General features: G+C 44.1%; 1 protein-coding gene and 3 non-coding genes across 9 annotated transcripts; 3 read left to right on the top strand and 1 right to left on the bottom strand.

Annotated features, from left to right (window-relative positions):
- The first annotated feature begins 84919 nt into the window (after nt 1-84919).
- PRKX (protein kinase X-linked) lies at nt 84920-194614 on the top strand. Of its 6 annotated transcripts, none has more exons than XR_001714057.4 (10): nt 84920-85503; nt 123824-123992; nt 143089-143352; nt 156652-156771; nt 172509-172604; nt 177695-177752; nt 183159-183236; nt 186715-186863; nt 187706-188007; nt 190090-190234. XR_001714057.4 is itself a non-coding variant. In XM_016943616.2 (9 exons), the coding sequence occupies exons 1-8, from the start codon at nt 85338-85340 to the stop codon at nt 186838-186840; spliced, it is 1077 nt and encodes a 358-aa protein (XP_016799105.1). In that variant the 5' UTR covers nt 84936-85337; the 3' UTR covers nt 186841-186863; nt 190090-194614. The 6 variants fall into 6 exon arrangements, 3 of the variants coding, with proteins under 3 accessions (XP_016799105.1, XP_016799106.1, XP_063660432.1); XR_010154750.1 differs by having other exon boundaries at nt 84942-85503; nt 187706-187818; nt 190090-191141; XR_010154751.1 differs by lacking the exon at nt 84920-85503 and adding an exon at nt 85815-86105 and having other exon boundaries at nt 187706-187818; nt 190090-190383.
- On the top strand, nt 191647-191754 carry LOC112207145 (U6 spliceosomal RNA). The gene has a single exon (XR_002941613.1). It is a non-coding gene; the product is annotated as a U6 spliceosomal RNA (small nuclear RNA).
- Nucleotides 194615-232037: 37423 nt separating the features above from the next.
- Nucleotides 232038-232142, bottom strand: LOC112207151 (U6 spliceosomal RNA). The gene has a single exon (XR_002941618.1). It is a non-coding gene; the product is annotated as a U6 spliceosomal RNA (small nuclear RNA).
- A 40189-nt stretch (nt 232143-272331) lies between these two features.
- Nucleotides 272332-272466, top strand: LOC112207210 (small nucleolar RNA SNORA48). The gene has a single exon (XR_002941664.1). It is a non-coding gene; the product is annotated as a small nucleolar RNA SNORA48 (small nucleolar RNA).
- The last annotated feature ends 15892 nt before the right edge of the window (nt 272467-288358 follow it).

Below are 288358 nucleotides of genomic sequence, written 5' to 3'. Positions count from 1 at the left end.
GTAAATGAAGAGCAGCTTCGTGCACAAGAGCCAAAAAGTAGAAACAACTTAAACATTCACTGGAGCATGAATGCAGTTACATAAATGTAGCTCACACATACGACAGACTATGATTGCACAATAAAAAAGACTGGAGCTCTCACACATGCTGCAACATGAATGAACTTGGAAACATGATGCTAAGTTTAAAGAGACAGACACAAAGGTCTCATATTGTATGATTCTATTTATATGAAAGGCGCAGAATAGGCAGAGAGACAGATAGCAGAGTGGTATTTGCTGGAAGCTTCGGGTGGGGAGAGGATTGCAGGGTGAGGGGCTGATAACTATTGGGTGTAATTTCTTTGTAAGTAATAAAAGTGTTTGATTAGGCATGGTGACTCACGCCTGTAATCCCAGCACTTTGGGAGGCTGAGGCGGGCGGATCACTTGAGGCCAGGAGTTCAAAACCAGCCTGGTCAACATGGTGAAACCCCATCTCTACTAAAAATACAAAAATTAGCCGAATGTGGTGGCGGGCACCTGTAATCCCAGCTACTTGGGAGGCTGAGGCACGAGAATCACTTGAACCTGGGAGGCAGAGGTTGCAGTGAGCCGAGATGGTGCCACTGCACTCCAGCCTGGGTGACAGAGTGAGACCCTGTCTCAAAAAAAAAAAAAAAGTGTTTGATCGTTGATTGGCATGATCATGGCACAACACTGTTGTGCACCAAACACGAATTCACTGTTGCGAATGCACTAAATGCCATCAAATTGCACAAAGTGGCTAAAATGGTAAATTGTAGGTTACGTGCATCTTGCAACAATTGAAACAGAAAACTAAAACCACACAGTCTCAGAGATACTACACCCATCCCTCCATGGCTGGTGGCTGACATCCTGCTGGGACCTGGAGCCAGGAAGAAGGCCCAGGATGGGCAGTGGTTTCCTTGTGGCTTCATCAGCAGTTTACTATGGACACCCTTTATTCGCCGTGCCATTTTTTGGAGCGCTTTGTGGTATCCAGGTCAAACCCTGAAGGAAATGGGATCCCGTCTACTGCTCCTGTCTTTGGGATTGCGTTTCTCCCAGTTCCCAGCAGTGGGTGCATCTCATCTATCCTCTGAGCTCCTCTGAGGCTGAGACTCAGGCAGCAGGTGGGCGCCAGGAGCCCACCTGTGTACACCCGCCCAGCAGGGACCCTTCCTCCTCTGGGAACTGCTTGCTTTCCTGGGTGCCCCGTTCCCAGCCATCCAGAGAGTTGCGGAGAGCAGGCACCTGGGAAGCACTGGAGTGGTGGTGTTACCGCGGGTGAAGCCATACCGGCTGCAGCAACCTCAATTCCTGCCTCCTCAGGAGAAAGAATTTGACTGAAGGGCATAAGGCAGAAGGAGAGATTGAGGCAAGTTTGAGAGCAGGAGTGAAAGTTTATCAGAAAGCTTTAGAACACGATCGAAAGAAAGGAAAGTATACTTGGAAGAGGGTCAAGTGGGCAACTTCAGAGTCAAGTGCATGGTTTGACCTTTAGACTTGGGGTTTTATGCGTTGACTTTTAGACTGGAGTCTTGTGTCCCTTCTCCGCTGAGTCTTCCTTTGGGGTGGGCTGTCTGCATGCACAGTGGCCTGCCAGCACTCGGGAGGGGAGCATGCGCAGTGTGTTTACTGGTGTTGTACGCATGCTCACTTGAGGTGTTCTTCCCTTACCAGTGAAGTGTTCCTAGAAGGTTGTAGACCAGTTAAACTCCGCCATTTTGCCTCTTAGTGTGCGTGCTTGAGCCCACTCACTCACCTCCTGAGATCGTATTGGGAAGCTGCTGACCACCAGTTTTAGGTGTTTTCTATTTACTGGGAGACGGCCTTTCCCTGGTGCTTACTGTGGCCAATTATTATTTTAGAGACAGTTTATCAACCGCCTGACCATCACCTGATGGTCTTCTGACATTTCTGGTGTGTGTGGGGAGGGAGCAGGGGGAACCTATCTCCTGCCCTGTTCATGCCTGACACGCTACCTACCCTAACAGTAGTGTCAGAGGTGTGTGAACCAGAACAACTCCATCTTAACTAGGAGCTGGGTAAAATGAGGCTAAAACCTACTGGGCTGCATTTCCAGATGATTGAGGGATTCTAAGTCACGGGATGAGATAGGAAGTCAGCAAAAAATACAGGTGATAAAGACCTTGCTGATAAAACAGGTTGCAGTAAAGAAGGCGGCCAAAACCCACCAAAACCAAGATGGCCACAAGAGGGACCTCTGGTCGTCCTCACTGCTACACTCCCACCAGCACCATGACAGTTTACAGATGCCATGGCAACGTCAGGAAGTTACCCTATACAGTCTCGGGACCCCTGTCCTGTAACAGCAGGAGGCACAAGATCCCAAGTTTGTTTAAATCCCCTTAGGGTACCTCCCAAGCCTTGCAGTGACCTGCCTTGCTGAGGGTGGGAGACCTGGCCCATATCCTATCACCTGAAGGATCTCATTGTTGGTAGCCTCAGGTAGGACCCATCTGTCTGCAAAAAGCAAACAACAAAAATTTTAAAATCCAGGCTCTCCTTCTGCTTGGGGTGAGGCTTCTGTAGACAGATCTAGGGCAGGTCTTCAAAGGGACAATTTGAAAGAGGAGTCGTGAGGTCTGCCTTTTCCCAAAGCCTCCTCCCCCTGGGGACCTGCAAGGGCAAGGACGGGGAGATTGGATTCCATCGACATTGCATCTGCTTTGTTCTGAAAACTCCCCAGGTAGCTCTGCGGAGCCGGTTGCCTCCCTAAAGCCCCACACCCAGTCTTTTCTCTTCTTTTCCTTTTTTTTTTTTTTTTTTTTTTTTTTTTTTGAGAGGTCTCCGAGCTAGATGCATTCAATTCTTTCTGTATTCAACAACATAACCCTCTAAAAAAAACCTGTCTGCCGGGTTTTAAGTATTCCAGTAGAGACGCATGCAGAGAAAAACATTTGCAGTGAAATGAGAGCTGTGACTGATGTTTCTGTTCCTTAGATCCTGGGGAAGCAGGAAGATACTCCAAGGAAACATCAGAAACCCAGGAGGCAGACAGAAGAGGACCCTGGTTTCCCTAACAGCCAAACCATAGCACTCACTGCTCTAAACTGCCTTTCTGAGAGCTGATTATTTTCCACATTTGAAAAATGGCCAAGCTGAGTCAAAAGATCCTCCCGTGAAACAGCTAGCTCACCCGGGGGTAATTCTAAGCGCTGTAGATTCCTCCAAACACCTGTCTTTGCAAACCAAGCAACTTTTCCAGTGTACAGTAAGACAATTAAGAGGAACAAAGCCATTCTAGCCCTCTCTTCACTCACCTTTTTCTTTGTCTATGTGATTTCAACATCAAGTTAATTGGCAATTGCGGTTACCATAAAGTGCTTCCTTGCCAGTTTTAGAGTGTCTTTCAAATTGCCCATGTATTTAAAATTGTCTTCTTCTTGGAAGATTAAGCCCTGCCTGAAAGCTTTTGTTTCAAATTGTTATTGATTGAATCATACAGCCTTCAAAGGGAGGGAGATTCTAACACAGGCTATAATGCAGATGAATCTTGAGGCTGTTACGCTAAGTGAAATAAGCCAGGCACAAAAGGACAACTAGAGTGTGGTTCTGCTTATTTGAGGCGGTCAACCTAAAAGGAAGAAGCTGAAGCAAAATTAATATAAATAGAGAGTTTATTTGAGCCAAGCTTGAGGCTTGCAAACTGGAAGAATAGATTCAAGTTGCCCTGAATATACACTTAGACGCTCTGATTAGCAGCCGTTGCAAGTGGATGTGTTTGAGACAGGGTCTCACTTTGTCGCCCCGGCTGGAGTGCAGTGGCATGAACACGGCTCACTCCAGCCTTGACCTCCTAGGCTCATGTGATCCTCCTGCCTCAGCCCCCCAAGTAGCTGGGACTACAGGTGCACGCTACCACGCCCAGCTAATTTGTACACTTTTTATAGAGAAGCGATTTCACGGGGAGTGGATTGATACAAAATTGTTTGTCAGAAATTCTTGCTGTTTACAGAAATAATACTGATTCGTGATTGGCTGTCTCTTGTTAAGCCATAGGGTGTGGGTTGTGGTATCCAGTGTGGTATTATTAGGTTAACTTATAGTTATGTGTGACAATGGCAAGCAGTTTCAATAGATGTATACATAGCTCAAAGCGGGGACTAGGACACGATTGCTGTCTTGTCTTAATGCATTTCTGGGCCTAATAATTTGAAAGTGCTCAAATTCCTCAGATAAAAGTACTTCTCTTTCATGAAAATACTTGGAATAGTCAAAATCATCAAAGCAGAAAATCGAACAATGCTGCCAGGGCTTGGCGGAGGAGGAAATGAACAGATGAGGACACTATGCAACTGCTATGTGTATTTTAACACAATCAAAAAATAGAAAGCTGGGTCCAGTGGCACTGGATTACAGTGCCTGTAATCCTAGCACTTTGGGAGGCCGAGGCAAGCGGATTGCTTGAGCCCAGGAGTTGAAGACTAGCCTGGGCAACATGGCAAAATCCCTTCTCTACCAAAAATACTAAAAATATGTCGGGTGTAGTGGCATGTGCCTGTAGTCCCAGCCATTCCAGAGACTGAGGCGGGAGGATTGTTTGAGTCTAGGACGTGAAGGTTACAGTGAACAGACATGGCACCACTGCACTCTAGCCTGGGTGACAGACCCTGTCTCAAAAAAAAAAAAGAAAAGAAAAAAAAAGTGAAAATGTGCCATCCCCTTGTTATAAAACCAGGATAGTTTTTATAAAGGGCTGTTCCCCTGCACACACTCTCTTGCCTGCCACTATGTAAGACATGCCTTTGCTCCTCCTTCACCTTCTGCCATGACTGTGAGGCCTCCCCAGCCATGCAGAACTGTGAGTCCATTAAACCTCTTTTTCTTTATAAATTACCCAGTCTCAGGTATTTTCTTCATAGCAGTATGAAAATGGACTAATACACACACCCAAAGGTATTATGTAATAAATTATAAAGGATCTTTCTGGTCCTCTGCATAGAAAGATCCAGGAATGACCTCCCCTTTATGAAAATACTGTCAGAGGTATTTGAACCAGAGTGACTCCATCTTGAATAGAAGCTGCGTAAAATGAGGCTGAGACCTACTGGGCTGCATTTCTAGGAAGTTAAGCATTCTAAGTTATAGGATGAGATGAGAGGTCAACACAGGATACAGGTCACAAGGACCCAGATGATAAAACAGGATGCAGTAAGAAGCTGTCCAAAACCTACAAAAACCAAGATGGTGAGGAAGGTGACCTCTGGTCATCCTCACTGCTCATTATATGCTAATTATAATGAATTGGCATGCTATAAGACACTCCCACCAGTGCTATGACAGTTTACAAATGCCATGGCAATGTCAGGAAGTTACCCTATGTGGTCTAAAAAAAGGAGGAGCCCTTAATTCTGTGAGCTGCCCACCCCTTTCCCAAAAAACTCATGAATAATCCACCCCTTGTTTAGCATATAATCAATGTATTAGACTATTCTCACATTGCTATGAAAAACTTCCCAAGACTGGGCAATTTATAAAGGAAATAGGTTTAATTGACTCACAGTTCCTCAAGGCTGGGGAGGCCTCAGGAAACTTATAATCTTGGCTTAAAAGGAGGCAGGCATGTCTTACATGGTGGCAGGCAAGAAAGCAGGTGCAAGAGAAAGCAGGGAAAACTGCCTTATAAAAGTATCAAATCTCTTGAGAACTCGCTCACTATCATGACAACAGCATGGGGGAGACTGCCCCCATGATCCAAACACCTCACACCAGGTCCCTCCCTCAATGCACAGGGATTATGGAAATTACAACTCAAGATGAGATTTGGGTGGAGACACAGAGCCAAACGATATCAATCCAGAAGTATCTATAAGTATAATCAGCAGAGCAGCCCACACTGCTGCTCTACCTATGGAGTAGCCATTCTTTTATTCCTTTACTTTCTTAATAAACTTGCTTTCACTTTATGAACTTGCCCTGAATTCTTTCTTGCGTGAGGTTCAAGAATCCTCTCTTAGGGTGTGGATAAGGACCCCTTTCCAGTAACAGTACCAACTAATATCCAGGCCTCTGGGGCCCCTTTCTTCTGGAAAGGTAGTACTTTGGTCTTGCTCTGAGACCTCTCTGGTTTTTGCTTTCCCCATTCCTGGACTCAGGGGAAAGAAATAGTGTGTGGGTGGAAAAAGGATGCCTGATGCTGTAGTTGCATTGGAGTTTCCATAAATGTCCTGATAGCACAAAGGGAGGAGCAGCAGAGTACTAAAAAGCCAGTAGGCGTGACTGGAACACTACTCGAAGACCAGGAGCCCTACTGAACAGTAGGTTGCAGAAGTGTCCAAAACAGATGCTGTTTCTACCCATTGGAGTCTATAGTCAGTGTCCCCAGGGACCATGATGAGGGGGAACGAGGCTCTCCAGGAAGCTATGAGTGGCTTTTCTCTCTTAAAGCAGCAGTAGGAAGAATCCAGAGACTAAAGCCCACAACCAGCCACTTGTGCAGTCTATTGAGACTGGGGTTTAGAGTCTTGACAGCTCAATGCAGATACTTTCATTACCAGCTCTGAAACAGTCCCTATAATTTTCATGAATTAATAATAGAGGAAGAGAGGAGAGAAATGAAAATAAAGCAAGCTTGCAGCCCATGCAGCATTCATCCTGAGTTCAGCCTACTCTCTGCCCTGCAACTTCATGGTTGTCTGATGCCTCTTGTCCTAGAAGCACACAGATGTTAGGTTATAGTGCCCTGTAACTGCTCTGGAGACAACAACTTGTACATTAGGAAACATTACATTTTCCCTTTGAGATATTCTTTCACAAATTGGCTTTTCCTATTCCTACAACCATCACTGTAGCCAGGCACGTGCAGAGGTGCATGCTTGGCTATAGTCATAGTGATAGGAATCTATACAGGGGATGAAATTTCACAGCACTACACATGCACACACATTTCACATAAAACCCATGGAAGTAATGTAATTTAGTGAAGAGTATTTGATATGGTTTTGCTGTGTTCCCACCCAAATCTCATCTTGAATTTTGAATTGTAGCTCCCATAATTCCCATGTGTTGTGGGAGTGACCCAGTGAGAGATCACTGAATTATGGTAGCAGTTTCCCCATACTGTTCTTGTGGAAGTGAATAAGTCTAATGAGACCTGATGGTTTTATAAGGGATTTACCCTTTTGCTTGGCTCTCATTCTCTTTTGCCTGCTGCCATGTAAAACATGCCTTTCATCTTCCACCATGATTGTGAGGCTGCCCCAGTCATGTAGAACTGTGAGTCCATTAACCTCTTTTGCTTTATAAATTACCCAGGCTCAGGTACGTCTTTATCAGCAGAAGAAAACAGAATAATACAGTATTGTACCAATGTCAGTTGACTGGTTTTGATGGTCTACAATAGTTAAATAAGATGTTATAATTGGGGAAAGCTAAGTGAAGGGTCCACAGGAACTCTATGTATCATTTTTGCAATAATTTGTGTGTCTTAAAAATTATCTTAAAATAAAAAATTAAAAACACTTAATGAAATGGATGACAGGTCCATTCCCACCCATTCGAATCAGAGAAGAGGAAAATGCCAAATCACTATATTCTAAGATTTGTTCAACTAGAGAGGCAGTGAGTGGATCAGCCCCTTTGGACTATAGCCAGAGGTGACCAGTGGAAATTGATCCTATAGACTCCTGCATTCACAGCATACATTCAGTCTTCCGATCACTTGAATCAGATCTGGGTCAAATCGAAAGCTCATTGGTTGTTTATGATGAACTGATATAGCCAATTCTCATTATTCACAGCAGTCATTTTATAAAATCGCCAAAAACACTGAATTAGCAAAGACTGAACCATTGATCCTACTAGAATTATAAGGTTAGGTTCCTGCGAGTGTCTGGTCACATTTTCATCAAATTATCAATACACAACCTTGTTTTAGGTGTGTTTCTGTTTAAAGGCACATTATTGAATATATATTGTTGACTCATTCTCATTGAACTCACGGCCAACAACTGTAACTCCTGCCTGAACACCTGAAAGAAGCATCTCTAACACACATATTTTCTCTGTTAGCAGCATCACAGCCTTCTTGCACTTAGGAACACTTGACAGCCCTCCAGCACAATGCTTAGGGTCATTTTAAACAGCAAAATTACCAGCAGAAAGAGGCTGCATTTTGCAAAAATGAAAAAAGCATGGCACTCCATAGACCACAACAAGGCACTTGTTTATAGTATGAACTGAAATAAGAAGGCAGAGCATTGCCTTGTTCAAGCTTAGCCAGAAATGTACAAACCAGGTGACTCAAATTATTTACTGCTTTAAATGTTCACGAAAGTGCAATGAGTATTAATTTGGGGTTACAAAGAAATTAGAGCAAGTAGCTGAATTTGCAAAGAGAGCATCTGCAAATAATGAAGGTTGACTCCACTTGGGTAACCCCCAAAAAACCTTGACCTCTGGCATTTACACCCTTGTGTATACCTTTCTGTTGAACCAGAGTAGCCCTGGGATATGCTTTATCCAACACTATATGGCAGAGGGTGGCTGCACTCACCCCAGGTCTAAGAAGAACTGAAAGCTTCTGCTTTTGTGACATGGGGTAAGTCACCCTCTAACTACCTTGAGACAGCCATATTGTAAGAAGCCTGAACGATCCCTGTGGAGGAGAATCGAGGCCAGGCCAGTCAATAGCCATACTGAGCTCCTGGCCTTCAGACAGCATTCCTCTGCCAGGCCAATGCATGGGGCCATCTTGGGAGTAGAATGCTTCAGTCATGCCGAAGATGTTTCTGCTTATGTCCCAGGGAGCAGAGAAGTGCTGTGTCCACCAAACTCTGCCATGTGGCAGGATCCCAAGCAGATGACTGAAATGGGCATAGTCATGGCCCTTTTTCATCTCTTCTTTCTCTACCTGATATACAGCTTGCTTCTAGGAGATGGTTGCTTTGACTTCTAAGACTGTTTACCCAAACCCCACTTGCTTTGAAATGCAAATGTGTGCATTCTCAATGCAAGGGAGCTCTTCCAAGGATTGAAGAAATAAAACAGGATGCCACCCTTCAGCTCTCTTGAAATTTCTTTAGACCAATGTCAGCCATCAAACAAAAACAGTCACTAGAGGGTCTGTATTTTTCTAAGACTGTTTGTTGCCATTTTCTACTGTTTTTAGCTATGTTTTGCATCTGGGTGAGACTAACATGGGTTATGTGATGACCCAATATTTATTATTTACTATTGCTACTCAAGTTCTTTCTTACTAGGTTCTCTCCAGGTGGGAAGGAGGCAAACATTGACGTGATACAAAGTTGAACATTTATTCTATGACATGAAGGTCAATCAACTCAAAGCATATTAGTGATGACAATTCTTCATTTAACACATCTCCCCTCTCCAAGTCCTGGAAGGAATATGACCTGAAATAAATACAAGTACACAGGATTTATAAGTGGAATCTCCTTGTGTATACATAAAAAAGGGTGGTGAACACACAAGATTCTGTGCATCCTCAAGAAACAGCCTCATGTGGCCCCAGTAGCTTTACAATGGGCAGGTCTGGACAGAGCAGCCCCAAATCTGTTAAACAAAAAACAAAACTCCTTAATCACATGGGCGCCATGATGGTGATAACCCACGTATATCTAACTCTCTAGGGCTCCATGATTAGAGGTTTAAAGTGGGAAACAAACTAGCATTGCCTTTGGTTGGAATGAATTCTTAAGCTCATTAGTTACATGATAACTCCCAGAAAGTTCTGCCACACATCGGTAGGGTGTCTAGGGATCTTCCGTACAGCCCAGTTCCCAAAATAAGATTGGTAATGATGTCAGAAAGCATGTTGCTAAGGGAACCCTGCAGAGGGAGATAAAGAGGAGTTGTTTGAACAAATGCACCAGAACAGCCAAGTTAATAGATGGCCAGTTTTGCTGGAGACAAAGGAATACAACAAAGCCACCTGCAATGCGTGGTACCTCCGTGTGGGCAAAGTGGATCCAAGCTAAGAGTCAGGTTACCGGCAAATTTCTACATACGCCTCAGAAAGAGTGGCCAAAAGGCAAACTCAATATGTGTAAGAATTCTCAGGACAATAACAGCTTGGGTTTCCTCCTATTTCCTTACAAAACACCTCCTTGCTACTTGTCCTGGGCTCCTTTGAGACACATCACCTGTAGGGAAAAATACTAACATCAGGCATGCATTTTTGCTTGATCACAGTAACTTGGAAAGTTGAATGATTCATTATAAAATTAGAAGAGAGAATTAGTAGAGCTGTGTCTTCTGCTCAGGGTCCCACAAGGCTGAAATCAACAGAGCTGCAGTCTTATCTGAGTTTTGGGGTCCTATGCTGAGCTCTCTGGATATTGTCAGGATTCAGTTCTTTGTGATTATAGGAAGAAACTGAAAGTGTAACTGTGTGATTGGTTTTATTCTATGCCTCCTGGTGTGAATGGAAAGTGATTCCTGTCAGGAGAACTTGCTTTCTACCAGTTTCACACATTGCCTGGGTCAGAACTATTCATTTGGAGCAGAGTAAACAGTAATTCACGGTTTGTTGTTGCCAGTAAACCAGATGCAAGAAAGGGGCAGGACACTGCTTAGCAACTTCATGAATAAAATTATGCAGTTAGCAGAAACTGGGCTGTGGGAACCCATAATCTAGCCCAGCCCTCCTAAGACTATAAATGCCTCTTGGGAGGTACATGGGAGGCACAGAATGGACGGTGATTCCTTGCATTTTGGTATCCTAGAATACTCCTGTCTTAATCCATTCAGGCTGCTATAACAAACTAGCATACTCTGGATGGTTTAAACCACAGACATTTATTGCTGGCAGTTCTGGAGGCTGAAACTCCAAGATCAAGGTGTAGCAGAATCTGTGTCTGGTGGGGACCTCCTTCCTGGCTCATAGATGGTGACTTCTTGCCATGTTTTCAAATGGTGGAAGGAGGTAAAGGAGCTCTCTGTGGTCTCTTTTAGAAGGATGCTAATCCTATTACTGACGCTCCGCCCTCATGACCTAATCACCTCCTAAAAGCCACCTCCTAATACCATCACCTTGGGAGTTAAGATTCAACCTATGCATTTTGGAGGGACACATTTAGTCAATAGCAACTAAGTTTCCCCTGTAAATAAAGTGGCCATTCGAGAGTGGGTGAGCCTTTCAGAAACTTTTCCAAGCAGCCATGTGGGAGTTTTCAGCAAGGCATTTTGATATGAAATATTTCATCTTTCTTCTAAGTGAGATTCCAATTTCTTGAACTATCACAGTAGATAGTAAATACTAACAAAGTATCTCCTCCACACAAAGGTGTTTGGCATTTGATAGCTGGAGCATATGACTCATGGCCAGGCTTTTTCCACCCATGGACAGCCTTCTAAGGAAGGACTCCCTGCTTATTTCACATCAGAAATGAGCAGTGTATTAGTTAGCTATAGCTTCATAACAAATGATCACAGTCTTTGTGACTTAACACAACATACATTTACAATCTCACACCATTTCCTGGCACAGTATGGCTAGGTATTCAGCTTAGGGTCCTACAAGGCTGAAATCAACAGAGCTGCCATCTTATCTGAGTTTTGGGATCCTCTCCTGAGCTCTCTGGCTACTATCAGGATTCAATTATTTGTGGTTATAGGAATGAAGCCATCAGTCCATTTCCTGCCATATGGCTGTCTTCATCATGTGGTAATTTGCTTCTTCAAGGCCAAAAGGAAAATATTTTTGTTGTTTAAAATCTATCTGGCTTCTCCTGTCTTTGGCCTACAGAGGTACTTTTAAAGGATTCACCTGATTAAATCAGGCCCACCCAGAATAATCTCCTTTTAATTAACATAAAGTCACCTAATGAGAGACCTCAGTTACTTTGTTTTTATTTTTCTTTTGTTTTTTGTTTGAGGTTTCTTTTTTTTTTTTTAGATGGAGTTTTGCTCTTGTAGCCCAGGTGCGATCTCAGCTCACTGCAACCCACCTCCCAGGTTCAAGTGATTCTCCTGCCTCAGCCTCCTGAGTAGCTGGGATTACAGGCACCCACCACCACTCCTGGCTACTGTTTTTGTATTTTTAGTAGAGACGGGGTTTCGCCATGTTGGCCAGGCTGGTCTCGAATTCCTGACCTCAGGTGATCTGCCCCCCTCAGCCTCCCAAAGTGCTGGGATTACAGGCGTGAGCCACCACGCCTGGTGGAGACCTCAGTTACTTTGTACAAAATACCTTCACCTTTACCATATAATGAAACTTAAATACAGGAGTGACATTCATGCTATTTCACAGTCCTACCCACACTCAAGGGGAGAAGAGTACACAGGGTGTTTGCATTGAAGGCAAGAACCTTGAGATCATTTTATTTTGCTTTCATTTTAGATTTAGAAGGTGCATGTGCAGTTTTGTTACAAGGGTATGTCGTGTAATGCCTGGCTTTGGGCTTCTATTGAATCCACCACTCAAATACTGAACCTAGTGCCCAATAGGAAGTTTTTCAGCCCTTGTTCCCTCCCTTCATCACCCCTTTTGGAGTCCCCAGTGTCCATTGTTTCCATCTTTATGCCCATGTGTATTCAGTGTTTAGCTCTCACTTATAAGGGAGAACATGTGGTATTTGATTTTCTTTTTCTGTGTTAATTCATTTAGGATAATGGCCACCAGCTACATTCATGTTGCTGCAAAAAACATGATGTCGTTATTTTTTATGGCTGCATAGTATTCCATGGTGTATATGCACCACATTTTTTTAATCCCATCTACCATTACGGACACTTATTATGTTGGTTCCATGACTTTGCTATTGTGAATGGTGCTGTGATAAACACACGAGTGTGTGTGTCTTTTCAATATAATGATTTCTTTCCCTTTGAGTGGATACCCAATAGTGGGATTGCTGAGTCAAATGGTAGTTCTATTTTTAGTTTTTTGAGAAATCTCCATACTGTTTTCCATAGAGGTGATACTAACTTACATTCCCACCAGCAGAGTATAAGAGTTTGTTTTCTCTGCAACCTTGCCAGCATCTGTTACTTTCTGACTTTTTAATAATAGTCATTCTATTTCATTTTGGTGTTAATTTGCATTTCTCTGATAACTAGTGATGGTGAGCATTTTTTCATATTTTTTTGTTCACTTTATGTTTTCTTTTAAGAAGTGTGAGACTGGCCGGGCACAGTGGCTCACGCCTGGAATCTCAGCACTTTGGGAGGCCGAGGCGGGTAGTACCTGAGGTCAAGAGTTCAAGACCAGCCTGCCCAACATGGTGAAATCCTGTCTCTACAAAAATACAAAAATTAGCCGGGTGTGATGGCAGGCACCTGTAATCCCAGCTACTCGGGAGGCTGAGGCAGGAGAATTGCTTGAATCCTGGAGGCAGAGGTTGCAGTGAGCCGATGTTATGCCATTGCACTCCAGCCTGGGCGATAGAGCGATACTCTGCCTCAAAAAAATATAAATAAATAAATAAATAAATAAAAATACAAAAATTAGCTGGGTGTGGTGGCACACGCCTGTACTCCCAGCTACCTGGGAAGCTGAGGCAGGAGAATCACTTGAAACCAGAAAGTGGAGGTGGCAGTGAGTCAAGATCACCCCAGTCACCCCACTGCACTCCAGCCTGGGTGACAGAGTGAGACTCTGCCTCAAAAAAAACAAAAACAAAAACAAAAACAAAACAAAACAAAAAAAACCAAAAACCTATGGGCAGAGATAAAAGAGCCTTGGGCCTCCTTATTAATTTCCTTCTCTAAACTCATGGCAGATCCACTGACACCAGCCTTCCTGCCTGTCAATTGCCTGTAAGTTAAAAAGCAGATCCCTGCAGTCTACAGGACTTTCTCCAAAGAGAAGCCCTAGTATCTCTGCCCCAGATCTTTCTTTGAGAACAGAAAGAAAACAAACCTCAGGCAACTATCTAGAGTTGAGGCACTCAACATACAAGCAGGAAATAAGAGTCCCACATTGACAGAAACACCAGCTCCCTTCATAACTTTAAGTATAATCCCATTTACACTGGGATGTGAATTGAACCAGAACTGAATAAGCTCTGTAAGTTTGATCAAGACAATTGCATCCCGAGTAGCCATTGGAGAACAGATGATAACGTCTCTGTGGTTGCAGTTTGAACATTTTTTCTTCCTGAAGAAAGACGAAAGTCCTTTTTTTTTTTTTCAGTTGGATTAGATTGGATTCCCTTTGTATCCCTCAAGGAACTCTCTCAGTATAGGCTGAAGAAGGTCAGAGGAGAGAATTCCATCATCATAATTCTACAGAGAAAGGCCAAGTTTCAGGACGTCTTCAGGTTAAGGGTGTCCAGTGTGGTGTGGATTTCAGGGTCTTACAAAGTGACGTGGGAAAACCCCAATACATGTCTCTTTCCTCTTCCTACACCCCTTCCTACTACTAATCTAATTAACCCATCTCTCTTCCTCCCACTGTGAGCTTCACCTCTTCCTTCTTCCACTCTGCGGTAGACTCCTAACTGCTTAGCTAATGTCTCCTCTTCCCATTGTCCATATTATCAGGAGTTTCATCGTTTTAGATGGTCATCAGTTTAAAGGCTACAATCCCAGCTTCCCCCATCGCTACAGGATTTCTTTCTTTTCTTTTTTTTTTTTTTTTTTTGAGACGGAGTCTCGCTCTGTCACCCAGGCTGGAGTGCAATGGCATGATCTCGGCTCACTGCAACCTCCGCCTCCTGGGTTCAAGCAATTCTCCTGCCTCAGCCTCCCAAGAGCCGGAATTATAGGCGCATGCCACCACGCCCGGCTAATTTTTTGTATTTTTAGTAGAGATGGGGTTTCTCCATGTTGGCCAGGCTGGTCTCGAACTCCTGACCTTAGGTGATCCGCCCACCTTGGCCTCCCACAGTGCTGGGATTACATGCGTGAGCCACCGCGCCTGGCCAACTATGGGATTTCTAATGGAGTCTCTTGGGTGAAGCCTCCATGAAAGCTATGAAAAATGGAGTGCATTTGGAGATTTCTCAAAAACCTTAAAACGGAAGTACCATTCAACCTAGCAATTCTATTACTGGATATATAACCAAAGAAAATAAGTCCTTCTACCAAAAAGATACATGCACTCACATGTTCATTGCAGCACTATTCACATTAGCAAAGACATGGAATCAACCTAGGTGCCTGTCAGTGGTGGATTGGATAAAGAAAATGTGGTACTTATGGCCAGGTGCGGTGGCTCACACCTGTCATCCGAGCACTTTGGGAGGCCGAGGCAGGTGGATCACGAGGTCAGGAGTTCGAGACCAGCCTGGCCAACAAGGTGAAACCCCATCTCTACTAAAGATACAAAAAATTAGCCGGGCGTGGTGGCATGCGCCTATAATTCCAGCTCTTGGGAGGCTGAGGCAGGAGAATTGCTTGAACCCGGGAGGCGGAGGTTGCAGTGAGCCGAGATTGCGCTCACTCCAGCCTGGCGACAGAGCGAGACTCTGTTTAAAAAAAAAAAAAGAAAAGAAAAAGAAAGAAAAGAAAAAAAGAAAATGTGGCACTTACACACCATGGAATACCTCACCACCATAAAAAATAAAATCATGTTTTTGCAGCAACATGGATGCATCTGGAGGCCATTATCCTAGGCAAATTAACATATGTTCTCATTTATAAGTGGGAGCTAAACATTGGGTACTCATGGACATACAGATGGGGACAACAGACACTGGGGACTACTGGGGGGTAGGAGAGAGGGGAGAAGGGTTGAAAAACTATCGGGTACTATGCTCAGTATCTGGGTGATGGGATCATCTGTACCCCAAACAAACGTCAGCATCACACAATATACCCATGGAACAAACTGGTGCATGTACCCCCTGAAGCTAAAATGAAAGTTGAAATTATGTAAAAAAATAGATGGAGTACTTTGGCGGGGCGTGGTGGCTCACGCCTGTAATCCCAGCACTTTGGGAGGCCAAGATGGGCGGATCACGAGATCAGGAGATCGAGACCATCCTGGCTAACACAGTGAAACCCCATCTCTACTAAAAATACAAAAAATTAGCCGGGCTTTGTGGCGGGCACCTGCAGTCCCAGCTACTCGGGAGGCCGAGGCAGGAGAATGGCGTGAACCCGGGAGGCGGAGCTTGCAGTGAGCCGAGATCGCCCCACTGCACTCCAGCCTGGGCGACAGAGCGAGACTCCGTCTCAAAACAAAACAAAACAAAACAAAACAAAAATAGATGGAGTACTTTTTGTGTCCTCCCTCTCTTGCATCTTGGACATGATGTCTAGGGCTCAAGGCGCCATCTTGAAACATGAACTGATAGAAATGTAGCTCAGAGACAGACGAGTGGAGGAGAAAGACAAAAAGATCCTGGTCCCTGAAAACCATGTAACTGTCACATAGACCCTGCCCTGCCCTTTTCAAAACTTCTCCAAGATAAACCTCTGCCTCGTTGAAGCTTGTTGGATTTTCTTTGATATGTGGGTGAATCTACTCTTAATAGACACCCAATCTTTATTGGAAAAATAGAGTTCTTTCTATTCCCGTGCCCCACCTTTGACCTCTTACAAGCAGGAAAATTAGATTAAAGGAATATGGAGGATTAAGCAAGAAAAAAGATTAAAGGATATGGAGAAGACGGATAAATAATTTTGGCGAAAAATCCAAGTACAATGGATAGATTTTTTTCAAATTTTAATTTTATTTACAATCAGTACCAACATTACACTTTCTGCTTTGTGCAAATACCATGCCATTTGTCTGTTCCACAGCAAGGAGACCGAAATCATTACTTACTTATAATACCTAATGGTGGAAGCAGCTCTCTCTTAGCAATTACACAGATGCATTGAGTTGAAGCCTGGTTTGATCCATCCCCACTTCTTCCTGGGAGAAATTCAATTTCCCATATGTTGCAAAGGAAAGCACATGTCAAGAGAAATTATTTGTTATCCATTTAGAGTCTGGCTATCCTTAGCTCCAGGGAAAGATTGCAAAGAAGGAAAGTCCTCAAGAGGAAGATTATTTTTTTATATGTATTGTGAATATCCCCTGAGCATGATGAAGGACAAAGGGTAAAGCAGGCATATTTCATAAATGCTCCCTGAGTGATTCTGATAGAGCACCACTCTTCTCCTGTCCTTTACCTACTGACGTAGTTTGGATATTTCTCCCCTTCAGATCTCATGTTGAAATGTGACCCTCAGTGTCGGTAGTGGCCCTGGTGAAAGGTGTTTGGGTCATGGGGCAGATCATTCATGAGTGGCTAGATGATGACGTTTTGGTAATGGGTGAGTTCTCTGGTCTATTTGTTCCCAGATGATCTTGTTGTTAAAAACAGCCTAGTACGTCCTCTCCTTTCTCTCTTGCTTCTTTTCTCACTGTGTGATCTCTACACACGCCAGCTGCCTTTCCTTTTCCACCATGAGTGGAAGCTTCCCGAAGCCCACCCCAGAAGCAGATGCTGGTGCCATGCATTTGTGCAGCCTGCAGAACCATGAGCCAAATAAACCACTTTTCTTTATAAATTACCCAGCCTCAGGTATTCCTTCACAGCAACACGAAATGGACTTAGACACCTACTAAGAGCCATAGCTCTGGCGAACTGGGAAGGCATCATCTCTCTTAGGCAACATGCATTGGGGCAAAATGGTACATCCATGTGATCGTTTTGTTTTCTGTTTTTATTTGCTACTTTTCTTTTCTTTTCATTTAATTTTAGAATCAGAATGAGTCCATGTGACCTTTCTGCAAACAAAATCTTCTACTCCCACACTCAGCCCGGGCACAGAGAAATGAGAAGGCAGGAGGATTGCTTAAGCCCAGGAGTTCAAGACCAGCCTAGGCAACGTGGTGAGAACCCATCTCTACAATTTTTTTAAAAAATTACCTGTGCATGGTGGTGTATGCCTGTAGTCCCAGCTACTCAAGAGGCTGAGGCAGGAGGATCGCTTGAGCCCAGGAGGTGGAGGCTACAGTGAGCTATGCTCGTGCCACTGCACTCCAGCCTGGGTGACAGAGTGAGACCCTGTCTCTAAAAAAAACAAAGCTTATCCTTGTTTAGTACTGATGAAGATCACCACGGTGACAAGGTGGGTTTAGGGAGTTGGGGGGGGGACTTCTATAAATTGAATCCGAAATCTAAAAATTATTGATTATCAGTCTTATTTGTTTATGTTGTACAAAGGGCCTGTATGATCTTGCAATTTCCAGCAGGTCTGCACATGTCATGAGTCACTGTCCAGTCAAGGGAGCCTTGCCTTGAGTCAGGGGTCCAGCCCCAATCCTTTGAGCTATCCCTGAGTGTTAGAGGTTGGGGACAGGATCATACAATAGGTAATAGGATAGGGAAGGTTGGCATTTTCCCTGTTGGAGGTGAGATGTCTTTTCACATCTCACATAGCTGCATGAGATACTCATGCAGCTCCCAACTGAATCCCCTTTAGAGATAATTGCCTTGGAGCTGGTTGGTTCAAGGAGAATTGAACAGGCTGGGCGTGGTGGCTCACACCTGTAATCCCAGCACTTTGGGAGGCCAAGGCAGGTAGATCACCTGAGGTCAGGAGTTTGAGACCAGCCTGACCAACATGGCGAAACCCCATCTCTACTAAAAATATAAAAATTAGCCAGTCGTGGTGGTGGGCACCTGTAATCCTAGCTATTTGGGAGGTTGAGGCAGGAGAATCGCTTGAACTCAGGAGGCGGAGGTTGCTGTGAGCCGAGATCGCACCATTGCACTCCAGCCTGGGCAACAAGAGCAAAACTCTGTCTCAAAAAAAAAAAAAAAAAAAGGAGAATAGAACAACGTATTTTAGTCAAACATACTTCTGCTTTATCCAAATTTTCATTACTGCTCCTTCTACAAATATTCTATGTTGATTCCAATATGCATGCTTACGATTTTGTTATTTTTGAAACTCTGTCCCTGTAAGCTGTTTGCTAATACAAATACTTGCCAGGTGAGTTACCTTGATTTTTGTCGTCTGCACACTAAGGACCAGATAGGGAAGTGGGAATCATCTTCTAACTCATAGATGGATAATGGCTACCAAAAACAATTGCATTCTATAGGTTCACCCATAGAGACAGAAGGCAGATGAATTATTGCCAGGGGCTGAGGGAAGGGGGAAAGGGGTGGGACTAATTAATGGTATGAGGACTCCTTGTATGGTGATAAAAATGTTTTGGAACTAGATAGAGGTGATTGTTGCCCAACATTGTGAATGTACAACATGCTACTAAATCATATTCTTTAAAATCATTCTATATTAGGTGAATACGTATTTTTAAAAAAGAAAGAAATTACATTTGAAATCCCAAAATTTTGATAGGAAGAGGTACATATTAAGCATAAAGCCATTAACACTTTGCTTCACCATATTTACCCTGTCTCCTTGAGTCATTTGTAAATTCAATATGCTGTTGTTAAGTGGTAGACGGGATAACAGACCCCAAAACAGCCGGGCTTGGGGAGGAGCCAAGGATCTCCATCTGGCCCACTGGCAAAAAAGTCAACAATGGGCAAAGAACCCAAGGGCTGGCTCAGTCAGAAAGCAGTGTCCCTTCCCAACAAAGGCACCGAAATTGTCAGAGGCTTTTGAACAAGAGCAACTTCATCTTGAATAGGAGCTGCGTAAAATGAGGCTGAGACCTACTGGGCTTCATTCCCAGACAGTTGAGGCATTCTAAATCTAATGATGAGACAGGAGGTCAGCACAAGATACAAGTCATAAGGACCTTGCTGATAAAAACAGGCTGCAATAAAGAAGCAGGCCAAATCCCACCAAAACCAAGATGGTGATGAGTGTGACCTCTGGTGGTCCTCACTGCTACACTCCCACCAGCACCATGACAGTTACGAATGTCATGGCAACATCAGAAAGCTACCCTATATGGTCTAAAAAGGGGAGGCACGAACAATCCACCCCTTGTTTAGCATATCATCAAGAAATAATCATAAAAATGTGGAGCCAGCAGCCCTCGGGGCTGTTCTGTCTATGGAGTAGCCATTCTTTTATTCCTTTACGCTCTTAATAAACTCGCTTTTGCTTTGCACTGTGGACTGGCCCTGAACTCTTTCTTGCGCAAAATCCAAGAATCCTCTCTTGAGGTCTGGATCAGGACACCTTTCCTGTAACAAAATGAATGAAGATGAGCCATGGCAAAGACTGTCTACTTTCCGTTCCTCGTTGCATAGTGATACCATTGATTTACCATTATGGAACCGAATAATTCAATGCAACTCTCCGATGATGCTTTTCAACCCAGTCACATTTTTATGTAGACTAAAAATTAAAAACAGACAAAAGGCAAAACTGTAGAAAAAGTAAAAAGATCAGTGTTTGTCAGTGTCCTGGGGGAGAGAGAGGAGGAGGAACACAGGAAGCATAGGGGATTTTGAGGGCAGTGAAACTATTCTGTATGATGTATCTGCAGATACTATTCCATATCTACAAGTCAGTCTCTATTTGTCAAAACCCATAGAACTGCACAGCACAAACAGTGAGCCTTCATGGAGACTGTGGACTCTGGTGAATGATAATGTCCCACTATCAGCTCATCAGTGGTAACACGTGTACCACACTAATGCAAGGTGTCAATCATGGGGCAAACTTTGTTGTATATACAGGCAAGTGGGTCTAGGGGAACCCTAGACTTTCTGCTCAGTTTTTTAATAAACCTGAAACTGCCCCAAAAGCAAAGGCTATTCATTTAAAAAATAGAATATATGGCCTTTGCAGCAACTTGGATGGACTTGGAGGCCATTATTCTAAGCGAAGTAAGTTGGGGATGAAAGGCAAATATCCATGATATTAAGTGAGTATGTTCTCACTTACAACTGGGAGCTAAGCCATGAGGACGCACAGGCATAAGAGTGATATAATGAACTTTGGGGACTTGGGGGGAACGGGGGAAGGGGGCGAGGGATAAAACACTACATATTGGGTATAGTGTATACTGCTCAGGTGACAGGTGCATGAAAATCTCAGAAATTATTAATACCACTAAAGAACTTATCCGCATAACCAAAAAACTACCTGTCCCCAAAAACTGTTGAAACAAAATTTTTAAAAAAATGAAAAATAAAGTTAAAAAAATTAAATAAAATAGACAAAAGGAAAACCACCCACCTTGCGCCTGCATGTGCTCTGCACAACTCCTTTCATTACAAGCATTACAGAACAAATAAAAAAAGATGATTGAAAAAATGCAGGGATGGCCGGGCGCAGTGGCTCACACCTGTAATCCCAGCAATTTGGGAGGCCGAGGCAGGCGGATCACTTAAGATCAGGAGTTCAAGAGACCAGCCTGGCCTCTTGAACATGGCAAAACCCTGTCTCTACTAAAAATACAAAAATTAGCCAGGCATGGTGGCACGTGCCTGTAATCCCAGCTACTCGGGAGATTGAGACAGGAGAATTGCTTGAACCTGGGAGGTGGAGTTTCCAGTGAGCCAAGATCAGGCCACTGCACTCCAGCCTGGACAACAGAGAAAGACTCCATCAAAAAAAAAAAAAAGAAAGAAAAAGTGCAAGGAGTCATTATATTTTTAGTGAAACCAATGATGATGATGATGATGATAATAATAATAGGCTGGGTGTGGTGGCTTATGCCTGTAATCCCAGAAATTTGGAAAGCTGAGACAGGAGGATCGGTTGAGCCCAGTAGTTCAAAATTAGCCTGGGCAACATAGGGAGACCCCGTCTCTACAAAAATTAGCTAGGTGGGCCAGGCACAGTGGCTCATGCCTGTAATCCCAGCATTTGGGAGACTGAGGTGGGCAGATCACGAGGTCAGGAGTTCGAGATCAGCCTGGTCAACATAGTGAAACCTTGTCTCTACTAAAAATACAAAAAATTAGTTGGGCGTGATGGCAGGTGCCTGTAATCCCAGCTACTTGGGAGGCTGAGGCAGGAGAATCGCTTGAACCTGGGAGGCAGAGGTTGCAGTGAGCCGAGATTGCACCATTGCACTCCAGCCTGGGCGACAGGGTGAGACTCTGTCTAAAAAAAATATAAATACAAATAAAATTTGTACAAAAAATAAAAAAAAAACAAAAAAAATTAGCTAGGCCTGTAGTTCCAGCTACTCAGGAGGCTGAATAAGGAGGATCACTTGACCCTAGGAGGTTGATGCTGCAGTGAGCCATCATTTGCTCCACTGCACTCCAGCCTGGGAGACAGAATGAGACCCTGTCTCAAAAATAATACAAATAAGAATAAGAGCACATGTGACCCTAATTGGTGAGTGCATATTTCAGCTCTGGGATTCGGGGGTCTCCTGCAAGAGCCAGGCTGGAATTCATCCTGCTGATGGAGTGATCCTTCTGGATAGGTTACATATTTGAACACATTCCCATCTGCTTGAGATTTTCTACTTTTGCCTACAAATTATCATTTTCCTGCTTATGGCCATGACACAGAAATTAACATATCAGATGCTGGAAGTTTGAGGCCAACGTTAAAAATAAATTGACATCCTTAGAGGGGATATCTCTTGGCAAATATGTTATTTGTGGTTCTGCAAATGCTGATATTTCTAGATACCATCCACTTTGTTTTTTACATTAAAGTCTTTATGAACTTTAAAAGAAAACGTGCTTAGCAAAAATGTCCTTAAATTTCATAAATGCATACTGACTGGTTTTTCCTATATTTTAAGAAAAGATCCAATTTTTATATTTTTTTCTAAGCATGGTAACTTTTTTTTTTTTTTTAAATGGAGTCTCACTCTGTCGCCCAGGCTGGAGTGCAGTGGTGTGATCTCTGCTCACTACAACCTCTACCTCCCGGGTTCAAGCGATTCTCCCACCTCAGCCTCCCAAGTAGCTGGACTTACAGGTGCACACCACCATGTCTGGCTAATTTTTGTATTTTTAGTAGAAATGGGGTTTCACCATGTTGGCCAGGCTGATCTCGAGCTTCTGACTTCAAGTTATCTGCCCACCTCGGCCTCCCAGAGTGCTGGGATTACAGGAATGAGCCACCGTGCCTGGCCAATAACATATTTTTAAAAATGATAACAGCCAGGCACGGTGGCTCACGCCTGTAATCCCAGCACTCTGGGAGGTTGAGGTGGGAGGATGACTTGAGCCCAAGAGTTTGAGACCACTCTGGGTGACATGGCGAAACCCCATCTCTATATGATAAAATTTTAAAATAACAATAAGAATAATAAGCAGTATTTGTTTAAAATGAGTAGACATCCCAAACCAATCTTCATCTCTACACATCGTCAGCCAAATGCAGGTTTTTAGCTACAATATAAATGTATATTTTTCAAGCCAAATTCCCATTTTTCAAACCCAAAGCCAGCATACTACTCCTGACATTTTGAAGAATTTGGCAGAAAGTGTTTCCGTTTTGTGAATGGCATAAGCTCCTTCCTGCCTAACCACATTCCAAAATGCTCGGCCATTGTTTGGTTGGGGGAAAGCGTCTACTTTCTAAAAGTATATTACAGAGTTTTTAAGGGGCTGACTGTTTTTACTGATGATTTATGGTCCCTTTTAAAGCCTCTTAATTCTCTCTGGCACTATTAAACCAAATTCATGACCCACCAAGATGGTGTCAAAGATAAAACTCTCTGAGATTCATAATTGACAGTCAACTGGGAGACCACGCCTAAGAAATTAATAGTTCATGTGATACCAACATTTTAAAACAAGGAAAATGTAGAAAACATTGCTTGCTTTTTATATCTTCTCACAACTTTCAGTCTGGGGCAGGTTCAAGCAAGTTCAGTCAAAGGAAAACATTTGTTGCAAAGTTGTCTTTAATGTTCTCATGTCATTTATCATAGTTGAAAAAAAAAATTCAGTTATAGAGTTGAGGCCTGCTTCATCAAAACTTAAACCTTTGTGCTTCAAAGGGCACCATCAAGAAAGGAAATTACAACCACGGCAGGGAGAAAATGTTTGCAAATCATGTACCTGATTAGAGACTTGTGTCCATAATATAGAAATCATCCTTTTCACTCAACGATAAAATTACTTTTAAAATTCAATTTACGAGTGGGTAGGGGCTGGGCATGGTGGCTCACACTTGTAATCCCAGCACTTTGGGAGGCCCAGGTGGGCAGATCACCTGAGGTCAGGAGTTTGAGACCAGCCTGGCCAACATGATGAAACCCTGTCTCCACAAAAAATGCAAAAATTAGCCGGGTGTAGTGGCTCGTGACCGTAGTCTCAGCTACTAGGGAGGCTGAGGCAGGAGAATTGCTTGAATCTGAGAGGCAGCGGTTGCAGTGAGCCAACATAACGCCACTGCACTCCAGCCTGGGTGATAAAGTGAGACTCCCTCTCAAAAAAAAAAAAAAAAAAAAAAAAAAAAGTGGGTAGGGCCAGGCGCAGTGGCTCACTCCTGTAATCCCAACATGTTGGAAGGTTGAGGTGGGTGAATCACTTGAGGTCAGGAGTTCAGGACCAGCTTATCCAACATGGTGAAACCCCATCTCTACTAAAAATACAAAAATTTAGCTGAGCATGGTGGCGTGCACCTGTAATCCCAGCTACTTGGGAGGCTGAGGAATGAGAATTGCTTGAGCCTGGGAGAAGGAGGTTGCAGTGAGCTGAGATCGTGCCACTGCATTCCAGCCTGGGCAACAGAGAAAGACTCTCTCAGAAAAAAATAAAAATATAAAATAAAAACATAAGTGCGTAAAGGATTTGAATTGTACATCCCTCCAAAAAAGATACACGAGTGACCAATAAACACATGAAAAGATAGTCAATATCACTGGCCATCAAAGATATGCAAATTCAAGACACCATCAGAATGCTTACACACCACTGGTGGGAATGTAAATTAGTTCAGCCCTTGCAGAAAGCAGTTTGGAGATTTCCCAAAGAACTCAAACTAGAACTACCTCTTGATCCAGCAATTGCATGACTGGGTATCTATCTAAAGGAAAAGTAATCATTTTACCAAAAAGACACCTGCACTCATATGTTTCTAGCAGTACTAGGTACAGTAGCAAAGACATGGAATCAACCCAGGTGCCCATCAATAGTGGATAAAGAAAATGTGGTACATATACACCATGGAATACTACACAGCCATAAAAAAGAATGAAATCATGCCCTTTGCAGCAACATGGATGGAGCTGGAGGCCATTATTCTAAGTGAACTAACACAGGAACAGAAAATCAACGCATGTTCTTACTTACAAGTGGGAGCTAAACATTGGGTACTCACAGACATAAAGATGGGAAAAGTAGACCCTGGGGACTCCTACAAGGGGGAGAGAGGGGGAACAAGGGTTGAAAAACTAACCATTGAGTACTATGTGGGTGACAGGCTCAACAGAAGCCCAAACCTCAGCATCATGCAATATACCCAAGTAACAAACCTGTACATGTACCCCTTAAATCTAAAATTTTTCTTAAAAACCCACAATCAGATTGAGTTCATACCTACTAGGACAGCTAGCATCAAGGTCGAATAATAACAAGTGCTGGTGAGCAAGTGGAGAAATTGGAACCCTCCTAGAGTGTTGGTGAGAATGTAAGATTGTGCAGCCGCTGTGGAAAACAGTCAGATGGCTCCTGAAAAATGGGGTTCTTCATAATTTTTAAGGATATAAAGGGGTCCTGAGACTAAAAATTTGAGACCCACTCCTTAATGAAAATATTTTCTCATATATAACTTGTATTTGTTGAATTCTTTTCAATTCAATTGTTGTATTCAAGTAACAGAAGAGACATCATCTCTACAGAGAAGTTGATTTTTGTCTTTATTTTCTCTCTGAAGCCCATGAGAAAGACACATAGGGCCTCCTGTAATAGCCACTGAATTATAAGAGACAAGATAAAACACAAATGATGACAGCAGGAAACAGACATACTGAACAAACTCGTTAGCTAACATGGAGTTATAGCTACTTGTAAGCCGATTTAAGTGCTTTCCTTTGCCATATTGTATGCTACAACATCAACTCTGAGATCTAAACTGGCTCTAACTCTATTCAACACTATGTACTAAAGATACATAAGGCAGGGGTATGTTTTTTATAAATAAAGCTTTATGGGAACACAGGTGCTCCTGTTCATTTAAGTATTGTCTATGTCTGTTTTCCACTTTCTCGACAGAGTTGACCTGTTGCTACAGAGACCACGTGGTCTGCAAAGCCAAGAATACTTAGCATTTAGGCCCTTACAGAGTAAGTTTGCCAAACCCTGCTAAATGATATGAATTGGACCCAGATTTTGCAGAAATTGCAAGGTTAAGCATGCAGGAAAGAGAAACAAAAAGTAGAAATGGGCAGATCTGGGTTCAGGGGGACTTGCAATTCTGGGATGAGGTCACTGGCCAAAGAGGCTTACCCAGCTCTGAAGCCACACCAGGTCTGATTTTGGTATGTCGGAACACAGTCTGCTGCATGGAGCTGAGAGACTGAAAATACAGACAATGGCTAAGCCATGTATAAATAGAGAATCCTGACCCAAGATCTACAGCAACCAGTCTAGAAATCAATCCACTGCCTATAGTAACCAGTCCCAAAAGCCAGCCTACTAGCTGCAAATCATGCTTGTAGTAAATCAGACCACTGTCTCTAGTAACAGTCCAGGAAGCCAAACAATGACCCCTGTAATCATTGGCCCCAAATGACCACGACTTGTTTAATAACTGACAGCGTTCCTAATTTTTGTCCTACTTCTAAATTAGGACCAACAAGAGACTGCCACACATGCACTTGTAACCAATAACATGGAATGTCCTGCCTGTAGTGAGCCTCCTACAGCTCCCTGTGCCAGCCACCTCCAGTCAGGGCACACCTGAAGCCTCCCTTTTTCTCCACTATGAAGCTGTCCTGCTTCTCTGCCTGCCTGTGAGTCTCTGCCAAATGCTTTTTAGTATATGAATAGTGGGTAGATGGATGAATAGATATTGAATGGATAGATAAATGAATCATGGATAGATTGATAGATGGATGGATGGATGGATGGATGGATGGATGGATGCATAGATAATGGATGATTGGATGAACATAAAATGATGAATGAATGGATGGATGATGAATGAATAGATGATGTGTAAATTAATGTATGGATGGATGAATAGAAAATGGATTGATGATGGATGGATGAATAGATGGATGGAAAAATGAGATATAATAGATGGATGAGTGATAGAAAGATTGATAGATTGATGGGTGAATAATGAATGGGTAGATGAATGGATAGATAGATGGATGAATTGATAGATGGATGATTGAGGGATGAATTGATATATGATGGATGAATGGGTGGATGATGGATAAATGGATGGATGGGTGGATGGGTGGGTGGATGGATAGATTGATGTATGGGTGGGTGGATGGGTGATGGATGGAGGGAGGGGTAAATTGATGGTGGGTGGACTGATGGATGGATGATGGACAGATGAATAGATAATGTATAAATGGATGATGAATAAATCAATGGATGGATAGATAAATAGATAATGTATACATGGATGGATAGATGGTATATAACAGGTGGACCAATGGATGAATAGATGGGTGGATGGATGGAAATATAATGGGTGAGTGGATGAATATATAATGGATGAATGAATGAATAGGATGGATGGCAGATGGATTGATGGATGGATGGATGGATGGGTGGATTGATAGATGGATATATAATGTATGCATGAATGGATGAATAGATGGAAAAATGGATGGATGAATGGAAACATAGATGGATGATGTGGCTGAACCCCTTGCTATGGTAATCTCTGAAGATGCAACCTTCATTTCTTTTCATGTTGTTGGTCTTTGTTTATTTCCACAAAGCAAAGCAGCAGGAGCTAGCAATTGGTGCAAAATTCACAATTAAGTCAGCAGCTGAGTGCTATACTTAGATAGTTGAAGGCAACAGAGGGCCAAAATACAAGAGCAAGATCAATTTCACCAAGAGAGAGTCCCAAGGGCCAAGTCTGACATCTCTTTCTAGCATGGAAATTGGTTGGTTCAGTGAAAGTTAGGGAGAAGACTGTCAAGCTACTTATGGATGAGGAATTTCTGGGCCATCAGATACTGACATGTCCCAGCCCTAAACTCTGATTCCTCCAGCTGGTGAAGATATCCTTAGCATTGGCTCAGGCCCAGTGAGAGCTGAACGCAAAGGCAGAAGGGCTGTAGTATCCGTGACAGGGAGAGGCTGAGAAAGGTGGCAAAAGACACACAAAACAAATAAAAAGAGAGGAAACCTCCAGGTTTGACTCAACCGTGGAGAAGTGAGAAAGAAGACCAGCTTAAAAAATAGAAATGCTTACAGAATAGTTCTTCTTTTTTTTTCCTTAAAGGAACTGACTGCTTTTTAAAGGAACTGAGAAACTGGGAAACAGACTAGTACAGAGTTATAAATAGAACCATCGATAGACAGTTCATAACCCCAAGTAGACTACCTATGTTAGGTGTTACAACTTCTCTCAAACAGCAAGGTACCAGGCAGCTCACACTTCATCTTCAGGGGACTCAGTCCACTTTTAGAAGATTACATTTTGTATAACTTAAAATGTTCGTGACTCTTCACACTCATCTGCAAATACAGGGATAATTTTTTAAGACTTTATTTTGACACCTATAAAAATGGTGCCTAATTCTGCAACACCCAGCCAAACATCATCGGCTTATATGGAACTATTAAAAATACATAAAACATATATTTATTATATAATGACTAGATTACTACCTATTATTTACTAAGTAGCAAACATAAGAAAATGTATCATTATTTATTATTACCAGGCACTCTATCAAACGTAGGAAAATGTATTATTATTGATATTAAGTAGTGCTTATCATTGCTTAGTTATTAAATGCCAAACATTATGACAAACCCTTTACATAAAATGTCTTGATTTCACAAAAATCACCTGAGATTCAGGACCAGAATCTAACCCCAGGTCGATTGGATTTTTTGTCTGTTTCGAGACAGGGTTTTGTCCTGTTGCCTAGACTGAAGCACAGTGGGACAATTACAGCTCACTGTACCCTCACCCTCCTTGGCTCAAGTGATCCTCCCATCTCAGCCTACAAGTAGCTGAGACTACAGGTGTGCACCACCATGCCAGGCTAATTTTTATTTTGTAATTTTTTGTAGAGACAGTGTCTCACTATGCTGCCCCAGCTGGTTTCAGACTTCTGGCCTCAAGAAGTCCTCCTACCTCAGCCTCCCAAAGTGCTGGGATTACAGGCATGAGCCACCATGCCCAGCCTCAATTTGATTTTAAGGCTAATTTGCCTAACAGTGACAGTCTATTGGAAACATACACAGAAAATAGGAAAAAGAAGAATGCCGCTTTCAGAACCACAACTACCTTTGAAGAAGAGAGAATCGACTTGAATGGAAACCTTGATGTTTCACTGGGTACCCCAGTGGGCTGGATGTGTGTTTTGGGAGCAGAAGCTGGAGAGGGCTGAATGGATTTTCAAAATCAGTGAAGGAACAGCAACAAGGAAATTCCAGGGAGCCAAAGAGGGGTGGGAAACAGGATAACGCATTTTAAACTCATTCTCTGCTTTCTCTCTCACCACTGTATTTTGCTGTGTCTGTTATGCTACACTGGGAAGGCTGCATCAGTGTGGTGTGTTTGCTTGAAAGTTGCAGAAGAGGTTGGCTTTCATTACAGATTCTGGGGTGTGTGTGTGGAAGCCAAAATCCAGAGTACAGGGCTTCTATAAGAAGGTAACGTTCCTTCCAGCCTCCAAGGAAGTCACAGAAATTGGGAAACAGATTTGAATTTTCATGAGAAGTAAAAATAGGAGCTTGAGACAATTTCATCTCCACCTCAGGGTGCCAGGGGCCCCAGCCAACATTGGCATGCAAATGTTCCTGTATGAACAATGCACATACACAAACACACAATTTTCTATACAGCCTTGTCTGACATCACAATTTAGACACAAAGGGATTTGCTTAAATTAATTACACAGGGACAAAACATTAGTGTCAGGGCCAGACCTGGAGCTTTTAGAACTCTGGTTCTTTTTCCATGAGGCTATCCATGTTCCATCTATATATTCATCCATCCATTCATTCACCTAACATTCATCTGTGTATCCATCCATCCATCCGTATTCCATCATCCATTCCATCCATCCATCTGTCATCCTTTTATGTATACATCTATCAATCCATCCATTTATTAGCTATTTATTCATCCATCCTAGATCCATCAATTCATTATCTATTCATCTATCCAACCATCTATCACCCATCTACCCATTCATCTATTATCTACCCTCATCCATCCATACGTTCATCCAATATATTCGTCCGTCCATCCATCCATCCATCCATCCATCCATCCATCCATCATCTTTCATCCATCCATCTACCATGCATGTATCCATCATCAATTTATTCATCATAGTCCTTGGTGATGGTTTTGAATAAGAAAATCCTCATTAATCTGAATAGGAATTGGTCCTGTCCTTGATCAAGCCCAGTAGGTTGGAACCTGGAAGCAGGACAGGTTCATAAGAGTGAGGACACATTGGAGCAACTATGGACACAGGCAAAGCCCTGCCTAGGGAAGTATAGTATTAATAGTTCCCTAAAACAACTGAAAATAGAATTCCACTTCTGGGTATATACCCAAAAATATTGAAAGCAAGATCTCAAAGAGATATTTGTATGTGCTCATAGCAGCATTACTCACAATAGCCAAAAGATGGAAGGATCCCAAATGTCCATAGATGAATAAATAAGTAAAATGTAGTATATGAATGCAATGAAATATTATTCAGCCTTCAAGGGAGAGAATTCTGACATATGCTACAATATACTTAAATCTTGAGGACGTTATTCTAAGTGAAACAAGCCCGTCATGAAAAGACAAATAATATATGATTCCACTTACTTTAAGTCCTTTGAGGAGTCAAATACTTGGAGACAGAGTGCAGAATGGTTATTGTCAGAGGTTGATGGGGAGGGAAAATGAAAAATTATTACTTAATGGGGACACGATTTTTGTTTGGGGTGAAGAAAGTGTTTTGAAAATAGATCATGGTGATAGTTGCACAACAATGTAAATGCACTTAATACTACCAAATTGTACAGTTAAAAATAATGTAATTGGTAAATTTTATGTGATGTACATTTTACCACAATTTTTTAAAGTTTAGCCTAGGACATCAAATGACAAGAATTTTTGAGGAAAGAGTGGAGGGACATACAAACCTGTGTGGGGCACAATCACATAAGCAAGAGGGAAAAGCAGAAGGAAGACCAGTAGCTAAAGATGACTTTCCTGTTGACCTACATGAGCCACCAAACTGGATTTTTGATGTTACATGTTGCTCAGATCACGGTGGGTCTTAGAAACTGAGGTGAAAAGTCAAGAGTCAGCTTTGCACAGAGGAGACCATCGGGACAGAGAACCAGAAGCCTGTCATGCTGATCATCAGCCTCCCATGTCTCCCCATTCCCTGATGGTGCTAAATGCTTCCAAAGCCTTGGTTTAGAAATGGAACCATTCTCATTTCTATTCAGGGGCCTGGAGGGATAAAAACTTGCTTTCCCATTTAGGCAGAAGGAACTCAATTTTGGTCTCCTCAAACATACAAAATAGATAGATTGACAGATGGATTGATGGATGGATAGATAAATAGATGATGGACAGATGAATGGGTGGGTGGATGGATGGGTGGGTGGGTGGATGGATGGATGGATGGGTGAGTGAGGTAGGTAGATGGCTAGCTGGCTGGCTGGATACGTGGCTTGCTGGCTGGCTGGCTGGCTGGCTGGCTAGATGGATGGACGAATGGAAAGATGGATAGAAAGATGGATGGGTGGATGGATGAATGAATAACAGACAGATGAATGAATGACAGACAGATGAATGAAAGGATGAATGATAGACGGATGAATGAAAGGATGGATGGAATGGTGAATGGGTGGATGAGTAGAGGGGTGAGTGGGTGAGTAGTGTGGGTGTGTGAATGAATGGACAGAATGATGAATAGTTGGATGGGTGGGTGAATGTGTGGGTGTGTGAGTAGCATGGGTTAGTGAATGGATGGATGGATGGATGGAATGATGGACAAATTGGTGGTAGATGGATGGGTGGATGGATGAAATGATGAATGGATGGGTGAGTGGATGGGTGGGTGGGTGAGTAGCATGGGTTAGTGAATGGATGGATGGATGGATGGAATGATGGACAAATTGGTGGTAGATGGATGGGTGGATGATGGATGAAATGATGAATGGATGGGTGAGTGGATGGGTGGCTGGATAGATGGGGAGATGAAAGGATGGATGGAATGATGAATAGATGGATGGATAGGTAGGAGGATGAGTGGCATGGATGTGTGGATGGATGAATGAAATGATGGATAGATGGGTAAGTGGATGGGTAACTGGGTGCATGGGTGGGTGGATAGATGGAATGATGGTTGGGTGGCTTGTTGGCTGGCTGGCTGGTTAGATGGATGGATGGATGGATGGATGGATGGATGGATGAATGGATGAGTGGGTGGATGGATGAATAGATGGATGGATGGTTAGATGGAATAATGGTTAAATGGAATGATGGTTGGTTGGGTGGCTGGTTGGCTGGCTGGCTGGCTGGCTAGATGAGTGAGTGGGTGGATGGATGGAATGATGTATGGATGGATGAGTGGGTGGATGGATAGGTAGATGGATGGGTGGGCGGATGGATGGAGGGAGGGATAGCTGGGCATATGGGTGGATGGATGGGTATATGGGTGTGTGGATGGATGGATGGATGGATGAGAGGGTGGATGGATAGGTGGGTGGGTGGATGGATGGATGGATGGAGGGGTAGGAGGGCATGTGAGTAAATAGATGGGTAGGTGAATGGATGAATGGAGGGATAGGTGGGCATGTGTATAGATGGTTGAATGGGTAGATGGATGTATAGATGGATAGGTGAGAGGGTGGGTGGGTGGATGGCTGGATGGATGGGTGAATAGATGACTGGCTGGATGGGTAGGGGGGTGGATGGATGGATGGGTGGGTGGATGGATGGAGGGGTAGGTGGGCATGTGAGTAAATAGATGGGTGAGTGGATAGGTAGATGGATGGATGGATGGATAGGTAGGTGAGAGGGTGGGTGTATGTATGGATGGGTGGATGGATAGATGGATGGACGGGTAAGTAGGTGGGTGGATGGATGGAATGATGGATGGATGGATGAATAAATGTGTGGGTGGATGCATGGCAGTTATAGTTGCGTGTGTGTGTATGTGTGTGTATGCACATGTACATTTATGCTTATAAAACGATGACAATGTGCAGAATTAAAATCTATGAGAAATCTAAAATTCCCCTCCTTTCCCTCATTTTTACTCCTTCTATTCCTTAGCATCTACCAGAGCTGTAACAAAACTGAACAAATTTGGTTTGACCTCTTTTCATTGTGCCTCGTTTCTAAGTGACAAACAGAAAACATGACAAAACCCCCAAACATTAGCAAGGGAAGGTCAGGACAATGGACTGGACTCACCAGTGCCTTAAATGATTGGCCCCAGGGAATCCCGAGGTGACATTGCAAAGGCTTCTTCCAAGCTCCACATCAGACTCTCTCTCCACTTAGCAGCATTTAACCTACAAGCTAAGAAGATTCCATGCCATTAGTCTCTTAGCTGCACAAGCCCAGACTGGCTGAGTTCCTAACTGAAGAAGCTGGCATTTGTCTCCAAAATTGGCATTTGTCTCCACATTCATTTCCAAAATAGGTCATGCCTTTAGGATAAAAGGCTTAGAGGAAATAATGAGAAAGGGTGTAACCTCCAAACCGTTCTACTGCCTCCTCCATGAGTCTATGTGCTCGGCAGGTACCTGGGCTGTTCCTTTCATGAGTTCTGTAATGCACCCTTGCAGGGGGCACCCGAAGGCACAAGTCTGCATTTTGTACTACTGCAACTTGCCCTTCCCATAGGAAGGTCACATTGTAACCCGTTACCCCCATTTTTCTTTCTTTTCTTTTCTTTTTTTTTTTTTTGAGACAGAGTCTCGCTCCGTCGCCCAGGCTGGAGTGCAGTGGCGCGATCTCGGCTCACTGCAAGCTCCACCTCCCGAGTTCACGCCATTCTCCTGCCTCAGCCTCCCGAGTAGCTGGGACTACAGGCGCCCGCCACTACGCCCGGCTAATTTTTTGTATTTTTAGTAGAGACGGGGTTTCACCGTGTTAACCAGGATGGTCTAGATCTCCTGACCTCGTGATCCACCTGTCTCGGCCTCCCAAAGTGCTGGGATTACAGGCATGAGCCACCGCGCCCGGCCATTACCCCCATTTTCCTGAGAGAAAGAGAATGAGTTTTTAAAATTATTTTTTCCTCTTTTTTGTCTTTTCTCCTTTTCCCCTGTTCATCACTTCCTACTTAGCTCTTTAGAAATGCAATTATAGGGCTGGGCACGGTGGCTCACACCTGTAATCCCACCACTTTGGGAGGTCGAGTTGGTCGGATAACGAGATCAAGAGATGGAGACCATCCTGGCCAACATGGTGAAACCCCGTCTCTACTAAAAATACAAAAATTAGCTGGGCGTGGTGGCGGGCGCCTGTAGTCCCAGCTGCTCGGGAAGCCGAAGCAGGAGAATTGCTTGAACCCAGGAGGCAGAGGTTGCAGTGAGCCGAGATCACGCCACTGCACTCCAGCCTGGCGACAGAGCGAGACTCCGTCTCAAAAAAAAAAAAAAAAAAGAAAAAGAAAAAGAAAAAGAAAGAAAGAAAGAAAGAAAAAGAAATGCAGTTATAACCTTTTACCTTTCCTTCACCAGAAACGCCTTATATTGCATGCTTATCTACTGTGTGCTTACTTAAACGCTCCAGAGCTCCTCTTCCACCAGGAGAGTGCCTCCAGAGATCACAGTCGACTTACAACCAAAAGTATGCCCACTAGGAAACCCTCTCCCACCTGGAGAGTATCCTGAGGCAACGGTCAATTTACAACCTATCTCTGTCCGTGAGTGCACCAGCTCAACCACCCTGTAGATAAGCGAGTTACACGGACCCCCACCTGCTCGCCCCTTCCCCTGCATTCCATTCATGCCAAGTCACCCCCATTTAAAAGCCCCTACTGTCTGGGCGCGGTGGTTCACTCCTGTAATCCCACCACTTTGGGAGGCCGAGGTGGGCGGATCACGAGGTCAGGAGATCGAGACCATTCTGGCTAACACGGTGAAGCCCCGTGTCTACTAAAAATACAAAAATTAGCCGGGGGTGGTGGCGGGCGCCTGTAATCCCAGCTACTCAGGAGGCTCAGGCAGGAGAATGGCGTGAACCCGGGAGGCGGAGCTTGCAGTGAGCGGAGATCAGGCCACTGCACTGCAGCCTGGGCGACAGAGCGAGACTGCGTCTCAAAAAAAAAAAAAAAAAAAAGCCCCTACTTTCTGTGACAGAAGCAAAGCAGTACTCTTAAGGCAGGAAGCATGTACTCCTTCCCCTAAGCTAGCTTTGGAATAAAAAGTCACTTTCTTTATCAGACCTCACTCTTGTTAATTGAACTCTGCCAGCAGTGAGTGACTGAACCTGAAATTCAGTTACAACACAGGGGCTGATATCACTATGGGATATCCCCTTAAATGGGAAAACGGCTTCACTCCATTCAGCTGGACTTCAACCCAGAATTCACCCAAAATAAGGCCACAGACCTGGCCACACTCAATATATCCAATGCAGGGAATCATGACGACATTTCCAAGGCTGTCTAAATTTTTGTGCTTCTTACCTAGAATTCATTAATTCCCACAATCCAGGATATATTAAAAATTAATAGAGGCTGGGCACGGTGGCTCACGGCTGTAATCCCAGCACTTTGGGAGGCCCAGGCGTGTGACTCACTTGAGGTTAGGAGTTCGAGACCAGCCTGGCCAACATGGTGAAACCCTGTCTCTACTAAAAAATACAAAAATTAGTTGAGCATGGTGGCGGACACCTGTAATCCCAGCTACTTGGGAGGCTAAGGCAGGAGAATTGCTTGAACCTGGGAGGTGGAGGTTGCAGTGAGCTGAGATCATGCCGCTGCGCTCCAGCCTGGGCGACAGAGCAAGATTCCATCTCAAAAAATAAAAATAAGAGCAATAAATAAAAATTAATAGGGCCAGGCATGGTCGCTCATGCCTGTAATCCCAGCACTTTGGGAGGCTGAGGCAGGCAGATCACCTGAGGTCAGGAGTTTGAGACCAGCCTGGCCAACATGATTAAAATCTGTCTCTAATAAAAATACAAAAATTAGCAGCTGTATTGGAGTGCCTGTAATCCCAGCTACTCAGGAGGCTGAGGTGGGAGAATCTCTTGAACCCAAGAGGCAGAGGTTGCAGTGAGCTGAGATTGCACCACTGCACTCCAGCATGGGCAACAAAGCAAGACTGTCTCAAAAAAAAAAAAAAAAAAAAAAAGATAGTATTCTGTCTTTCTTTTTTTTTTTCTCAGTGTTTCCCCAAAACTCCCAGGCAAATACCCCAGTGGATTTAGCTCAGAGGCAGAGAATAAAAGCATGTAGTTCTTTCTTGTGATCTTAGTGTGTTTGTCTTTGGGAAAAACAGAGTGAAACCCTTTAAAATTACTGAGCACCAGAAAAGTATGCTAATCATGAATCGCCACGAAAATCATGCTTCTCATGCATTTGCACGTCAAGATCAATTTATTATACTTGGCAACAAGATGAGAAGAAAATAAGTGGGTTATTATTTATATAACCATCATCATTTTTTCCCATAGGATCTACTATTAGGAATATTCAGAGTCCTATAATACATAGGGGGGTTTGTCTTTCAAAAAGAAAGAAGGAAGGGAGGGAAGGGGGGGACCTACCATTTATTAAGAAGCTTGTCTACATTAGGCAATAAATGAGCTTTTCCCAAATTCCCAAATGAAATCCATGTTAGTTTTATAATGCTGCTGTAAAAAATCACCACAAACGTATGTGCCTAACACAAACAAATGTATTACAGTTTTAGAGGTCAGAAGCCCCACACGAGGCTCATGGAGATAAAATTAAGGTGTCGACTGGGCACAGTGGTTCACACTGGTAATCCCAGCACTTTGGGAGGCTGAGGCAGGAGGACTGCTTGAGGCTAGGAGTTCAAGACCAGCCTAGGCAATATGCAAGACTCCCTGTCTACAAAAAATACTAAAAATTAGCTGAGTGTTGTGGTGCCTGCCTGTAGTCCCAGCTACTTGGGAGGGTGAGGTGGAAGGATCGCTTGAGCCCAGGAGCTCAAGGCTGCATTGAGCCGTGATTGTAGCACTGTACTCCAGCCTGGGTGACAGAGAAAGTTTCTGTCTCTTATGAAACCCATCAGTGCTGGTTCTTTCTGGAGGCTGTGGGGAGGATCTATTTCCTTGCCTTTTTTAGCTTCCAGCATTTCCAAGCTCATGGCTCTCCCTCACTCGCATCTCAGCTTCCATTTTCATGTCTCCTTCTCCAATTTGGACCCTCCTGCCTCCCTCTTAGAAGGAGCCTGTGACGGCATTTAGGGCCAACCTGGGTCATCCAGGGGCATCTCCCATCTCAAGATCCTTAACCTCATCACATCTGCAAAGTCCCCCTGATGGTGCAAGATCAGCTGTTCCCAGGTTCCAGGGATTCAGATGTGGACATCTTTGGGGAACCATTATTCTACCTATCACAGTAGCCTATATACTTTTTTCCCCAAAACTCTCTGAAGTAACCACTGTTATCTCATCAGGCAAAAATTCTGAGACCCAGCCAAGTGAATTACTGTGGATAATATCACGTCAACTAGAAAGTGGCCCCAGGTAGCCAGACCATATCCTTTTTCTTTTTCCTTCAACTTTTATTTTAAGTCCAGGGGTATCAGTGCAGGCTGTGCAGGTTGTTTCATAGGCAAACGTGGGCCATGCTGCTTTGTTGTTTTTCACTTTTTAATAATCGCCATTCCGACTGGCATGAGATAGCAACTCATTATGGTTTTCATGTACATTTCATTACCCAGGTATTGAGCCTGGCATCCATTAGCTATTCTTCCTGATGCTCTCCCTCCCCCTGCGCCCCCTCACAACAGGCCCCAGAGTGTGCTCTTCCCCACAATGTGTCCATGTGTTCTCATCGTTCAGCTCCCAATTATAAGTGAGAACATGCAGTGTTTGGTTTTCTCTTCCTGTGTTAGTTTCCTGAGGATAACAGCTTCCAGCTTCATCCACGTTCCTGCAAAGGACATAATCTCACTCCTTTTTATGGCTGCATAGTGTTCCATGGTGTCTATGGACCACATTTTCTCTCTCCAGTCTACCACTGATGGTCATTTGGGTTGATCCCGTGTTGTTGCTATCATGAATAGTGCTGCAGTGAACATACACGTCTATGTATCTTTATAATAGAGTAATTTATAGTCCTTTGAGTATATACCCAGCAATAGGATTGGTGGGTTAAATGATAGTTTTGCCTCTAGATCTTTGAGAAATCACCACACTCTCCCACAATGGTTGAACTAATTTACATTCCCACCAATAGTGTAAAAGCCTTCCTTTTTCTCTGCAACCTCACCAGCTTCTGTTGGTTTTTGACTTTTTAATAATTGCCATTCTGACTGGTGTGAGATGGTCTCTCATTGTGGTTTTGATTTGCATTCCTCTAATCAGACCATATCTTATCTTATTGTAAGTCCATCTTCTTGTTACAATGAGCTGCCTCCCAAAGTTCCTTCCAAAGATGTCCAATGTTATGTCAGAAATGGGGTATTAAGTCCCATCTTTATCATCATCCACCTTCAAGTATAACTGAACTCATAAAGACGTATTCACTGAGCATCTATGCTGGGTCACACTAACCACCCTCAGAGAGCTAGTCAAACAGAGCAATATCCTGCCACATATAATCAAATAGCAAATATATTCACTGAAGATATTGGTCAATGGCAAAAAAATGAGCCTGGGCAATATAGTGAGATCCTACCTCTGCCAAAAAAGCAAATTTCAGTTAGCTGGGCATGGTGCCGCCCACCTGTGGTCCCAGCTATTTGGGAGGCTGAGGCAGGGGAATCTCAAGCCCAGGATTTCAAGGCTGCAGTGAGCCATGATTACACCACTGCACTCCAGACTGAGCAACACAGTGAGACCCCATGTCTGTAAAAAAAGAACCCCCCCCTCAAAAAAAGACACAAAATGTCAGTTAGACAGGATGGATAAGTTCAAGAAATCTATTTTATAGCATGATGACCACAGTAAATAACAATATATTTTATCGGCGGTGAATGGTGAAGACATTCACTGTTAAGTGAAAATTACTATGAGAGTAGATTTTAAGTGTTCTCACCACGAAAACATAACTATGTTAGGGAATGTTAATTAGCTCAATTTAGCCATTCCACAGTGGATATATGTATCCAAACATCATAAATACATACAATATTTGATTTGTCAATTAAAAAAAGAATATGCCAATATAAATGTGTTTTAAAGTAAAAAAAAAAAAAAAGAATATACAGAAGAAAAAAAGAATATAGAAATATGTAGAAAAGAAGGCCAGGAGCTGTGGCTCCTGCCTGTAATCCCAGCACTTTGGGAGGCCGAGGCGGGTGGATCACCTGAGGTCAGGAGTTCAAGGCCAGCCAGGCAAACATAGTGAAACCCTGACTCTACTAAAAATACAAAAATTAGCCGGGTGTGGTGGTGGGCGCCTGTAATCCCAGCTACTTGGGAGGCTGAGGCAGGAGAATTGCTTGAACCCAGGAGGCAGAGGTTGCAGTGAGCCAAGATTGCACCACTGCACTCCAGCCTGGGCAACAGAGTGAGGCTCCATCTCAAAAAAAGAAATATGTAGAAAAGAAATATTGAAAAGAATAAATAAAATAATGTATTTAAGCAAAATAACTGAAACAAATAATTTACAAGCCAGGTGCTGGTCCCAACTATTCAGGAGACTGAGGCGGGAGGATCCTTTGAGCCCAGGAATTTGAACTCAGCCTGGGCAACATAGCAAGACCCCATCTCTAAAAAAGAAAAAGATGAAGAATTTACAATTCTTACATCTACATTGTTTTTGTTTTGTTTTGTTTGAGATGGAGTTTTGCTCTGTCACCCAGGCTGGAGTGCAATGGCACCATCTTAGCTCACTTCATCCTCCGCCTCCCAAGTTCAAGGGATTCTCCTACTTCAGCCTCCTGAGTAGCTGGGACTACAGGTGCCTGCCACCATGCCTGGCTAATTTTTGTATTTTTAGTAGAGATGGGATTTCACCATGTTGGCCAGGCTGGTCTCGAACTCCTGACCTCAAGTGATCCACCTTCCTCAGTCTCCTAAAGTGCTGGGATTACAGGCATGAGCCACCATGCCTGGCCCAACAATTCCTACATCTACATTATTGAATGGGGCAGTGACAGGGAAACCAGCTGTAGCCCAATTCAAGATTGGATTGCTCAAATTGGGAGGCATCATCAGCATAATGAGTTGGAAACACCAAGTATACGAGTTTCCCATTGCTGCTGTTACAAATTCTCACACACTTAGTGACTTAACACAATCAATGGACTGTCTTACAGTTCTGTAAGTCAGAAGTTCAGAATGGGTCTTACAGGCTGTATTAGTCTGTTCTCACATTGCTAAAAAGAACTACCTGAGACTGGCTAATTTATAAAGAAGAGAGGTTTAATTGATTCATGGTTCTGCAGGCTGTACAGGAGGCATGGCTGGGGAGGCCTAGAGAAACTTACAATCATGGCAGAAGGCGAAGAGGAAGGAGGCACATTCTGTATGGCTGGAGAAGGAAGAAGAGAGCAAAGGTGGAGGTGCCACACACTTTTAAACAATCAGATCTTGGGAGAACTCATTCACTATCATGAGAACAGAAAGGGGGAAGTCTGCCCTTATGATTCAACTACCTGCCACCAGGCCCCTCGTCCAACACCACGGATTACCATTCAACAGCAGACTTGGGTGGCAATATGGTTTGGCTGTGTCCCCACCCAAATCTCATCTTGAACTGTAGTTCCCATAATCTCCAGGTGTCATGGGAGGGAACCAGTGGGAGGTAATTGAATCATGGGGGCAGTTACCTCCATGCTGTTCTCATGATAGCGAGTGACTTCTCATGAGATCTGATGCTTTTATAAGGGACTTTGCCCCGCTTCACTCTGCACTTCTCCTGGCCGTCGCCACGTGAAGGATGTGTTTGCTTCTCCTTCCACCATGATTGTAAGTTTCCTGAAGCCCCCAGCCATGCTGACCTGTGAGTCAATTAAACATCTTTCCTTTATAAATTACCCAGTCTTGGGTATGTCTTTCTTAGCAGTGTGAGAAGGAACTGATACAGGTGGGGACAAAAATTCACATCACATCATAGGCTGAAACCAAGATGTTGGCAAAACTGGTTCTTTCTGGAAGCTCTAGGGGTAAAATTAATTTCCTTAGCTTTCCCATATTCTGGAAACCACCCACATTCCTTGGCTCACGGCCCCTTCCTTTATCTCCAAAGCACATCATTCCACCTCTGCTTCCATCCTCATGTCTTCGTCTCTGACTCTGACCTCCTACTTCCCTCTTATAAGGATGCCTGTGATGACATCGGACATATGTGGATTATCCACGATCATCCCCCAATCTCAATATCCTTAACTTTGTCACATCTGCAAAGTCCCTTTGACTATGTAAGGGAATGTAGCCACTAGTTCCAGGGATTAGGGTATGGATGTCCTTCAGTAACATTATTCTGCCAACATCACCAAGCTTCTGTGTGGAAGTCCTCTCTCTATGGGGGTAATGCTTCTAGCCCTTGGTCAAGGACCACAGAATGCCTCTCACTAGTTTCTTCCTGCATCTCCACCTTCCCACGAAGAGCCAATTTCCATCAGCAGTGATGACACAGAGGCTATCTTGCTGCTTTTGAACTCTCCACCACGCAATTCCAAGCTCTCAAAAATTCTTGCTTCGTTTTAACCTAGCAAACTCAGCTGTTATTTTTGACAACACAGAAATGAAATCAATTGACCTGTGTTGTTTAATCATTTAATCAAATTTTAAAGTGGATAATATACCTTTTTTGGGGGTGGGGGACAAGGTCTTGCTCTGTCACCTAGGCTGGAGTGCAGTGGTGTGATCATAGCTCACTGCAGCCGTGACTTCCTGAAATCCTTCCACCTCAACCTCTCAACTAGCTGGGACCACAGGTACACACCACCATGCCCTGCTAATTTTTGTATTTTTACAAAAATTACACATGGAACTTTGTCAGAGTCTAAATTTTAAATTTAATTTTAAATTAAAATTAAATTTAAAGTTGTCATCTAAGTTGTTATTAAAAGTTAAAAAATAACAGATGCTGGCAAAGCTGAGAGAAAAGAGGACATTTATAGACTGTTGGTGGGAGTGTAAATTAATTCAGCCACTGTGGAAAACAGTCTGGACATTTCCCAAAGGACTTAAAACACAACCACCACTTGACCCCACAATCTCACTACTGGGTATATACACAAAGGAATATAAATCATTCTACCATAGAGACACATGCACACGTATGTTCATTGCAGCACTATTCACAATAGCAAAGATATGGAATCAACCAAAATGCCCATAAATGACAGATTGGATAAAGAAAACATGGTACATACACACCATGGAATGCTATGCAGCCATGAAAAAGAAGGAAATCACATCCTTTGCTGCGACATGGATGTAGCTGGAGGCCATTATCCTAAGCAAATTAATGCAGGATCTGAATACCAAATACTGCATGTTCTCACTTCTAACTGGGAACTAAACATTGAGTTCACACGAACACAAAGAAGGGTATGATAGACACTAGGGCCTACTTGAGGGTGGAGGGTAGGAGGAGAATGAAGATTGAAAAACTACCTATCCAGTATTATGCTGATTACCTGGGCAATAAAATCGTCTGTACACCAAAGCCCCACAGCATGCAATTTACCCATGCAACAAACCTGCACATGTACCCCTTGAACCGGAAATAAAAGTTGGAAAGAAAAAATAATAGGCCAGGCACGGTGGTTCATGCCTGTAATCCCAGTGCTTTGGGAGGCCAAGGCGGGTGGATCACCTGAGGTCATGAGTTTCAGACCAGCCTGACAAACATGGTGAAACCCTGTCTCTACTAAAACTACAAAAATGAACCAGGCATGGTGGCAGGCGCCTGTAATCCCAGCTACTCGGGAGGCTGAGGCAGGAGAATCACTTGAACCCAGGAGCCGAGATCACGCCACTGTACTCCAGCCTGGGCGACAGAGCGAGACTCTGTCACAAAAAAGAAAAGAATACTTCTTCTTTAATTTAATTTTATTTACTTATTTATTTATTTTAGAGACACGGTCTCCACCCTGTCACCCAAGCTGGAATGCAGTGGTGCAATCACAGCTCACTGAACTCTTGAACTCCTGGGCTGAAGTTTTCTCCCACCTCACCCACCCGAGTAGCTGGGACCACAGGCACATACCATCATACACAAAACCAATTTTAATTTTTTTGTAGAGACAGGGTCTTACTGTGTTACCCAGACTGGTCTCAAACTCCTAGCCTCTGGCGATCCTCCTACCTCAGCCTCTAAAACTCTGGGATTACAGATGTGAGCCACCATGACTGGCCTCTAATTTTAAATGTAGTTTTTATTCTTTTTATTCTTGTCAAAGTGATACATGTATAAAGCTCAAAAGATGAAGCCAAACCTTAAGCTTATGTCTTGCCCTCAAGGTTCACTCCTATTTTTTTTCTGGGATCTACTTTATATTTTGAAATAACATATTTGCCCAGAAATCTCTTGTGTTTCTTAACTTTAGATGGTATCTATTAACTTTCTGTTTGTAGGATGATGGCTTTTCGTTTTTTGCCCAATCACCATTCCCTCAAGTGCCTGCACACACACACACACACACACACACACACATTTCCTTTCTATTCAGCTTCCTGATATGGCTACATCACCAATGTTTACTAAATGAATACCCAAACTTACATTATGTGAGTTCTCTAAATACTGAGATGTGCCTAACTTCCCTTCCTTGTATACATTCTTGAATTTCCTAAGCTTGCTAGCTGTTCATGGTTTGCCTTCTAAAATTCTTTTCACAGACTTATTACGAGACTGAAAATCCCTTCCAAATACCGTTAACACCTAAGGTAGTCACATCATGATGGTGAACACAGCCTCCTGGGACCCTACAACTTCCTTCTCCAACCTGGATTCAAGGCTTTCTAAGACACCCCCAGAGCTACTGTCCCCAGGACATCCCGTTTCCAAACAGCCTGGGTTTGTAGCCTGGATTGCTTCTTGTGGTATTTTGATCAGATAAGTCTGCCTCTCTGCAGCTCAGTTTCCATGACTGGTTGGAAAATGAGAATAATAATAGTCACGTGCATTAAATGTGATCGTGGTTGTAAAATGTTAAGGCTAGCTCCCTACTCACTGTGTGCAGGATGTTATTTTTATGGTCATCCTGAAAATTCCCCCCAAATTTCTTCACGTTAGCTGCATCAGTTCCTGAATTCCATGTCTCCCTCATGCTCAAATTGCCCTCATTTCCTCAAATCCAGTTTTCTAAGACATTACCAGCAAGAGTGCATGGGGGTTACCATTATGAGGCATTCTGCAGCTACATGAGCTCCAGCCTTCATGCTCAGCCCCTCATGTGGCATGGCTGGGTTGTATATGCAATCCTAGACATTTCCCCCCAAAATGGTGAAGGCATCACTGTTACTATTGAGCTTCCAGTGCTGCTGAGCCTGAGGCAAAGTCGAATCCCTTTTTTATTTCTCAACCCTTTGCATCTCTCTCTCTCTCTCATTTTCTTTTTTTTTTTTTTTTTTTTAGACGGAGTCTCGCTCTGTCCCCCAGGCTGGAGTGCATTGGCACGATCTCGGCTCACTGCAAGCTCTGCCTCCCGAGTTCAGATGATTTTCCTGCCTCAACCTCCCGAGTAGCTGGGATTACAGGCACACACCACCACTCCCAGCTAATTTTTGTATTTTTAGTAGAGATGGGGTTTCACTATGTTGGCCAGGCTGGTCTTGAACTCCTGACTTCAAATGATCCACCCACCTTGGCCTCCCAAAGTGCTTGGATTACAGGCGTGAGCCACTGTGCCCGGCCTCTCATTTTCTCTCTCATTCTCTCTTTCTCTCTCTTATTCTCTCTTTCATTCTCTTTCTCTCTCCCACTCTGTTTCTCTCATTCTCCCTCCCAGTCTCTCTTCTTTTGCATAATTCTGTCATTCTCTTTCTCTCTCATTCTCTCTCCCACGATCTCTCTCTTTCTCTCCCTCTTCTTTCCCTCTCTCTTTTTGCATGACTCTGTCATTCTCTCTCATTCTTTCTCCCACTCAGTTTTCTCTCTTTTTGCATGACTCTGTCACTCTCTCTCTCTGTCATTCTCTCGCTCTGTGTCTTTCTCCCTCCGCCTCCCCAGCCCCCACTATTCTAGAGTCTTTTCTCTTCCCCCTTCACACACTGAAATGTCACAACAATGCGAGCCATTTTCCTCCCAGTCTCATGGAGACCCAGAAACTTAGAGGTTCTCCTATATTTGAGTAAAACATTCTCATTTCAGGCTGAGCGCGGTGGCTCACACCTGTAATCCCAGCACTTTGAGAGGCCAAGGGGGGGCAGGTCTCTTGAGTCCAAAGTTTGAGACCAGCCTGGGCAACATGGCAAAACCCTGTCTCTACTAAAAATACAAAAAGAATTTGCCTGACGAGGGGCTGCATACCCATGGACCCAGCTACTCAGGGGGCTGAGGTGGGAGGATCACTTGAGCCTGGGAGGTCAAGGCTGCAGTGAGACATGATTGCACCATTGCACTCCAGCCTCGGCAACAGAGCAAGACCCTGTCTCAAGAAAAAGAGAAAAAATATCATTCTCATTTCAAGCCATTTATCCCCTCTTTTCTCACACATAGAAGCAAGCTTGGTTTCATTTCTCTAATTTTCGATGTAGCATGTTTAAGCAGTAGGAGAGATACCTGGACCTCTAGATGCTAATTAACGTTGGCATTGATGAGACACGTCTGCCTACTTAATGAACACGTTCTGATCGCTCCTGTTTTGAGGCAATATGCTGAGAGTCAGAAATAAAAAGGCTGAGGGAAACATTATATTCTCCTTTCCAGTTGATATAGTCTAATGGGAAATGCAGGTTTATGAACAAATAACTAGGACTTACTGTTAGACATAGTACATAGCACATAGCAAATTTAACAAAATAGTTTATCTTTGCTGTGTGTTTGTGTGTGTGTGTGTGTGTGTGCACGCGCGCATGGGTGTCTGTCTCTCTTTTTCCCCCTCCTCAAAATGGATGTAGGCTGGAATTAAAAGGAAAACAAAGGACAAAGAGAATGTGTGAGAACACAGCAGAGAAAAGACGAGGATGACCTTTAGAAGGCTTGGAGGCAGATGGATGCTGCGGTGTAATGTGTGTGACCCCCAAAATTCCTATGTTGAAATGCTAACCCCCAAAGTCATGAGGTTAGGAGGTGGGACCTTTGGGAGGTGCTGATGTCATGAGGGTGGGGCCTCATGAATGGGATCAGTGCCCTTAGAAAAGGGACCCCAGAAAGCTCCCTCACCCTTTCCACCATGTGAGGACACAGTGAGAAGGTGCCATCTATGAACGAGAAAGCCCTCACCAGACACTGAATCTGCCACACCTTGATCCTGGACCTCCAGCCTCCAGAACCATGAGCAATAAACATCTGTTGTCTACAAGCCTCCCAGCCCAAATGGACTAGGACTCTAAGCTAGCAGTAACTGTCATGGCAGGCAGGACGGAGATGGAGGCAATGAACTCATGGCAATACACAGGAGAACCCAACAAGAAGTCCCAGAAATCTTAACCATCTCAGGAATGGGAGACAGCAGGTGGCTCTCAAGGTGCAGACACAGGCGGGGCTGGAGACAGGAGCTTTGCACAGCAGTGCTTGTCAGAAGAATTCTCCTCCTACTCCTTGCAGCCAGATGAACACATCTCGACAACTTGGACAAACTTACTTGTAATTTTAACCAGTGATGAATAAGCAAAGATCTAGATTCATGGACGCCGGAGAGAGCTGAGAGTAAAGGTGAGATAATGTGCCAGAAAAAATAAGATTAAGAGAAAGTCTGACACTCCCAAATATGTACCCCAAAGAAATAAAAGCAGTGAGATGGAAAACAGTACATACGCACTCATGTTCATAGCAGGGACTGAGTAGCACACTACAGTGTTCACTACACCAGGGATGCTCTCTCTCTATATATATGTTTTTGTTTTTTTTTTGAGACAGGGTCTCACTCTGTTGCTCAGGCTGAAATATAGTAGCACGATCACAGGTCACTGCAGCGTCAACCCCCCAGGTTCAAGCAATCCTCCTACCACTCACTCCCAAATAGCTGAGACTACAGGTGTGCTGCACTGTACCTGGCTATTTTTTGTATGTTTTTTAGAGACAAGGTTTCACTATGTTACCCAGGCTGGTCTCAAACATCTGAGCTCAAGCAATCTGCCCACCTTGGTCCCTCAAAGTGCTGGGATTACAGGCATGAGCCACCGCACCCAGCCCATGTTCTATCTTTTATTTATTTATTTATTTTTTTTTTTGAGACTGAATCTCACTCTATGGCCCCAGCTGGAGTGCACTGGCATGATCTCAGCACATGGCAACCTCTGCCTCCTGGGTTCAAGTGATTCTCATGCCTCAGCCTCCCGAGTAGCTGGGATTACAGGCGTACACCACCACACCTGGTTAACTTTTGTATTTTTGGTAGAGATGGGGTTTCACCATGTTGGCCAGGCTGGTCTCGAACTCCTGACCTCAAGTGATCCGCCCGCCCCAGCCTCCCAAAGTGCTGGGATTACAGGCGTGAGCCACTGTGCCCAGCCTATTTATTTATTTACCTTTTATTTTAGGTTTGGGTGTACATGGAAAGGTTTGTTAATCAGTAAACATGTGTCACAGGGGTTTGCTGTACAGATTATTTCATCACCCAGGTACTAAGCCCAGCACCCAATGGTGATCTTTTCTCTCCTCTCCCTCCTCCCACCCGCCCCGCTCAAGTAGACCCCAGCGTCTGTTGTTTCTTTCTTTGTGTTCATGAGTTCTTGTCATTTAGCTCCCAGCTCTGTATTATTTTTCACCAACAGAACCAGAAAGCTTTTCTGAGTAATTAATTGCATGATGACCTCAGCAATATCTAAGAAAAATGATTCTGGAAGCTGTGGTGGGGGGTGGGGTTGATGCTTTAAAGAGAAAGCTACAGGAAGGGTATGGCAAGTCTGTGGTCATGGGCTGAAGTAGTCCTGGGCAGGAGATGAATGACAGAGATAGACAGGAAAGTCTCCACCATGATGGTGCTGATAAAAGCAAAGTCAAGAGGATGTGGTGACCGATTCTGCATTGTAAAAAACAAGAGGAAGATAAAGATGACGTCCAAATTAGTGCCTGAGAGGACTAAACAGAATACGTACGTAAGAGATATATATATATATATAGATAGATAGATAGATAGATAGATAGATAGATAGATAGATAGAGAAAGTGTGAGAGAGAGAACGAAGACGATTAGATTGGGGGGTGGTGTAGAAATGAATTCACTTTTTATTACTTTTACTTTATATATAAAATGCATTTTAGACTCTGAAATTTTACAAGGAAATAGTAAGAATTAAGGAAGTCTTTAAAGTGCCACTTGAAAATCATGTTATATTGCAAGTACTACACTGGCTTTAATATTCAAGACTCTCATTTCTTTTTTTTTTTTTTTTTTTTTTTTGAGACAGAGTCTCACTCTGTCGCCCAGGCTGGAATGCAGTGGCCCAATCTCAGCTCACTGCAACCCCTGCCTCCCAGGTTCAAGCAATTCTCCTGCCTCAGGCTCTACCTCAGATTACAGGCATGCGCCACCACACCTGGCTAATTTTTGTATTTTTAGTAGAGACGGGGTTTCACCATATTGGTCAGGCTGGTAAGACTCTCATTTTTTTTTTTTTTTTTTTTTTGAGATGCGGTCTCACCCTGTAGCACAGGCTGGATCGTGGGTCACTGTAGCCTTTAGCCCCCTGCTCAAGAGATCTTCCCACCTCCATCTCCCGAGTAGCTGGGACCACAGGCACATGCCACCATGCCCAGCTCGTTTTTGTATTTTTTTGTAGAAATCGGGTCTCACTATGTTGCCCAGGCTGGTCTCAAACTCCCGGGCTCAAGCAGTCATCTCACCTCAGCCTCCTAAATTTCTGGGATTATAGACATCAGCCACCGTGTCCAGCTAAGACTCTCATTTCTTACCAAGACCTGATAGTATGTCTTATTTGGGTTATTAGTTGAGTTTTAGGTTATTTCATTAAGTACATGAAAATAATTAAAATGGATGGCCAGGTGCAGTGGCTCACATCTGTAATCTCAGCACTTTGTGAGGCTGAAGTGGGTACATTGCTTGAGCCTAGGAGTTCAAGATCAGCCTGGGCAATATAGCAAGACCCCATTTCTACAAAAATATTTTTTAAATAGCCAGGTGTGGTGGTGCATGCCTGTAGTCCCAGCTACTCAGGAGGCTGAAGTGGGAGGACCATCTGTGCCCAGGAGACAGAGGCTGCATTGAGCCGTGATGGCACCACCGCACTCCAGCCTGGGTGACAGAGTGAGACCCTGTCTCAAAAATAAATAAATAAATGGACTCATAAAATAAGTTGTTTTCATTCTTAAAAGGACAAGATATTTTAAAATAGCTTCACATGACATGAAGTCCACTTGTCTTCTTGAGTAGAGAAAGTTAACACCTTTGAGGGATGTCCACTGGTATCTAGGATGTGTTGCGTCACAAAACAGGGTGGGAAAATGTAAACAAAAACAAAAACAAAAAAACAAGCTGGTTCTCAACAGTCCTACCACTGACTGTAATTTTGAGGTTATTTTCTTCATGGATATTTTTGTTCCTGGTCTGTTCCAGTTCTGAAATTCTGATTGACTTCTTGACGCAATCACATGATATCAAAATTGCTGAAAAAGTCCCATCACTACAGTGTGAGTAAATCAGCTGGTAGAATTATTTTCTTTTCCTTTCACTCATGGGTGAGTATATCGTATTTTGTACAGTTCAAAAATAATAGAACGAACACCTACATAAATGCAATTTAAATCAAAACATGCATCCCATACCTCAAAAGGGCCTTGTGTGCCTCTCTCAACCCAGAATTTATGTTAACCACTTATGTTATTCATCAATTTGTTTTATATATAGTTTAGTGATGTGTCTCATCTCTACACTGTATATTATGTTGTCTCTGTGTGTTTTTGTTTTGTGTTGTTTTTTAGAGACAGGGTCTCACTGTGTTCCCCAGCCTGGAGTACAATAGTGCGATCATGGCTCACAGCAGCCTCAAAGTCGTGGGCTCAAGCGATCCTCCCATTGCAGCCTCTCAAGTAGCTGGGACTACAGGTAGCACCACCATGCCAGGATAATATTTTTATTTGTATGTATTTGTAGCATTCATTTTTTAAAAAATTTATTCATCATGAGTAAGATTGAGCATCTTTTCACATGTTTGAGTCACTTTTTTTTGAGACAGTCTCGCTCTGTTGCCCAGGCTGGAGTGCAGTGGCACTATCTCGGCTCACTGCAACCTCTGCCTCCCGGGTTCAAGCGATTCTCCTGCCTCAGCCTCCCGAGTAGCTGGGATTACACGTGTGCACCACCACGCCCAGCTAATTTTATTTTTGTTTTTGTAGAGACAGGGTGTCATTACGTAGCCCAGGCTGGTCTTGAACTCCTGGACTCAAGCAATAATCTCGCCTCAGCTTCCCAAAGTGCTGGGATTATAGGCATGAGCTGCTCCTGGCCTGTTTTTTTTTTTTTTGTCGTTGTTGTTGTTGTTTTTCAACCTCTGATATATTACTTTGTTTTTATTTTTATTTATTCTACTTTAAGTTCTAGGGTACACGTGCACAACGTGCAGGTTTGTTACATATGTATACATTTTTAGTAGATTTTATTTTTTAGAGCAGTTTTAGATTGACAGCAAAATTGAGAGGAAGGTACAGAGAGTTCCATGGACCCCCTACCCTGAACATGCATCACCTCCCCTGCTGTCTGTGGCAGCTGATGAACCGGCATTGACACATCATTGACACCAGAGCCCATCGTTCACCTTCGGGTTCACGCTTGGTGGCGGACAGTCTGTGGGTTTGGATAAATGTATAATAGCATGGATATACCACTATAGTGTCACGCAGAGGAGTTTCACTACACTAAAAATCCTCTATACTCCGCCTATTCATTCCCACATCCTGGCAACCACTGATCTTTTTACTGTCTCATAACTTTGCCTTTTCCAGAAAGTCCTATAGTTAGAATCGCATGTAGCCCTTTTGGATTGTCTTCTTTCAATTAGTGATATGTATGGCTTATAGCTCATTTCTTTTCTCTTTTCTTCTTTTTCCTTTCTTTTTTTTTCTACTTTTTTTTTTTTTTTTTTTTTTTTGAGACAGGGTCTCGCTCCATTGCCCAGGCTGGAGTGCAGTGGTGCAATCATAGCTCACTGCAGCCTTGACCTCCTACGCTTAAGCAATCCTCTCACCTCAGCCTCCTGAGTAGCTGGGACTACAGGTGCACACCACCATATTTTAAAATGTTTTATAAAAACAGGATCTCACTACGTTGCCCAGGCTGGTCTTGAGCGCCTGGGCTCAAGGGATTCTCCCTTGGCCTCCCAAAGTGCTGGGACTACAGGCACAAGCCACCACATCTGACCCTTATTTCTTTATATATATTTTTATTATTATTATTATTTTTTGACATGGAGTCTCGTTCTGTCACCCAGGCTAGAGTGCAGTGGCATGATCTTGGCTCACTGCAACCTCCACCTCCTGGGTTCAAGCGATTATCCTGCCTCAGCCTCCTGAGTAGCTGGGACCACAGGTGCCCACCACCATGCCTGGCTAATTTTTGTATTTTTAGTAGAGATGGAGTTTCACCACATTGGCCAGGCTGGTCTCAAACTCCTGACCTTGTGATCCGCCCACCTCAGCCTCCCAAAGTGTTGGGATTACAGGCGTGAGCCACCATGCCCGGCCTGTTTTTTGTTTGTTTTTGTTTTTGTTTTTTGAGACAGAGTCTCACTCTGTCAGCCAGGCTGGGGTGCAGTGGTGCGATCTAGGCTCACTGCAACCTCCGCCTCCCTGGTTCCAGCGATTCTCCTGCCTCAGCCTCCTGAATAGCTGGGATTACAGGCACACGCCACCATGCTGGCTAATTTTTGTATTTTTAGTAGAGATGGGGTTTTGCCATGTTGTCCAGGCTGGTCTCGAATTCCTGACATCAGGTGATCTGCCTGCCTCGGCCTCCCAAAGTGCTGGGATTACAGGCATGAGCCACTGCACCCAGCCTCTTCTTTCTTTTTAATGCTGAATGATATCCCATTATCTGGATGCAACATGGTCTATTTGTCTATTCACCTACTGAAAGACGTCTTCCTTGCCTCCAAGTTTTGACAATTATAAATAAGGCTGTTGTAAACATCCATGTGCAGGTTTTCGCGTGGACACAAGTTTTCAACTCTTTTGGGTAACCATTGAGAGTGATTGCTGGATCATATGCCAGGACATATTTAGTTTTGTAAGAAACAGCCAAACTATCTTCCAAAGTGACTGCACCATTTTGCATTCCCACCAGCCATGAATGGTCATTCCTGTTGCTCCATGACCTCATCAGCTTTTGGTGATGTCAGTGTTCTGGCTTTTGGCCGTTCTCACAGACGTGTATTGGTATCTCATTGTTGTTTTAATTTGCATTTCCCCACTTTGCTTGTTTTCAATCTCTATATAATCATAATGACATTGCATGGAGTTTTTTTCAAGCTATCTATTTCCTTCACCATTGTTTCAAGAATTACGCCACTGAAGTAGGTAGCTGTATTTCTGTTGTTCTTTGCTGCATATTGTTCCATGATCTGAATATCCCACATTTTTTTAAACATCATGAACATTTGGATTGTTTCTCATTGATATGGTTTGGCTGTGTCTCCACTCAAATCTCATCTTGAATTGTAGCTCCCATAATTCCCACGTGTTGTGGGAGGGACCCGATGGGAGATAATTGAATCATGGAGGCAGTTTCCCCCATACTGTTCTCATCATAATGAACAGGTCTCAAGAGATCTCATGGTTTTATAAGGAAAAAGCCTTTCACTTGGCTCTCATTCTCTCGTTTGCCACCATATATGATGTGCCTTTTGCCTTCTGCCAAGATTGTGAGGCCTCCCCAACCATGTGGAACTGTGAGTCCATTAAACCTCTTTTTCTTTATAAATTACCCAGTCTTAGGTATGTCTTTATCTGCAATGTGGAAATGGACTAATACACCCATCTTGTAATACTATAAGCAATGACATCATAAGCAATTTAATTTCATGTATATTTCCTATTACACATTTGTACAAGATTTTCTATGGTAAGAAACCAGAGTGGAACTGCTGTGTCATTGGCACATCCTCAGCTTTACTAAGTAATTCTACATGGTTTTTCAAAGCAGCAGTAATATTTTCCACATCTACCAGCAGAGTATACATATTCCAGTGCATCTCTGTCTGCTCAGCTTTGGTACTGGGAGATAGCAACTGTGGTTTTAACTTTCCTTCCCTGACTACTACTGAAGCTGAGCAGCTTTCATTTGTTTATTTGTAATTTAGATTTCCTCTTCTGAATGTTCTTCCTTGACTTGTTCTTTTTTTTTTTTTTTTTTTGAGACAGGTCTCACTCTCTCACCCAGGCTAGAGTGCAGTGGCATGATCATAGCTCACTGTAGCCTTGACCTCCCAAGTTCAAGCAATCCTCCCACCTCAGCCTTTCAAGTAGCTGGGACTTGAGGTACACGCCACCACACCCAGCTAATTTTTGTATGTTTTGTAGAGATGGGGCCTCACTATGTTGCCCAGGTTGGTCTCAAACCCCTAGGCTCAAGCAACCCACCCACCTCAGCCTCCCAAAGTGCTGGGATTACAAGCGTGAGCCACCACACCCAACTTGTTCTTGACTTTAAGGAGACCACTTTTAATATCCCACTCTTTAGTATGACATACATTTTTCCGTAGAAAGCTTTTATCAGATTAAGGAAGTTTGTATTTATTCCTAGTTTGTTAAATCCTGAATGGGTGTTCAATTTTATCGCAGCTACTTTCTGTATCAATTGATACGAGAAATATTTTGTTTCCATTTTCTTTTCTCCTTTAATCTGTAAATATTTAAAGTACAATCATAGATTGTCTATTGTTGAAACTTGCCTAACATTTGTACCTCACAAAGAGTGAGATTGGTCTATAATTTCTTTTCCCATGCTTTCTTTGTTGAGTTTGCTGAGTTTGAATATCAAAATATTCTTGGCCTCAAAATAGTTTGCATATGTTGCTTCTTTTTGTTTTGTCTGCTGGAGCTTAAATAATACTTGAATTTACTGCTGCCTGATAATACCAGCTAGGTCTAGCATTTTCTTAGTGAGAAGCTTTTTAACCACTCATTCAATGTATTAAATTTCTACAATACCATTTGGATATTCTATATCTACTTGAGTCAGTTTGGTTAAATATATTGTTCTATGAATGTGTCCATTGTGTACGAAGTTTTTAAACACATTGTGATAGTTATTCCTAATGTCATCTTATTTTTTTAATAAACTCTGCTACATCTGGAGTTATATTTCTTTTTTCTTCATAATGTTATTCATTGGCATATTCTGGTTTTTTTTTTTTTTTTTTTTTTTTTTTGATGGAGTTTTGCTCTTGTTGCCCAGGCTAGAGTGCAATGGCGCGACCTCTGCTCACTGCAACCTCCACCTCCTGGGTTCAAGCGATTCTCCTGCCTCAGCCTCCTGAGAAGCTGGGATTAGGTGCCTGCCACCACGCCCGGCTAATTTTTTTCTATTTTTAGTAGAGACAGGGTTTCACCATTTTGGCCAGACTGGTCTTTTTATCTGCAATCTCACCAGATTTTATTCATTCTACTCTTTTTATTGTAGTTTATTTTTAACTTGATTATAAATTAAAATTTGATTTAAAGTAAAATGAAGTTTATTAAAATTAAATGTTAATAAAAAATAAAAAGCTAATTGTATTTAAAATACATAAAATTAACTAATAAAATAAAAAAACTAGTTAATGTACTACAAATAATTAAATATAATTCAACTAATTTTATTTAAATGAACATTTAAAAGAAGCAATTAAATGCTTAAATGCTTTTTTAACACTTAAAAGAGGCGATTCTACTAAAATTAATTTCACTAAAATTAAAAAGATTTCTAACTTCAGCTACTTCCATCTTCTCTCATTTTCTTCTCTAATTTGTGAAATCTACTGGTTTTCACTTATTTCCTTCTACTGTTCTGTGTAATTCTGCTGTTCCTTTTCTAACTTCTTGAGTGGGACGCTTAGCATACTTTTCTGTGCCATTTCTTCTCCTTTAGGATAAGCGTGTTACTGAAGTTTTCAAGTACCTCTAGTGACGCATCCGCTGCATCCCGCGGCTTCTGAGCTGCGCATTTGAGTTCCAAGGAGTCACGAAGGCAGCTTGAAAACGTTTTCTTGGGAAACCGAAACTGTCTGTGTCAATGCAATGGGCGCTGGGCGTAAAAGAGAAAACTTCTCCATGTGGGAAGGCTACTCTGTTCTCCTCCATTCTCTGCAGTGAATTTGGAAAGAACTGACATTCTGTCTACTTTTAGGAAAGTATCCATGCACTGGAGAGCTGGAAGCAAGAGCGAGATGCCCCCAGATCCTAAACAGGGAATCCAGCCATTTGCTGAAGACAAAAACAGGCACGTGGAAGTGAGTCCCTTTGACCCTGTACTCAAAGTATCTCCAACCACATGGGTAAAAGACCAAACATGGCACAAACAATCCCATGTGGGAAGACCGCCCCAAGGGGCAGAAGTCACCAGGCCTGCATTTTTGCACGTGGTTTAGACTATTCTCTGACTGTTCCCCCTGCATCCCAGGCTCTTCTGCGCAGAGGAGGGGGTGCATGGCCTGTGCTGGCTTGGAGGAGGAGGGGGCTGGGGCAGAGAGCCCTGGGGAAGGGCTATAGGCAGAGAACATCAACTCAAAGGTGGTAGGTACCCCGGTCTGCTCTCCCCGAGGGAGAGGAGTGGGAGGGTCTTGCCAGCCTGAGAACACACCGGCTTTGTCTTTTTGGCAGAACAAAGACTTCTTTCGGAGAAGACTGACTGACTGGCCTAATTCCTTCTCATCTGTGTGTGCAGCTGGCCCTCAATATCCTCAGGGAGTTGGTTCTCGGACTTCCACTGATATCAAAATCCAAGGATGCTCAAGCCCCTTGTAGCAAACGATGCAGTATCTGCATATCACCCAGGCATATCCTCCCATACACTTTAAGCCATCTCTACTTATAATACCTAATACAGTGTAATTGTTTTGTCAACTGTTGAGACACAGTATCATTTTTCTGTTTGTTTATTTAGAGACAGGGTCTCACTGTCACCCAGGCTGGAGTGCAGTGACACCATCATAGCTCACTGCAGCCTCCAACTCGTGGACTCAAATGATCCTCCCCACTCAGCCTCCTGAGTAGCTGGGACTACAGCCACACATCACTACTTGTAGCTAATTTTTTTAAATTTAATTTTGGTACAGACAGGGTCTCACTATGTTCTCATGCCTCAGCTTCCCAAGCGCCTGGGATTGCAGGTGTGTGCCACCATGCCTGGCTAATTTTTTTTGTGCGTGTATATTTTTAGTAGAGATGGGGTTTTGCTATGTTGGCCAGGCTGGCCTCGAACTCATAACCTCAAGTGATCTGCCCACCCCGGCCTCCCAAAGAGCTGGGATTACAGGCATGAGCCACCCCGCCTGGCCAACTTCAGGATTTTAAAGAATAGCACCATGGATTTCTACTTCCCCTTGACACAGCCCTACATTCACTTCTCATCCTCAACTCTCCAGCCCTCCGCTCCGTGAAGGCCAATCCTGGTGGTCTGCTGGGACTGAAGACTTTTCCCATCACGTGGCCGAGATGACCTAGAATGTAAAATTGCCAAATGTGCCCACAACCATCTCCATGGGATCTGCAGCTTGCCCGATAGCTGGCCTCCAGCAACTCCATGAAGGACCTGGGACTCCAGTTCCCACTATATTCTGAATCTCTGCTGTATGCAGTGGTGCACGCCTGTAATCCCAGCACTTTGGGAGGCTGAGGCAGGGGGATTGCTTGAGCACAGGTATGCGAGGCTGCAGTGGGCTGTGATCGCATCACTGCACTCCAGCCTGGGAGACAGAGGGAGACCCTATTTCAAAAAAAAAAAATCTGAGTCTGACTCTTTTGTGGAAAATGAACTCTTATCATCCTTTGCCTTTTTAACTTCCTCATGTCTTGTGAGTAGTTTGTCTCTGCAACTGTCTTCCTTAATATCTGTCCCTAGCATCACTCACAAAGACACCCGCAAATGCCCTCTCTCCTTTCTACACCTCTAACTTTCACAAGCAGTTCCACCTGGAGGAAGCCCCATCTCCAGTTCTACAAATGATTCAAACTCTCTGCCTTTTGTGCAAATGAGCTGTATGCATTTCTCACGGCTGCCTTCACCAAGTACCACAGGCTGGGTGAGCTCCACCTCAGAAACTTACTGTTCTTACAGTTCTGGAGGCCAGAAGAAGTCTGAGATCAAAGTGTCGGTGGGGTTGGTTCCTTCTGAAGGTTTGGCCCAGCACAGTAAAGCCAAACATCTACACCAAGGTTTGCAGCGTGAGAAAGGAGGGCATGTATTTGTAGGGTGCCAAGCAAGGAGAATCATGCAGCTCATGCTTAAGACCTGACCTCCTAGCTGGGCAAGGCAGCTCATGCCTGTAATTCCAGCACTTTGGGAGGCCAAGGTGGGTGGATCACTTGAGCCTAGGAGTTTAAGACTAGCCTGGGCAAAATACTAAGACCCTGTCTCTACAAATCATTAAAGAATTAGCTGAGCATGGTGGTACACTCCTGTAGTCCCAGGTCCTCAGTAGGGTGAAGCAAGAGGACCACTTGAGCCTGGGAGGTTGGGGCTGTGGTGAGCTGTGATGGCACCACTGCACTCCAGCCTGGGCAAAAGAGCAAGTCTCTGTCTCAAAAAAAAAAAAGGCCGGGCACGGTGACTCACGCCTGTAATCCCAGCACTTTGGGAGGCTGAGGCGGGTGGATCACGAGGTCAGGAGATCGAGACCATCCTGGCTAACAAGGTGAAACCCTGTCTCTACTAATCTACTAAAAATACAAAAAAAAAGTAGCCGGGCATGGTGACGGGCGCCTGTAGTCCCAGCTACTCGGGAGGCCGAGGCAGGAGAATGGCGTGAACCCAGGAGACGGAGCTTGCAGTGAGCCAAGACCGCGCCACTGCACTCCAGCCTGGGGGAGAGAACGAGATTCCATCTCAAAAAAAAAAAAAAAAAAAACAGCCCCACCCTCCCCCAATGGATTACAGGTGAGGGTTTTTCAAGGTGGGAGGCAGAGGTTACAGGCAAAGTTATAAAGCAATATAGGGAGGTTATATAGTGGTTTGACCTAAAAAGGCAGAACATCTCGAAGCAAGGGGGACCCGCAGGACATAGGTAGATTCAAAGATTCTCTGATTTGTGATGGGTTAAGGAAGAGAAGCTTTGTTTAAAAGTATAGAGACAAAAGAAAAAAACTGTTAGCTCTGGTCTGTGGGCATGACCTCCTCCAGGCCCCTCAGGAAGGAATTTAGAACAAAGTACATTGGTCAGAGTTCAGTCCTCAGTTCCCCTTACCTGAGGTCCGTGCCAGCAGATCCGATTGGTGGGGTCTGGGTTCCTGAAAAACAGCTCGGGGACGTATGCTAAGATGCTATCTTTCGTTCCCATAGAAAGCCAAGCATCTCATGACTCTAGCTTCCTTGGCTGTTGTTTTAAGCTACTATTACCTTTTTACTTACCGAGTTGCTCATTGACTTCTCGTGGCCATCCAGGTGCCTGGAATTTTCTTTGAAGGAACTCAAGATTTGTCTTTACTTCCATGCTTCATGGGCCCTCAGGCCCTTACAAAGGGAGAACCTGCTCCATCCCACTGTCAGAGGCATTTGAACCAGAGCAACTCCATCTTGAGTAGCCGCTGGGTAAAATAAGGCTGAGACCTACTGGGTGGCATTCCCAGGAGGCTAGGCATTCTTAGTCACAGGATGAGACAGGAGATCGGCACAAGATACAGGTTATAAAGACCTTGTGGATAAAACAGCATGCAGTAAAGAAGCCGGCCAAATCCCACCGAAACCAAGATGGTGACAAGAGTGACCTCTGGTCATCCTCATGGCTCATTATACACTAATAATAATACATTAGCACACTAAAAGACACTCCCACCAGCAGCACGACAGTTGACAAATGCCATGGCAATGAGACAGTCAAATAAAGCGGTCCCCGGAGAAACTCCGACCACTGTGCGGGCACTGGGAAAATGGGCTGGAGCCACGGAGTTCACGCCCTTTGCAGCGGGGAGGAGACTGGCCTCTTCTGTTTCAGGTGGAATCCAGGATTCAATCTGTGAGGGGGAGACCAGCTAGCAGGGACTCTCGCTTTGCTGAGAGTCCCTGTTTCTCTTTTTTTCCTTTTTGCCCAATAAATTCCATTTTTCTCACTCTTCAAAATGTCTGCGAGCCTAATCATGGCCATGTGGCAAGAACCTGGCTTTTATCTGAACTAAGGAGAAAGTCCTGCAACAGCAATACCTGGAAGTTACCTTATATGGTCTAAAAAGGGGAGGAACCCTCAGTTCTGGGAATTGCCCATCCCTTTCCTGAAAAACTCATGAATAATCCACCCCTTGTTTAGCATATAATCAAGAAATAACTGTAAGGACCTAGCTACTCAGGAGGCTGAGGTGGGAGAATCTCTTGAGCCTGGGAGGCAGAGGTCGTAGTGAGCCGAGATCATGCCACTGCACCCCAGCCTGGGCAACAGAGCAAGAAAGACCCTGTCTCAAAAAAAAATCAAAAACACCAAATACACAGGTGCTTACGCCGGGCATGGTAGCCCATGCCTGTAATCCCAGCACTTTGGGAGGCCGAGGCGGGCGGATCAGCTGAGGTCAGGAGTTCAAGACCAGCCTGGCCAATATGAAGAAACCCCGTCTCTACTAAAAATACAAAAATTAGCTGGGCATGGTGGCGAGCACCCGTAGTCCCAGCTACTCGGGAGGCTGAGGCAGGAGAATCGCTTGAATCCAGGAGGCGGAGGTTGCAGTGAGCTGAGATCGCACCATTGCACTCCAGCCTGGGTGACAGAGTGAGACTCCGTCTCAAAATAATAATAATAAGAAGAAGAAATAAGAAATAACTATAAGTATACTCAGTCGGGTAGCCCACACTGCTGGTCTGCCTATGGAGTAGCCATTCTTTATTCCTTTACTTTCTTTATAAACTTGCTTTCACTTTACCCTATGGACTTTCCCAGAATTCTTTCTTGTGCGAGATACAAGAACCCTCTCTTGGGTTCTGGATCAGGACCCCTTTCTGGTAACAACAGATGACAGACTCTAGGACAGAATGTATTCTATGCCTCTCTCTCAGCCTCTGATGGTTGCTGGAGATCCTTGGAGTTCCTTGTAGCTGCGTCACTGCAATTTCTGCCTCCATCTTCACATGGTATTCTGCCCATGTGTGTGTCTCTGGGTCCAACTTTCCTCTTTTTATAAAGACATCAGTCATGTTGAATTAGAGCCCACCATCATGACCTCACCTTAATGGATTACAGCTTCAATGACTGCTGCCAAATAAGGTCACAATCTGAGGTCCTAGCATCAGAGGTGTTTGAACCAGAGCAACTCCATCTTGAATAGGGGCTGGGTAAAATAAGGCTGAAACCTACTGGGCTGCATTCCCAGGAGGTTAGGCATTCTAAGTCAAAGGACGAGACAGGAGGTCAGCACAAGACACAGGTCACAAAGACCTTGCTGATAAAACAGGTAGCAGTAAGGAAGCCAGCCAAATCCCACCAAAATCAAGATGGCAATGAGAGTGACCTCTAGTATTCCCCCCGCTACACTCCCATCAGTGCCATGACAGTTTACAAATGCCATGGCAATGGCCCTAACCCTAACCCTAACCCTAACCTAAAAAAGGGAGGAACCCTCAGTTCTCAGGATTGCCCACCCCTTTCCCAGAAAACTCATGAATAATCTCATCCCTCGTTTAGCATATAAAAAAGAAATAACCATAAAAATGCGCACCCAGCAGCCCATGCTGCTGCTCTGTCTGTGGAGTAGCCATTCTTTTATTTCTTTGTTAATAAACTTGCTTTCACTTTATTGACTCACCCTGAATTTTTTCTTGTGCAAGATCCAAGAACACTCTCTGGCGTCTAGATCTGGACCCCTTTCTGGTAACATTAGGAATTACAACTTTAACATATGCATTTGCGGGAGCAGGACAGGATTCAGCCTGTAACACAGGCTTAATATATACAGCCTTGACACCCAAACAAAGACGGTTTTGGGGACTCATAACAAAGCATGTTTCAGGAGCCCTTTCCATGGTAAAAGTATTCCAAACTGAAACCCAAAGCGACTGCATGGATAGCCCTAATTTGGCAGGCTTTATACTTGGTGCGCAATTCAATCACCCAGGGAGCTTGTTAAACTGGTAGACCTAGGCCCCACCCCAAATGTATGGAATTGGAATCTCCTAGGTTATAGCTATTTTTAACAAGCCCCCAGGTGATTGCCTTCAGCGGGGATGACTGGAAGCACCAAGTACTCACAGTTGTGTTGAGTTCGCTGTTCTAAGCATCCATGGTCTGCCTTGATGCAAACATGTTATCAATCTGGTGAATGCTTTGGAGCTTGGATATACCTGGGCCATGGTATCCGGCACAAGACACATGGGGCACATTTACTTCTTACTTAGGCTAATTGGTTTTTTCTTTTCTTTTCTTTTTATTGAGACACAGGGTCACTCTGTTGCCCAGGCTGGAGTGCAGTGGCACAATCTTGGCTCACTGCAACCTCCGCCTCCTGGGTTCAAGTGATTCTCCTGCTTCAGCCTCCTGCGTAGCTGGGATTACAGGTGCGCACCACAATGCCCGGCTAATTTTTGTATTTTTAGTAGAGATGAGGTTTCACCATATTGGCCAGGCAGTTCTTGAACTCCTGACCTCAAGTTATCTGCCTGCCTCGGCCTCCCAAAAGGCTGGGATTACAGGTGTAGCCACCATACCTGGCCACTAATTGGGTTTTAATTAGCAGCTGCTCTGTAGGCCAGAAACCAATATCAGATCAGCATGAGTGCATCCAAAATAAGTAAAAAAGAGTTAAATATTTGAATTAAGCATTGCATGGGTTGCTGGGCATGATGGCTTACTCCTGCAATCCCAGCACTTTGGGAGGCCGTTGTGGGAGGATACCTTGAAACCAGGAGTTTGAGACCAGCCTGGGTAACATAATGAGACCCTGTCTTTATAAAAAAAATTAAAAATAATCCAAGTGTGGTTGCAGGCACCGGTAGTCCCAGCTGCTCAGGAGGCTGAGGTGAAAGGATCACTTGAGCCCAGGAGTTGGAGGCTGCAGTGAGCTATAATCATCCCACTGCACTCCAGCCTAGGCAACAGAGCAAACCCCTGACTCTAAAAAAAATAAACAAATAAAGAAAAAATTGCACAGGCTTAAAACCTCCCTGTTTGCATGATGTGGTGTTATAATCTGCTTTTGAGCCCAGGCGTGGTGGCTCATACCTGTAATCGCAGCACTTTGGGAGGCCAATGTGGGAGGATGGCTTGAGGCCAAGAGTTTGAGGCCAGCCTGGGCAACATATCAAGAATTTGTCTCTATTAGAATAATAATAATAATAACCTGCTTCTGATTGTTTGTTGTTTTGGAGTTGAAAAGATTGATCTCTGGCTGGGCACAATGGCTTATGCCTATAATGTCAGCATTTTGAAAGGCCAAGGCAGGAGGATCGCTTGAGCCCAGGAATTCGAAACCTGCCTGGGCAACATAGTGAAGCCCCATTTCTACAAAAAAAAAAAAAAAAAAAAAATTACAAAAATTAGCTGGGCATAGTGGTACTCCTATAGTCTCAGCTACTTGGGAGGCTGAGGTAGGAGGATTACCTGAGCCCAGGAGATTAAGGCTGCATGAGCTGAGGTTGTGCCACTGCACTCTAGCCTGGGTGACAAAAGGAGACCCTGTCTCAAAAAAAAAAATAATAATAATAAATAAAGAAAACATTGGTCTCCGTGTGACCTACACCTTTCTCTGGGTGTGAGATCGACAAGTTGTGTGAGTATTATTTTCCCATGTTATCAATAACATGATAATAATGGTCCCTGATTTGAGGGAGGTTGAATCCACAAAAGCACAACCTTCCTTTAAAGCACTGAAGGCTTTGTGAACAGCGGATTGCTTCCTAATCTTTGGTTCTTTCCCCACGCATCCTGCAGCCCTTCTCCATCTGAGAAAATCACTGAGATTACCGCTTCTGAGGAGAGGGACAAATCTTGAGTCTCTGTAATGCAATGCAGGATGCACCCCAGGTCATGTCCCACTGCCAGCTCTTACTAAGACCCAACTCTCTCTTTCAGAGTCTGAGAAAAGGCAAACGGACAATCGTTGATGTACAGACACAGCAATGGAAACACAGACATGCTGAAGGTTTTGCCCACATGGATAGCTCTGGCTCTCCAAGTTGTATTTTGCCTTAGCATCAGCCAATGCCTCCTGCTCCAGCAGCACTGCACATGACAAAAGCCACCTTGAGGCAGAGAGCAGGTAGGAACGCCCTCTTGCCCGTCACAGAATCAAGCTCGCTGCTTGAGGCTGGTGCCCAGGTCTTTTTCGCTATTCTGTGCTTGACCCAAATTCCCTTGCATCTTTCTGCTCTATCTCTCATTACTGACTGAGTCTGACCCCTGAAATTGGTGCCTGCTGTTCATCTAATCTTTTTGTAAAAATAGGTCAGGTGCGGTGGCTCATGTCTGTAATTCCACTTTGGGAAGCCAAGGCAGGTGTGTCTCTTGAGCTTAGGAGTTCGAAACCAGCCTGAGCAACATGGCGAAACCCCATCCCTACCCCAAATACAAAAATTAGCCAGGCATGGTGGTGTGTGTCTGTGGTCCCAGCTACTCAGGAGGCTGAGGTTTGAGGATCGTTTGAGCCAGGGGGGCAGAGATTGCAATGAGCTGTACTGCACTACTGCACTCCAGCCTGGGTGACAGAGTGAGACCCTGTGTCAAAAAAAATTTATTTTTATGAATTTAGGGGGCGTAGAAGTACAGTTTCGTTATATGGACATATTGCATATATATGCAATGTGATGAAGCCTGGGCTACTAAAAACCCAGATGGATACACTAAATCATCCATCACCCAAACAGCAATCATTGTACCCATTAGGTAATTTCTCATCCCTCACTCTTCTCCCACACTTCCAAGTCTCCAGTGTATGTTATTTGTGTGTGTGTGTCTGTGTATGTGTGTGTGTGTTTGAAGCAGGGTCTTGCTATGTTGCCCAGGCTGGAGTACAGTGCCGTGATCATAGTTCACTATAGCTTTGACCTCCTGGGCTAAAGGCATACTCCCACCTCAGCCTCCTGAGTAGCTGGGACTACAGGCACACACCACCATGCCCAGATAATTGTTTAATTGTTATAGAGATGGGGTCTCAGTGTGTTGCCCAGGCTGTTCTCAAACTCCTGGCCTCAAGCTATCATCCACCTTAGCCTCTCAAAGTGCTGGGATTATAGGCCTAAGCCACAGTACTCAGTTCTATTTTTAGTTATTTGAGAAATCTCCATAGAGGCTGCACTCATCTACACTCCCACAAATAGTGTAGAAGCATTTCCTTTCCTCCACATCCACACCAACCAACATCTACTATTTAAAAACTCTTTAATAATAGCCATTCGGACTAGTGTGAGATGGTATCTTATTGGGGCTTTTTCATTTCTCTAATGATTAGTGATGTTGAATGATGTTGAGCATTTTTTTTTTTCACATGACTGTTAGACATTTCTATGTCTCCATTTGAAAAATGTTCACCTGGGCTGGACGCCGTGGCTCATGCCTGTAATTCCAGCACTTTGGGAGGCTGAAGGGGGGGGATCACCTGAGGTTAGGAGTTTGAGACCAGCCTGACTAATATGGTGAAACCCCGCTTCTACTAAAAATACAAAAATTAGCCAGGCATGGTGGCGTGCGCCTGTACTCCCAGCTACTCGGGAGGCTGAGACAGGAGAATCGCTTGAACTCGGGAGGTGGAGGTTGCGATGAGTCAAGATCGCACCACTGCACTCCAGCCTGGGCGACAAAGTGAGACTTCGTCTAAAAAAAAAAAAGTTCACCTAATCTTTTACAGACCATCCCCCTCTTTGTAAACTGCACCTGCCCTTGGGCCTTCTGCATCTCTTAGGCTTGTTAAACACTGGACATGCTGTTTATATCCCCCGTGACGTAAGGCTTAGCACAAAATGAAAGGAACCATTTTTGTGGGTACCATTTCTTAGGTGCCTCATGTGAATAGAATCCTGAAGTATTTGTCTTTCTGTGCCTGGCTTCCTTCTCTCAGCACAAGGTTCTCATGGTTCAGTCGTGTGGTTGCATTTCTTAGGATTTCCTTTTATTTATTTATTTTTGAGCCAGAGTTTCACTTTTGCCCAGGCTGGAGTGAAGTGGCGTGATCTTGGCTCACTGCACCCTCCGCCCCCCAGGTTCAAGTAATTCTCCTGCCTCAGCCTCCTGAGTACCTGGGATTAAAGGCGCATGCCACCTCGCCCAGCTAATTTTTTTGTATTTTTAGTAGAGATGGGGTTTCACCATGTTGGCCAGGCTGGTCTCAAACTCCTGACCTCAGGTGATCCACCCACCTCGGCCTCCCAAAGTGCTGGGATTACAGGCGTGAGCCACAGTGCCTGGCCAATTTCCTTTCATTTTAAATGCTGAATAAGATTCTATTATATGTATACATCATATTTCCATTGTCTTAATTAATAGCTGTTTGTCAGAATTTATGATTTTCAGATAGATTGAACATTATTCTCATTTATTTGGATTAGAGCAATTATTCACAACTGGGGGTGATTTTGCCCCAGGGGGCCTCTGTCAGTGTCTGGAGACATTTTGATTGTCACAACTATGGAAGGGGGGGTGCGGCTACCTGAATCTGGTGGGTAGATCTCAGGGATGTTGGTCAAGAGAATAACAAGGGGGCTACTGTGCCCAGGATCGCCGCGCCACAGAGACCCCCCAACAACCCCAAATGTCCACAGTGCTGAGGTTGTGAGATCCTGGATTACGAGATAGTGATTTCACAGGCGGGGAAGTTAGTGCCACATGTAAGGAGGCGAGCTGTCCGAAATTCCTCTGTTTTCACTTCTCTTGGCTAAATGTTGTATTTTAGATCTTCTTGTCCAAAGATAAAAATGTTTGTGTAATTTTCTCTATCACTTGCCAGAGAATGTAGACAACAGTTGAATCAGAAAATGCCTTTTTAAAGATTTTATTTTCGAGAAACAATCTTGCTCTGTCACCCAGGCTGGAATGCAGTGGCATGGTCTCGGTTCTCTGCAACCTTCGCCTCCCGGGTTCAAGTGATTCTCCTGCCTCAGCCTCCCGAGTAGCTGAGATTACAGCCTCGCCACCATGCCTGGCTAATTTTTTATATTTTTAGTAGAGACCGGGTTTTGCCATGTTGGAGGCCAGGCTGGTCTCCAACTCCTGGACTCAAGTGATCCACTCACCTAGGCCTCCCAGTGCTGAGATTACAGGCATGAGCCACCACGCCCAGCCAGAAAATGCCTTTTAAATGGAAAATACAAAACACTTAAAGCTTTAATTTTTGTGTGTGTGTGTGTGTGTCAGGGAGACTTAAGAATTTGAATTCTTAAGCTTATACAATTTATATATGTGTATGTATGCATATATATATATATATACATACATATATTTTGCTTGATTTTAAAGAATTTTATGTGACTCAGCTATCCAGGATATACTTTAGGGAACACATTTGGGTTTTCAAATATGTCTTGTAATATTGATAAGTGTGTCTGGAGTAAATCTCATGAATGTATTTCCGTATGTAAAAATAAATGACCATGCTCCCTTAAAGAAATCACAGAATGACTAGGTGCGGTGGCTCATGCCTGTAATCCCAGCACTTTGGGAGGCTGAGGCAGGCGGATCCACCTGAGGTCAGGAGTTTGAGACCATCCTGGCCAACATGGTGAAACCCCGTCTCTACTAAAATACAAAACTTAGCTGGGCGTGGTGGCGGGTGCCTGTAGTCCCAGCTACTCGGGAGGCTGAGGCAGGAGAATCACTTGAACCCAGGAGGCAGAGGTTGCAGTGAGCTGAGATCACGCTGCTGCACTCCAGCCTGGGCGACAGAGTGAGGTTCTGTCTCAAAAAAAAAAAAAAAAAAAAAAAGCAATCACAGAATATCTGGGAAATGATTGAGTGACTGCTGGAGGACCAGCCATTTCAGGAAAATGAAGAGGATAACGACGAAACCCTGGGTTAAATTGATAATAAATTTCAATTCCACCTTTTTTTTTGAGAGAGAGTCCCCCTCTGTTGCCCAGGCTGGAGTGCAGTCGCACAATCTCAGCTCACTGCAACCTCTGCCTCCCGGATTCAAGCGATTCTCCTGCCTCAGCCTCCCGGGTAGCTGGGATTACAGGCGTGCACCATTACGCCTGGCTAATTTTTGTAGTTTTAGTAGAGACAGGATTTCACCATGTTGGCCAGACTGGTCTTGAACTCCTGACCTCAAGTAATCTGCCTGCCACGGCCTCCCAAAGTGCTGGGATTACAGGCGTGAGCCACCGTGCCCGGCCTCAATTCCATCTTATTAAATCAAAGAGGGAGTATTCATTGTGGCTGTCAATTCCATATTTATGATACCACTTGCCTTATTTACTCCTGTCTTAGGGCCAGGTGCAGTGGCTCATGCCTGTGATCTTAACACTCTGGGAGGCCGAGGTGGGAGGGTTGCTTGAGCCCGAGAATTCAAATCCATCCAGGACAACACAGCGAGATTCCAATTCTATAAAGTTTTTGTTTGTTTGTTTTGTTGTTGTTGTTGTTGTTTTTATTAGCCAGGCATGGTGGCAAGTGCCCATAGTCCTATCTACTTGGGAGGCTGAGCCTGGGAGGTCAAGGCTTCAGTGAGCCATGATTGCACCACTGCACTCCAGCCTGGGCAACACAGTGAGACCTTATCTCTTAAAAAAAAAAAATTAAATTACTCTTGCTTTAATAAAAGTTGGCTTATGAAGTACAGATGATAATTGTACATTGTTTCAACATTTGAATTACTTTATTAACATTATCCATATAATGACCACAATTCATTTCTGAACTTGTAAGCCTTCTTTTTTTTCTTTTCAAGACTATGCTTAAATCGGGTATTAATTTAATGCAGATAGCAATGTTGTTTTATTCATAGCATTTGTGGATGCTTCTCAATTGGCTTTATGTCAGTATGTTGAAAGAATTTTCAGGTCAATGAAAATCAGACGAGTTAGAGGAGAGATCCTAAATTGTTCCAACAGCATCTCTCCAAGATAAGAAATGGCATGAGTAATAGTAAGAGCCAGTGACGTTCACTGAACCTCAGCACCCAGCTGGGTGGAACTGGACAAATTACTCACAGTCAGGTCTGGTTGTTCTGACAAGATCAGAGGTCCATGCAACGAATATTGTTTCTCCCCTCACTGCGATCTTCATTGCTCAGTTAAAGCACATGCAAGTGCACACTCATGAACGAGAATATTGACGTGACTAAATGCTAAGGGGTGAATCAGCTCAAATATCTTTAAACATTAAGCAAAACAATTCAGCAGCATGGTCTACATATTTTGAGAAACAATCTTATCTTGCTTTGCCTAATGTTAAACTGTTTATTTATACAAAGTAATTTTCTCTTTGAGGCAAGATTACTTTGGAGAGAATTGTTATATTAGAGAGAGGATTTTGGGAGTTTAGAAGCTGCTGCTCCTGGAGAAAAGCTGTGTTTGCTGATTCCTTCCCCAAGAAACTAAGATGTTCTTAGTTATTCTGGTAACATTTTAAAGATGTATTGAAATGAGCTTAAGAAGGCTGTAGAAGAATCAAGCCTACTGTTTGTCTTCCTGGATTTGTCTAAGAACGCCTTGCAAATGCCAGCAACCCCAACATTTGTAAAATTGTTGTAATGTTACCTAAACATGCGCAAACAAAAATAGGTGAAAACTCCTTAGATTTATACAGCCTTTACAACTTAAAAAACCCCACAAACACAGCATTCTTTTTTCCCCACTGTGGTTTCAACAATGGATTTCTTGCTATACTATTTTCCATGCAAATATAATTTCAGTTTCCCTCAGTGGAGTCTCTTTCCTGGGGTAAAAAGAAAACTTGAGACAAGTTTTATAAAACATGCTGGTTTGTGGTCTCTAGCATTATAGATTATAGATTGTTACAGAATCCACATCTTATTACAAAATTTACCGCTCTGAAAATAATATTGGGTCCTTTCTCAGGAACAAGAATTACTGTATCTCTCACCCTCATAAAAATTTATATATGGCTCTATTTGCCTTTTAATTGATCTCTTTTATTTATCTATTTATTTTTATTTTTTAGAGATGAAGTCTTGTTCTGTTGCCCAACCTGGAGTGCAGTGGTGCCATCATAGCTTACTGCAGCCTGGAACTCTTGGGCTCAAGCAATCCTCCCACCTTTGCCTCCCCAGTAGCTGTGACTACAGGTGCACCATCATGCCAGCTAATTTTTCTATTTTTTGTAGAGATGGGGTCTTGTTATATTGCCTGGGCTGGTCTTGAACTGCTGACTTCAGGCAATTCTCCCTCTAGAAGCGCTGGGACTATAGGTTCATGCCATCATGCCTGGCTAATTTGATCTTTTCAGACTTGTTTTTCTTCCAAAGATCTGTGCCAAGCTCATCAGTAAGGATGTAGCTCATTTATAGCAGGCGTGAGTCTCTCAGAAGGAAAAGCTTGCAATTTGTCGACTCTCTTATTTTTCTTTCAAAATAGAAGGCGATCCAGCTCTCATCACAGTTAATGAAAAATGTCGGGCCTGGCGTGGTGGCTCAAGCCTGTTATCCCAGCACTTTGGGAGGCTGAGGTGGGTGGATCACCTGAGGTCAGGAGTTCGAGACCAGCCTGGCCAACATGGTGAAACCCCGTCTCTACTAAAAATACAAAAATTAGCTGGGCATGGTGGTGCGTACCTGTAATCCCAGCTACTCAGGAGGCTGAGGCAGGAGAATCACTTGAATCTGGGAGGTGGAAGTTGCAGTGAGACAAGATGGTGCCACTGCACTCCAGCCTAGGTGACAGAGTGAGACACTTTTTTTTTTTTTTTTTTTGAGACGGAGTTTTGTTCTTGTTGCCCAGGCTGGAGTGGAATGGCACGATCTTGGCTCACTGAAACCTCCACTTTCCGGGTTCAAGTGATTCTCCTGCCTCAGCCTCCCGAGTAGCTGGGATTACAGGCACCCGCCACCACGCCCAGCTAATTTTTTTTTTGTAGTTTTAGTAGAGACGGGGTTTCACCATGTTGGCCAGGCTAGTCTCGAACTCTGACTTCAAATGATCTGCCCACCTCGGCCTCCCAAAGTGCTGGGATTACAAGCATGAGCCACCGTGCCCGGCCTTGTGATACCCCTATCTTTACAAAAAATACAAAAATTAGCCAGGCATGGTGGTGTGCACTTGTAGTCCCAGCTACTCAAGAGGCTGAGGCAGGAGGATTGCTTGAGCCCGAGAGGTGGAGGCTGCTGTGAATCATGTTGCACTACTGCACTCCAGCCTGGGCAGCAGAGTGAGAACCTGTCTCAAAACACAAATAAATAAAAGAAATAAATTAAAAGGCAAATACAGCCATATATAAATATTTATGGAGGGTGAGAAATGCAGTAATTGTTGCTCCTGAGAAAGGTCCCAACATTATTTTTACAGCTGTATATTTTGCAAGATGTGGATTCTATAACAATCTTTAATCTATAATGCTAGAGACCACTAACCAACATATTTTATAAAACTTGTCTCAAGCTTGTCTTTGTACCCCAGGAAAGAGACTCCATTGAGGGAAACAGATTATATTTGCATAGAAAATAATATAGCAAGAAATCCATTTTCTTTTTTTTTGAGATGGAGTCTCACTCCTGTAGTGCAGGCTGGAGTGCAATGGCACGATCTCGGCTCACTGCAGCCTCTGCCTCCTGGGTTCAAGTGATTCTCCTGCCTCAGCCTCCTGAGTAACTGTGGACCATAGGCGAACGCCACCAAGCCCGGCTAATTTTTGTATTTTTAATAGAGACAGGTTTTCGCCATGTTGGCCAGGCTGGTCTCGAACTCCTGGCATCAGGTAATCTGCCCACCTCAGCCTCCCAAAGTGCTGGGATTACAGGCGTGAGCCACCGTGCCCAGCCAAAATATCCATTGTTGAAATCACTCTACAAAAAATAGTTTTAAATATAAAAACAAACAAATAAATGAATACAAATAAAATGCCTCCTATCATCTGACAGAAGGCTGGATGCATCCACAGATTAGTTCTACCCCACATTTGCGCAGCTGAGTTCATTCAGCAGCCCTTTGGGGATCTTTTGGAAATCTGAAATTCTTTCCAGTTTCCCTGGACAGCCCCACAGACACACTTCATGTTTCACAGCTAACGCACGCCTGTACAATGTTTAGTAGACTTCGGTTCTAGAGAGCTATAGACAGTAGGTTAAATTCATGTCTAGACTTGATTTTGTTCTGTATTTGTCAGGGCCTTCATATCACCAAGTGTCCCCACTCCATGAGGGTCTGTTGCTTTTCATGTGTAATGTCAGGCTGATCTGTGAAACCGGCATCCTATTTCTTCTTGCCTAGGATGAACTCATTTCGCAAAACCCAAAACAAATGACACCAAACGCTCTATTTGTATAAAGTGCTCCAGTTGATTATGTTACAGCATTCTTCTGTTATTGTTGTAAGCACCAGAGAAATGCATGCTGAGTACTTCCTGGTTTGTGTGTTATTTTGTTTCCTTATCTGATGTTCAGTATAGTCATGGGTTATCTGTGTATCTCCCAGCATTCCTGCCTTCTGCAGCTATTTGCAATCTCTCTCTCTTCAAGTACCAGATGGAATGTTTTTTGGCACACTTTGGATGCCCACAATATTTTGTCTTTATGCAGGACTATGACCTTATTGGTTAAGACTGTTCTGAATTCTATTAATACCTCTTGTGCTTTGCAGGCAAATCATTCACTAACATTCATTTTCTAATGTTCATGTACAGCTATAACTTTTGCAACTTTCATACAAAACAAAACACAAAACCCACAAACTGTCCCTTTTCCAGCACTATATCTTCTTCCTAAAGATATTCTGCACTCAGCTGAGTGTAGCAATATTTTCAGCATAGAGACAACCTCAAAGATGCAACAGGACCTCAGGATTCCACAAATGTCCTACGCCCCTCAGTGGCATTAAGTCCACCTCCTACTAATGACCACGTCAGTGCATCCAGGAATGTTCTGTTACTTCTTCCAACAGGGTCAACATTGTTGTAATAATAATACCTATATTGGAAATTGAGTTTTTCAGGCTCTTCTAGGACTCTTGGCCCAGCCCAGCAATACTGGTTGTTTTTGTTGTTGTTGTTGTTGTTGTTTTGAGACGGAGTCTCGCTCTGTTGCCAGGCTGCAGTGCAGTGGCGCAATCCTGGCTCCCTGCAACCTCCACCTCCTGGGTTCAAGCGATTCTCCTGCCTCAGCCTCCTGAGTAGCTGGGATGACAGGCACGCGTCACCACGCCCGGCTAATTTTTGTATTTTTAGTGGAGACAGGGTTTCACCATGTTGGCCAGGATGGTCTCAATCTCTCTTGACCTTGTGATCCACCAGCCTTGCCCTCCCAAAGTGCTGGGATTATAGGTGTGACCCACCATGCCCGGCCTTAATGGCTTGTTTTTTAAAATTATTATTATTATTTTTTAACATTTTAAAAATTTTTTGTGGGTACATAGTAGGTATATATATTTACAGGGTACATGCGATGTTTTGATACAGGCATGCAATACGTAATAGGCACATCACGGATGATGCAGTCTCCAGCCCCTCAAGCCTTTATCCTTTGTGCGTGCGTATGTGTGTTTAATTTTTAGAGATAGGGTCTTGCTCTGTCATTCAGGCTGTAGTGCAGTAGTACAATCATGGTTCACTGCAGGCTCGACTTCCTGAGCGCAAGTGATCATCCCATCTCAGCCTCCCAAGTAGTTGGGACTACTGGCACACGCCACCATGCCCAGGTAATTTCTAAACTTTGTGTAGACACAGAGTCTTGCTGTGTTGCTCAGATTGGTCTCAAACTCTTGGCCTCAAGCCTTCCTCTTGTCTGGGCCTCCCAAAATTCTGGGATTACAGCACCTGGCCCCAACTTGACCTTTGTTTGTAGAACTACTCAGAAAATACGGCTGAATTGGAAATTGGGTGGTGCCAAGTGAACCCCACTCAATCCTTCTGTCGCCTTCTCTTTTGGGAAACTACTTCATTCTTTTGCCAGGGAACGGCTCTGAAAACAGAAGCTTGCATTCTAAGGTGTTATCCCTTTTTCCCAGGCCAGTTTTCTGTGGGGCCTTCACTCTACACCCAACAGAGGATTTCAGAAACACTGTATGGCAACTCTTACAAAGACACTTATCTGCCAGCGTCCAGGAAACAAATCCTGCCCAGTCACAAACTGACACAAATCCCAGTGAATCAAAAGGTTCACTTCCTTTTGGAAGGGAGGGGGCTTTAGCTTTCCTTCCCCAGCCCTACATTCAAACCAAGGTGAGACAAAGCATTAAATAGCTCGGATTACCTTCTAAGCACAGAGCTGGGCATGGTCTTCAAAATCAGTCAAGTTTTTTGTTCATTTTTTTTTTTTTTTTTTTTTGAGACAGAGTCTCACTCTGTCACCCAGGCTGGAGTGCAGGGGCACGATTTCAGCTCACTGCAGCCTCTGCCTCCTGGGTTCAAGTGATTCTCCTGCCTCAGCCCCCCGGGTAGCTGGGATTACAGGCATGTGCCACCATGCCTGGCTGATTTTTGTATTTTTAGTAGAGACAGAGTTTCACCATGTTGGCCAGGCTGGCCTCGAACTCCTGACCTCAAGTGATCCACCCGCCTCGGCCTCCCAAAGTGCTGGAATTACAGGCATGAGCCACCGTGGCCAGCCTTAACTTACATTTTTAAAGTCCATATATTTATGTAGTACTTTATGATTTTATTTTTAAACATACATTTGACCTATCGGGAGTTTATTTTGGGGCTAGGTGTGATGGCTTACACTTGTAATCCCAGCACTTTGGGAGGGTAAGGCTGGAGGATTGCTTGAGGCCAGGAGTTTGAGACCAGCTTGGGCAACATAGTGAGACCCTGTCTCTATTTAAAAAAATAACTAATAAAAACCCTTTATTTTGGTATAAGGGGCAAAGAAGCAACCTGGCTTATATTTAAAAAAAATGTAACTTACTAGGCTGGGTGCGGTGGCTCATGCCTGTAATCCCAGCACTTTGGGAGGCCGAGGCAGGGGGATCATGAGGTCAGGAGATCGAGATCATCCTGGCTAACACGGTGAAACCCCATCTGTACTAAAAATACAAAAAATTATCCAGGCGTGGTGGCGGGCGCCTGTAGTCCCAGCTACTCGGGAGGCTGAGGCAGGAGCATGGTGTGAACCCGGGAGGCAGAGCTTGCAGTGAGCCGAGATCGCGCCACTGCACTCCAGCCTGGGCGACAGAGCGAGACTCTGTCTCAAAAAAAAAAAAAAAAAGTAACTCACTATGCAGCTGTCTGAATACCATCTGTTTGGAAACATTTGTTCTTTCTAAGGCTTAAGAATGTCACGTGCTTGCTGGATGACTTCTGGACTCCAATGTAACGTATTTCTCAATCTCTTTCCAATATAAAACTATCTTCAGGGCCGGGCGCAGTGGCTCACGCCTGTAATCCCAGCACTTTGGGAGGCCAAGGTGGGTGGATCATGAGGTCAGGAGCTCGAGACCCGCTTGGCCAATATGGTGAAACCCTGCCTCTCCTAAAAAATACAAAAATTAGCTGGGCGTGGTGGCGCACACCTGTGGTCCCAGCTACCTGGGAGGCTGAAGCAGAAGAATCGCTTGAACCCAGGAGGCGGAGGTTGCAGTGAGCCGAGATTGCGCAAGCACACTCCAGCCTGGGCGACAGAGCAAGACTCCATCTCAAATAAAATAAAATAGAATAAAATAAAATAAAACTATCTTCAAAACTCTGGCTTTGTCAGGAAAAAGGCTAGTTCCCATCTGATGACAAGTATTTTTTTTTTTTTCAAAATTTTACGATTCTGTGTCTCATATTGATTCTCCCAGATAAACTTTAACTTCACTTGGCCAAGTTCCCACATTCACTTTGATGGGGAGGATGCCACATGGAATCAGCCGGAAAGAATGAGCTGAAGTACATGTTTTCCTCCAAGGTCAGTGTATTTGTTTTTCCTATGCCCTTCAGCAGTTTTCAGGTTTCCTTCGTATTAGTCTCGTACCGATAAGTATTGATGACTAGCTGGACAGGACCTGTGAAACACTGTGATTCATGGATGAGACACAGTACATATCCTCTTATCGCTCCCCTAGAAAATGAGATAAATTACAGAATCACAGCAATTTAGCAAGTCCTAAGATAACTCTAACCCCATCTATCACTTTACACACACTGGTTTCCAAATCTCTCAATTGGTATCTTTTATGAAATTATCTATCGTGTGTTCTGAAGTCTGTTTCATCATTACAAGAAAATTATTCATGCTTGTAGAAGAAGGAGAATCACATTAAAAATGAAGATTCTAGTAACTCCGTCTGCCACACTTTTTACATTTTCTCATCATTTTACATTATATTTTTATATCTGTAAGATTGGAGTGTATTATAAAATTTGGATTGCTGCCTATATGTCTTAAAATGTAACCATAGTTTTCTCACTCTGTTCGCTGTTTATGAAGAGTTTGAAGATTTCCTCACATAAACAAACCAGTGTAAATGCACGCCTTCTCGTATTTTAAGGTGCTGAAGGTATTGCCTTGTCCCACTGCTAAATTTGACTGGCTTTAAAAAACAAACAAACAAACAAACAAACAGTGTTGAATAATGGGTAACTAGGCTGGGCACGGTGGCTCATACCTGTCATCTGAACACTTCGTGAGGTATAGGTGGGAGGATCACTTGAGTCCAGGAGTTCTAGACCAGCCTGGACAACATGGCAAGATCTCATCTCTACTAAAAATTTTTCAAAGTTAGCCAGGCATGGTGGTGCATGTTTGTAGTCCCACTTACTCAGGAGGCTGAGGTGGAAGGATTGCTTGAGCCCAGGAGTTAGAGGCTGTAGTGAGCTATAACTGCGGCACTGCACTCAAGCCTGGGCAATAGAGTGAGACCCTGTCTCTAAATAAATAAATAAATAAATAGGTAATTATAACCATGAAGCTTTTGCTGCACTGTGGAATTTAGTTTTGAAAAACAAATTCCTAGCTATAGAACGAGTGGACCAACACATATAATCATTTCTAACACCCTAAGGCTTTGCCCTAATTAACATTACGACCAAAAGTATATAAGAATTCTGTCATCAGTATGGAACACTTTATCTTCCTAGTATTCGGTAGATTAAAAATAAACAAACAACTGCCACATTTGTTCTTAGTTGCATTTCTTTGACGGTTCTCTCTCTGCCTCTTTCCCTCCCTCCCTCCCTCCCTCCCTCCCTTCCTTCCTTCCTTCCTTCCTTTTTTTCTTTCACAGGGTCTTGCTGTGTCTCCCAGGCTGGAGTGCAGTGGTGCAATCATGGCTCACTGCAGTCTTGACCTCCTGGGCCCAAGTGATCCTCCTACCTCAACCTCCCGAGTAGGTGATACTATAGGCATACACCACCACACCCAGCTAATTCTTTTCATTTTTATTTTTTGTAGAAATGGGATCTTGCTATGTCACCGAGGCTGGTCTCAAATTCCAAGGCTCAGGCGATCCTCCCACTTTGACCTCCTAAAATGTTGAGATCATAAGCGTGAGCCGCTATGCCTGGCCCAGTCTGGCCTTTCATCTCATGCACTATGTAAGCTTGCTGTAAACGTATTTTCATTTTGTTTTATATTTCAACAACTGTCTTGACATTTTTAGGTAGTCATATTTATTAATCTTTACCCCTGTAGTTCGATCTCTATGAAGCTTAGAAAGTTCTTTGGAGCCCACCAGGGACTGGGCTTGTTTCAAGTTTGATTTATGTCCCCAATTTCAATTTAATACTTCTGGTATTTATTTCAGTTTCTTTTCTTGTGATGTCTTTGTGGTATTTTTAATTACGGTGCAAGGTGAGAATCAAAATCAGCTTTTTTTACCAAAAATAGTGAGTGATTGAAACTCCTTTGTTACTTATTATGCTTAGAGACATAATGTGACTTGATGTGTTATAATTTTTCTCACGTTACTGTGTTACACTTTGTGTTACCTGCAAGCTTCAGGGAATAGCCCAAAGCCCATAAGCAGAAAGAGAAGTAAAAGGATCTAATTCAGGCCAGGCATGGTGGCTTATGCCTATAATCCCAGCACTTTGGGAGGCCAAGGCAGGAGAATCGCTTGAGTTCACAAGTTTGAGACCAGCCTGGGAAACATAGCGAGAGCCCTTAAGACCAGCCTGGGAAACATAGCAAGAGCCCATCTCTATAAAAAACTAGCCAGGCGTGGTGGCGTGCACCTGTAATCCCAACCTACTTGCGAGGTCGAGGTGGGAGAGTCGCTTGAGCCTAGGAGTCTGAGGCTGCAGTGGGCCATGATCACACCACTGCCCTTTAGCCTGGTTGACAGAACAAGACTCCATCTCTTCCAAATAATAAATAAATAAAAAAGGATCTGACTCAAGTGAATTCCAAATAACAAGGCCAGTGTTTTATAGGATACAGGAGAGTTGGTTAAGAGTTTTCACACACGTTTTTGCTTTCCCACATTGACATTATAGGGATCTAAATATTTAAAGGAAACCTCATTAACATATTACAGAACACAGCGATGGGTGTCCATGGTTATCTTACTCTCTTTTTCTTTTTAAATGGAGATGGGTCTCACTATGTTGCCCAGGCTGGTCTCAAACTCTTGGCCTCAAGTGATCCTCCCATCTCAGTTTCCCAAATCGCTGGGATTATAGGCAAGCGCAACCACATCCAGCTAATTAAAAAAAAATTTTTTTTGTAGAGATGGGGTCTTGGTATGTTGCCAAGGCTGGTCTCAAACTCCTAGGCTCAAGCAATCCTCTCGCCTTGGCCTCCCAAAGTGCTGGGATTACAGGTGTGAGCCACTGCAACAACCTCTGATGAATTCACTCTGAAGTCATCTTGCTTACTGACTTGCTTCCATACACATCATTACTATTATTCTTCGAGTGAAATGTTACCTGTGACGTTCAAATCTGGAAATCCAGTTAAACAATAACATGAACACATACCATTAGCTTCCCTTTTGAAGGAAGGATTTTTCTTTCTGGTGCTTTTGTTTACCACTTTGGAAACATTATTCACCTGCATTCCTTCAATACCGTAGTTTGCATTTTCCATAAACTTTACCAGTATCCCAGAAATAAAAACTGTCATGTGTCTCTTGGATAAGGAGTAAACGCAGCCCATTCTAATTACAGGCTCATCTAGGCGTTTCCTAATGAATGGTTACCAGCGAAGACAACTATGACATCCTCAATGCTTCTATTGGATTTTCTTTGGAATCGCTCAAGAAAAGCCTCCAAATAAACAGGCATGTTTAGAAACATTATTTTTAGAAGTCGGCGCTTGATACATGAACAAAATCGCTTTGATGGCATTCTACGTTTGCAGATTTTTAAAACTTAGTTTGTAGAAAGAGTGGCTTAGGGTTTTATGTTGTGAATTTTAACTAAATGACGGTCTGTCTAACTATAATATTTGGCCACCCAGGGATGAATTAATCCCTATAAACCCATTGAGAATTCAAGACCCTCTAACTTGGGAACTGAGTATAATACACATGTGGAAAATTTCATTTCACTCAGAAGTCCTATAATTTTTCATTTTTTCAAAAGTTGGTTTTGGTTTGTTTTGTCTTGTTTTCTTTTAGCTTTTAAGTTCAGAGGTACATGTACAGGTTTGTCTCATAAGTACACTTGTGTCACGGAGGTTTGTTGTACAGATAATTTCATCACCCAGGTATTAAACCTAGTGACCCTTAGTTATCATTCCTGATCCTCTCCCTCCTCCCACCCTTCACTCTCCAAAATGCCCCAGTATGTGTCGTTCCCCTCTATGTGTCCACATGTTCTCATCATTTAGCTCCCACTGATAAGTGAGAACATGCTGTATTTGTTTTTCTCTTCCTGTGTTAGTCTGCTAAGGATAATGGCCTCTAGCTCCACCCATTCCCTGCAAAGGACATGATCTTGTTTGTTTGTTTGTTTGTTTTTGCGACAGAGTCTCACTCTGTTGCCCAGGCTAGTAGCACAATCATAGCTCACGCAACCTCTACCTCCTGGGCCCAAGTGATCCTCCCATCTCAGCCTCCCAAGTAGCTGGGACTACAGGCATGCACCACCAGGCTGGGCTAATGTTTAATTTTTTTGTAGAGACAGAGTCTCATCATGTCTGCCAGGCTAGTCTCAAACTCACAGCCTCAAGAAATCCAAGAGGACATTTCTTTTTTTTTTTTTTTGAGACGGAGTCTTGCACTGTGGCCCAGGCTAGAGTGCAGCGATGCGATCTCAGCTCACTGCAACCTCCGCCTCCTGGGTTCAAGCAAATCTCCTGCCTCAGCCTCCCGAGTAGCTGGAATTACAAGCACCCGCCACCATGCCTGGCTAATTTCTTTGTATTTTTAGTAGAGACGGGGTTTCACGGTGTTAGCTAGGATGGTCTCGATCTCCTGACCTTGTGATCCGCCCGCCTTGATCTCCCAAAGTGCTGGGATTACAGGCATGAGCCACTGCGCCCGGCCAAGTTTCAGCTGTTTTTAAAAGGTGTCCCTTTGGACATTATTATTATTGTTATTATTATTATTGTTTTTTAGACAGAGTTTTGCTCTTGTGGCCCAGGCTGGAGTGCAGTGGCGTCATCTCAGCTCACTGCAACATGATCCCATTCACTCGCCTGCCTCCCAGGTTCAAGCAATTCTCCTGCCTCAGCCTCCCAAGTACCTGGGATTGCAGGCATGCACTACCACACCTGGCTAATTTTGTCTTTTTAATACAGATGAGGTTTCATCATGTTGATCAGTCTGGGTCTCGAACTCCTGACCTCAAGTGATCCACCCACCTCGGCCTCCCAAAGTGCTGGGATTACAGGCGTAAGCCACTGTGCCCAACCCCATTGGACATTATGTCTCTAGAGAATCAGGCCCTGAAAAATGGCAAAAAGGTGGCTTCTAAGACTGGAAATGATGGTGATTCAGCTGGGCTAAGACCACAGCAGATCTCTGATAACCGTGGTTATACATACATTTATAAAATCAATTTCATCATCCTCAATTAGTCACAATGGGCCCGGCCCATCAGCAGAGGCAGAAGTACTGAGGATTGTACTGGAATGTAGCCAACTCCTAGGCTATAGTGAAGTCCTAACATGTAAAGCCAAAACTAACCCATGATGGTACCGTCCTGTGACAAGGAAAAAATGAGAAGAGAAGATTGCAAAGCTACCAACAGTGAATCAGTCCTTGTAAGGAACATGCTAGGCATTGGGGATGACTCAATAATGCATGAAAATACTCAAGCCCCAATAAATGGCTCATCTGAGAAAACGAGAATGAACTATGTTGAGCATGAGAAAAGACGGATTCTATTCCTGGGACACAGTAGGCACGCAACCAAGGGCATTACCGTAATTATGGTGATATCTGAGTACTAAAATTTGAAACTGTATTGCTGTAACTAAACGTTTATCAGAATTCCCTTCCTGCCTTCTAAGACCAAATCATAGGTGGATATATCCTCAGGAAATGATAGAGTTTCCACTCCTGGCACGGTCTAAACAGGAATTGATCACTGTATTGCTTGGAGGACCCCTTTCCAGATGCCCTGGGAAGACCTCTTACACTTGGTCAAATAACAAAGTATTGAGGCACTGTGTGTTTCTGAAGCTATGGTTTTTGTTGTTGTTGTTGTTTGTTTGTTTGTTTTTAGTTCATGTCTTTTATTAACTCATACACAGTTACTTGTCTTCTGGTTTGTTGAAGCAGTAAGTCAGACAACATTTGCCGCAATAATGTCTGTCAAAGTGGCTTGCCAGAAACACTCCAGCTCCACATTCGTCGGAAGGGCACTAATTTTGTCATTCTCATCCACCTTATAACATTTCAGGACATCCAGCTTCACCTTCTTTCTCTCGTGCTTATTCTTCTTGGGAGTGGGGTAAGACTTCTTCCTTTTCTTAGCAACACCACAAAGTCTCAGCAAAAGATGAAGAGTAGGCTCCTTTTGAATGTTGCAGTCAGACAAAGTACGTCCATCTTCCAGTTGCTTGCCAGCAAAGATCAGTCTTTGCTGATCAGGAGGAATTCCCTCCTTATCCTGGATCTTGGCCTTTACATTTTCTATCGCATCTGAGGGTTCAACCTCAAGGGTGATGGTCTTCCCCCTTAGGGTTTTCACGAAAATCTGCAGTTTGGTGGCAGCTTCACTGCAGACGGCAGATCAAAAGGGAAGCTGAAGCATATGTTTAGGTCAATAAGTTGCAACATAAATATATATATACACACACACATATATACACACATATATATATACACACAAACACATATACACATATATATACACACACATATTTTATATATTATATATGTTTAACTCAGAATATATATATGTGTGTGTGTATATGTCTGCGAAGGTGGCTAAACACTTCACGTATATACACACACACTAGAATATATATTATATAAAATATACTAGAATATATATTTATATGTTATATATATACAAATTATATATATAAATTGTAAAGTTGGCCGGGTGCGGTGGCTCAAGCCCATAATCCCAGCACTTTGGGAGGCCGAGGCAGACAGATCACGAGGTCAGGAGTTTGAGACCAGCCTGACCAACATGGTGAAACCCCGTCTCTACAAAAAATACAAAAATTAGCCAGGCGTGGTGGCGGGCACCTGTAATCCCACACACATACACAAACATATATATACACACACCATGGAATACTATGATTCCATAAAAAAGAATGAAATAATATCTTTTGCAGCAACATAGAAGGAAATGGAGGCCATTATCTTAAGCAAAATTACTGAAAAACAGAAAATCTGCATTTGTACCTCCTCAATATATAAAAATGAAAAAATAAAAAATAAAATTAGAAAAAAAGATTTTATATCACCATATATAGAAATATATATTTTATATGTCATTTATGCAAAATATATTATATATCATATATTATATATGCACACTTATGTACACATACATATACACACATATATAACATATTTAATTCAGTATATATAATATATGGAATGGCTATATATACATTATATATACACACATACATACACAAACACACATACAGTATACATGCTTAAAGAGTGTTCAGCTCCCTTCAGAGATTGTATGATTTTTTTTTTTTTTTTAGTCAGGATCTCACTCTGTTGCCCAGGCTGGAGGGCAGTGGTGCAGTCATAGCTCACTGCAGCCTTGACCTCCTGGGCTCAAGGCATCCTCGTGCCTTTGCCTCTGTGCTGGGATTATAAGTGTGCACCACCACACCTGGCTAGTTTAAAAAATTATTTTTGGTAGAGATGGGGGGGTGGGTTCCAATGTTGCCCAGGCTGGTCTTGAACCCCCGTGCTTCCCGAAGTGCTGAGGTCTGTGCTAAGCCAGATGGTACAATTTTGATTCTTCTCATATTTAACAACACCTGCACCTATCATTGTATTGAATTTATAGCTCATTCTGGTTTAGGGTCAGGGACTTATTCCTTCGGAATGGCAGAGTTCAGCATTTCCTGACTCCACCGCAAATTAATGCCACTTCATTAAGGCGGTAATGACCCTTCCATGCCTAACTCCCAGGGATTTTCCTTTTTTGTCTCTCAAGTAATAGGCTGCGGTTTCTCAAGGATTTTAATGATCCTTCCAGATGAAAGCTGTTTTGTCAAGCAAGGTGTTGTGAAACGTGCAGGGTCTATTTATAAGAAGAGGTAGCTATGCGGTCAAGTTCAGGGTGGGTTCGGTGGAATCAGACCAACCAGCAGCTCAAGCAGAGTTTAACGCTGCAAATCTGTGCCACGTTCTTCTTCCTGCGTGCAATTTGCAGGCAAGGACATCTGCTTAATTGGGTGTGAAACCCGGGCCTTGATTAAAAGGACTTTATGAGGCCGCAGCCTTGCATTTCCAAGGTCAGGCCCTAGTGGAGAGGGCGCGCGTTCCGCGGGGAGACACGAACTTTTCCTGAGTGCGCGTTCCTTGCTGGCCCTGAACCCCTCGGCCAGGCAGGGCTTGGCAGGGCCGTTTCCTGTCCTAACCAGGATCAAGGGATTGCGCGGCTTGCTGGTGAAGCTTGGCAGGGCCGTGACCTGTCCTAACCAGGCTCAGGGGATGGCGGGGGCCTGCTGGTGTCGCATATGTTTTGCATTCCAGCTCAGGATTTTGCAGAGCATAGGGAGCGGGTGTCACCCCCGGGGGGAAATGCCACCCACAAAATGCAGGTGGAGGCTGGGCGAGGCTGGCAGCCAGGGGCCAGAAATCCAAAGCCTGAGCCAGGTTCAGACTTCCTGACTCCCCCTCCCCGTTAGCTGTGGAAGGATGGCTCGGCCTGGTCCCCCTAAAAATGTGTCCGTTCTGACTTAGAGGCCGCTTTGGCTCTCGGAAAGCCCCCCTGACCTGCGGACTGAGGGACTGGAGACCCCCTCCAATCGCAGAATCGCTGAGATCCCTCAAAACAAAGGCGTTTGCAGTTTGACCCCTTGCTGCTCAAACTGTGTTCGGCGAACCGGCAGCCTGGGCCGCCCTGGTCGCGGGTCAGGGGCGCAGCGTCCAGGCCGTGCCAGGCCCGCAAGTTAAGCACTGTCTGCATTTCCCTGGGGAAAGGGGTGACCAAATATCTAGCTATATTTGCATTTCAAATCCACACGGATATGGGTTTTAAATATAAGTATGTCCAACTATTGCCTGAGCCACACTTAAGCCAGGAAAAAAAAATCTTTGCGTTTCTGAAATTGAAATGCCTCTGCACAATTCTTTATAGGGTTGTCGCCGGGGTGTTTGAAACAGTGACGAATCAAGTTTCACGCACTACATTTGGTCGGGCGATCTCTCAAATCTGTCTTTCCCTAGTTTTTTAAAGAAATGTTTATTTGTAAAGAATTCTAGATCCACAGGAAGCTGCAAAGAAACGCACAGGGTCGAGCCCGCCCTTCCCCGCCCCTTCCAAGTAGAAATCTAGAATCACCAGAGTCCTACAGCAAAACCAGGACGCTGAACTCATCCCGAAGACCCGGCAGCCCCTCTTGGGGATCCGCCCTCATTCCAAATTCTCTCAGGTCCCAAACAAGCACCCGCAGGAGTACTGAACTTTTTGGGGGGTGGGCAGAGGGGATCTGTATGCAGATTGCCAGCTGAGCAATCCTATTTTCTATGACTTAAAGCCAATCACAGGCTGGGCGTGGTGGCTCATACCTGTACTCCCAGCACTTTGGGAGAACGAGGCAGGCGGTTCACTTGTGCTCAGGAGTTCCAGACCAGCCTGGCCAACATGGTGAAACCCTGTCTCTACTGAGAAAATACAAAAATTAGCCGGGCTAATCCGAGCCCCTCTCTTCACCAAACGCCAATTTCACTTTTTAGTTTTGAACTTCACTTCTGCTGAGCTACGCCCTCCCTGTCCCCGGGCCCCCTCGCCTCCCCATCTTCCGGGCTTGGGTGCAGCGACGCGGGTGGCCCGCCAGTGCGTCCCCGAGGAGAAGTCAGCCTGGGTCCCACCCCAGGGGTGCCCCGGGCGCGGAGGGGCGTGGGCACCTCCCCAGCGCCGCACGCCCGGGTCTCCGGCTCCTGGGCTGGGTCGGGGCGGGGGCGGAGCGCGCGCGAAGGCGACGCCCCCAGCCCCGCGGCCGGGTTAGGGCGGGGAGAGGCGCGGTCACGCCCAGGCGGCTTCCGCCCGCCCCAACAGCGCGCACGCGGCTACCGAGCTGGAGGAGGCGGCGGGCGCGAGACCGGGAATGCGCAGGGCCCCCGCCTCGCCCCCCCCAGCCCGGGCCGCGGCCCCCGCCTTCCCCGCAGTCGTCCCGCACTCGGTGCCCGCCCCCCGAGGCCGGCGGCTGCTCCCACTCGGGGCCGTTGCTGCTTGTGCCGTGAGCGCCGCCCAGCCATTGTCCCCGTCGCTCCGTCAGCCGCGCCGGACCGCGCACCAGGAGGCGAGAGCGCGCATGGGGAGCCTCTGTTGATGCCGCCGCCGCGCCGCCCTCCGAGGCTGCGTCCCGGGAAGCCCGGCTCCCCGAGCGCTCCGGCCTGGCCCGGTGCCCCGGACCTGAGTGCGTCCCCATGGAGGCGCCCGGGCTGGCCCAGGCGGCCGCGGCGGAGAGCGACTCCCGCAAGGTGGCGGAGGAGACCCCCGACGGGGCGCCCGCGCTCTGCCCCAGCCCTGAGGCGCTGTCGCCGGAGCCGCCTGCGTACAGCCTGCAGGACTTTGACACGCTGGCCACCGTGGGTGAGTGAGTGCGGGCGGGGACTCGGCCCACAGGGGCGCGCGGCGTGGCCGGGACGTTGTAGTAGGACAAAGGGCCCTGGGTGCCGACCTCCTGGGGAGGGCCCTGACCCGCTACTTCGGCTCGGAGTCCCCGTGCGGGGCTGCACCTGCGCCCCGGGTCTTCCCGGGTGGAGCGCACTCCCCAGCCCCCCAGCCCAGGCAAGTACCCCCGACCGGCCGGGTGCCTAACCTGAAATGCCGACGGCTCCTCTCGGAGACCACCCTCCGCCCCCAGCACACACAGCACTCTGGGGCCTGGGCCGTCCGACGTCACAAAACCTCCTGCGGGTCACCTCGCCTGGGGGACCTCGTGCTCCCTCCCTGGCAGCGGCCCCAGGGACACTGGCGCGGGGTGCGAAGACCCCTGCAGGCCTCCCCTAGGCCAGCCTCCCCGTGTGCCCAGCGGCAGGGAATGTACAGATTTCTCCAGGGGCTGCAGGAGCAGCTGGGCTGTGGGGGACAGGTGTCCCGGGGCGCTGTGGGGACGAGGACGGCAGCGCTGGGGACGGATCCTAACATGTCCTGACACCGCCTGTGCTCTTCGTCTTGTGCCTCTGAAATGGGTAATTCTTGTATCGGACGCTTTATCCGTTTCCTTTGTCCTCTGTCTTTGAACTTAACCCCGAATGGGCAGCTTGACAGAGACGTTTCGAGTTCTCGGTGCGCTTGCATCCGGACACGCGCTGCTTTATGGAGCAGCCCTGAGTGGGTCAGAATATCCCAACTGAACGTGGGCGCTGGATTTAAACAGTTGTCATCGGCCCGCCTGTGCCTCTTAGGGACTCCGTATGGCTAAGTGGGGTGTTGGCTGTCAAGAAAATAAATGGGAGAGTAGAGGGGGCTGTCCTGGGTGTGTTGGTGAGGCGTCGGCTCTCAGGCCCTCTAACTCCTGTTTGTCCTCATTTTGGAAAGGAGGAAGCTGGGCTGGGAAGCCCAAGGGCTCGAGGCCATAGCTTATGGCTTAGGAAGACCAGCGGGCATAGCCAGGGGGCCTTTAGAACCGCTGAGGAAGAGGGGACTTAGCTTCCTTCAGTGACCTCTTTGCCACTTAGACCTTGAGGAAGGGCCCACGAGGAAAGCCTGAATTTGGAAGGACAGTGTGGGACGAGGCCCTCTCTCTTTCTCCTCTCCCTCCCTCCTCCTCTTTATCTCATTCTCTCTCTCTTTTCTCTGTTTCTCTTCTCTCTCCCTCTTTCTGTCTCTGTTCATGTCTCTCTGCATTTCTCCTCCTCTGTCTCTTGGTGTCTCTCTCCCTGTCCCCTTCCGGTCTTGGTTTTTCTGTCTCCCTCCCTCCACTCTCTCTGCCTTCCCCCTTGTCTTGGTCCCCCCGGAAAGCTGTCCTGAGCTAATCTTAGAGCTGGGTGTGTTTTGCGGGGAAGAAGGGTGGGGCAGGAACCCTGACTGGCGCAGCCGCCACAGTAGGTGGAAATACAACTCGACAATGGAAAATTGATGAGGTCCAGCCATTCCTTGGCACTCAGCACCAGCGTTTGTCATTCTTTGGGGCACCCACATGGGTCCCTTGGGAAAGGTGGAGCTGGGGCTGGAGGCCGGGGCAGAGAGCAGGATGCGGGCAGGAGGGCGGCAGAGGTGAGGTGTTCTGGTGTCACAGGGGGCCACTCAGTTTGACGTCAAGTCAGCTTAGGGTGCCCAGCGGGTAACCTCATCTTTAAAAATAGAGTGTCGCTGCCTCTGGGGACCAAGCTGGCTGGGCGGGGAGTCAGCTTTGTTTTTCAGTCCAGTCAGTGCTCTCTTAATGAGGATGAGGATGATGCTCCTTTCTCAAGGATAACTTCCTATGGGCTCCAAGGGTGTGACAGGAGGGCTAGGTATCCCACACTCATTGGACAGCAGGGGACCAGGACCCAGGGGTGTGTGTGTGTGTGTTTGCATGCATGTCTGGAACACTCTCTAATGACAACTTCACAGCTTTGGTGACATTATCTGCAACCTTTTATCCAAGCCCCTTTCTTTATTGTTGGTTAAAGAGCAATCTGAGTGTGATTCACCTAAAATAATACGTTTTATAAAATCTAAGCCTTTTAGATCCTTCACGATTGTGTCTCTAAGCCACAATCTACAGCAGCTTTGGACTGTTTTCCAAGGCATGATGGAGAAGAGTGAGGGATGAGCTTGAGTCTCAGTCTGGAGTTGAAACCCAGTCTGGGTGGGTGTGACCTCTCTTCATCCTAAACTGTCACTACAGGAACATAAGTTTGCTTTTAAGTGCTCTTTCACCCTCATTCCTAATTCTCTCAGGCCCCAAACAAGCACCCGCAGGAGTACTGAACTTTTTTGGGGGGTGGGCAGAGGGGATCTGTATGCAGATTGCCAGCTGAGCAATCCTATTTTCTATGACTTAAAGCCAATCACAGGCTGGGCGTGGTGGCTCATACCTGTAGTCCCAGCACTTTGGGAGGCCGAGGCAGGCGGATCACTTGTGCTCAGGAGTTCTAGACCAGCCTGGCCAACATGGTGAAACCCTGTCTCTACTGAGAAAATACAAAAATTAGCCGGGCGTGGTGGCGGGCGCCTGTAATCCCAGCTTCTCAGGAGGCTGAGGCAGAGGAATTGCTTGCACCCAGAAGGCAGAGGTTGCAGTGAGCCAAGATCACACCACTGCGCTCCAGCCTGGGCGACAGAGGGAAAAAGAAACTTGTCAGCGTTCTAGATTGACCAGTTTTCCTCAAGTTCAGATAGTTAGGAAGAAAGAGTGCAGTTTGCAGTTGTGAAAAGTCTGATAATGGATTCTTTTTTCTTTTTTATGTGTGAAGGGATTCTGGAATACGTCTGGTCTAAAGGCTGATTTCGTTTTAGGAACTTTGGATCAGAACAGTCTTACTACTCCTCAGAGAAAAAATGGTTTTCAATCTGGTTCTTCAAATTTCTTTTTCATATAACCAAGCCATGCTTGTTCCTATGATGGAGAACAATTGTGCTTTGAAAAAAGAAATTTCAGGGCCAGGTACAGTGGTGCGTGCCTGTAGTCCCAGCTGTTTGGGAGGTCGCGGTGGGAGGATGACTTGAGGCCGGGAGTTCCAGACCAGCCTGGGCAATATAGTGAGACCCTCATCTCTTAAAAAAAAATAGTAATAGTTAGCGGGGCATGGTGGCGCATACCTGAGTTACCTGGGAAGCTGAGGCAAGAGGATCACTTGAGCCCAGGAGGTCAAGGCTGCAGTCAACCACAATCGTGCCACCGTACTCCAGCCTGGGTGATAGAGCGAGATCCTCTCTATAAAAAATAAAATAAGAAAATGATATTATGGAAATGAAAAACTTACCCTATGTAGAGAGAAGAGGATGAATCCGTGCAGCCATCTACCAGCCTTATTTTATCAATCTTCCTACTTAAAATGACCACTTGAGAATTCCTTTCTCTATATATCAGATAAAAAATACTTAGGTTTTTTCCCAGAAGTGTCCTTATGGAATCATTTGGCATCTACAACCCAGTGCTTGCTTGTCATGGGTACCCCAAGTGTTAACCTGTCAGGAAGGAGGTAATTCAACAGGTAAACCAGTGGCCAGGCCTTGGGTCCACATTTCATTTTCCTTTTCTCAGCCTAGTTCTGCATTTACTCATCTACAAAGGGAAATAATGACGGAACCTGTCCTACACGATGACGATGAGGAAGACTCCAAAGTTCCTAGACCCCTATTAAAAATATATATTTTTTGAAATACAGACTCACAGGGGATTTCAAAAACAGTACCTGGAGTCTCATGGACCCTTCAGCCAACTTCCCCATGGTGACGTCTTCATATCCGTGGGACAATATCAGAACCATGTCATCGATGTTGGTATATCCTTATTAAAGAGAACACATACCTCGTTCAGCTTTTTTTTTTTTTTTTTTTTTTTTTTTTTTGAGACAGGGTCTCACTCTGTTGCCCAGTCTGGAGTGCAGTGGTGCGATCTCGGCTCACTCCAGCCTTGAACTCCTGGGCTCAAGCAATCCTCCTGCCTTGGCCTCCCAAAGTGCTGGGACTATATACAGGCATGAGCCATCGTGCCCGGCTTGTTCAGCCTTTATTAGTTTTCAAAAGGTGCTCATTTGTGTTTGCGAGTGTGTGTGTAGAGTTCTGTGCAGTTTTACCCAGTGTGTGGATTTGGCAGCTACCACCCTCCAAACCATGGTGCAGGATGAATTCCCTCACCACAGACCACCCCTCGGTCTTGCTCGACACCTTTTTTTTTTTTTGAGACAGAGTTTCACTCTTGTTGCCCAGGCTGGAGTGTATTGACCACAACCTCTGCTTCCCGGGTTCAAGCGATTCTCCTGCCTCAGCCTCCCGAGGAGCTGGGATTACAGGCATGTGCCACCATGCCTGGCTAATTTTATATTTTTAGTAGAGATGGGGTTTCTCCATGTTGATTAGGCTGGTCTCAAACTCCTGACCTCAGGTGATCCGCCAGCCTTGGCCTCCCAAAGAGGTGGGATTACAGGCGTGAGCCACCGTGCCTGGCCAGACACTTTTTTTTTTTTAAACTTTCAAACACTATACAATCTGAAAATATTTTATTTTCTTAAGAGCTAGGAGATCTTCATAATTAATGATACATGGCTCTCAGATCTAAAGTGCTTATACTGGTAGGTTTTCTCTTGTCCTTGGTTCTCCTGAATTGGCCAGAATTTCCTTTCCTCTCCTTGTTGCTGGGTTCTTATTAATGCCTCAAGTTAGTCTATTCAGGCAGTTGTAGCAAAACACCACCGACTGGGTGGCTTATGAACCACAGACATTTATTCACAGTTCAGAGGCTGGAGGTGCAAGATGAAGGCATGGCAGATTTGGTGTCTGGTGGGGACCTGCTTCCTGGTTCATAGATGGCGCCTTCTCGCTGTGTCCTCACATGGTGGAAGGGGTGAGGGAGCTCTCTGGGGTCCCTTTATAAGGGCAGTGATCCCATTCATGAGGCTCCAGCCTCACGACCTCATCACCTCCCTAGGGCCTCACCTCCTGACACCATTACCTTGCAGGTGAGGATTTCAACACAGGAATTTTAGGGGGACACAGACATTGAGTCCACGGCATCCCCACCCTGTCTGTCACACAGCATGCTGCCGGGACGAATGGCATCTGAACTGGTGAGATTCTACTGTGTGCATAAATCAGCAGCCTTGTGGGCAGTGTTGACATAGCAATTAGGAGTGTTGTTTGTAGCCTAACAATACACAGAAAGTGGAGCTCAGCCCTTTGATCTTATTTATCTTGTGTGGGTGCTCCGTGTGAGACAGGCTCATGCATGTGTGAATGACAGTTTCCTTTAAGTGCATCACGCAAATGCCAAGAGATGAGATCAAATATTACACATCAGAGAACATTTCCAAGGATAGAAGTCCTGCCGGTTTCTCCTCTTCATTGTTTATTTCATTTTATTTTTTTAAGTTAAATTAAAATACATGTTAAATTTAAGTTAAATTAAGATACATGTGCAGGACTTATTTTAAATAAAAGAGACAGGGTCTCGCTGTGTTGCCCAGGCTAGGCTTGAACCCCTGGGCTCAAGCATTCTGCCTGCCTCCGCTGCTGGCACATAAATGCCAAGAGTGCAGGGACCTCTGTGTGTTGGAGCCACTTTCATCTCCCACATCCAAAGAACAGACCCGGCACTTAGTGTGTGCCCAAGACCATCCACCGCATGAATAGAGAAATCAACCCTCCTCATGCGCCTGGGGTTTCCTGAGGTGGGAAACCTTCAGTGCTAGCTGGGAAAGTCGCAGGCAGAGACAGGGACAAGCTGGTCACTCTGTGTGTGAATAAATAAATGAATGGATGATGGCATTATCGGCAGTTGTTCTTTATGACACTCACTGATGCCAAGTACTGGACGGGTACAATATGTACATTAGTTTCTCTATGGGCAGAAGCTCCACCATGACAACATTAGCGTTATTTTCTTTTTGCTTTTTTTTTTTAGAGACAGGGTCTTACTCTGTCGCCCAGGCTGGGGTGCCGTGGTGCAATCAACAGCTCACTGCAGCCTCGACCTCCCAGGCTCAAGCAATCTTCCCACCTCAGTCTCCCAAGTAGCTGGGACTGCAGACGTGCACCACCACACTCAGCTAATTTATGTATTTATTTTTGTAGAGATGGGCATTGCTATGTTGCCCAGGCTGGTCTCGAGCTCCTGGGCTCAAGTGATCCTCCCACCTCAGCCTCCCACGTAGCTGGGACTACAGGTGCATCCACCATGCTTGTAGCCTTATTTTCTTAATGGGAAAGAGGGTCTGAGAGAAGGGATGCTGTGTGCCCAATGGGTTTCGCCTGCAGCACGCTGCCTCATCCCCGGGAAAGCAGGGCGTGCACACTGGGATTGGACGACAAAAGCAGAGTCATCTACAGTTCATGGGCACGCTGCAAAGAAGGGAGACGTTAAACTCTCGAAAGCAGCAGACAGCCCCCACCAGGAAGAGACATACTTGTAAAAATCAAAGGAGGGCGAAGGCATGAGAATCGCTTGAGCCCAGGAGGTTGAGGTTGCAGTGGGCTGAGATCGTGCTACTGCATTCCAGCCTGGGTGACAGAGACCTTGTCTCAAAAAATAAAAATTCAAGGGAGGCCAGGTGTGGAGGTTCACTCCTGTAATCCCAGCACTTTGGGACTCTGAGGTGGGAGGATCACTTGAGCCCAAGAGCTCAAGATCTGTCTGGACAATATAGCACTACCCCATCGCTACAAAAAAACATTTTTTTAAGTAGCTGGGTGTGATGGAATGCACCTGTAGTCCCAGCTACTAGGGAGGCTGAGGCAGGAGGATTGCTTGAGCCCAGGAGGTGGAGACTGCACTGAGCCATGATGGTGCCACTGTGTTCCAGCCTGGGCAACAGAGCAAGACCCTATGTCAAAAATAAAGAAAGTATCAAGGGAGATGAGTACACAGTGCCTGGCACACTGTAGGGTCTCCAAAAAGTAAACCTTTTCTATCCATCAGTTTCCTCTTCTCTCCAGCATGAAATCGCATATGTAAAGTTGAAAAAAAGAGAGAGAGATATATCTTAAAAAGGTAGTAATGTTGATGACATTGTGGTTTTTTTTTTTTTTTTTTTAAAGAAAAACCGGCCGGGTGCGGTGGCTCATGCCTGTAATCCCAGCACTTTGGGAGGCTGAGGCAGGCGGATCACGAAGTGTCAGGAGATCGAGACCATCCTGGCTAACACGGTGAAACCCCGTCTCTACTAAAAATACAAAAAAAATTAGCCGGGTGTAGTGGCGGGCGCCTGTAGTCCCAGCTGCTGGGGAGGCTGAGGCAGCAGAATGGCATGAACCCGGGAGGTGGAGCTTGCAGTGAGCCGAGATCACACCACTGCACTCCAGCCTGGGCGACAGAGCAAGACTCTGTCTCAAAAAAAAAAAAAAGAAAAGAAAAGAAAAGAAAAACCTTGGGGGAAATACAGAGGAAGCCCTAAGGCATCCCTTCCAAAAAGCTGAAAGTGCTTTACTTAGAATTGTGACCTCGTTTTCCCTGTTAGCTTCCTGGTAAGCCCAGTGTGAGAAGGTGGAACCGATGTTTCTGTGTGATGGGTTCCCTCTGCCTGTTTCTCCAGGTGGCCTCTACTGTGGTGGGTCCAGTCCCAAAACCAAGTCTGGGGCCACCATCATCATATTTGTGTCCCCCACCCCAAGATTCTTATGTCAAAACCCTAATCCCCAAGGTAATGGTGTTAGGAGGTGGGGCTTTTAGGAGGTGATGGGGTCACTAGGGTGGGGTCTCATGAATGGGATCAGTGTCCTTATAAAAGGGACCCCAGAGAGCTCCCTCACCCCTTCCACTATATGAGGACACAGTGAGATGGCACCGTCTGTTAATTAGAAAGCCGGTCCCCACCAAACTCTGAATCTCCCATACCTTCATCTTGGACTTGTAGCCTCCAGGACTGACAGCAGTAAATGTCTGTTGTTTCTAAGCCCCAGTCTGCCGTGTTTTGTGATGGCAGCCGAAATGGATTTAGATGGGGCTCTATTCACCCCACGCGGCAGGGTCCATGGAAAGGCAGCTGCAATGCGCTGGTCTATCATTACCTCTTTTATGCTCTTTCACACTGTCTTAGTCTTGCGTGGCTGCTGGAAGGAAGGACCGCAAATATAGTAGCTTAAAACCATATACAGTGAAGAGATACCTGCACTCCCAGGTTCACTGCAGCACGAGTCACACAACAGCCAAGATAGGGCAACAACCCACTTGCCCGTCAGCAGATGACTGGGTGAAGAAAATGTGGTCTCTACACAATGGAGTACTATTCAGCCTGTAAAAAGAATAAAGTCCTGTCATTTGCAACAATGTGGATGCAACTGGAGGTCATTATGCTCTGAGAAATGAGCCAGGCACAGAGAGACAAATACGGCATTATCTCACTCCTTTTTTTTTTGGACAGGGTCTCACTCGGACACCCAGGCTGGAGTGCAGTGACGTGGTGTCACTGCAGCATCGACGTCCCAGGCTCAAGGGATCCTCTCACCTCAGCCTCCTGAGGAGCTGGGACTGCAGGTGTGCATCACCACGCCAGGCTATTGTTTTGATTTTTTTTTGTAGAGATAGAGTCTTGTCATGTTGCCCAGGCTGGTCTTGAACTCTTGTCCTCAAGTGATCCTCCCAGTTTAGCCTCCCAAAGTGCTGGGATTACAGGCGTGAGCCACCACGCCCTGCCTGACCTATGTACTTTAGAATCCCAGAAGCAAATCTCGTATCCTACTGGAGGAGCAAGACAGAAACACAGGTGCTAGAGGGCAGATTGTTTGCACAGAAACCTGGGCATGTGGATGAATTTGGTAATACGTGTGTGCGGGTAAACTTGACAGGCCCCTTTTTTTCCAGGGTTCCCTTGTGCAAGAAGAATGAAACTAATGCAACCAATACTTTCAAGAAGCTCCTCCTTTCTGGAGCGTTTTCACGCTGCATTTCTCGGGTGGGCATGTTTTCCCGGCGTCTCCGATTCTGTGCTGTGTTGGGTGAGACAGGATGATGGACATTTTGCTTCCCCATTAGGATCTTAAGTGAAAGTCCAGTTGGCATTTGCATTTGATCTGAGTAGGAGAAAACATGATAAATAGCCATTAGAGGCCGGGTGTGGGGGCTCACACCTGTAATTCCAGCACTTTGGGGGCCGAGGTGGGCAGATCACTTGAGATCAGGAGTTCGAAACCAGCCTTGCCAACATGACGAAACCCCGTTTGTACCCAAAAATACAAAAATTAGCTGGGCACCATAGTGGGTGCCTGTCATCCCAGCTACTCAGGAGGCTGAGGCAGGAGAATCACTTGAACCCGGGAGATAGAGGTTGCAGTGAGCCGAGTCTGTGCCACTGCACTCCAGCCTGGGTGACAGAGTGAGACTCCATCTCAAAAAAAAATAAAAAACCCAAAAACACATTAGATGCATTTGAAGCCTCCCAGCTATTCTCCCATGATGGCAGAATAGGCATCCAGGAGACTCACCCTACCCTGTCTGAACACCTTTAGCGAAGATGTAAATGATCTGCAGAGGAGACTCAGGTGCGAGGATGGAAATTCCTTCCCCCTCCAGCACTGATGGCTTCCACCTTCCTGTGGTCTAGGAGACCACACAGAGGTTGTCAGTGTGGGAGGCTGTTGCCAGTATGGTGAGTTTCCTACGGAGGAATTTCCTGTGGGACACCTCTGGGCAGTTCTTCCAGCCTTTCATGTCTTCTGTCAGATGATACAGTGGCCAGGTCAAGGGATTATCATGATTTTATTTGTTTTTTGTTTTTTAGAGACAAGGTGTTGCTCTGTCGCCCAGGCTGGAGTGCAGTAGGGGTGCAATCAATAGCTCAGCTGCAGCCTCAAACTACAGGGCTCAAGTGATCCTCCTACCTCAGTCTCCCAAGTAGCTGGGACTACAGGGACACACCACCATGCCCAGCTCATTCTCTCATAAGGTGGAGAGAAGAGAAGAGAGGAGGACATAAAACTGTCCATATGACTAGTTTGGGCCTTTCCATCCTGCTTAATTCAGAACTGTCAAGGTTAGACCCTGATCATTCTTTAATATGTTTGAAAAATAGGCTGGGCACAGTGGCTCACACGTGTAATCCCAGCACTTTGGAAGGCCAGGGTGAGAGGATCACTTGAGTCCAGACGTTTGAGACCAGCCTGGGCAACATAAGAAGACCCCACTGCTACAAAGGGGGAGAAAAAATCAGCCACGCATGGGGACGCATGCCTGTGGTCCCAGCTATTCGGGGGGCTGAGATGGGAGGATTGCTTGAGCTCGGGAGGTAGAGGCTTCAGTGAGCTGCGATTGTGCTACTGCACTCTAGCTTGTGTGACAGAGTGAGACCCTGCATCAATTAAAAAAAAAAAAGAAAAATAGACCTTCCTTCTATACAATGTCTTCCCTGCTGGCCTCCATGCCCTCGTACCTGTTTAAAAATCCATTGGAATTTTTCACCAGGACATAGAAAAAGGAAGTTGTCTCACGCAGTTCCTGTTAAATTGCACAAGTCCACACAGATCCTTGCAACCCACGCTACCATTTACTTAGCATGCGTTGTGTGTGGGCATTACATTATTCTCCGAGGTAGTTATTTTGGATGTTATACTGGGGAGGTACCCCATCAGAGAGATTTGGAGGGCAGCCTATGGAGGGTTCTTTTAAAATCGTTGACAACTAATTTGGTGGATGTTTTCACCTTGGTGAATCATTCCCTTGGGAGTCATTTTGCAGAACAAAAGGGTTGCACACAGGTGTGGCCAGAGAAACCTTGGCACAGAAGAAAGAAGTGCTTTGTCATGCTTAGGGCACCTGGGATCTCTTTGGATGGGCAGGCAGAGGGGGACCCTGTGAAGCCTGCCTGCGTTTATTTGGGTATGCATGCTTATGTTGGAGTCTTGGCAATGAGAGGACAAGAGTGGAGGGAACAGAGCTGTTAACAGAAAGGGGTCCATATCCAGACACCAAGAGAGGGTTCTTGGATCTTGTGCAAGAAAAAATTCAGGGCAAATCCATAGAGTAAAGTGAAAGCAAGTTTATTGAGAAAGTAGAGGAATAAAAGAATGGCTCCTCCATAGACAGAGTGGCCTCGAGGGCTGCTGGTTGACCATTTTTATGGCTATTTCTTGATTATATGGTAAACGAAAGGTGAATTATTCATGCCTCCCCTTTTTAGACCAAATAGGGTAACTTCCTGACGTTGCCGTGGCATTTGTAAACTGTCATGGCGCTGATGGGAGTGTAGCAGTGAGGACAACCAGAGGTCACTCTTGTCACCATCTTGGTTTGGGTGGGATTTGGCCAGCTTCTTTACCGCAACCTGTTTTATCAGCAAGCTCTTTATGACCGGCATCTTGTGCTGACCTCCTCTCTCATCCCGTGACTTAGAATGCCTTAACCATCTGGGCATGCAGCCCAGCAGGCTTCAGCTTCATTTTACCTAGCTCCTCTTCAAGATGGAGTTGCTCTGGTTCAGATGCCGCTGACAGAACTAGCTTATGTTTGGAGACAATGTCATAGGGAATTATTCTTCAAAGATCGCAAAATCCAGCTTGGATGAGATTCCAAAAATCAAAAGGTGTTGAGAAAGCAACTTGTCTAGAATTTCCTCTTCATGGGCTGGTTGATTTTGTTTACAATGATACCTTCAGAAAAAATAGGCGACACACAGTGGCTCACGCCTATAATCCTAGTGCTTTGGGAGGTCAAGGAGGGAGAATCATTTGAGGCTAGCAGTTCTAGACTAGCCTGGACAACATAGTGAGACCTTGTCTTTACAAAAAAAAAAAATCAGCCGTGTGTGGTGGCGCATACCTATAATCCCAGCTGTTCAGGAGGCTGAGGCAGGAGGATCATTTGAGCCCAGGAGTTGGAGGCTGCAGAGAGCTATGATGGCGCCACTGCACTCCAGCCTTAGTGACAGAGCAACATTCTGAAAGAAAAGAAAGAAAAGAAAAAAAGAAAAGGAAATAAAAGATGAAGAAAGAAAACAGAAGAAAAAAATAATTTATATAGAAAAAAAGTCCATAATGACTCAAAATATTCCCTGGACACTGGAATAGAATGATTTTGTTTATTAAAGCTTTTCTTTAGTTTGTCCTTAAACAGTTTAGTATTTTCTTTTGAAAACAGATTGTGTCTTGTCAACTTCATTGATTTTCGGGCTGGGCGTGGTGGCTGAACACCTGTAATCCCCCAACACTTTGGGAGGTTGAGGTGGGTGGAGCGCTTGAGGCCAGGGGTTCGAGACTAGCCTCTAGCCTCGGCAACATGGTGAAAACCTGTCTCTACAAACAACAACAACAACAACAACAACAACAACAAACAATTAGCTGGGCGTGGTGGCACGTGCCTGTAGTCCCAGCAACTTGGGAGGCCGAGGTGGGAGGATCACTTGAGCCCAAGAGGTCGAGGTCGAAGTGAGCTATGATTGCACCATTGTACTCCAGCCTGGGTGACAGAGTGAGACCATGAAAGAAAAGAAAGAAAAGAAAAAAGAGAAGAAGGAAAAAAAAAAGAAGAAAAAAGTAAAAGAAAAACATAGAAAAAAAATCAGTAACGACTCAAAATATTCCCTGGATAGTTGAATACAAATAGTTGTTGTTGGACGTGATTTTATGTATTAAGGCTTTTGTTTAGTTTATCCTTAAATAGGTTAGGATTTTATTTTGAGAATAGATTCTGGTTTATCAATTTCATCAGTCTGCAAAGAAACAGCTTAGGGTTTCCTTTATGTTTCTCCGTTAACTTCCTGTTTTCAGTTACATTGCGTTTTGCTCTGGTTTTTCTTTCGTTTTTTCCACTCGTTTTAGGTTTCTGGAATTTCCTGAAACATTGTATTTTGATACAGATTCTGAGCTGGTGCTTTGGCTGTCACAAGCCAGAGGGTCCTAGAAGAAGTAGAATTGTAACCGAGGAAAACTGTTAGGAAACTCCATCCCTTTTGACCTTCAAAGGTCACCGCCTAATTTTGGTGTTTTGTAGTCTGATGTGTTCATAGCTTGTGACTATTAGGCTCTGATTGAGCTCTGCTTTTTTTTAAGTTTCTCTTACTCAGCTGGTGCTGTTTTAGCTCCAGCTTCCTCCTCCGTGTAATCAACACTCCCAGTCGCCTCTTCACCCAAAAAGCCACAGAAATAAGTGCAGAAAACAAGGCAGCCGCCACCTGCTACAGAGGCATGTCCTTAAATACGATGCATTTCAGGACAGCTGTGTGAGTTCCGGGAGCTTGTCTTCCTTCAAAGGGAAAAGTAAAAATAAACAGGAAGGTTGCACTGAAAGCATTCTCAATTGAAATTGTGCCATTTGGCTGTAGTATTTCTGATGCTCATTTAGAACTTTGGAAGTTGTGGGATGGTGGGCAAGTGTGTGACCTGGGATGGAGATTCTCTACCTCTTTAAGAGTGAAAACCTGGCTGGGCGCGGTGGCTCACGCCTGTCATCCCAGCACTTTGGGAGGCCAAGGCGGGTGGATCACCTGAGGTCAGGAGTTTGAGACCATCCTGGCCATAATGGTGAAACCCCGTCTCTACTAAAAATACAAAAAAATAGCTGGGCGTGGTGGCAGGTGCTTGTAATCCCAGCTACTTGGGAGGCTGACGTGAGAGAATCACTTGAACCTGGCAGGCGGTGGTTGCAGTGAGCTGAGATTGTGCCACTGCACTCCAGCCTGGGTGACAGAGTGAGACTCCACCTCAAAAAAAGAAAAGAAAAAAAAAACTTAAAAAAATGCCGGGCACGGTGGCTCCCGCCTGTAATCCCAGCACTTTGGGAGGCTGAGGTGGGTGGATTGCCTGAGCTTAGGAGTTTGAGACCAGCCTGGGCAACATGGTGAAACCCCGTCTCTCCTAAAATGCAAAAAATTAGCCGGGCGTAGTGGTGCACGCCTGTAGTCCCAGCTGCTTGGGAAGCTGAGGCAGGAGAATTGCTTGAACCTGGGGGGCAGAGATTGCAGTGAACCGAGATGGTGCCGCTGTACTCCAGCCTGGGCGACAGAGTGACACTCTGTCTCAAAAAAATAAAATAAAATAAAAATTAGCTGGGCGTGGTGGCACACATCTGTGACAGAGCGAGACTCCATCTCAAAAAAAAAAAAAAAAAGAATTTTGGAAGTTGTGGGATGGTGGGCGAGTGTGTGGTCTGGGATAGATTCTCCACCTCTCTAAAAGTGAAAACCTGGTTGGGTGGGGTGGCTCACATCTGTAATCCCAGCACTTTGGGAAGCTGAGGTGGGCGGATCACTTGAAGTCAGGAGTTTGAGACCAGCCTGGCCAACATGGTGAAACTGTGTCTCTACCAAAACTACAAAAATTAGCCGGGTGTGTGGTGGCGGGCATCTGTAATCCCAGCTACTCGGGAGGCTGAGACACGAAAATCGCTTCAACCCGGAAGGCGGAGGTTGCAGTGAGCCGAGATCACACCACTGTGTATGCCACTGCACTCCAGCCTGAGCGGCAGTGAGACCCTGTCTCAAAAAATACACACGCACACAAAAACTAAAAACAAAACACATGCAGAAAAAACCACAAAGACAAAAACAAAACAACAACAACAACAAAAAAAAGTGAAAACCTACTTCTTTTTCTGGACACGGTGGCTCATGCCTGTAATTGCACCATTTTGGGAGGCCGAGGTGGGAGGATCACTCTCACCTTTCAAGGCCCAGGAGTTCGAGACCAGCCTGGGCAACACAGCAAAACCCCATCTCTCTAAAAATAAAAAAGAGAAAAAGAGAAAAATTGCTTCTTTCTATGTAGTTGGTGAGTTTTTTCAGTAGGATGCTTTGCATTTCTTCCTGCGTCTGTGGCTCTGTGGTATGCCAGCATATACGATAGTCACTACAAGATCCGTAGTTGTACACCCAGCCATACGCATCACAGGTTTTTGGCTGATTTCATGACAACGCTTAAGGCTGCTGAAAACACTCTAATTCTTTGGATGTTGGCAAATGTTCAGATGAAACTAAGCGGCTGGCCCACCCACCTGCTCAGGAAAGAATGGCCGCATTGTGTGGGAAAGGAATCCTCTGTTCCCTAGCTGGCTGCCTGGTGTTCTTGTTGAGTGAGCAGAACAGACAGTGCCCCTGGGTAGACCTGTGTGTGCTCCAAAAGGCGATTTTGTCAATTGTTCCCTTGGGATGCCCTTGTTCCAGAAACCATGTTCTGTGTGACTCTCAGCTGGGGTTCCCAGACTGTGTAAAGAAAACATGGTGATTCATGGCTGTGTGCGGTTGCCCATGCCTGTCATCCCAGCATTTTGCGCGGCCGAGGCGGGAGGATTGCTTGAGCCTGGGAGGTCAACACCAGCCTAGGCAACACAGTAAGAACCTGTCTCTACAAAAACAAACAAAAAAAAGTGTAGCCGGGCATGGCGACGAGCACCTGTGGTCCCAGCTACTCAGGAGGCTGATGCAGGACGATCGCCTGAGCCTGGAAGTTGGAACTGCAGTGAGCCATAATCACACCACTCTACTCCAGCCTGGGTGACAGAGTGAGACCGCATCTTAAAAAAAAAAGAAAAAAAAAAGGACATTGTGATTAATGAAAACAAACATTGCCTGGTGATAAGGAAAGTAAGAAGTAGGATTGTTCTCAGATTAGTGACCCAGCAGATAAAGGAGTAACAGAGTGTGCAGGAAGCAGGTCTCCAATTTAATAGCAGGATGGTGAAGATAGAGCAAGTGACTTCTTTCTATTTTTTTTAGAAACTGGGTGTTGCTTTGTCACCCAGGCTGGAGTGCAGTGGCGTAATCATAGCTGACTGCAGCCTTCACCTCCTGGGCTCAAGCAGTCCTCGTGCCGCGCCTTCCCGAGTAGCTGAGACTACAGGCACATACCACCATACTTGGTTAATTTTTTGTATTTTTAGTAGACATGGGGGTGTGGGGATGGTTTGCCGTATTATCCAAGCTGGTCTCAGACTTCTGGCCTCAAATAATCCTCCTGCCTCGGCCTCCCAAAGTGTTGGGATTACAGGCATGAGCCACTGTGCCTGGTGAGTAGGTAGCTTTTTGTTTGTTTGTCTGTTTGTTTGTTCTGTTTGTTTGTTTTTGAGACAGTCTCGCTCTGTCGCCCAGGCTGGAGTGCAGTGATGCAATCTTGGCTCACCCCAACCTCCACCTCCCGGGTTCAAGTGATTCTCGTGCCTCAGCCTCTCAAGTAGGTGGGATTACAGGCACATGCCACCATGCTTGGCTATTTTTTGTATTTTTAGTAGGGACAGAGTTTTGCCTTGTTGGCCAGGCTGGTCTCAAACTCCTGACCTCAAGTGATCCGCCTGCCTCGGCCTCCCGAAGAGCTGGGATTACAGTTGTGAGCCACCGCGTCCAGCCAAACAAAAAAAAGTCTGTCTTATAAAGAAGATCCCTAATTTATGATGATTCCATTTATGATGGTTTGAGTTATGGTAGTTTGAGTTAGGGTAGTTCGATTGAAGATTTTTTGATTTTACGATGGTGAGAAAGACACAGTCCGTGGAACCCGCGCTTCGAGTACCCATGCAACTGTTCTGTTTTTAACTTGCAGTGCAGTATTCAGTAAATTACATGAGGCATTCAATACTTGATTGTAAACTAGGCTTCACGTTAGGTGATTTTGCCCAGTTGTAGGCTAATGTAAGTGTTGCGAGCACGTTTAGGGCAGGCTGGGCTAAGCTGTGATGTTCGTAAGTTAGGTGTATTGGATGCATTTTTGACTTACCATATTTTCAACTTACAAAGGGTTTATGGGGTGTAATGTCATCACTGTAAGTTGAGGAGTGTCTGTATCATAGACTGGGGGGCTTAAACAGACATTTATTGCTCCCAGTTCTGGAGGCTGGGAGTCACAGATCAAGGCGTGGCACATTCGGTGTCTGGTGAGGGCTTCCTGGTTCATAGACGGCGCCTTCTCACTGTGTCCTCACATGGTGGAAAGGGTGAGGGAGCTCTCTAGGGTCCCTTTAATAAGGACATTGATCCCATTCATGAGGCTCCACCCTCATGACCTCAACACCTCCCAAAGGCCCCACCTGCTAACATCATCACCTTGGGGATGAGGATTCAACACGGGAATTTTGGGAGGATGCAAGCTTTCACCAGTAGGGTTTTCTTTGTAAAGAAATAGAAGGAAATGAAAAGGCAGGCACTGGGTAGGAGAGAGCTACAGAAGACAGCGGGGTGGTGGCACTCCAGGATAGTGCTGTCCCCCAGCGTCATTTACACCGAAGAAACCTGAGGCAGTCTTTCTGATGTGTCATTCTTAGGAAAACCACCATGAATCTGGCATCTAGCTATCAGTGAAACTGTGGGAGAGCTTAATGGAAGTAAAGACATGTGGTCCCAGAAATGACAGATCATTCGGAGAACCTAAGAGAAGATTAAAAGCAAAAGGGGGTCATGTGCGCTGTGACTCAAACTTTGGGAGGTCGAGTGGGAAGATTGCTTGAGCCCAGAAGTTTGAGACCAGCCTGGGCAACATAGGGAGACTCTATCTCTACAAAAAATATAAAAATTAGCTGAGTGTGGTGGCACACACCTTAGTCCCAGCTACTCAGGAGGCTGAGGTGGGAGGATTGCTTGAGCCTGGGAGTTCAAGGCTGCACTGAGCTAAGATTGCGCCACTGCACTCCAGCCTGGGCGACAGAACAAGATCCTGTCTCAAAAACAAAAACAAAAGCAAAACAAAACAAGAAAATCCAAAAGGGAAATATAAGAGAAAACAAAAAATCTCACTTTGAGACATCTTTTTTGAAGAGTTGGAGAGGATATTGTCTCCATCCACAAAAATAGGATGTTACAATAAAAGAGAAAGAGGAAGGAAGAGCTTTATATGGGACTGCTGAAAGTTAAAAGAAAAACATTGCATTAAATAAATTAGAAGGGTGATCTCATCTGTGCCTGTGACTTCAGTTATCATCTTAAGGCTTTGGGTCTCAAAGCACACATCTAGTTTAGACCTTTCTTAGGAGCCCTGAAGGGTGCATTGCCAACTACTGCCTGTTGGAGGGTCCATTTTTCCCAAGATATCCAGCAACACTCTTATATGAGTGTCCTGCTCCATTGTCTCAAATTACCAAAAACTGGGGAACGCAAGCAACAGAAATTTATGCTCTCCCAGGCCTGGACACCAGGAGTCTGAAATCAAAGTGCAGGCAGGATTGTGCTCCCTCTGGAGGCTCTGGGGGAGGAAGCTTCCTGCCTCTCCCGGCTCCTGGGGGCTCCAGGCATCCCTGGGCTTGTGGCCACAGCACTCCAGTCTCTGCCTCTGTCTCCACGTGGCCTTCTCGTCTGTGCCTGTGTCTCCTCTTCTGTCTCTTAGAAGCACACTGGTCATTGGATTTAGGGCCCACCCTTTTCCAGCGCAATCTCATCTCAAGATCCCTAGCTTAATCACGTTTGCAAAGTTCCTTATTTCCAAATAAGTTCCCATTCCAGGTTCTGGACATGAGGATGTGAATATATCTTTGTGGGGACCACAGTTCAGTCTACTAGAGTTGTATGCAGTTCCTTCTGGAGGCTCTAGGGGAGGATCCTTTCTGCATCTCCCAGCTCCTGGGGGCTCCAGGCATCCCTGGGCTTGTGGCTGTATCACTCCAGTCTGCCTCCGTCTCCATGTGGCCTTCTCCTCTGTGTCTGTGTCTCCTCATCTGGCTCTTTATTTTTTTAAATTATTTATTTATTTATTTATTTTTAATTTTTTTTAGTGACGGAGTTTCGCTCTTTTGCCCAGGCTGGAGTGCAGTGGCATCATCTCGGCTCACTGTAACCTCTGCCTCCCGGGTTCAAATGATTCTCCTGCCTCAGCCTCCTCAGTAGCTGGGATTATAGGCACCCGACACCACGCCTGGCTTATTTTTTATATTTTTAGTGGAGACGGGATTTCACCATGTTGGCCAGGCTGGTCTCGAACTCCTGTCCTCAGGTGATCCACCCGCCTTGGCCTCCCAAAGTGCTGGGATTACAGGTGTGAGCCACCATGCTCACTGGCCATTTTTTTTTATTACTCTTTTTTCCTCTTCTGTCTCTTAGAAGGACACCCGTTGTTGGATTTAGGTCCCACCCTAAATCCAGGATGGCCTTATCTGGAGATTGTTTACTTAATAGAAACTACAAAGACCCTATTTTCTTTTCCTTTTTTTTTTTTTTGAGACGGAGTCTCCCTCTGTTGCCCAGGCTGGAGTGCAGTGGCGCAATCTCGGCTCACTGCAAGCTCCACCTCCCGGGTTCACGCCATTCTCCTGCCTCAGCCTCCCAAGTAGCTGGGACTACAGGCACCCGCCACCACACCCGGCTAATTTTTTTTTGTATTTTTAGTAGAGACGCGGTTTCACCTTGTTAGCCAGGATGGTCTCTATCTCCTGACCTCGTGATCCGTCTGCCTCGGCCTCCCAAAGTGCTGGGATTACAGGCGTGAGCCACCGCGCCCAGCCTCAAAAACCCTATTTTCAAATAAGACTCCATTCACAGGCACCAGGGGTTAGGATGTAGACATATTTTTGGGGGGCACCATTCAACCTAGTCCATCCCTCCATCTCAATACATCCCCTGGGTTAAACATGAAATGTGTCCCCTTCTTCCCCCAAATCAAAGCAACCCAAAAGACCCCTGTGCACCTGCACACCTTGCCTAAGTCGGCAGCACTCACTGCGTAGATGCCCAAACCCTAAGCTGTGATCATCTCCACCCTCCCTCTTGCAGCCTAATTGAGCCCATTCTCTGCCCAAGCACCTTATGAACAGGCCTTTAACCCTCCATCTCCACCACCTTCCCATTTTCACTGGAAATTTTACTTCTTAAAGAGGCCTTCCCTGACCCCTTGACCAAGGTTAGATGCATCCCAATGTTCTCCTATGGATATGTTGTTTGAAGTCCTCAAGTCTGAACAAACTCATGTGAGGTCACCCAAGTTGTTAGACTTACTGTCATTAATGCTTCCTGCCCTCCTTCCAGCCCGACTGGAACTAAACAAAACTAAATGAGGGACCAACCTTGTGTTGTTCATTGCAGTTTCTCGGAGGTAGACAGCACCTGAGGCCCAGGAAAATATCAATCATGATGGAAGTGATGCATTCATTTATTATATTGACTCCTTTTTTTTCCCAAAAGCTATTTTGTGTTCAAAACCTGGACTGCATAAACCACTTCATTGTGGTTATGGAGTGTTAGAAGCCGACACCTCATCAAAGAATTCAGTGTGTCTCAGTGGTAGGAACTCTAAAGCCATCTAACATTAAATGCAATAAAAGTTCAGTTGCTTATGACCTGGCGCCGTGGCTCACGCCTGTAATCCCAGCACTTTGGGAGGCTGAGGCGGGTGGACCACGAGGTCAGGAGATTGAGACCATCCTGGCTAACACGGTGAAACTCTGTCTCTACTAGAAATACAAAAAATTAGCCAGGCATGGTGGTGGGTGCCTGTAGTCCCAGCTACTCAGGAGGCTGAGGCAGGAGAATGGCGTGAACCTGGGAGACAGAGCTTGCAGTGAGCTGAGATTGCGCCACTGCACTCCAGCCTGGGTGACAGAGCGAGACTCCGTCTCAAAAAAAAAAAAAAAAGTTCAGTTGCTTACTCTCCATAGCCTCAATTCAAATCCTCAGTAGCCACTTGTGAGCTTGTGGCTACCATTTTGGACAGTGCAGATAGAGAACATTCCTATCATTGCAGGCAATACTACGAGCAGTGCTTGCTCCAAAACAGGGGGTCTCAACTGGGGGCCGGCCTTCCCCCACAGGGCACTTGACAGTGTCTGGGGACAGTTGTGGTTGTCACTACTGGGGGTGGATGCTGATGGCGTGTGGTGAGTGGAGCCCAGGGACGCCGCTCTGCAGGTTTGCAGTGCACGGGATGGCCCTACAGAGCATCATCCAGCCTCAAATGTCGGCAGTGCTAGGCTGAGAGAACCTGCCTTAGCGTGAGAGTCAGTCTCTCTCTTTCTGTCTCTCTCTCTCTCTCTCCCCCTCTCTCCCCTCCCCACTCTCCCTCTCCCTCCCTCCCCCTCTCCACCCATCCCATCTATTATCTACCTACCTACCTATCAATTATCTAACCATCCTAATTATCTATGTATCACCTATCTATCCTATCTGTTACCTATCTACCTACCCACCTACCCATCCATCCATCCATCCAATCAATTAATCAATGTATCATCTTTCTCTTTCCATGTATGTATCATACCCATTGTCCATCCATCCATCCATCCATCCAATCAGTCATTCAATCAATCAATCAATCAATCATCTTTCTATCTATCCATCTATCTGTCTATCATACCCATCTACCTATCTTTCTATCTGTCTGTGGCAGAGATTCTCTGCCAATGGCAATTCAGCTCCATCAGGGAGATACTTCTTCCCTGGACAAGTCTGGAGACATTTTTGTTGTCACAGCTCAGGGAGGTGCTACTGGTAACAGGTGGGTGGAGTCCAGGGTCACTGCTTGCCACCTTACAGTGCACAGGATGGCCCCACCACAGAGAATCATCCAGCTCCAAATGTTAATGGACTCAGTTTGAGAAGCTGATCTCAAGGGTAATTCGGGGGAGTCCTGCGGGATTGTTGCATCCTATTGAAGGGGGAATTAATGAATTTTATAAGTGTAATGGTTGAAAAATTGTTATTTTTCTTGAAGGTAGAATGTAATGTAGCCCGCCCCCCCGGGGCGGGGGGACTGGGTTAAGAGAGAATACTAACTGCTTATCCCTCCTCTATGCCCAGAGAGGCTTATCTGTGTTCCATCCTTATACATTCCTTGAGGCACGGCGAGTTCTTGCTTCCCTCCCTAGTGCAGCTGTAAAGTCACAAGGTTGATAAGCAATTGCTGCAAAAGTATGTATTCCCAAGAATGTAAGACATATGGTGTAACAAATGCAAAAGAGTAATTAACTGCCTTTGTTCTCACTTCTGCAAGTACGCTTTCTGCAGCACGTAACTCCCGCCACAAACTGCTTAAAAGGTGATTGATCCCTCTGTTCGGGGCTCAGACTTTCTAGACCCTAGTCCGACTGAACTGGTGATCACCTTAATAATTATAATTATAATGGTGATCTCCTAACTGTGCTCGGTCTCTACCGTCTCTGATTTATCCCTCAACACTATCGTGGAGGTAGGCTAGGATGTATCTTTAACCTTGCTGGATTGTATTGTAGATGTGTGAAAACCAGCCCTTGTTTTTCTTGGTAGAGTTGCACTCAAATGTTATTGAAAGCTGCACATACTGTGCTTGTATAAATACCCTGAGCCAGAAATCACGAACCTTTCCCTGGCTTCACATCTGTTAGTGTTGTGGGAGAAGATGAGAATTTCTTGTTTTTCTTTTCACTTCTGTGATTATACATTTTGTATTTTGTTGTTGCTTTTTGGGACAGGGTCCCGCTTTGTCACCTAGGCTGGAGTGCAGTGGTGTGATCATAGCTCACTGCAACCCCCGCCCCCAGGCTCAAGTGATCCTCCTGCCTCAGCCTCCCAAGTAGCTGGGACTATAGTCGCATGCCACCATGCCTGGCTGTTTTTTGTGTTTTTAGTAGAGATGGGGTTTTGCTTTGTTGTCTAGCCTGGTCTTGAACTCCTGTGCTCAAGTGATCCGCCCACCGTGGCTTCCCAACTGTGGGGATTACAGGTGTGAGCCACTACTCACGGCCACATTTTGTATTTCTGATGAGAAAGTGTAATTTAATACACTGTACATCGGAGAGTGTAGTTCTGAAACATCTGCATCTTTTAAATTAGGACAGTGTAAAAATGGAATGTTGTTTGACTCAGCAAAATTTTGAGGGAGTTTGTTTCAACTGTCTAGACCAGTGAACTCACCAAACTATCGACCACACAGTGCTTGGCTGAATTGGCTCTACTGTTTTTAACTGAAGTTTGAAGTAAATATTCCAAGCTTTAAAATATATCTTCTTCCTCCTCCACCCACTGGTTATAGCAGCAATATAAATAAAAAATGCCTTCCCAAGAATATCCAAAGCATACATTCTTTTCTAAAGTAAACATTGTTTATAGAGATACAATTTCTATACCATAAGATTCACCCTTTAAAAACACATGGTTCTTTAGTTTTCAGTTTATTCACAGAGTAAGCACACTGTTTTTTGTTTGTTTGTTTTGTTTTTTTCGAGACAGAGTCTTGCTCTGTCGCCCAGGCTGGAGTGCAATGGTGCGATCTCGGCTCACTGCAAGCTCCGCCTCCCGGGTTCACACCATTCTCCTGCCTCAGCCTCCTGAGTAGCTGGGACTACAGGCTTCCGCCACCACACTTGGCTAATTTTTTGTATTTTTAGTGGAGACGGGGTTTCACCGTGTTAGCCAGGATGGTCTCGATCTCCTGACCTTGTGATCCGCCCGCCTTGGCCTCCCAAAGTGTTGGGATTACAGGTGTGAGCCACCGTGCCCAGCCCATCCCATTCATTCATTTTTTGAGACAGAGTCTTGCTCTCTCACCCAAGTTAGAGCACAGGGGTGCGATCACTACTCACTGCTGTCTTGAACTCCTGGGCTCAAGTGATCCTCCTGCCTCAGCTTCCCAGGTAACTTGGACTGCAGGTGTGTAACCACCGCACCCTGCTAATTTTTTGATCTTTTAATAGAGATGGGGTCTCGTTATGTTACCCAGGCTGGTCTAGGACTCCTGAACTGATGTCCTTCAGTGGCCTCCCAAAGTGCTGGGATTATAGGCACGAGCCACCATGCCTGGCAACACACACTCTTTTTTAAAAATACGTTTTAACAGCTTTTTTTCCTCTCTATAAAATAGAAGGTCATTATACTTGTTTGCAGCAGTAATTCCAAAAATCGACTTCGTAAAGAAGAACTGCGTGTTTCACACACTTATTTCCTCCACGGTAGCATTTAATGTTCTTTTATTGATTTTACCCAGGGGGGAAAATGTCAAGGAAAAGAACTGAGTTTGAGGATGATAAATGTGTGCATTCTGATATCATTATTTTGAAACAATTATTTAATACAATGCGTCGGTTTCACTTATCAATTTAACATAAATTGAACCTATGTAGATGAACTATTTCTATAGTCATAAATTTTAAAAGGTGAGAAAGTTATATAGTGAAATGCATCTGTTTTTGTGCCTCACCTGTGCAGAATTTGCCCTCTCCTTTCACCCAGGTGTCCATATTAATTTGTCTTGTATATTTCTCCAAAGTCCTTTCTCGATATAGAAGCAAATTATTACTTATGGAGAAGAGCCTCACTTTTTTTTTTTTTTTTTTAAACAGATGGGGGTCCTGCTCTTTTGCCCAGGCTGGAATGCAGTGGTACTATCATAATTCACTGCAGCCTCCAACTCCCAGACTCAAGCAATTCTCCCATCTCTGCCTCATGAGTAGCTGGGACTACTGGAGCATACCACCACACCCTGCTCATTAAAATTTTTTTTTTTTTTTTTGTATAGATGGTGTCTGGCTATGTTGCCCAGGCTAGTCTCGATCTCCTGGGCTCAAGTGATCCTTCTGCTTCAGCCTTCTAAAGTGCTGGGATTACAGGCATGAGCCACTGCTCTCGGCCTCCACCCATCTACAGGTGTGGAACAAGAGCATGTTCCCTCCCAAGCTAATGTGGCATGTAACTGGCCTCCCAGGCTGTAGACAAGATGGATGGGGGCCGTGCCCACTTCTTGAGTTAACCTTTTCTTTTTCTTTGGAGACAGAGTCTCGCTCTGTCGCCCAGGCTGGAATGCAGTGGTATGATCTTGGCTCACTGCAGCCTCTGCTTCCCAGGTTTAAGCAATTCTCCTGCCTCAGCCTCCTGAGTCGCTGGGGTTACAGGTGCCTGCCACCATGCCCGGCTAATCGTTGTATTTTTAGTAGAGATGGGGTTTCACCATGTTGGCTGGGCTGGTCTTGAACTCTTGGCCTCAGATCATCCACCTGCCTCGGCCTCCCAAAGTGCTGGGATTACAGGCGTGAGCCAGCGCGCCCAGCTGGGTTTTACCTTTTTTGTTTGTTTGTTTTTTGAGACAGAGTCTTGCCCTGTCACCCAGGCTGGAGTGCAGTGGTGTGATCTTGCCTCATTGTAGTCTCCGCCTCCTGGGTTCAAGCAATTCTCCTGCCTCAGCCTCCCGAGTAGCTGGGATTACAGGCATGCGCCGTCACGCCCAGCTAATTTTTTGTATTTTTAGTAGAGATGGGGTTTTCCCATGTTGGCCAGGATGGGGTTTTACCTTTTTTGAAGTGTATTTTCCATGTAGCCACCTCTCTTGGAGTGTCCATGAGGAACACGATGCTGTCCTTGGTGTCTCAGCAGGGCCACTGTGACGCTCTCCTCTTGCAAATATTTCTCTCCATGATGTCTCAACATTGGCCTGTTTGGGGTTTTTTTCTCCTGCATTTTAGGGAGAATTAGGGCTCATCCACCCTCACCTTCTCTCCCCCATTGAATTGGTGCATCCTGTTTTTTTTAGCCCCTGGGATGCCCATGTTCAAGATTCCTTAAGCATCACAGTTTAAGGAAAGAAATGCAGATTATTTAAAATATGTGGGGTGAGTGTGCAGGGTGGTGATGGACAATGCATGTGTTTAATTCAGGGACTGTTGTGTCAGCTGTTTTTGAGCCTTAGGAATTCTTATAGTTGACTGGCATTTACAATTTATTAAGGGACTTACCTCTTAGGTGTATAATCCTCAAAACATCTAAAAAATTAGTGATTTTTGTTATCCAAGTTACTTTGACATCAGCCATTTGCTGTCTCACCCACATGATTTCTCATTATGTTACCTTATTATTGGCTAAGTTAATATGCTTACTGAGGACCTGCATGTGACTTTTCCCATTAAAAGTAAGTTAAGTCTGGGCGCAGTGGCTCATGCCTGTAATTCTAGCACTTTGGGAGGCTGAGGTGGGAGGATCCCTTGACTTTGAGACCAGCCTGGGCGAAAAAGTGAGATCTCAAAAACAAAATTAGCCAGACATGGTGGTGCATGCCTGTAGTACCAGCTACTTGGGAGGCTGAGGTGGGCTGATGGCTTGAGCCCAGGAGTTTATGCTGCAGTGAGCCGAGATTGCATCACTGCACTCTAGCCTGCGGGACAGAGTGAGACCTGTCTCTTAAAAAAAATTAATTAATTAATTAAAAATAAATAAAAGTAAGTCCAAGTGGAGATGGTTGGTGGTGTTGGTTGGATAACATTGTGAATGTATTTAACACCGTTAATCTGTACACTTCAAAATGGTTAATTAAGATGGTAAATTTTATGTTGTGCGTATTTTACCATAATTAAAAAATAGATTTGGTCTGCGTGATGGCTCACGCCTGTGATCCCAGCACTTTGGGAGGCGAGGTGGGCGGATCACCTGAGGTCAGGAGTTGGAGACCAGCCTGGCCAACATGGTGAAACCCCGTGTCTACTAAAACTACAAAAATTAGTCGGGCGTAGTGGCAGGCACCTGTAATCCCATCTGCTTGGGAGGCTGAGGCAGAAAAATCGCTTGAACCCAGGAGGCGGAGGTTGCAGTGAGCTGAGATCGCGCCACTGTACTCCAGCCTGGGTGACAGAATGAGACTCTGTCTCCAAAAAAAAAAAAAGATTTAAAACAAAGTAAATATGTTCAAGGCCAGGTGTAGTGGCTCATGCTTGCAATTCTGACACTTTGGGGCGCTGAGGTGGAAGATTGCTTGAAGCCAGGAGTTCAAGACCAGCCTGGGCAACAGAGTGAGACCCCCATCTCCAAAAAAAAAAAAAAAAAAATCATCAGCTTTCATTCTGGGATCATAAGTAGAGACATTGTTTCCCAGACCTGGTACAGATGGAACCTGCCTACGTGTCTTCAATGGGCATCTTAAGACTTATGTTTTGGACATATCAGACTTTTGGAATAAAGGAGCTGAGTTGGGAGTACAAACTCCTCTTCTTATCCATTTCCCTGTGGCAGGAGATTTTGCTCCCAGTCCCCACTTAGTGGTGTGAGATCCTTGATTCTGGAAGGTGAGCTGTGCTGTTCAGCCCACAGGTCCTCATGAATGTCTATATTCAGTGCCACGCAGAATAAGAAGAAACACACACCAGCTCTGCTTCTGTGAAGCTTACTTTTTGTTGTTGTTGTCGAGAGGGGGTCTTGCTCTGTCTCCCAGGCTGGAGTGCAGTGGTGCAGTCATGGCACTCATTGCAGCCTCTACCTCCTGGGCTCAGGAGATCCTCCCTGCTCAGCCTCCTGCGTAACTGGGACCACAGATGTGCGCCACCATGCCCAGCTAATTTTTAAATTTTTTGTAGAGACAGGGTTTCGCCATGTTGCCTGGGCTGGTCTTGGACGCCTGGGCTCCAGTGATCCACCTGCCTTGGCCTCCCAAAGTGCTGGGATTACAGACATGCGCCACTGAGCCTGGTTTTGCTTACTTTTTCTTTTTTTTTTAAATTCCTCTTAGCCTATCTTGGGGGAGGCGGGTCAGTGTTATTCAGGTGTACATACAACACAATCACCCACACTGGGAGAAGTCCTTGCCAAATGGATAGGGCTGGGTAAGCACCGCCACATGGGACATTTGGGAAGCCGATGTTTGAATGTTTTCACACTTACAGATGCATTCATTTACTATGTTTATTATTCTGTGTGATGTGCTTTCTGTGTGTTATTTCACTTAAACCCAGTGGGGGTAAAGATTATGGTCCCTATTTTGTAGATGAATTTTAGAGAGGTTAGAGGGCTTGTCACAGTCACACAGCTTTTAACTGTGATGGGATGACGCCTCTTGAATGAGGCTTAGTAGTGAGATGGCTGAGGAAGGAAGAAAGTAGGAAGGAGAGAAAGAGAGAAGGAGGGAAGGAAGAAAGTAGGGAGAAAGGAAGGAAAGGAGAGGGAAGGAAGGGAGAAAGGAGGATGGAAAGAAGAGGAAGGAAAAAGGGAGAAAGGAAGGATGGAAAGAAGGAATGAGAGGAAAGAAGGAAGGAAACAGATGAAAGAAGGAGGGAAGGGCTGAAGGAAGGAACAGGTGCCCTGTTCAGGTGGGTTTATTCTCAGGAAGGACCCAAGATGGAAAGTGTGTATGCAAGAATTATTTTAGGCCAGGCGTTGTGGCTCATGCCTGTCATCCCAGCACTTTGAGAGGCTGAGGCAGGCGAATCACTTGAGGTCAGGAGTTTGAGACCAGCCTGGCCAACATGGTTAAACCCCATCTCTACTAAAAATACAAAAATTAGCTGGCTGTGGTCGCGCATGCTTGTAATCCCAGCTACTTGGGAGGCTGAGGCCGGAGGATCGCTTGAACCCAGGAGGTGGAGGTTGCAGTGAGCTGTGATCGTGCCACTACACTCCAGTCTGGGCCACAGAGCAGGACTCTATCTCACAAAGTAGAAATAAATAAAAAATAAATAAAAACAGAGATGAGGACACAGACGCACATAGGGGACGACCCTGTGAGGACACAGGGAGAAGATGGCATCGACAAGCCCAGGAGAGAGGCCTCAGGAGGAACCAGCCCTGCCCACACCTGGGTCTCCGACTTCCAGCCTCCAGGACTGTGAGAGAAGAAAGTTCTCTTTAAGTCCTCCAGTCTGTGTTAGGTTATTACAATAGTTCAAGCAAAGTACTTTATTTACATAGAAGTCTGCCAGAATTATGAGCCCTGAAACCCTTTCCCAGGATGAACCGAGGTCAGAGTGTAATTAATAGGTACTTTTTTTCATTTACGTTTAGCCACTAGATTTTTTTTTTCAACAGAGAGTAGCGAATACTGCAGAAGCTGAATGAGATGAAGCTTAAGTCAGATCTTTATGCACCTCAGAATATTTGTACTGATGAAAAGAAATAACCAACACTTGATAGAGGGAAAGATTGAGACCCAGAAAGTAATCTCTCCCTGTGACCACTCCTACCAAATTTTGCTTAACTACCATATTTTGTTTGTTTGTTTGTTTTTGTTTTTTTGAGACGGAGTCTCGCTCTGTTGCCCAGGCTGGAGTGCAGTGGCGCAATCTTGGCTCACTGTAACCTCCACCTCCCGGGTTCAAGCGATTCTCCTGTCTCAGCCTCCTGAGTAGCTGGGATTACAGGAGCACGCCACTACCACCCGGCTAATTTTTGTATTTTTAGTAGAGACGGGGTTTCACCATGTTGGTCAGGCTGATCTTGAACTCCTGACCTTGTGATCCACCTGCCTTGGCCTCCCAAAGTGCTGGGATTACAGGTGTGAGCCACTGTGCCTGGCCAACTACCTTGTTTTTTTTGGATGAAAATGTGGTTCTTACCTCAGTAAAGATTATGAAGGGATTTATATACAGATGACTAAAATATCAGCCATTAGTTTCCTATTTGTTTTTGTTGTTGTCGTTTTTTGTTTTGAGACAGGGTCTTGCTCTGTTGCCCAGGCTGGAGTGCAGTGGTGTGATCTTAGCTCACTGCAGCCTCGACCTCCCAGGCTCAGGCAATCCTCCCACCTCAGCCTCCCAAGTAGTTGGGACGACGGCTGTGCACCACCACACCTGGGTAATTTTTCATTTTTATTTTTGTAGCTGGGATCTCGCTATGTTGCCCAGGCAGGTCTTGAACTCCCGGCCTCAAGTGATCCCACCATCTAGGCCTCCCAAAGTGCTGGACTTACAAGCGTGAGCCACCCTGCCCAGCCTAGTTTACAATTTGAACTTGGTTTTTCATCTCGGCTCCTTCGAAGACTTCTGTCTTCTCCCATGTTTGGGGCGGCTGTGTGTTGTGGATATTCCTTAGTGATCGGTCTGGGAAGGCTCAGACATGTCTAGGCTGCCTTTGTAGGAATAGGGATTAGTAGCTCCTTAGCCCCACTCTTTCCTGGGATGTTGCTGTTTGCTGAGGTCTGCACAGTTCAGACCACCCTGGAAGCCTCTCTCAGGTTCTCAGAGATGGTGGAGTTATACCTTTGACTGTGAGCTCGCAGCATTGCTAGGGAATGTACTTGGCTAAATTTGGAACTATTTGGTTGAATTTGTACCCCTTGCGCATATTTGCTTTGGTAACATACCACAGACTGGGTGCCTTAAAATAACAGAAGTTAATTGTTTCACAGTCCTGGAGACCACAACTCTGAAGTGCAGATGCGGCAGGGCTGTGCTCCCTCTGCGGGCTCTAGGGGAGGCTCCTTCCTACCTCTCCCAGCTCCTGGGGGCTCCAGGCGTCCCCGAGCTTGTGGCCGCATCACTGCGGTCTCTGCCTCCGTCTCCACGTGGCCTTCTCCTCTGTGTCTGTGTCTTCTCTTCTTCTCTTACAGGAACACCTGTCATTGTGTTTAGGGTCCACTCCAATTTTGGATGACCTCACCTTGAGATCTTTAACTTAATTACATCTGCAAAGACCCTTTTTCCAAATGAGGTCTCATTTACAGGTTCTGTGGGTCAGGACATGGACATATCTTTCTGGGAGACCATAGTTCAGTCCACTACAGTTGTATCCAGTTGTTTCTGGAGGCTCCAGGGGAAGCTCCTTCCTGCCTCTCCCAGCTGCTGGGGGCTCCAAGTGTCCCTGGGCTTGTGGCCGCATCACTGCACTCTCTGCCTCTTTCTCCACGTGGTCTTCTCCTCTGCGTCTGTGTCTCCTTATTAGTTCACCACTCATATTGGACCACCTTCAGGATGACCTCACCTTAATGTATATCTTTTTTTAAATTTCATTTTTTAAAAAAGTGGAGCTGAGGTCTTGCTGTGTTGCCCAGGCTGGTCTCAAACTCCTGTGCTGGGATTACAGGGGTGAGCCACTGTGCCCAGCCTTTGTGTATATCTTAATCACATCTGCAAAGACCCTGTTTCCAACTAAGGTCCCATTCACAGGTACCAAGGATTAGGATGTCAACGTATCTTTTCCAGGGCACCCCATTCAACGCACACAAAGTGGGGAGAGGGGAGATTGGCTGTATTTAGGTGACCTGTGAAAGGCCGAGCTAGCTGTGCGGCATTGCTCTTGCAGCACAGAGGAAGAACTGGGCTCAGATGGTGTCAGCTGTTGGTGTCTGAGATCATCCGTGAATCTACTCCCGGGAATGTGCTGCAGTGAGACACGGTCCTTCTCCCGTCACCTTCCTCACCCCATCCCATATACCCACGGACCCCAAGGGAAAGTACTCAGGGTTGGTTGGTTTCTTTTCTGTTTTGTGACCGCGTGAAATTCCATGTCACGGTCCCTGTGTTTATTCCATACAGCTCTACTGAAGTGTTTTGAGTTCTAGCAAAATTTAAAAATATAACCAAAGAAACTTAAATCCGTGTTTCTCCTCTTTCTGGACGCTTCTTTAGTATGAATGGGCTTCGTGATGATAAACACGGTGGCCTGCTGTCTTCCCTCTGTTTCTGCTGGCCGCCACGTTCCTTCCCTCCAAAGTCACAGGCAAGAGGGATTTAGGGTTTGCTGGGCTTGAGGAAGAGAGGAAAAGGCCATCTCTTTTCACAGTGAGAAATGTGTTTTCTGTTCTTTCTCATACCTCGCTTTATACATTTAAAAAAATTATTTCTCTTTAGATTTTTGAACCAAGAGAGATATATTTATTATTAAAAAAAAATTTTTTTTTGAGACAAAATCTCCCTCTGTTGCCCAGGCTGCAGTGCAGTGGTGCAATCTCAGCTCTCTGCAACCTCCTGCTCCCTGGTTCAAGACATTCTCATGCCTTTGGAGTGGCTGGGATTACAGGTACCCACCACCATGCCTGGCTAATTTTTTTGTATTTTTAGTAGAGGCTAGGGTCTCACTGTGTTGTCCAGGCTGATCTCAAACTCCTGGGCTCAAGCGATCCTCCCATGTTGGCCTCCCAAAGCACTGGGATTACAGGTGTGAGCTACTGTGCCTAGCCTATTTCTTTTCTAAATAGAGGCAGGGTCTCACTATGTTGCCCTGGCTGGTCTCAACCTCCTGGGCTCAAGCAATCCTCCTGCCTCGGCCTCTTGAGCAGTTGGGACTCCAGGTGCACACTACCATGCCTGGCTAATTTTTGTATTTTTTCGTAGAGATAGGGGTCTCACCATGTTGCCCAGGCTGGTCGGGAATTCCTGGGCTCAAGCAGTCCTCTGACCTCAGCCTCCCAGTGTGCTGGGATTACAGGTGTGCACCACTGTGCCTGGCCTTATTTATTTTTTATTTATTTATTTTTGGAGACAGGGTTTCATTCTGTTGCCCAGACTGCAGTGCAGTGGCAACCATAGCTCACTGCAGCCTCCACCTCCTGGGCTCAAGTGATCCTCCCACTTCAGCCTCCCCAGTAGCTGGGACTGCAGGAGTGCACCATGACTCCTGGCTAATTTCTTTTAATAGGGATGAGATCTCTATGTTTTTGTAGACAAGGGGCTCTCGCTGTGTTGCCCAAGCTGGTCGAGAACTCCTGGCCTGAAGACATCCTCTTGCCTTGGCCTCCCAAAGTGCTGGGATTACAGTTGTGAGCTACGGCGCCTGGCTGTACATTCCCCCCAGCCCCCAAGCCGCCAGTTGTGAGTCTTCACTAACAAGGGAACCTTTCAGCATTTTCCATGGTCATGGTGATTCACCTAATATTTTAGTTCTGCTGAGTTGTCTAAACATTCGGGATAAAGGCTGTCATTTTTTGGTGACCGTAATGTGTATGTGTATGTTTACAGTTACACATGCCTGTATTTGGGTGGAGCTCAGAAGATGCCCATGGCATTTTTCTGGGAAAGTTGAAGTTTATGAGGTTTGCTCTTTATTGGGAGTGTGGACGTCGTCTTTCTCCTTCTTCCCATCCCTCCAGACAGAAAGCTGGGATGTGGCCAGGTGCAGTGGCTCATGCCTGTACTCCTAGCACTTTGGGAGGCCGAGGTGGGTGGATCACTTGAGGTCAGGAGTTTGAGACCAGCCTGGCCAACATGGTGAAACTCTGTCACTACTAAAAATACAAAAATTAGCCAGGCGGGGTGGCGGGCACCGGTAATCCCAGCTACTTTGGAGGCTGAGGCAGGAGAATCGCTTGAACCCAGGAGGCAGAGGTTGCAGTGAACTGAGATTGCGCCATTGCACTCCAGCCTGGGCGACAGAGTGAGACTCTGTAACAACAACAACAACAACAGGCCAGGATGTGTTTGTGTGTGAGTTGGACCCAAGGGCTTGGGAAGGATGGATAGGGTAGGGGAGGAGGGATAGATGGATGAGGGAATGCAGAGAGAGTGGCCACACTGTCAGAGGCTTTCAAAAAGCAGGAGGTTCTCCAGTGGGAGAGAGGAGACCTGAGTCCACCCCGCATTAATGTTTACAGATCAGAATTGCACACACAGAATGGCTCATAAATCTGATCCACCTTCCTCGTCTGGCACTTGGCTGGAGAAACAACTCTTTGAATGTTGGAGGAAAAGCCCACTGTATTGCACCTGCTATAAAAAGGGCGTGCCCACCTTAAAAGTAGCCACACCTTCCCGAGATTGCCATGGTCCTTCTAAGTCTCTGAAATGTATAGATCAGGTATATTTGGGAATTTGGGGATTTTTCTAAATTTGGGATGAGAATGGGTGCATGTCCTTTTTAATTATACAACACCCTCAGCAGAGTCTGGGCTGGATGTTGTTATCAAGACAAGAATATTTCTGTAGTGAAATAGGTAGATATTCACCCCAAGGAGGATCAAGCCTGAACAGTCTCACGTTAGGCAAGGTCCAGTTTTGCGGCCAGGTGTGTTGATGAAGACACTTTGAGTATTCAGAGCCTTTAGCTTTAGCCACTGTGGGTAAGGGATTGTAGAACCCATACTTAAGCTTTCCCCTTAAAGCTTTGACTTTAATCTCCACATTGCAGCCCTGCAAAAGAACAGAATCATGTCCTTTGCAGCAAAGTGGATGCAGCTGGAGGCTGCTATCCTAAACAAATTCATGCAAAAAATCGAGAGCCAGATATTGCATGTTCTCACTTATAAGTGGGATCTAAACACTGAGTACTTCATGGACACAAAGATGGGAACAATAAACACTGGGGATTCCAAAAAGAGGAAGGGAGGGAGTGGGGAAAAGACTGAAAAACTTCCTATTAGAAACTGTTTACTACTTGGGCAACGGGATCATTAGAAGCCGAAACCTCAGCATCATGCAATATACCCACGTAATGAACCTGCACATGGACCCCCTGAATCTAAAATTAAAAGAAAAGACATAAACTCCACATCTGATTTCCCTCGTGCATAACACTACTACTTAGCTTGGAGAGAGATGGACGGGATCTCTAGGGTGGGGAATGGACCACTTACCTTCAAGATCTCCCTTATCAGGAAGGAAAGAGCTGACCTGCCTAGAAACACTTGAAAAGACTCTTTTTTTTATGTCTTATTGGGCAAAGCTGGGTCAGATGGCCACCCTTAGCTGCAGAGAAGGCTACAAATAGACATTTTCTCCTCAAGTGGGATAATGATAACTGGGGAATGTGTACTGGAGAGCCTTCCAACACCAAGCGGGGAAAATCTACCAGCACCATTAAATGTTGCCTTTGTCTTCTGTGCACTTAAGCTGATAAACCTTAAACATTACAGCATGCCACTTCTGTCTGCTTTGAATAAGGTTGTTTACCGACATACTTCTGCAGTCTGATTGTGGCGTTGGCGGGACTGACAATATCTCCCAGGGTAGCGCAAAGATCCGCTGCAGTGCATAAGTAACGTGTTTTGAGTTTTGTATGTTTATAATGCACACAGCTCAGAGAAAGCTTTAAAGAAGTCACAGAAGTGTAAAAAATCTGTTGAGTCATAGCTGTTGTTCTTAAAGTAGGCATGGAGAATTCTCTCTGTTGAGGGTCAAATACAAGTGCTAAGAAGACAGAATGTTATGCAGTAAACACAGCCAAGTAATGAATGGGTTCCTTGGAGTGGGTGATAGAGAAAGATGAATAAGGAGGAAGGAACCAGATAGAGGAAGAAAAGTCAAGGACCATATTCATTGCATTATTAGAATTTTAGGGTGTGGCAAGAATTTAATGTTTCCTAATAATATGCAAGTTCTGTTGGAAAGAAGAGCAACAGGAGACTAAAAGGTTAAAAGGTTACTCTGTTGCCCATTTCATAGGTCCAATGGCAAGATAAGCTTGGGTTGGATGCCAGTGTTCCTGATTCCTAATTGTGTTTTATCCAATTGAAGCATCAGTGGCCATAGTCAAACACCTAAACTGTATCAGTTCACAGTCCTCAAAGCCCTTCTCCCACTTCCTGTCTTTGACCTGATTCCACCTAATTTTGCCCACACCATGTTGTACTGTAATAAAACCTATTTTATTTCCAAATTAACTAAGAGAATATACTTTAAAAATGTGTTACTATTTCATTATTTGTTTACTTCTTTTTTTAAAGAAATATTTAACACCTGTCAGCTATTGACATTGTTTCCTTCTTACACTTTTTCTTTATCTTGTAGTTCACTTTCTATTTCTGCCATAATAAAATATTCATTATCGGAAACTTCACTTAAAAAGCAAAGGTTACTTCTCCTCCTCCCTTCCCAGTCTGCCCTATAAGCTAGTAAATTCATCATTCATTAGCTTAGATATTTTACAACATGGGGATTTTAGTTTACAGCAAATACTCTAAGTAAAATTGGTAGCTTAAGTACAACTTTTTCTTTTCATGTTACCATGTGCAATCAATGGCATTCCAGACTCTTGGAAGGAAATCCATTGTATGGTTGTGGTCTTTTTTTTTTCTTCTCAAACCAGTCAAAAATACCCAGTCACAATTTGAAAAATTATCCGCCCTTGGTGGTGCACGCCTGTAGTCCCAACTATTTGGGCTGAGGTGGGAGGGTCACTTGAGCCTGGCAGGTCAAGGCTGCAGTGAGCTATTGATTGTGCCATTGCACTTCAGCCTGGGCAACAGAGAGAGACCCTGTCTCAAAAAAAAAAAAAAAAAAAATGACAAAACAATATAATGTGATCTACCCTCTAAGCAAATTTTCATATATACAATTTTACTATTGTATATGTGAGCTATTTATATATAAAATTTCATTTATCAGTTCAGTATTGTTAACTATATGAACTAGGTGTATGGTAGATCTCCATGGTTTATCTTGTTCAACTAAAACTTTGTATCCTTTGACCAATATATTTCCCCTTCCCCCTCAAGCCCTATCTTCTGATAACTACCTCTCTACTCTCTGCTTCTATGAGTTTGACTATTGTAGATTCTGCATTAGTCCATTCTCATGCTGCTAATAAAGACATACCTGAGACTGGTTAATTTATAAAGGAAAGAGGTTTAATGGACTCACAGTTCCACATGGCTGCGGAGGTTCCGACAGTCATGGCAGAAGGTAAAAGGAGGAGCAAAGTCACGTCTTACATGGCAGCAGGCAAGAAGAGAGCGCGAGCAGGGAAACTCCCATTTATTAAAACATCTGATCTCGTGAGACTTATTCACTATCAGGAGGACAGCATGGGAAAACCCACTGCCATGATTCAGTTACCTCCCACCTGGTCTCTCCCACAACACATGGGGATTATGGGAGCCACAATTCAAGATTAGACTTGGGTGGGGACACAGCCAAACCATGTCAGATTCCTTGTATAAGTGAGATCATGCGATATTTAATATTTGTTTTTCTGTGCCTAGCTTATTTCACTGTACATAATAGCCTCTAATTCCATCCATGTTGCTGCAAATGCCAGAGTTTCCTTCTTTTTTAGGGCTGAATGGTATTCCATCGTGTATATGTACCATGTTTTCTTTATCCATTTGCCCTTGGACGGACACTGAGGTTGTTTCCACGTCTTGGCTGTTGTGAATAGTGCTGCCATAAACATGGGAGTGCAGGTGTCTGGAAGATCCTGATTCTCTTGGGTTTTGCAATCTAGCATAAAGCAGGCACAGGAGTATCAGCCAATGAATGGATAGGTAAATGGATCAATATTGATCGGTGAGATTTGCTCGTCAACAGATGCTGGTTCCTCAGAAGGATAAACTTCCAAACCATCCTTTCTCTGAAAGTCAGTTTCTGAGAAGCCTCTCTGCTGTTTGGGGTGGGTGTGATCACATAATACGGGAGGGCAGTTTTGTTTTAGTTGCTCATCTCTGTCTGCAGCTGTGAATGCGTTGTTTAAAAATATTGCTGAGGAATGACTTGCATGTCAGTAAGGGGCTGCTGACGCTGGGATCAAGGTAGGTCAAAGGCAATTTAGGGATACTCTAGAAATCCTGCATCAGTTGCAGTGGCTCATGCCTGTAGTCCCAGCACTTTGGGAGGCTGAAGCAGGAGGATCACTTGAGCCCAGGAGTTCAAGGCTAGCCTGAGCAACGCAGTGTGACCCCCTCTTTACAAAAAGTACAAAAATTAACTGGGTAGGCTGAGGCGGGAAGATTGCTTGAGCCCAGGAGGTAGAGGCTACAGTGAGCTGTGATGGCACCACTGCACTATTCTTTCCATTAACACAAGAACATTTATGCTACGTGAAGAATATTTCAATATGTGCGTGAACACCTGCACACCTTGTAGGATCAGTGTGTTACAGGAAGAGGAGGAGGATGAAGAGGAAGAAGAGAAGGAGGAGGAGAAAGGAGGAGGAGGAACAAGCAAAGCTTGTTTAGAGATTTTGATTTTCTTTTATATCTCATTGACTGTTAGATTTCTTCATTTAGATGCACCCCAGTGGGAGGAAGAGGAGGGAGAAGAGGAGGAGATGGAGGAGGAGGAAGTGGAAAAGAAAAGGAAATAGAGGAGGAGGAGGAGGTGAAAGAGAAGGAGGGGAAGATTGAGGAAGAGAAAAAAGAGAAGGCAGAGATGAAGGAGGAGGGGAAGGAGGAGAAGAAAGTGTTTGGATTGAAAATGTCCCAGCAGAATACAGTAGAGCTATTGGTTTTCTTTTGTATTTGTAGTGCTTGAAGTTGTTGTTGTTGTTTTGTTTTGTTTGTGGGCACCTATATAGCACTTCATCCCAACCCACGCCAGATTGTAGAATACGGACTCCGTACTTTGAGCAAGCCTTAATGTGCGTTAAGGAAACAGCCGTGTTGAGGAGGGCTGTGTGTTTTACACCCTGTCTGTATTTCTGATAAAACCAGGGAGCCTGAAGAGAAAAAGGCATGTTATATAAATACATTTACTATTACTCTAATGCTTCTCCATGTGGGTGTGTGGGGCGTGTGGGTGTGCTGTGTGCGAAGACTGATCTGCAGAAATTATGGCCAGTTTGTCCCCAAATTGAGGAACCATTCAGAGGTAGATGGCTCTCTCTGTCTCCCTCTCTCTCCCTCTTTCTCTCTCTGCAATTTCTCTATTCAGTGGAAAATTCCAGGTGATCGCCTCTCACTAAATGCCATCACCCCACGTGCACCATGACATAAAGTCTCTGAAAGTTTCACTTGGCGTCTGTGTTTGCCGTCCTGGTGCAGCCCCCCACTGATTGCTTGGCTGCGGTGGTTTTTCCCTTTGTCAGGAGACTTAATGGCCTCTGTCGATTTCTTCTCTCTCCAGGCACTGGGACGTTCGGGCGGGTGCACCTGGTGAAGGAGAAGACAGCCAAGCATTTCTTCGCCCTCAAGGTGATGAGCATTCCCGACGTCATCCGCCTGAAGCAGGAGCAGCACGTGCACAATGAGAAGTCCGTCCTGAAGGAAGTCAGCCACCCGTTCCTCATCAGGCTGTGAGTCCCCTCCTGAGGCCTCTCCCGACGCACTCTCCCTAGACCCCTGTGTGTCTCTTCTTATAAGAAGCTTGGTGTGCCGAGACCATGGCCTGCGTGCAAAGCCTTAGGCCACAGCAGTCTCCACCTGTCAGGTCTTATCAGCCTCTGATCTTAGAGCTGGAATACCTCCAGGGCTCCTGACCTCCATGGCTGACCAGGTCCAAAAAGAAATGCTCTGTGTTCAGAAGTCCGTGCCCAAGGCCCCTTGCTCCTCTCCTGGGTGAGCGAAGTATCTCTGCCTGGAAAAGGATGCAGGAATCTTTGTCTCCTCACCTCCTTGGGTTCTGCATCTATAGCTCTCGGCAGAACTGGTTAAGTTGGTTTTTAAGGGACCACAGTCACGTGGACGGGGCTGGGCTTCAGGTTTTGTTGGGTTTCTGGTTGACTGTGGATGAGAGATATCCCATTTAGATGCAGCCCACACACTTCCAGCTGATGGTACACAACAGTCTTATGTCCTAGGGTAGGTGTGTTAGTCCATTCAGGCTGCTATAACAAAGGATCCTAGACTCGGTAATTTACAAATGACAGACATTTGCCTCATGGTTCTGGAGGCTGGAAAGTCCAAAATCAAGACACGGTGGATTCGGTGTCTGGCGAGGACCCGCTTCCTGGTTCATAGATGGCACCTTTTCACTGTGTCCTCACATGGTGGAAGGGGTGAGGGATCTCTCTGGGGTCCCTTTTATAAGGGCACTCGTCCCATTCATGAGACTCCACCCTCATGACCTCCCAAAGGACACACCACCTAACACCATCACGTTGGGGGTGAGGATCCAACATAGGGATTTGGGAGGACACAAGATATTCAGACCATTCCAGCAGGGTAATTCCATTTCCACCCAGGTGCCTTAGACAAGGATGTCCTGCACGTCTCTCCTTTCCCTCCATGGGTGCCTTCCATCCAATTCCCACGTCTTCCCTCCGCCATCTTGCTACCATGCCTCTCCTGTCCACCTGTCCATCTTCTGCTTTATCTGGGTCCCGTCTCTCTGCCCTGATTTTCTGTACTAGCTTCCCTCCTACCTGGTCTTTCTCTCCCAGCCTTGCTCCCCTTGAAGACATTCCTCACTTTATAGCCTCACTGGTCCTCCCAGGTACCTCCGCAATGACCTGCCTCTCTCCTTTCATCCTCAGGGAACTCCTGAAGTATCCCATATAAAGCCCCAACAATGCAGCATCCTCCTACCAGTATCCTCGTGGACTGGCCTCCTGCCACCACCTCCCTACAGGAGAAGGTAGAAGGTGCTGTTCACACTCTCATTCCGGGGCTTCTCCCAGGCCACCCTTCTTTGACAGGCCTCCTTCTTTGCTCTCATCATTGTCCTTCACTTCCCCCATCTAAGAAACACCTACCTGTTTTCCCTCATTCACCTGCTGTCCCCGGGACACAGGGTTCTTGAAGCACCTCGTGTGTACTGGAACAAGTGTACCTGCCTTCTCCTCTAGACCCAATGCTGCCTGAGCTCCGAACAAAATCATATGCAGAGGATGGGCGCGGTGGCTCCCTTCCTCCCTTCCTTTCTTCCTTTCTTCATTTCTCTTTCTTTCTTGACAGGGTCTCACTCCTTCTTGCCCAGGCTGGAATTCAGTGGCACAATCATGGCCCACTGCAGCCTCTACCGCCTCCCAACTAGTTGAGACTACAGGTATATGCCACCATGCCTGACTAACTTTTAAAAGTTTTTGTAGGATGAGGTCATGCTGTGTTGCCCAGGCTGGTCTCAAACTCCTGGCCTGAAGCAATCCTCCAGCCTCAGCCTCCCAAAGAGCTGGGATTGCAGGTGTCAGCCACTGCACCTGGATTGAGAATGCATGTCTGTTGTCTGCCGCGTCCCTCCACCCCAACCCCCAGTTTGTGGTACTTTGTTAATGATAGCCCTGAGGAACTCACACACACCCCCTGCGCCTCCTGGAGCAGGAGAGCAGCCGAGACGATGGGCTCCTGAGTACTCTACAGTTCAGAAATCTAAAATCCCACAGAAGAACCGTATGGACATGGGAGTGGGTGGAGTATACAAGTGAGAGAATTCCCCAGGATGGAATTCTTGAGCTCCCGCAAGTTAAAAAATAGGGAGGAGCTTGTAGAACAGAGCTTTAGTTAGGTAGTTCTCCTTTCTTCAAGGCAGGATAGCTCAAGACTGTTTTCCTTGGCAGATAAGGTACATTCCTGCAGGGACATGGATTCTGATTTTGATATTCCCTGCTTTCAATTAAGGAACAAAGTCGTTTATATTTCTTAAGTCTTATATAAAGCCCTAGAGACTTTAGAAATTCTATTCAAAGTTACCTATGTTGGTTTATTTTTATCTTTTATATTAAAAAGTATATATATAGATTTACATTTAGAGACGGGTTTTGCTCTGTGGCCCATCTTGGAGTGCAACGGCGCAATCACAGCTCACTGCAGCCCCAACCTCCCGGGCTTAAGCCATCCTCCTGCCTCAGCCTCCAGAGTAGCCGGGACTACAGGCACCCATCACTACACCCTGCTAATGTTTTTATTTATTTTTAATTTTTAAAAAACATATGTATATATTTTTCACAACCTCTTTGGTGAAGATAATGTTTTTGTTTTTTTTCTATGAACAGGGTCTTGCTATGTTGCCCAGGCTGGTCTTGAACTTTAGGCTGCAAGCAATCCACTTGCCTTGGCCTCCTGGCATGCTGGGATTACAGGTGTGCACCACCACACCTACCTCATTTTAAAATTTTCTGTAGAGATGGGATCTCACTTTGCTGCCCAGGCTGGTCTCAAACTCCTGGGCTCAAATGATCTTCCCACCTCGGCCTCCCAACATGCTGAGGTTACAGATGTGAGCCACCGTGCCTGGCCTATTTCTAACTTTTAAGGAGTGAAATTTCTCTGCACCATGACAGCCTTTGAAGAGGACATTTTGGATGCTTCATGGGTTGTCCTTTGCCCGTACAGCTCACCGGCTCCTCCGAGTGCTGGTTACAGTCGAATGTAGCTGTTATTTGTATGTCAGGTCCGCCTGGTAGTGTTGCCAAAAAGCATGAATTTTTCCTCATCATTTAAAGTCCACATGGAATTTAAGGCCGCTTTTGATATTATTCTCGGGAGGATTTTATTCAGTGTTTTGGGAGAACATGGCAGGGGCTCATTTCAGAATTCTCTGATTTGGGGCTGAGCTCGGTGGCTCACACCTGTAATCCCTGCGTTTTTGGAGGCCAAGGCGGGAGGATCACTTGAGACCAGGAGTTCCAGACCAGCCTGGGCAACATAGTGAGATCTCGTCTCTTAAGAAAAAAAATTAAAAAGAAAATTCTAGCCTGGCCAATATGGGGAAACCCTGTCTCTACTAAAAATACAGAAATTAGCTGGGCGTGGTGGCGCACGTCTATAACCCAGCTACTTGGGAGGCTGGGGCACTAGAATCTCTTGAGCCTGGGAGGCAGAGCTTGCAGTGAGCCAAGATCGTGCCACTGCACTGCAGCCTGGGTGACAGAGCAAGACTTTGTCTCAAAAAATAAAAAATAAAAATAAAAATAAATAAATAAATACATTTCTTTGATTTTGAAATAGTGCAGAAAACAAGGCAGGCCCTGAAGTGCACAGCTCTCGTGAAAAGTTTTGGATCTAGGGAAGTGATTGTCAACAATGAGCCTTTAAAGACTTAATGGTGATAGCAATTTACAGGTGACTTTTCCCAAAAAATGACAGAAAATGAGTTTGCCACTTGGGCATGTTGACTCACACTTATAATCCCAGCATTTTAGGAAGCTGAGGTGGGAGTGTCCCTTGCGCCCAGGAGTTTGAGACCAGCCTGGGCAACATGGCAAGACCCTGTCTCTACAAAAAGTACAAAAATTAGCTGGGTGTGGTGGGGGTGCCTGTAGTCCCTGCTACTCAGGAGGCTGAGGTAGGGGGATCGCTTGAGCCTGGGAGGCGGAGATTGCAGTGAGCCGAGATTGTGCCACTGCACTCCAGCCTGGGGGACAGAGCAAGACCCTGTCTCAAAAAAGAATCCGAAAAACAATGTGGACTTGGAGGGGGTGATGTAACTTAGCCCATGAGACCGCCTTAGTGACTTGCTGATAATTGATCTTTCGGTGCCGTGCAGTATTATGATAACCTGCTATAGCATTTTGCTTTTTCTGTGCATTAACACTTTAGGGACCAAGTGGCTTTAAGAACTGGATTAAAGTTGATCCAGTGCATTCAGACACTTGGCATTCCCTGTACATAACACGAGAGAGCACGCTGGGTCTGGCCAGCCCCATGGATAAGATGCTGGAGGGTGTCCAACGTTGCATGCTGAGGAGCATGTCTTAGAGGAGAATCCTAGATCCTCTGTGAAGAATGAATTTCATCCTCCCAGCTGTGCAGCTTCTCTTCTAAATGTAAGTTGCCTTGCTCAACATCTGCTTCCCATACTGGCAGTTTTAGGCCTTGGACTTCTTGATGAAGGTATAAAACGAGGAATTTCAGCGGAGGTGCCTCCCATTTACGGCTGGAGGAGTCTCTGGGGTGGGGCCGTCCTGCACACTTCAGGGTGTTGGGGAGTGTCCCTGGGCTCCACCCACCAGGGGCCAGGAGCAGCAACCTCAGTTATGAAAAGCAGAAGTGTCTCCATACATAACCAAGTGTTCCTTCAGGGAGGGAGGGCAAAGTTTTCTCCACTAGTGAACCACTGTGATAGACAGACGACGGACAGAGAGAGATGATAGGTATGATAGGTAGGTATATGTTGAGATGGATAGATGATAGATAATAGATATTAAGATAGGTGTAAATGATGGGTGATTGATAGGTGAGTAGATAGATGATGGGTAGCTAATAGATGATATTAAGATAGGTGATAGATAATAGATACTAATATATACAGCTATAGATGATAGATGATATTGAGGTGGGTAGGTGATTGATTGATAGATTAATGACCGATTGCATGTAGGCAGAGCTCTCATGCTAAAAGAGAGTTTCTCAACCTCAGCAGTGCTGACACATGGGGCGGGATCATGGAGGACTCTGTGGTGGGGCATCCTGTGCACTGTAGGGTGTTGAGCAGCGTCCCTGGACTCCACCCAGCAGATGCCAAGAGCACCCATCCCATCTATGATGAGTACCTAAGATGTCTCTAGATACTGCTAAGTTCCCCCTATGGGGGGACAAAAAGTTATCCCCAGTTGTGAACCACTGTGACAGATAGTTGATGGATGGATGGATGGATGGATGGAGATCAACATTGAGACAGATATTTGATAGATGACAGATATTGAGGTAGATGATAGCTATAGATGATAGATGGTTGATAGATATTGAGATAAGTGATTGATAGATGATAGCTATAGATGATAGCTGATGGATAGATAGCTGGTAGCTATAGATGGTAGATGGTTGATAGATATTGAGATAGATAGGTGATTGATTGATAGATTGATGATGGAACGTATTAGTAGAGTTTCTCAACCTCAGCACTGCTGACATTTGGGGCTGGAGGATTCTCTGCGGTGGGACCGCCCTGTGCACTGTAGGGTGCTGAGCAATGTCTCTGGGCTCCACCCACCAGATGCCTCTAGCACCCCCACTCCAGTGTGACAGCCAAAGATGTCTCCAGACATTGTCCAGTGTTTATTGTGGGGAGCAGAATCAGCTCCATTGACACCCACTGTAGCGGATGCACAGACAGATAAATACCTGTGCGTGTGGAGTCCCTTTCTCCCTTTTCTGCCCCAGCCCCTGAGCCTGCAGCCCCACTCTTCTGTCATGATTGATTGGCTTATGGGCCAAACAGTGGTTCCAGTGCCATATTATCTATGGTACAGCAGCCGAGCCAAGCCAGTGGGTTTGGTCTGTGGTTGCAGGGCTTAGCCAGCTTTCTTCTACAGAACTTGGAAGGCAAGAGGTCTCTCCACTCCGGGCCACATCCTTCTAGTTCCTGGATGACCGCTCGTTTCTCCATGGAGAGGAGTTCATGCCAGAACCTCTTCTTCGGGGAGAGTGGATGCATCTCTTGGAAACATCTTTTTTTAAAGTCTGCAGACTTGAGTGTGGTCCCCATTGTCATTGGTACTTGTTGGGGGTAGGAATAAAATCATTCCTTTGTTTTCCTGAGAGTTCAGGAAGAAAGAACACCATGTTCTCTCCTTTTATTTATTTATTTATTTTGCTCTCTATTTGAATTTTAAAAGCAAAAATCTAGAAATAGCGCTTCTTGCTCTGTCATCACTGCCTGCAAAGCACAGAGACCAGAGTGAAAGCAGGCAGCTCCTGGGTCTTCTCTTCCTCTTCTTTGTCCAAAAAATGATACATTGCATGTTTAGTATTTGGGGCAAAGCAGACGCTTCAAAAAGGGAGGCTTATTTTATTATCTATATTTTTCTTTTTTATTATTTTTTACCTTGATTCCCTTTTTCTATGTATGAAAAGGGAGGTTTAAATTCTTGCAAGAGAATGCAATTGTAGTGTCTTCTGAATGGAGTTTTCCATTTGATGCCAAGCCTTCCAGTGCCTTGGTCTAAGGAGAACTGCATAGGGTGAGAAGAGTCCCAGCGATAACGTGGAAAAGGGGCCTTACCGGCTCTGGAGGGCAAGAGGTAGGGGGTGAAGACGCCGTGGACACCTAAGGAGAATTTTGCAGGAGGAGTAGGGGTTTATTGGCTGAAAGGGGTGGGTGGTGGAAAATCATTCTAGACAGGGAGTGACACGGAAGCCATGGGTCACTACGGCGCAGGAGGGACATGGGGGAGAAACTCAAATCTGAGTTCAGCCAGGAGGTGGACACAGGAATGCAGTGAACTCAGATGTGTAGGAGACTGCCATGGGGACTGGGGTATGAGGAAGGACTGGCTCTGGCTCGGCTGTGCCTATAAGGAAGGACTGGCTCTGGCTCAGCTGTGCATTTGGGCTGCTGGACAGTGAGGAGATCCAGGGAGAGAGAGTGCATTCCAATTTGGGAAACTTTGAGGGCAAAACATCTACAGCAACTGTCTCAGAAGAGAGCCTGAGGCAGGGTCCTTGGAGGGAGGAAGCCATAGGTAGATGGAGCCACCGAGGGCTGCTAGGTCACCTTGGTTAAGGGCTAGTTGCAGTGCAGCCAGGTCGGAAAGTAGAGCCGTTCTGGAGCCTCACGTGGCATAGATGTTGGAGGAGATGGGATGAGGATGGCTCATTTTCTTCTTCTCACCACAAAAGCCCAGCTTTATGGCGGGCTCTGGAGAGAGGAGGACCAACTTCTACGGTAAGGTGTCTCCAAATTAGTGAGGCTGATTTGCCTGTTCATAAAAACAAAAACAAAAGCAAAAAAAATCCTTTAGAGGACAAGCCATCCCCGCAGACCCTGCAAATAAAAGACAGCAGATCAGCTTCGCGGATGGAAAAGTGCTGCTGTCAGCTAAAGATGAGGACAGAGCTGGTCAGCTGAGGTCACTGGAGAGGATGGGGAGGGGACTTGGAAACCTCCCTTGTCTCAGTTGTTGTTGACGACATTGACTCTTTCTTCATGTTGACTTTCCCCCCGTTCATAGATTCATAGATTGCTCTCTATGCTGGAAAACATTCTTTAAAATTTAATTTTTTTATTTTGTTAACATATATCACATAACAGTTTACTATTTTAACTTCCTTTTTTTTTTTTTTTTTTTTTTAAAGAAATGAGGTCTTGCTCTGTTGCCCAGGCTGCAGTGTACTGGTGCAATCATGGCCCACTGCAGCCTCAACCTCCTGGGCTCAGGTGATCCTCCTGCCTCAGCCTCCCAAGTAGCTGGGACTACAGGTGCGCACTACCACGCCTGGCTAATTTTTTAATTTTTGGTAGAGACAGGGTCTCGCTGTGTTGCACAGGCTGATCTCCAACTACCAGGCTCAAGCAGTCCTCCTACCTCAGGCTCTCAAGTTGAGCTGGGACTATAGGCACATGCCACCATGCCCAGTTAATATTTTAATTTTTGGCAAACATGTGATCTTGCTTTGTTGCCCAGGCTGTTCTCAAACTCCTGATCTCACTCAATCCTCCTGCCTTGGCCTCTCAAAGTGCTGAGATTACAGGCATGAGCGTCCATGCCCGGCCTCATTTTAACCATTTTTAAAATGTACAGTTCACGGCTGGGCGTGGTGGCTCACGCCTGTAATCCCAGCACTTTGGGAGGCCGAGGTGGGCAGATCACGAGGTCAGGAGATCAAGACCATCCTGGCTAACACAGTGAGACCCCGTCTCTACTAAAAATACAAAAAAATTAGCTGGGCGTGGTGGCGGGTGCCTGTAGTCCTCAGCTACTTGGGAGGCTGAGGCAGGAGAATGGCATGAACCCAGGAGGCAGAGTTTGCAGTGAGCCAAGATCGCACCACTGCACTCCAGCCTGAGTAACAGAGCGAGACTCTGTCTCAAAAAAAAAAAAAAAAAAGTACAGTTCACTACTCGGGAGGCTGAGGCAGGAGGATCACTTCAACCCGGGAGGCGGAGATTGCAGTGAGCTGAGATTGTGTCGCTGCACTCTATCCTGGGCAACAGAGTAAGACTCTGTCTCAAAAAAAAAAAAAAACAGAAAACAAAAAAAACAAAACACAGTTTAGTGGCATGGAGCACATTCATGTTTCTGTGCGACCGCCACCCCATCCCCATCCCCATCCCCATCCATCTCCAGAACTCCTTTTCATCTTCCCCAACTGAAACTCTGTCCTCATGAAACACGCCTTATTGCCCCTCCCTCCAGCCCTGCCCTGGCAACCTCCCTCGTACTCTCTGCTCTATGAATTTGGTGATTCTAGGAACCTTATATAGGCAGAATCATACGGCATTTGTCCTTTTGTGACTGGCTTCTTTCAGTTACTGTAATGTCCTTCAGATTCCCCCGTCCTGTAGAAAGGAATTTCCCTCCTTTCTAAGCCTGAGTACCATTCCATCGTATAGAGGATACAGCATGTTGTGTTTACCCATTCATTCATCCTTGGACACTGGGGCGCCTTCCACCTCTTGGCTGTAGTGAATAATGCTGCCATGAACAAGGTTCGGCAAATATCTGTCCAGTGCCTGCTTTCAGCTGCTTGAATACATTGTTTTAATTTATTATTATTATTTTTTAGAGATGGAGTCTCGCTCTGTCACCCCAGCTGGAGTGCAGTGGTGATCTTGGGTCACTGCAACCTCTGCCTCCTGGGTTCAAGCGATTCTCCCACCTCAGCCTCCTGAGTAGCTGGGATTACAGGCATGCACCACCACCCCCAGCTAATTTTGTACTTTTAGTGAATATGGGTTTTCACCTTGTTGACTGGGCTGATCTGGAATTCCTCATTGCCAGGTAACTATTTCACAGCCTGGTATGGATCCTTCTGTACTTTTCTTTGTGTTAAAAAAGTCCCCTCACACAAACGCACACACACAAGCACACACACGTGCACGTGCACACACACATGCACGCACACATATATGCATGCACACACACACGCGCGCGCCCCATGCAGTTTTGGCCTCATGCCACTAGAGTATGCATCATTTTTGTCTCTTGTTTTCTTGGAGATCCCTCTGGGGTATTTTGAGGAGGAGAAGTTGTATTATTATTGTGTTGTTGTTAATCTTTAGACATTCAGGGATACACGTGGACGTTTGGTACATGGATGTATCATGTCATGGTGAGCTTTGGGCTTCTAGGGTACCCCTTACCCGAATAGTGAACATTGTACCCGATAGGTAATTTCTCAGCCCTCAACCCCTTCCCAGCCTTCCCCTTTTGGGAGTCCCCGTATCTGTTATTTCCATTTCTGTGTCCATGTGGACCCACTGTTGAGCTCCCACTTTTGAGCGAGACTATGCGGTATTTGACTTTCTGTGTCTCAGTTATTTTACTTAGGATAGTGGTTTCCAGTTCCATCCCTGTCGTTGCAAAAGACATGATTTTATTTTTTATGGCGGTGTCAATATACTACATTTTCTGTGACTTTTATATACTAAATTTTCTTTATCCAGTCATCTATTGGAATGGCTGTTATAAAAACTCAAAAAAATCCAGGCATGGTGGCCCACGCCTATAATCCCAGCACTTTGAGAGACCCAGGCAGGAGGATCGCTTGAGCCCAGGAGTTTTAGACCGGCCTGGGCAATATAGGGAGACCCTGTCTCTACAAAAAGCTCGAAGAAATAGCGAGGGATGGTGTTGCACGCCTGTAGTCACAGTTCTTCAGGAGGCTGAGGTGGGAGAATTGCTTGAGCTCAGGAGTTGAAGGCTGCAGTGATCTATGATCGCACCACTGCACTCCAGCCTATGCAACAACAGAGCGAGACCCTATCTAGGAAAAAAACAGAAAAGTAAGAAAACAACAGATGTTGGTGTGGAAGTGGAGGAAAGGGGCCGCGGATGTGCTGCTGGTGCGGGGGAGGTCTTCCAGTGCATGCAGCAGGGGAGGTGACCTCACTTCTCCTCGAGAGGAGCTCAGCCGTGCAAGGCAGTGTTGCAGAGGATGGGAGGGTGCATGTCACCCTAGGAGCAAGGCGGTGTGCCTGTGGGCATGCACTTCCTGGTGACGTTTCCTTGGACCCCACAGTGGGAAACAGGAGCCCCTCTGCCCTCTCATTCCTCTTTCTCTGTATTTGCATTCGCTGTCTTGCTGGTCTCAAGATTCCCAAGCGCTGCTGCCAGCCCACCCCTTCAGCCTGCCAAGCTACATGTGTGCGCCCACTTGACCACTCTCTGAGCCTTCTGCTCAGATGCCTCTCACCAAAAATGAGTTCCTGCTCTTCCTCCTTGCCCCACAGCCCTAATCAGTTCCTCATTTGCACTTCCCCATTTCATAGGTGGTCCTTCCAGCTCTTGGGGCTCACCCAGGAACCATTTTTTATTCCTTTTCTTTGACTGCATTCACTGTAATCCTGAGTCCTGCCCTTTTAACTTTTTTTTTTTTTTAAGAGATGTGGTCTTGCCGTCTCATCCAGGCTGGAGTGCAGTGGTGCAATCATGGCTCACTGCATCCTTGACCTCCTAGGCTCAAGGGATCCTCCCACCTCAGCCTCCCAAGAAACTGGGACCACAAGTGCACACCACTATGTCCAGCTAATTGAATTTGTGTGTGTGTGTGTGTATGTGTAGGGACAAGATCTCACTGTGTTGCTCAGGCTGGTCTCAAACTCGTAATTTCAAGCATTTCCCCTGCCTCAGCCTCCTAAGTAGCTAGGATTATAGGTGCACACCGCCATGCCTTGCCCCTTTCCAATTCTCAAACACATCTCCAGAGCCCATCCACATCAATGATGTCTTCACAGAAGCTGCCATAGCTTATCTAAATTCCCTCCCCTTCTCTCCACTGATCTCCGATCTCTGCTGAACTCACCCCTTCCTGCTGTATCAGCCCAAACGTCTCTGATGTGAAAATAGGCAGGGCGTAGTGGCTCATGCCTGTAATCTCAGCACTGTCAGAGGCTGAGGTGAGAGGATTGCTTGAGGCCAGGAGTTTGAGACCAACCTGGGCATCTTAGTGAGACCCCATCTCTAATTTTTTTTTTTTTTTTTTTTTTTTAAAGGCAGGGCCTTTCTCTGTTGCCCAAGATGGAGTGCAGCGGTGCCATCATAGTTCACTGCAGCCTCATTCTCCTGGGCCCAAGTTATCCTCCCACCTCAGCGTCCCAGATAGCTGGGACTACAGGCCTGCACCACCAAGCCTGGCTAATTTTTAAATTTTGGGGGTCTTGCTATGTTGCCCAGGCTGATCTTGAACTCCTGGGCACAAGTGATTCTGCTACCTCTGTCTCTCAAGTAGATAGGAGTACAGGTGCACATCACCATGCCCACCTAATTTTTAATTTTTTTTTTTTTTTTTTTTTGAGACGGAGTCTCACTCTGTCCCCCAGGCTGGAGTGTAGTGGTGTGATCTCGGTTCACTGCAAGCTCCGCCTCCCAGGTTCACGCCATTCTCCTGCCTCAGCCTCCCAAGTAGCTGGGACTACAGGCGCCCGCCACCACATCCAGCTAATACTTTGTATTTTTAGTAGAGACGGGGTTTCACCATGTTAGCCAGGATGGTCTCGATCTCCTGACCTCGTGATCCACCTACCTCGGCCTCCCAAAGTGCTGGGATTACAGGCATGAGCCACCGCGCCTGGCCCTAATTTTTAATTTTTTGTAGAGACGTGATCTTGCTTTGTTGCCTAGGCTGGTCTTGAGCTCCTGGGCTCAAGCGATCTGCCACCTTGGCCGCGCAAAGTGCCGGAATTACAGACGTGAGCCACCGCACCTGGCCTCCAGCTCTTTTGTGTCCCTCCCCAATCTTCCTTTGGCCTTCAGCTGTGGGGACAGAGATGCCCCCTGCCTCCCTGTCCCCACCTTCTACCTGGTCTTGCAAGACCCCCTCCAGGCATCCTTCCAAGTTTACTATGTAATGTCTGTTCCACATCAAGCCTGCAAAGCTCATGACAGTCACAAGATCTGCCGTTCCTGATATTATGTACCGAGGACATTGCTTGGCACATAAGGGGCCCTTGTCCAAAACATCTGGAAACCAATAAAGAATGTGGCTGGTGAGTTACTGATTAATGTGTTGATGAACTCATTGATTGCTGAGGCTAGTACGTACAGTAAGTGTTAGATCTTGAACATACTTCTCATATCCATTGTGATAAACCCTCTTATCGTCTATTGCTTTTGAACTTTTATAGACTTGATGTTAGGGGCAGAGTCCCGCATTTAACTGGAATCATTGAACCGATGCACCGGTTTCTAATTTTCCAAACTCAGATTTGAAATCACCTGTGGTCACTAAACTCGTCCTATCCCACAGCCCCTGCACATGGTGACTTATGTTTTGTAAATGTTTTTTGGAGATAGTAAAGTCAGTATGTCTTTCAACATTTTGTTCCTTATCTTTAGTGATACCCAGCTCTGTACAAATTCTGTCCACGTAAGCAAAGTCTTGTTTTTTTTTTTTTCCAGATAGGGTCTGGCTCTGTCACTGAGGCTGGACTGCAGACGTTCAGTCATAGCTCACTGCAGCCTTCAACTCCTGGGCTCAGGCTGTCCTCCTGCCTCAGCCTCTTAAGTACCTGGGACTACAGGCCTGCACAACCACACCCGGCTAATCTTTTTATTTTTTTGCAGACACAGAGTCTCCCTATGTTGCCCAGGCTAGTTTCAAACTCTTGGTTTCAAGTGATCCTCTTGCCTCAGTCTCCCAAAGTGCTGGGATTACAGGTGTGAGCCACCAGACTCGCCTGCAAAGTCTGATAAAAGATTTGAAGGAAGGATGTCTCAGAGAACTTCTTTTTTCTTATAATATTTACTTAATCTTATTGATTTGGGGAAGGGCAAGAGAATCCCAGTTATCTAGATTTTTCTTTTTCTTAAAGGAGTATGTTTTTACTTGCTAACTCTCTTTGTAAACTGTTACTTCTTAAAGATGCTGAAGGGTGATCCCGCATTAGTGTATAGGTAAAAATGATGTCTCCATTTCATATATACTGATTAGGTGACTTTATTAAGCCTTGTGGTTTGTTGATGTTGATTTTACTGAGACACTTGTGGAACAGATGTATTTTCATACAACCTTACACATCTCAGTAGTTTTCCCTACTCACGCAGTAACTTTTTCTCCCCTGCTTTCCCTCCTCCTCACCCCACCTCTTCTCCCCTCCCCTCCTTTCCTCTTCCCTTCCCTCCTCTTCTCATTTGATACAAAGCCCTAACTCTCTTCCTCTACAGATCATCCTACCCATGGTTGAAATAGCAACTTCCCTTGCAAGCCAGGTGACCGAACCTGAGATGTTTGTATTGTCAGGGCTTGCATATTCTACATGCCTGTGTAATCCTCAAAGTTCTTTCATTCCTTGCTTCTAACCTACCCAAATCCTTCTAATCTCCCACCATGGTTAATTATCTCTGATGCTCCTGAAAGGTGACCTGCTGCTACATTGTGACAAGGTGATGCATTATTCTTAAGAGGATCTGTGCAGGTTATTATCCCAGAGTGAGGTAGATGGGGGAGGATACAGGATATATCCAAAAATGTGTTGCAAACTAATTGATAGAGAGAGAGAGAGAGAGTGTGTGTGTGTGTGTAAGCCATAGGGAAATAGAGCCATGTATATTCTCTTCAACCAAATTAACAGTTGTAGACAGTGGTCTTGCTATTGCTTTGACTATTAATGGTATTTTCAAGAGCTCAGTGTTACCCCCACATGTTCAGTATCACACCTTGGCTGGTCAGTCGTAGCTAAATTTTCCTTCCCCCTTGCACCCTGAAGAAATTTAGAAAGTCAGCTGACACAGAAGTTTATTGTAAAAGTTCACTAGTACGATAGTATTTGGACCTTGGAAAATATTTCCCCACCAGAACAGTGAAATCATGAAATCGTGTTTGTCTTCTGAGCTCATCCACAGAAGTACAGTTTGACCGTCATTCATTTGAGATACCGTGTACTTAATCACGAAATATTACTGAGAGGAACACTCTTGCCCAACCAATAACGGTGCAAAGCAGAAAAACAGGGCATTTAGCTGGGAGAAAATGAGTCGAGATGTCAGTGATAAGATGGAAGGAATGTGGGTATGTGCTGGATCTTTTAGAACTCCAGCAGATTGCTCTGGAAAACAGCCACTACATACCAAAAGTAGCCGGTCATGGTGGCATGCGCCTGTAATCCCAGCTACTCGGGAGGCTAAGTCGGGAGAATCACTTGAACTCGGGAGGCGGAGGTTGCAGTGAGCCAAGATCGTGCCATTGCACTCCAAGCCTGGGTGACAGAGCAAGACTGTCTCAAAAAACAAAACAAAAAAAAAACACCACTCCAACAAAATACTTCTCCTTCCTCATATAGTCTCCCTGCTTCCCTTTATGCCTCAAGACCACACATTTTGAACTTGCTGAGCTATAAGAAGTGAATGGAGAGGTGGGACACAGGTGCACAGCCTTCAGTAACTGAAGGAAAAAAAAACAGAAAAAATGTCTAACCCTGAGCTTCCTGAGCTCCCTTCAGCCACCCAGCTGCTGAGGGGCAGGAATCCAGCAGCAAGGTGGAGAGCAGAAGGCATTCCTGCAACCTGTATGTGTGGGTCATTAGTCCCCCACCTCCAGCATCATTGCAGAATCTGCAAATTTAAAAGTGCATTAGGTAAGAGCCTTTTTTATAAGAGGCCCATATTTTTGCTAATACATAAAAACATTGTGATTAGTCAAATAAATGTTCATCTAAAATAGACACAGTAGCATGTGTCTATTTTTTTTTTTTTCCTTTTAGAAATGAGGTCTTGCTCTGTCACCCAGGTTGGAGTACAGTGATGTTGTGATCATAGCTCACTGCAGCCTCCAATTCCTGGGCTCAAATGATCTTCCCACCTCAGCCTCCCGAATTGCTGGGATGCCACCATGCCTGGCTGATTCTTTTATTGTAGAGACGGGATCTTGCTGTGCTGCTCATGCTGCTTTCAAATACCTGGCCTCAAGTGATCCTCCTGCCTTGGCTTCCCAAAGTGCTGGAATGACAGGCATTGAGCTGCCGTGCCCAGCCTATGATTTTTCTTAGCATTAATCTCTGTGTCATTGCAAGCTGTCTCCCACGTCCTTGCCTTCATTCTACATTGTTTTGGTGGAATGGCCTGTGCTAGCAGACAAGACCATCCGGTCGACCTTGAGCATCCTTCCCTGTCCTCAGGGAATGTTTCCTGGGCCTCGTTTTGTTTTCTTCATACACCAGCGGGGTGCAGCTCATTTGAATGAGCTTGCAGGGGAGCATCTGTGATAGCATCATGATCAGATGAGACAAAACTGGCATGGGTCCTGGTCATGGTTGAAGACCTTTATGCTCCTGATTCTACTGGGTGTCTTCTACTGGTGAAGGCTCATGTGCTCATGGGAACACGGGCATGCTGATGTCTTCCGAGTCCTCTCCAAAAACAAAGCCCAGGTCAGGTACAGCGGCTCACGTTTGTAATCCCAGCACTTCGGGAGGATGAGGCAGGAGGATTGCTGGAGCCCTGGAGTTCAAAACCAGCCTGGGCAACACAGTGAGACCCTGTCTCTACAAATAACAGTAATAAAAATTAGCCAGGCATGGTGGCATGCACCTGTAGTCCTAGCTACTTGGGAGGCTGAGGTGAGACGATTCCTCGAGCCCGGGAAGTTGAGGCTGCATGAGCCTTACCTGCACCACTGCACTCCAGCCTGGCAGACAGAATAAGAACCTGTTTCAAAAACAAACAGACCGGGCACGGTGGCTCATGCCTGTAATCCCAGCATTTCTGGAGGCCGAGGCGGGTGGATCGCCTGAGGTCAGGAGTTCGAGACCGGCCTGGCCAACATGGTGAAGCCCCATCTCTACTAAAAATACAAAAATTAGCTGGGCGTGGTGGTGGGCGCCTATAATCCCAACTACTTGGGAGGCTGAGGCAGGAGAATCGCTTGCACCCAGGAGGCGGAGGTTGCAGTGAGCCGAGATTGCACCGTTGCACTCCAGCCTGGGCAACAAGAGCAAAACTCTGTCTGAAAAACAAACAAACAAAAATCCCAAAGCCCTTAGTTCCAAATCTTGCCTCATACCCCACCCGTCCCATCTTTAGGTGAAAATGTTCTTTCCTTATCAGTGCGTATCTCTCCAAACTGTATTTGTAACTTGTGCTGAGATGTTGAATGCACAGACGCACCTCAGTATCTTCTGTTCCTTCTTTCATCCCTACCCCCACCTTCCTCAATCTCTCATTGCTGCGTTTTCTTCCATTAATCAACACCTTTGTAAGGAGAAGCACCTCAGGCAATCTCCCACAAGCAAGTGCTTCGAAATACTTCATTTGGGGCTTTTTAAAAGGGCTACCTTTTCCTAGCAGGTTTGGGATGCAGTCTGCTAGTTTATTGTTAATTCTCAGGCTTAATGATAGTTCCAGGTTACTGAATCAGGTGTGATCTCTGAAGACGTGTGTGTTGTAGGTTAGTTAGTTAGTGCTGCCATAACAAAGTAGCATAGATGGTGTGGATTAAACAACACTGATTTATTGTTTTATAATTTTTGAGGCTAGAATTTTGAGAAGAACGTCTTAACAGGGCTGGTGCCTCCTGAGCCCTCTCTCCTTGGCTTGCAGACGCTGTCTTCTCCCTGTATCCTCACGTGGTCGTCCCTCTGTGTGTGTCTGTGTCCTCATCTCCTCTTCTTAGGACTCCAGTCCCGTTGGAATAGGGCCCATTCTAGTGACCACATTTTACCGTAATCACCTGTTTACATGCCCTGTCTCCAAATACAGTCACATTCTGAGGTCCTGAGGGTTTGGACTTCAACATGTGGATATTGGGAGGACACAGTTCAGCCCATAGCATACTGTTGGCTGGTTTATTATGAGACCATGATATTTACTATTCATTCATCCCAAGACAATGAGACCTTTTACCCATGTGCCAGGATACACATATCTTAACATCTGCTGTTGTCTGAATACGTCCTTTCCAAATTCATATATTGAGACAGTAACCCCCAAAGCTATGGAATTAAAAGGTGGAGCTTTGGGGGAAGTGATTAGATCGTGAGGGTGAAGCCGCTGAACAGGACCAGTGCCCTCGGTGAAGGGGCCTGAGGGAGCCCGTTTCCCCTTGGTCCATGGGAGGACAGCGAGAAGGGCCCTTCCCTCAGGAATGGGCCCTTACCATGCAGTTCATCAGCAGGCGCCCCGACCTCGGACTTCCAGCCTCCAGAACTGAGGGTAATACATTTTTCTTATTTGTAAGACCCCCTAGTATATGGTATTTTTGTGATAGCAGCCAGAATGGACTAAGACAACATCTATGTAACATCTGTGGAACTTGTACTTTAATGTCCATCTATATGCTTATCCCAGTATCTGATTATACACCTCTTAACATCTACACATGTCTTAGCATCTACCTATACTGATGAATTACACCTTTCTATATGCAGACCTCAGCACCTGTCTATACCTGTAGAGTCACATCTACACACACGCATATCCTAACATCTGTCTGTATGCACACCTTAGCATCTGTCTATCACATATATTAGCATCTACACCTACATATTAACATCTACCTCCACCCATATCCTAATATCTGTCTGCACCCACCGAGCAACACTGGTCTACACGTCTATACCCATATCCTAACATCTCTCTATACCTCTGTTAATATCTATCTACGTTCATATTCTAACATCTGTCTTTACGTGTATATTAACATCTCTCTACACCCATATCCTACTATCCATCTACACCCATATTGTAACATCTGTCTCTTCCTATATGTTAACATCTCTCTACACCCATATTCTAACATCTATGTCCATATGTTAACCTCTGTCTACACCCGTATCCTGACATCCATCTACACCCACATTGTAACATCTATACGTATAGATATCATCTGTCTTCACCTATATTGTAACATTGATCTCTATCCATATTCTAACGTCTGCCTACATCCATATCCTAACATCTATACCTACATATTAACATCTGTCTACACCTATATTCCAACATTTATCTATCTGTATTTTATTTGTCTATGCCCATACATTAACACCTGTCTACACCCATAATCTAACATCCATCTGCACCCATATACTAACACCTGTCTGCATCCATCTACACCCATATATTAATACCTGTCTACATCCATCTACACCCATATCCTAACATCTCTCTATACCTACATATTAACATCTGTCTACACCTGTATTCCAACACTTATCTATATCCATATTGTAATATCTGTCTACACCCATATCCTAACATCTATCTATAACTACATATTAACATCTTTCTATACCTATATGCTAACATATATCTATATCCATATTTAATACCATATGGTAACACTGTTGACACCCATGTATCAGCCCCGATGTACACCCATATCCTAACATCTGTCTCTAAGCACATCGTAACATCTGTGTGTACGTGCATTCGAACACCTATCTGTACCCATATATTAACATCCGTCTTTACCCATGTGCTGATATCTGTGTGCTCCATGTCCCGACATCTGTCCCCAGCTATTACTGTCTGTCTGTACACACATTTTGGCATCTAGCTGCATCTGTACCCCAACACCTAGCTGACGGCGTACCCCCTGCCCTGCCTTGGCGGGGCCCTGAGCATGTGCTGTCTGTCCCCGCAGGTTCTGGACGTGGCATGACGAGCGCTTCCTCTACATGCTCATGGAGTACGTGCCGGGTGGCGAGCTCTTCAGCTACCTGCGCAACCGGGGGCGCTTCTCCAGCACCACGGGGCTCTTCTACTCTGCGGAGATCATCTGTGCCATCGAGTACCTGCACTCCAAGGAGATCGTCTACAGGGATTTGAAGCCGGAGAACATCCTGCTGGATAGGGATGGCCACATCAAGCTCACGGACTTTGGGTTCGCCAAGAAGCTGGTAGACAGGTAAGAGGAACGTGAACTCCGATGGAATCTACACTGCTTGGCAATGAGAAAGGTGGTGGTAGTTGTGGCAGGTCAGGCAGGGAAAGATTGGGAACCAGAGTTTAACTCTCATGTGTGGGAGACACTTGCAACCAGGGATGAGAGAGCCAGCTTGACCCACAGCTCGTTTTAGGTGGGCTGCGATTGCTGGCAAAGAGCCAGTGGGCAGGAAGTCAGTCTCCTTCACTGGCACCGTGGAGGAAATCAGAACACCACATATCCGCTATTGATCCGAAATGATGAGGAAATGAGTCATATCCAAGTTTGAATTGCCCTGACTATAAAATAGATCTGCATCGAATAGGATACAATATCTCTTAAAATTAAATGCCAGGTGCTGTGGCTCACACCTGTAATCCCAGCACTTTGGGACGCCGAGGTGGGAGAATCATTTGAGCCCAGGAGTTTGAGACCACTGTGGACAACCTAGTGAGACCCCGTCTCTACAGAAATATATATATTTAAAAAAAAGTTGATTATGGTGGTGGATCCCTGTAGTCCCAGCTACTTGGGAGGCTGAGGTTGGAGGATTATTTGAGCCCCGGAAGTTGAGGCTGCAGTGAGCTGTGATTATACCACTGCACTCCAGCCTGGGTGAAAGAGCAAGATCCTATCTCAAAAAAAACCAAAAAAAAAAAAAAAAAAACCAAATTGAATATTCCATACACACCTGCTCACACACACGTGCACTTATTTTTTTCTGTTATCTATATTTCTATTATGTATATATATATTTCCACTATATATGTATATTAAATAGAAATACATATAATACTATATTATTGTATATAACATATAGTATATTTTATGTACATATGATATAGTATTATATATGTATAGTATATATTATACTATATATTATATAGTATACTATGACTATGATATAGTATCATATAGGTATGCTATATATTATAATATATAATATATAGCATACCTATATGATACTATATCATACATATCACTATAATCTATATAGTATATATTATATGTATTATATATTACACATACTACATATAATATGTATTATATAGCATATTATACTATATAATATATAATATATATTACATAGTATATAATATATATTATATAGTATATAATATATAATATATATTACATAGTATATAATATATATTACATAGTATATAATATATATATTACATAGTATATACTATATAATATATATATTACATAGTATATACTATATATAATATATATATTACATAGTATATACTATATATAATATATATATTACATAGTATATACTATATAATATATATATTACATAGTATATACTATATATAATATATATAACATAGTATATTATATATATTATATATATTACTTAGTATATAATATATATTATAGTATATAGTATATATACTATATATACTATATAGTATATAGTATATAATATATATTATAGTATATAGTATATATACTATATATACTATATAGTATATAATATATAATATATATATTACATAGTATATATTATATATATTACATAGTATATAATATATATTATATATATTACATAGTATATAATATATATTATATATATTACATAGTATATAATATATATTATATATTACATAGTATATAATATATATATTACATAGTATATAATATATATCATATATTACATAGTATATAAGATATATTATATATATTACGTAGTATATAAGATATATAGTATACCTATATCATACTATATCACATGTATGATATATGTGTTTCTTTTCTGGAAACACACTCACAGACATACCCCAAAACAATGTTTGAACAAACATCTGGGCACCCCACGGCCCATCAACACATGAAACGAACCATCACATGTTGTCTCAGCCAGTGCGGGCTGCACTAACACCCATTCATAGACTGGGCAGCCTCAACAGCAGACATTCATGGCTCACAGCTCTGGAGGCTGGAAGTCCGAGATCGAGGTGCGACAGATTCTGTACCTGGAGGGAACCAGCTTCCTGGTTCGTAGACGGCGCCTTCTCACTGTGTCCTCACATGGTGGAAGGGGCGAGGGGGCTCTCTGGGGCCCCTTTTGTAAGGGCACTCATCCCATTCATGAGACTCCACCTTCGTGACCTTATCACCTCCCAAAGGCCCCACCTCCTAATCCTATCACTTTGGGGATGATGATTTCAACATAGGAATTTTGGGGGGGGTGGGCACACACATTCAGCTTATAATACATGTATATGTATTTTTTTTTCCATGATTGGATTCATTTAACCAGTCTGTCGTGACAAAAGACCACACACTGGGCATTTTAAAGAATAGACCTTTTCCTCTCACTGTCATGGAGGCTAAGGTCTGAGATCCAGGTGTGGGCAGGGCTGGTTCCTCCTGAAGCCTCTCTCCTTGGCTTGGAGACGCTGTCTCCTCCCTGTGTCCTCACAGGATTGTCCCTCTGTGCATGTCTGTATCCTCATCTCCTCTTCTTATGAGGACACCAGTCCTCTTGGATCAGGACCCACCCTAGTGACCTCGTTTTACCTTAATGACCTCTTTAAAGATGCTCTTTCCCATATAGTCACATTCTGAAGTTCTGGGGGTTAGGACTGCAGCATATAAGGTTTAAGGGATACATTTCAGCCTGGAACAGTTATATATAGATATGTTTCCGTACACACACATACTCCATTGAGGAGAAAACAGTTATCCTTTTTTGTTTGTTTTTTTGTTTTTTTTTGAGACGAAGTCTCGCTCTGTCGTCCAGGCTGGAGTGCAGTGGCACAATCTCGGCTCACTGCAACCTCCGCCTCCCAGATTCAAGTGATTCTTCTGCCTCAGCCTCCCAAGTAGCTGGGATTACAGGTGCCCGCCACCAGGCCTGGCTTTTTTTTTTTGAGATGGAGTCTGGCTCTGTCGCCCAGGCTGGAGTATAGTGGCACAATCTCAGCTCACTGCAAGCTCCACCTCCCGAGTTCACGCCATTCTCCTGCCTCAGCCCCCCAAGTAGCTGGGACTACGGGCGCCCGCCACCACGCCCGGCTAATTTTTTGTATTTTTAGTAGAGACGGGGTTTCACTGTGTTAGCCAGGATGGTCTCAATCTCCTGACCTTGTGATCCGCCCGCCTTGGCATCCCAAAGTGCTAGGATTACAGGTGTGAGCCACCGCACCCGGCCCCAGTATGTAGTCTTTTATCTCTCACCCACCTCCCACCCTTTCCCCCAAGTCCTTGAAGTCCGTTGTATGGTTCTTATGCCTCAGCGTCCTCATAGCTTAGCTCCCAATGGATCTTTAATTTACATTCATAAAATCAACAGTCATAAAAAGTAAATTCACATGCCCAAGCTGCTGAAAAATACTCAGAAAGATTTTTGGTAACTATACTGTCAGTTTTTCAATCAGATTAAATTAATGAAAGTAGAATTAGATAATGACATGAGTTCCTTGGTAGACAAGCTACATTTCAAATACCCAGGATTGCACATGGCTATCGGCTTCTGTCTTGGTCAGACAAGCCTAGAAAATACATCTTATATTTCCATATTCTTTGATGTGGTGGGGTTGGGTAAGGAGATAATTACACTAATTATACTCCTAACATTGTAAAACCATCTGCGTTTTGAGAAACTTGATGTGGGGGCAGTTTTACACTAAATGACTCTCTTCTCTGGCAGCTTTTAGAAAAGGGCTCTCCTAGGAAAATTTTATGATGCGTTTACATTCAATCTGATTTTCCCCTATAGTATTTCTTGTACTACATTTCCAAAAATAAGGCACATGGAAATTAGGTGCATTTTACATGGAGTAGGAAAGATGCAGGATTTTTTAAAATATTGATTTATAGCATCTGTGCTGCCCTCTCTTGGCAGCACACGGTATATTAGTAAATTCTTTTAAAGTCATTTTATTTGCAAGTCTAATTCAAAGAAAACAGAGATAAGATATTTCATATATTCACTTGTTTATAAGTTTGACAAACCATGTTACTGTCCAGTTAATTCATGATGTCTATTTAAATGGACGAAGATGGTTTAGTATATAACATGCAGCAATTATTTTACTTAATGAACATGTGAAAATCTTAGAAAATGCCTCATTACCATCTTGATAGATTGCTTTTGCAAAGAACTGCATCTTCCTCTGTATGGGTAATGTAGCTTCTGGAAACTTTTTTTTTGTGGGGGCTTTTTTCTCCTTTTTTTTTGACCGTCATTGTAACGAAGCATCTCTCTGCTGGCCCGGCCCCAGGGAAGTTGTGTTCATGGGGGCAGATACATGGCCCTGCCTCTGATTCAGCATTCAAACAGTACATGTGCCTTTTGAATAAAACTGAAATTCACCACTGTATCGTGGGCCACTACAGAATAGATGGAACTAAACAGGGAGGCCTCATCTTGAATAACCTTTTTTTTTTTTTTTTTTTTTTTTTTTAAGACAGGGTCTTACTTTGTCACTCAGGCTGGAGTGCAGTGGTGGGATCTTGGCTCACTGCAACCTTGGCCTCCTGGGCTCAAGCGATCCTCCCATTTCAGCCTCCCAAGTAGCTGGGATTACAGGCATGTACCACCACACCTGGCTAATTTTTGTATTTTTAGTAGAGACCTGGTTTCACCATGTTGCCTAGGCTGGTCTTGAACAGCTGGCCTCAAGTGATCCACCTGCCTCGACCTTCCAAAGCATTGGGATTACAGGCGTGAGCCACCATGCCTGGCCTTGAATAACATTTTTGAACATATCCCAGAAAGAAGTCTGTTTCTCATTTTTCTCTTTTTTTTTTTTTTTTTTTTTTTTTGGAGAGGAGTCTCACTCTGTCGCCCAGGCTGGAGTGCAGTGGTGCAATCTCGGCTCACTGCAAGCTCTGCCTCCCAGGTTCATGCCATTCTCCTGCCTCAGCCTCCCGAGTAGCTGGGACTACAGACGCCTGCCACCACGCCCGGCTAATTTTTTGTGTTTTTAGTAGAGACGGGGTTTCACCGTGTTAGCCAGGATGGTCTCGATCTCCTGACCTCGTGATCCGCCCGCCTCGGCCTCCCAAAGTGCTGGGATTACAGGCGTGAGCCACCACGCCCTGCCATTTTTCTCTTATAGCATGGGGTAAAAACATACTTAAGCATGTTGTAATGTAATCTACTCACTACATGAATTTCTTTCTTTGTTTTTTGTTTCTTTTTTGAGACAGGGTCTCACTCTGTCACCCAGGCTGGAGTGCAGTAGTGCAACCATGGCTCACCGCAGCCTCGAACTCCCAGGCTCAAGCAATCCTCCTGTCTCTCAGCCTCCCAAGTAGCTGTGACTACAGGCTTGCACACCCTGCCTGGCTAATTTTTGGATTTTTTGTAGAGACGGGGTTTCACTATGTTGCAAGGGCTGGTCTTTAACTCCTAAACTGACGCAGTCCTCCAACCTTGGCCCCCCAAAGTTTTGGGATTACAGGCGGGAGCTACGGTACTCAGCCTCTCCCTCCCTTCCTTCCTTCCTCCCTCCCTCCCTCCCTCCCTTCCTTCCTCCTTTCCTCTCCCTCCCCTCCCTCCCTCCCTTCCTTCCTCCCCTCCCCTCCCATTCCTTCCCCTTCCCTCCCCTCCCATTCTTCCCCTTCCCTCCCCTCCCATTCCTTCCCCTTCCCTCCCCTCCTCTACCCTCCCCTCCCCTCCCCTCCTCTAACCCTCCTCTCCCCTCCCCTCCCCTAGCAACCCTGTTAACTGAATGACTTGTACCCTACTTATTTTAAACCACTGCTCTTGGTGACTTGATTTCTGACTTTCCTAGGTTGTCAGTATGTTCAGATGGTGTTCTTTTGTGACTTGCGTTCACCAGGCTCTTGTTTTCTAACAGCAATATTACGTTTGTATTTTAAATATTTTGCACACACACTTTATGTTATCTAGATAGCTCCCCAAAAGATTTGGTGGCAAACTAGAATTATTTCTGGTTTTATGAAATGGTCAAAATAAAATACTGATGTGTTTAATTTGATTTTATAATTCAAATGCATAACACAAGCATCCCTTACCTGAAATACTTCAGACCAGAATTGTTTTGGATTTTAGATTTTTTTCAGATTGTGGAATATTTGAATTACACTTACCTGTGAGCATCCCTAATTTGAAAATCTGAAATCCAAGATGCTCCAGTGAGCATTTCCTTTGTGCTGTGAGCCTCATGTCGGTGCTGGAAAAGTATTGACTTTTGGAGCATTTGGGATTTCAGATTTGGATTAAAGATGCTCAACCTTTATACATCTGTCTTTAAACCATAACAGATGGTTTTCTTTCTCTGCAACAGCTCTTTTTTGTTTGTTTTTGGTGTTTTTTATTTCTCTGCGACAGCTTTTTGTTTGTTTTTGTTTTTTTGTGTTTCTTTTGAGACAGGGTCCCACTATGTTGGCCAGGATAGTCTTGAACTCCTGGCCTCAAGCAATCCTCCCACCTCGGCCTCCCAAAGTGCCAGGATGGTAGCCGTGAGCCACCATGCCAGGTGCAACAGCTCTTTCCTAGTTCCTCTGTTGTAGCATTTTAAATCCAGATGTTACATTGATTACTGTCCTCTGGATTTTTATTTCTAGCCTTATAGGGATAACATTGAACCTAGTCTTTCAAAATTACTACTTACCCCTTTCACACACACACACACACACACACACACACACACACACACACACGAGTAGAGAGAGTAATTCACATTGAAACCTTATGGCCCCATCACCCAACTTCGATTGTTATCAAAGCTTTGTCACTTTGTTTTTTTTCTCTTTGCCCATTTGTTTCTTGAGTTATTTTAAAGCAGGTGCACTTTATCCTATCTTTAACAGATAACTCCCTTTAAAAAAGAACTTCAGTGCCATTATCACATCTGACAACTATTTAAAAAAAAAAAAAACCCAGCCTGGGTAACATAGCAAGACCTCATCTCTACAAAACATCAAAAACAAAAAAATTAGCCTTGCATAGGTTAAATCCAGCCCCCTATGTGTCTGTTAATAAAGTTTTATTGGAACACAGTCACATCTTGGGGGCTTTTGAGCTACCGTAGCAGAGCTGGATATTTGTAACAGAGACCATGTGATTCACAAGGCCTAAAATATTTGCCGTCTGGCTCTTTACAGAAAATATTTGCCCACCCCTGAGCCAGGCCATTTGCTTTGTGAACTGGTTAAAATTGGCCAGGAGCTCTCTCTGTGCAGTGGAATATTATTTGGCCATGAAAAGGAATATAATTCTGACACATTCTACACGTTGATAAACCTTGAAAACGTGATATTGGATGAAATAAGCCAGACCAAAAAGGTCTCATATTGTGTGATTCTACTTGTAGGAGGGCCCTAGATTCTTCCAAATCATAAGGACAGAAAGTAGAATGGTGGGTGCCAGGGGCCGGGGAGGTGCAGGGAAGGGGGAGATGCTGTTTAATGAGGATGGAGTTTCTGTTTGGAATGATGAAGAAGTTCCAGCAGTGGACGGTGGGGAGGGTTGAACACCAAGGTCAATGGACTTCCCACCACCGAACTATACAATTAAAAATGCTTAAAATGGAAAATTCTATGCTGTGTGTATTTTACCACATTAGAAAATCATACATATAAAATCATAATTATGTATATAATTATAAATAACTATATAATTGTAATAGTTACACATAAATAATATATCCTACATTAAATTTATATATTTAAATATATTTATCTCTTTAATATATTAAATATTTTAGTATATTCATATATAAATTTAATACATAAAGATATTAATGTAATGTGTTAATTACTAATATAACAATGTATGTATATATTAATATACTAATATATTCTAATTATAATTATATATTAAATATGTAATTTTTAGTTAAACATAATTATATTTAAAAATAATTTAATACAATTAAATATATAATAAATGGATACAATTTTATATTTAATATTACATATTTAATTTTATAAACATGGCTACCAAATAATTATATGTGCTCATAAATTATGGTATAAATATGTTTAGAAAGTTATATGTAGCTATAATTATACATTATTATCCATAGTTTTATATATAATTTTATAAATATATATTTATTTTTAAAATTTAAATTTATATATTAGTATGTGTTACACATTTAGTGTTTAGATTATAAGTTCAAATTTAAACATATACATGTATAAATACATAATGGTTTTATATATATTTCGTAACACCAGAAAAGTCTTTCTAGTTACTTTAGAACTTTTCCCCTAGCTTCTTTCTTTGAGTATTTAACGGAAGTCAAGGAGGGCCTGAGATGTCGAGTCTGTTTGCAGTCGGTGTTGTTACTTTCCCTTGAGCCCCTTTTAATTTTGCTGTAGTTCATACTAGGACGTGGGTATTACTGTGCCGAGGTTGGTGACAGGCACCCTTCTCCCTGCTGATCAGTGGTGCCTAGGAGCCATTGTCACCGAGGAAACCCCTCCCAGGGCCTGGGCTGGCCATCGGAAGCTGTCCCATGCTCGCAGACACACACCTTCTCCCTTCACGGGCCTGAAATTCTCAACTGTTTGTCCCCATCAGACAGTTCTAGGAACTGTGATTGTGTCCCCATAAAAAAAAGATGACAAAATCTTTCCTTTTTATGAAAAACCCCACACCCTGCTGCTTTATTGCAACCCAAGATCCTATAAGAAAAGGCAATGTAGTATTTTCACCATGAGTACTGAGCGAACATCTATTTCCTGCATTACCAAACCCAGACAAAACACTGGCTCATACTTTTCTGATAAAAAGGGAAAAAATGCATTTGTATCTGTAATCAAGTGTAAAAGCTGTCATCAGCTGTCCTTCCTCCTGAGCCCCACCATGCCCCTGTTAGCTGAGTGACACGCTCACCATGTCATAAAGCCGTGAGGAGAGACAGAAAGTGAGGCTGGTGACGCCACCTGCTAGGACGTAAGAGGGACTGGACCGAAACTCAGCTTGGAGATGTCATCCGTTTCTCTCTGTCTCTCTCTTTTATTTATTTATTTATTTATTTTGAGACGGAGTCTCACTCTGTTGCCCAGGCTGGAGTGCAGTGGTGCGATCTCGGCTCACTGCAACCTCTGCCACCCAGGTTCAAGTGATTCTCCTGCCTCAGCCTCCTGAGTAGCTGGGATTACAGGTGCCTGCCACCGCGCCCAGCTGATTTTTGTAGTTTTTAGTAGAGACAGGGTTTCACCATCTTGGCCAGGCTGCTCTTCAATTCCTGACTTCGTGATCCACTTGCCTCGGCCTCCCAAAGTGTTGGGATTATAGGCATGAACCACCGTGCCTGGCCTCTTTTTCTCTTTTTATTGTGGTAAAATACACTTAAAATGTACCATCGTAACCATCTGTATTAACATTTTTTCTGTTTCAGAATAGGGTCTTCCTCTGTCAGCCAGGCTGGAGTGCAGTGGTAGGATCATGGCTCACTGCAGCTTCCAACGCCTGGGCTGAAGCAATCCTCCTCCCTCAGCCTCCTGAGTACTTGAGACTAGAGGTGTGAGCCACCATGACTGGCTAACTTTGAAATATTTTTGTACAGACAGGGTCTTGCTATGTTGCCTTGGCTGGTCTGGAACTCTGAGGCTCAAGTGATCCTCCCACCTTGGCCTCCCAAAGCGTTGAGATTATAGGCATGAGCCACTGTACCCAGCCCGTTTGAACCATCTTGCCGTGCACAATTGAGTGGCATTTATTGCATTTACCATGTCGTGCAACCATCACCTCTGTCTAGTTCCAGAACATTTTCACGATCCCAAAAGAGAACTTGTATCTGTTAAGCAATTATTCCCCATCCTAAGCCAGGATGGTCTCATCTTAACTTGATTGCAGCTACAAAGATCGTGTTTGCACATAAGGTCCCACTCACAAATACTGGGGTTTAGGACTTTAGGGGGTGCACCGTTCAGCCAGTGCAGGTGTGGTGGAAGGCGTGGGCATTAAGAACACAGGAGTCATTGGATATCTATACTTTATAGATAATCCTATCCTTAGCTCTGTTTCTCCTTCGTTAACATGGCCTCCTCCCTCCCCTCCCCCCGGCCATAGTGAAACTAAGAACAGTGAGAAAACTGAGAACAGCAGGTGTCACCTTCCTTCTACCCAAAAGCCAGGTGAGCAAAAGGAGATAGGAGCAGGGAAGTGGATAATTCACTGCCCAGACCAGTGGTCTCGACATAACACTCAGGCTGTCTCATCTCATATTCATTCACGCAGTCAGCATCTCTCCATAGCAGCGTATGTCTCTCTGTACATTCAGCTAGGCATTGGGGCTTTTTGCAGGAAGGAGTGACTCTAACAGGGCAGGAGTCCTCCTGAGGCAGTTAGAACCTGGATACTTATACAACCTTAGGTGTGTGTCCTTACCCTAACACGGAGCCAAAAAGAGCCTCATCTTTCAAAAGGTAAGTGGAGAAGTTGCAGCTAATGCCTGTAGCATGACCTGTGGCCTCTACCTGGGCTTCATATCAGCTAAGATCTAGGCTTTTAGCTACTTTCAGGCCACTTTGGATGGGCTAGAAAGGTGGAAATACAAAACTAGCAGGCCAGTAAGTCGCTCGTCTTGCAGAATGACAGAAGTGTTGTGCATTGAAGCAGCCAGGGTGTACTTGGAGTTGATTCAACTGCTGGGCAGGGCAGGGGAGAGCGTGTTTCTAAAATAGTGCGCATTGTACTTTCCATTTGTAGACTTAATTCTAATGAGTGAGAAGCACTTAACAGGACCACAAGGTGGTCCCTGTTCCATACTTAGCTCTAACCTGCAGATCGAGAGTAAGTCCCTTCCACATGCTTCCATGGGAGGAGAACTCAATTTCTCTCCTTGTCTTCTTTCCTGGTTTCCTGACTTATATCTGCTAGATCCTGCAGTAATTTTTTTTTTTTTTGAGATAGTGTCTTGCTCTGTTGCCCAGGCTGGGGTACAGTGACACTATCATGCTCCCTGCAGTGTTGACCTCCTGGGCTCAAGTGATCCTTCCATCTCAGCCTCCCGACTAGCTGAGACTACAAGCGCACTTCAGCACACCTGGCTTTTTTTTTTTTTTTTTTTTTTTTTGTAAAGGAGTGGTCTTGCTATGTTGTCCAAGCTGGTCTGAAACTCCTAGCCTTAAGCAATCCTCCTGCCTCAACCTCCCAAAGTACTAGGATTACAGGTGTGAACTACCATGCCTGACCTGTGGTACTTTTATTTCATGGATGGCCGACAGAATTTGAAATTTGGATGGCAGCCAGTTTGTTGTTATCCCAAGGGCTTACAGATTAGTGTGGAAAAATCTGTTGTCTGGAAAGAGGTGGGGTATGGAGGTGTGGTGGAGAAGGGAAGGAAAGATAACAGTAACAACATTTTGGGTGGGTTCCTGCAAGCAGGAAGCTGAGGAGCTGAAGCCAAGATACGTGCCCACACCACTGCAAACAGTGCGGACTCAGGCAAGATGTGCTGGGTATAAAATAGGCTTTGCACATGCTTGATACATTGTGCAAAGAACTTGAGAGTGGATAAACATGTATATTACCAGATTCTGTGGAACTTGTTTTTTGTTCTCTTTACATTCAACTTAAAAAATAAGGGTTTCTTCTTTCATTGATCTGAGTGGTGGGAGGGAAGGGTCTTTTGCAAAGCATCTCTATATTTTTTCCCTCCGAGGGTGTTGCTTCTTTCTGCCTGTCTACAGACAGGCTCCACACACCAGGGCAGCACTTGGCAGGAAGGGTGGATGTGGCCCGCATTTGTGCTACAGGTCTGAATTACTGAAAGCCCGAAGTGACATTCTACCCAGCAGTAGAGCGCCAATGGAGTACGGCCCAGACAAGGCCCCCTCTCTGGGGTTACTGATACTCAGCTCCTTTCCAGCCCATGAGTCTTCCAGCTTCTGCTGCAGTCCTTGTTATCTTGCCCTGACTTTATTTAGCAGATTCTTCTGTAACCAAAATGCAGGTTCAGCCGCTCGCCGTTTGCAGAGTGCAATTAGCAAGAGCGTGGTCTAGTGTAAAGAAAGTGATTTTTTATTCCAGAGCTTTCTTAGGGGAAGAAGTACAGGCTTCCTGCTTGAGGCCACCCCTTTGCTTTTGGAGCACAAAGCAGGCACCTTTAAAGGAAAATGGCATGCAGGGGAGGAAGTGTATTTCTGTCTTTACACTGGTTTCCAGGGGGCAAGAAATGTTTTTCTGGGGGGGTGGGGGTGGGGGTGTAAAGAGCCAAAGAGAACATACATAAGCTTTGCAAACCATCCAGTCTCAGTTACAAGTACAAACCCAGCTCTTGCACCTTTTTTTTTTTTTTTTTTTAAGAGAGAGTCTCACTCTGTCGCCCAGGTTGGAGTGTAAAGTGCAGTGGCGCATTCTTGGCTCACTGCAACCTCCGCCTCCTGGGTTCAAACATTTCTCCTGCCTCAGCCTCCGGAGTAGCTTGGACTATAGGCAGGCATCACCATGCCTGGATAATTTTGTATTTTTAGTAGAGATGGGGTTTCACCATGTTGGCCAGGCTGGTCTTGAACTCCTGGCCTCAAGTAATCTGCCCACCTTGGCTTCTCAAAGTGCTGGGATTATAGGTGTGAGCCACCATGCCCGGCCTAAGCGAGTTCTTGAATTATTCTTTTCACTGCCACTTTTTTTTTGGATAAAGGATTTTCTTTTTACTTAATTTTATTTATTTATTTATTTAAAGAACTTTTAGGTTCAGGGGTACACGTGCAGGTTTGTTACATGGGTAAACTGTATGACACTTGGTGTACTGATTATTTTGTCACCCAGGTAATAAGCATCATACCTGACAGGTAGATTTTCCATCCTCATCCTTCTCCTGTGCTTCTCCTTCCAGCGGCCAGGTGTCTGCTTTTCCCCCTCTCTGTGTCTGTGTGTCCCCACTGTTTAGCTCTCACATACAAGTGAGAACATGTGAGTCTACTTAGGAGAATGGCCTCTCCACCTCCATCCATGCTGCTGCAGAGGACATGATCTCGTTCTTTTTCCTTTAATTAATTAATTTTATTCTTTATGATTTATACTAAGACAGGTATAAATAACTCAAAAAAAATGAGGTTTTTTTTTTGCTTCTGAGTAACAGTGGTAACAGTACCAGCAACAGGAGCAAGGATGATAAAACCAATTCTTAGCTTCCAAGCCCGTTAAGAAATGTTTCTATGGAAAGAAATCAGCGAAAACAATGTTACTGTCTTTACACATTAAAATATGTGCACAGGAGGGTAAACAGAGCGTGGTTTTACTCAACGAAGTTATTGTAACAATCAGAGCTTCTAAGGTGACTGCATTAGCCAAGCACCACTGAGTGTTGTGGGGGCCTGTCTCTGTCGCCCATATAGGACTTGGACCCTCTGTGGAACACCCGAGTACCTAGCCCCCGAAGTCATTCAGAGCAAGGGCCACGGAAGGGCTGTGGACTGGTGGGCCCTCGGCATCCTGATATTCGAGATGCTTTCGGGGTAAGTAGAGTCTCTGTAGAGAATCTTCATCTTACAGGCCAGCACCCCCTTCCCCCACCCATTCGTCCACTCGGCATTTCTGTAACCTTGAAAACGGTACGTGAGTGTCACAAACACACAGTGTGGCTGCACACACATCTGCTGCCCTGCTGAGGTTGGCAATGTGAATTAGCAATTGAGCTTGTGTGAATAAGAGGCAAAAAACGCAAACTTGTGAAGGAACCACCCATGCATGCCCATTGAGATTTTTATATTGAAATATCCATATCTTCTTTAAATATACAATTAACATTCTGGGCTGCTCTGAAGGTAGTGAGTTATGTCAGTTGATTTTCACAGTCAGCTACAGATTGAACTCCTTGCTCTACTCTTTTCCCCCCTTATCACTTCTGCACTTGTTTAGTCTTAAAAAGAATTTAAAAATTAAATTAAAAAATGAATCTTCTGCACAGACCCTTTCTGAAGTAACCTGCAGAGCTCAGGAGGGCACAGGTTGGGTCAAGGTAAATCAGCCAAATACAGTTGAGTGGTTTCTGGATGAACAGCCGGCAAGGAAGGCGAGAATATGTTCTTTCCTAAAACCGTATGCCTGTGGTACAGGAAAGGGGTCCCGACCCACACCCCAGCACAGGGTTCTTGGATCTCTCGCAATAAAGAATTTGGGGAAAGTCCATAAAGTGAAAGCAAGTTTATTAAGAAAGTAAAAGAATAAAAATATGGTTACTCCTTAGGCAGAGCAACCCTGAGGGCTGCTGTTTGGCTATTTCGATGGTTATTTCTTGACTATATGCTAAACAAGGGGTGGATTTTTCGTGAGTTTTCCGGGAAAGTGGTGGGCAATTCCTGGAGCTGAGGGTTTCTCCCCTTTTTAGAGCATACAGGGTAACATCCTGACCTTGTCATGGCATTCGTAAACTGTCATGGCCCTGGTGGGAGTGTCTTTTAGTACCTAATGCATTATAATTAATGTATAATGAGCCGTGAGGACGATCAGAGGTCACTGTTGTCGCCATCTTGGTTTTGGTGGCATTTGGCCGGCTTTACTGCAGCCTGTTTTATCAGCAGGGTCTTTGTGACCTGTATCTTGTGCTGACCTCCTATCTTGTCCTGTGACTTAGAATGCCTTAACCGTCTGGGAGTGCAGCCCAGTAGGTCTCAGCCTCATTTTACCCGGCCCCTGTTCAAGATGGAGTTACTCTCGTTCCAACGCCTGTGATACCTGTGTTGGGTGAGATTTGGAAGTCAGGAGAGGTGCCATCCCCCCTGCGACCACATAACAGAGAGGTCGGTCATTTGTTGGGACGTCAGCATGATTGAGTGTTCAAGTCTAGCATATGCCTGAGACAGCTCCACTATGACTTGAGCAGAAACGCAAAGGAAGCACGCAACACTTGGAAACCCAGGACGTGGGCGTCATCCTCGTTCTGTTGTTAGTGCTAAGATGACACAGTAGCGTGGCACTTTTCCAGATAGGAACCTGTAGGAAGGAGTGAGCTACGTGTCAGAGGAACTGTTGCACCGTGTGGCTCTGCACGAAAGACTCTTCTCTAGGATGAAGACGAGAGGAAGCCCAGCCAGCGAGGGCCCAGAACACCGGTTGGGGGAGCCTCTGCCGCGCTTTGCCACAGCCGACACTCTGCCTCCTAGGTTCTCTCTTTTCCTGTTTCCTTCTTTCTTCTGCTTGCCCCCGAGTCTCAAAGACAGACACCAGCGTATCCTCTGAGTGGCCTCCATTGTCGCAAAAGCCAGATCCTCTCTCACATCTCTCTGATTCCCTGCAGGGGGTAAAGACCAGAGTTTTACTGGGGAACCTTCCCTTTCAGTTGGAAACAAAGGAGGGAAGGAAGAGAGGCATTCTCCTGCCCGGAAGGTGTGTCTAAGCCAGATCCTGCTGGCGGGGAGCACCGAGCGCTTGTTCCTGGGGGTGTGGAGCATGTGACATTCTAACATCCACCTCAGGAAATCCAGGCAGTCGCTGACTTTGTTTGGGGAGCAGACAGGGGTCATTGCCCCCGTGTACTTATCTCTGCCCTCTTTTATAAAGAAAGTGAATCCGTTAATTCCCACACTAGCTTAGGGATCAGAACGATGTTGAACAAGCACTACCAAAGAATTCCACCACAAAACCGGAGCCTGAGATGCCGCAGGAGGAGAGTGGAACCCGTAAAAACCTGTATTTCATTGTCTAGCTATCCATGTGTATTGTTTATCATCCATCCATCCATCTACCCACCTATTTATCTATGTTTATATACTTTTCCATCCATCCACCCACCTACCCTCCAACCCCTTCATCCATCCACCCACCCACCCTGTCATCCATCCATCCACCCACCCCTTCATCCATCCATGCACCCACTCCCCCACCCCCTACCCCTTCATCCATCCACCCCCACCCCTTCATCCATCCACCCCCACCCCTTCATCCATCCATGCACCCACCGCCCCACCCCCTCACCCCTTCATCCATCCACCCCCACCCCTTCATCCATCCACCCCCACCCCTTCATCCATCCATGCACCCACCGCCCCAACCCCTCACCCCTTCATCCATCCACCCCCACCCCTTCATCCATCCACCCCCACCCCTTCATCCATCCATGCACGCACCCCCCCACCCCTCTACCCCTTCATCCATCCACCCCCACCCCTTCATCCATCTACCCCCACCCCTTCATTCAATCATCCATCCACCCACCCCTTCATCCATCCACCCCCCAACCCCCCCACCCCTTCATCCATCCATCCATCCACCCACCTACCCCTTCATCCATCCACCCACACACCCCTTCATCCATCCACCCACCTGCCCACCCACCGCTTCATCCATCCACCCACCCCTTCATCCATCCATCCATCCACCCACCCTTCCATCCATCCATCCATCCATCCACCCACCCACCCACACACCTATCCCTGTCTATCTCTATGGTCTACCTATTTTGTATGTATGTATGTATCTGTTTATCCATTTATCCTTATCTATCATCTAAGTTGTCATTTATATATTTATATATCCATCTCTCTCCATCTCTTTATCTCTACGATCTTTTTATCTGTCTACCTACCTGTTATCTATGTATTTACCTATCATCTCTGTCATTCATGTACCAATCTATCCATCTACTTCCTATTTATCTATCTGCCTATCCATCTATTTATCATCTTTCTGTGTAACTGTTTACCTCCCTACCTATCCATCTATCAATCATCTATCTACCTATTCATCTATCTGCTTTTCTATATATCTATGTATTTATCAATCATCTACTTACCTACCTATCCCTCTATCTCTACCTTTCTGTCTATCTAGCTATCAATAATCTACCTACGTACCGGCCTGTTGGTCTTTTGAATTTTCCATTACTCTTTGCTGAGGCATGCCTACAAATCATATAGAACCAAACTTCTCAATATGCACCCTAGCCCATTATGTCCTAGGCAAACCCAAAAGGTTAAAAATAACTTAGGCATATTGATCAGCATCCACCCAAGGAAAAGCACCACATTTTCCTTCAGTGATAACACTGACCACACGAGGGCAGCATTGCCTGAGGATCGTTGTATCCTGTAGTCTAATGGTTTTAAATAGAGTGAGGTTCGTGTGCCCCAAATTTTATTGATTCTAGGATAGAGTAGACTATTATTAGAATACAATATACTATTAGGACATAATATTGTTAGAATACAACATAGAATTATTAGACTATAATTAAAACAGAATATTAGTCTCAGGGTATGCTGAAGTTAAAAATACATAAAAATAAATTTAAAAAGAATAGAATATTACACTCTTAGAATGACTGTATTCGAATTATATAAAGTTACCAGAATTGTTAATAGGCTATAACATTGGAATATTTAAATATATTAGAATATAATAGAATAGAAAATAACCTAATTATAATGTAATAAATCATTAGGCTAATTGAAAATGAATAATTAGGCCAGGCACCATGGCTCACACCTGTAATCCCAACACTTTGGGAGGCCGAGGTGGTTGGATCACCTGAGGTCAGGAGTTCGAGACCAGCCTGGCCAAAATGGTAAAACCCCGTCTCTACTACACATACAAAAAAAAGCCAGGCATGGTGCCTGTAATCCTAGCTACTCAGGAGTCTGAGGCACGAGAATCGCTTGAACCTAGGAGGCGGGTAGGTTGCAGTGAGCCGGGATCGCACCACTGCACTCCAGCCTGGGCAACAGAGGTGAGACTCCATCTCAAAAAGAAAAAAAAAAAAAAAAAGAAAATGAATAATTAAATTAAATGAATAACCGTCTCCCAATCAAAGCCCAGTCTGCTGACCTGTGCATTTCATGAGGCAGGGAGCTATTGATTCACAGTAAGCCTATTTTTATTTTCCTTTTTTCTAATTAGAGTCTATTTCTGGGTGAATATTATTTTTTCAATTTCTCAGCAGCCCTGTGTCTCTTCACATGGGTGGGTGTTTTGAGAGTTACCAGCTTCGCCGACCCCAACTCTCCCAGGCATTCCTGTGCTCTTCCCCAGCTCCGGCCGGCCTGAGCTCGCCTGGACCACCCCAAGCCTTCTCAGTCTCCTGCATCCCCTCCTGCCTGCAGTACATTTTCCTGGAAGCAGCTGCAGGCATCCTGTCCACGTACGCATCAGCTGTGTCCCTATTCCCTGGGAGCCCACTTGTTGCTTCCCGGATGACTGGAGCAGAATCGGAGGCTCGTTATCATATGAGGTTCTGAGACGGTCTGCCTGTGGGTTGTCCACCCCCCTTAGACAACAGCCTGGCCCCTCCTTGTCTTCCCACTGCTTTTTAAACGTGCCAGGAAGCCTGACCTGTCCCCCTGCCCAAAGGCTGGCTTCCTTCCTCCTTCCTTCTTTTCTTTTTCCCTTTCCTTTCCTTCCCTTTCCTTTCCTCCCTCCCTCCCTCTCTCCTTCCTTCCTCTCTCCCTCCCTCTCTCTCTCTCTCCTTCCTCCCTTCCCTTTCCCTTCCCTTCTTCCTTTCCTTTTCCTTTCCCCTCTCCCTCTTCCTTTCCCCTTTCCCTTTTCCCCTTTCCCCTTTCCCCTTTTTCCTTTCCTTTCCTTTCCTTTCATTTCCTTTCTGTTCCGCCTCGCTCTGTCACCCAGGCTGGAGTGCAGTGGCACAATCTTGGCTCACTGTAACCTCTGCTTTCTTGTCTCGCTCTGTCACCCAGGCTGGACTGCAGTGGCGCAAATCTTGGCTCACTGCAACCTCTGCTTCCCAGGTTCAAGCAATTCTCCTTCCTCAGCCTCCTGAGTAGCTGGGATTACAGGTGTGCACCACCACGCCCAGCTAATTTTTGTATTTTTAGTAGAGAGGGGGTTTCACCATATTGGCCAGGCTGGCCTCAAACTCCTGACCTCAAGTGATCCACCTGCCTCGGCCTCCCAAAGTGCTGGGGTTACAGGCGTGAGCCACCACACCCAGCCAGGGCTGGCCCTTTCTCTTCTACTGCACATGCTGCAGGCTCACCTGTCACCTGCTCCCACAGCCCTCTGGGGCCTCCCCTGTTCTCCTGGGCCATGCCCTGTCTCAGCAGCCCATCTGTTTTCTTTATACTGATTAGCAGCTCTGAAACCATCTACATTTTGTATGTGTTGACTGCCTCTGAGAGCAATGCTCCCAAGCTGCTCTCCTCACCTCCTTGAACCCGGAAACTTCTGGTGGCTGGAGGGAGGGCACTGCTGCACATACAAGTGGAGCCAGCCTGCAGTCAGAGTCCTCCTGCTCCCTTCGCAGCCCGTGTCTGCACCTTTCCTATCGCAGCTCCATTTGCTGGATTCCCACTCTTAGCAGGATCAAGTGAGACTGTGCCTTGTCTGTGTTATTGCTTTAAGTGATTATCTCAATCTTCCACTAAGCACAGAGAAAACCATCTATGTGGTAAAATCTGCCATGTGATTAGGAAGGAGATCATATCATGATGCAGATTTTATTTTCATGGAATGAGACATGTTTAGGTCAGATGAAAATTGTGTGGCACATTCTGGAAGAAAATCAATCATGCACTTTCCAAGGACCCAAGCTCAGCTCCGATTTCTTCCATCCTATTCTCTTTCCTCATCCATTTCTGTGGTTTTATTCTCCCAGAGAGTTTAACTCAAGAGTCAGGTAAAGGCTGGACGTGGTGGCTCATGCCTGTCCTCCCAGCACTTTGGGAGCCTGAGACAGAAGAATTGCTTAAGCCCAAGAGTTCAAGACCAGCCTGGGCAACATAGTGGGACCCCATCTCTACAAAAAATAAAAATAAAACTAGCTGGGTGTGGTTGTATGTCCCTGTAGTCCCAGCTACTCAGGAGGCTGAGGTGGGAGGATTGCTTCAGCCCAGGAAGTCAAGGCTGCAGTGAGCTGAGATTGCACCAGTGTACATCAGCTTGGGTAACAGAGCGAGACACTGTCTCAGAAAAAGAAAAAAAAAAAAAATCAGCTAAAGCATCAAGAACAAAACACAGGGACACACAAGACATACAGCAGAGTGCAGGGTAAGAGAAAGCCCCCGGGCCATCTTGTCTTAGTTGTGACAGCAGTGATTCTCAAGTGGCATCCCAGAGGACTATGGGGTTCCTGAAGTGTGTTTCAGCAGATGAGTGAGATCATTTTTCCAACGACAGATCTGAATAGTGATGAATTTTCTTCATAGGTGTCAACTAAGACAATACAGCATAGCAGACAGGGTGCAGAAGATCCTAGAGAAGGTGGAATCTGTCTGCAGTGGAGCCTCTTCCACGGGGAGCATTAGGCATTGTGCAGTGGTTCTCAAACATGTTGGCCTCGGGAACCCTTCAACACACAGCTCAAAGTTATTAACAACCCACAGAACTTTCATTTCTGTGTGTTACAGCTGTCCACACTGACTACATTTGAAATTAAAGTAGAGACTGAAATATAAACAAACAGAATACATAAATAATATATATGAGAAGTTAAATAATAATCAGAGGAGAACATAGCATTTTTAAATGAAAAAAAATGTGTAACCACACTTTCTAGAATTAAAACCATTCAGGCTGGGCATGGTGGCTCACGCCTGTAATCCTAGCACTTCAGGAGGCTGAGGTGGGAGGATCACTTGAGCCCAGGAGTTGGAGGCCAGCCTGGGCAACATAGTGAGACCCCATTTCTACAAAAAATAAAATGAAATAAATAAACCAATTAGCTGGGCATGATGGTACACGCCCAGGGTCCCAGTACTTTGGGAGGCTGAGGCGGGAGGATCACTGAGGCTGGGAGGTCAAGGCTGCAGTGAGCTGTGGTCTCGTCACTGCACTCCAGCCAGGGCGACAGAGAGACCCTGTCTCTAAAAAGAGAGAAAACATTCGTGAGGAGATTGCCCGTATTTTCTGGGTTTTGTGAATCTCTTTAGTGTCCAGCTTTCACAAGGGCTGCTGGCCTCTCCTCCCTCCGTCGGCAGCCTGTCTGCTGTGCTGCGTGGTGTTTAGTTGAGGCATAGGAGAAAATTCATCACTATTCTGAACTGGAGTCAGAAAAACGACCTCAGCCATCCCTAAATTGAGGTCGGGAAGCCACCCTGGGACTCCACTTTGAGGGCCACTGCTGTGATGCCCAAGTCAACGTGCCCGGGGCTATATTTTCACCCTCCACTCTGCCCCAACCCTCACACGCCCCAGTGCTTGCTCCTTCTGCTTTAACTGGCCCTCAAGTTCTTTCTCATCTCCCACCTCAGCCTCCCTGATTCATCTGAGGAGCACAGATTTTATATTTATTTATTAATTATTATTATTTTTTTCTTTAGAGGGACCCTCGCTCTGTCACCCAGGCTGGAGTGTAGTGGCGCGATCTCAGCTCACTGCAACCTCTGCCTCCTGGGTTCAAGCAATTCTCCTGCCTCAGCCTGCCGAGTAGCTGGGGTTACAGGTGCGTGCCACCGTGCCTGGCTAATTTTTGTATTTTTAGTAGAGATGGGGTTTCGCCATGTTGGCCAGCCTGCTCTCAAACTCCTGACGTCGAGTGATTCACCTGCCTCAGCCTCACAAAGTGGTGGGATTACAGGTGTGAGCCACCACGCCTGGCCTAAATTTTAGTTTTTAATCTGAAGGTATCGGGACAAGGATTTTTGAGGAAGAAGTCAAGGTGGGATGAAATTCTAGTGAAATTCTAGTGACGGCTTTCTTCTTTTCTCTAAAAACCCCTGCCTTCCTTTTCTTGAATGCATTTCCAAAGCACCTGTCTTCCAAGGCCAGCCCGGGTCCTCAGAACTGGGGCAGGTAGTGTGTTAGCTGATAGTTTAGGAGGGTGTTTTTCCAGCTGAGTAGGAGGGAGAACATCAGCTCACAGCGCCCAGGGTATCTCTGCCTGCACCATCCACTTTACTGGAAGATGTAGATAGGCGGAATGGCTACATTCAAATTTTACTGGCAAATGATAGAGCTAGTGGCACAATTGGCGTAAATTTTTTTCATTTTTCTTTTTTTGTTTTTGCAGACAGTTTTGCTCTGTTGCCCAGTCAGGAGTGCGGTGGTGCAGTCACAGCTCACCGCAGCCTGGACGTCCTGGGCTCAAGCAAACCCCCACCTCCGCCTCTTGAGTAGCTGGGATGACAGGTACACGTCACTGTACCTGGCTAACTTTTTAAAATTTTTTTGTAGAGATAGGGTCTTGCTATGTTACCCAGGCTGATTTCAAATTCCTAGGCTCAAGTGATCCACCTGCCTCGGCCTCCCAAAGTGCTGGGATGAGAGCCGTGAGCCACTGCATGAGCGTTTTTTTTTTTTTTTTTTCTTTTGAGACAGGGTCTTGTTCTGTGTCCAGATTGGAATGCAGTGGTGCAGCCATAGCTTACTGAAGCCTCGACCTCCTGGGCTCAAGCAATCCTCCTGCCTCAGCCTCCTGGGACTACAGAGGCTGTAGCTGGGAACACAGGCACACACCAGCACGTCCAGATAATTTTTAAATTTTTTGTAGAGACGAGGTCTCACTGTGTTGTCCAGGCTGGTCTTGAACTCCTGGGCTCAAGCAGTCCTCCCGCGTTGGCCTCCCCAAATGCTGCGATGACAGGCATGAGCCACTATGCCTAGCCTGGTCATGAATTTTTCAGGCGAAAATCTCGAGCTTGCATTCATGCTGATTAGCAGATTGTCCTTGCAAGTGTAGCTGTCACCACAGATCAATTTAACTTGCTTAATAATGCCAAATGCCGTATAATGAGAATTTATTCTCCACTTGGTAAGAATTGGAAGCAGTCTGTATGTTTAGAGACAGAAATTTGAGGGTTTCAGAGGGCACTGCCCAGGCGTCCGGGGGAGTGCTGTTTCTCAGACACACACACACACTGTCTCTGCTTTTTCTTTCAGGCAAGATCATCAGTTAGTGCTCACTTATTATTTATCTTTTTCCGCTTATTAATACCTTTCCCATGATCTTATGTAATGTCTACTGTCCAAGAGCACTTTGTTTAATATTCTCCATAAATGTTTTTAGGTATGTATGAGACATTTGCTCCTGGAGTTTAATGCTCCATTCCTGTATTTGTGCATTATTCACACAGCTGAATGTATTCACACAGGGTCGCCCCCCAAACCCGGAGAGAAACAGGAATACAACTCCCCCAACTACTGTTAGAACGCTGCGGGCAGGTGAGGGAGGATGGGCTCAGGAGGTTGTTAACGTCTGAGGCGGCAGGGTTGGCGCAGATCGCATGAGTGTCTGTACTCAGAGCTCTGCTTCCCAGCCTGGCCTGGGTGGTTTTTCAGTACATTGTGGTGGCTTGTAACTCCAGGACCAGCGACCCAAAGAGATACCCTATTGGGAAACTCACCTTCGTGCTAAAGTGCAAAACAAGCAACTGAAATGTTATTTAAGAAGGAAGAAATGCTGTGTTAGGGCCACGTCGCACGCACCTAATCATTTACCTTTCTCTGGTAACTTTCATTTCCTCATGTAACCCACCCCCACTTCTCTGTCACCTCTCCCATTGATTTCCATTTTTGTACTTCGTATTTCTCCTCTTTGTTTTTCTTTGAATTTTTCTCCACTGCAGTGTATTGGACAGTTCACGTGTGTAGTTTGACGTATGAATGTCCTGACGCTGCTGTTAGAAACTACCACAGACTGAAAGGTTTAAACAAGAGAACTTTATCCTCTCTTAGTCCTGGAGACCAGAAGTTTGAGATCAAAGTGTCTCAGGACTGCACTCCAGGGAAGGATCCTTCCTGCCTCTGCCAGCTCCTGGGGGCTCCAGGCATCCCTGGGGTTGTGGCCACATCACTGCAGTCTCTGCCTCCACCTTCATGTGGCCTTCTCCTCTGTGTCTCTGTCTCCTCTTCAGTCTCTTAGAAGGAAGGCCACCTGTCATTGGATTTAGGGCCACCCTAATCCAGGACGATCTCATCTCAAGATCCTTCAATTAATCACATCTGCAAAGACCCTATTGCTGAATAAGGTCTCATTCCAGGTCTGGGCATTAGGACGTGGACAGATCTTTCTGAGGGCCACAGTTCAATCCACTACAGGTGTATCCAGTTCCCTCTGGAGGCTCTAGGGGAGGATCCTCCCTGCCTCTCCCAGCTCCTGGGCGCTCCACGCATCCCTGGGCTTGTGGCCGCATCACTGCTGTCTCTGCCTCTGTCCCCATGTGGCCTTCTCCTCTGTGTGTGTCTGCCTCCTCTTGAGTCTCTTATGAGGATACCTGTCATTGGATTTGGGCCTACCCTGTTCCAGGATGATCTCATCTGAAGCTCCTTAATTCTATCTGTGAAAACCCTGTTTCCCAATAAGGTCCCATTCACAGGTTGTTGGGGCAAGATCATGGATGTATCTTTTTGGGGACCTCTCATTCCGTCCACTCCACTGAATTTTGTTAAGGTCAGGAAGTGATTTGGAATCTACAGGAGAATTATTTTTGCTCATGGACATTTCTGATAATCAATGAGTGTGTCATTTGAAAGCTCCATTTTATAAGGTATTTCCGTTGCTAGCATACCTGAATTAGAATATCTTAAGTCAAAAGAAGCTAAATGGAAAACATGACTTTGAGCCAATATAAGTATCTGTCCTGATCAATATGAGAAAATCTCAGAAGTACAACTTGTGCCACAGACATGTAAGTGTCTAGTATACGCTTACTGGTTGATGAAATGGTTTGGCTTTGTGTCCCCACCCAAATGTCATGTTTAAATGTAATCCCCAGTGTTGGAGGCGGGACGTGGTGAGTGGTGGTTGGATCATGGGAGTGGTTTCTGACGGTTTAGCAACATTGCCCTAGTACAGTCTCATGATAGAGTTCTCAGGAGATCTGATGGTGTTAAAGTGTAGTACTTCCCCCTTTGCTCGCTTTCACTCATCTGCTACCATGTAAATGTGCCTTGCTTCCCCTTCGCCTTCCACCATGATTGTAAGTTTCCTGAGGCCTCCCCAGCCATGCGGAACTGTGAGTCAACTCAATCTCTTTTCTTTTCTTTTTTTTTTTTTTGAGACAGAGTCTTGCTCTGTCGCCCAGGCTGGAGTGCAGTGGCGTGATCTTGGCTCACTGCAAGCTCCGCATCCCGGGTTCACGCCATTCTGCTGCCTCAGCCTCCTGAGTGGCTGGGATTACAGGCTTCCGCCACCACGCCTGGCTAATTTTTTTGTATTTTTAGTAGAGACAGGGTTTCAGTGTGTTAGCCAGGATGGTCTTGATCTCCTTGACCTCGTGATCCGCCCACCTTGGCCTCCCAAAGTGTTTGGATTACAGGCATGAGCCACCGCGCCTGGACTAAATCTTTTTTGTTTATAAATTACCCAGTCTCAGGTAGTTCTTTATAGCAGACTGGAAATGGACTAATACAGTTGAGTTCTAGATGTTCTTGGATTTATCTTGGTCTTTGCAGTTTTAAGTATATATATTTTTTTAGTTTATTTCACATATTTTGAACATTTCTAGATATTATTAAAGTCTCTTGGTTTCTGCAGCAGGACTGTAATCTTTTTACTACAGTCAACAAAGCATAGTATGACAATCTTGTTTTTACACATGCACCATTTTCAAGGCTGTATTTGCATGTATTTCTGTCTTTTTCCTGGGCTCCAGGGGTCAAGAAATGCTTTTCTTGGGGCAAAGAGCTTTGGTCAGCTTTGCAGACTACCCAGTCTCAGTTACAAGTACAGACTCTGCTCCTGCACCTTAAAAAGTAGTCACATAGTGAGACCGCATCCCTACAGAAAGTAAAAAATTAGCCAGGCATGGTGGCACACACCTGTGGTCCCCGCTACATGGGAGCCTGAGGTGGGAGGATGGCCTCCTGGGGTAGGTCGAGGCTACAGTGAGCTGTGATGGCACCACTGCACTCCAGCCTGGGTGACAGACTCAAACCCTGTCGAGGCTACAGTGAGCTGTGATGGCACCACTGCACTCCAGCCTGGGTGACAGACTCAAACCCTGTCGAGGCTACAGTGAGCTGTGATGGCACCACTGCACTCCAGCCTGGGTGACAGACTCAAACCCTGTCGAGGCTACAGTGAGCTGTGATGGCACCACTGCACTCCAGCCTGGGTGACAGACTCAAACCCTGTCGAGGCTACAGTGAGCTGTGATGGCACCACTGCACTCCAGCCTGGGTGACAGACTCAAACCCTGTCGCAAAACAAAAGAAAAATATGATATCTCAGGCTCTTTCATTTGGCCTGTACACATTTATTGAGCACCTGTTGTGTGCCACATACTGTTCCATGAATGAGGAATATAAAGAAATTCAGTGATGGGTGTGGTGGCTCACATCTGTAGTCCCATTACTTTGGAAGGCTGAAGTGGGACGATCACTTGAGCCCAAGCGTTTGAGACCAGCCTGGGCAACATAGTGAGACCTTGTCTCTACCAAAAATTAAAAAAAACAAAAAACAAAACCCTGGCGTGGTGGTGCAGACCTGTAGCCCCAGCTGCTCAGGAGGCTGAAGTAGGAGCATAGCTTGAGCCCTGGAGGTGAAGGCTGAGTGCACTGAGCCAGGATCACGCTGCAGTACTCCAGCCTGGGGGCAACAGAGCAAGACCCTGTCTCAAAAAAAAAAGTAGTTCACTGACATTCACTTGCAGTTTATTGAGGATGCCTTATAGTGCCGTGCAAGCAGGCTCAGTACCGGGCTGGACATAATCAGGTATTGCTCGTGCTGTAGAGTGAAGGAAGCCTCGAGAAAGGTGTCCTGTTCTTGGCCATAGTGGCGTATTCACCACTGTAAACTTTACTTTAACAAATTACTTTATATTTGATTTCATTTCTATTTATTTATTTATTTACTCCGTCTCACTCTGTCACCCAGGCTGGAGTGCAGTGGCGCGATCTCAGCTCACTGCAACCTCTGCCCCTCAGGTTCAAGCAATTCTCCTGGCCCAGCCTCCTGAGTAGCTGAGATTACAAGCACCAGGGACCATGCCCAGCTAATTTTTGTATTTTCAGTAGAGACGGGTTTCACCATGTTGGCCAGGCTGGTCTGGAACTCCTGACCTAAAGTGACCTGCCTGCCTCAGCCTCTCAAAGTGTTGGGATTGCAGGCATGACCCACAGCATCCAGCCTATTTTATATTTTATTTTATTTTGTGACAAGGTCTCACTCTGTCACCCAGGCTGGAGTGTGGTGGTGTGATCACAGCTCACTGCAGCCTTGACCTCCTGTGCTCAGGCGATCCTCCCCCCTCAGCCTCCCAAGTAGCTGGGACCACACATATGCACCACCACACTCAGCTAATATTTTTTTTTTTAAGACTGGGTTTTGCCATATTTCCCAGGCTTATTTTATTTTTTAAATTGACACATAATAATTGTACATATTCATGGGGTAGACAGTGATGCTTTGATACAAAGAATGGAGTAATCAGATCAGGGTAATTAGCATATCCATTTCAATTATTTACCATTTCTTTGTGTTAGGAACATTCAATATCCTCTATGTATTTGAAACAATACGATATGTTATTGCTAATTATAGTCACCCTACAAGACTATAGAACACTGGAACATATTCCTCCTATCTGCTTGTAATTTTGTATCCTTTAACAAACCTCTCCCTATCTCTCACGTCTTCCCTTCCCAGCGTCTAGTATCCTCTGTTCTTCTTTATCCTTTCAGGAGATCAGCTTTTTTTTAGCTTTCATGTATGAGTAAGCACAAGTGCTGTTTAATGTTCTTTTCCTGGCTTATTTCACCTAACATAAAGTCCTCCAGTTTCATCTATGTTGCTGCCAATCAGAGGATTGTATTCCTTTTCATGGCTGAATAGTATTCTGCTGTGTGTAGATACCACCTTTTCTTTACCTATCTGCTCATCTGTTGATGGACACCTATGCTGATTCCCTATCTTGGCTGTTGTGAATAGTGCTGCGGTAAACATGGGCGTGCCGATGTCTCTCCAGTATCATGACTTCCTTTCCTTTGAACAGATACCTAGTAATGTGATGGCTGGGTCATATGGGAGTTCTATTTCTAGTTTTTTGACGAACCTCCATACTCTTCTCTATGGTGGCTCTACTAGTTTACGTTCCCACCAACATTGCATAAGAGTTCCCTTTTTGGCCAGGCACAGTGGCTCACGCTGGTAATCCTAGCACTTTGAGAGACCAAGCTGGGTGGATCACTTGAGCCCAGGACTTCAAGACCAGCCTAGGCAACATGGTGAAACCCCCGCTCTACAAAAAAAAAAAATACAAAAATTAGCTGGCATGGTGGCAGGTACCTGTGATCCCAGCTACTTGGAAGGCTGAGGCAGGTTGATCGCTTGAGCCTGGGAGGCAGAGGTTGCAGTGAGCTGAGATTGCACCGCTGCACTCCAGCCTGGGAGACAGAGCGAGATCCTGTCTCAAAAAAAAAAAGAGTTCCCTTTTCTCCACATCCTCACCAGCATTTGTTATTTTTGTGTGTATGTGTCTTTTTTTTTTTTTTTAATTTTTTTTGAGACAGAGTTTCACTCTTGTTTCCCAGGCTGAAGTGCAATGGCATGATCTCAGCTCACTGCAACCTCCACCTTCCGGGTTCAAGTGATTCTCCTGCCTCAGCCTCCCAAGTAGCTGGGATTACAGACGCGTGCCACCATGCCTGGCTAATTTTTGTATTTTTAGTAGAGATGGGGTTTCACCATGTCGGCCAGACTGGTCTCAAACTCCTGACGTCAGGTTATCCACCCGCCTTGGCCTCCCAAAGTGCTGGGATTACAGTGTCTTTTTGATAATGGCCGTCTTAACTGGGTTGAGATGATTGACACCTCATTGAGGTTTTGATTTGCATTTCCCTGATGATTAGTGACGTTGAGCATTTTTTTTCATATACATGTTGGCCTTTTCCATGTCTTCTTTTGAGAAATGTCTGTGAAGACCACCTGTCCATTTTTTAATTGGAGTGCTTATCTTTTCACTCTTGAGACATTTGAGTTCCATGCTTGGTCATGGTGGTGGATTCACCCCGGTAAACATGAGAGAGCATTTCTGTCCAGTGTTTAGTGCACAGTTAAGGAATGGGCTGGTGGCCCCTCAATAAGATGCCCAAAGGAGTTGCCTTCTGCTCAGCAGACGCCTCTCAAATGGTCTTTATATTCTCTCCAAGGGAGCTTCCCCTGCATCGGACTGTGGCACACGATGCCTTGCCTCTTAGAACCATCTGACTGTCACGTGCTTTCAGATCGTGACAACTTCAGTGTGCGGGGAAGAGCATGTGAAATAAATTATCTTCTGCCTGTGTGAAGCAGAAATAGCTATCATTACAAAGCAGGGATTTTTTTCCATGCTTACTCCCCACTAAAAATACATGTTTGTTTTTCTAACAGGTTTCCTCCGTTTTTTGATGACAACCCGTTTGGCATTTATCAGAAAATTCTTGCAGGCAAAATAGATTTCCCCAGACATTTGGATTTCCACGTAAAGTAAGTAAACCGTTTGCCTCATCACGGGGTGTGTTTATTTTTAAAGTGTCTAAAATCACCGTGAAAACACGCACTCAGCAGGATACCATATTGCATTATTAAATGTGCTGCGCATAAACTATTTTGGACAGTTGTCTTTTCCACAAGAAAAAGATTTTCAGTATTCTACTTTAATGATAGCTTCACATTTTAATGAGTCTTGGCCGTATTGTGTTCTTTTGGTGGTATGTTATATTTAAAATGAGCCAATGAACGAGTTTGTCATCGTATTTTATAAGCGAGCAGTTTTGGAATTTGACAAGAAGGATCCTCCTAGTTCTGTGGCTAACAGAACTGTTGATGGGTTTAGCAGAGTTTTATCCTTTCTCTCCTGCTGAAATTATGCTCAACCTCTAAGTCCTTTTTAACGTCAACATTTTCAGTTCTGAGCATGTTGCTTCAAGAATATTTACAGTTGCTGGATATTGGCAACTTTGGATGCACATTTTATAAAGGTCGTGGCAGTAGGGAAAAAATATATTATTTTCTTAAATATAAGAACGCGGCTGGGCGTGGTGGCTCATGCCTGTAATCCCAGCACTTTGGGAGGTCGAGGTGGGTGGAACACGAGGTCAGGAGATCGAGACCATCCTGGGAAACACGGTAAAACCTCGGCTCTACTGAAAATATAAAAAATTAGCTGGGTGTGGTGGTGGGCGCCTGTAGTCTCAGCTACTTGGGAGGCTGAGACAGCAGAATCGCTTGAACCCAGGAGGCGGAGGTTGCAGTGAGCTGAGATCGCACCACTACATTCCAGCCTGGGCGACAGAGCAAGATTCTGTCTCAAAAAAAAAAAGAATGCTTTTGGTTTTCTGGCTACCTTACCCAATCTGGTCAACTGGTAGCCATTTTTACTGTAATAAGCACTGATTTCTGTTTGTTTCACTGTATTTTTCAGATGAGTTGATGGGTGCACCAGCCCCCTGGGCACAAACTAGAGCTAAATGCATCTAGTTGAGAATTAAACTTTTCTTTTCCATGGTCTATTTTCTTATGAGCCGGTGGAAGTTCAGTTCAGAGAAGACTTATTTCAGGGCGATGGAGCAGGTTGTTTTGAATATGCCCCTTATGGGGCCACTGGCTACGTTCAGTTGAGTTTCTTGGTGGTGAACGCACCCCATCCTAACCAGAGGTTCTTAGTCTGAACAGAAGATAAGGTCGTGTTTTATTGGCTTGAGCATGTGTTGTGTTTGACACACTAAGAGGCAGGCTTTAAAAGACTTTAGCAAGAAAACGAGGCTCCGCTTAACAATGAGTCGCCTAGAAGGGACACCCTGTGCAGTGAATGGTAAGACAGGGAGGTGTCAGGGGAAACAGCACCTCAGAAGCTGACTGCTCTGGAAGGAAATAGAAAGGATTATATAGAACCTCTCTCTCAGGCCCCAAATCCCATCTGAGTTGAGTGACATTATATTAAGTGGATGGCAAAGCACTTTTATGATCGAGTTTGGCCAGGTGAGGTGCTTATGCCTGTAATCCCAGCACTTCAGGAGCCTGAGGTAGGAGGATTTGTTAGGACCAATAGTTTGAGGTCAGCCTGGACAATGTAGCAACACCCCATGTCTACAAAAAATTAAAAATTAGCTGGGCATGGTAGCAGGTGCCTGTGGTCCAGCTACTAGGGAGGCTGAGGTGGGAGGACTGCTTGAGCCCAGGAAGTCGAGGCTGCAGTGACCTGTGATTGCACCACTGCACTCCAGACTGGATGAAAGAGTGAAACTCTGTGTCAAGAAAAGAAAAAATAATAAAATTAAAAAATATAATTATATATATATATGGGGGGGGTTTCCAATGTTCTGTGGAAACAACAACAAAAAAAGGAATTGCAGAAATAGAACAAACCAGAAGCGTAATCAAAGTCTGGTCTCTTGCCACTTGTCCTTCTTTCTCTCCTAGTTTATCTTCTTTGAGAGTAGGGAACCAGCAGCGACCATCTTGGTACTGTCTGATCTAACATGCCTCTCTTTATGCAGCTCCCAGCCCCTTCCAGTGTTCCCCACAGTGCCCCTGTTTCTTTACATACCCAGTGTGGGTTCACCAAGAGCAGAAACAGTGATAGATAGAAGTGAACTGATAGTTCACTTCTTCCCATTATTTGTTAAATCTTATCAAATTGGCTGAGAAGCAAGACCTCAATGACTCATATCTTTCCTTTTTTTCGTAGAGATGGGTATGGGGATCTTGCTGCATTGCCTAGGCTGCTTTTGAACTCCTGGGCTCAACTAATCCTCCTGCCTTGTCCTCCCCAAGTGTTGGGATTACAGGCGTGAACCACTGCACCTGGCCTTAATGAGGCATTTTTCTTATCCAAATCACTGTCCCTGGTTGTCCATGATGCTAGAATTTTGATTCTCAGCTTTTTAAAGTCATATGTTGGTTCCTGCAACTTTTATCATTTGACCAGGTAAACATGTCGCCTGGGCAAATGGCACATCAGGATTGACATTCCTTATAGAAATAAATATCATTTAAAACAAAACACCAAAACAAAGCTTTGGGACTTGTTGCCAATTCGGTAGAGGTATTATCTGCCGGTGTTTTTTACAACACCTGAAAGTACCTGCATCTGAGAGGAGCCAGCTGGTGCCAGGATCGTAAATAAAATGTAGAATTTTGGCTACAGTGCATCAAAAGAGTGCCGGCAGATGTGTCGCTTATCCCGGGGTCAAGGGACCCATCTACAGCTGTGGACACTTCTGTTGTTCCTTTATAGGGCTTTGCATCTTCAGGGGCCTCTTCTCATCCATACTCTTTACTTTCTAGACTGCTTTATAAGAGTTTGCTTTGGTATTTTACTTTTTCTTTTAAAGAGACGGGTGTCTTGCTCTGTCACCCAGGCTGGAGTGCAGTGGTACAATCATAGCTCACTGCAGCCTTGACGTCCTGGGCTCAAATGATACTCCCACCTCAGCCTCCCGAGTAACTGGTGCTACAGGCATGCACCACCATGCCTGGCCAATGTTTTGATTTTTTGTAGAAACGGGGGTCTTACTATGTTGCCCATGCTGGTTTCGAACTCTTGGTCTCATGTGGTCTTCCCACTTCAGCCCACTGCATAGGTGGGATTACAAGCCACTGTGCCCTGTATTTTAAATAAATCTTCATTTTCTTACATGCCAAACACCAAAAAAATTTAAAAAAAAATTCAAGGTCATCAAACATTTTGTTTTCTTACATGACACAGACACACACACACACACACACACACACACACACACACATTGAAATTTATCAGGTGATCACCAAAACATTCTGAAATAAACATAGGGCTTTTTTTCCCACTATAATTTACACCACTGCCTGCCCCATTAGCATATACACTTAAAGCTGATTGGACTGGGATTATAAGAAAACAAAGGTTTATCTAAAATATAAAAGCATAAATAAACCTGTCTTATAATTGCACTCCAGTGAGCTTTAAGTGTGTGTGGTAAGGGGGCAGGCAGTGGTGTAAATCACGTGGGGGACGAAGCCCCACATTTATTTGGGAATGTTTTGGGGGTATAGTGTTTGATAACCTTGATTTTTTTTGGCAGGGGGGAGCATGTCAAAATAATGAAGGAGAAACTCACTAAGTAGTGGAAAGGTTTCTAACTTTTAGGTGATTTTTATATTCCCCACCCTGCTCAAAGCTTTTCAGCCTTACAGGATGGATACAAAATCCTAGCCTTAGGTGGGCGGACAGATGGCCTCTGAGTTTTACTTTGTGGCAGAGAAGCGGTGAAGTCTGACAAGCATCCCATCCTAATTCAGAAAGCATGGTGGCAGGAAACTGTAAAATTTCCGATCAGACAGCACTGGCGAGATTCACAATCTAGATGGTGGAGTCTGACCCTAGGACGTCACCTGGCTTGTCGGAGACTCCACAGTCTGTCACAGAACCTGGGAGTGGCTCAGTCCAAGTTCGTGCTACTTACCTTGGGGCATAGTTTATGCTGGGAAAGCCTAGACGCTTACACCGGGGTCATGGGTATTGGATTGTTTTGGGGGACTTCAATATATTATATTATTATATCATATTATGTATATTATTATACATAATGTACTCTGTGTATTTTATGTGTACACACAGACACACATGATCATTTCTACTTCCATAAATATGCATCTTTTAGAACTCACCTAATCTCCTGGAAGTCTTCAACATCATCTCCAACTACCCACCCTAATTGAACCAGCTTGCTGTTTTTTGTTGTCGTTGTTGTTGTTTGTTTTTGTTTTTTTTTTGAGACTGACTCTACCTCTGTCACCTAGACTGGAGTGCAGTGGCTCAGTCTCAGCTCACTGCAACCTTCGCCTCCTGGGTTCAAGCGGTTCTTGTGCCTCAGCCTCCCAAGTAGCTGGGACCACAGTTGTGTGCCAGCATGCCCAGCGAATTTCTTTTTCTTTTTTTTTGTAGAGATGGGGTTTCACCATGTTGGCCAGGCTGGTCTCAAACTCCTCACGTCAAGTGATCCACCCGCCTCGGCCTCCCCAAAGTGCTGGGATTACTGGTGTGAGCCAGTATGCCCAACCTCCCCACCTGCTGTACTTCTGACATGGTCTGTTATTTAAAAGGAAGATTATAAGTGAAGAAGCAGACTTAGGAGACTCATCCTAATGTGTGTGCTTATGGGAAAGCCAGCCTTTTAAAACAGGAATCCCATCAATAAGCAGACCCCCAGGGCAGCGCATGAGTGTTGATGTTGGTGAAAGCAGATGTCTTCTATTTTGCAGGGACAGCCTGACAGGCATGTTTACGTTAAGTGTCTGGATCCTCCCTGCAGGCACATATAAATTTCACCCTTTTCTACTCAGAGGTGTATTTTCTTTACAAAGATGTAATCAACCCCCTTCCCTTAGCTTCAGCCTTGCACGGGGCAACCTAGCCTTGCATAGGTGATTTAAGAGCCAGTGATGGTAGGAAATAAGCACTAGAAAGTGTTTTGCCAAAGTGGAAATTGAACTGCGGTCCTCATGTCAGATAGATCTTATCTCTGTTGCCATGCTGCGTTTGCTGATGTTGATATATAATCTGTGTACTTTTTTTTTTGTCTCCTTCCCCAACATAGAGACCTCATTAAGAAACTGCTCGTGGTTGACAGAACAAGGCGATTAGGAAACATGAAGGTCAGTATTTGATCCCGTAGGTATTCAGTGGTACCCGATGTGCGTGTCTGCCGTCTAACACCCACATTGGCATGTGCAGGTATAAACCAAGGCTTAGCGGTCATATTTAATCACTGCCCAAATTTCAAATCTGGTGTTTTATTTATTTTTTTAAATTTTACTTGAAACTGCCAGGAAAGATCTATCAAATCTCGGTTTCTGGGCCCACAACGTCAAACTGGGTCTACACCGTATCTCCCCTCCCCTCAAGCAAGGTTAATAGAGCAATAACAATTTATAAGTTATTACTCATTATTTTGTTTACTTATTTATTTTATTTTTTAAACAGTTTTACGGAGAGTGAAGTCACACGCCATGCCATTTACCCATCTAAAATGTGCAATTCGGTGGCTTTTAGTATACACACGATTATGTACAGCCACCCCTGTGGTTAATCTTAGAACATCTTCATCAGCTCAAAAAAAGAAACCCTGCACCCTTCAGTTATCACTGTGCTATTCTTTCATCCTCTCTTGCCCTAAGCCAGCGGTCCCCGACCTTTTTGGCACCAGGGGCCAGTTTTGTGGAAGACAGTTTTTCTACAGACCGCACAACCTAAATCCCTTACTCGCGCAGTTCACAATAGGGTGTGTGCTCCTATGAGAATCTAATGCCACCGCTGATCTGACAGGAGGCGGAGCTCAGGTGCTAATGCCAGCCATGGGGAGCAGCTGTCAGTACAGGTGAAGCTTCGCTCACCTGCCTGCTGCTCGCCTCCTGGTGTGTGGCCCATTTTGGTTCCTCATAGGCCGTGGACCACTACCAGTTTGTGGCCCAGGGGTTGGGGACCCCTACCCTAAGCAGCCACTAATCTACTGACTTTCTCTGTAGGGTTCGGTGTTCTGGGCTCTGCTAAAAATGGAATTGTACAAAATGTAAGCTTTTGCCTCTGGCTTCTTTCTCTGAGCATGATGTCTTCAAGGTTCATCCAGGCTGTAGCCCGTGTCAGAGCTTCCTTCCTTTTCCTGACTGCATAGTATTCGATTGTGTGGGCAGACCTTGTTTTGTTTATCCATTCATCTGTGGATGGACATCTGGGCTGTTGCCACCTTTTGGCTTTTGTGAATGGTTCTGCCATGGACATGAGAGTAGGTGTTTTATGTGCGCAGGTGATGATTTTAAAAGTTGTGCATCAGGTATGATTTCCACAAACTTTTTGTGTGGAGGCAAGTATATAATTGACAAACAGACTATTCCTTAAGTAGTATCATACCTGATATGCGTGTTTTGACATCCCTGAATTTGACAGAATTCATGGACTTTTTGTTGGCCATTTCTAGCTCTGGACAACCTCAGAGGGACTTATACATGGAGGAACTTCCATATACGTCTTGACCCTGTAAATTACAGTCTGGAGAGACACAGTACACCGGGGTGTGAGGCTTGAACCACTTGGCTCTCTTGGGGCCCTCTGTGTAGTTTAGGAGTCTCCAGTAGCTGCCATGAGAACTGACCACAAACTAGGGGCTTAAACAACAGGAATTTCTGCTCTCCCCATCCTGGAGACGAGGAGTCTGAGATCAAGGTGTCTCAGGCCTCCAGAGGCTCTAGGGGAGGATCATTCCTGCCTCTCCCAGCCCCTGGGGGCTCCAGGCATCCCTGGGCTTATGGCCGCATCACTCCAGTCTCTGTCTTTCTTCACGTGGCCTTCTCTGTGTCTGTGTCTCCTCTTCTGTCTCTCAGAAGGATGCCTGTCATTGGGTTTAGGGTCATCCTAATGCAGGATTATCTCTTCTCAAGAGCCTTCCCTTAATTACATTTACAAAGACCCTATTTGCATGTAGGGTTCCATTCCCAGGTACTGGGAGTCAGGACATGGGCATCTATTTTGAGGGCCACTGCCCAATGTGTGATAATTGTGTCTGCTTCCTGCTAGAGGCTCTAGTGGGGGATCCTTCCTGCCTCTCCCAGCTCCTGGGGGCTCCAGGCATCCCTGGGCTTGTGGCCACACCACTGCAGTCTCCACCTCCATTTTCACATGGCCTTCTCTATGTTTGTATCTCCTCCTCTGTCTCTTATGAGGACACCTGTCACTGGATTTAGGGCCCACCCTTCTCCAGGATGATGTCATCTCAAGAACCTTAATTTAGTTACATCTGCAAAGACCCTATTTCCAAATAAAGTGATATTCACAGGCACTGGGGGATAGGATGTGCACATATCTTTTTGAGGGACATTGTTTACCCTATAACAGTAGTCAAGCCTCTGTCCTTTACATTATTTGCAGACAGCAACGGATACCTTCAGGTCTCCAAGGAGCCTATCCAGCCAGGTTGCACGGTGTGGACTCATCTGTGCCACGGCTCTTCATAAGATTGGACGGGTCCTGTTTTAATGCCACAGCCATTTAGAAAAGAGCTGGGTCTCTTGCTGGGACTGCAGGGAATCACAGACGACCCATATCTAGAATCTGCTGGGAATGGCGTAGTGACCATCATAGGTACCTTCCAAGGGGGAAGAACAAGTTTCCCAATCAAAGGAATTGGGGAAAAGCTCACAAACTCCCAAGCTAGGTCTTAAAGTCTAGTTAAAGCTTCCTGATATGGAGATAAACTGAAAGAGACTCAAGAAAACACTGACTTTTATTTTTTTTTAAATTAACACATGAAAATGGTATTATTTAGCATGTACAACATGAAGTTTTGAAATATGTACCCATTGTGGAATGGGTCCATTGAGTTCATTAACATATGCATTACCTCACATAATTACCATTTATTTGTGGTGAGAACACTTAAGATCTACTCTTTGAAAAAAATTGTTTTTAAGAGTTGGGGTCTTGATGTGTTTCCCAGGCTGGTCTCGAGCTCCTGAGCTCAAGTGATCCGCCCACCTTGGCCTCACAAAGTGCTAGGATTACAGGCAAGAGCCACTGCACCCAGCAAGATCTACTCTTCCAGAGATTCTTGAGAATACATCATTAGTTATAGTCACCGAGCTGTGCAAGCGACTGACTTGAACTTGTTCCTCCTGTCTCTCTCACTTTGTCTCTTTTGACCAATGACTTCCCATCTCAGCCCCTTCCCAGCCCCTGGTATCCACCACTCTACTCTCTGCTTCTATGAGTTCAACTTTTTTAGATTTCCCATATAAGTGAGATTAGGTGGTATTTGTCTGTCTCTACCTGGCTTATTTCTCTTTCTCTCTCTCTCTCTTTTTTTTTTTTTTTTTGAGACAGAGCAAGGCGGAGGTTGCAGTGAGCCAAGATGGCACCATGCCCTCCAGCCTGGATGATGGAGTGAAACTCTGTCCATTGCCCCGCCCCCCCAAAAAAACATAGAGTATAGTAAATAGATAAACCAGGGACATAGTCATTTATTATCATTACCAAGTATTAGGTGCCGTAGGTAACATATGTGTTAGACTGTTATACGCCTGGCAGCGTAACAGGAGGGATGCATTGTCCTGTGGTTACAATGGCCATGATGTCACTAGGGGATAGGAGTTTTTAAGATCATTATAATCTTACAGGAGCAACACTGTATATGTCATCCATTGTTGACTGAAGCATCATTTTGAGGCTCATGACTGTAGATACACACCCACACACACACCTTTTTTATTTTTATTTTTTCAAGACAGGGTCTTGCTCTGTCATCCAGGCTGGAGTGCAGTGGTGCGATCACAGCTCACTGCAGCCTTGACTTCCTGGCGTCAAGTGATCCTCCCACCTCCGCCTCCCGAGTAGCTGGGACTCAGTGCATGCACCACCAAGGCTGGCTAGTTTTTTATGTTTTTTTGTAGAGACCAGGTCTTACTTTGTTGCCCAGGTTAGTCTCAAACTCCTGGGTTCAAGCAGTCCTCCTGCCTTGGCCTCCCAAAGTGCTGGAATATAAACGTGAACCACTGCTCCCACCCCCCTCACACACACTTTATATAACACACACACACTAGTTTGGATACTAATGTGAATCTCGGTATATACATATACTTTATACTCTACATATAAAGTGTGTAAAGTACATATGTATATGTGTATATATATATAATACATGTGTATATATTAACGTGTATGTATATAAGTATGTGTATATTTAATATATGTGTATGTATTAACGCGTATGTATATAAGTATGTGTATATATAAATATATGTGTGTATATATTAACGTGTATGTGTATAAGTATGTATATATTAACGTGTGTATGTCTATAAGTATGTGTATATATTAATGTGTGTATGTGTATAAGTATGTGTATATATTAACATGTGTATGTATATAAGTATGTGTATATATCAATATATGTGTGTATGTATGTATGTGTGTGTATATATTACTATGTATGCATGTGAGTATATACAGACACACACATCCTTTAGTATCCAAATTAGAATTTTATCTGATGGATAAAATTTATTTTATTTTATTCTCTTATTTTATTCACAGCAGTCTTACTCTTATTCACAACATTGCTGAAGGTAAAACTCAACAGTATTATTTGTTGCTTGACTTAGCTAAAGATTAAAAATACCTGTTTTGCAATAAGAAAAGAAAAAGTTGTCAAAACAACTGGATGGGAAAACAATAGAAAAAATTCACATTACTGTTTCCTTTTGAAGATATGGTTGTGTACGTATTCCTCTTTAAGGATAAGAAATTTGAAACTACAGTAATGCTAACTGATAGACGCGTTAAATTCAGATGTACTGGCTTCTGTTTCATGGAACCTACGTTTATTTCTTCTGCTGTCCCACATTTAATTGATAACAACATCACTACAAGTATAAGAAAAGGAAGCAGAGTGAGGTTTACGGATGAGCACTTGGGAGGGATTTCAGAGGTCGTGATGTCCACAGTGTGAGCCAGCGATGCCTGGTGCTACCCTTGAGCATGAAGCAGGCCGACTTGAACGCACCTTGTTAATTGCCAGGCCGTGCAATGTCGTTCTTAAGGTCTCTTAGATTGGACATCCTCGGTTTGAGTTCCCAGTCTTGTTATTTACTTGCTGGGTCCTACGGAGCAAATTAACATCATTCCTTGAACCCTAGTTTCTATGTCTGTAAAATACTGAATAAGTTTGCCAAGACGAAAACAGGAGACAAACTGAGAAATTACTGGCTGTCCAATTTTATGTCGAGAGATGGAATCGTATTTACCTTTCTCGTCTTTGGTCCGGAATGCAAATGCATTGCACAGGAGCAGAATGACTGGATTTGTTTCTGCGACAAAAAAGGGCAAACAAAACGCTAACAGCTTTGCTTGCAGGTTTTCCTGGCAGCTCACCCTCCAGGCACAGTTCTCCAAAATGCAGCAAACTTGGTCTGTTTGTTTCAATACTAAAATAATGTAGAGATTCTTTGGGGTATTTTTCTTTCCTGCCCTGTCAAAATTCTGTACACTGACGACACGTGTTGTTTCTTTTGAAGAACGGGGCGAATGATGTGAAACGTCATCGGTGGTTCCGCTCCGTGGACTGGGAAGCTGTTCCGCAGAGAAAACTGAAGGTACAACACATATCAGTGGGTGACTCAGTATGCCCGAGCTCTCCCATGAACAGGGACTGCCTCTGAATCCTGGGACTTCTTTATTGATGGCTGAGATGTAATTAATTTATATAATACAACTATTTGTCTAAAACTGTTCATAAGCCAAGTTTCCCACTCTGAGTGTCTTAGTGCTAAACATCTACCTAGCTCCCACAAAGGCAGGAGCCGCCACACCCAGTCATATACCACATGTTCTTTGTCCATTCATCCCTGGATGGACACTTATCCCAGATTTTGAAGCAGATTTTAGGAGACCTGGCCTGATTCCTGACTAGCTCTGTGACTGCTAAACCCTACTCCCTCCTCTTTAGTGGAAAGCGGTCAACAGGATTACAGAGATAAGCAAGCGTCTAGCACCATGGTCATCGTTCAGTGATGGTGGTGTATTACATGGAGAATATTCTTTGGAACGTTTCTGGCCAAACTGCCTATTTTTAAACATCTGGCTTTTTGGCTGGGTGCTGTGGCTCACGCCTATAATTCCAGTACTTTGAGAGGCCAACTCAGGCAGATCACTGGAACCCAGGAGTTTGAGACTAGCCTGGGCAATATGGTGAAATCCCGCCTCTATAGAAAATACCAAAATTAGCCAGGCGTGGTGGCATATGCTTGTGGTACCAGCTACTTGGGAGGCTGAGGCACAAGAATTGCTTGATACCAGGAGGCGGAGGTTGCAGTGAGCCAAGATTATGCCACTGCACTCCAGCCTGGGCGATAGAGCCAGACCCTGTCTCAAAAAAAAAAAAAAAAAAAAAAAAAAAAAAATCTGGCATTTTTTTCAATGTATAATACTTGTCCATTTTATAAATGAGGAGACTGTGCTCAGAGAAGTTAAGCAATGTGTGGAAGGTTACACAGCTGCTAAGCAGTGTAACTATCACAGGTACATATTGATGGGGGTACATGTTATATTTTGACACACGCATAGAATGTGTAATGATCAACTGAGGGTAACCAGGGTATCCATCAGCTCAAACATTTATCATTTTTATGGGTTGGGAATATTGCAAATCTTCTAGCTATTCTGAAATATACAATATATTGTTAACTCTGCCCACCCAACTATGCTATCAAACACTGGAACTTATTCCTTTTATCTAACATTATGTTTATGCAATATTTCTTCATCTCCCCTTCATCCCCTACCCATACACACTTCCCACCCTCTGGTAACTATCATTCTACTCTCAACCTTCATGACATCCATTTTTTTAGCTCCCACATATGAGTGGGAACACGCTGTGTTTCTCATTCTGCGTCTGGCTTAGTTTATTATTTACTATTTATTTTTTGAGACAGCGTCTTGCTCTGTTGCCCAGGCTGGAGTGCAGTGGCACGATCTTGCTCACTGCAGCCTCTACCTCCTGGCTTCAAGCAGTTCTCATGCCTCAGCCCCCTGAGTAGCTGGGATTACAGACGCCCAGCTAATTTTTGTATTTTTACTAGAGACGGGGTTTCACCATGTTGGCCAGGCTGGTCTCAATCTCCTAACCTCAAGTGATCCACCAGCCTCAGTCTCCCAAAGTGCTGGGATTACAGGCATGAGCCGCTGCACCCGGCCTGGCTTAGTTTACTTAACATGATGGTCTCCCATTCCATTCGTGGTGCTATAAATGACAGGATTTCATTCCATTTTATGGCCGAATAGTTTTTCATTGTGTGTATGGACCACACTTTATCCTTTCATCCGTTGGTGGACACTTAGGTTGATTCCATATCTTGGCTTTTGTGAACACTCTGAACTGCATATGTTACTGATGGGAGTGTTCAATGGTAGTGTTTTCACCTTTGCACTTCAGAGTCAAAAGAATGGAGAATGCTTAGAAATGCTTATTCCTAGTCCTCAGCTCAGACCAGAGTTTCTGGGGCTGGAGCCTGGGATGATACGCTTCTTTTTTTTTTTTTTTTTTTTTGAGATGGAGTCTCACTTTGTCACTCAGGCTCGGGGTGTAGTGCAGTGGAGTGATCTCAACTCACTGCAACCTCCACCTCTTAGATTCAAGTGATTCTTCTGTCTCAGCCTCCCAAGTAGCTGGGATTACAGGTGTGCGCCACCACATCCAGCTAATTTTTGTGTGTGTTTTTAGAAGAGATGGGGTTTCACTATGTTGGCCAGGCTGGTTTCGAACTCATGACCTCAAATGATCCACTCTCCTCGGCCTCCCAAAGTGCTGGGATTACAGGTGTCAGCCACTGGGCCTGGGCTGATGCATCATTTTGTTCAAAGTTTTACCTTTTCAAATACTTTATTGTATTAAATTGCATTAAAAAAACAATTTGAATACGTTTTATCTATCCACATTGGTCAAAAACCAAGTCAATATTAAAAGAGATATATTGCCAAGTCTCCCTCTTACCCCCTCCAAGCCACCTGTAGGTAATCACCTTTTATTAAGTTTTTCTGTGTATCCTTCTAGAGTTTCTTTGTGCTAATAAAAACCCACATGGATACATGCATTCTTATTTTTGCCACTCATTTATACAAATCTAGAGTACCGTAGTATGTACATTATTATAGTCTTGCTTTTTGCACTTAACTGTATAATCTGGAGACCTGTCTACATACCTGGCTAGCTTCCTCATTTTTTTTTTTTTTTTTTTTTTTTTTTGAGACGAAGTCTTGCTCCGTTGCCCAGGCTGGAGTTCAGTGGTGCGATCTCGGCTCACTGCAACCTCCGCCTCCCAGGTTCAAGCGATTCTCCTGCCTCAGCCTCCCAAGTAGCTGGGATTACAGGCACCCACCACTATGCCCGGCTAATTTTTGTATTTTCGGTAGAGACAGGGTTTCTCCACGGGCCAGGCTGTTCTCGAACTCCTGACCTCAGATGATCCTCCCACCTTGGCCTCCCAAAGTGCTGGGATTACAGGCATGAGCCACTGCGCCTAGCCAGCTTCCTCATTTTAAAAAATACTGCATTGTATTCCATCACATGAGTGTACCATAGCTTACTTAATACTATATATGTATATATTTTGAGACAGGATCTCACTCTGTCTTTCAGGCTGGAATGCAGTGGTGCAATCATGGCTCACTTGGAGTATCGACCTCCTGGGCTCAAGCAGTCCTCCCACCTCAGCCTACTGAGTAGCTGAGACTGCGGGCACACAGCACCACACCCGGCTAATTGTATTTTTTGTAGAGACAGGGGACTCCCTGTGTTCCCCAGGCTGGTCTCAAACTTCTGAGGCTCAAGCGACCCTCCCGCCTCACCTTCTTAAAGTGTTGGGATTACAGGTGTGAGTCCCCACACGCAGCCTCATTCACAATATTTTAATTCAAAGATTGCCGCGTTCATAAACGAAGGGAAGACAGCTTTAGTGTTTTGCAAATCATTTTCATTTTTAGGTACAGCGACAGAAATAAAGGGGTGTGTGCAGCATCCAAGTGTCCCGTTCCTTTCTAACCATGCCTTTGTGCTTCGGCCATGTCTCACAGCCTCCCATCGTGCCCAAGATAGCTGGCGACGGCGACACTTCCAACTTCGAAACTTACCCTGAGAATGACTGGGACACAGCCGCGCCCGTGCCGCAGAAGGATTTAGAAATCTTCAAGAATTTCTGAGGACAGGAGCTCACATCTGGAAGGTATATCTTTATATTTAGTAATTACCAAAAAATGAGACTGGCTCGACCCCACATCCAGGTGTGGCTGCGTTTACTGAGTGGGGCTTAACCTCATGCACACAGAGGTCAGCAGTGAAGCAGAGCAAAGGGGATTGATTGCAAGGGTCAGCGAAATAAACACAGCCATGCCTGGGACTCCAGGTCAGCATGTGACCGTCAGAGGCATCAGCATGACAGTTCAGAATCCATGTTCTGCGTCAGAACCTGCACGTCTAAATAAGACCGCTAGGTGGTTTGTGTGTGCCTGAACATTTGAGAAGCCCAGCTCCTCTGGTCCCTGTTCCAGAAACCCTGAGTGACAGGCGAGCTTCCTTAGAATAATTAACAAGTATTTCCAAAAGTCTCTTTAGGTCTCCTTTGGTTAAAAAATAAGAAGAAGAAATATGCCCTCATAGGAAATTTGCTAAGCTTAATTGAAGATGACTGGAAAAGGATTTTGAGTCTATTACTTCTTTGAGCCTTTGAAGGTCTATTATTATTTTTTAAATAATAATAATATTTTTTAGAATCCCTCATGAAATTTGCTAAGCTTTAATTTAAGATGACTGAAAAAGGGTTTTGACTGTGTTATTTCCTCGAGCCTTTGAAAGTCTATTATTAGTTTTTAAGTATGGATTAAAAAGAGCTTTCAGTTACTCCTCAATTCTAAATTGCTTGGTTATATGGCTTCAATTAGATCTTTCTTCCTGTAACACACGAGCAAGAAAAATACCAGTGAAGCAAAATATTGTCAGTGATGTGTCTATTCATTGACATAGCTTGTTTTTCCCATTTTGATTTCCATTCCCGTAATTTTCCTGTAGTCTTCCCAGTTATGTGAAGTGGAAAGCCAATTGGCTAACCAACACCATTCGAAACAGACACCAAATGTCGCAATTGCTGATTGGGGAGAGGAACCAACCTGCTGAAAGACATGGTGAATGAGAGCCCTCCATCCTGGGCAGGTGTTTACATGGATGTACCAAGAGGAAAGCTGGATACAAATTAAAATAATAGACAACAAAATGATAGAGGAATAGGTGGCTATGACCTCGAGAAGATAACCTGTCTCCATGGCATGGCTTCACCTCTCAGTGTGTGATGAACGCTTTTACAGTGGTGACTGGTTTGTATTAACATGAGAGCGTGAAACTTTACCAACTTCATAAATGCTCATGAAATCCAGTTGCGGGTTTTAAAAATCATAAGATGTTCCTGAATTATTTTCTTCTTTTTGTTTCTCTGCTCTACTCTGGGGCTTACATTTTAGCTGACTCGCCCATAACATCTTACAAATTGTGTCTCTCCAGGAAATCTTTAAAATGATGTAAAGACTTGGTTTGCTTTAGTATGAAGGACCCCTAGTTGATAAGCCACAAAAATAGAACCTTTCTCTAATAGAGACCCCTCAATTGTAAAATTTACTTAAAGAACAAAAAAGCTTCCATTTGATGGATTTTTGTCGTATAATCAGTGAACAGTTTCATTACATCCTGTCCCCAGCTGCCCCTACTTTCCCTGAAAAAGATTCCACACATAGGAATAACCTTTCTCAATCTGATATGCATTGTTGAGAAAGTATGTGTAAGTATTATTTTTGCTAAGTGGAATCATTTTTAATATAGTTTGGCTAGTGGTTGGGGCTCTGTTTAATGAATTTTTTTTTCTTTTTGAGACAGAGTCTCGCTCTGTTCCCCAGGCTGGATTGCAGTGGTGCAATCTCAGCCCACTGCAACCTCCACCTCCTGGGTTCAAGTGATTCTCCTGCCTCAGCCTCCCGAGTAGCTGGGATTACAGGTGCCTGCCACCACACCAGGCTAATTTTTTTGTATTTTTAGTAGAGATGGGTTTCGCCATGTTGGCCAGGCTGGTCTTGAACTCCTGAGCTCAGGCAATCTGCCCACCTCGGCCTCCCAAAGTGCTGGGATTACAGGCATGAGCCACTGTGCCTGGCCCAGATGCAATATTTTAATCCATCTCAGTAATTTTATCAAGTAATTTGCACACCAAACACATCCCTGGCATTTTCAGCAACGAGCGATTAGTTGCAGGAATTTTATGCAGGAAGATATTTCTTCATGAAGCCAAATCTTCTCCTGTAAATAAGACACCAGTTCAGATGAATCACTGCACTTGAGGGCAGCTTAGAAACTATGCTTTAGCCGTTCATCTTTGTTTGAATCACCCTGTATGCCTTTCTGAATGTGGAGGAGGAATTTAAGAGAACTGACTCACTATGTCTTTTATTTTACTTTGTAATAAAATATTTTCTGTCTTGCTGTAAGGTTCTCTGAGGAAGCATGTTGAATTGGGGATCCCATTTTTCTTGTGCAGTTCATCATCTATTGGCGGATAAATTTATCTATTTATGGATAAGCGTATGATAGAACATTCTTCAGGCTGGATGTGGTGGCTCCTACCTGTAATCCCGGCACTTTGGGAGGCCGAGGTGGGAGGCTCACTTGAGGTCAGGAGTTTGAGATCAAGCCTGGGCAACATAGTGAGACCCCATCTCTACAAAAAATAAAAAAGTTAGCCAGGCGTAGTGATACATACCTGTTGTCACAGCTATTCTAGAGGCTGAGGTGGGAGGCTCGCTTGGGCCTGGAAAGTTGAGGCTGCAGTGAGCTGTGATTGTGCCTGTACTCCGGCCTGGATGGCAGAGTTAGACCTCATCTCAAAAATGAAAACAGGGCTGGGCGAGGTGGCTCATGCCTGTAATCCCAGCACCTTGGGAGGCCGAGGTGCATGGATCATCTGAGGTCAGGAGTTCGAGACCAGCCTGGCAAACATGGTGAAATCCCATCTCTACCAAAAATACAAAAATTAGCCAGGCGTGGTGGCGGGTACCTGTAACCCCAGCTACTCAGGAGGCTGAGGTAGGAGAATCACTTGAACATGGAGGCAGAGGTTGCAGTGAGCTGAGATCACACCGCTGTACTCCAGCCTGGGCAACAAGAGCAAGACTCCGTCTCAAACAAACAAACCAAAAAAACCCCTTACCTTTAAAACATTCTTCATTTCCTTTTTATTGGCCTCTCCTTTTAGAATTCAGGCTTATGGATCCTTGCAAAAAGAATTAAAAAGGGAAGTTTTCTTTGTTATCACTTAGGGAAAGGAAACCTTTGTATTATCATTGAGATGATGATTACAAAATTCATCCAGTTACTGAGCAACTCACAGAATCTTTTGTCCTATTTCATGCTAGAAACAGGAAGATTGGAATCTGCCTGGAACAAAGAACTGCACCTAAGCAGACCAGAAGCAAAATGTCTTCTTCACGGCATAAGGACATCTCCACTTTTCTCTGTACCTGTGTGTATAGAAATAGATTACAGCACAGTTGAAATTCATGGAACTGGCATTATTTAAGCAACTGGAATTCCACACTGTAGGAAGGTTTTGAAAATTGTTTGGTTGTAGATTTTTTCTTATCCTTTAGTGTTGTGTTCCTACTGTGATGTCTTGGTTTTTGTCATAGACTTAAGTTTATAAGTTTGAACTGGACTTGTTCGATTATAACCACAAATTGTGTGTGTGTGTGTGTGTGTGTGTATGCCTGTGTGTATATATAGAAGTCATTATGGCAGATGCACAGAAATTGTGCAGTGATGTAAATGTTCATACTTTACAGAGCCTATAATTTTTATTTTTCAATTTGTTTTTTCAAAAATCTCGGGGACAACATCTGAAGGGTATGTTGCATGGATTTAAAAAAATCATCTCACATGCATTTTATAGTTTTGGGGAAGAAAATATCATGGGGAGGTCTACCTTCAGTATCTTTAGTGCTTCCTACCTGGTAACTTGAGACTTTAAAAGAAGAAACAAAGAGAGGAAGATATGGGAGCGAATTTATTCCAAGAATCTACAATGACATTGAAGTTGTTGGAGGAATGTACTGTATCTAAAAAAACCTTCTGTGACACATTCAAAAATTTCATCTGAGCTGGGTGCAGTGACTTGTTCCTGTAGTCCCAGCACTTCGGGAGGCTGAGGTGGGTGGATTGCTTGAGCCCAGGAGTTGGAGACCAGTCTGGGAAGCGTGGTGAGACCTCATCTCTACAAAATACAAAAAAATTAGCCGGGCATGGTGGCACGTGAGTGTAGTCTCAGCTACTCAGGAGGCTGAGATGAGAGGATCACTTGAGGCTGGGGAGGTCCAGGCCGCAGTGATCCGAGATCACACCACTGCATTCCAGCCTGGGTGACAGAGTGAGACCCTGTCCAAAAAAAAAAATAAAAAAAGAAGGCAATGGCTTTTTGCTTTTGAAAGTGGTATGAAGAGAACATCCACTTTAAGGCTTTAAAAGACAGTGAAGCTGGTTGTAGTGGCTCACTCTTATAATCCTAGGATTTGGGGAAGCTGAAGCAGAAAGATTGCTTGAGCCTGGGAGTTTGATACTGGCCTGGGCAGCATAGCGAGACCCCATCTCTATTAAAAAAAAAAGATGTTAAAACAGTGAAATTGCAGAAACAGAACATAGCCACCCTTTTTCATCAGTGACCTTTTCTTCACATAGAGGTCAACTCAGTAGGTGAGAATAATTAGTAGGTTCAGCAGAATAAACTCTTTACAATTAATAACTCAGTGGAAAATGATGTTCAGATGGTGAAATGTGGAAATGTTTTAGACAACTCTATTTTCAGCCTGTGCTTCTCACTCACCATCCTGTTGGGATTAACAGTTGAGGGCCATCGCTGTCTAAACATTTAGCATGCAGTTTCCCATCAGTTTTACCGTGAATGTGGAAAGGTGAAACTGCTGCTGACTTCGGCAGCAGGTATACTAAAATTGGAATGACACAGAGGAGATTAGCATGGCCCCCTGCGCGAGGAAGATCCGCAGATTCATGCAGCATTCCATATTTTTTTAAGAAAAGGTTACACTGTGCACCGACATGTGGAGCTAGAAGGAAAAGCTTTTAAGTCTCATGTTTGCTGACTATAAAAATAAATCATAGTAATATTATTGAACATTCTACTTTAAAAATTAATAAAACCATAAATGAAACACTTGAGCACACTTTAAAAAGTACATAAACCCATGAGTCCATATGCCTATTTTTAGGTTGTCTGTTTTATTATCCAGGATTTCATACTCAGATGAGAATTAGCATCAGGAAAGCCTGAAATGCCTTAATTGTGAACTGATATGCAGGAAAATGAAATATGCAAGCACATTGGTGACCTTGTTCTTTACAGACATCGTGATCAGCCTCCAGCCATACAGAACAAATGAGAAATTAGAAGCGATTCCAAGAACGTGTGATGGTGTGAAACCCACTTTGGAGCATCACACACATTTCAGCATTTGAAGTGACACAAGCTACCTGGTAACTGCCCATGGCAGGGTCATAGTTTAAATGGCCCAATGTCATGTAGAGGTTAATTTAATCAAAATGAGCTATAAACATGGAGCAATCACTGTATAATTTTAAAATAGTTTACCTGGCCAGGCATGGTGGCTCACGCCTGTAATCCCAGCACTTTGGGAGGCCGAGGCAGGTGGATCACCTGAGGTCTGGAGTTCGAGACCAGCCTGGCCAACATGGCAAAACCCCCGTCTCTACTAAAATACAAAAATTAGGTGTGGTGGCGGGCACCTGTAATCCTGGCTACTCGGGAGGCTGAGGCAGGAGAATCGCTTGAACCCGGGAGGCAGAGGCTGCAGTGAGCCGAGATCGTGCCACTGCACTCCAGCCTGGGCCACAGAGCAAGACTCCGTCTCAAAACATAAAAATAAAAAAAATACAAATAGCTGACCCGGGTGGGCATTCCAAAATGTCCGCATGGACGATCACGAAACAATCACGGTGCGAAATGTCCACATGGATGATCACGAAACAATCACGGTGCGAAATGCCCGCATGGATGATCATGACAAACAATCACTGCGCAAAATGTGGAGGAAAATTCATTACCATAATCACAACATTTGTATCAGAAAAACATTACAAATTTACTTTGCTTCATGTAATTTTATGAGTTGGCAATATTTTCTTAAATTGGAATACTCTAAGAGAATAGGACATGGATATGTTACAAGAAGTATATTGGGGCAAGTCTTGTTTTTCTGAAGGGAAATGCCACCGGCCTGCTTTCATAGGCATTGATAAAGCCAGGAAGGAAATAAAGTCACAACCGAATAGTATACACTGTCTCTACTGAATTCTTCTAATTCCTTCGCAACAGAAGTCTAAATCCTGCTTAGCCTAAACATATCTATAGCCAGCGATGGGCAAATTATATTTGCTGTCAGCATGATAGAATAAGAAGCAGAAACCCCCCAGCAGTGGGGTAAGATTGCGCGCTTCATCCCCTCAAAATGCTGTTCAGCCCCACTCCCTCTCCACGCCCATCAAACAACTGCACAATCACTTGTTACTGAATTTCTCATTCAGCGTTTTCTTTCTGTCCATACTTAAAGACCAAATCATTTGTTTGCTTTGAAGAAAAAGCAAAAACAAGAACAAAAACACCAAATCATTTGAAATCACTATCCATTAAAAAAAAATCACCAGTGGAACTAAACAGTTGAGTGGTTTGGGATGTGTTCGCCATTTCTGTGTTTGACCTACATGGCCTCTAGTTCTTTGGACCATTGTAACTGTGAAACTATGGCTTAACACTGTTAAAGACCCCAAGGCTCAACTCTGTAGCCACGTGCACCTCAGGCTGCACAAATACCCCACCAGAATGTCACAATCATTCATTGCTCCAGCTACCGAGTGAACAGGGTGCAAGACAGCACTGGCTTGGGTTTTATTTTTGCAGCCAGTTAACTTTGCATCAGGTCTACACAGTCCTTGCAGCCTTTGATTTCTCCAGTTGTAGAGATTTGAAATGGGGTGCCCGGGTTCCTCTCATTTTTCCTTCAATCTACCTAGCATGCATTTTACACACATTGGAGGAGTCGTATGCACTGTTTTTCTGTTGCTGATGGAGGCAAGCAGGCTTTCTAATTAGTCTAACTTAAACGGATGGGATTCACTTAACAAAAGCAAGAAGAAAAGCACACGAACAGGTGTCTTAATGCATTTGGATAGTTTCTTTGCGGGGGTGTGTGTGTGTGTATGTGTGTGTGTCTTGGTGAAGGTGAGGGGCTGTATTTTCACCCAGCCTTTTCATAATCAAGTTTGCTTTGCAAACCTTATGGCCTTGCACCCCGCAGAACAGTCCTTCCTAATAGCAGGGATGCTCTGTCATGGTTTTCTGTAAATTATCGTGTGTTGGGAAGTTCTGTTCAGGCTTAGTTTGATCTTCCATGGTGGAGACTTCTGTTCTGTATGTAAAAGGCATTACAATTGTGTTTTAGCAGATGAGATTTGAAGCCTTTCCACAGTCCTTGTGCTCTGAGATGGCTGTTGAGCTCTGCTCAACTGTCGTAGCTGAATTCTTTCTTTGCGCTGAACACTGGGCAGCCTCACCATGTTGCCAACGTGCTTCTGGGGCCCCTGTGACTGCCGCCGGATGCCGCGCACACAGGCAGAGTGCCTTTGCAGGTTTGTGCACCCCTTGGCGAGCCAGAACTGGGAACCCCGCGGGGTGACCCCGCCTTCTCATGGGGGGTCGGGGAGGGGAGTGCCTATTTTTAATCCTGTCTGTTTGTTGCACAATGGAAATCACTGTGATTTGTACATATGCCCTAGGAAAATTTTACTGCTGTCTAATTTATGTAATAATACTGTTGATTCCAGGTTTGTTTAATAAAACTTTGTATCTTTTCAGAAGTCTGAGTTTTATCTGCTTCTGTCTCCAAACAAGCTGTGGCTTTTCTCCTTTGGTCTAATCCAGGGATGGGCAATTATCTGTAGGGGCCACATGGCAGATATTTTCTGCATTGTGGGACACACAGTCTCTGTTGCACAGAGTGCAAAAAAGCTGCTATAATTAGGCGGAGGTGCACGCTTGTAATTCCAGTGCTTTGGGAGACCAAGGTGGGAGGATCACTTGAGCCCAGGAGTTTGAGACCAGCCTGCAATGTAGCAAGACCCTATCTCTACAAAAATTAGAAAATCTGTCAGTAGTGGTAGCACGAGCCTGGGATTGCTCAGGAGGCTGAGGTGGGAGGGTCACTTGAGCCCAGGAGTTTGAGCCTGCTTTGAGCTGTAATTGTACCAATGCCCTCCAGCCTGGGCGACAGAACAAGAACCTGACTCTTAAAAAAACAAAAATCAAAAAGCCCCATAGATAATATGTAAACAAGTGGGCATGGCTGTGCTCCAATGAAGTTTTATTGACAAAAATAATCAGAGGGCCGGATTTAGCTCAAGGGCCAGCATTTGCTGATTCCTGTTGTAGTGTGATGTTGACTTTGCAGATTGGCTTCACAGGTTGTTAAAAATGTGCTGCCCTCATCATCATGAATGAATAAAATATTTTATTGCTTACTCTTATTACTCACATATTTGACACCCAGGTTTCTGAGTGACATTCGCAGCTTGCTAAAAACATCCTGACTTCGTACATTGTAAAATCAATTGATTTGTAATTTTTGACACTCACATAGCACTTGCTATTAGCAGAGGCTGAAATATTACACCCAGCTAAGGGTCAAACACAGGCCTCTTTACTTATGACCAAGCTGTCCCTGTTCCCATCTTGGAATTCCCTGGGGAAGGGAGTCTTCCCATGGGCTGGTATGGCTGTTCAGGGTCTGGTTCAGGGACCACTCGGGAGTTTCTGTAGCATAGGTTCTTGGTGAGTGACAGTCTGATTTGGGAAAGGATATGGAGTGTTTGTGTGTTTGTTGGAAGGCTAGGGGAGGGGTCTTGAAGCCCCTTCAGCAGAACAAACATGCTTTGTACTTTGGGGTAAGATTGCTAGAGATTGTCCAGGGTTGTGTCAATTATGTGTCATAGATATGTATTAATATTTAGCCACACCCTGTTGGAGCTCTCTGACTTTCCTAGAAGTCAGGCTCATCTTGTATACTTATTGAAAGGATCAGATAACCTTCTTCCGAGGGTGTGAAGGAAAATCATAGTTAGGTGGACCCCCCTCATCTTAACAAGAGGCTGTCTCCGGTATCGCTTTGCAGAGATGGACAGGAATTGCTGGAGTTTTTTGTTTTGTTTTGTTTTGTTTTGCGACAGAGTCTCCCTCTGTTGCCCAGGCTGGAGTACCCTGGTGCAATCGCAGCTCACTGCAGCCTCAAAGTCCTTCTCTCAAGCGATCCTCCCACCTCAGCCTCCTGAGTAGCTGGGACTACAGGTGTGCACCACCACACCCAATTAATTTATTTTTTATTTTTATTTTGTAGAGATGAGGTCTCCGTATGTTGCCCGGGCTGATCTCAAACTCCTGGCCTCAAGCAATCCTCCCACCTTGGCCCTGCAAAGCGCTGGGACTGCAGGTGTGAGGAACTGCAGTTTGGGGAGCACCCGTTTTCTGTGGGCAGTGACATGCACACTGTTACATGTGTGTGCAACAAAGTTATCCTTCAATCCTTCAAATACTGCAACGCGTGGGACACCTGCCCACTCTAACCACTGCTAAAAGACAAAGCTGTTGACACGAGAACTCAGCAGAAAACAAAATCACAGAGCTAAGGTTTCCATTCCATCTGCTCCTGCTCACACCAAGGCGCTAAACAACACTTCAATAATAAATATGTGTTACATAAGCATAACAGAATAAATATATGACTATAATATGTAAATAGATTAATGTATGTTTATTACATATTAATGTAATAAATACATTAATTTATGTTAATATATATTTTTAATGTATTTATGCAATACATGTATATTAAATATATACAATATGAATATGTTACATTAACATACAATATATACACAATATATATTAAAGTACTATATATTAAAGTGCTGTATATGAATATATGCATGTACTATATTCATATACAGGACTTTAATATATCTACATATACATAATAAGTATACTATAATATATAGTATAGATGTGTAATATATGTATATAATGTATATATAATGTGATTTATATAATATATATTTATATATGTTTAGTATAATGTATAGAATTTTTATTATATATAATATACTTAGACATTTATTAAAGAACAGCATTCTGTATTTTCTGACAAAAATATTGGATGCCAGTTAAAACCATCAAATGCTGAAGACCTACCATGAGTATATTGATGAGGGAACTGGAAATTTGATGTTTTGTTATAAGGCAGAAAACCATGATGTACTAAAACTAGTCCATCAACCCTTCTGTGGATCAAATTTTTTTAAAAAAATTTTAATTTACATTTTTATTGACAAATAATACTTGTACATATTTTTGGGGTACATACCAATGTTTGAGTAAATGTAATGTACAGTGATCAGGTCATGGTAATTCGCAAATCCGTCAGGCATCTCAATCAGGCATCATTTCTTTGTGTTGGGAACATTCAATATCCTAGATTTGGAACTGTATATTATTGTTAACTACAGTCGTCCTACAGGGCTATAGAACACCAGAAGGTATTCCTCCTGTCTAGCTGTAATTTTGTATCCTTTAAGAAACCTCGGCCGGACACGGTGGCTCATGCCTGTAATCCCAGCACTTTGGGAGGCTGAGGTGGATGGGTCATGAGATCAAGAGTTTGAGACCAGCTTGACCAACATGGTGAAACCCTGTCTCTACTAAAAATACGAAAATTAGCTGGGAATGGTGGCATGCGCCTGTAATCCCAGCTACTCAGGAGGCTGAGGCAGGAGGATTTCTTGAACCCAGGAGGCGGAGCTTGCAGTGAGCCGAGATCGTGCCATTGCACTCCAACCTGGGCTACAGAACGAGACTCCGTCTCAGAAAAAAAAAAAAGCTCTGTCCCCTCCTGCCCCCACCCTTCCCAGCCTCTAGTATCCTCTGTTCTACTTTTTATTTTTGTAACAGCTACTTTTAGTTCCCATGTGAGAGAACCTGTGACATTTGCCTTTCCAGTTCTGCTTATTTCATGTAACATAATGTCCTCCAGTTTCATCCTTGTTGATGAGAATGACAGGATTTCATTCTTTATTAATGGCTGAATAGTATTCCATGGCATATATATGCTGCCATATTTTCTTTATCCATTCATCTGTTGCAAATTTATTTTATTATATTATTTTTGTTGAGACAGGGTCTCATTCTGTTGTCAAGGCTGGAGTGCAATGGCACGATCGCAGCTCACTGCAGCCTCAACCTCCCAGGCTCAAGCCATCCTCCCACCTCAGCCTCCAAAGTAGCTGGGACTACAGATGCACCCCCGCCATGCCCAACTAATGTTTACATTTTTTTGTAGAGGCAGGATCTTGCTATGTTGCCCAGGTTGGTCTCAAACTCCTGGGCTTGAGTAATCCTTCTGCCTCAGCCTCCCAAAGTGTTGGGATTACAGGCTCTCACGAGCCACCATGTCTGGACTTGCAAATTTATTTTACTAGGCAAGCTACCTTTGAGAAGTCCATGAAAGAGACCATTTTCTACACATGTAAAGCTACAATTCAATTGTTAAAATTCTGATAAAAACCAAAACATGACATCTACCCTGTTAAATTTTTACGTGTTTAATCCACATTGTTCCCCATGAGCTCTGTCTTGTCCAGGAGATCTCCAGAAATTTTTATTTTACATGACTGAAACTTTACACCCATTAAACAGCAAGTCCCTATTGTCCCCTCTTCTCAGTCCCTGGGAACCACCGTCAACCACCCCCTACTCCAAAAATCAGAGAAGACACAGGTCTGCACACCTGGGTCTTAACTTTCATCTGAAACATTTTTAGTTCTCAAGGACATCACGGAGAATAGATTCATGCTTTCATATCTAGTTATAAATGTCTGGCTTTGAGCCGGCTGCATACTCAGCTTTTAAAATCCCCTTGGGGGCAATGTCTCGGAAACCCACTGGCTGAAAAACAATTCATAATGAATCAGGAATTGTGCAGAGGCCGTTTTAAAATGAGTGCCTTGAAAAAAGGAAAAAAAAAATCTACAAAAGGCAAAGTTTAAAAAATGATGTCATTCCAGTAAGTGAGGAATGAAGAAAGGTAATTTGGTCTACAGAGTTCAGAGTTCTTGTTATTTTACACTGGGCTTGTTTTTAATTGAACTGATGAATAATGACCAGAATGCCTGAACATCTAGAGCTGGAAAAAGCTGGCCCTGGAGAAGGTACATCATTCGTTATTTGTGAAAGTCAGCTGTGGTAGTCAGTACAGGATACAGTAGAAGTATCCATTTCACTGTGGACAGATGTTTAGATGCCTTTTCTTTTTTCTTGGGATTTTTCTTTTTCCCACCCAACCCCACTCTACCTTTTTTCTAAGAAAAGTATCTGGTAACAATCCAACATGGGAAACTTCTGCTTCTTTCAAGAATATAACCTTTAAAATAATGGGTGCTTAACAAGACATTCTCCAAGCTCCTATTTTTCATACCTTTACCGTGGCCACAATGAGAAATATATTGTGCGTATTTTACAGAACCACCCAGACTCACGTACATGCAAACGCACACACGCCCCTAAAGCTACAGCTGAACAAGACAATCCAAACTTAACAATATTAATAGTGTAGAAACAGGGTTATCAGATATGAATTTATTAATCATGGTTACATAGAGCACTGTTTCATTTCAAATTATTTTTAATACGAGTAGAGACCTGCAAAACTGAATCCATGGTCCTTTCTTGGGTCTTGCTTAGTGTTTGAAAAGCACTTTTCTATTAAAAAAAAGTGACAGCTCTGCACTCCGTATCTCTCTGCTTTTCCACATTAAAACGGGACTCAATATTGGTGATTTCACAAGGGAGCAAATGCCAGCTAGTCTTGAGAGGAAACTTGTTGCTCGCTTTCTCATGACATCTGTGAATTAAAAACTCAAAACCATTTCATTTCCATTGTTTAATATGGCACACAGCAGCTTTCTGGCTAAGATATGCATTTTGCAGTACATTTATTAGAATAATAGTATTCTGGCATTATGTGAGTATGATTTTCTTTTCTCCGGCCCCTGTTTCTAGACTTTGTAAATTTGTACATTGACAACTAGTTGGTCCAACTTCTTAGGTCTTTTTTTTTTTTTTTTTTTTTAAAAAACAACTGCTGGGCCCAAAGTGCCGTTGATATTACAGGTTGCCATTACTTTTTATGAGCTAGTTTGCGATGCCAGTTGGATGGATTCTCTTTTCCTAACGGCAGTGGAATATCTGTGTAAGCTTCTGGCGGCCGATGACTCTGTAGCCAGTCCATTTGAGAGACTTCCAACTCTCATGGAAGATCTGGGTGGACATTGGAGTTCTGGATAGGTTTGTGTGTTCTCTTTTCCAAGGGGAAAGAAATGTTGGTGGAATTGCATGTGTCTAACTCTTAACTGTTTCTTATCAGAGTTTTAGTTTTTGTGGGCTTATGAATTCATCTTGTCTCAGTAACAAAGTGTCAACAAAATGTACTGAAAAGGGTTTTCTTTTAAAAATGGCAAGAGAAACTATTCCAGGGAATAGTTTGCAAACTAGAGAGATACAGTTCTGGAGAACAAAGAGAGGGTTTTTTCTTTCTTTCTTTTTTTTTTTTTTTTTAGTAGAGTTCCTGCCCAAGGTTCCCACTGGTCTGCTAGGCAACTGAGGAATGCAAACTTGTTTAGTTCTGATTGGTTGCTGCTTGTTGAGTTCTGACTGGTTGACACTCATTGGATTCTGAGGGGTTGATGCTTGTTGAGTTCAGACTGGTTGACACTTGTTGGGTCCTGATGGGTTTATGCTTGTTGAATTCTGACTGGTTGATGCTTGTTTAGTTCTGACTGGTTGACACTTGTTGAATTCTGATTAGTTGGTGCTTGTTGAGTTCTGATGGGTTGGCATTCACTGGGTTCTATCTAACTGGTTGATGCTCATTGAGTTCTGACTGTTTGACACTTGTTGGACTCTCATGGGCTGATGCTCATTGAGTTCTGATAGGTGGACACTTGTTGAGTTCTGATGGGTTGACACTTATTGGGTTATGACTGGTGGGCACTTGTTGAGTTCTGATGAGTTTGGCACTTGGGTACTGATGAGTCAACACTTGTTGAGTTCTGATGGGTCGACCCCTGATGAGCTCTGACTGTTTGACACTTGTTGGGTTCTAACTGGTTGACACTTACCGAGTTCTGACTAGTTGATGCTTGTTGAATTCTGATGGGTTGACACAGATCACAGTCTATTGATTGATTCAGGCTGCATGGATAGGAATTGACAGTTGTGAAAGTCTCAAAGTTGTAAGAATGTTTGGGTTTTCCAGGAACTTAGAGCACATGTGTGAGCTCTTGTCAGCAAATGGCCGCTTGACCCTGTTTTGAATTTAGTCCCATTGAGTGACTTGGGATCCACCGTGAAGCACTGACTCCTTCAGGGTTCACAGAAAATGTAGGAGAACCTGCCATTTTAACCATTTGCCTGTATCTTGATCCCATATCTTTATTTTCTTACTCTTGACCTGATTTGGCCTAACGTTTTCCATCCTTTTATCTTCACTGAAGTTTAGCTTAGTTTTCTGCTCTTTAAATGTGTTCTTTAAGTAATGACGGATCATCCTCATTCTAGGCTCCAAAGATAGTAATAAGATGTACTCTTTCTAGACAGGCGGAATGAATTTTGATGGCTCAGTTTTTTGTTTTTTGTTTTTTTTTTTTTTTTGAGACAGAGTCTCGCTTTGTTGCCCAGGCTGGAGTGCAGTGGCACGATCTTGGCTCACTGCAAGCTCCGCCTCCCAGGTTCACGCCATTCTCCTGCCTCAGCCTCCCGAGTAGCTGGGACTACAGGCGCCCACCACCACGCCCGGCTAATTTTTTTGTATTTTTAGTAGAGACGGGGTTTCACTGTGTTAGCCAGGATGGTCTCAATCTCCTAACCTCATGATCCGCCTGCCTCGGCCTCCCAAAGTGCTGGGATTACAGGCGTGAGCCACCGCACCCGGCCTTTGATGGCTCAGTTTTTAAAAATTTATATCTTTTTGAGGGGTTTGGTTAGCCTTTCAAATTTGAATTAGTCAATATTTTAAACAGTTTATTTAAAAAAATTTTAATATTATAATATGTAAATATTGTCATGTTTCATATTGTAAATGTTACAGCATTTGTGACAATGAAAATAAGTCTTAAACATATCCCAGAAATAAAACCACTTAATCATGTGTAGAGTTCTCTTTATCAGTATCTACTTTGGTCATTGTTATATGGGCTTCACAATTCCATTACAATTTATAAAACTTGAGCTAGGCAACCTAGTAAGACCCTGTCTCTACAGAAAATGAAAAAATTAGCTGGACGTTGTGGTGCATGCCTGTAGTCCTAACTACTCAGGAGGCTGAGGTAGGAAGATTGCTTGAGCCCAGGAGTTATATGTGGATGTGGATTTGGATGTGGATGTGGATGTGGATGTGGATGGATGGATGGATGGATGGATGGATAGATAGATGATAGATGATAGATAGATGATAGATAGATAGATAGATAGATAGATACAGATGAATAAACAGATAATAGGTTGATAAGGATAGATGATACATTGTTAGATAGAGTTTCTCATGCAAAAGCCCAGGGTTTCTCTAACTGAGCACTACTGACATCTGAGGCTGGATGATTCTCTGTGGTTGGTGCCATTCTATACATTATAGGATGTTGATAGACATCTTTGGCCTCTACTCCCTAGATACCAGTATCCCCCTTGGCCCCCACTCCTGTGGTGACAATTAAAAATGTCTCCAGACATTGCCAAAAGCCCCTGGGAGGTAAAAATCTCCCCTGGTTAAAAACCACTACTTAGAAAAATAAGATTGGGGACCATTTGGGAGCCATGAACACAGAGCAAAACAGAAAGAACCAAGACTCGAATGGTGATCTTCCTTTAAGCTTTCACAGCAAGATTAATCTTCATGCCAAAGAAGATCCTGGATCAACAGGGTCATCCTCGAATTTTGAAATTTATGACATATCATGCCCACATGCCAAGCCAAGAATGTGAGCTCTTGCAGTGTTTTACTTGGATGGGATTAGAGCCACCGGGTAGAAAAACTGCAGACAAGTTTATCCAACCAGATGGCTGCCAAGATCAACAAAGAGGTGCCAGTGCACTGAGAAATAGAAAAGAGGTGTAAAGATCTCTCTGGAATCTTCATTCTTGCAGTGGGCATTTGAAGGATTTTTTTTTTTGATGGGTCACCTTTCCTTTCTCTGAATTCATCTCAGAATTTCTACTCAATGTCGCCAAGTCAACATTTGGTCTTTTACCAAATGGAAAATATTTCTATGAGCAGTGTAGTGAATTGTAAGTAAGAGTCTGGGGTGCTTGAATGTGTCTTGAGCTATGAGTCAGAGACCTGGGTCAGGTTCTGCTTCTTACTGGGGCCATTGTGGTGGACATGTTTCTTAGCTGTTCTCCGTATTAATGGATCCATTCTTCAAATAGGGGCAGTAATTATTCCTGTGGGCTCCCTTTCTGATCAGAAACCTCCAGTAGCCCTCTGTTGCACTCAGAAGGCAAAATAACATCATAACAACAGTACAGAAAGGTCTACATGATCTGCTGTCAGTAATGTCCCTGAGTCTCTCTCCAGGGCATCAGCTCCCGATGCCTGGACTCTTTGCTGATTTAGAACACATCCCATAAGCTCCTGCCACGGGGCCTTTCCACTGGCCCTTTTCTCTCTTCTAGATACCAGCATAGCTTTCGCCTTCGCCATCTTCAACTCTTTGCTCAAATATCTTCTCAATTCATCCAGCACTTTATTTAAAATTTCAACTTGATTCCAACACTCTCTACCACTATCCCAACTTTCTTTTTTTTCCTCTCTACCACTGAGCACTTTCTACTGGTTTGTACCCTTTTCTTATTTATTTTGTTTATTGTCTTCTTCTTCCCACTAGAATGCAAACTGCAGGCAGGCAAGGAATTTGGTCTTTGGTTGGGTTTATTGTCATAATCATATTAGTCATAATATCATATTAGTCATAATCATATAATGTAACTATATTAGTGATGATTCTCCTTATCACCATGCATAGCTGCTATATTTTCACTTGCAGTCATGGTGTGATATTCTACTTATGGATAAGGTGCACCGTAATTTATCCAGTTGCCTGAGGAAGAGAGAATTAAGTGGTTTGCCATTTTTACATTACAAACAATACTACATAAAATAATCGGGGGCCGGGCACCATGGCTCACGCCTGTAATCCCAGCACTTTGGGAGGCCAAGGTGGGCGGATCACCTGAGGTCAGAAGTTTGAGACCAGCTGGCCAACATGGTGAAACCCCATCCCTACTAAAAATACAAAAATTAGCCTGGCATGGTGGCAGGCACCTGTAACTCCAGCTATTCAGGAGGCTGAGGGAGGAGAATCGCTTGAACCTGGGAAGCAGAAGTTGCAGTGAGCCGAGATCATGCAACTGCACTCCAGCCTGGGTAAAAGAGGGAGACTCCACCTCAAAAAATAAATAATAAAATAATCGGTGCACACATATGTGTATGTTTGCATATTTGTGTCGGTGGGTGTGTTTGTAGGAACAGTTTCTACAAAAGGAATTGCTGGATTAAAGGATTTACACAATTCAATTATGATCAGATATTACCAATTTCCATTTTTTTTTCCTTTGAGACAGGGTCTTGCTTTGTCACCCAGGCTGGAGTGCAGTGGTGCAATCACGGCTCCCTGCAGCCTTGGCCTCTCAGGCCCAAGTGATTCTCCTGCCTCAGCCTCCTGAGTAGCTGGGACTACAGGCATATGCCACCACACCTGGCTAATTTTTGTATTTTTTGTAGAGATGGGGTTTCGCCATGTTGCCCAGGCTGGTCTCCAACTCCTGGGCTCAAGAGATCTGCTTGCCTTGGCCTCCCAAACTGCTGGGATTACAGGTATAAGCCACCTCACCTAGCCAAATTTGACATTTGTAGATTCCACCTATAAGTGAGATCATGCACTATTTATCTTCCTCTGTCTGGCTTATTTCACTTAGCATAATGCCCTCTAGCTTCCTCCAAGCTGTCAAAATGACAGAAAATTTCCCCTTGTTAAGGCTGAATAGTAGTCTGTCATATATAGATACCATATTTTCTTTACCCAGTCATCCATCGATGGACACTTAGGTGTACACATTGTTTTCCATAATGGCGATACTAAGGTACATTCCCACCATCTGTGAAGCTATCTCTAAATTGCATGCGTAGCAAATGTGATATTTAACTCCTTTTTGTTTGAAATACTTGCATTCAAGTAGTCAAGTAGTCAACTTCAAAGGAAAAGTTCTAAGTAAATTGTTACAGGCCGGGCGCGGTGGCTCTCACCTGTAATCCTAGCACTTTGGGAGGCCGAGGCAGGCGGATCACCTAAGGTCAGCAGTTCGAGACCAGCCTGGCCAACATGGTGAAACTCCATCTCTACTAAAAATACAAAAATTAGCCAGGTGTGGTGGCGGGTACCTGTAATCCCAGCTACTCGGGAGGCTGAAGCAGGAGAATCACTTGAACCTGGGAGGCGGAGGTTGCAGTGAGCCCAGATCACGCCACTGCACTCCAGCCTGGGTGATAAGAGCGAGACTCCATCTCAAAAAAAAAAAAAAATTGTTATAAACCATCTTTCCCCATTCCTCCAACTTCTGAACTTTGCAACTAATCACATAGTAAAGTGTTCCCACGTCATGTTAGGTTATTAATGCCAAATAAAACTTTTATTTGTTATGAGTGCCCATTTTGTGTTTTGTTTTATAGTCTGTGTGTAACATGTGAATATTCGCTAGTAGATGTGGACCTGCCATATTTCTGTAACATTTGGAAGTAAATTAATAGATGTTCTGAAGTAGTTTATTGTCTCTTTTGCCAATTATATTGAATAATAGATTACAGTGCATTTTATTTCTTTTTTTTTTTTTTTTTTTTTGAAATGGAGTCTCGCTCTTGTCGCCCAGGCAGGAGTGCAGTGGCGGGATCTTGACTCACTACAACGTCCGCCTCCCGGGTTCAAGCGATTCTCGTTACTCAGCCTCCCAAGTAGCTGGGATTACAGGTGCCCGCGACCGCGCCCGGCTGATATTTGTATTTTTAGTAGAGACAGGGTTTCCCTATGTTGGCCAGGCTGGTCTCAAACTCCCTACCTCAGGTGATCCACCCGCCTCGGCCTCCCAAAGTGCTGGGATAACAGGCATGAGCCACCGTGCCTGGCCCAGTGCATTTTATTTCTATATTGAGAATTATTGACGGGAGGAGCCAAGATGGCCGAATAGGAACAGCTCCAGTCTACAGCTCCCAGCGTGAGCAACGCAGAAGACGGGTGATTTCTGCATTTCCATCTGAGGTACCGGGTTCATCTCACTAGGGAGTGCCAGACAGTGGGCGCAGGCCAGTGGGTGCACACACCGTGCGCGAGCCGAAGCAGGGCGAGGCATTGCCTCACCTGGGAAGCGCAAGGGGTCAGGAAGTTCCCTTTCCGAGTCAAAGAAAGGGGTGACGGACGCACCTGGAAAATCGGGTCACTCCCACCCGAATATTGCGCTTTTCAGACCGGCTTAAAAAACGGCGCACCACGAGACTATATCCCACACCTGGCTCGGAGGCTCCTATGCCCACGGAGTCTCGCTGATCGCTAGCACAGCAGTCTCAGATCAAACTGCAAGGCGGCAGCGAGGCTGGGGGAGGGGCGCCCGCCATTGCCCAGGCTTGCTGAGGTAAACAAAGCAGCCTGGAAGCTCGAACTGGGTGGAGCCCACCACAGCTCAAGGAGGCCTGCCTGCCTCCGTAGGCTCCACCTCTGGGGGCAGGGCACAGACAAACAAAAAGACAGCAGTAACCTCTGCAGACTTAAATGTCCCTGTCTGATAGCTTTGAAGAGAGCAGTGGTTCTCCCAGCACGCAGCTGGAGATCTGAGAACGGGCAGACTGCCTCCTCAAGTGGGTCCCTGACCCCTGACCCCCGAGCAGCCTAACTGGGAGGCACCCCCCAGCAGGGGCACACTGACACCTCACACGGCAGGGTATTCCAACAGACCTGCAGCTGAGGGTCCTGTCTGTTAGAAGGAAAACTAACAAACAGAAAGGACATCCACACCGAAAACCCATCTGTACATCACCATCATCAAAGACCAAAAGTAGATAAAACCACAAAGATGGGGAAAAAACAGAACAGAAAAACTGGAAACTCTAAAACACAGAGCGCCTCTCCTCCTCCAAAGGAACGCAGTTCCTCACCAGCAACGGAACAAAGCTGGATGGAGAATGACTTTGACGAGCTGAGAGAAGAAGGCTTCAGACGATCAAATTACTCTGAGCTACGGGAGGATATTCAAACCAAAGGCAAAGAAGTTGAAAACTTTGAAAAAAATTTAGACGAATGTATAACTAGAATAACCAATACAGAGAAGTGCTTAAAGGAGCTGATGGAGCTGAAAACCAAGGCTCGAGAACTACGTGAAGAATGCAGAAGCCTCAGGAGCCGATGCGATCAACTGGAAGAAAGGGTATCAGCGATGGAAGATGAAATGAATGAAATGAAGCGAGAAGGGAAGTTAAGAGAAAAAAGAATAAAAAGAAATGAGCAAAGCCTCCAAGAAATATGGGACTATGTGAAAAGACCAAATCTACGTCTGATTGGTGTACCTGAAAGTGATGGGGAGAATGGAACCAAGTTGGGAAACACTCTGCAGGATATTATCCAGGAGAACTTCCCCAATCTAGCAAGGCAGGCCAACGTTCAGATTCAGGAAATACAGAGAACGCCACAAAGATACTCCTCGAGAAGAGCAACTCCGAGACACATAATTGTCAGATTCACCAAAGTTGAAATGAAGGAAAAAATGTTAAGGGCAGCCAGAGAGAAAGGTCGGGTTACCCTCAAAGGGAAGCCCATCAGACTAACAGCGGATCTCTCGGCAGAAACCCTACAAGCCAGAAGAGAGTGGGGGCCAATATTCAACATTCTTAAAGAAAAGAATTTTCAACCCAGAATTTCATATCCAGCCAAACTAAGCTTCATAAGTGAAGGAGAAATAAAATACTTTACAGACAAGCAAATGCTGACCGATTTTGTAACCACCAGGCCTGCCCTAAAAGAGCTCCTGAAGGAAGCGCTAAACATGGAAAGGAACAACCTGTACCAGCCGCTGCAAAATCATCCCAAAATGTAAAGACCATCGAGACTAGGAAGAAACTGCATCAACTAACGAGCAAAATCACCAGCTAACATCATAATGACACGATCAAATTCACACATAACAATATTAACTTTAAATGTAAATGGACTAAATTCTCCAATTAAAAGACACAGACTGGCAAGTTGGATAAAGAGTCAAGACCCATCAGTGTGCTGTATTCAGGAAACCCATCTCACGTGCAGAGACACACATAGGCTCAAAATAAAAGGATGGAGGAAGATCTACCAAGCAAATGGAAAACAAAAAAAGGCAGGGGTTGCAATCCTAGTCTCTGATAAAACAGACTTTAAACCAACAAAGATCAAAAGAGACAAAGAAGGCCATTACATAATGGTAAAGGGATCAATTCAACAAGAGGAGCTAACTATCCTAAATATATATGCACCCAATACAGGAGCACCCAGATTCATAAAGCAAGTTCTGAGTGACCTACAAAGAGACTTAGACTCCCACACATTAATAATGGGAGACTTTAACACCCCACTGTCAATATTAGACAGATCAACGAGACAGAAAGTCAACAAGGATACCCAGGAATTGAACTCAGCTCTGCACCAAGCGGACCTAATAGACATCTACAGAACTCTCCACCCCAAATCAACAGAATATACATTTTTTTCAGCACCACACCACACCTATTCCAAAATTGACCACATACTTGGAAGTAAAGCTCTCCTCAGCAAATGTAAAAGAACAGAAATTATAACAAACTATCTCTCAGACCACAGTGCAATCAAACTAGAACTCAGGATTAAGAATCTCACTCAAAGCCACTCAACTACATGGAAACTGAACAACCTGCTCCTGAATGACTACTGGGTACATAACGAAATGAAGGCAGAAATAAAGATGTTCTTTGAAACCAATGAGAACAAAGACACAACATACCAGAATCTCTGGGACGCATTCAAAGCAGTGTGTAGAGGGAAATTTATAGCACTAAATGCCCACAAGAGAAAGCAGGAAAGATCCAAAATTGACACCCTAACATCACAATTAAAAGAACTAGAAAAGCAAGAGCAAACACATTCAAAAGCTAGCAGAAGGCAAGAAATAACTAAAATCCGAGCAGAACTGAAGGAAATAGAGACACAAAAAACCCTTCAAAAAATCAATGAATCCAGGAGCTGGTTTTTTGAAAGGATCAACAAAATTGATAGACCGCTAGCAAGACTAATAAAGAAAAAAAGAGAGAAGAATCAAATAGACACAATAAAAAATGATAAAGGGGATATCACCACTGATCCCACAGAAATACAAATTACCATCAGAGAATACTACAAACACCTCTATGCAAATAAACTAGAAAATCTAGAAGAAATGGATACATTCCTCGACACATACACTCTCCCAAGACTAAACCAGGAAGAAGTTGAATCTCTGAATAGACCAATAACAGGAGCTGAAATTGTAGCAATAATCAATAGTTTACCAACCAAAAAGAGTCCAGGACCAGATGGATTCACAGCCGATTTCTACCAGAGGTACAAGGAGGAACTGGTACCATTCCTTCTGAAACTATTCCAATCAATAGAAAAAGAGGGAATCCTCCCTAACTCATTTTATGAGGCCAGCATCATTCTGATACCAAAGCCAGGCAGAGACACAACCAAAAAAGAGAATTTTAGACCAATATCCTTGATGAAGATTGATGCAAAAATCCTCAATAAAATACTGGCAAACCGAATCCAGCAGCACATCAAAAAGCTTATCCACCATGATCAAGTGGGCTTCATCCCTGGGATGCAAGGCTGGTTCAATATACGCAAATCAATAAATGTAATCCAGCATATTAAACAGAGCCAAAGACAAAAACCACATGATTATCTCAATAGATGCAGAAAAAGCCTTTGACAAAATTCAACAACCCTTCATGCTAAAAACTCTCAATAAATTAGGTATTGATGGGACGTATTTCAAAATAATAAGAGCTATCTATGACAAACCCACAGCCAATATCATACTGAATGGGCAAAAACTGGAAGCATTCCCTTTGAAAACTGGCACAAGACAGGGATGCCCTCTCTCACCGCTCCTATTCAACATAGTATTGGAAGTTCTGGCCAGGGCAATCAGGCAGGAGAAGGAAATAAAGGGTATTCAATTAGGAAAAGAGGAAGTCAAATTGTCCCTGTTTGCAGGCGACATGATTGTTTATCTAGAAAACCCCATTGTCTCAGCCCAAAATCTCCTTAAGCTGATAAGCAACTTCAGCAAAGTCTCAGGATACAAAATCAATGTACAAAAATCACAAGCATTCCTATACACCAACAACAGACAAACAGAGAGCCAAATCATGAGTGAACTCCCATTCACAATTGCTTCAAAGAGAATAAAATACCTAGGAATCCAACTTACAAGGGATGTGAAGGACCTCTTCAAGGAGAACTACAAACCACTGCTCAAGGAAATAAAAGAGGATACAAACAAATGGAAGAACATTCCATGCTCATGGGTAGGAAGAATCAATATTGTGAAAATGGCCATACTGCCCAAGGTAATTTACAGATTCAATGCCATCCCCATCAAGCTACCAATGACTTTCTTCACAGAATTGGAAAAAACTACTTTAAAGTTCATATGGAACCAAAAAAGAGCCTGCATCGCCAAGTCAATCCTAAGCCAAAAGAACAAAGCTGGAGGCATCACACTACCTGACTTCAAACTATACTACAAGGCTACAGTAACCAAAACAGCATGGTACTGGTACCAAAACAGAGATATAGATCAATGGAACAGAACAGAGCCCTCAGAAATAACGCCACTTACCTACAACTATCTGATCTTTGACAAACCTGAGAAAAACAAGCAATGGGGAAAGGATTCCCTATTTAATAAATGGTGCTGGGAAAACTGGCTAGCCATATATAGAAAGCTGAAACTGGATCCCTTCCTTACACCTTATACAAAAATCAATTCAAGATGGATTAAAGATTTAAACATTAGACCTAAAACCATAAAAACCCTAGAAGAAAACCTGGGCATTACCATTCAGGACATAGGCGTGGGCAAGGACTTCACGTCCAAAACACCAAAAGCAATGGCAACAAAAGCCAAAATTGACAAATGGGATCTAATTAAACTAAAGAGCTTCTGCACAGCAAAAGAAACTACCATCAGAGTGAACAGGCAACCTACAACATGGGAGAAAATTTTCGCAACCTACTCATCTGACAAAGGGCTAATATCCAGAATCTACAATGAACTCAAACAAATTGACAAGAAAAAAACAAACAACCCCATCAAAAAGTGGGCAAAGGACATGAACAGACACTTCTCAAAAGAAGACATTTATGCAGCCAAAAAACACATGAAAAAATGCTCATCATCACTGGCCATCAGAGAAATGCAAATCAAAACCACTATGAGATATCATCTCACACCAGTTAGAATGGCAATCATTAAAAAGTCAGGAAACAACAGGTGCTGGAGAGGATGTGGAGAAATAGGAACACTTTTACACTGTTGGTGGGACTGTAAACTAGTTCAACCATTGTGGAAGTCAGTGTGGCGATTCCTCAGGGATCTAGAGCTAGAAATACCATTTGACCCAGCCATCCCATTACTGGGTATATACCCAAATGACTATAAATCATGCTGCTATAAAGACACATGCACACGTATGTTTATTGCGGCATTATTCACAATAGCAAAGACTTGGAACCAACCCAAATGTCCAACAATGATAGACTGGATTAAGAAAATGTGGCACATATACACCATGGAATACTATGCAGCCATAAAAAATGATGAGTTCATGTCCTTCGTAGGGACATGGATGAAACTGGAAACCATCATTCTCAGTAAACTATCGCAAGAACAAAAAACCAAACACTGCATATTCTCACTCATAGGTGGGAATTGAACAATGAGATCACATGGACACAGGGAGGGGAATATCACACTCTGGGGACTGTTGTGGGGTGGGGGGAGGGATTGCATTGGGAGATATACCTAATGCTAGATGACGAGTTAGTGGGTGCAGCGCACCAGCATGGCACATGTATACATATGTAACTAACCTGCACAATGTGCACATGTACCCTAAAACAAAGTATAATAAAAAGAAAAAAAAAAAAAAAAAAGAAAAAAAAAAAAAAAGAATTATTTTTGTTCCTAAGTTTACCCTTCTGCTTTGTATTAAGTGAAAGTTGCTCGTGGAAGGCATTTTTTCTACTAAAATGTACATTTAGGCTGCTGGAAATCTGCTTTTTTCCAGAACTCTCTAGTACCTCAGAGTTTTCCTACAGGCATTCCGGACTTTTGCCCCATATTTGCTTTTTGATCTATTTCCACTACCACTGGCATTCTCATTGTGGTAGGAGTTATTAAGAAATTATTTTAGGCAGATAGAGAGGAAAAGGGGTCCTTGGAAAGTTTTCGTTTCTTTTAAAGCAGCTCCAGAAACGTTTCTTGTCTATCAGGAAAGCCCGGGCTCTTAGACTCGGAGGGCAACCTTTGATATGCAAATACAGGCCATTAGAAACTGGGTCCATCCAAACATGGCGATTCCCGCCCTCTTCTTCTTGCCCTTGCCCAATATGTGCCTGGCAGCACGGCTGCCCCCACATATCCCCACGTGTGTAGAACATCATGGCGCCCCACATTTGCATATTAAAAGGCTAGGGTGGGAAGGCCAGTTTTTTTTCATGGCTACCTAAACGACATGCTTGGTCAAACCAATCCCCTAAGCCCTATGCAAATCAGATCGCCTACTCCAGCCTCCTCATATAACGTATCCCCTGCAGGAGGGGCCTCCCCTCTCGCCTTTGGAGCCCCCTGCCTCTGTCTCTGTACAGGGGAGCTTCTTTCTTCTCCCTTCTTTCTTGCCTATTAAACTCTCCACTCCTTTAAACCACTCCACATGTGTCCATGTCGTTTTATCAAAACCAGCGCGAGGACCAAGAACCCTGGTGTTCCTCCACTCATTGGAGCCCTATCATCATCACGCCTTAAAAACCAGCCAGTGGCTGGCCAGACGAAAAGAACTCCTTAAATATCAGGCTGCCACTGTCCTCTCGAGACTCTAAGAGATTAAGTCTCCTGTATGGTTAAAACAAAAACAAACAAACAACAAAACATTAAGAGAATGGAAAACTCTGTTGTGGCGGACACAGTGGCTCACGCCTGTAATCCCAGCACTTCGGCAGGCCAAGGCAGGGGGATCACTTCAGCCTAGGAGTTCAAGACCAGCCTGGGCAACATAGCAAGACCCTGTCTCTACAAAAAAATAAAATAAAATTAGTTGAGTGTGGTGGTGGTGTGCACCTGTGGCCCCAGCTACTTTGGAGGCTGAGGTAGGAGGACTGCTTGAGCCCAGGAGGTCAAGGCTGCAGTGAGCTATGATTGCACCACTGCACTCTGTCACACGCGTCTGTGTGAAGAGACCACCAAACAGGCTTTGTGTGAGCAATAAAGCTTTTTAATCACCTGGGTGCAGACGGGCTGAGTCCAAAAAGAGAGTCAGCGAAGGGAGATGGGATGGGGCCGTTTTATAGGATTTGGGTAGGTAGTGGAAAATTACAGTCAAAGGGGGTTGTTCTCTGGCGGGCAGAGGCGGGGGTCACAAGGTGCTCAGTGGGGGAGCTTCTGATCCAGGAGAAGGAATTTCACAAGGTAATGTCATCAGTTAAGGCAGGAACCAGACATTTTCACTTCTTTTTTCTTTTTTTCTTTTTTTTTTTTTGTTGAGACGGAGTCTCACTCTGTTGCCCAGGCTGGAGTACAGTGGCACAATCTCGGCTCACTGCAAGCTCGGCCTCCCGGGTTCATGCCATTCTCCTGCCTCAGCCCCTCGAGTAGCTGGGACTACAGGGGCCCGCCACCACGCCCAGCTAATTTTTTTGTATTTTTAGTAGAGACGGGGTTTCACCGTGTTAGCCAGGATGGTCTTGATCTCCTGACCTCGTGATCCGCCTGCCTCCGCCTCCCAAAGTGCTGGGATTACAGGCGAGAGCCACTGCGCCCGGCCCATTTTCACTTCTTTTGTGATTCTTCAGTTGCTTCAGGCCATCTGGATGTATCTGTGTGGGTGACAGAGCAAGACCCTGCCTCAAAAAAAACAAAAAACAAAAATGGAGACGGAGAAGAGTGGTGTGCTGGTGAGCCACTTCCTCTGGGTAAAGTAAAGCCCCGATTTGTAGCGTTTGCCAGTGCTGTGGTGTAAATGCTAACTCTTCCCATAACTGATTTCAAGCTGCCAGCAGTTTAACAACTAGCTCACAAAATTCTTGATTTTTTTTTTTTTTTTTTTTTTGCGATGGAGTTTCTCTCTTGTTGCCCAGGCTGGAGTGCAGCAGCACGATCTCGGCCCACTGCAACCTCCGCCTCCCAGGTTCAAGCGAATCTCCTGCCTCAGCCTCCCAAGTAGCTAGGATTACAGACACCTGCCACCATGCGCTGCTAATTTTTTTTTTTTTTTTTTTTTTGTATTTTTAGTAGAGGTAGGGTTTCACCAGTTGGCCAGGCTGGTCTCGAACTCCCAACTTCAGATGATCCACCCGCTTCAGCCTCTCAAAGTACTTGGATTATAGATGTGAGCCACCGCACCCGGCCTCTAGTCTTGAATATTTTAACAGTCACCTCAAAAGAGCTGGAACAAGCCAGGAGGCATCATTAATTGACTTAGGGTCCCCAGAGGAACCAAGAACCATTTGCAAGGCCCTTCCTCTTTCTCCCCTTTTTATGGTGGGCTTGGGAGCTAAGGGGCTTTATTTAAGGTCTTCTAGTCTTTTCCTTAGACTGTCCTGCCTGCTAGGAGGGTCAGGAGGAATTAGCCAAGCCAGTAAACACCATCCACCTACATCAGGAATGTGGCAGAAATGTGGCTTCTCCATCATTCTTTCTTGTTCCCCCTCCAGTATTTTAAATGGACACATTGGCACATGAAAAGAAGATAGATGAATACCTCCTGCCACACCTCTCACCCTTAAACTTGTTACTTACAGTCATTTTACATTTTAACATTGGCAAACTGGCCTCCAGAAAATATAATACTCCTCTTGTGTATACTCAATCAATAGTTTAAATAGAAAACAACCAAAAAATACTTGTGAAATCAAGTTTAGCCTAAAGCTGCCTCCTTACATATTTTAAGTTCAGCCCAAAGCTTTCTCGGTACATTGTGAACTCTAACAAGTGGAGATGTAGGACCATAGCCTACTCTTATGCCCATCACTGGGTTTCAGCCAATCAAATGTAGCCAACTGTTCAAATTGCGCCCAAATAGGGCAAACGCTGAGCTGTCACCAAACTAGCTGTTTCTGGACCTCACTTCCACTTGCCGCATGTCACTTCCCTTTTTCTGTCCACAAATCTCCCACCACGTGGCTGCGCTGGAATCTCAGAGCCGACTCTGGCTTGGGAGTCAGCCCAATTCGCAAATTGTTCTTTGCTCAATTCAACTCTTTTAAATTTAATGCGGCTTAAGTTGTTGTTCTCTTAACACACTTTTCCTCAGACATTTGCTATCATAAGTGTTATTATACTTTTGAATTTTCTTTGCCAATTGCATAGGTAAAAAGTCTTACATTTTGATTTGCATTTTTAAATAATTGAGGTTAATAATCTAGTATAGATTTTTCTGCAGGTTGCTTTAATTAATTTTAAAATTTCTTCAGTATTTTTTTTTAACACTTCAAGACCATTGAGTATATTTAGTTATTTTTGAGATAGGGTTTCTTGCTGTGTGTCCCAGGCTGGAGTGCAGTGGTGCTATCATAGCTCACTGCAGACCCGATCTCCTGGGCTCAAGCAATCCTCCCACTTCAGCCTCCTGAGTAGCTGGGACCACAGGCATGTACCACCACACAGTTAATTTTTAAATTTTTTTTGTAGAGCTGGGGTCTTGCTCTGTTGCCCAGGCTGGCCTCAAGTAATCCTCCTGCCTCAGCGTCCCAAAGGGCTGGGGTTACAGACATGAACCACCATCCCTGGCCGCAAGTTACTTTTTTATGTTTTTTGAGATGCAGTCGGGCCCCAGGCTGGAGTGCAGTGGGGCGATCTCGGCTCACTGTAACCTCTGCCTCCCAGGTTCAAGTGATTCTCGTGCTACAGTCTCCCAAGTAGCTGGGATTACAGGTGTGCACCACCATGCCTGGCTAATTTTTGTATTTTCAGTAGAGACGGGATTTTGCCATGTTGGCCAGGCTGGTCTCCAACTCCTGACCTCAGGTGATCCACCCGCCTCGGCCTCCCAAAGTGCTAGGTTTATAGGCGTGAGCCACCACCCCTGACCACAAGTTGCTTTTTAATATATGAGATAACCTTTCATATAATTTGTCCATTTCATTGGTTGCTTACTTTTTTTTTTTTTTTTTTTTTTTTTTTTGACGGACTCTTGCTCTGTCGCCCAGGCTGGAGTGCAGTGGTGCAATCTCAGCTCACTACAAGCTCCGCCTCCTGAGTTCACGCCATTCTCCTGCCTCAGCCTCCCGAGTAGCTGGGATTACAGGTGCCCGCCACCACGCCTACCTAATTTTTTGTATTTTTAGTAGAGACGAGTTTTCACTGTGTCAGCCAGGATGGTCTTGATCTCCTGACCTCGTGATCTGCCCGCCTCAGCCTCCCAAAGTGCTGGGATTACAGGCATGAGCCACCGCACCTGGCCTTCATTGGTTACTTCTTTTCTGGGTGATATTGTAAAATATGTATTCATTTGACGAACACTGAAAAGTAATAATTGGCCATCTTAATGATTACTATTTGCAGAACATGATAAGAGATAAGGCCCATATTATTTGAGTTTTCTTACGATGTGCATACATTGCTTATTTAAAAATATATGCTCTTCTGTATTAAAAGTACTAAAGAAGACACTAATAACCAAAACAAGGAAAAATAGTCCGAGAAATAACCATAAAACTCTTAGTGATCTTGGGTTTTGCAGTAGTAATGTGATCCTCAGGAGCAATTTGGGGAGGTTTGGAATCTCGTGGCCTCCAGCTGCATGACTCCTAAACCGTAATTTCTAGTCTTGTGGCTAATTGGTTAGTCCTGCGAGGGCAGTCTAGTCCCCAGTAAAGAAGGGGATTTTGTTTTAGGAAAGGGCTGTTATTGTCTTTGTTTTAAACTATAAACTATAAACTAAGTTCCTCCCAAAGTTAGTTTGGCCTATGCCCAGGAATGAACAAGGACAGCGTAGAGGTTAGAAGCAAGATGAAGTTGGTTAGATCAGATCTCTTACACTGTCTCAGTTATAATTTTTGCAAAGGCGGTTTTAGCATTTCCTATGGTGGCCTCCTCTTTCCTTGAAACCACATCTAGCCTTACTATTTCATGAATGCATGTCTACTATTCATTTATTTGATGATAGCAGAGTTAGATTGGATACCTACTGTTTCCATCCCTGTTATGGTCCCGTGCACAGATGCAAACCTGTGTCAGGTATTACTATCCTCTCTGCTAAAGGAAAGAGTTGAGAAAAGGGTGAATTAGGATTCTTAGAAATAAGAAGAAGACTACTTTTAGAACAGAATAATTGGAAAATTAGTATTCTTCAAAGAATCCAGTCCCAATAGTTATGGATTCCAAGAAAGAGTACAAAACGGGAACTTTCTGCTTTATAACCAGGTAGTTGTGGGTTAGTGGGAGGGATCACACTTTAGTTTTGGTTCTCTCAAGGCAGAATAATTATTATTATATGTTTTCATGGGTTTTTTTTAATAGGACTGATTAACTGTAAGGCCTCTTTATTTATTTTGCAAATGCCTCGGGCTGGATCATTTTAGAATCTACTTCAGGGTTATGAGGTGGTGCCTGGGGCTCCTGATAAACTCACATGTTTTCATTTTGTTTCAGAAAATCCAGAAGTAGAAGTCAACCTTTATTTCTAATTCATTTCAATTCCATGGCAGGTCTTTCCTTGCATGTTTAAAAGACGTGTTCTTATTTTCAGATAATTTAAATAGCTGAACATCATATTTCACAATGAGAAAGTCTTATGTTTATTTTAATTTTATTTTTTGAGACAGGGTCTTGTTCTGTTGTCCAGGCTGGAGTGCAGTGGTGCGATCATGGCTCACTGCAGCCTTGACCTCCTGGTCTTAAGTGATCCTCTTGCCTTAGCCTCCCCAGTAGCTGGGACTACAGGCACACAACACCACGCCTGGCTAATTTTTTAAATTATTTTTGTAGACATGATGGGTTCTCACTGTGCTGCCCAGGCTGGTCTCAAACTCCTGGCCTCAAGCAATCTTCTTACCTTGGCCTCTCTAAGTGCTAGGATTACAGACGTGAGCCACTGCGCCTAGTGTTGTATGTTTAGCTACAAATGATGGGTATGAACTTTTAAAGTTACAGATACCCTCAGAGCAAACTGTCATTGTTGGAGAGGGAAGATAGAACCCTAAGCAGACTGCAATGCAACAGTGTCTGGCTTCTAGTTTCTTCAGAAGGCCAGTGGTGAAATATTTCTCCCAGACCACAGTGGAATCATTGTTATCATAATGACTGGCTTCCAATAGTTTCTTCAGAAGGCCAACGATGAAACATCTCTCCCAGACCAAAATGGTATCTTTATCATACCCTATGGTACTTTAACAACAAAACAAAACAACAATAGTTTCAGCTCATAAAAGTTGGGTTCCCAGATAAAATACAGGACACCCAGTTAAATTTGAATTCGGGGTAAACAGTAAATCTTGTTTTAGTGGAAGTATATCCCATACAACATTCAGGTCATACTTATGGTGGTGGGTAGGCTGTATTTTTATTTGCTACACTGAAAGCCCTACCTAAAGGGCAGTGTTGCAAATTGTTTGTGACAGATGAATAATCAGCTAGCGTTCCCCAGATGCTTTTACTAAAAAAGAAGACTAAATACAATTGACTTAAAGAAAACAAATGACAAATGTTAGCAAATAAGAGAACACGCTTCCCATTTATTGAGTGGAAGGATTGGCAAAGAGAGAAATTGTATTTTAAAATAGCCTAAAGAGTAACAAGAAAAGTAGCTGTGTCCAGGATGCCTCCGTGGTCGTTGGCTAACAGTTACATCCTTCCCCGCTAGGGCTTTATCCTGACTTGGCATAGCTCCTCATATTGGAGAGGAAAATTATATTCAGCCTGCATTTGTTTCAGGACTGGACATTCGCTGAGCCCATTCTCCGCAGACATACAATGCTGCATGAGACATCCTCAGTGATTTCATGAATGTAGAGTAACTACTGGAAGATAGGAATGTGAAATTTTACTAAAGTTTTTCTCTTCCTATTAACTTAGCTTCTCACATCTCATCCTGCTGTTGCCGCGGATTTAAATATTATTTTGCCTTAAAAAATAAACGGAAGATTCCCTTCTCAGTATCTTTCAGGCTTTATAATAATAAGTAAACAGTTCTTTCCTGCCCAACTAATATTTATGCAGGTGGAGTTTATTTCTCTGGGCAAAGGAACGCATTTTGGATTAAAAAAAAAAAAAGTCAATGGCTTTTAATTTTCATGACATTTTGTTATGGGAAAACAATTGCCTAGAAAGCAGAAGTCTGAATTTAAGTTAAGTATGGCCAACAGAAGAAAACATGTTAGTTTTAAATTGTTTTTTTTCCCCTTGAAACGATCACTTAGCATAGTATCTGCAAACACAGTGGGCGTGCAATCAGTACTGATTCCTGCGTTACACAGAAAATGCATGCAGCATGTGTGTGTAGATTAACAATCACAACCAATAAAAATGTGCACATCCACGAGACTTTTCGGGACAACCACATTTTTACTGAGATTCAAGAAAAAGGAGAAACCAAGAGATAGTGGAGAAAGCAAGAGATAATATATCTCTTCCCACCTTGGAGAATAAAAAGAAGGAAAGGAGACACATGTCTGTGAGATGATTCCAGGGTCCCATGACAATGCTGATGATGGAACTGAGAACCATTAAAATCTTCCCCTGAATTCAGATTCTGAGAAAAAAGAGAAAGAAAAAAGAACTGCCAGAATCAGGATGCACAGAAGGCAGCAGTTGCTCTTCTGTTTACTAATGGAGAATGAACCACTGAGAGGGTTTCCCTTTCTGGGTTTGGGACATCAACACTTTGGACTTAGGGGTAGGCTTCGTACTCACATCAACACTTTCCAGCCAGTAATCACCTGGGTTTGTTTTTTTGTAGGAATTTACACACTGAAATCCCATGTCAGGAGGTGGTGCTCAGGTGGTAATGTGAGCGGTGGGGAGTGGCTGTAAATACAGGTGAAGCTTTGCTTGCTCACCTGCAGTCACCTTCTATGATGCAGCCCAGTTTCTAACAGGCCAGGGACTGGTACCCATGTGTGGCCTAGGGCTTGGGGACCCCGATGTGGGGCAGTAGAGACAGAGTCGTGTGTTAGAGACGCGATTCATGCACTAGAGAGACGGAGGGGAGGAAGCAGTGAGTCCCACAGAGGAAAGGCTGTGGTTTGCAGGTGTGGCAGGGTTGACCCTGCCCTAACTTAGTGCACTCTGCCTTCCGCAGTGGCTCTTTTTCTTTCTGTTCTCTTTCTGATCTTAGATGATGTCATTATGGCTGAGACTGTGCCTAAACTATATACTGCCAAAGCCTCTATTGCTGGAAGAAGATAATAACTGTATCTCTAACTTTAAAAAAATATTTAGTGTAAGAGAGAGAAAGCATGCCATAATGAATTGAATGAATTTGAAAAACTAAGCAGTCATATTTCCCTCCTATCTTAGGAGTTAAATCCATCAGTGCATGTAAGGTGTTCATTGGTTTGGTTGGGAAAGGTGGAACAACTCAAAGTGGGGGCTTCCAGGTCATAGGTAGATATATAATGCCTATATTATTTATTTTTAAAATTTTTTTCCTTCCTCCATTTTTCCTTTCTTCCTTCCTCTCTCACTCCTGTCCTTCTCTCACCATTCTTTCCTTTCTTCATTTGTTCCTTTCTCTCTTTTCTCTATCTCTTTCTTTTCCTTTCTCTCTGTTTTTTCTTTCTTCCTGTTTTTTTCTATCTCTCTCCTTTCCTTCCTGTTTCTCTTCTTTTTCTTTCTTTCTTTCTTTTCTCCTTCCTGCCTTCCTGCCTTCCTCCCTCCCTTCCTTTCTTCACTCCCTCCCTCCCTGCAATCTCTCCTACTCTCTCCCCCATCTCCCTCTCTCTCTTTCTTTTTGCATAGTTCTACAATACAAAATAGTATGAAAGGCTGTTGTCTGTGTGAGAGTATATCTGCTGTGGTCTAGCAAAACTTGAGTTCAAGAAACTCAACACTAACAGAGCCACCTGGGAATGAAAAGAAGTGAATCTGGGCCAGCTCTTGTGTGCACTTGGGTGGTGGAGAGTGAAATAACTTCGGTATAAATTGTTGAGTGTTTGACTGCAGGAGATAGAACATGTCACATTGAAGAAAAGTGGGGATCTCTGGACTTTCATGAGAGCACACGATTTTTATGGACAGTATTTGAGGATTGAGGGGAACTTGTAGGAAGAAACGATGGAGAAGCTAAAGTCACTTGACTCCCTCTTCCTGGGTTGGAAGGGTAGGTGCTACAACTAACAAGCATCACCTAATAGAGCAGATGGGACAGGGCTGAGGTGCAAGGAAGGCTTTAAAAAAAAAGACAGGTGCCAAACTTGGAAGAAATATAATTGATGGCAGCAATCAATAATCAATAAGCTTCCCAGGAGGTCCTACCTGCACATGACTTGGCCCTTACTTTTTATTTATTTTATTTTTTTGAGACAGGGTCTGCTCTGTTGCCCAGGCTGGAGTGCAGTGGCAAGATCTTGGCTCACTGCAACTTCCTTCCTGGCTCAAGCAATTCTCCTGCCTCAGCCTCCAGAGTAGCTGGGACTACAGACACATGCCACTGTGCCCGGCTAACTTTTGTATTTTTAGTAGAGACGGGGTTTCACCATGTTGCCTAGGATGGCCTTCAACTCCTGGCCTCAAGTGATCCACCCATCTCGGCCTCCCAAAGTTCTGGGATTACGGGCGTGAGCCACTGCACCCACCAGCCTTTGCATTCTTACATTGGACCCTCCTCCTTCCCTGTGTTCCATCTCATTCTTCCCCTTTGCTTCTGGGGAGCACATCCTGGAGAAATTATAACAGAGGTGTGTGAAAGGACACTTTCCGGATATTCCACGTGGCGTTAGAATATGAAGGTCAACTCAGGCAGGCATCACTCCGCAAGCTCATAAAATGTGTCAGATGCTTACCATGAATTGATAAGCAGCAAAATTGTTGCATATTCAGCAACATCATTGAATCTTACAAACATTTTTGTTGAGTGAGTGATATTAATAACCAGAATGCTATTTATAGCACAATACCATTTCTATAAATGAAAAACATACAATCACAAGGCAACACCATGCATTTTATAAACCACAGGCATAGTTAAGGGCCATGTGTCAAACAGATTTCATGGAGGGACTGTGAGTTGCCAGGAGTGGAGATCTGGGGGTGAATGGGGAAGAAACAGATTAACAAGGGAAGGATCTCACCATAAGTGGTGGTGATTGTGAATAAGCAGCACAGTCATCTCAATTCTTGGCACTGACATTCAAATTAGAATGACCACCAAAAAAAGTATGAATAGTTAGGATTTAGCCAGGTGAACAGAAAGGGATGGGGAAGAAAAGAAGAGTCTATCATTGGTTGGAGGTTAGAAACAACATACCGGATCTACTTCAAGGCTTATCCAGTTTGGTGCTACCACCATTACAGCTGGATAATCCTTTGTCCTGTGCATTGTAGGATGTTGAACAGCATCCCTGGGCTCTACCCACCAGATGCCACTAGCACCCCCAACGTGAGAGCCAAAACTCTCTCCAGACATTGCTCCCTATCGTCTGTGGGTGATGGAGAGGGAATCTCTCCTTTTGAGGATGACCAGTCAAGGGAAATCAAGATGATATAAAGAGAGGAGACTGAAGAGTAGAGTCTTGGGTGTCTTACAGAAAACTTGGGATTTTATTTTGAACCATCTGCAGAATTCCAAGAGGGGATTTCATCAGATTGGCATTGGGAAGTGTTGCCTGAGTGCTTAGAGCTCTTCAGTCACTTGAGGTCACATTTCCCTTTTCTACCCAAATAAAAGAGCTGAAGTCATCCCATTGCAACAGGAACTTTTTTGTGACCTTCCCAATATTTCCAAGGCTATCTGGAAGTGGATAGTGGCAGCAGTGGCACTTATATTCTCCAAGACACGTTCTCTCCAAATTCTGGCTCTTGGTGCAACCACTACGTCCTTCCTTCCTGCTTCATATTATCTGTGTTCAGAGCCCTGCCTTCATCATTCCCCTTCTTTCTCTTTGTCCCTTCTTTGCTAAACCCATAGACATTACATTCTTGTTAGTGACACAGTGAGAGCACCATAGACATCACAACACTGAACCCCAGACCTTGCTGATTGTATAACTCCCTTCACCATCCCTATCAAGGAGAATCGCTCCATGCTTCTTTATCTTTAAGACCTGGGGTTGCTGTTGCCGTCCTGGTCTATTTGAGGTTCTTTCCCATTTACCTTCTCCCCTTTCAAGGACTGCTGCTAGGCAACAACCCCCAAATTCCTTTGCTCTGTCAGGCAAAGCAATTCTGCTCCCTTCCAGTGCATTTTCCTGACATACACACTAGGATACACATCTTAGGTTTATCTTTCTTCCCTTTTGTATTAGTCTGTTTTCATACTGCTATAAAGAACTGCCCAAGACCGGGTAATTTATAAAGGAAAGAGGTTTAATTGACTCACAGTTCCACATGGCTGAGGAGGACTCAGGAAACTTACAATCATGGAGGAAGGGGAAGCAGGCACCTTCTTTACAAGGCAGCAGGAAGAAGTGCTGAGCAAAGGGGGAAGAGCCCCTTATAAAACCATCAGATCTCATGAGAACTCACTCGTTATCATAAGAACAGCACGGCAGAAACCATCCCCACAATCCAGTTACCTCCACCTGGTCTCTCCCTTGACATGTGGGAATTACAGGTTTTACAATTCAAGATGAGATTTGGGTGGGGACAGAAAGCCTAACCATATCACCTTCCCTCCTCTGTCTCTGCTGGTCCTAATCTTACAAATTTAGGTGGCAGACAGAGACTGGAGAAAGCCAACAAACCAGCAGAAGAGTGAAATCCTGGTACATACATAAAGATATGGCACAACCCTCAAAAACAGGAGAAAAGAGGTAAGGTTCAGGGGAGTGGGTATCGCTGGGGAAGGAAGCTGAGCATTTTTTACATGTGTGTGGCTTGGGGAAAGCAGATGTGCAGATCTGAGGTCATTACCCAGTAGTTGTGGGCAAAACAGGGCTTGCCAGCCTATATATGTGGTCTTTGAGCTGCTGAATTCTTCAAAATGTAATAAGAATTTGTGAATTATAAAACTGTTGTATTGGGTGATTTCCCTTACAAAAAAATCTCACCATCTCTGGATGACATCCTGGAGTAAGAACTTTCATTTAGAGTTGATTCAGTGTGATTCAGCATGCAATTCTGGGTCCTAGCATTTACACCTGCATCTCCTTAGCCCACACTGCCTCAGCCACTAACTCACTGGCTAGACATTTGAGTGTGCAAATCCTCAGCCACTCCCATTCACCATCCAGAGCTTATCAACATGACCTTACATATTAGCCCATTATTTTAGAATTTAAAATATTGCCTTTCTATCATGATTACTTTTATCATGGGCATTAAGGTTCAAAATTAATGCATTGTTTGTCATGTCTTCAAATTCATTGGGCTGCTCTCATCTGTTGACTTAGGTCTTCCATCGATTCAAAAAAAGTTTTCTTCTACTATTTCTTTTGGTTGAATATGCTTGTCTTCTTGAATGATTTCTTTTATATAGTCTTGCTGAATCTCTTCTCCATATTAAGACATAACAAAACAACAACAAATGTATTATCATTTTCATTACATTAAACTGGTCTCTTGAGTTTTGAACTTCCTGAGTTTTCTTCCATTTCTCAGTCTTGATATTCCGCAGGATGTAATCTGACATTTGCCACTTCCTAAGAAACTTTACCTACATCAAGGCAGGTTTTCATGTCTATGCAATTCATCATAATTTTACTATATTTCGCATGCTTTTGCATTAAGCCTGTTTCAGAAATAGCAATTATCTCTCCTCCAGGAGTCCTTATCCCTCTTTGGATGAGCAATATTTTTTCTCTGTTGACAGGATTTGTTAAAAAGGAGGTTTAGTGGAGTGGACATCACTCAGAAACCATTGTTCTCTTTCTTTCTTTCTTTCTTTCTTTCTTTCTTTCTTTCTTTCTTTCTTTCTCTTTCTTTCTTTTCTTCTTTCTTTCCTTCCTTCTTTCTTTCTTTTTTTTGAGGTGGAGTCTCACTCTATCACCCAGGCTGGAGTGCAGTGGTGCAGTCTCGGCTTACTGCAGCCTCTGCCTCCCTGGTTCAAGCAATTCTCTTGTCTCATCCTCCAGAGTAGCTGGGATTACAGGCACATGCTACTGTGCCCGGCTAATTTTTGTAATTTTAGTAGAGATGGGGTTTCACCATGTTGGCCAGGCTGGTCTCAAACTCCTGACCTCAAGTGACCTGCCCTCCTTACCCTACCAAAGTGTTGGGATTACAGGCGTGAGCCAGTGCACCTGGCCCATTGTTCTTTTTCTAGTTTTCTGGTTGTGTGAGTGTTCACCCCATGGTCAATCCTTCATTGCAACTCCTTGGGCATTAATGAGGATCCATTTTATGTCTCTTTTCTACTCTCTTTCCCCCCCCCCCGGCTTTCTTGGCCCATTTGGGCTGCAATTATAAATTTCCTCAGACTGGAAAATGTATAAACAATTGAAATTTGTTTCGATTGTGAAGCCTCACACTTCTGGCAGCTGAAAGTTCAAGATTAAGGTGCCAGAAGATTTGGTATCTGATCAAGGTTCTCTGCTTCGGAGATGGTGCCTTTTTGTTGTGTCCTTCCATGGTGGAAAGGACGAGGGAGCTTTCTGGGGTCCCTTTTCTAAGGATACTCATCCCATTCATGAGGCTCCACCCTCAGAATCTCATCACCTCCCAAAGGCCCCACCTCATAACACCATCTCCTTGGGAATTAGGATTTCAACATATGAATTTAGGGGTAACACAAACTTTCAGACCATAGCACTGGTTTACTGTTCTTTAGGGTTGGGGGAAAGTGGTTTGCAGATTACTTCTCCATGGCCCTTCATTTTCCTTCTGCCAAATTCTGAATGGGATAAATTCTGTGAAGTTTGGGTAATACTGTGGTATTCTGCCTAATGATATGGGTTTTCCTTGGAGATCTGTGGGTTTATATGCCCAGTCTCCTGCTACCATCCTATCTAGAAGTTTGTTTGTATTTTTATATTTGTTTATTTATATTATATATATGGAAATTGTATTCTTATTTTTATTCTGTGCCCAAAATACAGTAGAACTCCCTAAACATTTGTCTCTTAATTTAATTTGGAAAAGACATTTTATTTCCAGAATGAGAAAAATTTTATTTGCTCTAGAAGTAGCACCAATCTTTCTTAGTGCTATCTGCTTATCCAATATTTCTTATTTTTTGAGACAGAGTCTCGCTCTGTCGCCCAGGCTAGAGTGCAGTGGCTCAATCTCGGCTCACCACAACCTCCGCTTCCCGGGTTCAAGCGATTCTCCTGCCTCAGCCTCCCGAGTAGCTGGGATTACAGGCACATGCCACTGTGCCCAGCTAATTTTTGTATTTTTAGTAGAGACGGGGCTTCACCATGTTGGCCAGGCTGGTCTTGAACTCCTGAGCTCAAGTGATCCACCCGCCTCAGCCTCCGAAAGTGCTGGGGTTACAGGCATGAACCACTGCGCCTAGCCTTTTCCAATATTTCTTATTAAATCTCTTATAGTTTTTATAAAACGTTCAACCCTAAAAGAAATAAGTAACAGAATTTTTAAAATTCCGTGGTGCAAATAAACAGCAGACTGATGAAACATCTTGTTCTAGCTTTTCTGCCTTAAAAATTGCATGAATTCATTTTTGTTTCTTTCCACTGTGGCCATTTTAGTTTAAGCCTCCATCCTCAGCTTCCTGGCTCTACGGGAAGAACCCCCTGTTCCTCTCATTATAAACTTCCTCCAAACTATTCTCCATTTATAACCCATCAAAGCCTTTGAAATCATAAATTACTCTCTATAATCTCTTCGTTTTGCACTTAGAATAAGAGAAAAATAATAATAATAATAACAAAGTACCAACACTTTTCCAAGTCTCACAAAGCCCTAAATAATCCTGTCCTTGTCCAACCCTCTGGCTCACACTGTGCCACTCCTCTTTTGTTCCCGAGAAAAGGTAATTTTCTTGAACAGTAAATAACAGACAAGATGAATGGGAAAATATCCCATTACACCCTTATGCTCAAGAGAAAATATGACAAGTTTTGATGAGATCCTTCTGGCTAAAAGGTTGCTAATGATAATGAAAACAAAAGGGGACATTACTTCAACACATGCAATTTGCTAAAGAGAAAAATAAAACAAAAAAAAATTTTGCAGGAGTGTTCTTTTCTCCAAATTGATGCCATATAGATGTAATTTGGCGTGTCCAATGCAGTGACCTCTGTGGGCCAGGACACCGAGATGAAGACCTTGGGAAAAAGAGCTCCAGGGCTGGATCCCTGAGAAAATGATTACACAACATATAAATGTGGTTAATGCCTTTAACCGCAAACAGCTGTCTCCTACATCTGTCCCTCTCCAACCAATGGGTGATGGTCAGCAGCTTGCCAATCCTAGGTGTGGTTTGTTCAGACAAGGACATCCATCTGACTTTATTATAAACTAATCTTAGGAAGGGCAAAGGCCATATTGAAACAGAAAGCCCCAATATCCGAGAGGCCGCTTTCAAATATTTCCCCGCCTTGGCTTTTGTGTTGTTTCCAGCGATTTTTTCCTAAGAATGCCTTTCGCAGCACCATCTGTTTCCCTATCAGTTGCAACGCCAGGGCTTGAAGCCTGCACATGTCTTTCATCGATGTTGCAGGAGGCTCCCAATTGCACAAAAAACTTGAATGAATTCCCTACCCCGGAAAATCTGAAAATGTGGATTCTCATTTGCAGAAAGAAGCGTGCATTGCTAGATATTATCAATACAAAAAATGAAATCCACAAAAACATTTCAAAAGGCTATTTGTACTGGAGTCATCTATGACCAATAATGCTGGTTTTAGGGATGGAAAACGTTCGTGCATTCTCAAGCACAGCACATTCTTCTTTCTTTCAAGAAGGGAACATTTAGAAGAGACTGTCTTGAAGCCCAAGTTAATTGGGCTTTTGCTCGACTAACCTATAGGAAGTTCCTTTGGGGCCTGTGAAATGATTAATAAATGCAATGAACACAAACAAATATGTAAGGTGCGGGTTTCAAAAATACAATTATGTAGAATAAGGTTTATGGAGATATGGCTCAGCACCATGGCTCATGCCTGTAATGCCAACATTTTGGGGAGCCAAGGTGGGAAGATGGCTTGAGCCCAGGGGTTCTAGACGAGCCTGGGCAATATAGTGAGGCCCCATCTCTACTAAAAATAAAAATTTTTTAAATTAGCTAGGCATGGTGAGACGTGTCAGTGGTCCCAGCTACTTGGGAGACTGAAGCAGGAGAATTGCTTGAGCCCGGGAGGTCAAGGCTGCAATGAGCTATGATCATGCCACTGTACTCTAGCCTGGGTGACAAGAGTGAGACCCTGTCTCCAGAAAAATTAAAAAAAAATAAGTAAATCAAAAGGTTTATAGAGATACAAGAAGGGGAGTTGTTTGGAATACAATTTTTCCCTTTAGCATTTTCTCTCAGTTTTATAACAGTTTTGATATAGGATATGCTAAATACCTCAACTTCCATGTTTGACATATTAACATATGAGGGTCATTTCCTTAAAGCAAATGGAAATAAGAACTGCAGCACGTTGGTATGTGTCCTCAGTTCACAAAGAACATACACTTTACCGTTCAAAACATACGACATTGACACAATGCGAGCAGCCTGCATTCTTAGCTGAGGTTGCACCAACTCATAAACCCACAGAACTGTAAGGTAATGCTAACAAATACACGGTGAAGCCTCCCACAAGGCCTGTGAGCAGTGTTTGCTAAAATCAGCATGACTTGAGTTACAGGTACCTCTTTTGAAATTTGGTTGGCCTCCCAAGTTATAGAACTGAATACGTTTGCATAGGTTTATAGAACAATAGGACTAGGAAAAAACCTCAGGCCAAGCCATGTTTTTCCTAATTCTGTCTAGGAATAAATGCATAAATCCTAAAATACTTTTGAGACTTTGCAGTGTCACAATTTCTTATTAGGAGCTTGGACTTCTAACCACCTTCAAAAGATGTCTCAAGTATCATGGCTGATCCAATAGAGGTCAAAACACAAAACAAACTTAAAGGAAGCAAAAACCTGTCTACAATATCTTAAGATCCAGTGTAGAATTAATACTTTAAAATATATTTAGCAATTCGAGACCTGACTGGGCAACATGGTGAAACCCTGTCTCTGCAAAAAATATAAAAATTAGCTGGGCATGATGGTGAGTGTCTGTGGTCCCAGCTGCTGGGGAGGCTGAGGTTGGAGAATCAATTGAGCCCCCAGAGGCTAAGGCTGCAGTAAGCTGTGACTGTGCCATTGCACGGCAGCCTAGGCGAGTGAGACCCTGTCTCAAAAAATATATATAAATTTATAAATTTTATAAATATAGAATTATATATTATATATAAATTATATATAATATATAACAATATAGTATAAATAATATATGGTTTTATAAAGTTGTATAAAGTTTATACAATTTTTATAAGGTTTATACAGCTTTATAGGTATTTTATTTATACAAATAAAATATATATAATATGTAATAAATCACATATATAAAATTTATAAATTATATAGAAATATATGGACATATATGTCTAATTATAAATGTATATAAAGATATAATTATAAATATATATTTATAATTGTCTATTTATAGATATAAATATAATATTTATACATAATATATGTATACGTTTAGATATATTTAAATATAGCAGGGGAAACACTGTCATTTTTCGGGAGTTCACGTGATCCTGTTAAAGTTTCGATCAATACTCTTCGATCAATGGCTTCTGGTTTTCAGCAAATCAAGTGCATGCTTCCTGCTTTTGTGGTAAAGTCCTCAAACATGCGCCCCTGCCTACGTTCATGACTCCTGATTTCTGTACCCGACCCTTCACAACACCCACACTAAGTGGCTTGTCTTTCCACGCGCCGGCCCCACACCTTGCTTCCTTTACCACGTGGATGTCCTCACACTATTTGTTCTCTATGCGTTTGTGTGCAAATAAAATCCATTCTCTAATGCTGGGCATGCATGGGTCTTCCTCCATGAGATTTCGTGAAGGAAATCTTACATACTGCTGATATTGATTGCATTGATTGATCAATTCACAGTCCCAGAGACATATTCTATAGAGGAGATGAGTAAAAGACCAATTAACACGGACTTCCAGACTGTCTACCCCAAACGTTGCCTTCTTGAAAGAAGGATTTCGTAGAGAAAACTCTCCCCCCAGCTCTCTCTGTGTGTGGTTCATATACCTCCTAGCCAGGTACAAGGCATGCCACCTTGTAATGCTCCTTCCTGCCTTATTTCTCCCACATACTGTGGCCCTGCCTGCACCTGGCTAATGGGCCAACCCTCAAAGCTGCTGAAACGCCAGCCTAAGCCACACATAACGTAACCCATTTTCAGAACGGTCGTTCCAGACACGTGGTGCCCAGATGGGAGCCCCAATTTGAGCTTCCACTTTTAAAATTTGCTTCCACTGCAGAAATTAACATTCAAATAGCCAAAGCTTACAGGGAGCCTGTTTATAGTCAATACCATAGGTTAAGATTAGAGATGATCTAATTCCTTAACCATAGATGTATTCTCCAAACGCATGAGCACAGAAAGGAAAATAGTGTGCAGGCAGCTGTTAAATTGCTCCCCGATGACTTCCCCTCTGCCATGTGGACTCTCTTCCTTTGACATGGTCTGACTAGTCTTGTATTAAAAATAAAATCTCCGTTATATGAACAAAATACAAAATATTAATATATTTCAGACTCCAACTGAAATTTATGCTGGAATCTACACCACCGGCTCTCCTGGGTCTCCTGGGTCTCCTTGTAGATAGCAGATCAGTTTTCAGCCTCCATGATTGCCCAGGCTGCAGTGCAGTGGCACAATCACAGCTCATTGCAGCCTCGACTTCCCAGGCTCAAGTAATCCTCCAGTCTCAGTCTCCCTGAGTAGCTGGGACTACAGTCATGTGCGTGCACACCCAGCTGTGTATTTCCTCTTATAGGGATATAAAATTATGTCATTCATCTTCTTGTTGACTTCTTGTAACCACCATGAAAGCATGACTCTTGTCTGTCTTATCCTCTTCCCCATCTCCAGAACTTGGCACATACTAGCAAGCTCTACAATTAGTTGTTGCATAAATGGCAAATGAAGGAATATTGCATTCTCTGCCTAGAAGTCCCTGCCCCCTCTCCCTTCCCCAGAAGAAAACTTCTTACTGGCTAAGATGCTGTTCTAACCTCAGTGCTTCCAAAGGAGCCTCAGCAGGTCAAGGTCTATCACTTCATACATATTTATCCCCAAATTTCAGATATTATTTGGCTCAAGGAATGCACTGCAAATATTTACAGAATGAACCATTGAAGCAAGAAAAGAAACCTGCATGAGCAAATTCTCTGTTTCTGTTATAAGAGGCTGTGCCATTCAGCTATTGGCACATAACAAAGAATCCCAAAATGCAGTGGGTTAAAAAAAAATCTATGTTATATACTCACTGTTATATGGGACAAAAATTCAGGCTGTACTCAATGGGTGCTTCTGAGATCTACCAAGCAGAGGCCCAGAATGATGCTGAGAATGCTGCAATGCAATTGGCAGCTTCCATGACAAATAATTTTCTGGCCCCAAATGTCAATAGTGCGAATGTTCAACAACAAAAACCTACTTCCTCTAAGTCTGAGTTTATTAGGTACATTTCTTTTCTTTTTTGACTTTATTTTACGTGTGTGTGTGTGTGTGTGTGTGTGTGTGTGTTTTAAATAATGAGATGCTTCACGAATTTACCTGTCATCCTTGTATGGGCCTTGCTAATCTTATCTGTATCATTCCAATTTTAGTATATGCGCTGCCAAAGCAAGCACATTAGGTACATTTTTATCTTCCAAGTCACTGCAGGCTACAGTTTTGCTCTTCCAACACAACATACCACTGGTTACCATTTTTTTTCTAGCCTTTGGTAGCAGTTACCTTACTATTTTCCCAACCTTCATTCACCACTCAGTTTCAAAGCCAATGAAGCATGTTTTAAGCTTTTGTATGAGAGCAACCCTCCACCCACTTCAGGTATGAATTTCAGGATCTGTTACCTATTTTTTTGGTATAAAATCAACTACAAGTTTAGTGCCTCAATATCACAAACATTGTATTTGCTCATATGTTTGTGAATCAATAACTTGGACTGGGTTCAGATGGGCAGTTCTTCTGTTGGTCTTGCCTGGGGTCTTTCTTGCAGCTTCCATTATCTGGCAGCTTGATGAGCCTGGATGGTCTAAGGTACATTCATGAACACGTCTGTTGGGCGGTCTTGTCTGTCAGCCTAGAGTACTGAGGCCACCCCATATGAAGAAGTCAGGGTAGCCTTTTTGAGATGAGTCACCATGAGAAAGATTCAGCTGACAGTCAGCACCAATGGCCAGCCATGTGAATAGGCTCCCAGCTTACACCATCCATTTTCAGTCAAACTATCAGAGGACTGGGACCACATAAGGGACCTTAAGGGAGACCCACAGAAGAACCATCCAGCTGAGCTCAGCCTGAAATTTGTGACCCAAGAGTGATGCACAAATAAAATGGTGCTTGTCTTTAGCTACTAAGTGTTGGGAGTGTTTGTTACCCAGCAATAGATAATGGATATGGGTCCTTAACTAACAAATAGATTACCTCATGCAAATGTGGAAACTCCCACTCCTGTATTTATAATTAATTCCAACATGGAAAAGAAGCTCACTGTTGATTCTGTGGGGCTAAAACTGATGAGAAGGTAGTAGAAAGCCAGTGAGCAAGTGGTGGCTGGTTTGAGCTAAAGTGCCTCCTCAGGGAAGCATACCCTTCCTAAACTGCTGCATTGTGGGTCTGAACCAAGGCGAGCTTGGGTTTCTGAGGGGAGTTCCCTTACAGTAGGAGAAGTTACACACAGTGAAATAGACTTACAGTCACTTGTTGCTGAATGATGGGGATACATTCTGAGAAATGCATCACTGGGTGATGTTGTTGTGCAAACATCCTAGAGTGCACTTACACAAACCTAGATGGTCTAGCCTACTACACACCTAGGCTATATGGTGTAGCCTGTTGATCCTATGCTACAAACCTGTACAGCATGTTCCTATACTGAATACAGTAGGCAATTGTAACACAAATCACTAGGCAACAGGAATTTTTCAGCTCCATTATAATCCTGTGGGACCATCGTTTTATATGCTGTCCATCATTGGCCATACGTTCTGTGGCAGTGCATGACTGTATCTGTTTTAGATAGGATTTCCTTTGTTTGTAACTTTGTTACCAGGAAGGGGGGTCCCGATTCAGACCCCAAGAGAGGGTTCTTGGATCTTGTGCAAGAAAGCATTGGAGGTGAGTCCATAAAGTGAAAACAAGTTTATTACAAAAGTAAAGAAATAAAAGAATGGCTACTCCACAGGCAGAGCAGCCCCAAAGGCTACTGGTTGTCCATTTTTACCGTTATTTCTTGATTTTATGCTGAACAAGGGGTGGATTATTCATGAGTTTTCTGGGAAAGGGGTGGGCAATTCCGGGAACTCAGGATTCCTCCCCTTTTAGATCATATAGGGTAATATCTTGACATTGTCATGGCCTCTGTAAACTGTTAGAGCGCTCACGAGAGTGCCTTTCAGCATTTTAATGTATTATAATTAGCATATAGTGAGCAGTGAGGACAACCAGAGGTCACTCTTATAACCATCTTGGTTTTGGTGGGTTTTGGCTGCCTTCTTTACCGCATGCTGTTTTATCAGCAAGGTCTTTATGACCTGTATCTTGTGCTGACCTCCTATCTTATCCTGTGTCTTAGAATGCCTAACTTCCTGGGAATGCAGCCCAGTAGGTCTCAGCCTCATTTTACCCAGCCCCTATTCAAGATGGAGTTGCTCTGGTTCAAATGTCTCTGACCACTTGAATTTGATACAGTAAAATGCCTTTGCTGCGTAATCTATGGTGGTTTCTCAGATATTACAGTCTCATTGGATTTTCAAACAATGAGCACTAACCATGTACATAGTCAAGGCTTGTGTGAAGAATGAAGGCATTACATTATGTGTTTGCATACCACATTTTGACTTTTGCTAGAAAGGGCCAATCTGAACTATAATTGAGATTTTTAAACATTTTTGTTTGGGGGTAATTGATTTTCTTTCATTAATCTTCTAGCTTGCATCCTTCATTCTCCTAGAAGTTAAAAGCATATATAATCTAAGGAAGATTCAGTCTGTCTGTTTTTGATTTATTTTATAACTCATTGAGTATTTTTTATATGTACAAGAAGTATTCTGAGACTACTTAATATACTATTTTGATCTTTCTTCTTTTAAAGCATGAAGCTATATATATATGTGTATATATATACATATATATATATATATATTTTTTTTTTTTTCCCCCTAAGGGTAGGAATCTGGAAGAGATTTCAGTGATGATCAAAACAGCAAACTCACGAGTTTTGAATGGTTTCTAAACTTGGAAAAAAGAACTCTCTGAACCTTCTTTCCTTTAGAAGAAAATCAGATTTTGACTCCTTGGCCTTGCACAAATGCTTATTTTTTTCTTCAATTCACCTGAGATTTAATCTTATATGATGCTTTGCTTTTCCTTCCAATTATATTTAACCTTGTTGAAACATTTCAAAAATATACAAATAATCTAAAAGATCATTTTAAACTTTCTTTCCCCCGGCACAGGGAAATACTTTAAAAATATGGTTTAAATTGGGTGATGATTTTCTAGAAAAATTTCATCGCAATCAGAAGGAAAGAATTGAGCAAATTGAGGGAAACATAGGGAAATGAAAATTAAGTTTACAGTTCTTTCTACATAAGTAAATGTAAAATTAAGTTTACAGTTCTTTATACGTAAGTCAATAAAAAATTAGCAAATATTAGTAAAATTCCCCCAAAGCTCCCCACCCCCAGTAAATGCATATGTGTGTGTGCAAGAAGCATTATAATGAAACACTTAACTTCCTTTGCCCTGAACTAGAACCAGATGCCTTGGGAGGGGGTTGAGGCAGGCTGGCTGAGGGACTTGTAAGTTACGCTAAAGGGATTTTTAGAAATCAGTTGCTTTTTCCCATCTCCTTTCAGCAGTTTTCTGGAGCTGGAAATAAAGAAAAACCCCTACCCCTGACTTACTGGACCTTAGGAGTTAAAAATCACCACCTTCCTTTATCATTCCTTCATTGGCAGTTGTAAAGGGAACTAAGTAGTCTATTCATTTACTCAAACATTTATTGGGTGCTACCATTTACCACCATTGCGCCAGGTATGGAGGAAAACCAGAGAGGAAGACCCCTGAGCCTCCAGGTGCTTTTGATGTGTGTGGTGGGGGAGTGGACACGTAAACAATCATCATGGACTTGGTGTGTGGTGGGGGAGTGGACACGTAAACAACAATCATCATGGACTTGGTGTGTGATGGGTGCAGGGGACAGGGAGGAGCCTCAGGGAAGCTGGGCTGGCCAGGGGGCAGGCAGAAAGTGGTGCTGGGATGAAGAGACAGAGGCGGCGAAGAAAGCTGTTCCCAGAAACACCCCCTAGGAGTGATTAGATTGGAAGGGTGGGTAAGAAGTGAATGAGGCCAGTCAGTGAATGTCCTTGTTTACCACGTCACCCATTTAAAAAAAATGTTTCATTTTAAATATTTGTACATTTTACAAATCTCTATCAATCTTTCTCTGTGTGTATCAACATGCATATAATATATGACAATAGAGATGAGAATAAATAGAAGAGATAGATAAAAATATGTTATAATAGATGACAGAGAGCTTAAATAGATTAGACTGTCAGATAGATAATGATAGATGATACATATATTCAATAGGTAGATGGATGGGTAGATACATAGACAGATAAATATATAGATAATGATAGATAATAGATTCAGTAGATGAATGGATGGATGGATAGATAGATTCAATAGATAGATGGATGGATGGATAGATATATGATAGATACATAGGTAATGGTAGATGATTAGAGTCAATAGATGGGTGGGTGGGTAGATAGGTATGTGATAGACAGATAAGGATAGATGATAGATTCAGTAGATGGATGGATAGATGATAAATAGCTAGCTAGCTAGATAGGTACATTCAATAGATGAATGGATGGATAAATGGATGAATGGATGGATGGTTATAGAAAGATGATGGATAGATGAATAGATAAATAGACAGGTAGGTAGATTATGTTGACTTATAATTTTATTTTTCTAGTAACTTTCTGAGGAATGTCTAATTTATCTGTTTTCCCACAGTCATTACAGCACTATTCACAATAGCCAAAATATGGAGTCAACCAAAGTGTCCATCAGTGGATGAACGGGTAACGAAAATGTGATTTGTATGCACAATGGAATGCTATCAAGTCTTAAAGAAGGAAGTGTTGGCATTTGCAACAACATGGATGAACGTGGAGGACATTTTGTTAAGTGGAATAAGCCAGGCACAGAATGACACATACTGCATGATCTCATATGTGGAATCTTTGTATTCTTTAGTTCAAGATTCTCAATGTGGGTGCTGTTGACACTTGAGGCTAGAGGATTCTCTGTGGTGTGGCCATCCTCTGCACTCATAGGGTGTTGAGCAGCATCCCTGGGCTCCACCCACCAGATGCTGGCCACATCCACTCTCCAATGATAATAACTCAGAATGTCTCCAGACATTGCAAATGGCTCCTGATGGTTTGAAAGTCAAAGAGGGTCCAGTACCCAAGCCTTAACGTACGTTTCAAAATGACTTTGAAAGAAAGTCAGAAAAAAATGCAGCATCTATAGGGACCAGATGTCCACTTAGGAGCCCTTGGTGAGAGAGAAAGATGTATCTCAGCTGGCCTCAGTGGCTCACTCTTGTAATTCCAGCATGTTGGGAGGCTGAGGTTGGTGGATCACTTGAGTTCAGGAGTTCTAGACCAGCCTGGGCAACATCACAAAACCTCCTCTCTCCAAAAAATACAAAAATGAGTCTGGCATAGTGGCATGTGCCTGTAGTCCCAGCTACTTGGAAGGCTGAGGCAGGAGGATTGCTTGAGCCCAGGAGTTTGAGACCAGCCTGGGCAACTCAGTGAGACCCTATGTCTACAAAAAATAAAAATAATTAGCCAGGAGTGGTGTTGCGTGCCTGTAGTACCAGCTACTCAGGAGGTTGAGGTAGGAGGATTGCTTGAGGCTGGGAGGTCAAGGCTGCAGTGAGCCGTGATTACACCACTGCACTCCAGCCTGAGTGAGACCATGTCTTTAAAAAAAAAAAAAAGTATGTCCGTCCATGCACAGACCTTGCTGTGTTTATCACATTTATCAGTGCCTTGTCTACATTCTATGGATGGACATCTTCCTTTAGTTCCCTGTCCAATCCAGCTGGATTTCATTCAGCCCTCCTCGGTCAGCACAATAAGCACGCTTTTGTCAGAGGCGTTGAAACCAGAGTGACTCCATCTTGAATAGGAGCTGGGTAAAATAAGGCTGAGACCCACTGGGCTGCATTCCCAGGAGGTTAGGCATTCTTAGTCACAGGATGAAACAGGAGGTCAGTAAAGATACAGGTCATAAAGACCTCGCTGATAAAACAGGTTGCAGTAAAGAAGTCAGTGAAATCCCACCAAAACCAAGACAGTGACAAGAGTGACCTCTGGTCATTGTAACTGCTCATTATACACTCATTATAATGCATTAGCTGCTAAAAGTCACTGCCACCAGAGCCACGACAGTTTACAGATGTCATGACAACCTCAGGAAGTTACCCTATATGGTCTAAAAAGGGGAGGAACCCTCAGAATTACCCACCCCTTTCCTGAAAAACCTCATGACTAATTCACCCCTTGTTTAGCATATAATCAATAAATAACCATAAACATAGGCAGCCAGCAGCCCATGCTGCTGCTCTGCCTATGAAGTAGCCATTCTTTATTCCTTTACTTTCTTAATAAACTTCCTTTGATTTTACTCTGTGGACTCGCCTGAATTCTCTTGCATGAGATCCAAGAGCCCTCTCTTGGGGTCTGGACTGGGACCCCTTTCTGGTAATGCTTTCACTTTACATTCCTGCCATCCCTGGAGGTAGGAGGTCCTGTCTTTGCCGGAAAGCCATGCGCTGCTGGGCTATGGTTATTCGCTGTGGTTTATCCGAACCCAAAAAGAAAAAACAATTTTCCTGGGGCCACTCCTGGCCTGGAAAGATTGACCTTATGTCAGGCTGCCTTAATCCCTCCCTTATTTCCACATTGTAGTCTGAAATTATATCAAGTGTAGAGGGAAGTGAATATCTCAGGACAGAGGCTGGAACTGGGAAAATGGATGTTATCTTCGTAATGTAAAGAAAAATCATGGGATGGTACAACAAAGAACCCAACCGCGCTTGGTGAGCAGACATTTGAGAAAAAATAGACATGCATTGCAGTTTTAGACTAGAACAGTGGTTCTTTTTAAACATTATTTTATTATTTATTATTTTTAGAGATGAAGTCTTGCTCTGTTGCCCACACTAGAGTGCAGTGGTGTGATCATAGCCCACTGCAGCCTTCAAATCCCAGGATCAAGCGATCCTCCTGCCTCAGCCTCCTGAGTAGCTGGGACTACAGGTGCGTGCCACCATGCCCGGCTAATTTTTAAAAATTTTTTGTAAAGATGGGGTCTTGCTATGTTGCCCAGGCTGGTCCCCAACTCCTGGCTTCAAGCAATCCTCCTGCCTCTGCCTCCCAAAGTGCTGGGTTTATAAGCATAAGCCACCATGCCTGGCCTAAATTTTTTTATTCTTAATCATTATGGGTGCATAATAGTTGTACTTCTTTACAGGGTATATATGATATTTTGATACAAGCTTACAATGTGTAATAATCAAATTAGGGTAATTGGGGTATCTATCCTGTGAAGCCTTTATCATTTCTTTGTGTTAGGAACATTGCAATTCCACTCTCTTAGTTATTTTAAAATATACAATGAATTATTGTTAACTATAGTCTCCCTGTTGTAGTACCAAATACTATACCTTGTTGCTTCTATCCAACTGTATTTTTGCATTCATTAACTATCCCCACTCTATCGCCTCTTCCTCGATACTGTTCCCAGCCTCTGGTAACCACCATTCTACTTTATCTCCATGAGTGGAGGTTTTTAACATTTTTACCTCCCATGTTTGAGTGAGAACATGTGAAATTTTACATCAGGAGTTCTTTGATTTTTTTTTTTAATTTGAATAGCTTTAGGGTACACGTGGTTTTTGGTTACTTGGATGAGTGAAGTCTAGGACATTAGTGCGCCCATCACCCAGGTGTTGTACATGGTACCTAATAGGTAGTCCTTCATCCCTCGCTGCACTCACACCCTCCCACTTCGGAGTCTCCAATGTCCATTACACTACTGTGTACGCCTTTGCATACCCACAACTTAGCTCCCACATCTTTTTTGAAGCAGAGTCTCACTCTGTCACTCAGGATGGATTGCAGTGGCACGATCATGGCTCACTGCACCTTCAACCTCCTAGGCTCAAGCAAGTCCCCCCCTCTCAGCCTTCTGAGTAGCTGGGACCACAGGTGCACACCACCACTCCCAGCTAATATTTTCTATTTCCTGTAGAGACGGGGTCTTACTACACTGCCCAGGCTGTTCTTGAACTCCTGATTTCAAGTGATCCTCCTGCCTCGGCCTCCCAAAGTGCTGGCATTACAGGCATGAGCCACCATGCCCTACCAGCTCCCACTTTTGTAAGTGAGAATGTGTGGTATTTGGTTTTCTATTCCTTAGTGACTTCACTTAGAATATGGCTTCCAGTTTCATCCAAGTTGTGGCACAATACATTATTGCTTTTTTTTTTTTTTTTTTTTTTTTTTTACATCAGGAGCTTTTAACATGGATCAAGTTTGTCACCCAGGTAACATGTCTGGAGATATTTTGGTTGTCACAGCTGGGAATGGGTGCTATTGGCATTTGGTGGGTGGAGCCCAGGGATGCTGCTCAACACCCTACAGTGCACAGGACACTCGACCACAGAGAGTCGTTCAGCCCCGAGTTACCCAAGGTGCACAGATTAAGACACCCTTCACTAGGCCAGTCACGGTAGCTCATGCCTGTAATCCCAGCACTTTGGGAGGCCAAAGCAGGAGGATCATTTGAGGTCAGGAGTTCGAGATCAGCCTGACCAACATGGAGAAACCCCGTCTCTTTTTCTTTCACTCTTGGCTGGCCACCAATTTAAAATGCAGCACTTGAAGAAATAAATATGCATTTCTGGCCCCTGTTTTGGAAAGGTTCATTTTCATAGAAACTTGGTTAATTTTATTCAAAGTAAAACAATGAAATCAATGAGATAAGAGAGTTTAAAAGATGCTTGTTTCTGCATTGCTGTTTTACAAAAACATATTGAATTATAATATGATCGCAATTCCAGACACCTGCCTTGAAATCGTTATAGAAATTTCTCGTTTTTTTTTTTTTTTTTTTTTTTTTTGCTTCTCTCTATATGTCCTAATAAACCATTTGTCCATCAGATAATCACAGGCAGGGAGATATATGTATTTTTCTGTTTCCCTAACTTCAAACGCTGCATGAAAATGATGACTGTTTGGCAAGCCTAAGTTCCAACATTCCATTTCCCGGCATTATGTAATACAAAATCAGGTTTCATAGGGTTTTCTTAGATCTGTTTCCCCCTGTTTCATAAGATTTCAAGAGTCCTATAATTTATTATGTGGCTGGTGGAAGAAAACTATGCATAGAGTAGATGGGTGTGTGTAACCTAAACATTTAGGGCTGTCTTGACAACGACTCAAACCTACAGAGATGCTTTGGGGAAGTAGGCGGAATGTCCATTATCGGGAATTTTTTAAGATGAGAGCCTCCCAGTTTCTTTTAATTGCATTGAGTGGGTGAATACATCAGAAAAGGAAAGAAAGGACAAAAACACGAAAAAGAGCCCAGATTGAAAGCAGTGCTGTTTTTGCCATCCTCATTAAATCAAAGCATGTGGTGACAACAGATCGTATGAAGTCAGCGGGCACCCAACCAGGAGGCTGATATGTTTTCCTGATCAAATACAGCTAGAAGATAATGGCTTCCAGCTCCATTCATGTCCCTGCAAAGGACATGATCTCATTCCTTTTTATGGCTGCATAGTATTCCATGGTGTCCATGGACCACATATTCTTTATCCAGTCTATTATTGATGGGCATTTGGGTTGATTCCATGTCTTTGTTATTGTGAATAGTACTGCAATGAACATACGTCTGCATGTATCTTTATAATAGAATGATTTATATTCCTTTGGCTATATATCTGGAGTGCAATGGCACAATCTCGGCTCACTGCAACCTCCGCCTCTCAGGTTCTAGTGATTCTCTTGCCTCAGCCTCCCGAGTAGCTGGGATTACAGGCACCCGCCACTATGCCCAGCTAATTTTTGTATTTTTAGTAGAGACGGGGGCTGGTCTCGAACTCCTGACCTCAGGTGATCGGCCCGCCTCGGACTCCCAAAGTGTTGGGATTACAGGCGTGAATCACTGCGCCAGGCCTCCTTTGGGTAGATATTACTGGGATTATGTATTATCCCAGTAATTATTGGGATTGCTGGGTCAAATGGTATTTCTAGTTCTCGATCCTTGAGGAATCACCTCTGTCTTCCACAATGGTTGAACTAATTTACATTCTCACCAACAGTGTAAAAGCGTTCCTATTTCCCCACAGCCTCATCAGCATCTGTTGTTTCTTGACCTTAGGGAGGGGAACAACATACACTGGGGCCTTTGGGGGTGGATGTGGGGAGGGGGAGCATCAGGAAAAATAGCTAATGCATGCTGGGCTGACAGGTGCAGCAAACCACCATGGCACACATTTACCTATGAAACAAACCTGCACATCCTGCACATATACCCCAGAACTGAAAATAAAAATTAAAAAACAATGTGGGACATTTTCAGTAGATGAATGGCGAAGAAACTTTATGGATAATGACAAGAAAGTTTCAGGGCTAAGTACCAAACACACATGAATTATACCCTGGACTTTGTTTCTGTATTCATATTTGACCACTGTCATGGATGGTATATGCTGGCATGCTTGGAATTTAGTCTTTGAATAAATATTTTTATTAGTGCTAAGAAAACACAACTAGAGCTTCCTTTCCAATGAAACTATTTTTTTAAAAGAAATGAAGCTCTGTTATATGCTTCTATGTGGATGAGCCTTGAAGATGCTATGCTCAGTGAAAGAAGCCAGACACAAGAGGCCACACAGTGTAGGATTCCACTTACAGGAACTTTTCAGAGGAGGCAAGCCCATAGAGCCAGTAGGCAGATTGGTGTCTTCCAGGGGCTGGGGAGGGGAGAAGGACTAGTGGCTGCTTGGTGGGTCCAAGGTTTCTTTTAGGGTGATAAAAGTGTCTTGGAACCAGATAGCAGTGGTGGTTGCACAACCTTGTGAAGGCATTAAATGCCACCGGGAGTTCACTTTAAAATCATCATTTTTAAGTTAGGGGCATTTCAATTTGATTGAAAAACAAACAAATCTGGCTGAGCGCGATGGCTCACGCCTGTAATCCCAGCACTTTGGGAGGCTGAGGTGGGTGGACCACTTGAGGTCAGGAGTTCGAGACCAGCCTGGCCAACATGGTGAGACCCCATCTCTACTAAAAATACAAAAATTACCCGGGCGTGGTGGCGGGCACCTGCAGTCCCAGCTACTCAGGAGGCTGAGGCAAGAGAATCACTTGAACCCTGGAGCGGTGGTTGCAGTGAGACAAGATGGTACCACGGCACTCCAGTCTGGGCGACAGACAGAGATTCTGTCTCAAAAATAAATACATAAATAAATAAATAAATAAATAAATTAAATTAAATAAAACCAAAAACAAATATGCCAGCCCAGTCCTTCTTCAACCCAGATTTTGCAAGACAGTAAATGAGACAGCGTTTGGAACCTGGCGAACTTCCCCAGTGAACCGATAGCAGCTTAGAAAGAGTTAAATGTGCAAAGAAGATACTCAATCTCCAAGTCAGGGTTACTCATACAGAAAAGTGAGACTGAGGCCAGAGTCCCAGGAAATATCCAGCTTCACACAATGCCTTAAAATGCAAAGAATTGGTGGGCTGCAGTGGCTCATGCCTGTAATTCCAGCACGCTGGGAGGCCAGGGTGGGTGTATCACTTGAGGTAAGGAGCTTGAGACCAGCCTGGCCAGCGTGGTGAAACCCTGTGTCTACTAAAAATACAAAAATATTAACCAGGCATGGTGGCGGGTGCCTGTAATCTCAGCTACTCGGGATGCTGAAGCAAGAGAATCTCTTGAACACGGGAGGGGAAGGTTGCAGTCAGCGGAGATCGCACCATTGCACTCCAGCCTAGGCGACAGTGAGACCCTGTCCCACCCACACCCCGCCCCCCCCTCCAAAAAAAGCACAGAATTCAGGCCCAGAAGGACGTTAGATGTTCAGGGAGGGGAACATGATGGGAAATGGGATTCAGAAGAAGGAATAAGAGGAACATGCCATAAAAGCCTGGATTCTTGGAAAAAGCCAAGGAAAAAAGAACCTCTAGGTGACTCAGAATCACTGTGTATTAGTAGGTTGGTGTAAACGTAATTGCGGCTTGTGTCATTGAAAATAATAGCAAAAACAAAGAGAAACCAATAGGGTGAGTGTGTATCTATACCTATATCATCTATATCTATATCTATATTTATATCTATATGTCTACATCTATATATTAATAAAATAAAAATATTAATTTAAAAAATTACACTTAATTTAAAGAATTGCACTGTTTAAAACCAGTGATAAAACCAACAACATTCTAAGATACTTATCCAACTCGTCTAAGTTTTGTCATTCTACACGAGGGTTTCTCAATCTTGGCACCATTGACACTTGGGCCAAATTATTCTTTGCACAAATATCAATCTGTAGATATCGATATCAGTAGATACACAGACATTTATTTTAAGGAATTGGCTCACGTGATTGGGGGGATTGGAGAGTCCAAAAGCTGATGGAGTGGGCCAGCAAGCAGGGGACTCAGGGAAAGGTTACAGTTTGAGTCCAAAGGCTGTTGGGTGGCAAAATGCCTTTTGGCTTGGGGGATGTCAATCTTTGTCATGGTCAGGTCTTCAATGGATTAGACTAGGCCCACCTACATCATGGAGGGGGAGCTGCGTTACTCCACAGATAGAAATTGTCAGGCCTCTGAGCCCAAGCCAAGCCATCGCATCCCCTGTGACTCGCACGTATACGCCCAGATGACCTGAAGTAACTGAAGAATCACAAAAGAAGTGAAAAGGCCCTGCCCTGCCCTAACTGATGACATTCCACCATTGTGATTTGTTCCTGCCCCACCTTAACTGAGTGATTAACCCTGTGAATTTCCTTCTCCTGGCTCAGAAGCTGCCCCACTGAGCACCTTGTGACCCCCGCCCCTGCCCACCAGAGAACAGCCCCCTTTGACTGTAATTTTCCATTACCTTCCCAAATCCTATAAAACGGCCCCACCCTTATCTCCCTTCACTGACTCTCTTTTCGGACTCAGCCCGCCTGCACCCAGGTGAAATAAACAGCCATGTTGCTCACACAAAGCCTGTTTGGTGGTCTCTTCACATGGACGTGCATGAAATTTGGTGCCGTGACTCGGATTGGGGGACTTCCCTTGGGAGATCAATCTCCCATCCTCCTACTCTTTGCTCCATGAGAAAGATCCACCTACGACCTCAGGTCCTCAGACTAATCAGCCCAAGAAACATCTCACCAATTTCAAATCCGGTAAGCGGCCTCTTTTTACTCTGTTCTCCAACTTCCCTCACTATCCCTCAACCTCTTTCTCCTTTCAATCTTGGCGCTACACTTCAATCTCTCCCTTCTCTTAATTTCAGTTCCTTTCATTTTCTGGTAGAGACAAAGGAGACACGTTTTATCCGTGGACCCAAAACTCTGGTGCCGGTCACAGACTGGGAAGGCAGCCTCCCCTTGGTGTTTAATCATTTCAGGGATGCCTCTCTGATTATTCACCCACGTTTCAGAGGTGTCAGAATATGCAGGGACGCCTGCCTTGGTCCTTCACCCTTAGCGGCAAGTCCCGCTTTTCTGGGGAAGGGGCAAGTACCCCAACCCCTTCTCTCCATGTCTCTACCCCTTCTCTGCTTTTCTGAGGGAGGGGCAAGTATGCCTCAACCCCTTCTCCTTCACCCTTAGCGGCAAGTCCCACTTTTCTGGGGAAGGGGCAAGTACCCCAACCCCTTCTCTCCGTGTCTCTACCCCTTCTCTGTTTTTCTGGAGGAGGGGCAAGTACCCCAACCTTGTATCTCTGCGCCCCGATCCCTTATTTCCATGCCCCGACCTCATATCTCTGCGCCCTGACCTCTTCTCTGCTTTTCTGGAGGGCAAGAAACCCCCACCCCTTCTCCGTGTCTCTACTCTTTTCTCTGGGCTTGCCTCCTTCACTATGGGCAAGCTTCCACCTTCCATTCCTCCTTCTCCCTTAGCCTGTGTTCTTTTTTTTTTTTTTAAACCTTTTATTTTATTTATTTTATTTTTTTTTTATTATACTTTAAGTTTTAGGGTACATGTGCACAACATGCAGGTTAGTTACATATGTATACATGTGCCATGCTGGTGTGCTGCACCCACTAACTCGTCATCTAGCATTAGATATATCTCCCAATGCTATCCCTCCCCCCTCCCCCCACCCCACAACAGTCCCCAGAGTGTGATATTCCCCTCCCTGTGTCCATGTGATCTCATTGTTCAATTCCCACCTATGAGTGAGAATATGTGGTGTTTGGTTTTTGTTCTTGTGATAGTTTACTGAGAATGATGATTTCCAATTTCATCCATGTCCCTACAAAGGACATGAACTCATCATTTTTTATGGCTGCATAGTATTCCATGGTGTGTATGTGCCACATTTTCTTAATCCAGTCTATCATTGTTGGACATTTGGGTTGGTTCCAAGTCTTTGCTATTGTGAATAATGCTGCAATAAACATACGTGTGCATGTGTCTTTATAGCAGCATGATTTATAGTCCTTTGGGTATATACCCATTAATGGGATGGCTGGGTCAAATGGTATTTCCAGTTCTAGATCCCTGAGGAATCGCCACACTGACTTCCACAATGGTTGAACTCAATTCAAGATGGATTAAAGATTTAAACGTTAGACCTAAAACCATAAAAACCCTAGAAGAAAACCTAGGCATTACCATTCAGGACATAGGCATGGGCAAGGACTTCATGTCTAAAACACCAAAAGCAATGGCAACAAAAGCCAAAATTGACAAATGGGATCTAATTAAACTAAAGAGCTTCTGCACAGCAAAAGAAACTACCATCAGAGTGAACAGGCAACCTACAAAATGGGAGAAAATTTTCGCAACCTACTCATCTGACAAAGGGCTAATATCCAGAATCTACAATGAACTCAAACAAATTGACAAGAAAAAAACAAACAACCCCATCAAAAAGTGGGCAAAGGACATGGACACTTCTCAAAAGAAGACATTTATGCAGCCAAAAAACACATGAAAAAATGCTCATCATCACTGGCCATCAGAGAAATGCAAATCAAAACCACAATGAGATACCATCTCACACCAGTTAGAATGGCAATCATTAAAAAGTCAGGAAACAACAGGTGCTGGAGAGAATGTGGAGAAATAGGAACATTTTCACACTGTTGATGGGCCTGTGTTCTTAAGAACTTAAAACCTCTTCAACTCTCACCTGACCTAAAATCTAAGCATCTTATTTTCTTCTGCAATGCCGCTTGACCCCAATACAAACTCGACAGTAGTTCCAAGTAGCCAGAAAACGACACTTTCAATTTTTCCATCCTACAAGATCTAAATAATTCTTGTCGTAAAATGGGCAAATATGGTCTGAGGTGCCTGACGTCCAGGCATTCTTTTACACATCAGTCCCTTCCTAGTCTCTGTGCCCAGTGCAACTCGTCCCAAATCTTCCTTCTTTCCCTCCCACCTGTCCCCTCAGTCCCAACCCCAAGCGTTGCTGAGTCTTTGTAATCTTCCTTTTCTACAGACCCATCTGACCTCTCCCCTCCTCGCCAGGCCAAGCTAGGTCCCAATTCTTCCTCAGCCTCCGCTCCTCCACCCTATAATCTTTTTATTGCCTCCCCTCCTCACACCTGCTCCGGCTTACAGTTTCGTTCCGTGACTAGCCCTCCCCCACCTGCCCAGCAATTTACTCTTAAAAAGGTGGCTGGAGCCAAAGGCATAGTCAAGGTTAATGCTCCTTTTTCTTTATCCTAAATCAGAAGCATTTAGGCTCTTTTTTATCAAATATGAAAAACCCAGCCCAGTTCATGGCTCGTTCGGCAACAACCCTGAGACGCTTTACAGCCCTAGACCCTAAAAGGTCAAAAGGCCATCTTATTCTCAATATACATTTTATTACCCAATCTGCTCCCGACATTAAATAAAACTCCAAAAATTAAATTCCAGCCCTCAAACCCCACAACAGGACTTAATTAACCTCACCTTCAAGGTGTACAATAATAATAAAAAAAAAGTTGCAATTCCTTGCCTCCACTGTGAGACAAACCCCAGCCACATCTCCAGCACACAAGAACTTCCAAACGCCTGAACCGCAGCGGCCAGGCGTTCCTCCAGAACCTCCTCCCCCAGGAGCTTGCTACAAGTGCCAGAAATCTGGCCACCAGGCCATGGAATGCCCGCAGCCCAGGATTCCTCCTAAGCCGTGTCCCATCTGTGCGGGACCCCACTGGAAATCGGACTGTTCAACTCACCTGGCAGCCACTCCCAGATCCCCTGGAACTCTGGCCCAAGGCTCTCTGACTGACTCCTTCTCGGCTTAGCGGCTGAAGACTGATGCTGCCTGATCGCCTCGGAAGCCCAGTAGACCATCACGGACGCCGAGCTTCAGGTAACTCTCACAGTGGAAGGTAAGTCCGTCCCCTTCTTAATCAATACGGAGGCTACCCACTCCACATTACCTTCTTTTCAAGGGCCTGTTTCCCTTGCCTCCATAACTGTTGTGGGTATTGACAGCCAGGCTTCTAAACCTCTTAAAACTCCCCCACTCTGGTGCCAACTTAGACAATACTCTTTTACGCACTCCTTTTTAGTTATCCCCACCTGCCCAGTTCCCTTATTAGGCTGAGACACTTTAACTAAATTATCTGCTTCCCTGACTACTCCTGGATTACACCTGCATCTCATTGCCGCCCTTCTTCCCAATCCAGAGCCTCCTTTGCGTCCTCCTCTTGTATCCCCCACCTTTACCCACAAGTATAAGATACCTCTACTCCCTCCTTGGCGACCGATCAAGCACGCCTTACCATCTCATTAAAACCTAATCACCCTTACACCGCTCAACGCCAATATCTCATCCCACAGCACGCTTTAAAAGGATTAAAGCCTGTTATCACTCGCCTGCTACAGCATGGGCTTCTAAAACCTATAAACTCTCCTTACCATTCCCCCATTTTACCTGTCCTAAAACCAGACAAGCCTTACAAGTTAGTTCAGAATCTGCGCCTTATCAACCAAATGTTTTGCCTATCCACCCCGTGGTGCCAAACCCATATACTCTCCTATCCTCAGTACCTCCCTCTACTACCCATTATTCTGTTCTGGATCTCAAACATGCTTTCTTTACTATTCCTTTGCACCCTTCATCCCGGCCTCCCTTTGCCTTCACTTAGACTGACCCTGACACCCATTAGGCTCAGCAAATTACCTGGGTTGTACTGCCGCAAGGCTTCACAGACAGCCCCCATTACTTCAGTCAAGCCCAAATTTCATCCTCATCTGTTACCTATCTCAGCATAATTCTCATAAAAACACACGTGCTCTCCCTGCTGATCGTGTCCGATTAATCTCCCAAACCTCAATCTCTTACAAAACAACAACTCCTTTCCTTCCTAGGCATGGTTAGCGTGGTCAGAATTCTTACACAAGAGCCAGGACTACACCCTGTAGCCTTTCTGTCCAAACGACTTGACCTTACTGTTTTAGTCTAGCCCTCATGTCTGCATGCAGCAGCTGCTGCTGCTTTAATACTGTTAGAGGCCCTCAAAATCACAAACTGTGCTCAACTCACTCTCTACAGTTCTCATAACTTCCAAAATCTATTTTCTTCCTCACACCTGACGCATATACTTTCTGCTCCCGGCTCCTTCAGCTGTACTCACTCTTTGTTGAGTCTCCCGCAATTACCATTGTTCCTGGCCCGGACTTCAATCCGGCCTCCCACATTATTCCTGATACCACACCTGACCCCCATGACTGTATCTCTCTGATCCACCTGACATTCACCCCATTTCCCCAAATTTCCTTCTTTCCTGTTCCTCACCCTGATCACGCTTGATTTATTGATGGTGGTTCCACCAGGCCTAATTGCCACACACCAGCAAAGGCAGGTTATGCTATAGTACAAGCCACTAGCCCGCCTCTTAGAACCTCTCATTTCCTTTACATCGTGGAAATCTATCCTCAAGGAAATAACTTCTCAGTGTTCCATCTGCTATTCTACTCCTCTTCAGGGATTATTCAGGCCCCCTCCCTTTCCTACACATCAAGCTCGAGGATTTGCCCCCACCCAGGACTGGCAAATTAGCTTTACTCAACATGCCCAGAGTCACAAAAACTAAAATACCTCTTAGTCTAAGTAGACACTTTCACTGGATAGGTACAGGCCTTTCGTACAGGGTCTGAGAAGGCCACCGCAGTCATTTCTTCCCTTCTGTCAGACATAATTCCTCAGTTTAGCCTTCCCACCTCTATACCGTCTGATAACAGACCAGCCTTTATTAGTCAAATCGCCAAGCAGTTTTTCAGGCTCTTAGTATTCAGTGAAACCTTTATATCCCTTATAGTCCTCTGTCTTCAAGAAAAGTAGAGCAGACTAAAGGTCTTTTAAAAACACACCTCACCAAGCTCAGCCACCAACTTAAAAAGGACTGGACAATACTTCTACCACTTTCCCTTCTCAGAAGTCAGACCTGTCCTCAGAATGCTACAGGGTACAGCCCATTTGAGCTCCTGTATAGACGCTCCTTTTTATTAGGCCCCAGTCTCATTCCAGACACCAGACCAACTTAGACTGTGCCCAAAAAACTTGTCATCCCTACTATCTTCTGTCTAGTCATACTCCTATTCTCTGTTCTCAACTACTCATACATGCCCTGCTCTTGTTTACACTGCCGGTTTACAGTTTCTCCAAGCTATCACAGCTGATATCTCCTGGTGCTATCCCCAAACTACCACTCTTAACTCTTGAAGTAAATAAATAATCTTTGCTGGCAGGGCTATGCTGAACCTCCTTAGGCACTCTCTAATCAGATGTCCTAGGTCCTCCCAATTCTTAGACCTTTTATACCTGTTTTTCTCCTTCTGTTATTCCATTTAGTTTTTCAATTCATACAAAACCGTATCCAGGCCATCACCAATAATTCTAAATGACAAATGTTTCTTCTAACAACCCCACAATATCACTGCTTTCCACAAAATCTTCCTTCAGCTTAATCTCTCCCAATCTAGGTTCCCACGCTGCCCATAATCCCGCTTGAAGCAGCCCTGAGAAACATCGTCCATTCTCTCTCCATACCACCCCCCAAAAATTTTCACCGCCCCAAGACTTCAACACTATTTTATTTTTCTTATTAATATAAGAAGGCAGGAATGTCAGGCCTCTGAGCCCAAGCCAAGCCATCGCATCCCCTGTGACTTGCACGTATATGCCCAGATGGCCTGAGGTAACTGAAGAATCACAAAAGTGAAAAGGCCCTGCCCCACCTTAACTGATGACTTTCCACCAGTGTGATTTGTTCCTGCCCCACCTTAACTGAGTGATTAACCCTGTGAATTTCCTTCTCCTGGCTCAGAAGCTCCCCAACTGAGCACCTTGTGACCCCCACCCCTGCCACCAGAGAACAGCCCCCTTTGACTGTAATTTTCCATTACCTTCCCAAATCCTATAAAACGGCCCCACCCCTATCTCCCTTCGCTGACTCTCTTTCGGACTCAGCCCACCTGCACCCAGGTGAAATAAACAGCCTTGTTGCTCACACAAAGCCTGTTTGGTGGTCTCTTCACACGGACGCACATGAAAGAAACGTTCATCTCATCCAAAAACACCCACACAGTAACATCCAGGGTAACCTTTGACCACACGTCTGGGCACTGTGGATAAAATTCACCATCACACCACCCGGTGGATACATAAAATTCATCATCACGCCAGTCAAGTGGACACATAAAATTCACCATCACACTAGCCAAATGGACATATGAAATTCACCATCACACACTATGAGAAACTGAATCACAGATGGTAAGGAAATGAAGTCACAGGTCTATGTCAGTCGTTGTCAGTTGGGGTGATTCTGAACTCCATACCCAAACCCCAGGGGGCATTCAGCAATGTCTGCTGGTACTTTTGGTTAATACACCTGGGGAGAATACTACTGGCATGTGGTGAGTAGAGGCCAGGGATGCTGCTTAACACCCTACAATGCACAGGCTGCTTCCCATAATAAAGAATTACTTGGCTCAAATATCAATAGTGCCAAGATTGGGAAACTCTGATATGCAATAATCACAAAAGTTATAACAGGTAACTTTATGACTAGTTAGACATTTAGAATGTTGTTGATTTTATGACTAGTTTAATCATAGTGTATTTTTTGAAAAGTAAGTATATATCTTTTATTTTATGAATATTATATATTTGCAATTGTATTTTGATACTTTTGCATGTTACTAAGTGACATCTCCTCCTAACTGTGTCTATGTATATATTGATCTCTCATCTATCCCATTCAGGAGGCTCCACCCTCATGACCTCATCACCTCCCAAGGGCCTCACCCCCTGACACCATCATCTTGGGGGTGAGGATTTCAGCATAGGAATTGTGGGAGACACAAACATTCAGTTCATTGCACATGGTTGTATAGTTTTGTAAAATCCCCCAAAGTAAGATACATTCAAATTCATTTTCTGAAAGATGACTTCTGAAATTTTGTAAGCTTCAGCTCCCACAAAACCTGCATCTAATCCTAAATGCAAGGAGTGTGTTCCTGGTTTTGATGGTGGTAGTTATGGCCACGGCTGTTTCTGACTTTCCAGTCAAGGAGATCCTGCGATGATCTGAGAAGCTAATGCACAGGATTCAGTGAGGAGTGAACTTGTTCATCTGTAGAATGTGGGTGGCCTTTCTTTCCTTCTGGGAGCCAGCTCCCCTGTGGAGGAGAAATTCACCAAGTATCTTTTTTATTTTTAAATTTAATTTTATCTTCCTAATTTTATTTTTTTAGAGACAGGGTCTCACTCTGTCACCCAAGCTGGAGCGCATTGGTGCAATCATAGCTCACTGCAGCCCCCACCTCCTGAGTTCAAGTGATCCTCTTACCTAAGCCCCCTGCGTAGCTGGGACTGCAGGTGGATACCACCAGGCTTGGCTAATTTTTAAAATATTTTTAGAGATAGGGTCTTGCTCTGTTGCCTAGGCTTGTCTCGAACTCCTGGGTTCAAGTAATCCTCCTACCTCAACTTCCCAAAGGGCTGGGATTAAAGATGTGAGCCACTGCTCCAGCCACGCCAAGTATACTTGTTCACCATTCTCCAATGCCCTTCATATCTGTATACATTTTATTTTGTTGGATCAACAGAAAGGATTTGGTTGAAATTCTTTGACTATACTCTGTGCAGGTATCGCAAATTTCAGTGACTATTAAAAATACAGTGTCAGTTGCAGGCTAATTGTGATTTAGATTCAGAATTATGACAGATACAAAGTAGGAAGTTCATGACAGCATTCCTCTATTTGCAATTTTAAGCAAATTCTCCTTATTCTTATTTTTTGAAGGTCTAATATCTATTGGGATTTAAATTTGCAATGTGAGATAATGATGCCCTGTTTCCTAATATACTATAAAAATAAGTTTTAGCCATATTTTCCATATTAAAAATTAAATTGCTGCCTAGCGAAGACCTCTGGAGCCAGGCTGGAGAATAACTGTGCTTATTGGCTGTCTGTTACAGTTTGCCCAGGACTTTTGTGGTTTTAAAGCTGGAGGTCCCACATCCTGGGGAAACCCTTAGCCCCAGGCAATTCTAGAAGTTTCCTCGCTGTCATAGGAACCTATGTGTTATCCCATTCAGAGAGTCCTTGACTCAGACTGTGGTTGTCTAATTGTTGCAGGGCAGGTGAGCCCCCAAACTGGGGGCTTAGCTTGGGAGTGTTCTTGGCTTCACCCAGGAAAAAATTTCAGGGTGAGCCCGTGGTGTTAGACAGCAACTTGCAGAGCAGTGGCGTGATCTCGGCTCACTGCAACCTCCACCTCCAGGGTTCAAGTGATTCTCCTGCCTCAGCCTCCTGGTAGCTGGGACTACAGGTGCACATGACCACACCTGGCTAATTTTTGTATTTTTAGTAGAGATGGGATTTCACCATGTTGACCAAGCTGGTCTCGAACTCCTGACCTCAAGTGATCCGCCCACCTCAGCCTCCCAAAGTCCTGGGATTACAGGCGTGAGCCACCCCCACTTTCACTGAAGTGGCAGTGCGCAGCAGCAGCAGCAGAAGTCCTGCTCCTGGCAGAGCAGGGCTACCCAATAGGCAGTGCGTCCAGAACAGCAGCTCAGAGGCAGTGCTGGAGTCATATGTATACCCACTTCTAATGGCATGCAAATTAAGGGGCAGATTATGCAGAGATTTCGAGAAAAAGAGTGGTAACTTCCATGTTCTTGGATCATTGCCACAGAAAGGGGCGGTAACTTCCAGGCGTTGCTATGGTAACAGTAAACTGACATGGCACTGGTGGGCGTGTATTATGGAGAGGAGCTATTGCTATTGCCACTTCCCTATTTTAGCTAGTCTTCAGTGTGGTCCAAAGTCTAAGTCCCTGCCTCCGGAGTCAAGTTGGGTCTCCTACTTCATAATGAATGGCCTCTTAGGTGATGAAGATAAATCGATTGGTCTCTTGTTTCACATGAATCCACCACACATTGACTGGGGAGTTTGGGATGAAGATTTAGACGACCCAACAGAGAAGTCCTCTCAAAAGCCCATGGGGCCACTCTTCTGAAGCTCCACTTCACCTGCTTCCGCACACCCCAGTCCTGCCTGATACTCAGCTTTTCTTTCTCTCGTGAATAGAGACACACGTTTTTCTCCCTTGACACCATGCAGGTTGGGATTCTGATAAGGATTAGAATGCTACAGATCAATCCTCTAGTACAGTCCCTCTCAAAGTGTGGACATTTAAGGCTGGGTGGATGATCCTCTGGGGTGGGGTGTCCTGTGCACTGCAGGGTGTTGAGCAGTGTCCCTGGGCTCCACCCACCAGATGCCCGGAGCACCAACCACCCCGGTTGCGACACCCAAAGCTGTCTCCAGACATTGTCGAGTGTCCCTGGGGACATAGTTGCCTGTGTGGAGCACCGCAGGGTCAGATGAACACAGCAAGGACCACTGACAATGTGAGCATCTGTGTCACCCTCTGCTGTCACTCGCCGGAACCAGAAGGGACGATTTGCAGCCGGTACAGCTTTTTCCCATGCCGAGCTTCCTGCAGAGGCTCCTTCCCAACGCATTGGAAAGTCCCTGGCTCTCGGAGTGAGTCTCAGATCCTCCTGGCTTCATGGGTCCAGCAATTAAGTACTGCCACATACCTTTTCTTTTAGCTCTAAAAATTGTTTGTGGACCTGGGAATTAAAAAGAAAAGAAAAGTGGCACCAAGCAGAAGAAGCCAGGAAAACCCTGCTCCATTGTTTTGCAGACGGAGACCCTGGAGAGAGAGAGGGAGAGAGAGAGAGAGAGAGGGAGAGAGAGAGAGAGAGAGAGAGAGAGAGAGAGAGAGAGAGAGAGAGAGAGAGAGAGAGACAGAGAGAGAGAGACAGAGAGAGAGAGAAAGAAAGCAATCCCGATGTTATGAGAATCGGCTGCACGACCATCCCATGCCTTTCAGGAAAACCAACACAAACGCCCCAGTGGAGACATTTTTAACCATTGTAAAATTTTCTAGAAATCTCAGGCATGACTGGTTCTCCTGTGGCTGGTGAATCATATTATACGTGGTGCTGGTGCATCTTGCAAAACACTTAAAAGATAAGTGTACCACATAGATTTGAACATTGCGAATTGGAACATTTAAAAAAAATCCATGGTTGCTTAATTCTTGGAAACAGAAACAATTTACTTTATAGTCATTTGAACTGTAAACCTAGCTAGTCGTTTGTATACAGAATGTTTGCGGGTATTGCTGACTATGGCTTTGTGGATTATGAAACAGCTATAATAAATCAACAAGAAACCTTGGCAGATTTAGTTGTCTTCCTCCTTTATGCAGAGCTTTAAAAAATGTTTTATGTAATAGGTGCGTGAGATCTTTTCTGTTTAAACAGTCTGCACAAGAGGGCAGTGTATACCACTTAACAAGGTTTTCCCTGGGGACGTGGAAGTTTATTGGTGGTGGCAGAGAGGGAGGTTCAGTAGATTTTTCTTACTCCGCTATAGAAATACCTTCCCATAGAGAATTATGACTCTTATGTATCTATTATTATTGATATTTATTATGTATTTTATAGAATAAACATAATTCACCTCCACTTTTAGAAGATACAAGCTCTTTTCTTTCACTAACTCAGGAATCAAATAGTGAGACACAACTTTCCCTATGCCACATTGACTGTTTGGCTCAGATGAAAATATCAATTAGCCTTTAAAAAAGAAAAGAAAATGTCCTATGAATAAATATTCATGACAAGATGTCCATGCGAAGAGCTGATCATCAAAATACCTAGCACAGTTCATGAGGCTTTTTCCTCTAAAAAAGCATGAAATTCAGCTTTTGAGGTACATTTGGCTTCCACCAATGTTGTTTTTGAGTGTTGACAAGCAAAAGTTAGATTTTTAGAGAAGGCTGGTGTTGTTGGTAGCAAAAGTAAAATCATAATGAAATTTTAAAAGATTTATTTCTTCAAGGCTTAGGTTCTTTATTCATTTATTTATTTTTGAGACAGGGTCTCACTTTGTTGCCAGGCTGGGGTGCAGTGGTGCGAGCTTGGCTCACTGCAACCTCCGCCTCCCATGTTCAAGTGATTCTCTCGCCCCATCTCCCCAGTAGCTGAGATTATAGGCACTCACCACCACACCCAGCTAATTTTTGTATTTTTAGTAGAGACAGGGTTTCACCATGTTGCCCAGGCTGGTCTCAAACTCCTGACCTCAAGCGATCCGCCTGCCTCGGCCTCCCAACGTGCTGGGATTACAGGTGTGAGCCACCACTCCTGGCCCCCAGGCTTAGGTTTAGTAAGCAAACAACAACTAAAAAAACAAGATAAAAAATGACATGGAAAGATAAGTTTATTTAGACAAGTCATTTAAGGCAAATCTGGGTTTAGAAGAAAATTTAGATTGCAAGTTTCTTGAGGGCAAAAAAACCCTTCTTTTCATAGTTCTTTTTTATTTTTTATTTTATTTTTTATGAAAAAAATTAGAGATAGGGTCTTGCTATGTTGCCCAGGATGGTCTCGAACTGTTGGGCTCAAGCAATCCTCCTGCCTTGGCCTCCCAAAGTGCTAAGAGTACAGGTGTGAGCCACCACACCCAGCCTATGGTTCTTATATTTTATAAAGTATGTAATGTTTTCCTCATTTTTTGCCTCTTTTCCTTTCTCCCTTCCTGTATCTTTTCTTCCTCAATATCTATCACAATGAAAACATATTGTAAGGGCTGCATTGCCTGATGTATGAATTTCTAAACAGGGCACTTTGAACAAAGAGGATTATCTGTGGCATCAAAATTCAAGTCACCACTAGAACTTGTGATGGTCTAGTCCCATCCCATAAAGTGAAATCCTGCATTTCCAATCTAAAGCTTTCCAGTGCTTTCAGGTTGTGAAATTAAACAACTTGGGTACTTTTTAGATAGAAGCAAAATACAAATGGAAGTAGGGGACTAAGGATTTCTCATATTTTTTGGTTTAAAAAATAATCTCCAGCCTGAGCAACATAGTGAGACCCATCTCTAAATTTTTTTTTTTTTTAATTAGTTGGGCATGGTGGCATGCGCCTGTGGTCCCAGCTACTTGGGAGGCTGAGGTAGAAGGATTGCTTGAGCCCAGGAGTTTGAGGCTGCAGTGAAGCTGTGATTGTGCAACAGAGTGAAACTCTCTCAAAAACAAACAACAGCAACAACAACATTTCAGTGACAATGATGGCCTTAGAGGCTGGGTACCTTAGAAATGATACATCTTCATGTGCATAGAAAGATCCCTTCCTTCCTTCCTTCCTTCCTTCCCTCCCTCCCTGCATCCCTCTTTTCCTTCCTACATTCCTTCCTTCCTTCCCTCCCTCCCTGCCTCTCTCTTTTCCTTCCTTCCTTCCTTCCCTCCCTCCCTCTTTTCCTTCCTTCCTTCCTTCCTTCCTTCCTTCCTTCCTTCCTTCCTTCCTTCCTTCCTTCTACCTTTTCCTTTCCTTTTGGGGTCACACACTTAACAGCTAGTTTAATTTTGGAGGGTCTCAAGTTTGATCAGAAAAAGGCATGCTTATCCTTTAAAGAAGGCAACAAGAGTTTCTCTCTCTGTCTGACTTTACACCTCCACAATTTCACCAAGACAGAGATTTTTATTGGGTGAGCACATATACTTAAAAGAATTACTTGAGACAAAAATGAAGAACTTCATGGAGAGTTGAGGGTCTTGGAATGAGCAGAGTGACTCTTGGTGAACTCCACCTTTCCCATCTTCCAAAAAAAACCAAAAATCAATTCACTCTGAGATCTAATAATACCTCTGAATTGATCATCTACAGTAATCAAAGCATTCAGGCCATGAGAGCTGGTGTCTATGTTAGGGGTTCTGCATGGTAAACTGCAGTACACATTGAGAAAATATCATCGTCTCTAAACATTTGTTTCTCTGGGCTGATGAAAGAGTAAAGATGTCTGAAGAATAAAAAGGATGACTGTGTGGAAACATGCCCTGCCAACTTGATGAATTCATCAATGATCACAATTGAGTGTCTTATGTAATGAAAGTTGGCTCATTAAAGAATACCAATGTGCCCTCTGGGCATGCTTTGGATTGGCATCCACTTCTGTAAGCCAGGTTGTTTGAGAACAGATGAGTTAACTCTGCAACCAGAAGATTTAATGTGCGATTTTGCTCAGGGCTATTTCGCTGAGACACAGAAGATGGCAACAAGATCTATGCGATCTTTTGCCATGAGGGCAGCAAGTGGATGTGTCTCAGCAAATCTTTTAGAAGAATGCAGAACCATCTGACCAGGTTTCTGGAAACGTTCAGCTCCTCGTCCTGCCTGTAGAATCCCATGTCTTGCAAGGCTGTTAGCAAGGAAGCACTCCCTCTCCTTGAGCTAAGGATGGCTTTTAGTGAAGGAAGGAAGGAAGGGAGGGAGGGAGGGAGGGAGGGAGGAATCTTTCTATGCACATGAAAATATATCCTTTCTAAGGTACCTAGCCTCTAAGGCCATCAGTGTCACTGCTTTTCGAAAACAAATAACATCACTGTCCAACTTATAAAACTCTTCTTCAATATAAATCTAGAACCTTCTGGAACATGTTGAGTGGAAAAGCCAAACAATGCAAATAAACTGACCACAAGCTCGTGCTTAAAATTGTAGTCCTCCTTTAAACATCAACATTGCTGTTCTTCCTTCTGGCTGCTGTGCTAGTTTTTTCAATTAGCAAACATGCTACTTATTATCTTTACTACTGTTGTTTTTCAGGAGAGAAGAGTTTAGGAAGAAATGTTGGTTTTTTTCAGATAAGGTACACAAAAGCTTATTTCACTAAAATTTAAAAGTGCATATTGAATACATATATTTATATGTATATTTAAGTTTGCTATAAAAACATGAAAATGGTTATTTTAATTTTTTTATTTTTAATTTTTTCAGACGGAGTCTCACTCTGTCACCCAGGCTGGAGTGCAGTGGCATGATGATAGCTCACTGCAGCCTCGAACTCTGGGGCTCAAGCAATCCTCCCACCTCAGCCTCCTAAGTAGCTGGGACTACAGGTGTATGTCACCATGCCCAGCTAATTTTTAAATGTCTTTGTAGATACATGGTCTTGCTATGTTGCCCAGGCTGATCTTGAGCTTTTGGCCTCCAACAATCCTCTCACCTTGACCTCTCAAAATGCTGGGATTATAGGCATGAACGATGGTGTCTCCTATCTTTTTTAATTTTTTTTTCTTTTTTATTTTTAGACAGGGTCTTGCTCCGTCACCCAGGCTGGAGTGCAGTGGCTCAATCTCAGCTCACTGCAACCTCTGCCTTCCAGACCCAAGCGATCCTCCCACTTCAGCTTTCCAAGTATCTAGGACCACAGGTATGTGCCACCATGCCTGGCTAATTTTTTGTAGTTTTGGTAGAGATGGGGTTTCGCCATATTGCCCAGGCTGGTCTCGAACTCGTGACCTCAAGTGATCCACCTGCCTCGGCCTCCCAAAGTGCTGGGATTACAGGCCTGAGCCACCGTGCCTGGCCATGTGTCTCTTTTATAAGGGTGCTAATCCCATTTGTGAGTCTCCACCCTCATGACCTCATCACCTCCCAAAGGCCCCACCTTCCACCATCATCACCTTGAAGGTTAGGGTTTAACACATGAATTTCGGGAGGACACAGACATTCAAACCACAACACTAGGGTTGCCATAAGAAAGTGCCACCAACAAAGTGTCTGCAGAATCACAGACTTCTGTGGTCCCAAATAACATGGGAAAGGGTCTTCTGCTCCCTGTGGGACCTTCTCCTGCCATCCTCACCCTGCTGCACGGACAGTCCTATGGCCAACCTGTGCTCATTCTCTCCTTTGTCTGTTTCCATGGGATCCTTCTGGGACAGTGACCAAAACTGAAGCTTCAGTTGACCGCAGACTTCCTGTATCTCATTTACATCCCTGGTCAATAGTAAGACCATCACAGCATCTGTCAGGACCAACCGAGGAGGCAGAGGTCAACATGGTGGACAAACGTCCCTACTGATGAGAACAGTGTAACCCCACAGGGGATGATTTAAAGCTTCGCCACCCCAAGGCAGCGTTGGCCACTTCATTGGGTACAGTGGGGTCTACATGACCTACCACACAGAATCCTAAATCCCTGCACTGGACATGAATCCTGCTCCTGGCCACTAGGTACTGGATTTTTGGGGTGAGTGTTTGGAGATGGCTAGAATGATGGGGAAATCGAGTGAAGATGCCTGTCTATGTCTTGGTATGCACAAAAAAATTATTACTATGTAGAATTTCTAGTTCATTGTTTTTTGAGACAGGGTCTCACTCTGTTGCCCAGGCTAGAATGCAGTGGTGTAATCACAACTCACTGCAAACTTGACCTCCTGGGCTCAAAGGATCCTCCCATCTCAGCCTCCTGAGTAGCTGGGACCACAGACATGTGCCACCACATGCTCGGGTAATTTATATATATATATATATATATATATATATATATATATATATATAGAGAGAGAGAGAGAGAGAGAGAGAGAGAGAGAGAGAGAGAGACGGAGTCTCGCTCTGTAGCCCGGGCTGGAGTGCAGTGGCGTGATCTTGGCTCACTGCAAGCTCTGTCTCCCGGGTTCATGCCATTCTCCTGCCTCAGCCTCCCGAGTAGCTGGGACTACAGGCACCTGTCACCACGCCCAGCTAATTTTTTGTATTTTTAGTAGAGACGGGATTTCACCGTGTTAGCCAGGATGGTCTGAATCTCCTGACCTCATGAGCCACCCACCTTGGCCTCCCAAAGTGCTGGGATTACAGGCGTGAGCCACTGCATCCAGCCAATTTTTATATTTTTACTGTAGAAATGAGATCTCACTGTGTTGCCCAGGCTAGTCTCAAACTCCTGGGCTTAAGGAATCCTCCCATCTCGGCCTCCAGAAGTGCTGGGACTACAGGAGTGAGCCAACAGGACTCATTTTTTTTTTTTTTTTAATCTTAGGTGAGGAGGCGGGGAAGTCACTTCTAATTCCATCCCCCTGGGGTGAGCCAATCCCCATAATCTTGGACTTGGAGATGAGATCTGCTCCAGTGCCATAGATAATCCCTGAGCTATTAATAATTATAAGGTTGAGAAGAAACTTGGAACTTTGAATACCATAAAAATAGAAGCCACAAATCAGAAACAGGTTCTCATTCATGCCCAACCACATGGAGATGCAATTTGTAGGTTACATCATGGACCCAAGACCTAGGATTCTACCATTTCGCAGACTGGGAAGACTCCATTGCTACATCTGTGTCCAGATATAATGAACACAGAAGTCACTTCCCAGCTGGACATGAATGTCCCAATGCTGAATTCCTCCCCGGCAGTGATCTTGTAACCTCACTCAAATAGCTTAAAAAACAGACAGCTGTCATGTCTTCACCCTGGTCCTTCTTATCACCACAACATCTGTATTATCTCTGAAATCTTACATTTCACTGCAGTCAGCATCTGACCATAATACTTTAGCTTTAGCCCTCTCTCCCCAAGACCCTCATAATCCTTCCCCATCTCTTTGATCTTAGTCTACTAGCTCCACCTGACTTTCTTCTTTTCTTTGATGCCTCAGGCCAGTACCAGCCCTCAGGCTGCCAGCCTGGATCAACTCTGCAAACCACATCCTCTTGAGACCACCCCTGGGCTCTGATCAATCACTTACTGATTGATACGGTTTGGCTGTGTCCCCTCCCAAATCTTGAATTGTAGCTCCCATAATTCCTATGTATTGTGGGAGGGACCCGGTGGGAAGTAATTGAATCATGGGGGTGGGTCTTTCCCTTACTGTTTTGGTGATAGTGAATAAGTCTCATGAGATCTGATGGTTTTATAAAGGGGAATTCCCCTGCACATGCTCTCTTGTCTGCCACCATGTAAGATGTGACTTTGCTCCTCATTCACCTTCTGCCATGATTGTGAGACCTCCCCAGCCATGTGGAACTGTGAGTCAATTAAGCCTCTTTCCTTTATAAATTACCCAGTCTTGGGCATATCTTTATTAGCATCATGAGAACAGACTAATACACTGATCAATGGTGGTGCCTCACCCTGCCAGGTCTGTAAGCTGCCTAGAAATAGTCTCTGCACCCATGAAAAGTTCTTGCCCACATGTCCGATCAGGGGCTGCAAACCTTTGCAAGTCATTTTTGCCTCTTCTCTGCCCTGCAATTTTCTTTCCCTGAAGAACTTACTATCTAGGTCTTAAAGGAAATTTCAGCCTTCCACGATTATCTCACACACGAATTCCTATCTTACATCCCTGTGCCCCGTCTCCCTTGAGGTCTTCTTCCATCTGGCACTTCCTTCTAGTTCAATCCCTACAGGATTGCTTGGGTAATTACAAAATTATAAATGTGAGTGTGCCATGCTCTTAAATAAAATTCTTTCTAATCACGTCCCATCATTTAGAGCAGGAATTGGCATACCGGTTTCTTGTTTGTTTGTTTGTTTGTTTGTTTTTAAACTGGCTAAGTATCTTTGGCCTAGTGGATCATCTGGCCTCCATAGCATCTACTCAACTCTGCCATTGGGTTGAAAATACAGCCACAGAAAATATGTAAATGAATGGGTGTGGCTGTGTGCCGATAAAACTTTATTTACAATAACAGATGATGGGCCAAGTTTGGCCAGTGGACCCTAGTTTGTCAATCTCTGATTTAGAGGATAAAAAACAAATTTTAAAACATGGTCCAAGGGCGATGCTCTCTCTTGCTATGTGCTCTGATGTTTACTGCTATTGCCTGAATTTCTTCTCTCTCCATCAACATATGCCAAGCAGCTGCTAGTGGCTTGTGCATACCATTTCAGCATGAAACATGCTTTGTCAGGAAGAGGCACTGTGGTGGGCTGAACTGTATCCTCCTCAAATCCACATGTTGAAATCCTAACCTCCAGGACCTCAGAATGTGACTGTATTTGGAGATGGGGTCTTTAAAGAGGTGACAAAGGTAAAATAAGGTCAGTAGGGTGGTCCTTGATCCAACAGGACTGGAATCCTTATAAGAACAGGAGATGGCACAGACACACACAGAGGAACAATCGCATGAGGAAAAGGGAAAAGACGATGTCTAGAAGCCAAAGAGAGAGGCCTCAGGAGGAACCAGCGCTGCCCACACTTTGATTTCGGACTTCCAGCCTCCAGGACTGTGGGAGGGTAAATGTCTGTTATTTAAGCCACCCGGTCTGTGGACCTTTGTTATGGTGGCCCAAGCATAATGCAGGCATCTTGTCCATACCCCAGACATTGTGCTGCTTTCTGCTTTCTTTGCTTATTCGGCCATAGAGCCATCCTTAGAATAACTTGTGGAATCCAGTGCTGTTGGGTTGGAAAAAGACAATGTCTCAGAGATTCGAAGTATTAAGTCCCTCCATTCCAGCTCAAATGAGGACCAGAAGTTAACTCTGCTTGGAAATCTCAGTCCCCGCCCCCACCCCTCCTTTCCTCCGCACTTGGGAATCTGGCTTAGGAGAATGGGATGGCTCTGATTTTTCCATTCTGCCTTACCCCAGCAGATGCTACAATGGACGTATTTTTCTTGGTGCAATCGTGTTCACTACTTTTTATAATCAATGCTGTTTCTAGCCTGGCTGAGGGGAGTGGAAAATGGAGGCAGTGGTTCCAGAGTTTCAGATGGTTCCCAAACTCCAGCTATTAAATAAAAATATAGTGTGTTCTCCTTTTCTGAGAGCAGTCCAAACTGACTTTATGTTTTCATCAAATTCTGTCCATTTCTATTTTATCTCTGTTTCCTTCGCAACTTTTAAAACATGTGCTGAACATTGTTACTTTAAATGATACTTTATGAACTTTTCATGGAATTGGTGTGTGGACATTTTTCGTGAGCCAATTCTCCGAAGGGTAGAGACACTTGGCTGCACCTGGTTTTTGCCACACCTGAGATGTGTTTGCATTGGCCGAGATGTGTAGACGTTACCAGGACACAACTCCAAGTCTGTGCCGGTAAAATAGCTCTGTGTGTCTTTAAAATTCACTTGTGCATAGTTTGAAGTTGAGTAGCTTAAGAAGTCTTGTCCCTTCTTGTTGCCTACAAGAGAGGAGAGAGACATTCAGTGTGTGCACTGGAATATTGTCATGTGATTGCAAAAACCAAATAATGAAGAATAGAACGTACTTAGATGAAAACAGATGGCTTGATTTGCTTTTAGTTACACCCCTCTTATTTCTAGTGTTTCCCTTCCTAGAACTTCATAGTGTTAATGTCTGTAATTGTGTCTAACTTTAGTTAGCTCTTGAATATGAGTCTAACTTTATTTAGCTCTTGAATATGAGTGTTCTTATACCCAAGATGTGAACATCAGATAAGCAAAATGCAATGGAAATTCTGCTTATAATTTATTTTTTATTATTTTTATTTTTTTGAGATGGAGTCTGGCTCTGTTGCCCAGGCTACAGTGCAGTGGTACAATCTCAGTTCACTGCAACCTCCACTTCCCAGGTTCAAGCAATTCTCCTGTCTCAGCCTCCCGAGTAGCTGGGACTACAGGGATGCATCACCACACCTGGCTAATGTTTGTATTTTTAGTAGAGATGGGGTTTCATCATGTTGGCCAGGCTGGTCTCGAACTCCTGACCTCAAGTGATCCACCCACCACGGCCTCCCAGAGTGCTGAGATTACAAGCGTGAGCCACTGCACCCGGCCTCTGCTTATAATTTAAATGCTGGCTAATGAAAATATTAAGGGGGGTGGGGGTAACACAGAAAAAAAAATCTACTTGTTACAATCCTTTGAACTGTAAATAAGTGTTAGACTGCCTTTGCACTATTATAGATCAGGTTCTTACAAGCAATGGTGTTTCTGCTTATTGCTTGTGGAAACCTGGCCAAATTCTCTAATCTCTCTGAACTTCTATTGTCTTATTTGTTAAGATGAAGATGAGAATAGTGCCCATATCCTGGTGATGGTGCGGGTTATGGGATATGTTTCATCTTAAGAGCTTAGTAATGTCCCTTGAAGATACTGGGGAAACCCAGTGCCTTGTTCTCTCTTTTTGCCCCTCATCTTCTATACTTTGACGCTGTTGTCTTGTTCAGGTAAGTAAGTATGCCTTTGTCAAAATTCTTCATAGATAAAAGCCTTTTTAGGTCTCAGTTTCTGGGACCAGATGACAGAGTTCCCACGGCTTGGATCTTGACTCCACAAAAATGTCCCCTCTTTACTAACTACCATCAATGAGTATTCATGTGGACCCACTGAGTCACCACCCTGGTCCTAGTCCTGCTCTCTCCATTCCACTATAAGCCCCACTGTCTGATTTCCATGGTAGACTCTGAATCTTGCTGACCTGTCCACTATATCCAACCTCTTATCTCCCGAGTCCAGCCCTCACTTCGTGTTTGTGTCATTGTTGAGTGGGGTGATGGGGCTCTACACTGCTCCGGCCGCCTACCCTGATTCTGCTGCTCACTCTAGGCAGTTGGGGCCAAACTTGACCAGCACTACAGCCAAGAAAATGCACCAAATTCTTTGAGTGGTGTTAGATTTCACATGCTGTTTTTCACAATGGAAGTTGGGCTGAACACATGCTTTTATATGTCAACATATAAAACATTAGGCATTTATTTAAAAAGTAGCCATAGAAATGAAAGTGTGTATGTACTATCTATTGATCTATCATCTCTCTATATTATCTATCTATCATCTTTCTATCATATCTATCATATGCATTTATCTATCATCTATCTATTATATCTATCATCTAGCTATCGTTATCATCTATCATATCTATCTATTAACTATCATTTATCATCTTCCTATCATATCTATCTACCTGTCATCTATTTGTCTATCATCTATCTGTCAGGCAGTCATCTATTATCTTTCTGTCAGTCATCTATCTAGCTATCTATCATGTCTGTCACCTATCAATCTATCATTTTATGTATTGTCTACATATCATCTCTATCATCTGTTATTGTATTATTCTATTACCTATTAACCTATCATTTTATCTATCATCTATCTACTTACCTTACCTATCATGTATCGTCTGTTAATCTACTATTTTATTATCTATCTTTCTATCATATTATTCTTTTTTTTTCTTTTTTCTTTCTTTTTTTTTTTTTTTTAGATAGAGTCTCACTCTGTCACCGAGGCTGGAGTGCAGTGGCACGATCTCAGTTTACTGCAACCTCCACCTCTCAAGTTCAAGCAATTATCCTGCCTCAGCCTCCCGATTAGCTGGGATTACAGGCGTGTGTCACCACACCTGGCTATTTTTTGTAGTTGTATTTGTATTTTTTAAATCTTTTTTTTTTTTTTGGCTTTAAGGAGCGGAGAGTTTAATAGAAAGAAAGAAGGGAGAAGAAAGATGGAAGAAGCTCCCCTGTACAGAGACAGAGGGAGGGGGCTCCAAAGCCAAGAGAGGAGACCCCATGTGCCAGGGAAAAGCAGCTGCTTATATTATTTTTTGTATTTTTAGGAGAGACGGGGTTTCGCCATGTTGGCCAGGCTGGTCTTGAACTCCTGATCTCTGGTGATCCGCCCGCCTCAGCCTCCCAAAGTGCTGGGATTCCAGGTGTGAGCCACCATGCCTGGCATATCTATCATATTATAGCGAATATATGACAGCTGTGCCGTAAAGAGGAATGGAAATAGACACAGATTGGCTCACAGATCAGCATCTGAAGTGAATCCTTTTTGTTAAATGCTAAACTATAGATCTTACTAATTATTCAGTCATTCTTTGGATATTTATTTTGCAAACTGAATTTGTAAAACTCTATCTGTATTACCTTAATTATTCATGTTATGACTCTGACAACTTGCTGTGTTCCTTACCTTGAATTTTAGCCACATTCCAAGGGTTAACTTTACCCTTTCCACAGTTAAAATGTTTCTCCACTTCTTATTCTCCTATGCTCAGCACACATTTACTGTGAAGCAAACCCTACCTGCTTAATTTTCTCTTTAAAGTGAAATGTCACTGGTTTATTCACCAAGTAGTCTTCTGAGGGCTAAAGAAAACTACTTCTTTCTTCTTTGTAATATTTATGTGCACAAGGCATTCTAAACGTTGGTGTCAGTCTGCAACAGTGGTTCTTTCTCTGAACACTCAACATGTTTAAGCGCTGTCATATGAACATGGTCACAAATATTATTATGCCATCAAATGGAGGACAATGTAATGCTTTAAGATTTAAATAGGCTTTAAAATCAGCATGGCCAGGTGCAGTGGCTCACACTTGTAATCCCAGCACGTTGGGAGGTTGCGGTGGAAGGACCACATGAGCCCAGGAGTTCTAGACCAGCCTGAGCAACATAATCAGACCTCATCTCTACTAAAATTTTTTGAAAAATAAGCAGGGTGTGGTAGTGCACACCGGTTGTCCCAGCTCTTCCGGATGCTGAGGTGGGAGGATCACTTGAGCCTAGGAAGTCACTGCTGCAATGAACTATGACTGCACCACTGCACTCCAGCCTGGACAACAAAGCAAGAACCCAGCTCTATAAATAAATAAATACATAAATAAAATCCATTACCTGAAACATTCAGATAACAGTCATCAAAACAGTAAATACCTTTTAGAAAAACAAATTCTGTTCTATATAATTAATTAATGTGTTTATTTTGAGACAGGGTCTTGCTCTGTCGCCCTGGCTGAAGTGCAGTGGTGCAGTCGTAGCTCACTCCTGGGCTTAAGCGATCCTCCCACTTCAACCTCCTGAATAGCTGGGACTACAGGTGTGAGCCACTGGGCCTGGCTGACTCTATTATTTTATTTAGAATCCTAAAGTGGTTGCCATGGGCTGCAACATGGGTCTCCCCTGTCCCCAGATGTTCATGTCCTGATCTCAGAAACCTGTGAATCTTTTACATTACATGCAAACAGGACTTTCCAGATTAAGGCTCTTGAGAGGGGAGATTATTCTGGATTATTCAGATGAGCTCAGTGTAACACCAAGCTCCTTGGAAGAGGGCAGCAGCAAGGAGTCGAAGACATGCGATGAAGAAAGCAGAGAGAGAGAGACAGACAGAGACAGAGAGACAGAGAAAGAGAAGGAAAGACAGACAGAGACAGAGAGGGACACACAGAGAGAGACACACACACACACACACAAAGAGAGAGAGACAGAGACACAGAGACAGAGAGAGACAACGAGAGTTGGAAAAACACAAAGACAGACAGAGAGAGACAGAGACAGAGAGACAGGAAGAGACAAAGAGACACAGGGAAAGAGACAGAGAAAGAGAGACAGACAGAGAATGGGAGACAGAAAGGCAGAGAGAGGGAGACAGAGGCAGAGGCAGAAAGAGAGACAGAGAGAGGCTGAGACACACAGAGGCAGAAGGAGAGCTAGAGAAGAGAGAGGCAGAGACAGACAGAGAAGGGGGAAGTGAAGCAGCACTCCTGGTTTTGAAGACAGAGGAAGGAGCCATGAGCCAAGGAATGCAGGCAGCCTCTAGAAGTCAGAAAAAAGCAAGAAACGATTTCCCTGGAGCCTCCCGAAGACAGCAGCCCTGCTGACCCATTTTAGATTCTGACCTCCAGGGTGACTGGGGATGTGTGAGGAGAAGGGAGCAAGGGACAGGAGACCCAAACTCCACAGTGAACAATTGGCTTGCTTGGGAGTGAGCCTGCAGAGGAGTGTGCACTGCTTTTCTAGAAGCTGGTGTTCGTGGCTCACAAATCTTCATTGACCAATCTCTAAGTTGTCATCTCTAAGCTCTCATCAAGTCAGTTATTCCATGGCATTTGGAGCAGAAACTGGCATTTGATAACTGAAGTCCATTCTCTCGCTCGCTCACTCGCTCGCTCTCTCTTTTTTTTTTTTTTTTTTTTTGACACAGTTTCACTCTCATCGCCCAGGCTGAAGTGCAGTGGCGCAATCTTGGCTCACTGCAAGCTCCGTCTCCTGGGCTCAAGTGATTCTCCTGCCTCAGCCTCCCAAGTAGCTGGGTCTACAGGTACCTGCCACCACACCCAGCTAATTTTTTTGTAGTTTTTGTAGAGACAGGGTTTTGCCATGTTGCCCAGGCTGATCTTGAACTCCTGGCCTCAAGTGATCCTCCCACTTCAGCCTCCCAAAGTGTTGGGATTACAAGCATGAACCACTGAGCCTGCCCTGAAGTCCTTTCTCAAGTGAATTCAAATTTGTTTTGAGGTGGTAATGTTTCAAACTTAACAAGCAAACTATAGTTGCTAGCCTCTCATTCAACTAGTTGGGGCCAAGTAACTAAGTTCAATAGGATTGCAGTAGAAATGTCATGGGACATTTAGGAAGACTGCAGAGAAAGAGCTAATTCACTTGGCACAGAGGCCATTTTGTTCCTCACTGCTCCCTCATCTGCTTTCTGGGATGTAGATACAATGGCTGGAGCTTCAGCATTCACACTGAGACATGAGGCAAACTTGAAGATGAAAGTCATGTATTAGGGTGGTAGAAGAGATAAAAGGAAGGAATCTAGTTCCTGAGCATCTCGAAGCCAGATTTTTTTGGAACATTCTTGTTCCAAGTTGTCTGTAGCTTTCAGTTTTGTTGTTTTTACTTTTGCCTTTTCTGAACCTGAGATTCGTCTGTTATTAATTCTCTCAAGAACAACTACCTGGTGCATCTTGCCGAAATATCTGGCTGTCAGTGAATACATACTGTCTCCTTTCTAAAAGTCTTACTCAGTTGTGATTTTTATTTCATAGTCACCATGCTTCTCTAGTTTATTTGCTCTAGATAGTGAACTACTAGTGCAAAGTTGTTATTATTGGAAGAAACCAAAATTTCTATGTTTTAACCCCAAATAGGATCATGTAATTCTTAGTTTATTGAACCCTTTGGTAGATGAATGTGAACTTATTCTACTGATGCACCCATCTGTTTGCATGCATGTTTGGAGTCAGGGGTAAATAAAAAGAGATTCTCCTTCTCTTCCTAGGGCTCTTGGTCACGCTGCCCCAGGGACTGAGCATGAGCATGGAAAGTGTGAGAAAATTAGCATTTCCCCAGCACACTTCCCAGTGTTAACTCTTTGTCTTTACCAGGTACCCTTTTTGAGCATTGTTTCCAAGCTAGGAAGAGTGTAAGCTTCCTGTTCCATTACCACTGCAGATGTCTGCTTCATGCCATCTGCTTTATGACATCAGTTATGGATGACTGATCTTCACCTTTGCTGGAGGGTCAGAAAAATTCACAAGCCTCCTAAGATTACAGTAAACAGTAGCAGTAAAGTTAAGCTGTCATTTTGGGCAAGAAATGCCCTCATATGTGTCTAAATATTTTGAGTGCCAGTGCTACTCATCTGCTAGTTCTCCAGTTTGCTGGGAATTGAAGAAAAAGATTTCTTCCTGTTGGAAGAGTGATGATGATATCCCTGCATTGTGAAACTTCAGCCAAATCAGAAAGGTGAAATCAACAGACAAAATTTTACAAGTTGTATATCATGGGCTATTTTCCCCCTAAATTTACTTTTGGGAGACTGTGGAGCCATGGGGGTTTCTGTAGGATGGTGGAATATGAGGCTGGGTTTAAAAAGGCAAATTGAACAGTGAACAGGGTTGCAAGCCTCAAGTTGCTTTATAGAAATGAATGAATGAAGATGGGGTATCCGTCAGAGCCCCACAGGGAGCACATTTCACCCAGGGTGTCCAAGTGTGGAGATGTTAATAATAGCACTGATTATGAACGAATGGAAAGAAAAGACAGAAAAAGGAGTTCAGATGAGGCTGACCAGAGAGGCTGATTCTAACCTCTGCCTGTAGGGAAGAGGCAGGAAAAGAAAGTTGTGGAATCTTGTGAGAAATATGATTTGGAGGACATGGACTGCGAGTGAGTGAGAGCTTAGAAAGATGTGGAAGCCACTTTGAGCTTGGGAGAACACGTGGGATATTGTCGGCATGGAAGGATGGTGGGGGTCCCTGTGAGCTTGAGGGATACAGGAGGGCCTGTGAGCCTGGTGTGGTGCAGGTTGTTTGCAGGATGAAATCAGAGACTTTCTCGTCCTGCTACCTGATAGCCATTTTCCTCATTTTCTGTTCATATTAGTCCGTTCTCACATTGTTGACGGCTGTCGTGATACCTTGATTCTTGTCTTCCTAGTTTAAAAGAATTTAAACACAGACACACAGCCAAGGAGATGCAGCATAGAGTAAATTATTGCAAAACAAAAAGAGTATTTTGAAAGTCAGCGGGAGACTAGAGAGTACAACCTGAGAAAGTAGATTCAGGGCAGGCAGCTAGTTAGGGTGACAGAGTACTGATTATTGCTGGAGAAACTCCCTTTATGGGAGTCTTACATGATGATTTATAAGGAGGTGGAAAGAGGTGTTGCTGTTAAGCATGTTCTGGGTGGTCCTCTGGGTGCACATGAGCAGTAGCTGCACATGCTTGTTCATGGACTGCAGGTCTCATTAGCATCTTATATCTCTACCCGCAGGTGTGCTTTTTACTATTAAAATGAGCAAAGGGTCAGTTTGAGGACCGGTAACATCAAAATGCGCATGCTCTCTGTAAGGGAACGTTCCTACTGAAGAATTGTTTTGCTTGAATGAGTTCAATGACAGTGCAAATGCTGAAGCTTACTGTGTTGACTGTACGGTCATGGTAACCATGGTTGCTGCACACAAAGAACACAGTCATTTTCTTGACTACCTATCCTGCCTCAGCAATGCTGAAAAGAAATACCTGAGACTAGATAATTATGAAGAAAAGAGGTTGAATTGGCCCACAGTTCTGCAGGCTGTACAGGAAACATGGCAGCTTCTGCTTCTGGGGAGGCCTCAGGAACTGACAATCATGGTGGAAGGTGAAGGGGGAGCAGGCATCTTAGTGACTGGAGTAGGAGGAAGAGAGAGAAAGGCGTGGGGAGGTGCTACACACTTCTGAACAAGCAAAAGATTTCGTGATCACTCACTCACTATGATGAGAACAGCACTGAGCAGAAGGTGTTAAACCATTCTTGAAGGACCCACCCCTATGATCCAATCACCTCTCTCCAGACCCCACCTCCAAAACTGGGGAATACAATTTGACATGAGATTTGGTGGGAACACAGATCCCAACCCTATCGCTGACTGTCTTTGAGTGCCTTTCTGATTTGTCCTAAGAAGCTCATTTTATTTCCCTGACCTGGGTAGAGTGGCATCCAGTTGGTGGTGCCCATCTCATATCAGCCAGGGACAAAGCAACCCCTTGTTCCTCCCAGCTTGGCTTTTCATCTGTGCCTATGCCTGGTTCATGCCTTGGACACATTTTTTTTTTTTAAATGTAAAGCTAATTTTAAGGGATAACAGCATGGCAGAAAAAGGGGTAAATAAATGGAGAATTGGACCACCTATGTAGAATAACCAGCGTAGACTTGGGTAAAAAATTAGAGTTTGCATAAGACAATCAATCATGAAGCCGCACACACACACACACACATGTCCCCCACAAGTGAGGATGACACATGAAAAAGTGACTTTTCCAAATCCTTGGGGAAAAATATGATTCAGAATCCCTCTTCAGAAGTCACTGGTTTTTACTGTGGAGTTGTGAAAGGTCAGTCTGTGCTCTGGAAAATCCTGATGTGAGTGGGACTTGTGTTCAGTTTCCCGTTAACCCTTTTTGGGAGTCTGCCTTCTCCTTTAGCAGATTAAGTCTTGTTAATTCCAGACTCTCTGCTGCAGTAGGGGGTTTGTCTTTCTTGGAAGTAAATCAGCTGGGTTTTCGAACCTGACAATCCATTTGCTGACAGTGCACTATTTATTAATTCTTACTCAAGTGTCAATGGCTACTTAATCATGGCAACAGGCAAACAGCACTGGCATTTTACCAGACCTAATGTCATAATAGTAGAACACCTACTGAGTGGGAATTTTCATTACACCCAGAAGAGCAAGGGGACGCTATTTTATCTACGAATTGGCTGTGAGGAGAAACTGTCTGATTTGCTCTTTTGCAAACAGCATTTGTATCTACTCTCTCCCTTTTTTTCCCACTCCAAATTATTCTCTCCTGGTTTCCCACTCTCTGTCAAATTATCTGATATTAACACCCTTTCCTCCCCTCCCCTGTCCTCCCCTCCCCTCCTCTCCTCTCCTCTTTTCCTTTCCTTTCGACAGGATTTTCCTCTGTAACCCAGGCTGGAGTGCAGTGACGCATTCATAGCTCACTGCAGCCTCCAACTCCTGGATATATATATTACATATATGACAGTCATTCCTTAAAGTTATAATGAATCTGCCCTATACTAATGTACCATTTTTTATTTTATATACCATATTTTTACTGTATATTTTAATGTTTGGATGAGTTTAGATACAGAAATATTTACCATTGTGTTATAATTGCCTACAGTGTTTAGTACAGTAACCTGCTATACAGGTTTGTGGCCCAGGAGCCACAGGCTAGACCATATAGCCTAGTTGTGTAGTAGGCTAGACCATCTAGGCTTGTGAAAGTGCATTCTGTGATGTTCACACGATGAGGAAATCACCTAAGGATGTAGTTATCAGAATGTATCTCTGTTGTGAAGTGACACATGACTATAGCCTTTGCCACTACTATGGTCTGAATGTTCATGTATTCTCCAAATTTATCCTAACTCCCAAGGTTATAGTATTAGAAATTGGGGCTTTGGGGAGGTGATAAGGTCATAGGGGTGGAGCCCCATAAATGAAATCAGTGCCCTTATAAAAGGGACCCCAGAGAGCTCCCTCACCCCTTCCACTATGTGAGGACATAGCAAGAAGGTGCCATCTACGTACCAGGAAGGAAGTCCACACCAGACACTAAATCTGCCATGTCTTGATCTTGGACTTCCAGAGTCCAGAACTGTGAGTGACAAATATCTGCTGTTTATAAGCCACTCAGTATACTGTATTTTGTTATGGAAGCCCAAGCTGACCAAGACAGTTACAGACTGAAATCTGAGAAATCCCATGGTTTTGTGCGTGAAAAAAAAATTAGAGATAGGACCGGTGGAGGTTTTTTCTTGGAATTTAGTCTAATTTGAGTTCCATTCCAGAGGCCATTTCTTACTGTGATTGGAAATGTCTGGTAGCCTGTGTTCTCTTTCTTTGTATTCCTGCTCTGATCTTATCTTCTAGTCTCCAATCAGGAAGTTTAATCTTGACAGGCACTGACAGAAATAAAGAATGTGACCATTTCCTCCAGGGTAACTGTGTGTTTTAAGTTCTCTGAAAAAAACTAGCATGCACAATTTTGTACATTCTTATTTTTTAAATAAAACCATCTACTTTCAAAGAATAACATGCTATGGATGGAGAAGTCTCTTCACTGCATGGTCTGACTTTTGTTTACTGTAATTTGGTGATTCGATGATAATCAGAGAGGAATCAGAGCATTGATATACCTGCTGGGGACATTAAAATGGGATTGAGACAGAGTTAATTCCCAACTGGGGAACAATGATGCAATGTGTGAGAACCATGCCTGTCTACAACAGCTCTTGGGCTTAGGAAAATCTGCACATAATTTCTTGTAGAAACGGCTGCCTAAGGGCGGTAGGCTGTTGAGGTCTGCAGTTTGTCTGGTCTTCTTCTGACAGTTTATAACAGTTTTTTTCTTAGCATTTACTGCTTGCACACCCGCATTTGGGTAGGCAGATGTCTGCAGGTGGAAGGTGACATTTTGCTTAAAGGATACTGTGCAAACAGTGCCTCATCTTGCATACAGCCAGGAAATATATATCTGTAACTGTGACCACATGTGTATGTTATTTAGTGATGTCATGAAAGAGTTGCTTATGCTGTAGTCAGAAAAAAACGGGTGAGGTTAACGGGCTTGGGGAATTTTAATCTTGGACAGCCTAACACTTTGGTGAACATAAAGGCAGTCTGGATAACCCATTGAGACTATATATTTTTTGTTGCAGAAAAGCATCTATATGCTTGAAATACACATCTTTGTTACACATACGGAGAATGTGAAGGCTTTCTTTCTTCCCAAGCATGTACAGCTAAGGCTACGTTTTCTAAATCCCAGATAAATTGAGTGCAAAAAACTCCAGTAGTAAGAAATACCACTAAAGGAACAAGACACATCCTCTACAGCATATGCTATGTTCTTCTTCTGCTTAGTCTTGCTAAAGCAAATAATTTTAATTCACAGATGGATAGTCTCGAAGGTATCTTCTTTGTTTATAGACTGAGGTTTACAGAAACTAAACAAATGTAAACATTGTTGTTATCTACAAACAAAATCAAAGATGATAAATTCAGATTAACTGTAATTATCTGGATGTTTTATGCAAAAATGTCTTTCTTTTGAAACAACCCAACATCAGAAAGCAAAGCATGAACTATAATTAGATTATCTCAGTATAGACCTAGTTTCCCATTTTACTGGCACTGTACTAAGTTGTCTAATAGGTGAATTACTCATGATATGCTGGGTTTGATTTTTATCTTTTCAGGATAGAATTATAATGTTTTTTTAAATTTTTATTTTTATTCTATTTTATTTTTTGAGATGAGGTCTCGCTATGTTGCCCAGGCTGGTCTTGAACTCCTGGGCTCAAGCAATCCTCCCACCTTGGCATCCCAAAGTGCTGGGATTACTGGTGTGAGCCACCATGCCCGGCCTACAATGATTTTTTTAAAGTCCATCAAACTGTATTTGCATTCTTTTGTTCCCCTCAAAATATTAGATGGAATATTGCATAATATATCTAACTTTTTTAAAGAAGTCATTTAAAACTCAATAGTGTAAATCTGACAGTGTTTGAGCTGGCTCAAAGTTTTGCATTAAATAGAAAACAGCCCGACGCACACTCCAAACATCTTACATTAGGGTTTCAAGGGATAGAAGCAAGAGTTGACCCAACTGCGTTTGAAAATTTCCAGAATCTCTTATCGCAAAGGTATGCCGCTTTGATGTTTTGACAATTCTGATGGCGAGATGCTCTCTAGTAGGTTGATTTATGATTGGGCTGTTCTCTCAGCTCCATCTCCTCAACTCAGGGAGTTTTCCAGGCTTCTCTTAGTTTCTGCCTTCCAGTCATAGCCTGGAAATGCTCTCAAGGCAGTGAGCTGGGGCCACCATAGGTCTCACTTTGTTTTTCTGCTTCTAGAGAATCACCATCCTTTTTTTTTTTTCTCTTTTGAAAATTTATTTATTTTCCCTTTATTTTAAAAATTAATCTTCTTTTGAGAATCACTATCCTTAACTGCCTGGTATCCAGTCTTGAAAATAGTTCTCCCTTAAATGGTTGACTCTTTACTTTTTGGTCATTTGAGGCTGGAGGGAAAACTCTGTTTTTGTTACTCCATCTTGACCGGAAGCATAAGTATGGTGGCCGGCTTACACTGGTTTGCCTGTGGTTTTCTTGGTTTTAGCTTGAATGTCCACATCCCAGGGTGTGTTCAGCACTGAACCCCTAAGTTCTGAGTCAACTAGATGGTTGGCCACCCTCGGTGGATGTCCAGATAACATTCTTGCACTCTACTTCCTTGATCTCTCTGGTTTTCTAGTAATGGTAGACAGTCCAAGTTATTCTGTTTCTTTGTTAAACTTATGTAAAATGCATGCTATTCCTAATGTCTGAGAGCTAAAAGTGCTGTCTCTATTCAATGGACATCCTTATTAAGTTTATAATTTTTTACGGTTTGTGAACTGAAAAAAATGACACCTAAGAGGTGACCAATTAAGTAACATGAAACTGTGTGTGTGTGTCTGTACATATTATTATATATATAAATGACATCAGACAAATCTGGCTCAACTTTCATGTAGCAAAATTGTGATTTGTTCTTCAGTTGCCATGAACCCCCACATTGAGGATCATGTAACCTGAATGTGCCCAGATGAACCAAGCATGCAACTTGAGAGAAAGCTAACTGAGGAGCAGGGACTGAACTAAGAAGCAGACACCACGTGTCAAGATTCAGGATCCAATCAGATTGAACTCTGTTGTCACCCTATGGCAAGATCCAATCAGATCATGCCTCATGGCGTCACTTCATTGCAAGGTCCAATTAGATCTTGTCTAATTACCTTGTGCTTATAAAACCTGACCCAAAGCCCAGCTCACAGAGACAGATTTGAGCATTACCTCCTGTCTCTTTGCCAGCTGACTCACAATAAAGCTTTTCTTTTGTCAAAAGCCAGTGTCATGGTATTAGTCTCTATGTGCATTGAGCAGCGAGCTCATTGATTGTTTGGTCATCTATAGCTCTATCTATAGCTATAGATACTCATCTACAGAAACATCAGGCCTATGTAATGATAGTAATGATGCCAAACATGTGCTATAAGACCATAAGGTCTTTACGGGTTCTCTGATCACCATAATCCAATATAAAATGTTCTTTTTGGAAGTTGAGCAGAAAGAGAGATGAGCAGAAATCACTTAGTGGGTTAAGGAAAGTAATGCAAAAGGTATTTGGAGAATAGGAGGAGGAAGTGGGCTGGATAAACACAGTAGGGACTACATGTTGGCCGCTTCCATAGAGACTGTTTCTGAGGCAAATGCACTCATGCCAGGAAACAAAAATAAAGAGATATTTTAGTTTATGAGTGTATCTACTTTCCTAATGTGCAGCTGTTTATTAACATTAATGGATGTCTGGGTTTTTCTTCACTCCATCCAAATTTAAAGCTTCATAGAATCCTAAACTTCAGTGTTGGAAGCAGCCCTAAACCCAATCACCCCACTTCTTTCAAGCAGAACTCTTATCCGGGATTAGAAATCAAAATCCCAGGGAGAACATTATCAAAATTCATGCACCCTATCCTTTTCAGTAGGTCTGGGGGAGGGGAGAAAATCTTAACTATCTAGTAAAAAAAATTCCCAGATGGATCTTCCTGATGTGTACCCTTAAAGAGTCACCATTATATGGCAAAAGAGTACCTTAAAAATAGTTGCATTTTCCACTTGATCGTGCCCAACAATTATGTGAATGAGAAAATGACATATTTTGCAACTAACCAGCCAAGCTGAAAAGATTTTTTCCTTCTGTATGTTCATTAGCAAATTGGGACAATTTAACTCGCATCCTAGCCAATTTCTGCAGAAGCCGGGGCTGCGTGTCTTTAGCTGGTTTGCAATGATACAAGCAGCTGTATCTCCACTGGATGGAATGTACTGTCTAACACGTGGCATGCAAAACAGGATATGAGAGCATTTTGGCAAGCAAAGGGACTCAGCTTTAAGGAGCTCTGGGGCCTTTCAGCATCCACTCTGCTCCCACTACCTGCTGACAACTCACATCAATGCCTGGATGTATGGATCTTGCTGAAAAATCAAAATGTAACTGGGAAATAGAAATGCAGAGATTCAGTATTGTGCAAGGTAGGAGGAAGGCAGGAAGGAGACTTGCCAATAAGATAAATGTTGAATGAATAACTGTAGATAATCTGCCTATGGTTGGGCTGATAGTAGAAAGTATGAAGGAAGTTTGCTTAGACTGATTCCTCAACCTGACATTGAAGCAAGCGCATGGTGGGGAGATGCTGGCATTCATGGGTGGAATGGTGTTGAAAACAAGTCAAACACAGAGCAAACTTGTCCCGTCTCTACTTGGGTTCATACCCTTTCCCTTTGCAAAACTGAGCTGTGGTTCAGAGGCAGTGGAAGCCATCACCTGGGGCTTCAATTCTTTCCAGACTTACCCTTCTGTGGAACAAGGTTTTGTGTCTAATCCATTATGGGGAGAGTGACCTTAACATTTTTATCTTTCTCCCTTTTTCCTTACTTTTTCTCCTCTTCTTCCTTCTCTTTCCTCCTCTACCTTCATCTCCTGCTTTTCCTCTTTTCCTTCTCCCTTTTCTCCTCCTCCTTATTCTTCAGGGCTTACCCTTTATGTTAATGCCCAAACAATATGATTTGAGTCTAACTTAGACACTGGGGAAAAGTTTATTCCTTGTGGATGCCTTCACTAGTACTTATGATATCAATACACAGCATCCAAAATATGACATAAGCCTCTACCTTAATTCTCCAAATGCAGTTAAATCTAGGTGGTGACATATACCGCAATCTTAATGCGTTGGCTAATGACGGGCAAAACAAGCCAAAAAGAAAAGAAAAGGAGAGAACCTTAATTTGGAAACTGCCAATGACAACTTTTATGGTCCATTGCCATAATCCCCGCTGGTAGGTTCTTGAAGGCACTCTTGATATGATACAATGAACGTGGCATTTTACTTCCGTGGTTTTCCTCACCAAAACCTGTAAGCCCAGTCTGATCATGAAAAAAAAAAAAAAAAAAAAAACTGACAGATCCTAACTGAGGGATATCCTAGAAAATACTTGCCAAGTGTCTTCAATACTGTCAAGGTCATCAAAAACAAGGAATGTCTAAGAAAATGTCTCATCCAAGAGGAGCATAAAGAGATGTCATAACTAAATGTAATGTAAGATCTTGGAAGATGCTGGAACAGAAAGAGGATATTGGGGAAAACCAAAGAGATCTAAATAAAGTAGAAAATTTAGATGATGATGATGGCGATGGTGATGGTGACGGTGATGATGGTGTTGGTGATGATAGTCATGATGATGGTGATGACCATGATGGTGACGGTGATTTTGGTGATGGTGATGGTGATGGTGATGGTGATGGTGGTGATGGTGATGGTGGTGGTGATGGTGATGGTGGTGATGGTGGTGATGGTGATGATGATGGTGGTGGTGGTGATGGTGGTGGTGGTGATGGTGATGATGATGGTGGTGGTGGTGATGGTGGTGGTGGTGATGGTGATGGTGGTGGTGGTGGTGATGGTGATGGTGGTGATGGTGATGGTGATGGTGGTGGTGGTGATGGTGGTGGTGATGATGGTGATGGTGCTGGTGGTGGTGGTGGTGGTGGTGATGGTGGTGGTGGTGATGGTGGTAGTGGTGATGGTGATGGTGGTGATGGTGATGGTGGTGATGGTGATGGTGATGGTGGTGATGGTGGTGATGGTGATGGTGATGGTGGTGGTGGTGGTGATGGTGATGGTGGTGATGGTGATGGTGATGGTGATGATGGTGATGATGGTGTTGGTGATGATAGTCATGATGATGGTGATGGTGATGGTGATGATGATGGTGCAGGTGATGATGATGATGGTGATATAAGCTTCCAATGAGAGATAAAGTTGTTTCTAAGTATAGGTCCGATGTGGCTTAGTAGGTACACAGGAAAGTCTTTTCAGGGAACCTAGCTCTCATTGCTGTCTTTGCTATACCAAAGAGTGTTACACATGCTCAGCAAACAATATCTACAGGAACTAGCCCTCAGGAAAGTAAAAAAAAAAAAAAAAGGCAGCAGAGGGCCAGCCCATTCTTCTCATAGCTCACTGATACACTTGGTCACATGCTGCCACTACCTGCAAGGGAGGCTGCGGAAAGGTATCCCTACAGAGGCAGACATGCCCAGCAAAAACTTTGGCCGGTGGGGGGACACTCCATGACAAAAAATACAAAGGAGAGAATGGGAGTTACCAATGTCTGTCTTAGCCTTCAGAGAGATGATGATTTGAACCAGGAAAACAGCAGAGGGACTAAGGAGAAAGGGAAAGATTGGAGAGGGAAGTTATCCACAGACTTGGTGGAACATTTTGCCAGGTCTGATGTGAGGATGACGATTGGACATGGAAGCTAAAAAATGTGGCCATGATTTCTCATTTGGATAAACAGATAGTGACTCCTTGAGATATGACATGTAATGGTGGTGCAGTGGGGATGAAGGGAATGCTATGGTTTGAAGGTTTTTGTCCCCTCCAAAATGCATGTGTTGGATACATAACTTCCAATGCAACAGTTTTGGGAGGCGGAGCCTAATGGGAGGTGTTTAGGTCATGAGGGCTCCACCTCATGAGTGCATTAAAGCAGCCAGAAGAAGAGCTTGGGTGGGAGTGGGTTCCCCTCTCTCTCTCTTTCTCTGTCTCTCCCCCCAACAAGCCCCCATGTTCCTTTGCTACACGAAGACACAACCTTTCTCCCCTCTGGAAGGCCCAGCATTCAAGGCAGCATTCTGTAGACTCTAGGAGAATAAGTCCTGACCCATGGTACCTTGTTTTTGGACTTCCCAGACTCCAGAACTGTGAGAGAATAAATTTCTGTGCTTCATAAGTTACCCAGTCTGTGGTAATTTGTGATGCAGCATAAAATTGACTAAGATGAGGTGAGGGGCTGAGAAATATGAGTTTGAGTTAAATAGAGGCATCCAAGTAAACAAATTCAGTAGATCAATGACAATTTGAGTCTCACCAGGGAAAGGCTAAAGACCCGGAGAGCCATGTGTGTATGGGATATATTTAATGGAGCAGAAGTAGATGAGGTCTCAGAGAAAAAGAAAGAGACCAAGTATAAACTCTTACAAATATGGGTATGTGGAGGAGAGAAAGCAATAAAATATAATGATAGATATGGGAAGTATGAGCGCTACCAGGAAGAGGAAAGGAGGACACTGTGGAAACCAGGGGAGGTTTCAGAAGAAATTTCAGAAGAGAGAGACAAGGCAGAAGCCCAAAGAAGATAAACTCTTGAGAACGAGTTCCTGGGTTGGAAATGAGATCTCAACCATGTTTCCAAGGGCAGCATCACAGAGTAATGAAGACGGCGGGAGCCATAACCCATGGGAGAAAATGAGCGTAGACTATGGGTGAAGATATTTGGTAGTGACGGGAAGAAGAGAGAGTAGACGATAGCTTTTGGGAAAGAGCAAGTTAAGAGAAAACTTCTTAGTGAAGGCAGGAAAGTTTGAGAACATCTTCCATGTGTTTTTTTTTTTTCCTTCTAAAAATGTCTAGCACCATCTGGCATCTTTGATTCATGTAAAGTTGTTGAAAGAAAAGGAGAAGAGAGAGTGAGCAGGAGGAGGAGAACATGAGTGTTAGCCTAGTCAGGTGGTGTCTGTGGTCAAGACATGACCAACGAAGAGGCCAACAGGGAGATTAGAATGGGTGAGCGGAGCAGGGTTTTGGAGGGAGGAATGAACCCAACACCCTGGAGATAACGATTCCCCTGAGGATATGAAAATAGCCTTGTATCTAAGATGAATGTGGCTTGCCACGGGTGATGCTACACATTCCATCACAATAACACCATACATATAAGCTGTCTCAGTTCTTATTAGTTATTGCCTCATGTCCCCTGACATAATGAAAAGAGATTCTTATTAATGGTCTTTTATTCTCTTCTCTCTGTTCCCCTTGATGTAAATTATGGTTCTGAGTAAACTGTAAGGCTCTCTCTCTCTCTTTCTTTTTTTTTTTGTTTAACTGCACTGAACTCCCAAATCCCATCATTCCACAGGAATCGGATTGATGTCATCTAAACCTCAGCATATGTTTTTTGTTAATGATGGAAAGTTTCTCTCACCATCACCAAGGGAGTTTGCTGAGACCTAAGGGTGTAAGCTAAACTCTCTTTATCATTTAAAAAACAAAACAAAACAGAATTACCAATGTCATTGGGGGAAACTATCTGGAAATATGAAAAATATAGAAAACATTAATACAAAGGGAATTCAAACAGTCTATCTCAAATGCCCCCACGCTATCATATAATTTATTTTTATCAAGCTATGAAAAGAATCATATGATGTTTAATGGCAGCACCTTGATTGCATACGGATATGCTGAACATGTGTCAATTATTTTTTTTAGATGCTAAATTGACAGAATTTGAAAGCTCCAGATGTGAAAAGTTAAAGAAAAAAGTTGATCCCCTTGAGTTTTGTTGGAATTCTCTCGTGTTTATTCATGTTTCTTACATTAGTAAGAGTACTTACTTGCCCGTTTGGGAGAAGCTAGTTATGTCAAGGGTTTCTTGTTACCGATGTTTAAATAGCTGTAAAACATTCTTTCTCTACTTGGAGAGCTGAGATTTGCTTTTTTTTCCCCTTATACATTAGTACTTTGGAACCACTTGAATATGAGCTTGTTCAGGAGTCTTTTGCCTCTTGAGTGGGGTCTACTTCAAGCTGGTATGGCTGTCCTCCTGCAAAAGACTCCAAAGCCTCCTCAAGCACAGCCCATGGGTCAGGACCCGGGCTGGCAAGAAAGCCAACAATTCACATGCAGTAAAGGCTCATTCTGTCTTCCAGGAGGGGGAAGAACAGAACAAACATGGAAGAGAGGATAATTGACGAGAATTTGGCTACAGTAAAAGATAATTTAATTTTCTCTTGGTCAGGCAGCATGGGTGGAGGAGATGCTGGTGGGGTGGGGGTTGGCCCCATTCGGCCCTTCTGACCTCCCAGGACCTGGCTGAGATATTTGTAAGCTCTAAGGGGAAGATTCCCAAGATCTCTTTCAGTTTTAACACCACTTCTTTATTTTCCAGCAGAGAAACAGCATTACACTGCTGACCACAATGTAACCACACTCCCAGTCTTTCCCAGGGATACTTGGGACAGACATCAATTTAAAAATTCATCGTTCCTGGCAACAAGAGACACCAGGGATTACTAGAGCAGGGAGGGAGGGATAGCAGCAAGGGTTGAAAAAGTACTTAGTGGGTGCTAATGCTCACTACGTGGGTGACAGCATCAGTTGTACCCCAGACCTCAGCATCACTCAATGTACCCAGGAAAAAAACCTGCACAAATATCCCCTGAATCTGAAATAAAAGTTGAAATTGTTTTTGAAAAATGCATCCTTCCAAAATGGCGACATCCCATTCCCAGCCATAGTCTGAATAATGTTCCCCAAACAGATCAGCTGTTCCTCTCTGCACCCTGCGAATGGAACCTTATTTGGAAAAAAGAATTTTTGCAGATGTGTGTAAGGTACAGATCTTGAGATGGGCAGATAATCCTGCCTGTAGAGGGAAATAACTAGATGATTAATAAGTGAGTTGTGGCTTTGTGCACTGAATCTAGAGATCTGACACATTTGCAAAATTATTTCTGGGGGGCTGACCGCACTCATCTGGGCCGGCCTTGGCAGAGGCTGTGGGGGAGATGCTGATTCCACTCAACTAGATATGCCAGATGGAAAAAAAGTAAAAGTACTTTCAACAAACCGAGCAGTGGTGACTCCTAAATTGCCAGACATGGATCCTAATGTGAAGAAGACACAAGAAGACCTGACACACCCACAGAGGAGAAGATGGTGCGAGATGGAGCACAGAGAGAATTCAGAGAGGCTGGCCTTGAGGATCGGAGTGATGACGATGGAGCCGCCAGAAGCTGGAGGAGGTAAGGAAGGATCCTCCCCACAGGCTTTCCAAGGGAGCACAACCATGGAGATAACCTTGACTTCAGCTTGGTAGTATTGATTCAGGACTTCCAACTTCCAGAACCGTGAGAGTATGTACTAGGTTGGTGCAAAAGTAATGGCAGGTTCAATATGTGTGTTGTTGGAAGCCCCTACATTGGTGGCAATTTGTTACCGCAGCCCTAAGGAATAAATGCATTCCCCTAACAAATGAGTGTCAAAGGAAAGGATATTAGAAAAAACCAGGTCTGGGAGTGGTGGCTCATGCCTGTAAACCCAGCACTTTGGGAAGCCAAGGCAGGAGGATAGCTTGAGCCCAGGAGTTTGAGACCAGCCTAGGCAACATAGTAAGACCCCGTCTCTACAAAAATTAAAAAAGTAAAATAGCCGGGTGTGCTGCTGCACACCTGCAGTTCCATCTACTCGGGAGGCTGAGGTGGGAGGATCACTTGAGTCCACGAGGTCGAGGCTACAATGAGCTGGGATTATATCACTGCATTCTAGCCTGGACAACAGAGCAAGACTCTGTCTCAAAAACAAAAAACCAAAACCCAGATGTTCCACTATATTCAAGATACTCAGTATCCTGAATACTCATCCCTCATCCTTTTTCTGTTTGTGGAATTGGGCAAGAGCTTTCTTTGTCAGAGCTCACCCTTGCTTGTAAATGCATTTACTCAAGTGAAAAGCAGGGAATGGTGGACGGGTGTGGTGACTCATGCCTGTAATCACAGCATTTTGGGAGGCCGATGCATGTAGATTGCTTGAGCTTAGGGGTTCGAGATCAGCCTGGGCAACGTAACAAAACCCTGTCTCTACAAAAAATGCAAATCAATTAGCCAGGCATATGATGGTTTGCGCCTGTAGTCTCAGCTGGTCCGGAGGCTGAGGCGGGAGGATAGCTTGACCCTAGGAGGTCAAAGCTGCAGTGAGCTGAGATCGTGCCACTGCACTCCTGAGCGACAGAGTAAGACTCTCTCTCTCTCTCTCACACACACACACACACACACAGCAGAGAATGAAGACCCGCAGCAGAAGTTGGAGTGCAATCCTTTTCTAACTCACGCTGAGGGTGGAGTGATACAATTACCGAACACCCGCCCCCCTGTCTGATTCCTGAATCATTATCTCCCAGGCAAGCCCTGTCCTTCCAGAACCCCGCCTTTGCCAGGGCTGTGCCTCAGAACGGGAAGGCTCTGACCAATGACAGAGTGAAGTGAGTCACCAGCGGACACTGGAAACAAATGCTCATTCTTTATATCTGGGTCACCGCTTCTCGGTTTGTTGAAAGTACTTTTATTTTTTTCCATCTGGCATATCTATGTGAGCAGAACCAGCATCTAACCACAGCCTCTGCCAAGGCCGGCACAGATGAGTGAGGTCAGCTTCAAAAATAATTTTCCAAAAGTGTCGGATCTCCGGATTCAGCGCACAAAGCTAGAACTCATTGATTTATAACATAGTTGTTTCCCCCATAAGCAAACAAAGAGAACAAAATCATTAGTTCGAGGCAAATGAGAGCCCCAAAGAGTGCCTATTTCCAGGGAACGCAGTGGAGAAGTTTCCTCTCTCACAGAGGCTGGGGGTTTCTCTCAACTGCATCATTACTCTCGAGAAATTATTTGGAATTGGAGGGTTGTGAGTTCTTTTTAACTCAGGATTCTGGTGAATTGAGAATTTTAAAAGGATTAGGTTATTTAGAATTTGGCTTATGACACTTAAATACACAAAGTACAATTGTAATTCAGTACAAATTGCTAACATCTAACTATTCCTCTACACGCAAACCTCAACTGTGTGCATGTAAGTATGAATTCATATCATATGTAATAGCTATTAGATTTATTAGTTTAGCTGTCATTGTCTATCTCGTATCTATCTCTATCTCTTCCATTTTTATCCATCTATCTACTCATCCATCTATCAAGCTTTCTATGTAACTACTTCCCTACCTATTCAACTCTCATGTCTCTCTGTATCCATCTATGTATCTATTTATTATCTATCCATTTATCTCATCTTATCCATTTATCTGTTATCTTATGTGTCTATCATCTGTCTCATCTATCATCTCTCTATTCATCTACATCCATCTATCATCTATCATCATCTATGTCTTCTATCTTTATCAATCCATCGCTTATGTATCTACTCATCCATCATCTACCTACTTTCCTACCTATCAAAATCTCATCTCTATCATCTACCTACCTATCCATCTATTATCTATCTATCTATCAGCTATCAATTATCTATCTAATCTATCTATCCATCATCTATCTCTCTATTCATTCATCCATTGAGCATATTAGCTAAGAAAGTTCAAATATTCTGCTCTTATCATTTTTCTTTTCTTTTTTTTTTTTTTTTTTTTTGAGACAGTCTCGCTCTGTCACCCAGGCTAGAGTGCAGTGGCTCGATCTTGGCTCACTGCAAGCTCCGCCTCCCGGGTTCAGGCCATTCTCCTGCCTCAGCCTCCCAAGTAGCTGGGACTACAGGCGCCTGCAACCACGCCCGGCTAATTTTTTGTATTTTTAGTAGAGACGGGGTTTCACTGTTAGCCAGGACAGTCTCGATCTCCTGACCTCGTGATCCGCCCGCCTCGGCCTCCCAAAGTGCTGGGATTACAGGCGTGAGCCACCGCGCCCAGCCATCATTTTTCATATGAAAACCACATGAGAGTTTCTTCAGGAAGAAGCTATAGCTATAAGAGATGGAGCAGAGACATAGCATCTTCTGTTTCTTTCATTACAGATGTGCTATTTCCAAATCATGGTTACATTATACCCAGCTCGAGTCACCATTGCACATATTTACTTTTATATTTAATTGTATTCAAATTTGTTATTGTTCTATACACTATCTCACAGTAACTCAGAATGATCATTATAGGTGTCCATTGCATTGGATACTTAATTCTACTCAACCTTATAATGGTTGTGTAGAATGCCTGCAACACACCTTTTAAGCAGATTCTTGGGATTTGTTTAATTGTTCTTTCAGATGAAGGACAGAAGACAAATTTCACCTGCATGAGCTTCCCAATCACAGGAATTTTGAGTGAGTGGGAATTTACAGTAGAGTCACCTTCTTGTTAAACCCATTGCAATGAGTCTTTTCATACTTGCCTCTGTGAGATTCACCAGTTTTTTTGTCATGGCTAAGTCTGGCTCTTTATTGAGCTGGTGATGTGGTCATCCAATACGATCTGACACGTACTAAACTGTTCCGGCTCCTTTTAGGAGTTGAGGCCGAAATTAATTGATGTCACCATGGGAAATAGCCCAGGGGTCAGAATCCCTGTTTCCACAGCAGGTAAGAGAGAGGAGGTGAATAATTCTGTACCTTCTCCAACACTCAGAGTATTACAACAACAAACACACCCCAAGAGTATATTAATGTATAGTAGACTCTTGAACAATGTGGGAGTTAGGGGTTCCAACCCACCATGCAGTCAAAAATCCACCTGTAGGCTGAGCATGGTGGCTCACGCCTATAATCCCAGCACTTTGGGAGGCTGAGGCGGGTGGATCACCTGAGGTCAGAAGTTCAAGACCAGCCTGGCCAACATAGTGAAACCCTGTCTCTACTAAAAATACAAAAATTAGCCAAGCGTGGTGGCGTGTGCCTGTAATCCCAGCTACTCGGGAGGCTGAGGCAGAAGAATCACTTGGACCCGGGAGGCGGAGTTTGCAGTGAGCAGAGATCGAGTCACTGCACTCCAGCCTGGGCAACAAGAGCGAAACTCCATCTCCGAAAAAAAAAAAAAGAAAAAATCCACTTGTAACTTTTGACTCTCCCAAAACATAACTAATAAGAACCTACTTTTGAGTGGAAGCCTTCCTGATAACATAAACAGTCTATTAGCACATATTTTATATGTCATGCATATTAAATACTGTATTCTTACAATAAAGCAAGCTAAAGAAAAGAAAATGTCATTAAGAAAACAATAAGGAACAGAAAATACATTTACTATTCATTGAGTGGAAGTGG

Source organism: Pan troglodytes, chromosome X, assembly GCF_028858775.2.
Source record: "Pan troglodytes isolate AG18354 chromosome X, NHGRI_mPanTro3-v2.0_pri, whole genome shotgun sequence".
Lineage (NCBI taxonomy): Eukaryota > Metazoa > Chordata > Mammalia > Primates > Hominidae > Pan > Pan troglodytes.
This window is presented reverse-complemented; position numbering and strand designations above follow the sequence as displayed.

Excerpts from the sequence above, each read along its gene's own strand:
- PRKX (XM_016943616.2), top strand. The coding sequence starts at position 85,338 with ATGGAGGCGCCCGGGCTGGCCCAGGCGGCCGCGGCGGAGAGCGACTCC. Across the intron at positions 85,504-123,823 it reads TGACACGCTGGCCACCGTGG|GCACTGGGACGTTCGGGCGG; the intron begins GTGAGTGAGTGC and ends TTCTCTCTCCAG. Across the intron at positions 143,353-156,651 it reads GCCAAGAAGCTGGTAGACAG|GACTTGGACCCTCTGTGGAA; the intron begins GTAAGAGGAACG and ends TCGCCCATATAG.